The sequence below is a fragment of the Hemicordylus capensis genome, chromosome 1 (genome assembly GCF_027244095.1).
Source record: "Hemicordylus capensis ecotype Gifberg chromosome 1, rHemCap1.1.pri, whole genome shotgun sequence".
Classification (NCBI taxonomy): domain Eukaryota; kingdom Metazoa; phylum Chordata; class Lepidosauria; order Squamata; family Cordylidae; genus Hemicordylus; species Hemicordylus capensis.
In genome coordinates, this window is record NC_069657.1 from 133,825,156 (window position 1) to 134,068,948 (window position 243,793).

Sequence of the window (243,793 nt, forward strand, 5' to 3'; positions counted from 1 at the left end):
ATAAAACCATTATTTATTACCATCTTCAGTGTTGCCAAAAAGAAAAGAAAACCCACCCACAATACACATACACATTTTGAGGGAAATGTTAGTGTTGCTTACAGACTGTGTTGTGGAATGGAATTTCACTGTGCTCGCTGCTACGTCAAGATAGCAAAGCCCGGAAGCAATTCTGTGTGGGATGGAAACTCATCAGCGACTAACCCTGAGGATCTTCAAGAGTAAAAGGAGGCATGTGCCAGATCCAGGCGTTGCCTATAAAGGGTTCTTGTGGCGGTGCAATAAAGAGAATGCATTGGGGTCTTTGACTTGGAGAGATCCCACATTACTTATTTCTGTAAGGCTCAGTTACTGTTAGTTTTAAACAAAATGAAACATTATGTATAAAACCCTAGCAAAACAGACTTTCTGAGAAGAAAAGGGTGCTTAATATATTATATTAGATTAATCTGTTATATATTAATCTATTATTAATCTGGAATTAATCTATTATATATTTTGAATAATTTGTTTTGTATGTTTGTGAGAAATAAAGTCATAATTCCTGATGACCTACACATACTAGACTTTGAATATACAATCCTGCCATTGAAACTAGTTGAATGCACTACTTTTTACACTACAATATGTTTGGGGAAAATTTAAATAATTTTTTGATAGTTTTTTGAAGAACATCTGAATATCATACTTCCTGATGACCTATAGATACCAAATGTTGCATGAAAAATCCTGCCATTCAAGTTAGCGGAATGCACTAGGTTTTACATTGGAATACTGTATGCTCTGGAAAAGGTTTAAATTTTTCTTCTTCTTAAGAATAATTGTGAACCGCCTAGAGCCTTTGGAGTCAGGTGGTATACGGAATAAATAAATAAACAAATAAATAATATTAACTGTTACTGTTCAACAGATTAATAACTAGATAAATAATTCCAAAATGACATCATGCCAAAGAAAAGCAGATCTTTCTCAGAATCAAATTATTATTATTATTATTATTATTATTATTATTATTATTATTAATTCAATTTCTATACCGCCCTTCCAAAAATTGCTCAGGGCGGTTTACAAAGAGAAATAAAACAAATAAGATGGCTCCCTGTCCCCAAAGGGCTCACATTCTAAAAAGAAACATAAGACACACACCAGCAACAGTCACTGGAAGTACTGTGCTGGGGGTGGATAGGGCCAGTTACTCTCCCCCTGCTAAATAAAGAGAATCACCATGGTAAAAGGTGCCTCTTTGCCCAGTTAGCAGGGGTTTACCATATAGTCATTATTCCATAAAATGAATAATGTTTGGAGCTGAAATTCTACAAATTTCAAACTCCCTTTACTTCCCTTTTGCAAGCACAATAATAAACAATTTTTATTACGTATATAATTTTTATTATATATATAAGCAGAACCCCTGTTAACTTGGCAAAGAGGCACCTTTTAACATGGTGTTTCTCTTTATTTAGCAGGGGGACAGTAACGCCCTATCCACCCCCAGCACAGTACCTCCAGTGACTGTTGCTGGTGTCTATCTTATGTTTCTTTTTAGATTGTGAGCCCTTTGGGGACAGGGATCTCTCTTATTTATTTATTATTTCTCTGTGTAAACTGCCCTGAGCCATTTTTGGAAGGGCGGAATAGAAATTGAATGAATATTATTATTTCTTGTTTACACAGTCAGACAGGTGTTATTGACTGGTTTGTTTTATCCAGACATCGAGTTCTTCCCAAGGACCTGGGATGGCTGAATTTTATCATCAATACTGTTGGTTATTATAGATATCGTCGCAAAATATAGGCTGTTCCCAGTAAAGCTGCTTTTTGTAATTGGCTGATGGTGATTTCTGTGGCCCCTATGGTGTTGAGGTGCTCTTCAAGGTCTTTTGGGACTGCACCCAGGGCGCCAATTACCACTGGGATTATTTTGGTCTTTTTCTGCCACAGCCTTTCAATTTCAATTTGTAGATCTTTGTATTTGGTGATTTTTTCTATTTCTTTTTCTTCTATTCTGCTATCCCCTGGTATTGCTATGTCGATTATTTTGACTTGTTTTTCTTTCTTCTCGGCTACAGTTATATCTGGTGTATTGTGTGGCAGATGTTTGTCTGTTTGTAGTCGGAAGTCCCATAATATTTTTACATCTTCATTCCAAATTTGGTACATTCTTTTTAAATAATCTATTCTAGTTGGACTAGACTTGTAATAGCAGATCATTATTTCCTTCTTGGCATTTTTCGTATATTTTTTTCGGTTAAGCGACGTTTCTTCCAGTAACTTTGCTGTCTCCAGCCCTGGTTGCTCAACTGAAGATCCTGAGTCCTGTTGCCCACTTGCCACCAGATGTCCAGGGACTATAGCATCTGGCGTGGTCCTTGTTGACCCGGGCGATGACCGATCCGGTATAGATTTATTAAAGTTACATCTCACCATATTGTTGATGGGAGAGGCACTCTTTGTCTGGCTCCTCTGGTGAGACCTGTCCAGTATGGTTGGACCTCTGGCATAGCTCTCACCTTCATCAGAGCACACAAGCCCCACAACCACGCCAAGGTAGTGCCTCACTGGGGGATGATGATGATGATGATGATGATGATGATGATGATGATGTGTAATCTATGCAAAATAAGAACATAAGCACAGCCCTGCTGGATCGGGCCCATGGCCCACTTAGTCCAGCATCCCATCTCACACAGTGGCCTACCAGATGCTACTGGAAGCCTACAGCAGGAGTTGAGGGCATGCCCTCTCTCCTGCTGTTACTCAGAGGCATCCTGCCCTTGAGGCTGGAGGTGGCCCTCCGACTAGTAGCCGTTGATAGACCTCTCCTCCATGAAGTTATCCAAGCCCCTATTAAAGCCATTCAGGTTGTTGGCTGTCACCAATCTTGTGGCAGAGAATTTTTGTGTGAAAAAAATACTTCCATTTGCTGGTCCTAAATTTCCCGGCAATCAATTTCATGGGATGACCCCTGGTTCTAGTGTGATGTGAGAGGGAGAAGAATTTCTCTATCCACTTTCTCCACACCATGCATGATTTTATAGACCTCTATCATGTCTCCCCGCAGTCATCTTTTTTCTAAACTAAATAGCCCCAGGTGTTGTAGCCTTGCCTCATAAGAAAGGTGCTCTAGGCCCCTGATCATCTTGGTTGTCCTCTTCTGCACCTTTTCTAGTTGAAAATGACTTTGCCTCACCTACTAGTAATAACAAAATAACTAAAGGGGGAGAAACCCAACAATATGGATGTTTACCACACACACACTCCTCTGGAGTTTTACTAGACAAGCATAGAAAATAAACAGCAACTCTGAAGGCATTTTGACTTTTTTTTAAAAAAACTGGAGTTATTTCACTTGCTTCATTTGGAAAACTCAAAATAGCTTACATGACACTTCCCTGTGGACTCCTTTTCAGGTACTCCTCAGGCTAAAACATGCCTATCTTTTAACAAGGCAACAGCATCACAAACCTTCATTCAGATCATTGTTTTGATTGATGGGTAAATAAAAATATAATCTAATTATGAGTACTGGAGCTGGTGTTCTGGCTGGAACACACAGGCACAGTTCTACTGAAGTAGCTTCATCTAATTCCAAAAGATCAATTGACTCAAGATGCTGCAGGTCCTCCAATAACACAGTTGTTATTGATTTTAGTGAGGCAGAATCAGATATTTTGTCTTCAACTTGTAATTCTTATCACAACTGGCCAAAATGCTAGAAGACGGCTGTCTTTTTGCATGGCTTTGCTTAAGTGTTTGGGACTATGTACGGAAAATCAATTATATGGAAATTTATACCTGGTTTTCCTCTAGGTAAGTATTTTGCTTTTTGTCTTATGAGGAGACTTTCTTCTGTGGCTATTTTGTCTTAAAACTGAGCAAAGCACAATACTATCCCCATTGAAATTATGCTGAAGATGAACATTTCTATGAAGAAGCATTATATTTGCAACGTCAACAGAACAGAAGGCAGAAGCTTTTCTGAATTGCAGCCAGGTCCTGTCGTAGAGGACACTTGGCCTTTCCCCCTGGCCAGGTGTGTACATTTATGAAAAGGTTTTTCAATAGTCACCTAGAGATTTATTCCAATTCCTGGGAACTTCAGGTCAACCCTGGAAAATTGGCAAACTTGCAACCTTTCAAGAAGGCACTCTGGCTGGAGGACTGGAGGAGAGGGAAAGGCAGATTGGTTTGTCCTGTTTGGATTTGAGGTGGAGAGCTTCACAGAGAACGAGGCCACAACTCAGCATTGAAGTTCAGGCCTGGCATGTCATTAAAGTAGAAAGAGTGCCTCTGAGGAAGTGCAGAATGTGTTTCCTTTCTCTCTCATCCAGCTCCCATCTCTTTGTGCAGCAGAGCGAGGCAAAAAGAAATTGGGGTGAGGACACACACACACACACACAACACATATGTGTAAAAATGTATGCTTGTGTGCGTGCTTTATATATGATGTTTATTAGAATTAAATGTTAGCCCCCCCCGCACATGCTGATTCACCCCCAGCCCCGCACCCCCTAGGGACAGCCCTCTCAATAAAGCCCATTGAATTATGTAAGAATGTTTGGTTTCTTTCTACCTTCAAGCCCAGACTATACATGGTCACTGTATAAAGAATTGGTCACTTTTTGTGTCAATTGGTGACACTGGTGAAACAAACAAACAATTGGTCACACTGGTGAAACAAACAAACGTAATTTCCTGTGCTAGCTCCAGAGTATATCTAGTGTACAAATCAGGCTTGGTTCACAACATTGCTGGTTCGAATCCCTGCTGGTATGTTTCCCAGATGATGGGAAACAACTATATCAGGCAGCAGCGATATAGGAAGATGCTGAAAGGCATCATCTCATACTGTGTGGGAGGAGGCAATGGTAAAGCCCTCCTGTATTCTACCTAAGGCAGCCACAGAGTTCTGTGGTCGCCAAGAGTCGAGACAGACCCGAAGGCACATTTTAACTTTACTTACACCTGTGGATAATTCCCTCTCATTGAAACTAATGGGACAAGTGCTGAAGCATGCCCATGGATTTTGGATAACAGTAGTGTGATGGTTCCTGTATCTGCTTCTAGCTGTTGGTATCTCTCCTGCTGTTCTCTTTCAAGCTGTAACTGTTTCCCCACATCTCAATTTGCAACTCTCTTTCCTTAACTTGGGTACAGTCCAGATTCATCAGAGCTGCTCATGAAATTTCTGGTTCTCTCTGAATCACGACAGACTCACTTTGTATCAATAGCACTCATCGTTCCTTTGAGATTTTCCTCTTATATGATAGATTCTTCTCCTGGCAGATTTTAATAAACCTAATAAGCTCTAACCAGCTTTAAGTACTCCAACATATTCAAATCAGGATTTCTTGTAAACACTCTAGATAAATCCTTTTGACCCAAAAAACATTTGTCTTGAGTAACTATTGGGTAAACTCAATGAATCCAGACTACATCTAATTTAAGGAACAAGAGTTACAAATGGAAAGGGAGATGCAGAGAAAACAGTTACAGTCTGAAAGAGAAAGCAGGAGAGTCAGCAACAGCTACTAGAAATGGATACAGGACCTGTTCCAACTAGTGACCCCTAGTCAAAGATCTGGCCAGCTGTCTTGACTCTTGAATAAATAAATGAAACTCATCCCTCCTTCTCTCTTCCTGCTCTTTCTTAGGAAAGGTTCACAGCATCTCTTGCCTGGAGGTCTCTGGGAGAATAACCATCTTGGACTCCCTGAGAGTCCTATTGTTAGTCTTTCTGCCTCCAGCAATCAGCAAACCACCGCTTTTACCCCAAGGCTGGTAGTGAATCTCGTTTCACTGATCTTTTCCAAACTAATCATTAACTTCCCTCAGAACAGCCACACTGTCAGTGTTATATGACTAATTCCTTCACCCTTAGCAGTTACAACTTACAAGGCTTGTGAATATTGCATATCGCAACAGGTAGCCAGAGACTGGACAAGGAAAGCTAACTTGCATAAGATCCCAATCTGTTTTGTATAATCTGTTTTTAATATAGTCAAGTAGTAGCCCAATATTTTTTGTAGAATTGTGTATTATGACTGGTTTATTCTAAATTCAGGAAATTTTTGACCCTTTTTCCTGGACAGCTTATCCATCAGCAAGTGCAAATATTTGCAAATGTACCAGGACATCCATTTGTGGATTTTAAAGAGGTGTTTGATTCGATAGCTAGAGACAGATTATGGAGGAAATGGGGGGGTCTCTTCCATAGACTGCCGCCTCTTGGCCTTTATACGCATAATACATGATGATAACTGGATTATGGTGAGCTATAGTTCCCAGGGCCATTTAACGCAGAGGATACCCTTTCAGCGAGGAGTGAAACAGGGTTGGATTTTTGCCCCCCTCCCCTCTTCACTTTTTATATAAACTCATTCATGCACTCTGTATTAGTCAGATTTCCATTCTCCAAAATTAGGCCAGCAACCAGTTCCAGCATTGTTGTATGCAGATGAGACAGCAATCCTCTCCTTTACAAGGGCTTGCACAGAGCCCTTCGGAAATTTGGTATATACTGATGAGAGGAAGAACTAGACATTAACTATCTGAAGACCAAGATCATGGTGTTTCAGAAGAAATTTGTACAGCATAAGTGGCAAATTGATGGCCAAGATATAGAACAAGTCACTCTATAAGTATTTGGGTGTGGTTTTCCAATTTAATGGTTATTGGAGAGCAAATCTGCTCCACATTACACAAGAGGCACAAAAGAGTACAATGGCACTCAGTATAATTTTTTCCGGGAAGGGGGGTAGTTATGTCCCCACTGTAATTCAGGTCTTCAAAGGGAAAATACTAGCCCAATTACTATATGGCGCCCAGCTGAGTAATTGCAAGGATTTCCATCCTCTAGAGTTGATACAAACCAAATTCATTAGAACAATCCTTGGGGTGCCAAGAGGGACACCCGGTACAGCATTAAGGCTGGAACTGGGGTTAATACCCATCGAAGCACATGTTTGGGTTGCAAAGATCTCTTATTATTTGAAACTAAATCTTGGTTGAGCAGGCCTTGCACCTCTGGTCCTGAAGGACAAATTTGTATCTGCATGGAAGGAGGGAGTTGAGAGAAAATTAGAAAGTTATGGGCTAAGTATCCCAATGTTGGTCTCCTTAGGGATCTTAAAAGCCAAAGAGTTAATTAGGCAGCAGATTTGGGACCTAGCAACTCAGGAAGACAGGGCACAAGTCAGACATTTACCTTTCTTAGGTAATGCAACTCACTCTCATAGACCACCTAAATAGTTACATGAGCTTGTCCTTGCCAAATCGAGAAGGGCATTTGCCTTGGCACGCTTGAATACGCTGCCCTCAGCTCTCTTAGAGGGTCACTGTCTTGGTAAATAAAGTTTATTTATCTATCTTGGTATTCCTTTCTCTCGACAGTTATGCCTGTGTCAATCAGGAACAGTTGAGACGACTGACCATATGTTGCTTCACTGTTTGTTTTATAGAGATAGGCTAGCACTTTGTCACCTATTTTGTCTAGCTTCCCATCGGCCTTTTATGTATCTCTCCTTTTGTCTGACAGTGATATTAATGTTTCCATCAAGGTGGCAAAATTTTGCTACATTGCAAGCTGTGTAATGAAGCAATTGGTAAAATCATGAGTGTCAATTGTACTATATATTATTATATTGTAAAATGTATTTTGTAAGAAAGTACTGGCAGAATCATGATTGCTGGAGGTTACAACTTATCTAATATATTGTATTTTTGTCTGGTCAATGAATAAAATAAAGATTCCATTCCATACCATGACATCACAGTAGTTCAACCAATGGCTAAGGGAGTTTGCAGACTGAAAGGCAAAGGCTCAGGATTTGTCCTTGTACCTTTTGTGTATGTTTTAACACTTTGTTCATATCTTATACAGGAGTAGTAAAGAAGTCTGCAAGTGATCTTCCCTAGAGCCCAAAGTTTTTCTCAAGTTATGTGATATTCTTCTACTAGTGGGCCCGGGCACAGAGCATCTGTGCCTCAAGCGGGCCCGCCGCCGCCGCCTCTGGCCTCCCCATAGCCAGGCCAGGCCGGGCCCGCCGCCGCCGCCTCTGGCCTCCCCGCGCCCGGCCCGCCGCCGCCTCTGGCCTCCCCACGCCCGGCCCGCCGCCGCCTCTGGCCTCCCCGTGCCCGGCCCGCCGCCACCTCTGGCCTCCCCGTGGCCAGGCCCGCCACCGCCGCCTCTGGCCTCCCCGCCGCTGGGCCGGGCCCGCCGCTGCCGCATGGCCCGCTGCCTTGCCTCCGCGGCTGGGCCGGGCCCGCAAGCCGCCGGCTCGGCTCCGCCTGGGCCCGCTGCCGCCTCGCCCGGCCGGGCCCGCCACCTCGGCTCCGCAGCCACCATGGCCTCCCACACTCCTGGCCCGCTGGTTCTCCTGGGTTGTGCCGCCAGGACCAATCAGGCGCCCCCGCAGCCCAGCCAATCAGCTGGGCTGCCGGGACGCATTTCTCCTGGGCACACCCAGGAGAAATATATATATAGATCTTTTGCAAGGAAATGTGAGAATTCTAAATTGCCAGGAACAAACAGTAAGAGGGCTCAGGTAACAGTACCTTTAAGAGCAGCACTGAAGAGGGAAATTAACCAAGTGCTGCCTCATCAGGTGGATTTTTCCCTTGTGTACAACTCTTAAAGCTACAGGACTTCACTTAGTCCAACTATTTCTCCTTTTTTGTAATTATAAATGAGAACCTTTAGTAAGATGATATGTGCCTTTCCTATCAGAATGTGGAGCTTCCAAGGCAAAGCTGGAGCTCTGATATCCCCAAGTGGTCTAATATTAGCCTCACACACACACGTGAACTATCATATTATTTTAAGATAAGAAAATAACTGTGTGGATTTTTAAGCCAGATACTTTTAAACATACCCTGTACTTTATTAGTCCACCTGTACATACACTGTTAGCTACCCTCATTTAAAAACTGGCATCATTCTTCCAGTCCAGGTTACCAAAAACAATGCAGAGTAAGATAATTCAGAAACTTCTTAGGAAATGATTTCCCTCAGGATTTTATTTATTTATTTAAATCTCTGCTCACTACAACCAGCATTGTTTGGTATGGACAATTGATGGGTCATATTGATCTTTTTGAAAAGAAGGGTTCCTACGCATGTGAAACTTCTTACCAGACCAACTTCTAGTGCTATAGGAGTGTGCCTGGTATTTAAGCAGGCTGCTCAGACATTATTTTAGACAAGTATACAGTGTAAATTACTGTAGCTGTGTTCATTTTAAAAATGAACCTAGGTATAGGCCTCTCAAATGCACAGTAGAGACAGGAGGTGTACTGCTGAACCTGTGTTCAACATAATGTGTGAACAGCTGTATCTGCATATAGCTCTGTATGCTCTTACCCCTGAACCTTGGAGCAAAGTCCAGGGCCTCCAGAGCCCCTGCCCCCCCAAATCCTCTTTAGTCTGTCCCGGGTGGTGTGGTCACCTGGCCAAGCATAATGATGCTTAATTTGCAAGGGGGGCCTCCAAAGGCCTTGAGGTTCAGGCTACAAAATTACCTAGGTGCACCTCTGTACCTGTGTACACTCACTGTCTGTATGAATGTTGAACATAATGGGTGAATAGCGCTAGAGATGGAGGTCAGATGCAAAGGACACAGGGTAGAAGAGTATTTCAACAGGTGCAGCTTTTCTCACCCCTGCATGACAACCTGCAGTGCCACTTGCAAGTTAACCCTCCTTTCCTATACAGGGAATCAGTCTACAGAAGAGAAATTAAGGTGTCGCAGAGGTACGGGAACTGGCCTCAAAGGCACATCTATACTGATTTAATCTTGCGGATTTTCAGCATTCCATGAGCAAATTCACGTGTACGTGCAGGCGCATACGCACGGACCCGAACGCCTGTGTGCCTCTCTTGCCTTTCCAGTGTAGGGCATCTATTACCCGAAGCGGGTGGATGCGCTTCCGTGTGCGCTGTAGAACACATCCTGGGGGCCAGGTTGATCGCTCCATTTTAAGGGGGGAAGCTGACCCCCATTCTGTCAGGAGCAGGCTTCGCTGGATGCCCTTCACGCAGGATAAATTCCTCTCAAGCATTAGACTGCTAATTCATCTGATTTGGCCCGCCTGCCGCTGTTCCGTTTTCCCTACCAGCACTTTGCACTGCTGCCGCGTGTTGTCTAAGAGCCGTGGGCGTCGAAGATCACAATCCGGGCTCCTTTATTTCGTCGTTGCATTTGCCCCAATCCTGTGCCCGACGATCGGACTCGAAAGATCGCCCAACATCTGTACCTCTATCCACCACCACCTCCCGCTAGTCGTCCGTTTTGCTCCTAGAAGTCTACACACGTTAACGGACACAATGGAAGTCAAAACACCCAGATTCTTCCAGCTCTACCCGCACTGCGTTCCACACGTGCACTCACCGCCTCCACCTGTGGCTGCCAGATACGGCGCTTCCACCCTCCCCTCCCCTCCAATAAATGTCCAGTCACTAGCGGCCGCTGATCAGTGATATCCCATCAGACCTTGAGCCTCCCACTCCCGACAGCCAACTCAACCCGGCCGCTTCCAGCATTTACGCTAAACAGTCTAGGACCCAATCACAGCTCAGCCCTTTTTCCTGCCAGCCTCTTGGCTCCTCCCCTCACTGCTCGTCTCTGCCCTCTTCCCCGCCTCCTTCTTGCTCCTTAGCTTCATGCGGGTCTGCAGTGAGGCATTGTGGGAAACTCCCTGGGTATATTTCTGCCCCCCCTCCCCTATTCATCCTTTTCTCCTCTCTGCGGAACATTCAGTTTCCAAGGTGTGACATCAGCGAACAGTAGCCGAAGGTGGGACGTGGAAGCTAAGGTAGGGGTTCCTCTTCTTCTTGGTGTTTGTATTGCACATGATAGATTCCTAACGTGAGGGAAATATGCGGGGGTAGGTATGACTGGAGGGAAGGGGGTGGGCAGTGCTGATGTTTGTGTATGCAGGTGAATAGCGGCAGAGCTGCGGGTCTACCTTCAAAGGTGTGCGCGCATCTCTCGAGAGAGGTCATTAGGCTGCTGTGCTGTGACAGAAGCATTTCAACCTGGCTTCCTTGATCCGTTTGGCCTGACCCTGGCAATTGATGTTATCCGAACAAAGTAGGGGAGCAGGGAGAGAGACTCATCTGGAATGTGCTGTCCCCCACACCCGGAATTCCTGTGCCAGGCCTTCTTGCTTGAAGGTCAGATGGTGGGCGTGAGCATTCTCAGAAGTGGAGGCTAAAATTCCAGCCTCAGAATTAAAAAGCAGAATGCTATTTGCATTTTGCTCTGGTCCTTGTGCAGCAAGTGCTATTTTTGCATGATAATTGCAGTGCATGCTTGGAAGCCTTTCAGGCAAGAGTCTCTCTGGGGGAAATTTACCAACCTTCCCTAAGATGCAACTAGAAGATGCTGGCAGAGTATAGAAAAACTGCTATTTTTAGCTTAAACTGTAAAAACCCAGCTTAGGGCATCAGGTAGCTGTTTCTTTAAAGCACCTTTACAAGCTAAACTACACCAAGAGGAGAATAAGCATCTTTTCACATTCAGCCTTTGTTTCAAGCTGTAATGACACATTTTTTAAAACCTGAATGAACAATCTTGCTAACTGATGCAAAATGCAACATAAACATATTTTGTTTTTCTGCTTTAATTATCCATTAATCCTGCAGATAGAGCACTATACAAAACACAGGTTCCCTTGGTGATTCCAGTTCTGTGCATCCTGTCAAAAATACCCTCCCTCTTTGAAATTATAATCCTTGTTGTGTTCCTCACCCTGTTTTGTGCTAGCAATGTGTGTCTGTGTACCAGTGCCTTTCGATGAAGCAAAAAGAGAGATGAATGATGCCCCCTGAATCCTAGCTTTCTTCAGATTGACGGCAGAGGTTGGAAAGATAGATGGGAGGTGGGAGGAAGGCCCTAGTGAGAAAGCAGTAGTTGCCCTTGCCTGGCAGTGGGCACTCACAGACTTGTCACCTTCCCCCATCCCCTCATTACTGAATGCATGTTGAGCTCGGGAGCTTAGTGCTGCATGCCCTAGCTTGCCTTGGCACAGTTTAATAAGGCAGTCTCCCTTGTTTGTTTCTTGTAGTGCAGTCAACTTCCCATTATGTGTGGAAAATGACTGTTGATTTGGCCTTTTTTCCCCCAAAGAAAAGAGACCAGTCCCAGATTTTCCCAAGCATTCAGAGTACAAATTTGGGGTTAGATGTTTTTCAGAAAAGCTTGGCTCCAACTTCAATCCCTCAAACAAGGGCTGCTTTTTTAAATCTCTCCCAAGAGTGCCGAGCATCTTGCAATTACAGTCAGAAGGGGTCAGGACACTTGGGTGGTTGAATGCTGCAAATTGAGTTCTTTTGAACAGGCCTTGACAAGTTTTCTTTGGGTTTAGGAGCCAGACAATGGACACTTGACAAAATGACTGGACTTAGTGATCAACATTGTGGAGCAGGAGGACAATTGGGTATGTTGCCCTTTACAAGTAACATAGTTAGAACAGAAACTAGGCTGCCTGAGATCAAGAGATGTTGTTAAAAAGCTCTACCTCTGAATATCCTAGTCTAGGTGCCATGGTTCCCTGGTGCTTGGGATTTGTCAAGCCCTGTTTTAGAGTAGCATTGCAGAGGCCCTTTATTTTGAGAGGCTGCCTTTAATTCCATAACTTAAATGGCAGTAGTATATAATGAATGCCCCCTTTTTGTTTCCAGCCCATTCCATAGCACTTTATCAAACCAGCAGCATCACATATCCAGAGTACCACTTAAGGCCCAGTCCAGAAAAAACTTAGGTGCACCCAAGTCCTTTTGAATTCTGTGCAGCTGAAGCACCACCCAATCAAGTGCTGGTTTTGCATTGATTTTAATGGAATTCAGTGGTACCTTACTTGCTCTGCACTGTGCTCTTGGTTTTGCAGTTTTGATACAGCATCTTAATTCTAGAGGTATGTGGTTGGATCTAGGCATTGATTATCTATATGGTAGTGAGTGATGTGGTGACACTGGGCAACATCCGGACTAAGTTAGTCATGACTAGGCATTACTGAAATCAATTAGTCATAACTAACTTGTCTAATTTAAGGGCCATTAATTAATTTAGTCTGGATAGTGCTCATTATTTTTCTATGACTCCATCCTGGTTTGCATGATCATCCCTTTTACATCAGCACTAACAGATCAGACTACGTGCTCTTTTTCTGTTGTGGATTATGCTGACAGAACAGATTAAGGACAAAAAGGAGGGACTGAAATCAATTGATGTCTTTGTCAGTTTTCAGTATTATTAACCATATAAGACATTTGACCTTCCTGGTCTTAATTCCCTTATCTTTCTGCTGATGAGATCTGGATGGTACTTTTAAATCTGCTTTTACTATTGCCTGATAAAGATGTAGCATGGAAAATTCAGGAGTCTCTGAGAAACCTGGCGTTCTTTTGGCAGTCTTTCCCCTTTACGAGCGCCCCCTCTTCAGGCATACTGCCACAGCTTGGCTAGCTCCAGAGCCCAGTGGCATCCATTTCCTTTGCTTGAATCTTTGAGTGAGAGTTCACTGCAGCAGGAAGAAGAGCCATTCTGCAGGCTCTCTCCCCTTGCCTTCCACCCAAACTCTTTGATATAAATAATCCACCATAGAGAGTGTGTGAATGATGAGTCAATTATGCATATGTAGGTTTCCTGCTAAATCCCTCCTCAGCATCATCAGGGCCCCGGTAGAAGGAGAGCATGAGTTCTGTGGCTTAGCTGGGTGTATTCCAGGTAGGCATGGGGGCTCTCCATGGCCATCCAAGGGGGGACTTGTGCCGCTCTCTGCTAAAGGTCGTTGTCTCAAGCTGAGCTGGGATCTTTATCTGCAGTGGCTTCTTAAATTTCAAATGCGACACAGCAGCTTTGGGTCAGTGCCTGTAATTGGCAGCCTGCAAAACTCAGGACCTTGCAGAATCTCCTGTCCAATCTTTTGTTGTCACCCACAATGGACAAATGGGAGGGTGGCTGGTGAAACACACAGGGCTTTGTGTAGTTTTGAATTCAATTAGAGGGAAATAGAAGTCGCTGGTTATCAGGAATGCTGATATGCTGAACAAAGCTTTGGGAAACATTGCTCATCGGTGTGGTGCGGAGCTGGAGATTTTTGTTCTTTCCTTGTGATTTTCTGAATCTCTGTATTTGAGAGAAAGAGAGGGAAGTAAAGACTTGACTTTTACGCCATATTGGATTGAGAGCAAATGTTCCCCCTCCAGCAATCTGAACACAGTTTCAGGGTTGGGAGGCAAAAAGTGGTCCCTGCCTTCTCCTGGAGACTGCATTTGACTTGGGGGAATAGGGCAGCCAGGGCAGATTGCAAATGCGGGCCTGTTTCCCTGCTCTAACTGAGGCAAGGGCCTGAACGATGGGAGGATGGGGAGTTGGAGAAGAGAAGTAGGGAGCAAAGCTTGGGGGTAGGACTGAAAAGGACTCCTTCAGCTAGCAATGATGCCAGTTATCAGGTGCCCCTATTAGTTATTCACAGTCCCTATGAAGCTCAACCTCATCCTGTAAACTCTTAGAAATCTGTATTGTCCTTGCTTTCAAGGAGTAGCTTCTCTTGCTGTAGATTCTAGTGGGGCAGCCACAACAAATGTCTGGGAACACTCTGCACAACTCTGGCCCTCCCACTGTGTTTGGACTACAGTTCCCATCATCCCCAACCACAGTGGCCCACTCCCATGATGGGAGTTGCAGTCCAACCTTTGCAGGCTGGGCAAAGCTGTGCCACCGTGTAACAGGGTACGGCCCACAAGGTGGAACAAGGGGCAAAATCAAATATACAAATCAGCATCCAGTGGGAAAGCTTTTCCTGGATTGTACCATAGCAGGCTGCAGATGAGGGTAGGGATGAATGTTTGAATCCATCCCCATAACAAAAGAAGGTCTTGCACATAGAAAATTAGCATGTTGGGGAGACTTCTGGGCTAGAACTCATCCCGCTGACAGGCTAATTTTCTGCACGTAAGGAAGTATTTTATAGGTGAACATTCACATATGGAACCACCTGCTTGCAATCTGAGCACTTTACCAAATTATCCTGTTGGGGCCCCAACTAGCTTAATGGGGTTCCTGTGACAGTCGTTTTGCCCTCACAATAGGACTGGGCTGCACAAGGTTTTGATTCCACACATGGAGAGTTGGTAGCCAATGTCTATGTGCTGTGCCATTATCTGTAGGAATGGGGAAACCATTCCCTTCCCTGCAGATTCCCTCGGAGGACAAACATCTTGCTTTGCCTTTTAAGTGAAGTGGCTACATCTTATACAAACAATTGCTAACATTTGGTTGTTGGCTGTGTCCACGTTCAAAAGGAGTGGAGACTCTCTGAGAGCTGCAGTCTTGAGAAAAAGAAGACAAGTGGCAGATTGAGGGAGGGGAGCATAAATATCTCAAAATACAAAATGGGTCAGCATTACTTGCTGTGCTCTGGGAGTACCTGCCAGCTAGCCAGAGTAAATGGGATAGGTTTGCAAAAATATTTTGCTGTGTGCTATTTAACTGACTACCACGTGGTCCCAAAAACTACTTCATGCATTATAGACAGGTAGATAACATTATTTATTATTTTGATTTTATTTTATTTATTACATTTATAAACCACCCCATCCAGAGGCTCTGGGCAGTGTACAACTTTTAAAAAGACATAAAAACACACAATTCAAAACACAGTGCGAAAAACAATTCAAAAACAATTAAAACCAATTAAAACCATTAAAATTTTTTTTTTTAAACAGCAACACTTTACAAGCCTTGGAAGGCCAGGCCAAACAAATCAGTTTTTAGGGCTCTCTTAAAGGCCGACAGCGAGCCTAAACTGCGGATATCTGCCGGGAGTGCATTCCATAGACCAGGAACAGCTACAGAAAAGGCCTGGTTCTGAGTTGCCACCAGACATACCGGTGGTAGCTGGAGACGGACCTCTCCAGATGACCTCAACGAGCGATGGGGATCATACCGGAGAAAGCGCTCTCTAAGGTAGCTCGGACTGAAGCTGTTCAGAGCTTTAAAGATAATAACCAGCACTTTGTATTTTGCCCGGAAAAATATCGGCACCCAGTGCAGCTGTTTTAAGACAGGCATAATATGATCTCTCCGGGTTACCCCAGAGACCAATCTGGCTGCCACATTTTGAACTAACTGAAGTTTCTAAACTATGTACAAAGGCAGTCCCACGTAGAGCGCATTGCAGTATTCGAGCCTGGAGATAAGCTTTTTTTTGGTCTCTGACCAGCATAGGTTTATGCATTATAGAATTTTTACACAGAAAGCATTTCCAGTGTGAGAATAAATGTGTTGACTGTGCAGATCATGTGTAGCAGACACACACACACACACACACACACACACACACACACTCACTTTTGCTTTTATGGAAGTCAATGGGATATTTGGAGATCAAAGAGCATATAGCTCTATATGCTATTCACATAAGTTTGCAGGTGTGTACAATCAGAGGCGTTACAGGTATCGCCCAGAACCTAGAAAATATAGAGTGGCAATTAGCCATGAGAAATGGCAATTTGTCTGGCCACGATTGGGTTGGGATTTAAAGTCAACTCTTTCCATTTCAGATCCAGCGTTGTGCCACACTGCTAAGTTTACAAAGGACAGCCATAACAGAACCAAAATTCAGACACTGGTTAGCCCAATTGGTGGCGCTCTTACCCCTGGACTTCAGGGCCAAAGTCCAGGGCCTCCACACGCCCTGGGGGGCTACCCAGATCTGTACTGGGTGGCGTTGGTTGCCATTGGCCTGCACTGTAGTGGGCAGCAGAGTGTGATTATGACCAGTGCCAGGTGCTTTAGAGATGGTGGGGTGGGGTGGGGAAAGAAATGGGATGGAAATATGTTAAGTATACCTGTTTTATATTCTTGTATTCTTGTGAGTCCAGTTGCTGCTTGTTCCCTCAAGAACCCACATGTTAAAAATACTGTGTGTGTCATGGTGTGTGCATGCATAGGGGGATGATGCTTAACTTGCAGTCGGGGCGGGGGGGGGGGGGTTGGCTCCAAAGGACCAGGCTGCAAAATTATCTAGGTGCACTCTGAGCCCAATGATAAGGAACCTGCCCCTGGTAGAAGGTCTTGATCTCTCTTAGAGTTTCCTACTCTACATGGCAGACATTGTTATTGTGTGTACACTGGTGTTAAACTGATGTTTCCCATAAGCCTCAGTCAGCTGTTATAAAACAGAAGCTGTGCTTGAGAACAGCCCCCAGAAAAGAGGCAGAAGCCCCTCCCTTTCCATTATTGAGAGCCTCAGGCACACAAGGCTGCTGATCATGGAGAGTCTTCCTTTCACAGAGATGACATTTGCCTCTCCAGACAAATGTTGCAGTGTCCATGCGCAGCACAGTGAATGGGAGTGAGTGACAAGCTGGGGTGGGATGTCCACAGAGGCATAACTATAGGGGGGGCAGGGGGGGCATGTGCCCCAGGCGCCATCTTTTCTGGTCACGTGGGAGGCGCCGCCATGACCAAATTTTTTAATTTTTTTAAAAAAAATTTTGTTAATACAAATGTTTCCTGCTCAGTGCAGCAGCGCTGCAGCAGCGCTGCAGCAGTCAAGGGAGCGCATCGGTGCCCCCTTCCCCACGAGCGGTCCCTTCCGCGCCACCTGCGCCCCCCCCATTGCTTTTCTGGCGCCTGGCGGCCAGTCAGTGGCCTGGCTTGGCGGCGGCGGCGGGCGCTTGTGAGGAAAAACCTAAATCTAATATAGTATGTTGGGGTTGGGGGGGGGGGGCGCAGGGGGGGGGCGCCATTTCAGTGCTTGCTCCGGGCGCCGTTTTCCCTAGTTACGCCTCTGGATGTCCAATCCACTTTTGCGCTTGTGAGTGAGCATGTACTGTCTATTTTTAATAATGTCTGAAGAAGGCTGTAGTGAACATATAAAGTGTGGGTGACAGACATACATGTGTGACTAAACTTCTGAGAAGCCTGATTGGCCTTCTAAAATATAGAACTGATGCCCATACTCACATGTTATAGTTAGGAAGCGAAGCTGATGTGCCCAAGACCATTATGCCTGAGCTAGGATTTGAACCCAGGGTTGTAAGGCCTTTCCTATAAAACTTCAGATCTGAAAGGGTCCTTGAAGGTCTTCTAGTCCACCCTCTTAGTGCAGGAATCTGCCACAGCATCCAGAGCAACAGCATGCCACAGCAACAGACGGCTGCCCAAATTGAAACAAAGTTTCTGGCTTGAATAATTTGGGCAAAAGTAATGAATGGCCATAGCAGTGCATGGCAAGATTCTAATTCTGAAGTTGAAGCAACCTGAACTCGACCTAGGAACCAGAATATAAATCCACTCCCTGCGTGTGCACTGCACCCTGCAGGCCACTGGTTGTGCAGTGCAATTATGCCAGCCTTGGTTCCTAATCTGACATCATCCAAGGAGGGAATAATGGGGTTTGGAGGTGGAGGGTGGCTACTGCAGAAGAAGAGAATAGGCCCTATATAATTATGACTCTTTACAGGAAAACCAGAGTGACTCATCCATCTGGAGTAGGGTTGCCTTTCAGCAACTCAGGCGGGGAAGAAATAAGGGGATAGGCTTAATTTCTAACCCTCTGGCAAGGCAAAGGGTGAAGATGAGAGAGGAAGGAGAGGGTGAGAATTTGGACTACATGAGGCTGCTTATTACATCAAACTTCCTAGTTGTTGCTCCACTGATTGTGACAAAATTGCAGTATCAAGGACCAATGAAGGTTTCTGCCTCTTCAGGAAGACAATATGTATATGGGTCTATTCTTTCCCCTTTTAATTACTGGTTTCACTTGTTGTGTTTCCTCCTTGTAGTCTTTTGTGCAAAAAGGAGCTTACGGAATTTTGTAACTTGGCAGGGGAAATTGCTACTGCAGATTACAAAACAAAGCAAAAATAGGGGTTGAGAGAGAGAGGGGTATTTATTTCTAAGCCATATTTGCATGTACACGCATTGGTACAGGAGGCAAAAAGGCAGGAAATGGTGAAGAAAAAGAGGGCAACGGATGAACCATTGTGAAATAGATCTGCTGCAGAGGAAAAAATTGGCTAACAGAACTTGTTAAATATATCAGACTCCTAGGAGTTACGTGCAGCATTTTAGGAGTCATCCTACACAATTCTGGGGGTGGGTGAGGAGAACCCTAGATACTAATTTGATATTTCTAGACATTTGCCTGGATTACACATGCAGAGAGATATACATGCATACCCATGTGCAACCAGACACAAAACATGCAATACCATGCCCCATACCCCAAAGTGCATTCTAAAAGAACATTTGTGCAGTTCAAAAATTCAAGTCATTGCAGAAGTTGTATTATGTCAGATAATGTGTGAAGTGACTGATGATTAGAAAAGTAAAGTGAATAGTCCAGGCTCCTCTTGAACCCAGACTCTGATTTGCTACTTCCCACTGAGTCTTCACCAATGAAAATAACACTCTTCTGAAATAATGCTGTCAAAGTCTCAGCTTTTGAGAATTGTCTCCCACTCTGTGTAGGCTTCTAAATGGCATGGATTGTGACTGTGGGTTACATGGAATGTAACACAGTATGTGTGGCAGGGGCGTATCTAGGGTAGGGCAGGCAGGGCACATGCCCTGGGCAACACTTGAAGGGGGCGCAATTTCTTAAAATTAATTTTTTTAAAAAAAAATGGCCACCAAAAACAAAATGGCCACTGCACATGCTCAAATGGGCTCTGTGAGGCCCTAGGCCATGCCAGGCCTTGCACAGGCCATTTGAGCATGCACGGTGGCCATTTTGTTTTCAGCAGCCATTTAAAAAAACCAATTATTTTAAAAAATGGCCACTGCACATGTCCAAATGGTCTCTGCAAGGCCCTAGAGGCCAGCGGTGGGAGGGGTAACCTTTGCAGACCCCCCCCCATGGCCTATAGGAAGCACCCCGAAGGGGTGTGCTCCCAATAATTGGGGGGGAGGGAGCTGGTTGTAGGACTGGGAAGCTATTGTGTGCAAGAAGGAATCCTCATTGGGAGGCACAGGCAGTGATCTGGAATTTGATGTAGCGTGGAGGAGATCCATGGCTTGTACCACCCAACCAGGATTCTTTCTCACACACGATCACTTCCTGGTCCTCCAACCATCTTCTCCACCGCCCACACGATCCATTATTGGGAGCACGCATAGCTGCTAGCTGGCCTTGCCTCCAACTTAGATTGGATCATGGGAACCACCCTAGGGAAAATGAAGGGTGTTTCCCAGGTACATGATCTGGAGGCATATGATGTGGCTCCACTGCTGAAGATCAGCAGATCTTATTGAAGGGTGGAGGAAGGCACTTATCTGCAAGTCTGCCCTGGGACCCGGGTGCAGCAATTAGTTACAACCTTTCACTATAAAAACAGGCCGAAATTTGGTCCTCCTCCAACCTGGCTTTGCTTTGGGGTGGGCAAGTACAGAGCAATAGAGGTTTCATTTTTCCATCATATGTTTTTCTTCAAAGAAGAGAGGATCTAGTTAATATCAAATAACAGTTTGGCTGTCTGATACAGCCATATTGGATTATAAAAATAAACAAGATTTCTCAACTTGTTAGTTCATTTCTGAAAGTACACTAAAATAAGATGGCTGGGGAAGGATTGCTGGGAGATTCTCATTTTTAACTGGAAGTATTTATATGCCTATACTTAACTTTGCTTGTATGAAAGCTCTCCACACAGTGGCAGCACCAGGGGAAAAAGCTGAGGGACACAACAGGGGCAGAGTGCACTTATGGGTGGGCGAGCTGTGTCCCACATATTTGATTTCTGAAACATAAATGTGGGGGGTAGTGGGGCAAGCCACTTGTCCAGGGAGCATGGTGGGGCTCATCCCCTTGCCCCCCCTCTAGAGCTGCCCTTATTCCCACAGGGCTTTGGAGGTGATGAAGTCTGGAGGGGGGGGCAGAATGGTGAAGGTTGCAGTCACATGTGCCTCCCCAAACTATGTCCCTGAGAACTGGGAGGCCCCTCAGGAACATAGTTTTGGGAGTCACAGGTGACTGCAGAGGGAAGGGAGGATCAACAAAATCTCCCTCTCCACATTGCGTGATGGAAAATGCTAGTGCATCAGCATAGTGTTCATTTGGATGTCAGCCAATGTGTATAATTCTCTTTGTAGCTGTTTTTAAGGTTACTGTTTTAGTCTGCTTTTATCTTGTTTGCATTTGTGTGTTTTTAAAACTGTGCTACTTATTTTGTAAACAACTTTATGGGTCTGAAAAGCGGGAGCGAGAACTTTAATAAAGTCTGAATTTATATAAATACGTAAACTGCTTAAGTAACCATAACATTTACTATTTTAAAACACTTAAGAAACAAGTCACTGTACATACAGTAAGCTCCTGCAAGCTTTATTTATCTATCTATCATATTTCTATAGTCTGATATGTACATCTTTAGATGGTATACAAAATTTAAAATATTTAAATGTTTAAAATACATGACAATAAAAATAGAATAAAATAGATATTAAAACAGGGTTTTAAAATTATTAAAATTAATTCTCATTAAAAGCCTGTGAAAACAGGAGGGTCTTGAGGATCTTCCTGAAAACAGAGGAGGAGATGCTCTTATTTCAGCAGGGAACATATACCAAAGCCTGGTCCTAGGTTGCCACCAGACAAGCCAGTGGCATCCGTAACTGGACCTCTCCAGAAGATCGTAACAGGTGACAGGGTTCATGACAAAGGAGGTGTTCTCTTAAATAGCCTGGATTTAAGCTGTTAAGGGCTTTATAGGTAATGACCAGCACTTTGTATTTCACTCAGAAACCTATCGGCAGCCAGTGCAGTTCTTTCAAAACCGGTGTTATGTGGTCCCTTTGAGTTGTCCCAGAGACCAATCTGGCTGCCGCATTCTGTACCAATTGTAGTTTCTGGACTATGTACAAAGGCAGCCCCATGTAGAGCACATTACAGTAGTCAAACTTGGAGGTTGCCAGCATATGTACCACTGTTTTAAGGTCATTCGCCTTTAGAAATGGACGTAGCTGACATATCAGCTGAAGCTGATAAAAAGCACTCCTGGCCACCACCTCAGAAACCTGAGAAACCAGGGAAAGCTTTGGGTCCAGTGTCCCCTCTAAGGCGTGTGCACGTGCACATGCTCACAATTTCTTCTTTTTTATATCCACTCAGTTAATCTTAGATTCTGCTCAGGTTGAATCAAGAAGACTCCACCATTTGAAATGCACATGCACACACACGGCCTTGATACTGCTGCCCAGAACAAAACTCACTCTGCACACAGATGAAAAAAAATAGAGAAAACACTGTTTGGGTCCAGGAGCATTCCCAAACTATGTACCTGATCTTTCAGGGGGAGTGTAACCCCATCCAGAACAGGCAGATCTAAACAATCTCTTGGGTCCTGTCCTCCCACAGTAAGTACTTCAATCTTATTTGGATTCAACTTCAGTTTATCCCTCATCCAGGCCATTTCTGCCTCCTTAGGGAAGAAGTGCCATTTCCTGATGAGGTCAGCATGGAGAAGTAGATCTGGGTGTCATCAGCATATTGATAACACCCAGCACCAAACCTCCTGATGATCTCTCCCAGTGGTTCCATATAGATATTAAAAAGCATTGGAGACAGTACAGAGCCTTGTGGAACTCCACACTTCAGTTCTTGCTTAGTGGAACAACAGTCTCCAAGCAACACCATCTGGAATCTGCCAGAGAGGTAGGAGCGGAACCACTGTAAAACAGTGCCACCCAATCCCACCTCCCTCAGGCAGTCCAGAAGGATACCATGGTCAATGGTACTGAAAGCCACAGAGAGACCAAAAAGGATCAGTAGAGTCACACTCCCTCTGTTGATAGCCAGTTGGAGATCATCCATCAGGATGACCAAGGCATTCTTAACCCCTTAGCCCACATGAAAGCCAGCTTGAAATGGGTCTAGATCTGCATCATCCAAAACTGCCTGGGCCTGAGAGGCCACCACATAGGAAGCTGCCATATACTGAGTCAGACCATAGGTCCCTCTAGCTCAGTATTGTCTACACAGACCGGCAGCAGCTTCTCCAAGGTTGCAGGCAGGGGTCTCTCTCAGCCCTCTCTTGGAGAAGCCAGGGAAGGAATTTGGAACCTTTTCTTTTCCCAGCGCAGCTCCATCCCCTGAGGGGAATATCTTAAAGTGCTCACACTTCTGGTCCATTCATATGCAACCAGGGTGGACCCTGCTTAGCTAAGGGGACAAGTCATGCTTGCTACCACAAGATCAGCTCTCCTCTCCACCCGCTCAACCACCTTGCCCAACCATGGAAGATTAGAAACAGGTCTGTAATTAGATAACTCTGAGGGATCCAATGTAGTTTTCTTCAAAAGTGGTCTAATAGCCTCCTTAAGACAGAGGCATCCCGCCCTCCCTCAGAGAAGCATTTATAATATTTACCAGACCCCCTCTGATAATATGATTAACAGATGAGATAAGCCAAGTTGGTTGGTTTATTTAGTTTACAAGCTAGATGGACAGAAACACATGGAAAAGCAGGGGCATAGCAAGATTGGAGGGAGCCCTGGGACAAGATTTGAAGAAGATTTCCCTGCCGCCATCACCTACCTTCACTGCCCAGTTGAGCTGATGCAGCCTGATATCCCACTGGCTTAATGAGGCAGGGCTGCCTAGATTGTAAACCACCCTGAGCCATTTTGGAAGGGCGGTATACAAATCAAATCAAATAAATAAAAATAATAAATAAATAGATGCCGGAGAGAAGAGGCCTGCCTCTTTTTGCTGGAAATGGGAGAATTCTGCCTCGTAGAACAGCTGTGGCTGCACTAACTTGGAGAGTGGCTGGAACAAGCTGGGGTCAAGTGTCCAGCGCAGGTTGGTGGCGAGGTGGTAGACTGCTCCTGCACCTGCAGCCCCCAGACTTCTCCCCTCCTGGTCAATAGTAGTTATGTCCCTGTGGAAAAGGAAGGAGGGTAGAAAAAGACAATGGAGGGGGAAAGGTGGAAGGAGATATGTTTTGAGTTACAGTACTTCGTAAAGAGTGAGAGGAAATGAACCACATGAATATCTGGGTGTAGTTAATTCCAAAGGAAATGGACAAAGGCAGGAGGAAACAGCAAGTGTAATCCTTGGTCTAGCTGTGAGACCATATGAAGTACCTATCATGCAGGGAGGAATAGATAGACTACTATCTACTTAAAGGTGCAATAGACTGTGCACCTTTTAAAAGCAAGTAGTAAGAATCAAGATTAATAACAGTTATCCTCACTAGAACTTGAATGAGATCGGGAAAAGCTCACTTTGTAAGAATATTGAAAAGACCTTGACAGGAGTAGATGCTAAATTCCATCATCCTGATGAGCTTTGGAGAGATCTATGTTATGTCAATTGCCCTTGGAAAGTACAACCCACCCAATCATACACATGGGAAAAACTTTTACTGCAGTCTTGTCAAAGTCTGTGGTCAAGAATCTTTAAAACTCACCTACATACAATTCAGGCTATAAATTCCTTGCCTCTGGGATCTGATTCTCACATATTGGACTTAGCTGGTCTAATACAATGACTCCAAGAGCTTTGTGGCTTAGTCACTGGGTTTCCAGCCATGAGTTTCATTGAGAATGGGGCACAAAGATTAAGGGGGCTTCATTTCTGAGTGGGGGCTTGAAAGTGATGAACAAAATCTGACCAGGCACAGTTCTCTTGGTGGTTGCACTGCTCTTCTGTGCTTCTCTGCTTATGTCTGAGGTTTGTTGTTCCCACTCTTAACATGGTCAGGAGTCTCATGGGATCATGAGCTCCCCAGTCACTTAGCAGGCAGTGGGACAGTCGCCCCCAGGTTCAACAGTTGCCAAGTGAATTGAAAGGGGATTAGCCTTGAGCCTTTCCCTATATTTTGGGAATGTCTAAGTAGACTCCGGAGTTAACTTTCGGCTTAGTCTCCCCCATGAGAGCTCATGGTATGGTGGTTCCTATTTTATCACATATGTCTTGCCACTTACCTTTTGTTTTTTACTCCCTTGTGTCTCCTGCTTATCTAAATGTTTGCACTGCAGACTCTTCGGGGGTCTGTTTACTTTGTTTGTAAAGCACAATTTATATTTGGTAGCACAGTTCAAAATAATTGGTAGTAGATCAGCACCTCAGTTCGTCTTTCTAGGAAATTATGAAAGAAGGCATTTTTCATCATAATAGGTGGCCACGTTCCTGACCCATCTATTTCTATTTCATCTTCCAGGTTCTGTAATATGTCCAGGTGAGAAATAATTTGAGTGGCGCGCCCTCCTGGGAGACAGACCATCATCTGCAACAGGTCAAGCAGTTTGAGGTGGATCCTTTTGACTGGCTTATTGGTTTGTGACAAAAGCTACTTAGCTACTCTGTCTCAAATACCACTCTGGTTTGATCTGAGAGCAGGAATAGCTAGGCTTTGCTGTACCAGTGAGGACAATGGAGTCCAAAGGAAGTGCCCGAAGTGGAAACAAGCCTGATGCCAAGACCACCAGCTCAGGAAAGCCTGAAAAGCCTAACCCTGGGCCTGTTGCTCCTTCTGATAAGAAAGAACCCCTATCTAAGGAGCACCCGGGCCCGGCTGCCACTACTCCAGCAAAAAAGGTGGCAGCTTCAGCAAATGAGGCCGCACTGCTGAACAACCATAGCAACATGAAGCCTAGTCCTGCAGCGGCAGCAACAGAAGGTCCTGAAGCGACGGGTCTTTCTGGTGACTCGGAGCACAAAGGGAGCGATGGAGAGGAATCGCCAGGCAGCAGCCTCTTTGAGAACATGAAGCCGCTGATCATCGTTGGAGGAGCAGCAGCAGTAGCTGTCATAGCTGTGATTGTGGGAGTGGCCATCCTAGCTCGGAAAAAATAAAAACCCGAGAAGCACTGGGGAGAGAGAGAGATCCCCTGGGCCTTGTACAGTACCTTTTTGAAATAAATGCATGCGGTAAACTCTATACATACCTATAAATATTCAGTATATGTAGAGAGAGCTAGGTAGGTAAAACTGCAACAGTGGCAACTATCTTATTCAAGACCAGTGTGCCAGCGTTGGCCTAGTGTGGGCACTCCATGCACTTGTGCTCTTTCATGTGATATAACTCAGCTTGCACCACTGTGTATAGTCAGCTTCTTCTGGTCAGTATAACCTATTGCTGTGTTTCCTTCCCATAGCCCCTTCTCCCACCTTTCCTCCAGATGTTTAAATTTAACCCCAGTGTCCTATTCACACTCCTTTGCTTTATTATTTTGGGTCATGGTAGAGCAGATAAAAGGGAGGGTTTTCCATCAAGAGTCACCTGTTACCATCCTTATACAGTACCCCGGAATTGTGTGAGAATGTTCAAAGATGCATAAGGAGGCAGCTCCTTTCCTAATCCAAAGGGTTTATGGTCCCACTAGTAATCCTCTCTAGCTTCTTATAAAAAGCATCGACATGTACTTTCTGTCCCTTCATTCAAAATAAATAGCCTTGGCGCATTGTTGGGGGAGGAGGTGCACTGAGAAGTTCAAGAAGCAAACATGCCCTGCAGAAGTCTATATTGTAGGCTGAAGCCTATGGGACAATATATTGGGCTTGCCATCCCACCATGCAAAGTAGTCACATTCCTAGTAGGACTAACAATAGCCTAGCCACTGATTTGAGTAGCCTTTGGAACCGAGTACAGCATCAGGGTTGCATTTGACATGATGCAGAATGAAGCAACTGGTTTTGTGTTGACAAACTGCCCGTGTAGAATTTAGATATCCTTGATGGAGCTTTTTTCCCCTCCAGACATTTAAATCAGTGTAATTCAAAGCTTATGGAAGTTGGTAAGAGCACATCTATGGATATGGATTTTGCTGCTTTTTAAAAAACAGAAGATTGCCCTATCACAGTGTGCTGTGGAAGGGAAAGAGGAAAAGAAGTAATTCTAGAAATAAACCACATGTGGGTTTGTTCTCTTTGCTACATTGCTCATTTCCTCCTTCTCTCAGTTTGTGGCCAACCAGCATCTAGGAATATTTGTGTATGGAGCATCCATCTCCAATGCAAGAGTTTTGACTGGATAGATGATCTTCAGCTCTCTGATAGTGCAACCTTAATACTATAGGTGCTAAATGAATGTTATAATCCCATTTATTTTGCTGGAAATCATGTAGAGAAATGGTGTAAACTTATGCATTGGCACTTTTAAAACATGTTTTGAACTGACCAATGTGTGAGGGCAACTTTGGCTCTCCAGCTGTTTGGGGGATGCATCATCTTCAGCCACAATGGCCAATCGTCAGGGATAATGGAAGCTGTAATTCAACATCTGCAGGGCAGAAGTTGGGCAGCCTTGGTCTAGGAAGAGAAGAAATTTCCTGTCTTTTGGGTTAGCTCTGCTTCACTGGTGGCTCTCCTGGAATGCTTAAATCTTTGAGAGGGGAAAGAAGCAAATGGGAGGCATCATTGTTTAACATTATCCACCAAAGATCTCCCCACAAACACTGGGACATTGGAGCATAGAGCTGTCTAGATATAAAATGACTGAGTGACCATTCTAAACAAGAAACTTCTTTTAGGGTGTGTATTTTTGCTAGGATTGCACCTGTCTAAAAGTGGTTATTAACAGCAGATGAGCCTTTAAAAAAAAAAAGCAGTTAAACTAGATTTGTACTGCCTCTAATTGTAGACCCATAACTTGATTCTGAAATAGAATGAGATGGTGACAGTGGCAGGTCTACAGTTCATCATCTTGAAGAACAATTCATTTCACTCTCATATTTATGGCTGTAAAATGATAGGTCTGTAAGGGAATTATTCACTTGCAGTCATTGCTTAGTACTGTGATGTCACACTGTCTTGAATCATTCTTCAGAACCCCCCCACCCCCCCATTTGCCAATCTGAAAACACCTGTATTTTTGTGTGGATGTATACAAGCTTTCCTGTCCTGGTCTTATTTGAGCATATCTGTGTATATATGACAGTTTTCTGAAGTATTTTGTAAAGTTCCAAATCCTGTATTCTTTGTACGAAAAGCAAAAGGCAACCTTTATTTGCGCACCTGCATTCAAACAAAGTGTCCATGTTTTGTGCCACTTACATTCCATTACACAGCACTCAGCACCATGGTTTCCTTCCAATAAAATAATGTATGGTTAGCCAGCTGATGAATGTATGATAATCCCTCTTGTGCTAGGAGCTGGAAACTACTGCTTATAAATTGTCCCATTAAAAATAAGCCTTAGCCAGTACATAGTGTAGCTGGCCAAAGATAGCTTGGCACATGATTTGTGTAGCAAATGTGGTTCTTCCCAACACCAATACTGTACCAGGGAAGTGGAAGGTCCCTCATCTTGCAACCTGTTGTTTGGCTCCTCCTCTTCAGTTGTTCCTGCATGGGTGGTCCTGGCTACTTTGATGCAGGACATAGGGTGTAGTGATGCCACATGGGTTTCTTGTGTAACCCATGGAGAAGTCTGCAGCAAGGAAGGCTCTCCTCCTCATTATATCCATGTAACGCTGACTGGGAGATCATTTATCTGGAGTCTGTGCATATTTTCCAAATTTACTAAACATGTGCTTATGTAAGTGTGGACATGAGCAGTGGATAAACACTAGTTATATTAAGAAGCAGTGTCATGGAAGAGTCAATATGCACAGCAATGATGATGCACAGACATCTTGTATACTTAAAGAGGTGCAAATTGAAACACTATTCTCCCTGATTTGCAGAGCCCCTCTAATTATACAAGATCTGTCACACTTCACTGGTGATGTCTCATTACTCCTCTTGGTTTGGCATTGAGGAGATGTATCTATGGAGATCAGTCATCTGGACCCTCATAGTGGCTGTGATACAAATGATCTAGTACATAAGTATCTCTAGCTCTGTCAGGCTGGAATTGATCTAATATTTTAGCTACAGTCAAATCTAAGAACAAGGAATGTAACCCTTCTAGGTCTTTTGGGTGGGAGCTTTCTGATCACTGTTGTCTTGAGCATAGTCAGGATTACACCTATTGACATTACTTAATAAACTCTTTCAACTTGGTTTCAAATTGGTGTTTTTGCCAGAATTTGCTAGTGGCAAAAAGTGTGCCATAGAGCAGACTATTCTTCTACAGCTCACTTTTCTTATATTTTTATTCTACCCTTCTTCCAAGGAGCTTAGAATTATCTAGCCCCCTGCCCGTTCTTTGTCTTCATAAAACCCTGTGAAGTAGGTTTAGTCTGAGGGCTAGTGCCTGGCCCAAGATCACCCAGTGAACTTCATGGCTGAGCAGGAATTAGAACCCAAGTCTTCCAAGTTGCCCGCAGAAATGACTGCTTTGGGGGCAAACAGTGGCTTTGGAAGATATTTTCAGCAGGAAAGGGCATAAGGCCTCCTTAACCACCCTTCCCTTGTGCTCAACACTGGGGGCTTCTGCAGTTGTTTTGTTTGAAAAAAGAGGTACTTTTGGCTCAGAGCACATCTCCATAGCTCATGTTTCTGTACATATTGTTTTTTGACAGTGAGGCTAATATTCTGCATCACACTAGCTTTCTTATTCAGCTTATGCTGGTAAGGTGGCCCTAACCTAGTAGGACCTTCATTTATGCTATAAGGTATGTGTAGCTGTCCTGTGAGCACAGATCTTTGCTTTCAGCAGGGCTGCTTAGGAGGAGAGGCATTGAACTCCCACAGGTGGAACAATGTGCATGAGAGAAGGCATGGAAGATATGAAGGTTGACTGGATTGTGTCCCATATTTCCAAAAAAATCATGGGAAACCATCGATAATGAATTTCCCTTGCATATGGCAGACACTGTAATTTCCACACTGAATATCAATGTAATCTCATGGAATTCATTTTGGTATAAAAATGTATTACTGTTGTGTAGGGCATGCTAGTTTATTTGTAGCCTGCTATTGCTAGCCACAGGTACGTATTACAATGTCACATTTTATTAAGATGGACCAAAAGACCAAGTATTAATATACCACATTTCTTCTACTTCTGTGCTTGTTGCAAGGATATACATTAGTTATTCCTACACCTGGAACTCAGACCTCTTCCCAGAGGGAGATGTGTAACTTCCCAATATGTACACTGATTTGGAAATGCAATTCACTCATGCTTCCTCTTTTGTCACTTTCTAGTAATCTGCAATTCAGCTCCAAATTACTGTCTGATTCTACTGAGGTTGAAAGGGTCTATAAACTTTAGTCACATTACAGTTTTGGACTCTTAGTTTAGTGGATTCATTCTGTTCCCCATATCTGTCGGGAATGCATGCTTGCCACTAGATCGGACCATTACTATTGGCTGATTCAGAAGAAACTGCAATTGGCTTCTACATGATGATGGATGGATGTGTTCATTGAGCACTTACATCCCACCTTTCTTCTGTCATGCCAGAGCCTAATCTAAACCTAACCAGAGTGGGTTGGTTTTCCTGAACTGCCTCTCCATTTATTATTCAAATACTACTTTAAACTAATATTTACATTGCATGTGCGGGGTGGTTCAGACATTCCACACACACCCTCTAAGTCAAGGATTCTCAATGTTGGGTCCCCAGATGTTATTGGACTTCAACTCCCAGAATCCCCAACCAAAGGCCATTGGGGCTGGGGATTATGGGAGCTGAAGTCAAAAATATCTGGGCACCTAACATTGAGAATCCCTGCTCTAAGTAGTTCTCTGGCACACTGGGAGGAGGGCAGGACGGGTGGGCTCATGTCCTTAATTGCATGGGAGTGGAACTGGTCAGGCATCATCATCGGAGTCAGCCCTGAATCTACAGCATGTCTTGGAGTAATGGGCTTCAACTACAGTAGATACCATAACTAGGTGTCCAGTCAAAATCATGTGAAGAAAGTTAATGTTTTTCTTTAGGGAATTCTCTCATGACATTAAGCTTCTCTGTAGCTACTAGTCTTTTATGAACAGAAAGCCAAATGAAAGGGAATATATCTGTTCTGAGCAAAGTATAGCTGGTCTGCTGCTGTTCTTACAAAAAGATTACACCCTAGTATTTGTACTAACCCAGAAAAACTACCACTCTTTGGTTTAATTTTCAGAATCATTGATGTGTATTAGAATCCTAACTTGAACCATAAGCATGCATTGCAAGAGTGGGAAGGATCCATTCTTTAGCGACCCTAAGTACAGCAAGGAGATTAAGGTCAACTGGGGATCTGCTGCTCCGAATATGCTGAGAATGAGATGATTTGAATGCATGCATAACATCAGTATTTTAAGCTGGCACAGATATAACACTGCAATTACATACAGTAATGGAAACACATTCTGATTGCATGGTTAGTAATCCAGTCTCACTGAGGATCACGCACACAACATTAATCACTATAGTTTTTCTTTCTTTCCTTTCCTTTACCGCACCCCCCCCCCGCACCCCCTTCAACCTAAAGCAGCCACTAAGATTGAATTTTCCAATGGGAGATTAGTGAGGTAATGGAGCATAGAAGTGGTGCAGCTTAACCCTTTCCTCTCAGCTGGTTTTCCATCTCCAAATCCCTGCAAGTTGTTTTTAGACCCCTCATAACTATTTCTTTTCCAAAGGTATATAAAAGCACTGAGGAGGGAGCAGGCCTGTAGCCAGCTGGTGGCATGGTGTGTACCTTTCCTCCCTAGTCTCACTGACTGTTTTCACTGAACATTTTATAACCTGCCTCCAAATTTTCAAGGCTGGTTGCCGGTTTGAATCTCCGCTGGTACTATATCGGGCAGAAGCGATATAGGAAGATGCGGAAAGGCATCATACTGTGCAGGAGGAGGCAATAGTTAAACCCCTCCTGTATTTTACCAAAATAAAATCACAGGGCTCTGCGGGCAGCAGGAGTTGAAATCAACTTGATGGCACACTTTACTTTTACAGGCCTGGGAGGGAGGGGCAGAACTTGGAAGTAGAAAACTAATGGGGAGGATTAAGATGGCCTTACATCCATCCCATGCTGGTTTCCTGTTGAAGATTGCTGCCTGGGTGGCTGCTTTCAGTAATACAGTGTGGCAATTACACATGATTAATGTGTATTTTGAGCCTGAAACAACTGTTTTTGTAAATTGATACATCTCTCAAAGCAAGCAAGCTGTTGTTTGCATCACTTATCCCAAGTCCTATCTCATTCATCTTTCAGTGCTACTGTCTTTCTCACCCACAGTCACTCATCCCATAGGAAATGTCAACCAGTTCCCACCCCATTGCATGGAGTTGGGCCATTTGTTCCTTCCTGATACCTCAGCTAAGTTACGCAATGATCCCATGTACATTTACTTCCACACCATGGAACTTCCCTAGATAGGCTTCGTTTTAATTTAAGATTATTTTAAATGGGAGGTCTCAATCTGCTCTTAATGTGAATGTAACACCTGCATTTGCTGAAATATACATGTTATCCCCCACCCTTTCCCTCCTGCATTTGCTGAGATAAACATTTGATTCTTCTCCCACCTGAATAGCATTCATATGTGACACAAAAAGTGTGAAAGAGATGCAAACTCTCATATGAAAATATATATATCCTGCTACAGCTTCCCAGAACACTCCCAAAAAACTGAGGGCCATTCCTTGATCTGAAGCAGCAGGATGACATTAGATATAACAATCTAAATTATAGATAATTGTGTGGGATGCATGAGTAATATTCATTACAATGCCAAAATGTGAGAAATTAATTTAAATTTTGTCAATTGCAACCAATCCTATCATTTGCTAGTTTCTACCATTGTAGTTTTAACAAGTCTCCAAAATTATCTTAAGAGAGCAAGGAGAGTGTAAGATTGCCTCAGTATCTTTTTTGTAATAGATCTATTTTCATAAATATACTTGGGGTAAGCTCTCACCCCTCTTTTAATTCTTATGCCTTTTCCTAAATCACTGGTTAAGGGAAATGCATGGAGGTTTTTGCAGAGTAATACTTTCAAATGGGAAATGCTAGTTTATTCAATCTGAACATTCACTATCTGCTTTAGGGTCCATCTGAACAAAACAAAAGTGTAAGAGATGAACTCCATAGAAAAGGACATTATAAAAATAATAAATTAGTTTTGAAAGGCTTCATCATTAACAATGGGCCCCAAGATTATTTTTAACTGGAATTTGTCAATTAACCACTTGATTGCTTCACTTGGTGAATAGACCCACTTACCACATAACACATATTGGCCTCTGTTTAACATACAAATTTGGGTTTGTTTTTGTTTTTCCCCATTTTGGAGTCAACTGTTGGAGATTACATTTCCCAAAGGGAAATGGAAACCAACTGACACACAAAGCTATAAAACTAATTTGTACCTTTTTGAATTTATAATCTTACCTATGCTTCTATGGACACTTTGTATGGGCTGCAACTCAACTCCTAAAACAGCAAAGAATTTTTCCTTTCCCATATAGTATTCTCTTTTCTTTGAACTTTAAAATGCGTATAAATGCAATAATGCAGGTAGACTAGAAATACTAGATTGAAAATTAAAGTAGTTTAGCTTGTCCCATTGTGACCTACAGTGTTGTACGACACCCAACGCTGTATCCTAGCATTCTTGAGGCTTTCCTACATAGCTGAATCTAGTATTAGCTTTGAAAATCCATTGTGTGAATGGCGGGTGGGTTGATTGGAAATGTGTACGCTTTACACACCGTATGTTACTTGCATCCGAAGCTATATGGCCACTCCATATGCTGTGGAACTGTAAATGATTCCCAATATACCTGTAACTCTTATCAGGCTTGTGTGAAATAAACTCTATCTATCTATAGATATAGATATAGATATATAGATATTGAATAATTCCTATAGTGACCATCATTTTTGTGTTTGTGTGCACACTCAAGCATAAACTCTTATTGTCCCTTTCTCACTGTGGCCATGAATTTAATATAACATGTATTTTGGCCCAATTCTCAAATTATAGTGGGCCAGGAGGACCCCAGCCCCTCTGGCACTGTTTTTGATGGTGGTGGTGGGTGATATGGGTGGTGCTTGTGGATTTAATTAAGGGTCTTTCTACCTGGCTTCCCATCATTTGAACATGGGTTTAGCCCTGGGAGTCACTGCATTCTGCATATAGAACTTTAAAGATTTATTAAGTAGTACTCCACTTGCTTACCGAAGTGGGAGCCTGTTGCTTAAAGAACTATAGATTAGACAAGAGAATATTTAAAATGTACTTTCTATCGACACATCCATCTAAATGCATAGAAAGAAGAAATGCCGTAGTATGAGGAATGTTGGGGATAGGAATCACACACACATTACTGCAGCCTTTCTGGTTAAATCCATATAGACTTATTTGACGTCTGTACTGAGCTAGTTTCTGGAAAAGAGTGCAAGGTAAATTAGAGCAAAGAAGAAGAATGGATTAGGAACCTATTCAGAACAATATTCTGACTACCTTTGTTGGCAGTACATTACCACAGTTTATTTACAGCATAATCAGGTAATTATCATGGGGTGGGGGGCTTAAGCAAAACTATAAGGTAATACTCAAACGGAGTCTCTTTTGGCTGTATTTTCTCTCTCGTCTTTCTCAAATCTCCTGAAACAGGATTTAAAATATCAAGTTCAGTTCAAAAATATCAGGTTCATCACACATCTAGTTTGTAAAGGAAAATAAATTCATGCTGAATTCAAGATAATAAAGTCGATATGAAGTTGTTCAGCCTAGTACAGTTAAGGTCAATCAATTTTGTGGTCTATGATGCTCAAGGGCAGGGTAGGGAAATCTCAGATGTCAGTGTGGGGAAACAGAGATGATGGCGGCAGCGGGAGAGGGGGGCAAGGTTCATAGCAAGTACTTTGGATTAAGCTGAAGGTGGGGGGGGGCCCACCCCAGCCCATTTTATGAACATTTCTTGTAGCTGCTCCTTTATACTTCATCATAAAGAGAGACATGGATGCTCCTGAGGAATAACGTGTAGTGTAAATGGCCCCTGATTGAGGAAATCCCACAACTAGTATCATATCTAGAGAGTTGTACAAGTAGAAGTGCTTTGGGTCATAGTTTTGAAACTATTTCAGCTACAGTTAATGCAGTACAGTACTACTCTTCATGTTGTCGGTCTGTGGAAGCTCTGCAGTGTAATGCCGGCTTGTTTACACAATAAGCCTGGGTTTCCAACCTCTAAATGTGCGTGTCTCTCTTTGTTCACATAGTGAAGGGCCATGTCAGGGTGGAAATACATGTGATGCCAAATGCAGGTTTGCTGCCCTAACCAGCAGTCCCACATCCCGTTTCCCCTCTTTTGCCCAGAACACTAAGTACCTGGAACATGTGACATAACAATTTTATACTTTTCTCTGCCCTCTTTCAGCAGCAGCCAATAATGTGGGCAAGAAACCATCACATTAAACGTTATGAACTGAACTCATGGTTGCCATTTTCAGTAGCAAATCTGCATTTAGTCCTGCCTTTAGAGGTGGAAATAGGCTGAAAGATAGGGTAGCTTTATACGTAATGGTGGCGGTGCTGATTCCTGCTGAGTCCAGTCTCCCGCTACTGCTGCCACTTCCATGACATCTGACATGTCAGTGTCAGCTGGAGAATGTCAATAACCCACCTCAGCCCAACTTTTAGGAGCAGAAATTTGAAGTCAGCTTGATAAAGTCGGGCTCAGATGGTTACCATATTTGGTCGGAACCTGAGGCTCTTCAGGACTTACTTGCTTTACACGTGAAGCAGGCCATAGTAACATTACCCTTGGTAAAATCAGATGGCTGACTTCCGGACTCAGGGGCGTAACAAGGCTGGAGTGGGCCCAGAGACAAAATTTTAAAACGGGCCCCTCGCTGATACACACACACTAACTTCACATGTGACTTGCCTCTGGGGGGCCCCTCGAGGCGTGGGGGCCCCCAGGCAGCCACCTCCCCTTGCCTAATAGTAGTTACGCCCCTGTCCGGACTGATTTACTAGAGGAAGTCCTATTGAAATTTAGCAGTCCTTCATTTACTATCTATCTATCTAGCTAGCTATCTAGCTAGCTAGCTTATATACTGCCCAAACTTTAGCATAACTCCTGAGTAGTACTATGGAGTAATTTAGTCAGAATGTTAGCCAGTTCACCTCTCTTTATCCTGACTGAGAAAAGTGTTCAAATAATGGATACTGTAGGAGTTATTGGGCAAACAGCTGAACACGAACCTGAGCCCATAGCTATGCTCTGGCTAAGCAAGGCTAATGGGGAATATTGGGAATAAATAATTCCAACGATATTCAAAGATGAGGAAAGGATAATCAGGACAGTTGTGGATGGTCTGAAACATATTGGATCTCCCTTTTCTTAAAATGTTCCCCCCCTGTGTATATTAGGATTGCTTGCCCATCTGTAAACGGGGGTTGTTGATTCAGGATAATCACCCGGAGTCAACAAATATTATATCCCCACTGTGGTAATAAGCCATAGGTCCACAGCCATCTTGTTTTCTATCACAACAAAACACCAGTGCAGTTTTATCTAAGAAGTTCTTTATATGCTTTCATACTTGAATATCAGAAAGGGAGAATTTCTAGGATGTTCAAAATGAGATAGGTCTTGCAAACTATTTCAGAAAGCTAAACCCAGGCCACCAGAAGAGTTTCCTCTGAAAAACAGGCTGCATTGATGCCAAATCACTGAAGAGACGACCACCTAAACCTTGAACTAAAGCAAGAACTGCTAACTAGTCTGGCATTTAAGCTTTTTTTTTTGCCTTGGACATTTTATTCCATCAAAAGAAATAAGCAACTGTATAGTCCCAATTCATTTTATTTTCTGACATATGGACAAATTCTAATGAAATAAAGGTGGTTATGCAATAGCAATGCCTTGCGGATTATTTTCAATTTTTGCCCTCTGAGGCAGATGGTTACCAGTTTGGGGCCAACATGTGGAGCCTATCTGTTCCAGTTGCTGCTCAACCATAAACTCACTCAGTGATTTTAGTTAGTTGCTCTCTCAGCCTCAGTTTCTAGTTTGTAGTGGGATAATAATCTAAATAGTGTTGAAATTAAGTTTTTTAAAAATAATCTCTGCACAAAAAATTGATGTTTTGGCAATTATAACTGTCAAATAAGACTATGCAATACAAATGAGGTATGATATATACCTTTCCACCTCTTTAAAGTGTCCTTATATTGATATTTGTTTGTCTTCAATTAAGCATTTCAAGGAAAAAGTATTTCCCCAGACACTACTTATATATAGCAATACCTGAACATTCAAACAGTTTTGTAGCAACCTGGCTACTTACCATCTAAAATAACAAATGAGCAGACCATAGATTAAGGCCCAGAAAATGCATCCCGCAAAAATAGCACCTAAAATGTACTTTCCAGCTGCAAGGAAAATACAAGAAAAAAAGAAAATACAGAATTTTCATCTCACATTCAATATTATCATCCATAATGTATCAGTATAACATATTGTCTAATGATTTAGACATGAGGGGGTTATAGGTAATTTAGATACCTTAATTTATCCCAATATGTATCATTTTGCAGTAATATATGTTGAATCTCATCTCCTGTCTTGTTGCTGTGCTTGTGAAAATGCACAAAGACATGAAATACATGTATCTAGCTTTTAAAAGAAAAGGGAGGGAATAGAATCATATGACACGGGCACACAAGAAAACAATCTCTTGTGAGTCATTTTACATTGGACACGGAAACAATTAACACAGCAGGTGGGGAACACAGCATTAGAACTCCCCAGGTTCAAAGAATTCTTTTGGTAGAATGTGTGGAAGAGAGGATTAGCGGGGAAAGCTGGATGTATGTGTCCAAGGGTAAACTACGTTACAAACTGGCACATGCAACAGTGCCTCAGTGCGGGGGCGGGACGGAAATCAAAGCCACATCAGGAAAGGGGAATTTGAAGCAGAGAACCAGGAGAGAGACACCTAAGCCTTTGTTCCCCTGACTTTTCGCTGTTCCAAACTGCAAACATTTGGTGGGAGAAGACACCTGGATAGGTGACTGGGAAAAGGGAAACAGAGGACAGATAGAGTTAAGTGCCCCAGGCAGGGGCGTAACTATAATAGGGCAAGGGGAGACAGTTGTCTGGGGGCCCATGCCTTGAGGGGGTGGGCACAGAGGCAAGTCACATGACTGACTCCCTTAGCCGCACAGCCGCCCAGGCTTCCTTCAGTTGTATTTTTCCTCCCAAATTGATGTGAGTGTTAAGACCTGGAGCTACCAGAACAGCATGTCTTTCTCTAGCACCATTAAATGACTTGCACCGTCCACAGTTTACAAAACCTTTTAAAAAGTAATTTAGGGTGATGTTCTATTGTGGCACATTGGTTATATAACACTATGCTTTTTGTTACCACAATTCAGCCTCATTTAAGATCTCTTTACTTCATGAGCTGAGCTTCAGTGAGGTGGGGGGCCATTTTAAAATCTTGTCTCTGAGCCCACTCCAACCTTGCTACACCCTGCCCCCCAGGCCTCTCCCACTGCTTCTCTGCTTTAAATTCCCCCCTCTCTGTGGCTTTGCTTTAAAAGGGGCACTTTTATTCCCTTGTGTGTGTCATGTGTAGTTTTCTCCCAAGACATAGTGCTGAAGTAAACTCTTTGACTGGATCATGATATATATGTTGCATTGGAAACAGACTTGCAGAGTTTTAGGGTTCTGGGTTTCAGGTTAGGGATTATTGGTTTATGCAGTGTTTATAAAATAAAAGTATGTTCCATTTGTATTCTATAAGCTTAGACACAGATTCCTGGTAGCTACTAGAGATTCCACCCCACCCCCAAAGTTAATGCAAGAGGATGAAGGAACAACAGAACTTCCACATTTCAACATTCTATTTCATGTACTGTAATTTTGTTTACTCAGTGCTGGAATGCTTATTATGAGGCAAACCTTATGTTCTGATATTTTTATCATTAGGTTTTAAAACTCCCATGTTTAGACTCATCTAGTAATTAGAGTGTCTTGGCCTACATGTGTACCAAAGTTCCATTCTCTGGGTGGTGAGAAAGTACCCTTACAAAGTTGGCCATATCTTTCCATTTTGAGGGAGATGCACAAATGTCTCATTTTCAGAATCCTCTAGTAGTTGGAGTATCTTAAACTTTGTGTATACCAAATTTCAGCTTTCTGAGTCATGTGGAAGTACCCTAACAATTTTGACATCCCCGTGAGTGAGGCCGTAGCATCTTCTATAAATATGATGTCTGGAGTGGAAGAAATCATACACCAGGCCAAAGTAAGAAAACGACAGTGCCTAGAATGATAACTGAACATAGAAAGAGGCAGCAAAAACATAAACATCAAATTGCAGTCCAACTAAAGTTAGTAATGACTAAATAGTTCAATTTGTTTTAAGGTGAGAAGGGCTACCCTCTAGAATCAGTTATATCTGGAGCTTCTTGGCAGCTGGGAGTCTTCTGGGTTTGTCAATCCATGGCCCTGTAAGAACAGCCATGACAGAAACATCAAAGAGCTGAGGAAGGCTTTGATATGTTTCCTCCATGTCTCTCTTAGTTGCTCTACTGCTGATAGATAAGTTGGGAGCTACATTCCCTTTGGAGCCACGTTTCTTATATTTTTGTAATATATTTTGTAATCTAACCCATTTAAGATAATTTTATTGAAAGACAGGTTACACATATTTTAAATAAATGGGATTTAGTCATTACTACTTCTAACTGGATCAGGGTCTTCAAGTGTGAATTGGCTGTCATTCAAGAACAAAAGAAAGATGCATCAAATGCTCTTGATCTTGTGGTTGCTGACCATGCTCCTGTCAAACTCTGATGAATGTGTACAAATAAGAGGTTTTAAATTAGTCTGGGGGTTGTTATCTCAGGATAGAGTCTGAGGTAAACACCAGATTTAGCCTTAAACTTCAAACTTTGGGGCTGCAATCGTATACTTGGGGGTAAGTCTCATTGAACACAGTGGAGTTACTTCCAAGTAAACAGGCATAGGATTGAGCTGCGCAGCGCTCAAGTGGCTTCACCTTGATCAAAAAATTCATCCCTCTTCAGTCTCCGGAGAAGAGGGGAATTCTTGGCATACATTGTACACGTGGGCTGAAATAGGTATTCTCTGTAAAAAGAAAAGTGATACAGTCATTACTTAACTCCATGAGGGCTACTCTCCAGGTTCCCCTCCCCCTTGCAGCTTCTGGGCTCAAAGGTCAACATAATGCCGAAACGAATTATTTGTTCCTGCCTCACTAAAGAAAAGCTGAAAGCATTATAGTTTTCCCACTATTTCCTTACACAATATGAAGTTAACATAAAGGAGGTTATATTTTGAACTGCCATTTCAAGACCTGTGTGCATTGGCATCTTACTGCACATTATTTTAACATCATTTAGGTCAAAGTGACATGCATCTCACCCTGTGGCATCCACACAGCACAGCTGGGATTAGCATAGTGATGCCCCCTCCTGGACGTCAGAAAAACTGCATTGTACCATTTCAGTTTATAGTATTACAAAATGCATGTGATGTAGAATTGCTAAGCTCTCTTAATCAACAACATTGGCATTATTGTCTGTTTATTTAGTAAATGGAGGAGATGAATCACCTATATACTATATCAGAAAGAGCTGGAAACTTTATGATCCTTATGGACAGGGAAATAGAGCACCTGCAGGCAAGTGGGAGGTACTGGCAGACTCAGGGTGACCAACAGACACATCGTTTTCACAAAAACCTGAAGGAAAAAACCCTAAGGAGACCAAACAACAACAACAAACACCAACCAACCCCAAACTGCCGCCATGTTAGTCAGAGTGTTTTGTGCTCAGACAGTTAAGACAAGCTGGCAAGCTGAACTCATGGAACTCTGTGGTGACGAGAGGGGATGGAAAGGACGGCTTCAGCAAAAAGAGTGTGAACTTTCTCAGCTTGAACAACTCCTGCTTCTGAGGGGAAAAGCTGTCTAAGAGTCTCCACAGAATGAAATGCTGAAACTCTGTGGCTCCCTCATCCGTCAGGTAACCCTGTTCTGTTCCCAAAGCGAAAGAGTTTGACACAGTTAATCTCTTGGTGAGATGAAGTATTGCCCTCCCAGGAGCTGGTGGGCAAGTGTTGAGGGAATTTCCTCACAACTCCCCAGCTTTAGGGGAACTTTCATATAACCACAATCAGACTCAGAGGCATTGGGGCCCAAGTCCAGGGCCTCCACAGCCCCTGGGCCCCCCCAAATCCTCTTTAGTCTGTCCGGGGTGGTGTGGTCACCTGGCCAAGCATGATGGTGCTTAATTTGCTGCGGAGGGTGGGGCCTCCAAAGGCCTTTAGGTCCAGGCTCCAAAATTACCTAGGTGCACCTCTGATCAGACTTAACAGAAGAAATGTGCCTTAACCCACTCTGTAGCAGATATATAGAACTGAAGAGCCCTGCTTCTTCACATTAACTCTTGAAGCTTTAGGGCTGAATGAAAAGGAACAGGGACTACCCGCCCAACAAAACATTCCAGAAAACAGAAAAAATAAACTTTGTACACGAAGTAAGACCCAGGTTAGAGCAGGAATTTCTGTCTTTGTTGCTAATTTTTTTCCCACCATACTCAGCTACAGGCTCAGGTAACACATGTACACCAGGAATGCAGTGCAACATTTTGTTGTAGGTCCGTACTTATTAACAGTGAATTCAGGCGGCTGAGCGCCTATTAGCTTGGAAATGAAACAGGGCCACTGAAAAATAAGCCAGTGGTTTCTGCATACTTGCAGAGGTGCACCTAGATAATTTTGCAGCCTGGACCTAAAGGCTTTTGGAGGCCACCCACCCACTCACACAAACAATATTTTAAACACATGTTAACACAACCACACCACCTGAGACAGACTAAAAAGGATTTGGGAGCCCCCAGGGGTGTGTGTGGAGGCCTTGGACTTCTGCCCCGAAGTCCAGGGTTAAGAGTGCCTCTGCATACTTGAGAGACTCCTAAATATGCAGAAGTATAAACATGTGTAATTTAAAAAGAAAAGGCTTAAAAAAAACATACACACACACACTACCCCATCAAAACAAAAACCACCAAAAGGCAGGCTATGAGTTTCTAGAACCTGTGTGAGCTTCCAGAGCTTATGGAACAGTGAGGACACAGAAATAAGAAAATACTTTAACTCCTCTAGTTTCCTGCTACTGCGCGGGTGCGGGGTGGGCAGGGGGAGAGGGTAATACTCTTGCTGCCCAACCTCATCTATACTAGAATCCTGGATTGCTCCATTGTTATCTATGAGAAGCCCTGAATTGGGGCTCTTCTGTCAAGAGTACAGTGAAATGTTTTGTTGCAGGTTCCACTTGTAATAACTTATACTCAGGTACCATTCTTGTGATTTCTCTACAATAAAAAGAGAAACTTCAATAAATATATTATAGCCTCTCTTTTCTTTGTCCTCTTATACCTCTCTTTCCTCTATACCTAGTACCTAGCTAAATTATTTTGCAAGATAAGATAAACATTTAGAATTCAATGCCCCTTTCCTCCCCCACCCTCAAAACAACAACAACAACAACAACGACAAATGGGCCAACCACTACTTTAAAACAGCATGTCCATTTCTGGGATTCGTGGTCAAAACAGTATGGAGAAATTATATGAATGTTTGCTTTAATTGAAGAACAATTCTGTACCACTTTAAAATTCAAATAAATATTTTTTAAATGATTGGCTGGTCCCGGGGAAAAAAAGAAGATATAGAATAGTTCCCTATTTCTGCATGGCTGCCAACATTTGAGTCTACAATAAATAACCTAGGTGGGAAGAATTTTTATGTTCATCCCATGATTTGGTCAATATGGTTTTCTCATTTTAGTTTTGTTTTGTTTTAATGATGCAAGCCCTTACATAATTTTTAATCTGTTTCATCCCTATTTTAATCTGCTTTACCCCCTTTCCCAATTTCAGAAGGTAATGTGATGTGGCACCTCTCTTCTTGAACCAATTTTCCACCTGAGTTACACCTCTTTGCATACTGTAGGAATGGGTGTGCATACAGTAGCTCTGCAGATAGCCAGCTGTTGCTCAAAGAGAGTTATTCAAATATTCAAAAGCAACCACTCCACAGCAGTCAACAAGGAACCACTTATTTATCCTGATGTAACAGTGTTTATAGTTATGAAGAGGGGGATGGAAATGTGCATCATTTAGGAGCACTGGGAGGAGATGTGCTATAAACAGTGCAAGCAAGAAGTGCACCAAATTTAATACTGATACCCTACAGAGCAGACACAGTTTGAAGGTTAATACATACGGAAAGTAATTTTCACTTCATTCCAGTAACCATACGTTGGGGTGAAATGAGAGAGAGAGAGAGAGAGAGAGAGAGAGAGAGAGGGTTGTCATTTTAAGTTACTGTGGCCATTTCAAAGTGAATAACAAATAGCTCCATTTTGCCTAATGCACATATAATGGATTATTAAAAAGCTACAACTCATATATTTATGGGAAAGTACTCCATGTTGATATGCTTTACAGTCTTCCAGAAACTGTGAAATGGATTTCACTAGTCATTACTAACCTGTCAGTGCAGTCTCACAGAGATTTAGATGCTTTTGTAGAACTAATGGGCAAGTGCAGATCATCTCCAGAACAAATCGATCACATATAGGAAAAGTAAAACTGTTGGCATCTACTGAATAGGGAACATCACTGACTATGACATCATCAATTCCAGAACTCAGATCTCCGAGCAACAGAGTATTGGGGGTCTTATATTGTTATAAGTTCATTAAAGAAAAAACAAAACAGGCCTTTAGAATCACCTGTAAAATCTACCACAGGGCTAGCTTCTATTCCACATCTTGAGGTATCAGTAGAAGAGGATGCTGATATTTAGCAGACAATATATACCTTTTTGAAGATTTAAGTGGATAGATAGATAAGCAGACAATCTATATACATTTTCCTGTACCTTTGAATGTGAAAACAAGTCAACAAGAATCAATACAGCTACTTTGATTCCATGTAGAATCACTAATAATGTGGTGAGATGGCAACTGAAGAAATTATAGCAGCTGGGTTCAATTAGGATTGCCAGATCAAGATCACTAATATAAGAAAGACTGTGGAATTCTTGTGTCCATTCTATAGAATTTTGTGGAGCAGTAACATTCTGAAAGAATGGACATCTATTATGCTGTATGGTACTCTCATGCTCTGTAATAAGGGGCAAACTACATGTGCTTCTGAATATTCCAAAATGGTCAGATATGATTTGATGACACCCTGTGAATCAGCATGTAAAAATATTGGACTAATATTATGTGTAAATATATTCTATACTCAACCTGTCAGGCACAGGGTTCCAGGAAGACAGGAGGGAAGTATGCTACTGCAACAAGCTACTGCTGTTATCTTATTTGTTTGTTTGTTTATCTATCTAAGGAAACCACTTTGGAAACTTTTGTTGAAAAGCAGCATATAAATATTTGTACTACTACTACTACTACTACTAGTAGTAGTAGTAGTAGCAGCTGTGAGATCAGCCCTGATGTCTCCTCTACCACACACACGTTCCACAGTGTCTGCTAGGAGCCTCAAGTCCACCATTATTTGTTCCCCAGCAACAGTTATACAGGGAGCGTGCCTTTGAAGTGGAGGTTCCACTTAATTATTGAGATGAATAGCTTTTGATGTCCCTTCAGGAATATGTCTAATTCCTCTTAAATGCCATCTATTGGTAATTTCCATATCTTGTGGCAGCAGATAAGGAATTTGCTTGGCTGCTGTCTGTTCTTGGTGGTGGATCTAAGGTGTGAGTCATGACCACTTATTGTCTGTCTGTCTGTCTATCTATCTATGTTACATTTATCATTACATTTCTATACCGCCCCATCCAAAAAGCACAAGAAGTAAAAAACAAAGGCAAAACCATTTAAAACAAGTTACTTAAAATAATGTAAGTACAAATTTAAAACAATTCAGAATCATTTAAAACCAATCAAAATACTTTAAAACAATTTTTAAAAACCTTGTAAAGCCAGGCCACTTATGAGTTCCTGCTACAGCTTCCGTTTGTGCTCATGTCATGCGTGTGTGTGTGTGTGTTCTTGAATGCTACATGACCTCCCCTACATCCTTTCTAGAGAATTATCCATTGTTTGGAACTGTAGGCTGTGAGTTCCCTGTGCCAGAGGGAATGCTCTCAGGCAGAGTTAATCTGCTGAATTCATTCTTGGAAGGGGGGGGGGACAAAGTTCAGTAGTGGCTGGTGAAGTTGATGGAGATGCTTGTGTGCTATGTGTGCCTTATATTGTTCACATGCATAGTGTGTGCCACTTCCTCATATATGCTTTTTTTTTAATGACTGCATCTGCTTTTGGATACACAAGCCTCTAATGAATCATCACAGCCATTGCCACGGTCCACTTCAGGCATCTACAAATCACTAACTGCATTAGCATTACCTGGGACTTTGCAGGCAGGAAGGTGCTTCTGAATAAGCACAATGAATTTCCCTCACTTCTGAATAATCAAACCACAGGTGTCCCCACTCCACTAAGTAAAGTTGTGCCATGGAGCTGGTGTCGACTCCTGGCGACCATAGAGCCTTGTGGTTTAACAGGAGGGGTTTACTATTGCTATCTCCCACGCAGTATGAGATGATGCCTTTCAGCATCTTCCTATATTGCTGCTGCCTGATATCGGTGGGAAAAGCACCAGTGAGGATTTGAACCAGCAACTTCTTGCTCCCTAGGCAAGTTACTTCCCCGCTGTGCCATTAGGTGGCTCCCCATCCCACTACGGGGATCTTATAGTTCAAGAATGGTAAAGGGAGATTATTGGATTAATTCAGAGCAGCACTATGGGGATAAGACTCTTTGTATGGGATGATAAGATCCCCACTCCCGCTATAAGCTGAAAAGGATGGTTAAATGGTAAATACCTCCAATTAATACAAAAGTGGAATGTGTGAGATTACCAGTTTTTAAAAACCACCACAATGTGCAAGGCTAGTTAAACAATACCTTTATCAGAATGACTAAAAGTTCTCATGGTGGTACGTGAGCCTGTTCTGAATTAACACAGAACTCTTTCCTCAGACTGGATGCAATTAAAAAGGGAGAACGAGATGTTTCTGGGAGAAATCATGTCATTTAGCCCACTCTGCAATCTTTTTTGGTCTTAAGATGACAGTAGAAAAAGTGTTTGTAAACCAATTAAAACCTGTGCCTTGTTTATTAGTGTCTTATATAAACAGCCTTGGAGACCCGCCTTGACAAAAAATAGATATAAACATTTTAAGCACATAACTTCATTATAAAATGATAAAAGAATACAATACTCAATTGCACGAATGGTTTCAAAGTATATAGCATCATTTATTTGGGCCCACTATACACCTTTAAGGTGCCCCTCCACACACAGGTGTCAGCACAACTTTGTTTTGCCATGACACCTCACAGGCTCTAATTGTCAGCAGCTTGATTGACAGTTCCATGTGACTCACATGACATGATGCCATGTGTTGTCACATTATCCAATGCACCCACCTGGTTGCGTCAGCACTGTCCTCATGAAAGAGGCACTGGTAGGCAGATGTGCCCGAGACTCCAGGAGGCAGTGCCCCACGTCTTGGAGCTGATACACACTTTCCTCCTGCTCCAGGCATTCAGGCACCCAAGTGGCTGCTGCTGCTGCCGCCAGCCAAGCTCAGGTGTACCCTGTTGCCCTTCAGTGTACACCATGTAGGCACTTGCATCTAATTCTTGCATCAGTGCTGTCTTCCAATTCTGACCAGCAGTGCCGCCATCACAAAGATGATGAGGCTAATCGAGTCTGTTTCACAAGAGAAAGGGGATCTCTTGTGTCTTCCACTGGTAGTAGCAATTTTTACATTCTATGCTCTTTTCACGTTCAGGAAGTTTGTTATATAGTTTCTGCCATTTCCCCCCCACATTTGCCAGCATACTGCATTCTTTTGGTCTGCTCTCAGAAAATAAATGACATGGACGAGAATATGGTAGGACTCCAAACAAACCAGTCTCTTGGTAACTGCTCTCCACTGGAAGTCTTACATTTAAGAAGAAACTGAAGAAACTTATGCCCACCAAAATATTTTGAAAAAGGCTTTGCTAGCTTCTGCATTTCTTCAAAGGCCAGGACAGACTTTTGATAGAACTCTTGTCAGCTAGAATCTGTGATTGGTTTACTCTACAAGACTGGGTCTTTGAAAAAGCTTGCATCAGATAGTGTAGTACTGCTATCTCCTGTTCTAAATCTTCTTCTGCATGTGGTGGTGATAATGGGGGACTATCTTTTGAAAGCATTAGATTGGAGTCAAATTATGTATCTGGCAGCTTTTCTTCATCAGTTTCCAGTGCCAGAGACATAGTTTCTATATAAAAATATTTCCGTCTTGCTTTTGTCAATCTATTTCCCTATTGTACCTGCCAGACTGCAGAAAGGACTTGTCTGATTTGAAAAACTTGAGCACTGAATGGTGTCCTTTAGCTTTCTTGAGTGCCCTTTATTTTGCCTCCTTGGATTTCTGGCTGTCTGACTTTCACTTATAGCTAGACACTCCGGCCAAATTTGGACGTAACATGAAATCAGATTTAAATGGGGCAGAGATTGGAACACCATTACATCCGAATGTGTGCAACCACAGTTTTGAGCTGAAAATGACCTGCGGTTTTCCTCACCAAACTCCAATTTGAACCTTTGAACTTTGGTTCAAATTGGTTCCAATCTGAACCAAGGTTTGCTGCCGAGACCTGAGGTTTGGCCACCAAAGCATTACGTCCGAACCCAGATGCCACCATAACCACAGTTTCGAGCCAATTTTCTAACTGCAATCATAGAGACAGCAGCACAGAGCCACCGGGATTGCGCGCACTCCATGCCTGCAGCACTTCTCACTGGCCGTCTCTCCAAGCACCTGCCCTGCCCCTTCTGTCTCCAATCCAACAAAGCAGTGGCCCGGCAACAGGGACGCTGCCACGACCCATCCCAAGCTTGTCAGCCTGTCAAGTGGCAAAGTCACCCGGGGCATGCTCTCTCCCTACTCGTCTCTTGCTTCCTTCAAGTAGCAAGAAGGAGGGAAAGGGGATGAGACGACAGGATGGGCACAAAGTACCTCCCCGCCTGAGAATGAAGCGACAATTATGTATCTTCACAAGCACAAATGCTCCAGGTGGCAACATAAGCAGGACACCCCATTAGAGTGCTGGGAAGTAAACACATAGCGGAGTTAGGGGGGTGGGGTACCCAGGTTCGGGTTTAAAAGGCAGCCCCAAACAGGGATTCTTTAACAGCCCTGCCCCTTTGGGGATGTTTGCACTCACTAGGCTTACTCATGAGAAGGGCCAGGCAGCAGGATCAGCACTGCTCCCCTGAAAGAACAGATTCCTCATATGCGATGAGGATGGATGCTGATCTGGAGCAGACCGCTGGCTCATGAGAATGTAAGGCGATGGGAACACCCCTCACAACTCATGAGAAGAACTGTCTGTGGGGACTAGGGGGTTGTGCAGGATCTCTAATGATGTGTAATGACAAAACAACCCCTTCTCCCTCAGACAGCTCTCTCATGGAGAGTGTCAGGCCACGGAGGCTCTATATCGAGCCAGGTTGCTCTGTGCTGGAAAGCCGTGGGGAAGTGTACTCCGACATGTGATCTCCCTGTCTTGGTGCCTGCCACCAGGTAGCTGTCAAAGCGTGCCCCCTGCCAGCCCTTCTGCTCATGTGGACATGTGCACCCTTGCTTGTGCTGGGAATTCTCTCTGGTAAGAGATACCCTTCTAATACAGCAGAGTGCACAGCACTCTGGTAAGAGATACCCTTCTAATACAGCAGAGGCACAGCACAGCGGAGTCTGCCCAGGCATGTGTGTATGCTAAGAGTAAAATAACTTGGAGCCAGTTCATAGTTTCAAATCAATATAAGGAGTATTTATTAGTGAACTCCATTCTAGATAGTAAAGTGGAGAGATAGGATCTTTAATATATCTATCTAGCTGGATGCACATGGATGCATCTCTGCAGACATGGTGCAAGGAAAGAGAGGAGCTTGCATGTTGCAAGGGAGAAGAAAGGAAAAGAGAAGGAAGAGGAAGTGGCCAGGCAGGCAGGCAGGAAGTCCCTAAGAATAGCAATCTACATACCAAAGGGATAGTGTCAGAGCAGTAGAGAAAGGATGACCAATGTCTTGACCTCTCTAGCCCTCTGACTCACTAGTCTGTCCCCCTCTGTCATTGAGACATGAGACAGCGCAAAGCCCTTCACTTCCAACAGCTTGTGCCCCAAAATGATGAGCCAGCTTTCCTGGGATAATTGGAAATTGGGACTCTCCTTGCTCACAATTCCCTGCGGTGGCAGATCTGCATACGGCACAATGACAGCCCGCACCCGGGAATTTTGAAAGGGAGTAAAGATCCATCCCTGCACCTGGTGTTCCCCCTGTCCACACACGTGGCTAGGCTGTGACACATGGAAGATCACAATCCCCTTGGGGACCATGCAACACTTCCCATGGGAGGAAGGAGTTGCAGTGAAAACATTCTATCTTTATCCAGCGAGAGTGGGGGCTCCATGGAAGCAAGGCCTCCTTTATTGGGTTTGCTCAACTCATGAACATGCAGTCCAATGGAAGACCTAGGGTGCTCATTCCAATGGTCCTCCCCAGTAGACTGGCCCTCTCATGAGATTGCTAGCCTGCCAGTAGCAAGCTGCTAATGGAGCAGGAGTGTGGTTTGCTGTGCATGGACTGCTTTGCTGGGGTGATCCCTCACAAGAACATCCTAGGTCACGGTGGGGCAGGAATCCCACCAGGATCCTTTCCCTTCTTCATATCATCTCCTAAAAAGTCATTGTGTATCCTTCCCTTTCTTGAATAACAGGGAAATAGTGCCCCCTAGCACCCCCTGGAATCACGCTTGTATGGGACAGTTTTATTGTGTGGCTTGTAGGAGGTGGGTGGTGCAATTGCTGTTAGAAGAAGCGCTGGCATGGCATGGCATTCAAAGGATTTTAAATGCCCTTTCCATGCTGAGGGTAGGCGGACCATTCCAAAAAGGCATGATCATACTTGGCACACCCCCTTTACAATCATGCTTTGGCCACAGTCCGGCTATGGAGCTTGTTGGGATATGGCCTTGGTGGAAAAAGCAGAGAGGCCCCCTACCCTGAAATTGGAGGCTGCCGAACCATGGTTGGACAAACCCCAGGAGCAGCTGTGAGAGCTTGGATTGTGGACCAGGCTCGGACTGGCCCACAGGACAACAGGGCATATTCCCGGTGCACCCCTGCGTCCCGACTCCAACCCTTCAGTACCCATTCTGCTCAAAATCCAGCGCCCTTCCCACATACATTCCACCGTCATCTCAGTGGCCCCAGTCCGGCTCTGCTGTGGACTGAGATATATACACCCCTCTGTATAAGTCCTCTCCCATAACATGTTTGTATGTTACAGACGATATCATATGTTGACATCACAGAGTATGATTACATAATCACGTGTCTGGGTAGGTTATTGACCCAATACATATGCAGAGGCTCAGTTTGGATCTAATATTCTAGACTGGAGAGCAGATTGTTGTTGTTATTGTTACAAATGCTTAGATATAATTTTTCAGCATAAAGTTGTCAAAATGTTTTATCACATTATTGATCATAAGCTTTTTGCTTGTTTTGTTTTCAAAACCAACTCATTTGCCAGAAACAGAATCACTTGCTTGCAAGCCACACTAGCTGATATGATAAGGAAAATAGCTCAACCTTAGTCCAATTGAAATTAAAAGGATAAATTATATAAAACATAACTTGTCCTTTTAAATTCAGTGGGACTACTTTGAGTAATTTTCCTCATCCTATCAGCCCACAGAGCTACACCTAGGTAATTTTTGAGCCTGGACCTAAAGGCCTTTGGGGGCCCCCCTCCCCTGCAAATTAAGCATCATCATGCTCTTCCACATGACCACACCACCCAAGACAGTCTAAAGCGGATTTGGGGGCCCCCAGGGGCTGTGGACTTTGGCCCCAAAGCCCGCCTCTGTATCAGCCACAGACGTTGGGAGGGCGTGTATGTGTAGAGAACTAGACTGTTCAGCCCTCTGCGAAGATGATCCAGATGGATCTGGACCTTTTGTGATAAACAATGATTTAGTTCAGAGAAAATTAGGCAAATATACCGCCCCGAATAACATAACCAGAGAAAATTAAGTAAACATACACAGACCCGAAAATGGATAGCTTCTTCTTCTACTTCTTTATTATTCATTCAATTTCTATACCACCCTTCCAAAAATGGCCTAGGGCAGTTTACACCGAGAAATAATAAATAAATAAGATGGCTCCCTGTCCCCAAAGGGCTCACGTTCTAAAAAGAAACACATGATAGACACCAGCAACAGTCACTGGAGAGGTGCTGTGCTGGGGATGGAGAGGGCCAGTTACTCTCCCCCTAGTAAAGAGAATCACCACGTTAAAAGGTGCCTCTTGACCAAGTTAGCAAGGGTTCTTAATCACAACTTCTAACTTTCTGTCAAACCACAACACTACCCCCCACATCCCGCCGCTCGCTTTGCTCCACCCTCCTGCAGAGGGGTGGGCGGAGGAAGCGCCTAATCGAGATTTCGGCTCCACCAGTTGCCAGCTAATAGGGAGGGGCGAGAGAGGCACTGTATGCGCCTGCGCAGTGTCTGCTCGGCCTGGTAGGCTCGGCTGGAAAAGAAATTGAATAGCGGAGAAGGCGCTTGGGTGCTGCGTGCTGCTGGAGGCGCCGCCAGGAGACAGACGACCCCGCTCGCCCGGCCCAAGGGCGCATGAGAAGGCAGCCGCCCGCTTCCTCTCTCCCAGGGGGGCCCTCCGGGGTCGGCGCTAACATGTCGGAGCGGCTCAGCAAGCCCACGTGCCTCATTGTGGCCAGCGCGGCTGCTGCAGGTGAGAGGCTGGGCAGGCTCGGTAGCCTCTTCCTCTGATTCCTGAAGCGGGGAGGGAGCCGAGAGTCCCTGGCTGAAGAAAACGGGGGCTTCGGAAGACTCCGGTGATAGGGACTGGGAGGGCGCTGGCGTGCCCCGGGGCTGCGACCCGTCTCCGGCCGGCAGAGCTCCTGCACCTTTAACGGCGGAGTGCTTTAGTCAGGTGCACGGTTCCCATCCCCGTCATTGGTATGGTTTGCAAAACAACAAAAGCAAAACTGCTGCTCTTCCATGGCTGTTTGTCCTGTGGAAGGCTCAGCAGCCCCGCAAGAATAAAAGTGGCAAGGAAACCTCAAGTCCTAGGGAAATCTTCAATGAGAATTGCTGGAGGAGAGGGCTGTCTGCGTGCACAACATGCAACATGCCGGCTGCGGTGTAGTGGTTAGAGTACTGGACTAGGACCGGGGAGACCCGAGTTCAAATCGCCATTCAGCCATGTACTTGCTGGGTGACTCTGGGCCAGTCACTTCTCTCTCAGCCTAACCTACTTCACAGGGTTGTTGTGAGGAGAAACTCAAGTATGTAGTACACCACTCTGGGCTCCTTGGAGGAAGAGTGGGATATAAATGTAGTAATAATAATAATAATGCCATAGCTGTCCTTTTTTATTGACATTTGTTCTAAACTGAAATAACTACTGAAATGTGTATTCAAACTAATTAATCCAGCAAGGTGGCTCTTCCTTATTGTGTACTCTCTCTTTGCAATCGTTTCTGAAAGATGTTTGGCATAATTCTTCTCCATGAGTTGTTACTTTGGGATGTTGCTGATATTCACAGTTAGGAATGGCATGTAATCCTTTAGCCTTTGGTTTGTATGCCTGGGCAGCTGCCAAATCTAAATGTCATAGTAAGATCACATGGTGGGTTTTTTTAATGAATAAAAATTTTATACCACCAAAACTTCGGGTGTAAAACTTGCATCTCTGGGCATAAATTTATTATTAGAATGCTTCTTAGGGAAGTAAAACAATTATTAGGAATAAGCATACTTAGTATTAACAAGTGTAAAGGGTTTCCTTCCTATTCACCAGGTGTATCTGCTGATTCCTTTCTTCACTCGTTTACACTCGCAAGTGCTGCATTTAATCTACAGGTTGCCACCCCAGGGGTAAGTGAGAGTGTGATTACCACAGACTATGCCATGTCGATCTGAAAACCCACTGTTTTAGATTTATTTATGACAATCATGGGGGATGTTTTTGCTGGTGTTTGCTGAGCCCAGTTTTTTTAATTGCTTGTTGAACATTTTTCTCACTTACAACGTATTTAATTCTTCATTATCCTTGTATCCCACCCTCTTACCTCCACTCCCATATCCACCCAGGGAAGGAAGGAAGGGAAGGAAAGAAGGAAAAGAAAAAGTGAGAGAGAGAAAAAGAAGAAAAGAAATTACTGTAACATATGGGTGCCAAGGTAGATTAGTAATAAGGAGATTAGAAAATGTATGGTTGTCTTTTAGTGTACATATAGTTTTAGGAAGTTGTGTCAATGGTTATTGAGGAGTTTGTGACAAAACGGTTAATATTGCAACACTGGATGGCAGGTAATGCTCCTAAACTGGGTTTGAGAACTACTTGATCTAGCTGAGCCAGGTTTTGACCCTAACATTATGAAGCAAAACTGGGCTTCCAGCGCACCCAGTACATCCCTCTATGATCTCTTATTTTGCAAGAGGGGAGAGAGCACTATTTGCTGTGAAAAATATGGGGGGGGGGGTGGCCTTCAAGGATGCATGCCACAGGGGTTCTTTTGAGATCCTTTTCAGGAGCCCTGCTTTGCTGCCAAAAGGACTTTGGGTGGTTAAAAATTGGGTTCTGACGAAAGTATACCTATTGTAATAAGGTAGTGATAAAGGAATGATGTTTATTTCCTCCATCTCAAAGCAATTCTGTGTGTGGCATGCTTGTGCGAGCACACACTCAGTGCCCTGATGCATGTGTGGGACCCAGTATCAACTAGGGCAGGCTTACGGAGGCCATGAAATCCTGAGGAGACTTATCATGGACATCGAAGTCCCCCAGAATAAGAACCCTTGGGGTCTCAAGGGCAATTATAAAGACAGCATGTGTAGGGAGGCTATTGGGTATCAGCATAATCACTAAGTTGTCCTTGGTTTTCACCTGGTACATACTCAAAACTGGACAACTGCCAGACAGGATACCTGGAAAGATTATGGAATACAGGTTTAAAAAAACAGACACACCCCGCAAAGAAATCTCAACTCCTCAACACAAAATGAGCTTACTTGTAGTTAATGTTAACTAGAGTGCACAGTGCTCTTTAGGGAAAAAGATAAGTAGATTACTAAAAATTGTTCCCTCTCTCTCAATATGAGGGCATCTGAGCGTCACAGTATAAGGGCCAGGGGTTTTTTAGATATGAAAAATCTCTAATTCTTTTGTTCAGTAGCAAGGGAATGGTTCGTAATGGTTTTCCTCATCAGATTTTGCACATATAGAAATGTTTAACTTTTTAACTAAAAGACTTTGCATATCTTTGAATTAATGGGGCTCTGAACAATGATTTTGCTAGGGGAAGTCAATTGACTTTGTTGGTGTTAATGAGACAAACATGCGTTGGATCCAGGACTTCCGCATGAAATCCTATGCAAATCCTGCCAAGCTGGAATCGACTGATGGTGAGTTCTTTGACCTGCAACTCAGTGTCTTTCTGCCATCCACATGGGAAGAATTTATACTCCTGCATTGCTCCTTCTTGCTTGCAGCCACTATGGGCATTGTTTCCTCTAATAGAGATTCTCAGATGTTGATGACTACAACTCCCACAATTCCCAGTCAAAGGCCATTACAGATGGGGATGCTGGGAGTTGTAGTGAACAATGTCTAGAAATCCCTGTTAGAGGGAACAGTGACTATGGGCATGATCTAGCTGGAACTGAGCACTATGAAGTCCTGTTGATTTAAATGGGGTAGTTAAGCATGTACTTAAATCTACTGAGTTGAAAACAATGGGACTTTAAATGTGTTTAACTTCTGCAGGGTACTGCCCACTATGTATTTCTGTTTTAATTTCTTGTGGTTTTTTGAGTTAGAAAAACATCTACACCCAGTTGTTATATCTTTTTCTGACACGTCAGTTGTGAAAATAGTATTGTGCAACAGTCAGTTCTGTGATTCAAAGCCCTTCTGAATTTTGCCTGCACCATGTACTAATTCTTCTGCTTAGCTTTATAAATAGGAGATTCAGTGTTTTGCAATATCCATACAAATTTTTAAAGAAACTTTTAAACTGGCTGTCTCTGCGAGTGAAATTTTTACTGTCTCTTGGTATTTTAGCAATGCTTTTGAGGAGGAAAGCCAATTCTTCACTTGTCACAATCCTAATGCTTTTGTATTTTTAACAGTTGTGCTATACTTCGCAAGTGACGGTGTAAATGTATGGGCCTTCTAGTGGGGTTCGTGTATTACCATTTATGCATTGTATGGTTGCTGATAGGCAGGGAGAGTCTGTCTTCCTGCCAGGGGCTTGCACAGATACCCTGGGGAGGGCCGAGAGCTGGAGTAGGAGCAGAGCATCAGGAAAGATTGTACCCTGCATGGGTTGCTTGATACTGGGCCCCCACTTATTTATCTATTTATTTATCCTATTTTTATACTGCCTGATATGTACAACGCTAGGCAGTGTACAAAACTTAAAATATTTAAGTCACAGATTAATATATGACACAATTAAAACAATAGCATAAAATAGCTATTAAAACAAATTATTAAAATAATGTTTGCCCTGTTACCATGCATGCTCACAAGGGCTGTGCATCAGTGTCCAATGCTGACAGATCTGCAGCACTTCCACCCCTCAAGTGCTATGTGGAGGTCGCTACTCGTACCATAGCTGTCACCTCACAATTCCTCTCATATGGGGGCGGGGCTCTTCTACAGGAACAGGTGGTGTGCAGACCTGGCTGTGAAGGCATTCAGGCAAGGCAGGAAGGTGCACGTGAGCATCTGAAAACTGCAGATCCTCCCAACACTATCCTCATGGGGATAGTGGTGTAGTGGTTAGAGTGCTGGACTAGGACCAGGGAGACCAGAGTTCAAATCCCCATTCAGCCATGATACTTGCTGGGTGACTCTGGGCCAGTCACTTCTCTCTCAGCCTAACCTACTTCACAGGGTTGTTGTGAGGAGAAACTTAAGTATGTTGTACACCACTCTGGGCTCTTTGGAGGAAGAGCGGGATATAAAATAGATAGATAGTGCCGAGAGGAGCTACAGTTCTTAAATCAGGTACCAGACATGGAGAGGGTGGGTGTGGTAGTGGTTATACAGAGGAAACACAGAACAAAAGGGCACTTTGGTACCAAATCTACATAGCTGGTTTGAGACTTGGCCTCAGTTGGATTCTGGGTTGTGTTTTCCCTCTTTCTCAGGAGAGACTCTAACCTTAAAGACTTTTCTAGAGATGTGCACGAAATGTGATTTGGACACTGAATTGTGGCACATCCATTTTAACATGGAGGGATTACACATCCCCTTTAACACGGAGGAGAGCAGGTCCATACCTGATCCTCCTTGCCCACTTCTTTAATCACGGCAACTCCCCCCACCCCAGCTCTCATTGTGCACCAGTGGTGCTCTCTTCTAGGTGCCCTTACGCAATGCCAGCACAGGTGCAGCTGGGGGAGCGCAGGGGGAGAGTGCCGCCAGTATGAGATGATAGCTTGTGCGTGGGGGAGCCCAATTTAGAAAGTGGTGGGGAGCATCCAAGGAGCAGGTATGGACTTGCTCTCCTTCATGTTAAAGGACATGTACACTCCCTCCATCTTAAATGGATGTGCTGCAGTTTGGTGTCCAAATCACTGGCATGACATGGCTGTTTGATTCAAATAGAAGCCAGGTTTTCCCATCTGATACCAAATGCTTCCATCCTCCGCTTGCACTGCTTCTCCAGGAAGGTAGAGTTTACCAAAAGGGAGTGGTGTGGGAACTGGGGAGGCTTGATTTAACAGTCCATCAAGCCTGATGGGTAACTAGCTACTCTTTATATAAACTACTAGTTTGGTGGCTGTAGGCCACTTCTAGCCTCAGATGCAAGATGCCCTTGAATACCAGTTGCAGGGGAGCAACAGCAAGAGAGAGGGCAAGCCCTCACCTCCTGCCTGTGGGCTTCTCAGAGGCATCTGGTAGGCCACTGTGAAACAGGATGCTGGACTAGATAGGCCTTGGGCCTGATCCAGCAAGGCTGTTCTTATATTTGAATAATTTCTTAAATTTTTTGTCATACTTTAGTGTAATGGAAAGAGTACCCAGAATTGGGCAGAGAGGAGCAGGTGGGATTCTTATCAGTCAGGGTTATTGGAATTGAGGGACAGGGTTAGCTCCTATGCCAGTGGTGTTCCCACATACATCCATCTTACTTTCTCTCATATTGTGGAGTGGCTCCCACTTAGAGACAATGGGCCAGTTCACATGGTCTAATTCTGGTTTCATACCCTGGTCTGTAAACCCTAGTTAAACTACAGCTCCCAGCTTTGGCCGACACAGAGAGCTGTGGAGGAGAAAGGGAGGAGGGAGTGCATGGGCTCAGTGGGCGTTTTAGTTGAGTTCCTAACCCAACAAAGACCATGGCTTGTTGGGTCATCTGTGGGGGGACAAAACCTTACACTGGGTGGCTTAGCTAGCACTGAAAGGAGCACCATCTGGGAGCAGAGCAGTGTTCCTTGTCCTCCTCCTGAAGATTTGTTTCTATGGTTCCTCCCCCACCCCCACACAAAACAAACAAACAAACAAAAAACCACAACCTTTTGAATTTGGGTTGAAGAGGGAAGATGTCAGTGGAAAAACATGGATTCTTTCTCCTCCGACTCTGAACAGAGCTTTTGTCTCAGAAGGTAGGAAGCACTGGAGGCTGTCTGGTTTGGAGTGAGAAAGCAACTCTTTGTTCTGCCTGGGTTGATAGGATGAGAGGAATAGGAGAATAACTTTCCATCTCACCTCCTCAACAACCTATTGGCCATTGTAGAGGGTACAGTGGACAGGCCACTAGGTAGTAGTGAGTGGATGTAGTGGTGGAGTTGGAAAGTACTGGAACTCCCCATTCCTCCCCATCTGCTGCCTATCAAACTTGTTGAGCCTTTAGCTAGTTTGGAAATAAATAGTACTTGAATGTGTCATCACATTATTGAAAAATAACTGATGCCTTGTGCACTTGTTTGAATGCAGTGATGCATGCAATAGTACTTGAATGCATTTTTTGACTGCAGTGTTGCACTGAATTGCCATGATGTTTGAATGCATTATAGCAAAAAAATAATTAAAATCAGTCCAGAGGTGCATCATCCTATTGGGCTGCTGCCAAATGCTTTTCTGAAAAAGCCAAGTTTTAACAGGATGTCTTGCTTGTTTTTCCTGCCTAGGTGCAAGATACCATGCCTTGTTGATTCCTGACTGTCCTGGTGCTATGACGGATTTGGCAAACAGTGGTTACTTAGCTAGAATATTGCAGCATTTCAGCTCAGAGAACAGTAGGTAAACTTCCTTGGTGATTTCTGCTCTTTCCTATACCTTTTAGACTAGGACGCATGCAAAAAGATGTTATTAATGTTAAAAGATGTTACTGATTCATAGCTTTATTTCTGGTCAGGATTAAAGTCCAGCAGTCTTAAAAGGAAGGTTACTGGTGATATGGTTAGGAGATTGTTATACAACTCAATAATATAAGAATTGCTGTGGCCTGTTCAGAACCTAACATTGTGAATGTGTAACTAAAATAATGTATTCCAGTGCACCTTGCTTACTCTGCAAATATCAAAACTGAATTTATTCTAGTATATTTTTACAAAACCTCCTGCTCCAGTAATCCTTGCTGTCAGTCACATCTCAGTAGTACTTGAGTAAGTAGATTAATATTCTAGATGAGCTCATGGAAGCAGTTGTATGTCTTAAATCATTACAGGCAGCTGGGAAGGTAAATAGAGATTCTTTTTGTTGTAATTTCCAAGATATTACCCCAAAGTGGTTTTTTTCAGGCAAAGCTGTTTGTCTTCCTAGAGCCCATTTGTGCTGTTGGACACGGAGTTGCTGCCTTGTGTTGTGCTACAAATGAAGACAAATCCTGGGTATTTCAAGGATACAGCTTGACAGGGGTAGGTGTCCTACCTGAATCAAATTGCAAGCTTTCATCTAAAGCTGTTGTTACCCTGAAGAGACCCCTAGCCTGCACACCTATACATTTTATGTGTAGCTGTGTTTCTCTGAGAGTTCCCACATCATAATTGTAGATTTGCCTAAAGCGTCCCTTGGTGTTTCCAGTGAAACTGGGCACATGCTGGCATGTGCTTCAAGGTGAGTGACTAATAAAATTTTCAGTTATTTAAGATACTCTTTGGACTGTAAAAAATCTTAAAGAAGCTTTAAAAAAAACCCCTCAAAGTGTAATGTAATAAATATGAATGAAAACCATAACCATTTGTAATTACAAGTCACCTGCTTTACCTTGTAATTGCTGCTGTTAGGTGAATTGTGCTTGAATTTCCTTAGGCAAATAAAATATTATTATACTACCATTGGAACAGAAAGATGCAAATTGGTTAAATAACTGGGTTGTATCCTAACTAGTGCTTGTGCAACAGCGCTCACACATGCAATCTTCCTTGTTGCCCTACTACTGCAGTTCCTCGAGGCCCTCAAAAAACCACCTCTGAAGGTCAGTAGACCTCAGGATTGGTGTGGAATGAAGTACTGGGGTGCTGCACTGGGAGAGGAAAACTCTTGAAAACCTGAGCCCTATTCAGACATGATTCACACAGAGGCTGTACTCGGGTACAACCTTCCAGTGTGTGTCAGAAGTTCTGCCCCCGGTGCGTCACTTGCAGTCACAGCATTTGTCTGACGAGGCAGACGCTGTAGGCATGATGGTGGGCACTTGTGTGACTGGCAGGCTTGGGCACCCAAACCTGCTGATCATGGAAGCACTGCCATTAGGCTTAAAGTGTTTGCCTCTTCAGACGAATGGTAGAACTGTGACGTGCTGGCAGCAGGACCTGTGGTGTGCTTTGGGAAGCGATACACAAGTACAGCCTCTGTGGAAATAATGTCCAAACAGGGCTCGGGTGTAGGCACCTTCTGTGGGTGGATGCTTGTGCTAGTTAGGGACAATTATCCGTCGTCCAAGTATGAAAGTAGAATCATAGATTATTGCTGGGATGAGCTGCCTGTTCTTTGATTGTTTTTCTTACTGGAATCTGTGTGGCCAATGCATTGGATCAGACCCAGGTTTACCTGGTCCTAGTGTTCTTTGCAAGAATCTGAGAGCAGTGATGGATTAGATGTAAGCCAACAAACTGAAACTTAATTCATAAAAGCGGGGAAAGTACTGTTGGTTTGGGTTCAGCTGATCCAGGTTGGGGTTCAGCTTGTTTAGCACGAGGTAGCACTCCCATAAGACTCAGGCTTGCAGTCTGGAGGTGCTCTTAGATCTGTTGCTGCAGTCGGAGTGCCTTTTACCATCCTAGGCTGGTTCTCCAACACCTGTGTACAAAGGCAGTCTTGGTCACAGACAGCCAGGCCGAATCACTGTAATGTGCTGTGTGGGGTTGTGTTTGAAAGTTCACTTAGTCCAGAATGCAGCTGCCAGACTGAGGCAAAGTGTACATAGAACGTTGGCTGACACGTCCCTTACTCCCCACTTTGGCGTTCCTAACTCACCAGGACTGCTGCACACGTGAAAGGCAGCCCCTGGGGTGCTGCCGAGATGGCTAATTGTGCAACTACTCAAGAAAGCATATGGGCACTTATGCCATGCTGCTTACATTGTTTCCAGTGGAAGAGCCTACAGGCTGTTTTACATAGCTGCACATCTGCCTGCCTCTGCAACCCCCAAGGGGTTGGAATGCATGTCATGTTTGCCATTATTGTGATATTGTATGATCTTCACTGACTTATAAGCTCAATTCAAAATGCCTGTTTCAATATTTAAGACCCAAAACTGACACATTAAGAATTGTCTCCACCAATATACACCTACCCAGCTAATTAGATTTAATGTTGGAAATCTTTCCACATCTCTGATGGCATACGATCACAGGGAGAGTGGATAGGTGAAAGAGGGTCTCTTTTCACGGAAAGAGGGACTGCAGCACTGCTGAGCTGTAGATCAATGGGAGTTGTGGGATGCACCCCCCCGAAAGGCCATGTGACCTTGTCATTGATGGTCTCCTGCCATCCTGTTAAGTCTTGGCTTTTTTATAAAAACATTTGGCAACGGCCTGATAGGATGATGTATTGTACCTCCCGAATTATTTTATTACTCTTTAATTTATCTTGATACTTGACTTGCTGTAATGCTTTATTGATAATTATTTTTAAAAGATCTTTCTAAAGAGAAAAAAATTGCAGCAACCAGCAAGTGCTTAGATGGTCCACTAGAAACAATCTCTCTCTGTACAGGCGGACCTCATTATCTGCCAGGGCTCTGTTCTGCACTTTAACCGCGGATAACAAGACATTGAGTGAATGGAGATTGAGGGTTTAGGTTCCTGGAGGGTGAGAAAGGAGCAAAAAAGCAACGTATCATATCTCCAGCTGTCCAGCAATGCCCCCCCTCCCCTGCAATTTTTTTGGATTTAAAAACAAAAGCAAAAATGGAAAATGGTGGCCGGAAATGACCTCTGAGGTCATTTTGGGCCACCTAGTAACTGCAGAAATGTGGCTTTTAACTCTTTGTTTAAGCACATATACTTAGGTCAGGTCTCCATTGCCTGACAGCAGATATATGAAATTGTGGTGGTTGGGACTGTGTGTAACAAGGTCCATCTGTACAGCTTTTGTTACATTGCAGTGTTAAAAGTATTGCATTTCTATTGTTTTTATCTCCATAGCCTTCTGTGTATGAACTGATAAGACTACCTAATTTTGCTAGTTTGCCCATTATCGTCGAGGACTTTGCAAAAGATTCTGGAGCTAGCTTTACTGGTATGTCATTTTAAGACTGCTATTAAACACTGTGTGAGCAGGATCACAATAAAATGTTTTGATTATACAGCATTAAAATGGCACATTGTAGAAGATCTTACGAGGCGTAGTATTGCAAAACATTTTTCCATTGGATGTGATGGAAATAATGTTGCACAGCTTGATGAAGGCAGCTCTGTAGATCCTGTGAAAGCAGCTTCCATGCCCTGGGTTGGTCATTCCACAGCACAACCTTCACTGTAGGAATCATATCCTGGTCTGTTCTTCTGGATCCTTGGGAGTTGTATCAATGCAGATGTAATGCTGCTTTTTATTGCTTTATTTTTAATCTTACTGGTTGACATGAGGAAAATTACTCATAGTAGTAGTTCCCTAGGAATTAGACAGTGCCTATTTGGGCAAAGACTACTTTTGAGTAATTTTCCTTGTATCAGCCGCTGTATTAGGTAATTTGTGGGGGTTTTATTCTGCCTCAAGTTCTTTTGAAAGTAGAGAAGATAAAGCTTTAAATAAAATATTTCTGGTGTGAGCCAGAGGCAGCATCATTCTAATTGTGTTGCCTCTAGGAGGTGATTTAGAGATTACTCATGAGTGAGGGTGCCCTCTGGTGGCCCATGGGATATTTAATAACAATTTGTTGGCTGCCCCATAACAAACTGTTCTGGATGGCTGACAAAGTAAAATAATAAAACAAAACAGACAGACATAATATTAAAGTACAGTAAAATAAAAAAAATTAAATTAAAAAACTATTTTTAAATTTACCAATACTGCAGTAGACAGTGATGCTATAGACATGGTAAGATTAATCCATGCAGTTTCTTAGTTACTAAGATTTAATAGTACAGTCACCTTAAGTGGCACAGTGGGGAAATGCTTGACTAACCCCTGCTAACTTGGCAAAGAGGCACCTTTTAATGTGGTGATTCTCTTTATTTAGCAGGGGGAGAGTAACTGGCCCTATCCATGCCCAGCACAGAACCTCCAGTGACTGTTGCTGGTGTCTATCTTATGTTTCTTTTTAGATTGTGAGCCCTTTGGGGACAGAGATCCATCTTATTTATTTATTATTTCTCTGTGTAAACTGCCCTGAGCCATTTTTGGAAGGGCAGTATAGAAATCGAATAAATAAATTAATAACAAGCAGAAGGTTGCTGGTTCGAATCCCTGCTGCTACTATATCAGACAGCAGCGATATAGGAAGATGCTGAAAGGCATCATCTCATACTGTGCAGGAGGTGGCAATGGTAAACCACTCCTGTATTCTACCAAAGAAAACCACAGGGCTCTGTGGCGCCATTAGTAGAAATCGACTTGATGGCACACTTTACCTTTTAATGTAATAGTGTTTGGGTTTTACCAGTTTGTGAAAGAACAGAAGCATATTCTTTGAAAATAATGGATTTCTTTTGCCTAACTATCAGGGAGATTGAATTTGCAGCTGTTTATGTATAGGTTCCCCACCCACCCACCCGGTTGACATGAGGAAAATTACTCCAAGTATTCGCGTTGGAATTAAGTTGACAAAGCCAATCTTGTTCTTTTAATTAAGATGCTTAAATAGATATATTTCTCCCAATACAGCCAGCAAAGCAGATGCTGTACATGTGGTCTTGGACAGACATCTTGTCACTGGACAGAATGACAATTCCACTGTTGCAGCTGTCCAGAATCTTGTTATTCTCTGCAATGGCAGGTAAGAAACATTGCTAGTAAAATGCCTGATAATGAAAAGTATCCCACACCATTGCAGTGTGGTATGAACTGCTTATAACAGTGATCCTGAGGCCAGTTTCAACAGGCACATAGAGTACGCTACCTCATGAACTTCACTTTTTTCATGTGCCTCCCTGCTTGCAGCTATTGAATCTAAACCTTTCAGCAATGAAAATTGGGATGTTGCATGAGCAGAGATGCATCTCCTCAGTTTGAATACTTAATGCAGAATGCAGTACTGTATAACTAGTATTGATAGCTTAGAGTAGTTCTACACTTTTGAAAGAATTAAAACATTCTATCTTTTAGGGGTGTGCACGGAACCGCGGAGCTGCGGTCCGGCACTGGGGTGGTGGGGTCCATTAAGGGCGGGGGGGGCTTTACTTACCCCTCCCGCGCTTTCCACACTCTGCCGCCGTATTTACTGTAAAAATTGCTCCTCCGATGGCTGCTCCGTTTAAAAAAAATGGCTGCCCCCTTGAAGCCCCGGCCCCCTGCTGCTGCTGCCCTCTTGAAGCCCCCTCCCGCCTCCTTAAATCTCGCCCGGGCCCCGAGATAACTCTTCAGAAGCGGGTGGCGGGGAGATGTCCTCCCGCCCCCTTCCCTGCCGGGCTCAGGCTGCAAAAGACTTTAGGAAGGCTTCTGCGCGCGCCTGAGACTTTTGCAGCCTGAGCCCGGCAGGGAAGGGAGCGGGAGGACATCTCCCCGCCGCCCGTTTCCCTGCCGGTCTGCCAAAGTACTTTTACTTTTGCAGACCGGCAGGGAAACGGGTGGGACGCCCGTTTCCCTGCCGGTCTGCAAAAGTAAAAGTACTTTTGCAAAAGTAAAAGTACTTTGGCAGACCGGCAGGGAAACGGGCGGCGGGGAGATGTCCTCCCGCTCCCTTCCCTGCCGGGCTCAGGCTGCAAAAGTCTTTAGGAAGGCTTCTGCGCGTGCGCGCGCAGAAACCTTCCTAAAGTCTTTTGCGGCCTGAGCCCGGCAGGGAAGGGGGCGGGAGGACATCTCCCCGCCGCCCGCTTCTGAAGAGTCATCTCGGGGCCCGGGCGAGATTTAAGGAGGCGGGAGGGGGCTTCAAGAGGGCAGCAGCAGCAGGGGGCCGGGGCTTCAAGGGGGCAGCCATTTTTTTTAAAACGGAGCAGCCATCGGAGGAGGAGCCATCGGAGGAGCAATTTTTACAGTAAATACGGTGGCAGAGTGTGGAAAGCGCGGGAGGGGTAAGTAAAGCCCCCCCCGCCCTTAATGGAACCCCTCAAACTACCCTTCCGAACCAAAACCACCCCGTGACCGGACCGGTCTGGAGGCCTTTAGAATGGCCTCCGAACCGGTCTGTGCACATTCCTACTATCTTTGGTGAGAACTAGACAAAACAAAATAGATGCTTAGGCCTTTGTTATCTACGGATGGGTCAGAGACCCAGTTTCCTTATCCATGGATTAAGAAAATAGGCAAGATTTGCCTATTTGTGGTTCCTGTGGCTGGAAATGACTTCCTGCGTAACTTCTGGCTACCATTTTACAGTATGAAGCCATATTGTAGCTCTTAAAAAATTAATAATTTGCCCAAAATATGGCTGATTTGGGGGTTTGAGGGGGACATTGCTGGAGAACAAGGTACTGTGCAAAAGGAACCTAACCCTGGATTCCCATGGGGGAAAGGGTTCTTTATTCAGTTTCTACATTCACAATATAGATAAGAATGGAGCCCCCGCCAATAAAGAGGGCCTCAAGTACTAATTTTTTTTGAATGGTGATCTATTCCAAATACATAGAGCAGCTGAACAGATCTGCTTATTCTACCCAGTTATTACTAAATTAGTCAATGTGCAAATTTCTCTGTAGTTTAGATGGGAGGTTCTGATAATGCTGTGACATATCATGTTGTGCTTCATTTAGCAGAAAATGATGGAATCTGTCTCCTTGTAACTGGAATGGGTTGCGTGGAGAAGACTAGCTTCAAATATGGATGTGTGTAGCTTCATACGTTGACCCCTCAGGACTGTGAAAGGCAACACCAGGACTTTGTAAATCTTGTGAGAGTATCCTAAAACTCTAGAAGAGCTTAATGTTGGTTTTAAAAAAACACTGCCTTAATATGGATACTGGCAGTCACCCTTGTTTCTATCTTAGGTCTGAGTGTTAGTTTGCACATATGGTAATGAAGTTCTGCAACAAAACAAGAGCCTCAGTTTAGGTCCTCTCTTCACATTCAGCTAGAGTTTTGATTTCATTCAAGCTCTAATGCAGCAGTATTGAAACTCTATTTATGAAGTAAACAAACTACAAAATTGGTTCCAGATTCTATGAATTTTTTCCTGCTAAGCAAAAAGCATGATGAATCCTGTAACTGAATCTGAGGACCTTAGGCCTGTTACATAACAATGTGCTTGTTCCCCTTTTCTTTGGGCTAAAGCTTCTTTTAAAGGGGACATGTATTGCCTTCTACAATTCACTATAGAGGGTCAGCCACTAGCCACTTTTCTTTCAGGTACTGTAGAAAAAGTTGCATGCTGTTTCAGATGGACCAAATAAATGTGTTGAATAACTTGCCTTGTGTGATCCTTTGAGAAGCTGAGCAGGGACAGTTGTGTTTAGGTCAGAAGATCATTATGTCAAGATGGTGTCTTACTGGGACATGTTTTGTAGATGTTATAGGACATTTCAGTAATGATAAAAATGAGACTGCACGCCTCAGAGCTGCATAATTTGATTTTTCATGAACAAGTCATGAAACCATATGGTAAACTTGAAGCAGATTAATGTTTACTCTTTGCTTTCTTGAAATATTAAAATTCCTAGAGTCAGCTGTATCGTAGGCTAAATGCAAACTGTTTTGCAACTGGGATATGACAAACCAGTCATGATTCTTAACCATGGTGTGACAATGTCTGAAATGAACCATTATGATTCAGATTAACTTGCTACAACCACATTATAAATCTTTTTTTTTTTTTTTTTACTTTCCCCAGTTCTGTGAGGCTAGCATGTTGTGGCAGCAATGCCTTGACTAAGACTTCCTTACTTTTCAGCACAGTTGCCCTTCAAATTTAGGATTTTCAGTAAGCACACAAGCCATCCCTACTGTAAATTAGTATACTATGTTTTATTCCTAAGATACAAATAGTGGAGGCCTTTATGTACCATCTTAGAGGGGGAAACTTGTCAAACAGTTGGTCCTTTATTTGCAATTTACAGTCTATGTGGAATATAACTGTTTAATTCCCAGCCAGTGGATTCTCCATTGCACCAATTTTGACAAATGCCACACATGATTTTTTCCTCCTTGCAAATCCATATAGAAAGCACAGAAACCCCATTCATATGCAGAATGTAGATAGTTTTACATCTATTCAGCATCCAAGTAGCTTGGTGAGTCTACTTTCCATTTGCAGCACTGAATATTCGTTCCTAAGGAGAAAAGAGTTCTTAAGTTGGTATATTTGCAAAAATAAACTGTTTATAGAAGCAAATGAAATTTTGCATGCAGGGAAAGAACAAGTTAAGTGCTGACATCCTTTGAGCTTCAGTGTTCAGGACAACAGCATTTTTGGGCTTTAGTGAAAGCCTAAAGGGATCAAAATGGAGTACTCTGGTGTCTGGATCTCAGCATCACTTTTGACTTTAAATCTTCATAAGATTTAACAGCTAAAAGTTATTTGAGGTACAGCGAAGAAGAGGAAAACATAACATCTCAAACTAAAAAGCATCTCAAACTAAAAAGCAACAGCACTAACATGCCAACAGATGCCATTCTAAAGGACCGGAAGACAGATCTGTACCAAGAGAAAACCTCTTAACTGTACCTTTATCATTTTCTCCAGTTTAACTGCATCAGCAGCAAACTTTCTGATCCCATCAGACAACTTCTCCACAGCCATTTGGTCTTCATTATGGAGCCAGCGGAATGTCTTCTCATCCAGATGGATTTTCTCCATGTCAGATGCCTGGGCTACATTGAGAGAGGCATAAAATAATTTTAGAAATGCAAAGGGTGAACAAGTTTTGTTTGGTCTTGATGACCAAACATTTGTGGTCATCAGGGTTTTGTCCTTGACCATGCACCACTCCAAGATGTGGAGGTGGAGAAGAATGGAAAAAGTGTTCCCAGCCCTCCTCTCTAGTTTGGGGCTGAAAAGGGGAGTAGGAATGGTTTCACTTGTGCTTGCAAGGCAGCCCTTGCAAATTAATAGCCAAAGCCAACCCTTCATCTTCCCTTCTTAGTTGGAAATGGGGAAAAGGGACTATTTGAGACTTCATAAAAGGCAAAGTAAACCCCTTACCTCACCAGCTTCAAGCTGAAGGGGCAAGTGAACTGTTGGCTAGGTTCTACATTTGAGAGGTGCTCAAGTATCCTATAAGTGTTCAAGGACCAAATTAATCTAGGTCCTAACATGCTACAGGCCTCAAGTGTGGGACCAATTGACTCGGTGAGATGGAATATCAGCCTGAGACAGCTCTGTCCTATGCTACACTCTACCGAATGTGAAAGAGAAGGGCAGAATAAACTGCTGCTACTCCTACAGTGAAGTAAAGCAGGTGGTCAAGGGACAGGAGGAAGTAGAGTGCCTGGAGATCATGATCTTTGGTAAATGTCATGATCTGCTTGCTCATAATGCTGAAACACATACTTTTTCAGGCACAGGGTATGAATATTAGGGCTGTGTGAAACTTCAGGATCCATCCAAAGTGGTCCACTTTGCTTCAGAGCCAGTATCATGAATTCAGCCTGAAAAACTGGCTGCTTTAGAGTCCAAGACTGCTTCAGGCTAATTTGGCAGTTCTCCCTCAACTTCTTTACTTGGGGGCATGAGACTGGCACTGCTGCAGCAACCTTACTTCAAAGAGTTTTTTCAAATTCAAAAAGACCTTGCACCTTTTCTCAAGCCTGCAGAAGAAACTAAAAAAAATTCTTCTGGCAGTCCTTTTCAAACAGATTTAGTGAAACTGCAGTTGTGTTCCTCGTGTCTGTAAGTAAAAGGGGTTGAGGGAAAGGAGTGCTGAAGAGGTTCTGTCTGAATTGAACCACTTGGCCAGTCCCAACTCCTGATGAAATCTGAGGTCATTCTGAATCAAGGCTGAGTCACACATCCCTAACCAATATACTGTAAGGCTCCACACTGTTTCCAATGTTCTTTAACATCTACATGAAACCAGTGGGAGAAATAATCAGGAGGTTTGGTGCAGGGTGCTATCTATTTATGTAACATATTTCTATACCTCCCAAAACTTTTCTCTGGATGATTTACAATTAAAACATTCAGAGTGCCTTCTTTTGTCATGAACCCTGCTGCCCATTACGATCTTCTGGAGAGGTCTGGTTACAATTGACGTCGGCTCATTTGGTGGTGACTTGGAACTGGGCTGTCTCTGTGGCTGCCCTGGGGCTTTGGAATATGCTCCCTGTTGCAATAAAAGCATCTCCATCTCTGTTTTCAGGAAAACCCTCAAGGCACATCTGTGTTCGCAGTCTTTTAACCAGAATTTTAATTTTAATAATTTGTTTTAACTTGTTTTGAGATTGTTTTAATTGTGTTTTGTGGCTTTTTAATCTGTTCACTTTTTAATATTTTAAATTTTGTACACTGCCTAGAGATGTACATATCAGGTGGAATAGAAATATGGTAAATAATAAACTGGAGGTGACAGCCACAACCTGCTGACTTAGCTGTCATGGATAGCAGGGAGCGGGAGTAACCATTATGCAACTAGCTTTGATGAAGCTTAGAATAAGGAGAGGCTACATACATATGCAAACAAGAACCCACTGGTGGCAGTAAAAGTGTGCCATACACTTTGTGCACAGTGCAGACCTAGAGAAAGCATCTTGCCTCCTCCCTTGAGCTCCAAGCTAGAGTAGGGAGGTAAGAGGTTTGCTTTGACTCTGTGCTTTTAGGGAAGTCAGAACACCTTGCAAATGCAGAGGCTGGACGAGTCCTTGCCTTCCTTTTCTGCTCTGGAGCTGGAACGGATTGGTCTGCTTGGTCCTGTAATGGCAAGGAAATCTGGACCCCTGGACAAGGCAGCAGGGAAACTCCCAACCTTGAAGCAGGGAAGGGGTTGGGGAAAGCACAGTGCAACTGTCAGAATGATGCCCATCCAACCTCTTGCTTCAAAGTTGAAAGGAAGGCTGGTGCTTAGTCAGAGAGCAGCAGAATGCTCCCCATAGGGAGCAAATATGTTGAATCTGATCATCTTTGTCTATTTGTATGAAACTGCTCCCAATGAATGATTAATCTTATTAATGTACACATTTACAGATGCATTTACATCCCACCATTTGATAATAAAGTCCAAGGCCACCAAAACAGATACTAAAAGAGCAGCACATTTTTTAAAAATCTGAGAACAATTTTAGAAGGCCTTATGGAATAGAGTAAAATACCAAAGAGCAAACCAGAGATGTTACAATTGGAAGAGTGGTAGCTCCTTCTGTGCACCCACAGATTAGGTTTACACACCTAATCTGTGTACACACACGAGCTCTGGATTTTCTTCTAATCTAAAATCTTCCTTCAGTGACGGAATTTAAGCAACAATCCCTCTGATATCAGATTCTTTAAGATTTATAGAAATAGAGGCTACCATCCAAACACTGGGCTAGGACTATGGAGGAAGTGCAACTTTCACTAGTCTCCCTTTCCCTCAAGCCCACTGTGGCTCCTGAAAATATGTCCGAGGACTGTGCAATCCTCCGGGACATATTTTCCAGGCTTCAGAGAGAAATGGAGATTGATAAAAACTGTCCCTCTGTAGTGTCAACACTGTTAGTCTAGATGTCAGCCAGAGTCTTTAAGAATAAATTACTATGACAATCTCAGTGCCACTTAAAAGTAATCCTAAATATTCAAAAGAGGATGAAGTGAAGAACCACTATTAGACTGTTATTCTGAATCACCTTCAGTAGAATAGTCTCATTAGGATGACATCATATGCTGTGTTAGTGGAGAAGAACGCTTACCATCTTTGACACTGAGCACTGGTGTCAGCTTGCTGCTATCTTTACTGAGCTCTCCCAGAAGCTTAGGTGAAATGGTGAGATAATCACAGCCAGTCAGAGCTTTGATTTCTCCAGTGTTTCGAAATGAAGCTCCCATCACAATAGTTTTATAGCCAAACTTTTTGTAGTAATGGTAGATTTTAGTAACACTTTTCACCCCTAGAAAGAAATATGGGTAATTTAAAAAGAAACATATAATGCACAAAATCCTAAATAAACTTCAGAGCTCAATTCATTTTTAGAGACATTTCCACAACATTAAAATTTTCTGTTCTGTCATCTTACATTTTTTTAGTTTGCTAGCCACATTCACTCTAAGAATTACCTGGATCCTCTGATGGCTCATAGGCCTTTTTGTCTGTATTTGCAACATGCCAGTCCAGGATACGTCCAACAAAAGGAGAAATGAGGGTGACCCCTGCCTCTGCACAAGCAACAGCCTGAGCAAAGGAAAACAGCAAGGTCAGGTTGCAATGAATCCCATGCTGCTCTTCCAGAATCCTGTAGAAATAAGTTGTCTTAGCACAAGATTTTCTACAGTTGCACTTGTGATAAAATAAGACTTGATATGAAATTTTACTACAGCCATACATATTAAAGCACATTATGAAGTTTAAAAATAATAATTAGATAGTATTTGCCCCGGCACCAACTACAGTTTAATATCAGAAAGAACTACAGGATGCCAGGCAAGATGGGTAGCAGAGAAATGTGATATTAAATAATCAAGGTATTTTATAACTATGTAACTGTAGTGCACCAGGTTAAAAACTTACTTGCCAGCCTGGATGCCCTCCCATGTTGATGATAGCTTGATGAGAATACGATCTTTACTAATTCCTACTTCCTTATAAAGTTCTATGAAGTGTCTGGCCCTCTTAACCATGCCTTCTGTGTCAAAAGACAACCTTTGAAACAAAGGGATTTTTTTTCAAGGTTACAGATATTCCTCTTTTTGTCTTTAGCATATATCACCATTACTCTTCACTCAAAACAGGAGATGTATCTCTGCCTAGAGAGAAGTACCATACCTACAGTTAGAAAGTCACTCCTGTGCCTTTCTGGAGTTTACCCCACCAAGTTAAAAAGAACTTTGCAAGAAAAAATGTTGAGCTCAATACTCATTACATCAGGGAATCAGAGGGCTGACTTACTATACTTTATCAATACAAAGGTACCCATTTCCCCTTATGTCCATGCATACTGTGTCTACTTTTTATATACACACTAGACCCACCACTAATTGCACCTTCCCAATGTGCATCCTCATGGAAACAGTGTGCATTTGCCCTTTCTCCCAATCCTATGTTGCCTTTACCTAGATTTCTACAAGCAATGATAAATATATTAGAAGTTGGGGACACACCTTGCATCTACTTCTGTGGACACACGGCCAGGTATTCTCTTCAATATTTCTGCCCCAAACAGTACAAAAAGCTTGTCACAAACATTTGTAACCTGGTCATCTTCTGACCTGGAAATATTAAAAGACAAAAGAGAATTATGAACACTGAGAAAAAAAGAATGCAGGAAGAGAAGGATCATGTGGTTATAACTGTAATGTTTAATTAAGCAAGTCCATTGCTGCAACACAGGCCAAACTGGGAACAGCTAGCGTGAACTCTTCATATTATATGGTCTGATCTTGGTCTTCAAGCAAAAAGATATGGCTTACAAAGACAGACAGTTCTTGAAGGCTGAAGTGATGAACTGTTAAACTACACCAGTATCACAGCCAGAAGTCATAACTGCCAAGTATAAACATTAATGGGGTTACTCACCCACCAAGTTTCCTTCCATATGCAACAGCATCTTCTACCAATTGCTGGTAAGCTGGCATCTGGGCAGCAGCTAATATCAGGGAAGGATTAGTTGTAGCATCCAGAGGCTGGTACTCCTCAATGGCTAAGGAAAGAAAAACAGCAAAAACCCAAACCATGACTCATTTTTTAAAAAAATATGCAATAGGATAGAACATAGTTTACATGCTCTTAGCAGTATAATGATCTTTGTAATTAAGGGGCTGTTTTTCTTGAATTGGGTGTTGTACAGAAAAATAGCAACAGCTGCCAATTTGGGGAACTAGCAATCATGTCGCATTGCATGACTGAAAGCTACACCGATTATAAAAAATTGCCCAGTTCTCCCACAGAAGTAGCTGGCATGTGTCTGGGCTGTACAAACTGGGAGCTAACATGACAGTCTACAGAATATAATCACCTGGCACAGTGATTGAGCACTAGAGGACAGGGAGAACATTTCTGACCTAGCCTTCTCTCTAACATCTAGCTGCACTATAATTGGGTATTCCACTTTTGTAATGTCATCCATTCCAATTGCTACAGAAATTAAAGGATTTATAAATTATAAAAAGTGCAGTTTATGTTCCAGCTAGGTTTGCATGCCCTTTGGCTTTGGGTAGTTTGTAAAAGCTAATTTTTGACTGACTGACTGCAATGTTTATCAACCAGACTACAAGCTGAATTCAACATTCTGGGGAAGTGGACGTAACCTTGTGTAGCTGCTTAGACCCTGGGGAACCTGGACTGTGACTTGAGGAATATGTAGACATTTAAATAAAATGTATGCAATGGACAACATGACTTAGCACCACTAAAATCAATGAGACAAGCTGGCCATGATTTCAATGGGACTTATTCATAACTCACAGTCTGGATGCTGCCCAATGACAATGTTAGAAATAGCAGCTAGGAATAAGAGTGTGTCGGGAAGCCAAACACTCCATGTACATGCTCAGATTTTATGATAAGCTATTTCACAACTGTTCTCTGTCCCACAGCTAACTAAAATGTTCAGCCTGATTGCAGCCATGCCAACCAGATTTCCCTGTGGTTAACTGACCATGTGTACTGCACATGCTGCTATGACAATACCACATGATTACCTGAACAGTCCACTGCCCTAGACAAGGGACTCCACCACAGCATTTATAACCTCATTCTATTTAGTGCTTATCTCTTGCCATTCTGATGCTACAAGATTCAGATCAGAATGTTACCTGCTCACCTCCCATATCCCCTCACAGAATAGCAGAAGCCATTTGTAGGGTAGACTAGAATGACTAATTTTAAGGTGTGGGTGGAGAAAGAGAATGCACATGTCTGGCAATGAAACATTTTTATCCTGCCTTCAAACATTTAGGAGGGGAAATGCCCAAGGCAGAACACTAGGAAAAGTCATTTTACACAGACCAAGTAAAACAATGAAATAAAACAGTGCAGATGTGGGTTTCCAGAAAAAAAATGAATTTAAAAAAAAAATATGGGGGGGGGATTCCTGATGTTCTAAGTATTTTCATTTACCAACTTTACTATGATGATGCAAACAATCCCACCCCACCCAAATTAGGACTTTCAAACCAAACATATTAAAAAGCTAATCGATTTTATGCAAAACACTTTCAACTTCCCCAACTCAGGGAAAGAAGTGAGTCGCTGCTCTGGGAACTTGCTGTACTAAACATTAAATAAAAACTATTGTGTTGCATTTTGCCATATGAATGGGAATGTTGACATGACAACAGCCATGTCAAATGCAGTATGGGAGTAAACTATTACTCAAGTGTGCTGGCCATCTGAGAATTGTTGCCACGATGCCTAACATACCTGAACTCATACCACAACAAACTAAATAGGTGTGATGTATATTGTGAGTGCTGCTGAAGCATAACAGAATATACTGAAATGCCTTTGCACCAATAATAGTCGCCAGATGACTCCAAGGGGGACATGCCAAATTCCTCTCCAAAGATACACATACACAAGCGGCACCAAAGAAATGCATTATGTCCAGAATCATATATACTATTCATACAAGAATTATACAACAGTTGTTGTGTAAATATAAAAATTAGCATCAGCCCTTAAGCACTAAGCTGATTTCTAATGACTGACAAACAAGTTGCCCTCACTAAGTAAAAGTCATACATTAACTTGGATAAAGCAGTTACTGTATTCGACAATGCAAACTGCATTATACCTAATATTTTAGTCAAGTCTCAACAGTTTAGTTTTACGAGTTCCGATTCTTCACTGCAAATCACTTAAGACCATCATGACAAAAGACAGACCAGACCGGCCCCAGTTACTGGCTAGAGGAGAAGCCGCTCCAGGGCCCTTGCTTCTCCCATTCCCTGACAGTAAAAAATTACATTCTACTTCAACCACCAGTTGCCTGGGATATGCATGTTTGTACATGTTTGTTTTGGTTTTGTGTGTGTGTTACTGCAATCTTTTGTAAGTCACCTTGATTTTAAAAAATCATTAAAATAAAACTATAAATGTTCAAAATAAATAACCTTCCTTTCCACAGTGCTTCAAGTCTCTATTGAGAAATTCCATAAAGCTGTGTTTTATTGAACTTTTTAAACATCTGACCTTTAATAATAGTAACACCACAATATGCAGGATAATCTGTCTTGTCACAAGAATCTTAAACACAATTTGCAAAGGACTTTGTCATGTCTCAATCTGCTCGCTCACTATGGATACAGGATACAGTAACTGGTTAAGCAACAGAAATATCCCCATGTCTTTCATAAGACTGCTTACAAAACTATCCCTTGCTTGCTAATGCTAGATTACGTGAGTAGCTTTCAACTTGGGTTGCACATACTTAATTGAGTAACCCAAATTCTGGGTCAAAAAATACTGAATTCTGCAACTTCTATAAACTATGCACACCATCAAAGGTGCAGATCTTGCAAAATGTATTATATTCCTGATAACTGGGGAGAAGCAAAGAGCAATGCAGACAAAGGTCTAATCTTTCTTCTGGAAAGCAGTATTTTATTCATTTATTTAACATACTTTTATACCTCCCAAAACTTACATCTCTGGGCGGTTTACACACAACACAATAAATAACAAAAAAAACCCCAAACACATTAGCTAACATAATATATAACAAAAATTAAAACATTAGTTAAAATAAAAGACAGCAGAAAATTAAAACATTAGAATAATTTAGAATGTTTAAAACAATGTTTAAAAACAATGTTCAAACTATTAAAAAGTATATTTAATTAAAAGCCTGGGTGAACAGATGCGCCTTTAACATTTTTTTAAAAAAAATTGTGAGAGATGCGGAGGCTCTTATTTCAATAGGGAGTGCATTTCAAAACTTCGAGGCAGCAGCGGAGAAGACCTGTTCTTGAGTAGCCACCAGACGGGCCGGTGGCAACTGCAGATGGACCTCTCCTGAAAATCTCAATGGGCACTGAGGAACATGCTGAAGAAGATCTTCTCTTAAATACCCAGGGCCCAAGCTGTTTAGGGCTTTATAGGTAATAACCAAAACCTTGTATTTTGCCTGGAAACTTATCGGCAGCCAGTGTAACACTTTCAATACAGGAGTAATATGGTCTCAATGAGATGACCCAGAGACCAACCTGGCTACCGCACTCTGAACCAGCTATAGTTTCCGGACTAAACACAAGGGCAACCTCACATAGAGTGCATTGCAGTAATCCAGTCTAGAGGTTACCAGCATATGTACCACTGTTCTGAGAAATGAACGAAATGTTTTGAGAAATCTCAAGAAATGGAAGCAGCTGACATATCAGACGAAGCTGATAGAAGGCACCTCTGGCCACTGCCTCGACCTGGGACACTAGGGAGAGGCTCAGATCCAGAAGCACTCCCGGACTGCGTACCTGTTCCTTCTGGGGAAATGTGACCCCATCCAGAACAGGCAGATCAAAATCATCGCCCAAGTTCTGACCCTGCACAATGAGTACCTCAGACTTATCTGGATTCAGTCTCAGTTTGTTATCTCTCATGCAGTCCACCACCGCCTCCAGGCATGGAAAAATAGATTTGGGTGTCATCAGCATACTGACAGCACCCTTCATCAAATCTCTTGATGATCTCTCCCAATGATTTCATGCAGATGTTAAAAAACATTGGAGACAATACGGATCCCTGAGGGACACCATACTAAAGTCCAGATTTTGGAGAAAAACAGTCTCCAAGGGATACCATCTGCAACCTGCCCAAAAGGTAGAAGCGGAATCACCTCAAAACAGTGCCCCCCACTCCTAACCTCCTCAGATGCTCCAGAAGGCTACTATGGTCGATAGTATTCCTGCCTCTGGCTTCTTGTCTTATATAGGAACAGTGGTGAAATACAGGCAAGTTCTACTTTCAAGTGTAGGCACAAGTATGTTAGTTAGCTTTATTTTAAAAAATTCCATTGACAGAGCAAACATTTTCAAGAATGATAATTGCCACTGGTGGATAGGACACCTCACGAGGACTGAACTGATATATTGAGAAGGTTTTAGGGAATTATTGGCAGAAGCGATATTGCAGCAGGAGCTCCACTGCATGGAGTATGGCTGGCATCTTCTGCCCACACTGAAAGGAAGCTAAACACTGCCCACATTGTATGTCAGTCCTGTTACACTACACCATAAACAGCGTTCTTGGCAGCAAATTTTTCAATAGATGTCACTATGAGGTTACAAAAAGGCAGACAGGTATGTTACCCAGACTATGGGAAACACCTACATCGGGGAAAAGCGATATAGAAAGATGCTGAAAAGCATCATCTCATACTGCGCAGGAGATGGCAATGGTAAAAGTAGAAAGGAAAGGTTGTGCTGTCGAGTCGGTGTCCCACAAAGCCATGTGAGATTGTGAGCCCTTTGGGGACAGGGAGCCATCTTATTTATTATTTCTCTGTGTAAACTGCCCTGAGCCATTTTTGGAAGGGTGGCATAGAAATTGAATAAATAAATAAATAAATAAAGTGGTTTTCTTGGTAGAATACAGGAGTGGTTTACCATTGCCTTCTCCCGCACAGTATGAGATGATGCCTTTCAGCACCTTCCTATATTGCTGCTGCCCAATATAGGAGTTTTCCATAGTTTGGGAAACACACCAGTGGGGATTCGAACCAACAGCCTCCTGCTCTATAGGCAGGTTGCTTTCTTGCTGCACCATTAGGTGGCTAGGCAATGGTAAACCCCTCCTGTATTCTACCAAAGAAAACCACATGGCTCTGTGGTTGCTAGGAGTCAACACCGACTGGCCGGCACAACTTTACATAGGAAGCTGCCATATACAGAGTCAGACCATAGGTCCATCTAGCTCAGTATTGTCTAAACAGGCTGGCAGCAGCTTCTCCAAGGTTGCAGGCAGGAATCTCTCTCAGTCCTACCCTGGAGATGCCAGAGAGGGAACCTGGAACCTTCTGCTCTTCCCAGAGCTGCTACATCAGAGGTTATCTAAGCTAGAAACTATTCACAAATCATCCTACTACTACCTCTGGCAGTACTCAAGCCCTACCAGGAAGTACTTTGCAATGTTTCCCCGCCAAGGCAAGCGCTGTCACCTGCTCCAGCTACAACTATGGTGTATTGTTTGACTTTCTGGCCTGATACAAGATTCTGCCTTTGACTTAATCAGCCTGGACCCAACATACCAAGTGTGACCAATGGTGTGCTTTCAGATGATCCATTGACATGTGATGCAAAGTAAACCCTCTTCTAAAACAAACTGATTAATTAAAATGCATTTCCTTCCTCTTCTTGGTGCTGGGCAAGAGGATTGCACCAGCAACTGACATGATTTTCCACAAGTTGCAGGCAATCCAATACCAGTCCACAATATAACTGCTCATTTTATAACTGCTCATGTAAGTCAGGCAGAGAAAGTGAAGTGGGAATTGGAAAATCTCCCAACCCAATTAGTAAAGTCCAATGTGTGTGTCTGAGGAGAGATCAAGAATGTAGCAAAACGTCTATTGCCACTGAAATTTTTTTCCATAATGCATAATCAACTGACTATTCTTGCAAGAACTTCCTTTTCTGTGGTGTGGTTTTAAAATCCTGTTTTCCTGCCTTAGCAATTAACGATGTTGATATTTCACTAGGTATCGTCTGTTTCTTTTATTCCTGGATATAGTGTGTTATTCAGAGTAATTCTTGAATTCAGCGACATAAGAAGTTAAAAAGCACCATACTTCAGCGACATAAGAAATACTAAAACGATCCTTCCTTCCCCATCCCCAGCCCAAACTGTGCTTGTGCTCCTCCCCCTGCTCCAATTCCATGCTCCGGGATCATGGGGCGGCCATCCCATCCCATCCCCCCCCCCCCGAGTAAGTGTGGACAGGATCGGGCTCTGGGAGTCTGGTCCTTTGCTTTCCTTCCTGGGCGAGCCATCGCCTCCCAGGCTCCCACCAAGAGAGAAGGGGCGAGGGAATTCGTCTCCTCCGCTCCCTCTCCCGGCCTGGGTGAGAACAGCCGCGGGGCAAGGAAGTGAAGCCAGCAGGCGAGGCGAGCGGAGTTGACCGGGGGATTCTGCGCTGCTTCCCCTCTCAGTCCGAGAGGCAGAGAGGGGCGTAACGCGAGGGAGCCCCCGCGCCGCGCCGCCTCCGAGGAAAGGGTGAGCGAGCGGCTGAAGGAAGATCACGGCCGTGGCCGCGCCTCTCTCACCGTTGAAGTCCCCGGTGTCGGCCACCACCGTGGTGTGGTGCTTGAGCTGCTCCAGCGCCGACTCCATTTTCTGCCTCTTCACGGGAGAAACTGACATGGCCCCACGGGAAGGGGGCGCGGCTGCGCCTCACGCAAGACCCTTGTATACCCTCAGAGGAAAGCAGGAGCGGCGCGCGCCCGGCCTTCGCTCGCGCCACTTCAGGCTGTAGCAGGCAGCGGCGGCGGCGAGAGCGGGTGACCGCGCGGGAATAATGTAGGAGGAGGAGGAGGAGGAGGGGCGGAGTTAGTTAGGCAGGTCCACAAGCGCCTGCGCCTCCGCCGATCCGATTTCTCCATTCTTTTTCCTTCACACCCCACCCCACGCCCCGCTTCGCAGGCTCGCGCCAACCAGACCGAAGCGTGGGGCCCGTAGCGCGCACAAGGGGGTGGGGCTCGAGAAAAGAGAGCGCGCGCGACTCTTCCTTCCGCGCCGGAGCCCATCGCGAACGGTAGTGAACCGCAGGAAGAGGGCTGGCTCTGCGTCAGGAGAGGATTAGGATGGAGGACAGCCAATCTTGGCGGGGGTAGGAGGAAGGGAGAAGGCTGCGGCAGAGTAGTTGGTTGCTCCCCTGTCCTCACCCCTTCGCCGCTTCTGCTTTCAAGTCAGAAGCTCGGCGGGATGTTGGAAAAATCGCGAAGACAACTCCCCGCCCCCTTGTTCTGCATTATCGATGTACGATGGTCATTTTTCCCCACCCTCCGTCCCTCGAGCTGCTCGTGCTCCTATGCCTCTTAACTGCAATTGTAGGCAAATATGCAGAGAGGTTAAGCCCTCGAATCTTGATGCTGTAATGGAGATAAGCTTCATCTGCCGGACCCGCACGTCGCAGTACTGGAAGCTGCAGCTGAGCACCCTGAAATTACGAGAGGAAAAACCCTGGGTTGTGGGAGGATCGGCGGTATTGCTGTCGAATACGGTACAAGATGCCACACATTATACCTAAAATCGTAGGCACCTAAACTGGTCTGTCAGAAGAAGAAAAATCCCAAAGCCGCAGTGTGATGATACTTGCATTAGGACCAACCAAAACGACACAAAGTCGGTTATCCCTGTTATGGGGGTGAAAGAGAAAGCCCCCCCCCAATACCCCTGGGGTGGAAACCAGGGAGTATAAACTCGGAAGAACACACACGGCCCCATTAGGCCACCCAGCCTCCCCCTTGACCGCTTCATTAAATAAATTCGGGGGTGGGGGGAGTTCGCGGTGTTACTTCTTTGCCCACACTCGCCAATCCGAATATTAGTGTGCACTGCGAGAGAAAATGGTCACGCCTATGCATGCGTTAAGACAAGTTGCTTATGACAACACGGTTAAAGGGCGTTAAGAGATTTTAAAAATCTGCATTAAGTTATCATGGGTGTGCACCTGTATGACTCAAACCAGAAGTTTGTTTGCACTCTCTGATTGGAGGTGCGCCCAAATCGACTTCCTTTGCTATCCACACAAAAAATTCTTGGGCAGGAGCTCCTTTGCCCCTTGCCCTGCTAGCCACTGGACCAAGGGTAGTGAATGTTTATAGGGAAGAACAGCAGCAGATGGTCACCTGATGAAGTCTGCTGTTGCCTAGATTGGTTGGTTGGTTGGTTGGTTAAGTGCCATCAAGTCAGTGTCGGCTCATAGCAACCACATAGATAGATTCTCTCCAGGATGATCTGTCTTCAACTTGGTCTTTAAGGTCTCTCAGTGGTTCATTCATTGCTGTCGTAATCAAGTCCATCCACCTTGTTGCTGGTCATCCTCTTCTTCTCTTTCTTTCAACTTTTCCCAGCATTATAGACTTCTCAAGGGAGTTGGGTCTTCACATAATGTGTCCGTATGATCGTTTGAGCCTGGTCATTTGTGCCTTGAGTGAAAATTCTGGTTTGATTTGTTCTATGATCCATCCCGCCCCGCCCCTCCCCCAACAGCTGTCCATGGTATCCTCAAAAGTCTTCTCCAGAACCAAAGTTCTAAAGCGTCTATGCTTTTTCTATCTTGCTTCTTCAGAATCCAGCTTTCGCATCCATAGAGTGTCATGGGGAAAACCATGGTCTAAACGATTCTAGTCTTTGTAGGTGTAGACACGTCACAGCATCTAAATATCCTTTCCAAGGCCTTAATTGCAACCCTACCAAGTGCTAGTCTGCCTACAGATTACCTGACAAAATAAACTGTTTCTTGCAAAAATCCATAAGGAATCAGCATGGCAAACCGACCTGCAACCCAAATGTGAAAAATGCTCTGAGAGGAAGGCATGAAAGGAGGCTCCCAGGCCAGGGGAGAGCATGACATTGGCCCCCATAGAGACCAGCTCTGGCCTGTGAGGAGTGTTGGGGCAGTCCCTCCCCCACCCTTCCCAGGAGTACTGAGAGACCAGTGTGTCCTGAGAGGAAGGCAAGAAAGGAGGCGCCCAGGCCAGGGAGCTGCTCTTGTCCTCAGCTCCTGAAAAGACCAACAGCCTGAGACGTTTTATTAATCTTCTGTAATTTGCTTCTTTTAGAACTGTAAACCACTTTGGGTGCCTTTGTCAGGACAAAAAGGCAGTATAAAAATGTAGTAAATAAATAATAATAAATAATATATGTTAGCTACAATTAATAATCCCTTTCAAATTCCATACCACATTAATACTTTTAGAAAGCTTTTAAAGACTTGGCTTTTTACCCAGGCTTTTACATGATCGTTTTTACTGCGGCTTCTCTGTGTTTTTATCTGTTATCTGTTGTCATGTTTTTATGCTTGTTTATGTGTTTTTAGCTTGATGTTTTTATTGCTTGATGTTTTTACTGCTTTTATTGTATGTTTTAATTATTGTAAACCGCCTTGGGGTTTTCTTTTAACGAAAGGCGGTATAGAAATGTAAAAATAAATAAAATAAATAAAAAATAAAATAAATACTCACACATGGCACAGAGTACACAATAGCAATAGCAATAGCACTTACATTTATATACCGCTCTATAGCTGGAAGTTCTCTAAGTGGTTTACAATGATTTAGCATATTGCCCCCCAATATTCTGGGTACTCATTTTACCGACCTCGGAAGGATGGAAGGCTGGGTCAACCTTGAGCCCCTGGTCAGGATCGAACTTGTAACCTTCTGGTTACAGGGCGGCAGTTTTACCACTGCGCTACCAGGGGCTCTTGAACAAGAGGTTCAAAGGCACATAGTTCAACACCTGGAACACCGAACAATCTTGTGCTATTGGTTTTTGTGGCCATGCTTGAAAAGCAATTCTTGAAAGTAACCCATAAGGGTTTATAAACTATTTGTAGGAAATCGAATAGGCAATATTTATAAAATAAAACTAATTGTGAGCAAAGTATTCTGGGATCTTTTCTAATGTATTTTATTAGGTGATTTCTTATTTAAGTCTCCATGCAGGCTGATGGCACTATATGAACTAAGAATAACATTTAAATCTCCCAAGGTTAAAGATCAGGAATACATATATATGCCCAAATATTGAATTATTTTGCTATTGCTGTGTATCCCATGGTTTTTATTTGTTGTTTCCATTCTCAATGAAAATGTATTCCCATAATTTCCAATTTATTCAAGAAAATTATATGCATGGAAACTTTATATACATTTCATCCAAATAATTTAGAGGATCCAATAATATGACACTGTTAGCAAAAACAAAACATTCCTTTTCTATTGGCTTTAGCACTCTTAATGTAGCATTTTATACAGTAGCAATAGCCAGGAGTTTAATGACACTGATAAAGAGCAGTGATTAAGCAAGATCTCCAGAATCCTCCCCAGATTTTAGCTGTTGAATCTTTATTCTTTAAATCTTTAGGATGCTCTAGCATCTTAATTCATTTATAGATGTCACTGAAACTAAACATTTTTAATTTTAACAATTTGTATCTCTTTCCTTCAATTAAATGCTTTCCCTGCATTTAAAAAACCAAAGTAAAAGCATCTGTAACTTTATACATTGTGTTACCATATACAGTTTGTGAAACAAACTTCATTCATTCTCTTTCCTACAATACTAGGTCAATCAGATTATATATAACTATACTTGGATAAAGTTTTATAGTAAATGATCTCCCTGAAATATAATCCTCCCCATCTCTGGCAATTTTTAAAAAGCATTTGAAAACTCAGCTCTTCGCCCAAGCTTTTTCAACTTTTTAAATTTTTAGGTTTTTGTCTTTTGACTTTTAAGTTAAACAGCAAGTGAACTCTTGTCTTGACTGATAGGCTGGTGAACTCCAGGGCCCAACCAATCAATTCACCAGGTGGGTGGGACCTAGAGAGCGGCTGCTGAGATTCTTGGGATGAAGAAAGGAAAGTCTGGGCAGAGTGTGTGGACTAGCATAAGGTCAGATGAGGTTAGCTGCAGGATAATTTCTCAGGGTGAGAGATCTGCAGGAGGCTTGATTCTCATCAGGAGTTTGGTGAGTCAAGCAAAGGGGAAGTCAGGACTTTGTTGGCTTCAGGAACCCAGCATAGGGAACAGTTTGTTTTGTCAGACAGTGCGTCAGGAATTTATTTTGCTTTTGTGTGTGTGCTTTGCATTTCCCTAAATATCTGTTCGTTGCACTAATAAACTAAGTTTTGCTGTATGTTCCCCCAGCATCACTTGGGGTGCTTTTGAAGTATTTTTGTAACCAATTAAGTATTCTTAAGTGTATCTAAAAAGCTAAATGCCTCAGACCCAGTCTGTAGTAATTAAATAAAATTTCTCTCTGTGTGTTTTTACAAGCTTCAGCGGGTTGGCTTTTAACCCAGCGGGGGGGGGGGAGGTGCGATAAGGGGGACTTTTCTGGTGCAGAACACATCTCAAAGACAGCTTGGCCAAATTAAAAATTAACTCTACGTGCAGGCAGACACCTGGGAGAACAATGGGTTTTCTTCTTGCCTCTTAGAAGAAGGGGGAGCAGATTTTAGCATTTGCCCAGTACCCAGTTACAGAGGGACCTTGGACTAAAGCACTCAATCCAATGGTTCGGTTCTAGGTAAGTCTTCGAGTACTTGGTGGCAGCGTTTTACACTACCAGAATTTTTGGGTTTACCAGAATCTTTTTCTTAACTCTCAGGTCTTGAAAGTTAAAGACTTTTAAACCAGCCAGTCTGCATCTCAGAGCGCAGGAAAGGAATGACTCAGCACTAAAGTCTCTCTCATGCTGCATGGTTTAGACAGGTCAGGGAGATTATCCATTAACCTGGCCTGAGTCAGGAAAGGAAACACTTCCCACTACCCACAATTCACTACAGATGGGATCAGGTACATTCTGAATGGCTCCAAGTATGGAAAAATAATCTTAGCTGTAATCATGAAGGGACACAATATATATAAAAGTACTGACTGAAGTCAGGGAGCAGATATTGGTTGCACCTGAAAGAAATGTTTTACCCTGGAATGTGCCTGTTTGCAGGACTTCTGGGGAGTGGGTCCTAGCACACACTCATTGTACTCTGTTGCAAAATTATTGTCATATTTGCATCCCACTATTTAATATTTCAAAAGTTCTGGGTGGCATCTATGGGTTTATCTCATTTTAAAATACTCAAAAAAATACAGTAAGGAACGTAGGCTGTGAGTCAATAATTTGCTCAAAGTTACATTATGAGCTGTGGCAGCTGGTGCTCATTGAGACCAGGGGTGTAGGTAGGTAATTTTAGACCCTGGACTTAATGATCTTACACCCCCACCCCAATTGCAAAATTAACGTTCTCTCCATATATATACAGTTAACAAACCCTGCTGAGCAAGAGGAACCTTTTAATGTGATCCACCATTCATAAGGGAGAGAGCAACTGGCCCTATCTGTCCACCGCACAGCATCTCTCCAGTGGCTGTACCTGGTGTTCATCTTATTTATTATTTTTTTTTTTAAAGATTTGAGCCCTTTAGGGACAGGGAGCTGTTCTATCCATCTATGTGGACCACTTTGGGAATGTTTGTTGAAAAGCGGTATATAAATATTTGTTGTATTTGTATTTCACCACAAACCCAGAGATCTGGGCCAGAATGCATTGGGGCGGGGGGAGACTACACAACCCCCAAAGGATCTATACATCATCTTGCCCATTCACTAACTGTGACACGTGTGTCTTGCTCCACAGTTAAAACAGAAAACCAGCTCGGACAAATAGTACATTCATAAGGGGGGGAAATTAAAATCACAACATATGCCCTTTTGCTTTACAGTTCTCATGCAGACATTTTGGATCACAAACCACCTTTAACATAGTGCATTTGTTTTTTTAATAAGTTGTTTGTTCAGATGTAAGAGTTAGTTCCACTTTCACTAGGTGTGCAGTACTCTATAGATAGAGATAACTCTTCTTGGCAGTTTTACTGCAGCGGTGGGGGGGAATCAACTTTTTAATGAAGGCAGAGGGCAGATTTATTATTTATTATATCTGTACACTGCCACAGACTTCCACCTATTTATACACTTCCCCAAATATTCCGCCACATGGGGGTGGAATGATGGTTGGGGGGGGTTTCATTTCAACATTTTTTGTAATTTTCTGGCATGGAACAAGTCACATGACTAAGTTTTTTAAAAACCCACAGATTTATTTATTATTTATTTAGCACATTTTTATACCGCCCTAACCCAAGATTGACTAATCCACTTCAAAATCAATATACAAAGTCCTGCTAACCTATTCTACATCTGTGCCAAGTTTCAGTACTCTATGCCACACCATTCCATAACAATAATAGGGGCCCTCTTTTCCCTTGGGGAAACTTATGGGGCCTTCTAGGAGAGTGGGCTGCCAGATCTGGGCCCCCAGGTCTGGGCTTAATGGTGTCCCTGATTGAGGCAGATAGGGTAGAGTGCAGGGCAGCTAATACTAAGCAGACCTGGGATCTTCTGCAAGTAAATCATAACTCTACCACATCCCTTAACCTTGATGAGCTCCTCCAGCTTAGCTGAATTTAATGGCTGAACAGACAACAGAGATTGGTGGGTGAGTTTCCCACATCCAACCCAATAGTCTAGCTACAGTACCAAAATGGCACTCTAGAACCCATTACATAACAATAGCCCTGCTGGATCAGGCCCAAAGCCTATCTAGTCCAGCATCCTGTTTCACACAGTGGCCCACCAGATACCTCTGGGGAGCCCACAGACAAGAAGTGAGGGCATGCCCTCTCTCTCACTCTCCTGCAACTGGTATTGAGAGGCATCATGCCTCTGAGGCTGGAGGTGGCCCATAGCCACCAGACTAGTAGCCATTGATAGACCTGTCCTTCATGAATTTGTCTAAGCCCCTTGAATGAATTTGTCTAAGCTGTCCAAGTTGGTGGCCATCACCACATCACATGGCAAAGGATTCCATAGATTAATTATGCACTCTGCAAAGTACTTCCTCTTGTGGGTCCTAAATTTCCCAACCAGTTTCATAGGATGACCCCTGATTATAGTGTTGTGAGAGAGGGAGAAAAATTTATCTGTCCACTCTCTCCACTCCATGCATAATTGTATGCCCCTCGATCATGTCTCCCCTTAATCACCTCTTTTCCAAAGTAAAAAGCCCCGGCTGCTGTAGCTCAAGACTCATAAGGAAGGTGCTCCAGGACCCTGGTCATTTTGGTTGTCCTCTTCTGTACTTTTCAAAGTTCAACAATATCCTTCTTGGAGAGGAGAGCTGGTCTTGTGGTAGAAAGCATGACTTGTCCCCTTAGCTAAGCAGGGTCTGCCCTGGTTGCATATGAATGGGAGACTAGAAGTGTGAGCACTGTAAGGTATTCCCCTCAGGGGATGGAGCTGCTCTGGGGAGAGCAGAAAGGTTCAAGTTCCCTCCCTGGCTTCTCCAAGATAGGGTTGAGAGAGATTCCTGCCTGCAACCTTGGAGAAGTTGCTGCCAGTCTGTGAAGACAATACTAAGCTTGATAGACCAATGGGGTCTGACTCAGTATATGGCAGCTTCCTATGTTCCTTAAGGTGACCAAAACTGTATGCAGTACTCCAGATGAAGCCATGCCATAGCTTTGTACAAGGGCATTATAATATTAGCATGTTTATTTTCAATTCCCTTTCTAATAATCCCTAGCATGGAATTGGCCTTTTTCACAGCTGCTGCGCACTGAGATGACACTTTCAATGAGCTGTCCACCTATTGAAGTAAATAAATAAATGGTTTCAGGAATGAAGCATTGTTATTATTTTGCTTTAAAGATTTCCCAGAATACTTGATTTTAATGGTGTGATTTGTACTCCCTGAAACAAAAATGCCACCTAGTTCATTTGCCATGCACTGAACACATACAGCTATTCATAAGCTGTGAGCTAAAACTTGGGCTGTGCTCCTAATTATACTTTGCTTTGGTGGAATGTTGTTTTCAGTATACTTCTCTCTGTATGGGCCCTGGATGCTTGCCCTTAAATTTCTCGCCACAACATGGATTGAACTGCCCTGGGTTACAGGCAATGTTAGAGGATACAATTCCAGTGGCTTGCAAAGATCAATGCTTATGATAATTCAAGCTTCACAGGATTGCTCTTCTCATTTTAGACACGTGGCTTGACTGTATTCTTTCTGACCAATAATCTGGTACTGAGCTTGAAACCTTTTGATTTTGATTTGCATATTACTGCAGAGAGGAATGTCTTGGTTGGACTGCTATATTCCAGGTGAGACCTAGGAGGCTAATTTTCAAGTGTTGTATACAGAAGATACATATCAGTTAATACATTCTGAAATTAATTTTGGCCCCTTGCCTGATTGATGCGCTGTTTCAGTTTTGGAAATTACTAAATTATAGTAGCTCAAATGGAATTGGGGAAGTCTCTCAGTGTTGATTATATCCCTCCTAAGCTGAAGGTCTAACATTGAATAATGGGCTTCTGTTCTAACATCCTTATTTACATTTATTGATCAAATCACCAGTATCCCCAAGGATTATTATTGTTCCGATCTTCAAAAAGGGTTGGAAGGAGGACCCATCCCACATTAATTATTTTTATTTGATTATCTCATGACCATTCAATTAGCCTCCTGAGTGTCATTAGCAAATTATATGCTAGGCATTTATACTGGAAATTACAAGATTGGTTAGATCAGGGAAATATTTTGGTAGAGGAGCAGGTTGACCCATTGTGGGCTGCTCCACAATGGACCAGGGGCTAATTTTTACAAAATTTAGTTGAGAAATATATTACTAAGGCCAAATGGGCTCTTAATGTTGCTTTTGTTGATTTCAGATGTGCATTTAATCTTATCTCTAGGGAGTGATTATGGAAAAAGCTTAAAACCTCTTCAATTGACAGGCACCTGTTCCTTCTTATATGCAGACTCTGCAATAATACATGTATACAAACTAGACGTAACACACAAGGGCAACTCATTGGCCCTGTGCCTACACAAAGGGGAGTTAAACAGGGATATATTCTTTCACCCCTTTTAATTTTTATATCAATCCCTTAGCAGCATTTTTTGACAGATCTGAAGTCCACCCCGCTAAATTAACAAATAAGCATATTTCAATATTGCTCTGTGCTGATGATGCAGCTCTTTTATCCCTAACACCTATTGGGCTTAGGAGGGCTTTACAAGCCCTCACCATGTACTGCAAGGAAGAGTGACTATTGATTGATTATAATAAAACAAAGATTGTAGTATTTGCCAAACAACCAAAGTAATATAATTGGTATATTAATAAAATATAGAGCAAGCTGAATGTTTCAAATACTTGGGAGTGGTCTTCCATGCAACTCGTAGGCAGAGGGCCCAATGTGAATATACAGTATGGACTGCCCAAAGGAATGCTTCAGCCATGTTAAGGTTTTATTGAGCCAGAGGAGGTCATTGCGTTCCCACAGCCTTCCAGTTATGTAAGGCTAAATCTCTTTCTTGGCTCCTGTATGGAATTCAGCTGAGGGCATATTCTAATTTTAAATTCAATGGAGTTCACACAAACAACATTTCTGATAGCAATTTTACAGGAGCAGCTAGAGAAGATGGAGACTAGGGCATGGATTATCAACTTCAATTTCTGGTTGAAGCTGATCTTCTTCCCCACTGGTCTCACCCCACTGACCTTAATTGATGAATGCCAAACAAACTGGAAACTGGCTGTAGTAGATAAACTCCAGGCATATGGATTTTCCCCTGATGTTCTGATTGTGCTGGGATATGGACAAGCTAGGCTGACCCTCAGGCAATGGCAGAATAATTCAGGTGTGGCCCCAAATTTTATTAGCCCAAGAAGGCCAAATTATAACAACTACTCAATTATTTTACTACACGTACTGTAGTCAAACATCAGACAGCGTTTACTTTAGCGTGGCTCAATGTCCTCCCTTCTGCACTGCTTGAGGGAAGATTTAGGAAAACCTCATATGCAGAATGAATATGCCCTTGTGACACTGGATCAGTTGGAACAGTGGGGCATGTCTTGTTATATTGTTCATTTTATAGTGACCTTCATAAAATGTTTATATTTCCAATTTTAGTGAATACACCAACATTTTCAGATGAATTTTATGTATCCCATCTTTTTGGCTGACCAGAATCCAGTCCTGACGTATAATGTTGCTAAATTTTTTATGGTAGCTTGTAGAATCCACCATGAGATAACCTCAGATTTTTGTAATATCTGAGAATGTTTTGCAAATTAGCGTTGAGGTACAGATACAGTGAGTAGCAACACTAACAAATGGCCAATTGTTCTGAATTTGTACCAGCGGAGAGTTTTGAGTTTATTGTATTTACTGTTTTGTTTTGCTGGTCTAAGACCATAAATAAAAGGGTCTTATTTCTATTACTAGTACTAACCTCAGGGGAAGCCATACAGTAGTATAGTCCAGGTGAGATTTCAATGAAGCTCCCATTCCCATCCAGTTTCCTCCTCCTACAAATATATACTTGCATACTTACCTACTTTGTAAAATCCAGAAGAAAATACAGGGTTGCATTCATAAAGAACACCCACCCTTTGCGTGGATATAGCTGAATTGTCCTATAAACTATATTTATGACTGAGATGGCCCATTTTAGATGCCATGGTAGAAGAACCCATATTCTTTCAACAGATCACTGATCTTTTCAATTGTGTAAATGCAGAGCACAGCTGCTCCCACTTCCTATGCTGGAACAAATGAACTGTTATCTGAAAAACTGGTCAAGAAGCTTTGAATGCCTTTTTTCAAAGTTATTTTTTAAAAATAAACCTAAAACATATTGAGATCTGTTAAGACTATGGGTGTTTAATGTGGAAAAAAAGCAGTGGGAAAGTTACTTTCAAGCTTTTTTCTGAACAGAAATCCACCAACTTTGCAGACAACTTGTATAAGCTGCTGTGTAGTTCTGTATATAAAAATGCAGAGATGCATTCCTGCTTATTAAAGTGGAAGAGATTTATACTTCAAAGCAGGATGGTTTGCCTTAACTGACAACCGTTCCTCACAACAGGGCCATAAGAAACCTGCTCTAGGAATATAGGAAGCTGACTTATACTGAGTCAAACCACTGGTCCATCTAGCTCAGTATTGTCTATACAGACTGGCAGCGGCTTCTCCAGGGTTGCAGGCAGGAGTCTCTCCTAACAAGACAGACAACAACTTACTTATGAATAAAGACTAGAATCTGATGGGCTTAGGGTCTGCACTGCAGAAAGGGGTGGTGGAAAATCCACCCCCACCCCCCCGAGTAGGAGTAGGGATAGATGGGGCTTAAGGAAGTCAATCTCTGAAATATCCTTAACATTCATTTGGAAACTCTTGCTTCAGCAGATGAAAAGTTAAAATCTATATACTAATAGTGAACTAGATAGGTGGCATTTAGACATATTGTTAAGGAACTTACTTGAGTCTTGCAGATCTGGAGCAGGCTTAAATGAAACTTCATTTTGTAGATGGACAGTAAAGCCAATGTTGGAGGAAAATATTCCCCACCACATTTCATAAAAGTGTAAACTTTTCTCCTTAAGAGTAAATAACTCATCGTTATGGCTTCTGTTTATCAGAATGAACACATGCAAATTCTGAACATGCCCACTTGAGCCAAACCTGAAGAATTTCAGGGTTAGAAGATTACTGTATTTAGAACATTAGAACATCTGCTGTGGGATAGCAGATTCCAGCCTACAAAATGACTGAAGTGAAACCTCTGCTTGGGAGAAAGAACATAGAAATGACTGTTAGGGGGAAAGAGAATAAGTTGTTCTGTGTGTATTGGTTTACCATACAGATCAGCTGACCACTGTATGGTCTATCTCTACACTTTCACCAAATATCAATTAATCTGGTGGTGGCTTCCAGCTGTATGGAGACAAGCCATGTGGGGAGAGATGACCCACACAGCAAGTTAGTATTGCAAAACAGCTTGCCACATGGAGGCAGTTTCAAGGAGCTGAACTGTGAGAGCTGCTGTACATAGCAGCACTCTCAGGTATTTTCATTACTACAGGACCGTCCTATATAACAATAATAATGGTTTTTTCTCCCTGGTAAAAAACGTGCAGTTAATGTAAACAAAGTGACTTGATTTGCTTGGTAGGTACAACTAAACATAGTTCAAAATACTGTAGAATCCATCAGTCTATCAATAGAAATAAGAGTGTACTTTTAAATAACAAATTAGAAACACTTTCAAAATAAACGCAAATAAAGTGTGTCTTTTAATTTTGAACCAATTTGCCACCCCTGTTAGCAATACAAACATACAGTTCAGCATCATTAATCAAGCCATGTTTGGTTGAACAAAAGCTTAATCCTGCAAAGAAATATGTGTATACTCAATCTGATATCCGGCAAATACTCCCAACAAAACAAACAAGGCCATGGTTTCTCAGATGCGGCATCCAGGGGCCTTTCATGCAGCCACCAAGGCACTGGTTGCTCTGTTCACTTGCATGGGATCAGACTGCTCTGTGGCCATATTTCTGGCTACAGCGAAGTGCCACTAATCAGGTCTCTCTGAAATGCACTAAATGTGTCCACCTTATATCTTTACAAAACTAACCTGTCCACTTCCATCAATGCCAAAACATATCAGAAGTGATAAAAGAACAATTTATATTTTTTTCCCATTTGTACTGCTTCCTCCAAAAAGCTTAGAATTGCATCTTGATTTTGTTTTACTTTGTTCAACTTTCATAACTGCCACCTCCTGTAACAAGCATTTGTTTGCCTCCCCCGCCCCCCATTTGGTGTACAATTAAACAAAAATATGTGCATAGTCTGCTGTCTGTAAACTTGCCAGCTTCGTATATAATAATAGATACTTTATACTAGCTCTGATTTTTAAATTGTGATTAAATAATCTCTGCACAGCTACCTTTAAAGTGTAATATATAATGTGAAAATATCATTTTCATGTAGTTATACATCCATGGGTTTTTTGGTCAAGAACCTCATCTACATATTTATGTACAGATAATCTAAAACCATGGTGCTTAATGTACAAATAACAACAGGTGAGAAACATAGAACAGTGGTGTGTGTATGTGTGTTTTCCTAATGCTTGGTCTTGCAAAACATTTCAGGCATGCAGAGGAACCGAGCTTGTGTTGGGATAAATGGCGGTATAGTGGGACTGTTTATGCCACATATATTCTGCATGGTGCAAGTTTTTGCAGGACTCAGCTATAGATTAAATACATTTCAGACTTCTAAAATTAAAAAAAAATAGCATCTAAGCAGCCATTTTTGTTCATATAGGTTTGTCAGAGATGCTAGAACATTAAAGCAAGGGGACATATATAGCTGAAGCTGCGTCACCAACACCAGCTGCCGGGATTATCATATATTGCTTTCTCAAATCAACTGCATAGTTTATATTACTGGGCTAAGTGGTTTCCAGCTGAGCGTGGCTGAAGTGGACTTGTAACCAGCCACATAATTTGGACAGGATGCGGTGTCTGACAGCCACTTCTGCTTGTGAGGTCTGGCTTATAACCTAATAATCAGAAGGAGACAATTGGCTGTGTAAAAGGTGGGGTGTAGAGTGGCACTTGTGTTTCTGCATGATGAGCTGACCAAGAACTCTGTTATTGCCAAAGCCAGCTATTCAAACAACAATGGGCTGCTTTTAAGAAATATGAAAATAATTGGGGATTCCTCTATATTTTCTTCTAGATTCTGAGCTTATAAAGCAAGAACTACATTCATATTCTCAAGTTTTTAAGCATATGGACTGGAAACTGATTTTTAATTAAAGCTTCAAATTCTTACAATATTCAAAGAAAATTGACTCAAAGGCCACATAATGTGCATCCCTAGATTAAAGCAAAATACATAGCTGAATGCACTCAGAATGGTGTGACTACACCTGAGGTTGGAATTAAATCTCATATTCTGACTCATCTCTGAATTAGAGAAGTCTTATGCTGGGAAATATTGTAGCTTGCAAGTCAGGGATGAATGCTAAAACAAACAATTACACAATTAATTGGGGCCATCCCCTACCATTAACAGATGGATGAAGTATATTAAAAACATGCCAATCAGGAAATTTGAATACATTTTATTGCCCTTTGTTTCGATGCAACTTGTCTACAAGAATCAACAGGTTTAGCTCTTCATTCTAAAGCCTTGTCTGGGCATAGCTTAATGTTAACGGCTGATATAGAAGGAAGAATATAATAAGAGACATATAAAAAGTCACAGAAAATGAGGTGTCTCCTTATACCAATCATAAAGATTTCTTATATGCATTGGGTAACATCTAGACTAGTACTTCTGCAAGCATTTGTGCAAGGGAGGAAAAGAGATTTTAGCAGATCTCTCTTCCCTCTGAATCCCCTTGAAAATATGTCCTTGAGGGTCCCCCAGCTCTCAGTGACATATTTTTGGAGGACAGAAGTACTAGTCTTGCTGCTTCCCACTGCTAAGGGTCAGTTCAAATGTGATTCATTCTATACTTCTGACTTTCCTTTTTACATGATATATTGAATAGTTAACTACCTAAATATTATAGATACTCTGTGTGATCACTTCAGTGGCAGCTCTTTGTGACCCCGCAGGGATAGAGGCATTCAAGGTAGGTCCCAAAGATGCTGATAGTGTCTTGAGGGTGTGAATGTGGAAGGGACCAGCATGGCCACAGTAAAAAAGTTATTAGAAAGTAATGAGAATACACTTTCATGTGTGAAGTAGTAACATCACATTCAGCTCATGTTATCACTTTCCCTGGAGATGGAGAGGCTAATAGGTATGTTGAACATGACCTTGGATGAACCCTGGATATGCTTGGAACATTGTGACTACTCTGTGCCCTCCTGAAGACATAGTCGGCAAAACAGAAAACAGCTGGTGACAGTTCATTATAGAAAAAATCCAAAACCCAATCCAAAAATCCAAAATCCACTTGCCTACTAGTCAATTATTATCCCCCTAACATGTCATAAGCATAGTCGCAGATTCTCCTGCCCCCGCCATGCTGGACTATTCCAAGCCATATAGTAATAAGTTTGAAAGTACACTAAAAGAGATGGGAGCATCTAGTCTTCAAAATACAGGGCTACATAACATTCTGTTAGGTATTTATCATTATTTCCAGCCCATTCTATGAAGCTTTATCACAGCAGGTTACACACTGGTTTGGAGGTCGGTTTTTGCTTCAGGCTTTGCTTAGAACATGAATTCTGATCCTCATCATGCTCTGAACATTACACACATTACATTTCTATATAAAATATAGAGATATAAAAATAATACTTCATGCAATACGAAAACCTCTCTCCCAATGCAATGTCACGTTAATGTGTGAGCATAGCCTCCCCTGTACCAACAGTTGCTGAAGGAACAGTCTGTCTGGGTGGCAGTTTACATTGTCTAGGTGCTGATCCCTGCAGTCTTTCATCTTAATGGGGGATATATATTTTTTGCTCTTTCCCTTTTTCTCTGCAAGTATGTATATGACTAAGAGCTGAAAAAAGCAGATAGAATTTAAATAGCAGAATCAATCCTTTCCTGGCGTCGCTTCATGATTTCTTGAAGTTCTGACTCTCCTCTGTTTTTCTGGAATAAAAACAAAAGATTAAGCATGTAAACCTTTTGATAAAATAGCCCCCTCTTAAACTTAGTGGCCAACATGATGGGCAACATTCTGTCAAGATAAGGGGCCTGTTGGGGTGGCTGTGTAACTTCAAAGGCGGCCCTGACAATGTTGCAAAGAGGCTGCTGCAGAAAGACTTAAAACCACTTTTGGGCAGCAGCATGTTGCTCCTGCCACCTGAATTTTAATTTCCGCAGCACGGCACTGTTGGGGCCGCCTTTGAAGTTGTGTAGTATCTTCAATGGGTCCCTTATCTCAGACAAAACACTGCATGTCATGTTAGCCGATGTAAAGTTCAAGTTATACTAATTTTCTTCTTCTTTTAATTGGCTGCATCTGAGAGAGTAATTTTGGAAAACTTTATCTGAAAAACTAAAAGAATGAAAGTCAAGGTTCAACACTATGGACATGCATGTATGAATCAATCCATAGAGAATGAGATAATAGGATGCAAATTATTTCCCCCTTTTATATACAAAGAGAAAATGCAAATGTCAGCCAAAGATGGGTTAATGGCTGCTGCTTAAGCGCTATTCTGCACAGGGCAAGTGAGCAAATTAACACATGGCTTTTCCTGACATGTAGCAATAACTGTTCATATCAGCTATTTATTTGTTATTTACATTTAAATACTGCCCTTTGTCTTGAGTACTCAGCACAACAAACAACAAACTAATTAAAACAATTATTAAAAACTACACAAGAAAAACCTCCAAAAAGCCCAACAGGCACAGCTACAAAAGCTATGTACACAATGTACATGTTAAGGCGATGTCTAAGGTTTCAAATGCTGAAATCTAGGTTCTGGGATTCCTGTGCTCCCCTCTTTAAAAAAACCCAAAAACCACTAGAATCAAGTTTTTAATCAGTCTTTTTCCAGAAACGCATTTCCCCCTTGCTTTAAATTAGGTAACTCTGGGATCTTTCAATAAAATGTTACAAGTGTGAGCAACCCACTGTAGGAATTTAGCTTTGCAAACAAACATAGTCCTCCTTGACAGCCAATCAAGGAGGACTGTTCTTGACAGTCAGTTCTTGCAAGAAAGGATGACAGGACAGCATTGTGGGAATTTTAGTCTGTGGCAAGCAATGAAACACAATGAAGTTCAAACATGCAGAAAATGTTGCCCAACTAGCTTAATCAGCCCATATATATATATATATATATATATATATATATATATATATATATATATATATATATATCCCCCTCTAAAACTCGCATGCTGCTTTGAATGATGAACCTAATTAAATTCCAGTACAACCCAAGTATATCTACAAGAGTGGTTAATTGACCTCCGTGTATCACAGCAGTAGAATCTGTTAGTCCAGATGCCACATATTTTTTTTTCCCTTCCAAGAGTGTAAATAGTTTTTTTAATAGTGGAAAAGCATTTTCCAAAATTATTTTCCTTGTATTTTGGAATGACATTTTGTATAACCACTTGGAATGTTTGCCATCTTGGGAACTTCTAATACACTGTTTGCTGACAAAGGTCTTACCTCTAGGAGAGACTTTTGCACTGTGATTTTGCTGTACACTCTGGCCCCCTCTTCTCCGCATACTTTTTTCAATTCCTCTTTGTTCAAAGAGAAAAGCTGTGCCCCAGTCAGTATGCCAAGATGGTCCACAGTCCTGGCAAAATGTAAGTAAGTGGCACTATTAACATTCTTATTTTGGCTTGGGGGGGAAAGTGACAGGGTGGGATTCTGAATTTACAGGAGAGTATGACTGTGCTTCATTTGCTGTCTTTATTGTTTATTTATGTAATTTATACACCGCCCTTCCTAAAGTGGCTCTGGGTGGTTTACATTAAAATCAAACACACATAATAAAACAAAGTTTTTAAAAAAACCATTTAAACCAGATTTAAATGTCCTTGGCCAACCTGTCAATGTCTCTGTGAGGAGGGACATTCACATGTTGTTCCTTTAGTAGTGTGGGTGCTTCTGCATCAGCAGTTCCTCCCATGCAAGTCTGTGTAAGTTTTCTACCTGCATTGTTCATTCTGAAGCTGTGCTGGCATATTGTGCATCCTCATTCTCAGCAGGCTCCCAGCCTGAAGGAAGCAGAATGGGCTCAGGAGCCAGGGTGAGTGGCGGGGGGAAGTGACTGTTGGCAGCTCTTGTTGTCAATGAAAGGCGCACCGGCCAATTGGCTGGCTGGAGTGGGGAAGGGCTAAGGGCTTCCTCCGACTGTCTGGGAGCTGGTGGACAGAGGCAGAGGGGGTGGCAAGTGGGTGAGTGACTGGTGGCGGCGGAAGCAGCAATAGCTGGCTGGCCAGGAGGAGGGGGAGGCAAATGAGGTGGCTCATGTTCCTTGGCCACGTCTACCCAATTATAGGTCTGCTCTGCCTAGAGAGGCCAATCAACATGAGTCTGCATAACTTCTTATGACTCCATCTTAAGGTTGTTATAAAATGTAAACCATTTGGGGTCATTTCAGCAGGCCTAACTGCTCCACACTTTTTGCTTTTCTTACCATCCAGCCAAATGAAGAGTTCTGAAGAACTCAAACATTAGCTGCTCAAGATCCTGAGTCATTTTGCTTGGACCTAATAAAGGTAGATTTGATTGTGTCTTTTGGATTTGCTGGTCAATACAAATCCAAATAAAACTACCTTCTTGATCTTGCTTCCATTGGGCAGTTCTATTCCTTCTGTTTTTCTTATTTTCCCTCTGTTCATTATTAATGCAGCACACTTGTCTAGTCCAAACTCCATTGCTGTACCGCTACTGAATATACGGACAGTGTTTAGCAGTGATTCGATTTCTGACTGGGACTTTCCATACAACTTCAGATCGTCCATGTACAGCAGATGGTTGATTTGACTGGATGTTTTAGATGTTTGGTATCCGAGGCCTGTTTTGTTTAGTATTTGTGAAAGTGGGGTCATGGCGTTTACCATCAACAGAGGGGATAGTGAGTCCCCTTGGAAAATGCCTCTTCTAATGCTAACCTGTCCAAGTGTCTCACCATTGATTGTTAACTGTGTACTCCACATGCTTATTGCTTTTTTAATAAATATCTGAATAAATATCTGAATGACACAAGTTGTTTCTAAACATTTTAGCATCCATGTGTGAGGCAATGAATTGAAGGCTTTCTTGTAGTCAATCCACGCAACACTTAGATTGGTTTTTATTCTCTTGCAATTTTCTAAAATCATTTTGTCAATCAGCAGCTGGTCTTTTGTGCCTCTGGTGTTTGGGCAATTTCCTTTCTGTTCAACTGGAAGCTGTTTGTTAGTTAATAAGTGTTGCATCACTTCATCTGCTATTATTCCAGTTAATAATTTGAACATGTTTGGCAGACAGGTTATCGGTCTATAATTACTTGGAACTGCACCTTTTGCTGGGTCTTTCATGATGAGATGAGTTTTCCCAGTTGTTAGCCATTGTTCAATATCACCTCCTTGCAAAATGTGATTGAACTGTTTTGATAGTTGTTTATGAAGGCTTGTAAGGTGTTTAAGCCAAAAGCCATGCAGTTCATCGTTGCCTGGCGCAGTCCAATTTTTAATTTTCTTTGCTCTTTCACTTATTAATTCTGGTGTTATTATTAGATCTTGCATTTGTTGGTTACATTTTTTGACCTCTTTCATCCAGCCTGCTTTTTTATTATAATCTATTGGGGTTGTCCCATAATTTCCTCCAGAATTGCACTGTTTCTTCATTTGGTGTTTCTATGTTTCTTGCAGTTTCTCCTTCTATGCTTTGGTAGAAACGTCTCTGATTCGACTGGAATTGGAGATTCTGCCTGTGTTGTGTAATTCTGGCTTCATATCTGCTAATCTTCTTTGACACTGCTGTTATTTGCTGCTTTATTATTTCCAGGACTTCTCTAATTTTCCTTAAATCGAGGTGCTATTTTTGGATCAGATACTGTTTGGTGTTTTCATTCTTCAGCTTCTTGTCTTTCATATCTTTCAATTTACTAGCATCTGATCTAAGCCCAGCGATTTTATTTTCTAATCTAATCTTCCATTTAGGTGATGTACGACTTTCTTTTTTGACAGGTCCACTGATCTTATATCCGAGCTCTTGTGTTGTTATTGTTGCTGCACTGTACATTAGTTGGTTTGTTTCTTGCAAATTCTTGGTTGTTATTTCTGCAAGTGCAGCATTGACATCTTTTAATGCCTGAGCAAGTTGTTTTTTTGGCAACTGTTTTTAGAGCTGGAAGTCGAACCCTGGTGGTTGTTTGGTTCATGTGCTCAGTTATTTTTTGCTTTAGTTCTTGTTGCTTTTCTGTTAAACGGCATTCGGGTTTTTGAGGTGAAGGCAAAGGGGCGGTTTCCTGGTTTTCATTTTGAAACAGTTCAGCAACAGAGGCATCCTCGATTTCCAACATCATTAATTATTATTATTATTATTATTATTATTAGTAGTAGTAGTAGTAGTAGTAGTAATAGTAGTATTGTTGTTCACTGCCTAGAGTCTTTAGAGGAGGTGGTATATAAGAAAATTTTAATAAATAATAATAAATAAATAATAACCAAGACTTGGGGAAAGTTGCGGTTTGGAATATCATACTTCCTTCTGGAAATGTCCACCATATATTTTGCTACATAATTTATTTGTTAATTCAACCTTCCATCCTGCTGCCACATGTCACCTCACATGATATAAAGATGAGGGAAGAGAACAGTAATAGCAACTTACGCTTTGCTGAAAGAATTTGCTTCCAGCCAAGATTTGACCTCCTCAGCATTGGACTCAAAGGTCATGGGCACATGAACTTGCTGAGCTTTCTCAACCTTGAAGTTCCTTTGAGGGGCCTGGACTTTGATATTGGTAATCTTTTTCAGCAGCTCATCATTGACTTCATCCATGTGATGGATCAATTCTAAAAACAGAGCATAAATTAAGAAGAAAAAATCCAGGCACCATCAACCAGTTAAAAGAATTTTAAGCTGTAATCATTTATTTTTATTCAATTGATTTTAATCAATTTGATTATAATTAAATAAGGCAAAATCCTCAAAAAGCAAAAAAGACTCATATACTGATGTATAAGAATTAGCAATTTAAGCTACCACTCATTATAAGAAAGAAAAGGGGCCATCTTTAATATTTCTTTTTCATTCCTTATTTCAATAAACACTCTAGAGCCAAAACGTCTTCCAAAAGATAAGCAACCATGGCCTTAACTCTCATCCACATTGATTATGTTCCCCGCTCACTGATTAAAATTAGCTTTCAGTAATTAGTCAACTGAAGATTTAGTTGATGAATTATCTGATTAAACTGATTTAAAGCATGCAGTTCTACCAACTACAATGAAAACAGATGAGATATATTCTTACATTATTTTTGCCTGTTTCAATAGGTAAAGATCATTCAGGTCAGGTAAAGCAAGGGATATTGTTTCTGCAGCTATTCTGCAGAACGAATTGCTTGTGACTTGCAAATACTCATTTCATTTCACTTCTTTTGCTTTATACAGTAAACCTTTCTTTTATGTATGCATATCTCTATATCTATATCTATAGCTTTGGAAAAAGTGGTGTGTGTGTAATTATAACCATAAAAACAAGAAAGCCTTGATGCCATTTTATTTTAAAGAAAAGCACCATTAGGGGGCAGGCATTTGGAGTAGAGAAATAGCTGGCAAAAGGGAGAAAGGATGCTTAACCCTTGCCTTGTCCCTAATAAATCTGCTCACTGCATCAGCTGTCCCCGCCATCATGGAATTAAAATGGAGCATTGGCACTTACCATGAAGGCTTCTTCTGGCTGCTGCAGTGAAGGACATCTCTATGTGGGTTATCCTTCCCCACGTTATCCATGGCAGGACTATGCTAATTAGCTAAACTGAATGTCTATATAGCTTGGGGAGGATAACCCCAGTTCTTTCATGCCTCAAGGCGTAAGGATAGCTGGAACAGGAGATATAGAATATGAACATGTACAACAAGAGGAGCAAAGAACTATACACAGTAATGAAAAGGAGGAAATGCAATTCCTTGTCGCATGAGAGGCTCTGTGTTCTGTTGATGGAGGCCATTCCTGAGAGTGGATACAGTCTGTCAAGGATTACCTGAGAACTACAGCCTGAGGTAACTAGGAACTGGGAGTAGGTGGAGGCACTGACCAGGTCAACCGAGATGTCCTTGACTCCAGCAGCTAGAAGAAGCTATCATGGTAAGTGACCAATGCTCTGTTCTCAGCTGCTGGAGTCAAGGACATCTCTACGTGGGACTTACCACAGCCCAAAAGCGACTCTGTACGGAAGTGCCTCTGTAGTGACTAGCCTCCCCTCCTTCTAAAAGGTTAACAGGGAATGAACCCTCACCTTGACTGACAGGCTGTTGAACTCCAGGGCAACCAATCAGTACACCATGTGGGTGGGGCCTATAGAGCGGTTGCTGGGAATTCTAAGAGGAAGAAGGGTGGTCTGTGCTGGAGAACCGTGTGCGGCAAGGCTTAATGAGAGGCATGGAGTTTTGCTCCCTCATGGTCGAAGCCAGCATGGAGGCTTCTCTTGTGGAATAACTTTGCAGATCCTTGAAAGAGAGGATTGCAGGAGGCTTGATTCTCAGCAGGAGTTTTGGTGAGTTTTCAAGGAAAAGGGAATTCAGCATAGGGACCAGTTTGTTTAGTCAGACTGTGCATTAGGAATTTATATTTCTTTGTGTGTGTTCTTTGCATATTCCTGATACTGTTCGATTATTGTTTACCTCCAACGTAATTAAAATAAGAAACACTAGCTTATGCTCAACCCACCTAGGGTGTTGCAAAAGACTGTAAACATTTAAGCATGCCTATATGCAACCTGAAGCCTAAGACAACCTATTTTTGTAACCTACTAAGTATTTTTGCGTGTATCTAAAAGCCGCAGATGGAAGCAGTCTGTAGTAATTGAATAAAACTGGGGTGTTTTTTTTTGTTCTTTTCTTTTTATAAGAGTTGGTTTTTAACTCAAGAAAAGCAAGGGCAGAAAAGGGGGTTTCTCTGGTGCAAAAGCGTCCTCAAGTGCTCAGCAGCTATAAGTTTTCTCACTATATGTAGGCATCCTCATGGAAGGTTTTTGTACTTATCCAATAGCAAAATTAAGAGAGTTTTCTCTGGGATAGTCCACCCCAAGGCTGGCGGCAGCATTAAAATCTACTGGAAATAAAGAATAGTTCTATGAGAAGCCCAGCCAGGCAGCTCACCAGGGATGACTCAGCATTTCTTGTCCTCCATGTGTGCTAGCCTTAATTCCTTACAGCCTCCCACTACTTCTGGAATAGCACCTGCTGAAGTACGCACCTTCCAAAAGTGGCATGGGCTGAGGCATAAGGTGTCCATCCTGTAAATGTTTGGTAAAAGTGGATGGATTCTTCCAAGTAGCCACCTTGCATATCTCATGTACAGGAGCCACTGCTGAAAATGCCACCGTGGTGGCTGTTGCCTGGGTGGAGTGAGCCAGGATGTGTGTCAGAGGTGGGGGTGTTGTGTCTCATAGGCCATTGCAATGCATGCTCTGACCCACCTGGCTATTGTTGTTGGAGATACTGCCTTGCCCATTGATCCAGGAAGAAAAGATATGATTAGGGTTCACATCTGTGAACGTTGAGCCTGTATCATGCTTTCTCTGTTGGGTGCGTAGGTTGCGGGCAGAAGGAGGGTAGGACAATATCCTGTGAAGTATGGAAGGCTGAGGAGACTTTGGCTTGAAAGAAGGGATCAGGAATAAGACAAACCATCTCCTGGGAGAATATGCAGTAAGATTTGTGGACAGACAAAGTTTGAAGTTCTGAAACTCATTTGGCAGATGTGACGGCTATAAGGAATGCTAGTTTAAATGAAAAGATGTGTAATGGTATGTAGCAAATGGGTTCAAATGGAAGATCATGTAGGGCCTTCAGGACGGTATGCAGGTCCCAAGAAGGGAAGCGATGGACCGTCGGTGGAGATAATATGATTGGCACAATCATATTGCTAGGTGAAGAAAATGTTTGAGGTGCGGATGTGCAAGGGCCGATTTATGTGAAAGACCAGAAATCAGACCTATCAATGATGTTACTTGATGTCTGAGGGAGTTAGGCCTGAAGCCCTTGTCCAGCCCATCCAGCAGGAATTATAGGAGGTGCTTATCCCTTGGGTATAGAGTGGCAGGCGGACCAGCAGAGGTCTCCACGTGCACTGATAAATTATATTTGTGGAGGCCCATCTGGATGCCATCATAGTGTGCAAGACCTTTGGTGAATAACCGTGCTGACTTAGTAGTCACAGCTCAGTCACCACACGGCTAGCTGTAACCAACTGGACCTTGGGTTAGGAGATCTGGCGTTACAGTGAGCATCCTCAGCTCTGCTGTTGCTAGGTGAGTTAATTCTGTGAACCATGGTCTCCTGGGCCAGAATGGGGCCACAAGGATCACTTGTGCTCTTGAGGGAGCGGATTTTTCTTACCACTCTGGTGAGTAGTGGAGTGAGAGGGAATGCATACAGCAGACCCTGAGGCCAGTGTGTTGATAGGGCATCCGTGTCTATCACTTCCTTGCAATGGAATCTGGAGATGAACTTTGGCAGGTGGGTGCATAAACCTTTGAGGCGTAAGTTTATTAACCTGAGGACTGTCTAACCGATTTGAACCAAATTTGGAACAGCTGTAGTGAGAGACACACAGGGACACCTCAATGGTGCAGTTTGTAATGATAACATCCACTCCGATCCAAGATGGCGGACACATGAATATTTGAGGTGCAAGAGATCTAACTTGTGGACTTCAATCTGCACCAAATTTAGTCCAGATGTAGAGACAGTGAAAGGAAAGTAGGCTGATTAGTTCTTACTAGAACAACTTTTGGAGGGAGGGATGCAGAGGAAAATAAGAACTAGTGGAAGAGCAAGGATAGGAAGGAAGGCAAAGTAGAAGGCAAGGAGATCGATCAAACCAAGAGAGAAGCTGCCTGGAGCACTGCAGGACTGAAAGAACTGGGGCAGGGATTATCCTCTCCAGGCTATATAGGCATTCAATCTAGCTAATTAGCGTAGTCCTGCCCTGGAGCACGTGGGGAAGGATAACCCACATAGAGATGTCCTTGACCCCAGAAGCTGAGAAATTCGTATTTTATTGGACAAACACTTATTAAACCTCAGAGAGAGAAAAGCAGCTGTTTGTGTGTGTGATTTGAAGCAGAGAAACTGTGGGGATGAAACAGGTTAAGCACCCTCCCCCTCCCCGCTGCCCTTGTGGTTTCTTTTCTCCAAACCCCTGCCTCCCTAAGTTTTTTTCCATATATGGAATATCACCAGATCCAAAGAGAAAGTAGTTTTGGGACAGAAATAAATAACTGAGAAGAGCATGAAAACAGCAGTTCAGTCTTCCAATACAGTCTGATATAATATTGTTCCAATTAGATGCACAACCCTAGAGATTGCATGTTATTCTGGAAGATGTAAAATGCATTTGTGCTGAGTGCTGGGCCCTCTTGCACTATGTACTTACGTTCTTTGGCATCAGCAGAATTACGGGCTATCATTTCACTTCCCCATTTCTCCCCAGCATAGCTGGCAGGTAACTTGTGTGAGGGGCTAGAAGGTCCAATTCCCCTTGGACTCAAGTCTCCTTTGTATTTCTGATTTGTCTACAAAGTGAGAAAGAATCATTGTCAAATATTTCTTCTTTATTACTTCAACATAAGAACAGATTATCAGTCCCTACTGCTGAGAAGAGGTACAAGAGCTGAACCACCCAGCTCCTCTGCTAATATAATTTTTTGTGTGACCTATGAAGTCTCTAACTCTGTTTTATGTTCATGCCTGAAATTCCCACCCACCAGCTGCTGAGAACACTGGCAATTCCAAGGTAGTGGGCAGCTATGTGGGTACTTCATATTTAGCAGATATGGCACATCTGTGAGAGTTAATATCTAAATCTGACCTGCTCAAGTGACCCATAATCCTCCAGTTTAACCAGATCCAAGATATTATACGGGACATAACCAGACTGCCCACTGCGGTTTCGCAGCTTCCACCATTGCTTATTATCTTCTATCACCTGTGAACATAAAATCAATCAATCAGCTGAGAAAAATTTAGTTCTGGCGCTTTTAAAATATCTTCTTTGGGGTTCTTCTTTTACTTTCTTTAAACAAATATCCTGGAAAATCTTAGCTTACATTATACGCTGTGCAAGTCTTTCCCCTCAGAATAGTCTGTTACACCTAAGCGGTTTACAGAAAAGCCTTCAAAGCAGCAAGGCGTATGTTTCCATCTACTTCTGCTTCCCTGCTTATTAAGTCTCCCTTCCCCCAGTCTTATTGCCCAGAGGAGCTCTGCCTTCTCAGCTCTTCAATGAGAATGGGAGCCAAACGTAAGCCTCTATCACAGTCAGAACAAAAACAGTGCTATGGTGCAGGACTGTTGTGTGGATGCTGGATACACAGCACATGCTCTCACTTTTGGCCTTAAACAATCGCTGACCCTAAAAGAATAAGAGCTTCTGTAAAGACCATAGGGAGCATCAGCACATGCTATGGGTAATCAATACCCACTTTCCCCATTTGCAAGCTGTTGTATTCTATCCAGTATTGTTTATGTTTTGTTTTTTGGAAGTTTGTCCCAGTGGGGATTCTGTAGAGAGTGTGTGGTGGGGTGGAGTCAGAAAGGAAAGTGGGGGGGAGGAGAAGGGGAAAATGGAGTTGTTTCTGAAGAAACTCTTAGAGGTGTGCACAGAACCGCAGAGCTGCGGTCCGGCACTGGGGTGGGGGTTCCTTTAAGGGCAGGGGGAGGGTTTACTTACCCCTCCCGCCGCTTTCCCCCCCTCCGGCACACGTATTTTAGTCAGTAATTGGGGCGGCAGGATACCTCCCTGCCGCCCCTTCCCCTGCTCGGCTGTAAAAGGCTTCAGGAAACCTTTTGTGCATGCACATGTTACGCGCGCGCTTCACGTCTCTGCAATGTGTGCGTGCATGTGTGGCCGTGTGCGCGCATGTCATGGAGACATGAAGCGCGCGTGCACGACGCGCGCATGCGCAAAAGGCTTCCTGAAGTCTTTTGCAGCCAAGCGGAGGAAGGGGCGGCAGGAGGTATCCTGCTGCCCCAATTACTGACAAAAATACGTGCACCGGAGGGGAGAAAGTGGCGGGAGCGGTAGGTAAACCCTCCCCCAACCCTTAAAGGAACCCCCACCCCAATCCGCACGAACCCCGAACCGCCCATGTCCGGACCGGTCCGGAGGCCTGTAGAATGGCCTCCGGTCCGGTCTGTGCACATCACTACTCTTAGTTGAATCTATAGAAGATTACTTTGTATTTGTGAGGCAAGCAGCTATAAAACACAAGGCTGGACTGGAAAGAGACTCAAGTTCATTCTTTTACCTCCAGAATTTCATCCTTGAGCACTGAAAGTTCAGTGGCATTCCGAGCAGTGAAATCATATTGAATTTTGGCATATCGCTTTGACGGGGCCACACCCTGTGCCTCAAAATTCCTGCAAGACAGACATAAGGGGTTATCATATACCACATAATTCTACCATAGTTCAGTTCATTGACTTATATCATGTTTTACCAAACAAATTGCTCAAAGCAGTTTATAAAACATTAATTTCTTCTGTGCAACCAGGATATACGTTGACAATAAAACATATTTGGTTAAATGAAAGCACAACCCAGAATAAGATCTGAATTGAAATCAGAAACATTATTTAATTTCCCCTGCCGCCAAGTCTGCAAATTGAACAAGCCTTCAATAAATATCAATACCGTAAGTGGCTTTGAGCTCATGAAATATTAAATAAATAAAAGTTGACCGAGGCTGTATTCCATGGGTATGAGTGTGCTTTATGCTTATGAGCAGTCAAAAAGAGCTCCAACTCAGCTTCTCTGGTGGGTGGTTATTAAAGCGCCTTCTAGGTGTTTGTATATGCTTGGACATATCACCTTAAGTTCACTTGTAATTATAACAACGTCCTAGAAGGTTAAAGCAAATTGAAAGTGGCTGCAAGTTAATTTTGCTCCTAGTTAAAGCTTGCTTTGCCCTGCTGGGCAGTGAACCAGATGGATGTACCTTTTGATACAGATGTGGATGAAGATTCCCATCTTGGGCTATTAGTTATTGCATGCAACCAGAATGGAGAATTTTGTAGCACCTTTAAAACTAACATTTTTAATTAACTCTGTTCATCTTTAAAATGCTACAAGTCTCTCTCTCTCTCTCTCTCTCTGTATGTTATAAGAGACTAACAAACTGGCATGCAACTAACTGCATTTAGTGAACCAGGACCTCTGGGTTTAAGCCACTTTCTGTCTTGGCTCAACCTTCAATATGATTCAGTATTACTTCAAGACAACCTTATGGGCTAAGAACCCACACATACACACATTTTTAATCACTCTTCATTTGCATGGTTTCAGAGCACTTAAGAATATTCTCAGATGTGCATGTTTTTCTTCTCTTCATCTAAAGCTTTCTTGGCTTTATACAACATTTCCATAGAAACATGTCAGTACTCTATTAGGTATTATTAAATTGTTGTACATTGCATTTATGTGTTCTCTGCATAGCCACTAAAGGTCCCTCCAACACATTTAAAATGTTCCTCAAAGCCTTTGTTGGTTGTTAGTTAATAATGTCAAAGCCTTTGTTGGTTGTCAGTTAATAATGACATACATGCCGTACACATTAATAACTAAGCCAGTTAAAACACAGTACTATACAGTCATCTTCATGGGCTGGGAATTTGAATCAAGACATATTAACATCCTAGACAGGAAAGCAATTAGTCATCTTTTCCAGCAGCTGTCCTAAAAAAGCTTGTTAGAAATAGGCAGGAGAAGTTGAGTTATGTTTGACTTCTTTGAAACATGCCAGTAACAGAATGAGTCACTGGAAAGAATGGCAAAGAATGGTAGAATTAAGAAGAATTTCTGCCTTCTACAGCCAGGTAGTTAGGCCCACATGACACCTTACAGGGAGATATGTGGACACCACTGGCCTCATCTTTTTGGTAACATCAATACAACCAGGAAAGACATCAAGATGAGGCACATATGTGGGCTGGTTCTGGGGGAGGGGGAAATATCATCCAATCAGCTCCTTTTCTGTTGGTTAAAAACTGTTTTTCTGAGCACTCAAATTGCAGTTGTTGTTGCTGAGAAAATGTGATCCTTCCCTGACCCATCCATTGCAATTATAAGCGCTTATGTGGAATGTTTGTGTCATGGACACTTCTTGGTTCCTGTGACTTCATTTGTGACACAACCTTCCTCCCTTGCCTGCCAGTTTGTGTGCTCATAACCACACTCCTTTTTAAAAATGCAGCAACACTAGAAATGGTAACTACTACTGCCGCCGCCACCACCACCATCGCTACCATACCATTACATGGACTTTCCCCTTATTGTTATCTATATATATAGTTCTGTAAGGCGTGGCTAATCCTGTGCGTAGCAGCTCTTGCGAGGGTTCGCGAGCAGAAGCATTGTGGTGATTGGGCAGTGAGCACCATGGTGATTGGACAGTGGGGATTCCATATGCAGATAGGGAGAAGGGGCCTGTGGCACCATGGTGATTGGGCAGTGGGAATTCCATATGCAGATAGGAGGAGGAGCCTGCGATGGTTAAGGTCAGTTGGAATGCAGCTGTTACTGGTTGGAAAACGTTCTTGATTGAAGAGGTGAGGAATATATATATATATATATATATATATATAGAGAGAGAGAGAGAGAGAGAGAGAGAGAGAGAGAGTATCTATTTATCTATCTGTCTATTATATATATGTGTGTGTGTGTGTGTGTGTGTACATACATGAGACAAATATATATATATATATATATATATATATATATATATATACACACACACACACACACACACACGAGATAAATATATATGACAAAAGGAAAAAAAGAAGGGAGGGGAAGAAAGACAGAGGGGAAGAGCAAGTAGAGGAGAGAGAAAGAGAGAAAAAGAAGGGAGAAAGAAGGGTGAGGGACTGGACAGAGCCTGTCAGCAGCCTGAGTGGAATGAGCGGCCATGGCGGTGCCTATTGGCAGCAAGGAAGGTTCCAGTCACCCACTGCTGCTGTTTGGGGCTACTGAGGCCATTGGCGGAGGGAGGCAGGCAGGCAAGGAATGGGCCTGGGCCTGTCAGATGCCTAAGGGGAACGAGTGGCCATGGTGGTGGCAGCAGTGAGGAAGGGCCCATCAACCGCTGCTGCTGCTCCTGTGGGGAAGAGCAGAAGCGGGACTCAGGTGAGGAGGTGTGACCAAGAGGAGTGAGTGAGATGGAAGCAACCGGATGGAGGAGGAGGAGGAGCAGGAGTGCCGCTCAGGATGGAGAGATCTCTGAGGTGAGGGGAGCTGTGGCAGGGGGTGAGGGGAGCAATCAAGTACTAGCATGCAGATGCTCTGCAGGGGTTAAGCAATTTATTAATTATTACTTTTTTAATTTTTTAAGATTGTATGTCCATCCTTGCCTGTGCTGGGGTGCATCTACATGCATCCTCTCTCTATGCAGAGGTAGAGTACAGAGGCCCCTTGCAGACAGGATAGGAAGCCACAAGGAGATGGATATAAAGGGGAGAAATGGGAATCATGGTGTCTGATGGGTGTTTCCTGTGGCACATTCAGTGACCCAGGGCCAAGTGCAGAGCTGCTGCTCATGGTGTAATTAACCTGCAGACTGACTACTTTATTCTATGCACTAGAAATTACCTATTAACGTGCTGAGTAACATGTTGAGTAAAGGCATCCACAGCTTGCTTCTGATCAGCGGTCTGGACAGGCTTTACATTGCGACTGGAATACCCATTGGCTGATGACAGCTTGGAAGATAAAACAAAGAAAGAACATTACTACTCCAAGGGATATACCATGTCCCAGACAAAGCTGCAAGTGCCTAACACAGAATATCTTGAAAACAAAGCATGGCACTGTAGTAATGTGTTCCTCTTTCTTGGAGAAAATGCACTTAAACTGGCTAGCCTCTTTCTGTTAGGAAGAAAGCATCTGAGCCTCATCAAGTATAATTAAGATAACAGAGGATGGTATGCCAGGCAATTCTCACTTTAGTTTTTGTACTGAGCTAAAGCAGGTCAAATAGGTTGTGTTTGTGCAGCGGGAACAGGGAGGGGCAACAATGGCCACACATGCTTGAAGCAGGTTTTAAGAGATCCTAGAGTCAATGCAGCACAAGGAGCAGCAGGTGTTTCACTTTTAGGGCAGGGATTGGTCTCAGTCAGCAATGAATGCTGAACAAAGGATGTGATTCCATCAAGAAATATCTTAGTAAGTTTTTGATCTTAAAATTCTGTGTTTCTGAGTCCTGTCAGTTAGTTATGCAGTATTAAACAACTAACACTGTGTTTGCTTTCCAGATGAATTGTATAGTATTTCAAACACCATCAGGTGCTGTTTGCCTGAAACAGGTGAACTCAAACAGGTGGACAGAAATCATATGTTTCAAAAGCAACACCTGACATAATGATCATCACTATTTTTATAACAGCTATGTGCAAAGTTAGAATACTATAGAAAACTGGTGGACTTCTGATTTAAAATACATGCAGGGGATCATAATTCTGGGATGCTTCTATTCAGGCAAATTCATGTATAGTTTCTTTGGATTTGGTTCTCTGCTCCAAAACTGGATTCTCACAAAGATATAATTCAACCAATATAAAGAAAAGGCCCAAACAAAGGAGTAACAAAAGTCTGAAACAAAATGGCCCCAGTTCAGCTATGTGTGTGCACAGTAGAAGGCTGCTGCATGGGAGTGCAGCAAAGTGCCAACTCCCCCATCCAGCATCAGGGCTCTGCACACAAAGTGCCAATCAGATCATCAGCAATTGTGCTACAGAATTGGACAGAAATTGGGGTAGGAAGACTGAATCCACCTTACTATTTTCCCTCCCACACGCAAAGAGCTGATCAGCATTAGTGCGGATAATCTCCCTGGATCTAGATGAGGTCTTTCAGCATCAGGAACCGCATGCATTGTGCACAATGGAGATAGAAATGTTATGCACACGGAAACCTGCTTCTGAACATCTATGGCAGGCTTCCCCAAACTGCAGCCCTCCAGATGTTGCTGAACTACAACTCCCAGCATCCCTAGACACATTTTATGTGGCTGGGTATGCTGGAAGTTGTAGTTCAGCAACATCTGGAGGGCCGCAGTTTGGGGAAGCCTGATCTATGGTAATAGGTGGACTAAGGTGAACTACTTTATCCAGCAATAGCTCTTAGTGTGTCTTTGATCATAATTCCTCTGAGAAAAAGCAAGAATGCCAACACAAACGAGGCATTTTCTCTCAACCAATTATCCTTTGTTGGTCATTTATTTACCTTATCTACATAGAAGCTTGCAGAGTATTTGGTTCAGTTTGAATAAGATCATTGGGTGGGAGGGGGAAGTCTGAAAAAGTTTTAAATCTGAAATTTACCTCTTCTTGCAAGTGGGCAATGTCTATTTCCCAAGGGGCTCCACGGAAGATTTCCAAGGGTGGCTCCCATCCATTGCGGAATTTTGGAATATAACTTGGGACATTGGCATCTCTTGGCCAATCAGCTCTTGGAAACACATTAAAAAGAAGCGTATTTTATATGGAGCAAGGATCACAAGACATGCATTTCTATTTTAAGATATAGTTACCAGTCTCAAAATTTGAAACATATTTCGTGAACCAATATTCTAATTTCTTAATATTTTCAGCTCCCTGAAATTGCTATTAATAACTATAGAGTTGAATCTGGTGTGAAAGTGAGAGCTCTGTTTGAAAGTTTGTTCTGCTTCTGCATTTGGTAAACAAGCTTTGTATAGTTTTAGACACCCAACCAGAGGCAACAAGGTGGTGAAAGAAAAGAAAAGAAAAATCATGTACTGTAGGGGAAGCAATGCTCTCCTCAAATCATCTTCAGCTCTTTTAAAAGCTATTGTCTGACTCCAGTTTAAAATACAAAGCAATGCTGAGATAGACCATTACCATACTTGCAAGGTTTTCTTTAAAAACATTGATGGACTTGTAAATAGGTTTGTGTGGAAGAATGTCTGGCTTCAGAACTCTGCTTTGCATTATGGTGACGGAACATTAGGCCAGTTCTACAAGCTGAGATACTCTGTTCCCTTTTCTAAATAAACTAAACATACTATTGCCCCACTTAATCCTTTTATTCATATGGTCTCTTGGGGTTCCCCCCCCCTTCACCAGTTTTGGGTCTATGTGATTACCTTGACCTTGTCCATGTCTCCCCCAAGGACTCCCACAGCGTCATTTCCTTTGGTGTTAGATGTCCTTTCAGGAATTCTGTGGTATCTTTTGAAAGCAGTGGGCTGAGGACAGACCTTGCAAGTTCAGGACCTCCACAGCTAACAACGATCTAGATTACATATGAAAAGTTGCATTAGAAATTTTTCAATGATGTTTCAAAACGTCAGTTTTTCACTCTCTTCTTAAAAGTAATACATCGGGGAGCCAAAGGAAAACCTAAGCAAAATATTATGGGATTCTAATTTAGGTTTATGATTTTATAACCATGTCAGCTTTCCAATACATCAGTTGAGCTATGTATGCTTCAAGCAGTTCAGTAGACTATGGTTTATTCAAAGGATGGCTCTTAGAATTAATCCTATAGGTGTTTACACTTCAAAATATTGTTGTCATAAGTCAGACTCATTATCTTCTCAAAGAGAGTTCTGTAAATGGCATCTATCCAAGAATCCAACCTCAGTTTATAATATCATTGTGGAGCAAGTTGCATGGATGTGTGTGTGCATGTGCATATACAACCCCCCGCCCAACTCAAGAAGCTATCTTCATATATTTCCACAATACATGCTTGACAAAGACGACATGCAGCAGATTTTCTTCACTTTGGCATCCATTATGTAAACTAAGTCCTTTAGCAAACATTTCCCTATGGGTGCCTTCGGACATACCTGCAACTGTGGGACCAACGGACACACAGTTTGCTGCCCAGTCCCCCAGCACGCTCCCAGATGATTAAAATCTGAAGTCTGGGAGACTGCAAAGGGGCAGGAATTGGCTGTGCGGCTACCTCCAAGCCTGGAAGGAAAGCTGCAACAACCAATGGATTTTGAGCAGTGGGAGGCACTTCCTCCCTTAATTCTGGTTTGAGCCATCTGCCCCAACCAGACAACATGTCCCAGCTTATGGACCCTCAGTTTGGTGAGTGCACCTTACTACAAACAGAGGGTTCAACCAGAGGTTAGGGGGAGTTATTGCTGTTCTCAGGCTCCATCGTGCTGTGTGCCCACACAATCAACACAGCGGTAACCAGTGCAATGAGCAGGAGGTGGGGGAAAGGCAGCCAGACTGCCAGATATCCCACAGTGCACTGCATGAGGTGTGCAGTGCATTGGGATACCTTCTGCCTGCCAGGATGTCCCTTCCTCAGCCTCTATGGCTAAGATGGCTGTCTGCAGCCTGAAAGGAGCTGTTGGCAGCCCACTCACCCACATCACCAGGCAATGAAGTAGGAGGGACATGCCATAGATTATTTACTATCTTTCAACACTTCAACCTCCCTCATCATACCCCTTTGGGACAAATCATAGCTGACTATTCAGGCTATAAAACATGTTTAATATAAATGTATAATTAACAACCTTAATGTAAAGTGTACCCCTAATTGGATTAGTAATGTATGAATATTATTATGGAACCAATGCATAAGGAAGAATGTAGAGATTATAGTTAAAAAGATACCAATTCCAATGGTCCAAAAAGGAAATGCACTAGTTCTGAAGCACTTGGATTCTGGATATGTTTTCTCAGTTTGGCCTGAAAATAAAAATGAGATTGGGTTTAATCTAAATTTGTTTTACAGATTCCATGTTCAAAGACAATATAGAAATGCCACTGTTTTCCTATGTTTTTATAGTCAGAAATGAAACCAAAATTGCAGAAATGGTGTTTAGCTATAATTCCAATACCCAGAACTAAACTTGACTAAAGAAATCAATGGCTGTTTATTTGGCATGAGGATCCAGCTTGGTTTTATCTGGAGAGATAAGTCAGCCCTCTTGTAAAAATGAAGCTCCTTTATTAGTTTAGCTTAGATTGCTTTTAAAAAGGAGTTTAGATAGGTTCATTGACGATATATGTCTATCAATAGCCATTGATCATGGTGGTGAAACAGAATCTCCATGTATAGAGGCAATATCTTTCACAAATCACAACTGACATGTAAATTATCTTGAATATTTTTACAAAGACAATTTTACATTAATGTCTAATATGGGGACAAGGTTGAGAGAGCCAAGGTTGCCTGTGCCTGGTCTAATATATTATTGATATTATTTATATAGTGCCACCAATATTCAATTTCGCATAAGTGAAAAATTCAAGCCTTTATCCCAAAGGGTTACAATTTAAATAGTAGTTCAGATTCTATAGCTAGTGACTTGAGAATGCAATCCACTAAGCACCAATGCTTTGCTTTACTTTTTTCATTGTAACATGCTTTTCATAGGACCCTCAAAGAAATTTAATGGATATGATGGAAAGATGTGAAGCAGAGCTTTGCTTGATGGCTAGTGGAAAGCACCTTGTGTCTTGTATTGGCATTTCACATGTGTTTTGTTGTTGTTAATAATGCCTTGATAAGATTTTAAGTGTACATTAGACAAAGCTCTCAGTTAATAATTGCAGAGATAAGTTTTACTTGTACAAAGCTTGTTTTAGCCACAGAGTGTGGTATGTCTTAATGTAATCACCTCTGTTTCTGGCTACTGGTGAATCCAAAGGATCAAATATTTGTATTTGAAACCAGCTGTGTTGTAAAGGGTGGAGAACAATTAGAGTGATTTACAAGGATTGCACCAGCAGCTGACAGCAGTTCAGATGAATGCACCTTTTATTGATACTGCTGAGAATCTGATGCAGTGGCAAACAAACCCTTTCTTCATGAACATGGAAGCAGCGGCAGCTCAGTATAGCACAGGATTCTGCATAAACCATATCTTGCAAATTAATCTATTTCTACTGTGAGAAAGCAATGTGGTGGCAACTAAAGGCTTGCACAAGTCCAGGCAAGAGCCAGTTCAAAAGCAGCTGGCAGCACTGACAGAAACCATACTATATGGGAAATATTCCATATGACACCTGAACCAAAGCTGGTTAAGGACTTGCACAGACAATCAAGGTATGTGTGCCCAAACAACATTCTCCCCCGTACAGCAATATTTGCAGAATACATTAATAGCACTCTTTGTAGGTCACCCATGAGACATGGTAGTAGCAGAGAATAACCTAAGTGCTTGAAGATAGTTATGCTCCTTATAGCCTCATGCTTTTTGTGTTAGGGCTGCACATCCAGACTTGAGAGAATCTTAGGAAAAGCTGGTACATATAAGGATATAAGGATTATGCAAAACCATTTCTTCTTTCTATGTCATGAACATTTTTTAAAAAAAAACTATTTATTTGCCAGACAAGGTAAGTGCAAACACATTAGAATTATGGCAGTGAGGGTTTTCCTGATGAAACAATCATTCCAAAGCAAGTTATGCATTAGAAGCAGATGTGCACAATGAAGACCTGACTCTTGCTTTTCTTTCTTTTACCGAAATCTGCCTTGAGAGGCTGCAATCGTGACCAGAGGAACAGTGAGAGGGAAGGGTGCTTAAGCCTTCCCCTGCCAGCCATTTTGTGTGTGCTCAGAATTGCTCTTTGGCTGCTTTTCTCCCATCAGAGAAAAGCTATTTTTCAGTTTGTTTGTTTTTTAAAAACCCAATACCAGATCTTCACTGCAGATATTTGAATTTAAGGTGTCATTTACCCTTCAGAGTAGTGCTAATGAAGTGAAAAAAGCAGGGCCAGTCCACAGAATAGTGGCACAGTAGTTTAAAGACAATTGCCGGGAGCTACATCACCACTTCTCCTCTAAAGAGCAGTACTGGATAAAAGCTCTTACCACCACCACATGCTCCAAAGTACGGTATGGCAGAGGCAGGACAGTTTTTGAGGCCAGTTCTTATGGCTCTCAGTGCATAACTTTGCATTACAATGGCATAATCTACAGTAAGTAAATATTAATTGAGTTTTCATATTCAGTTTATGCCATAGAGACCAAAGATCTTTACCATAAAAAAATCTCATGGTTTGACACATGAAAAAAAATAGCTAGAATGAATGAAACTCTGGAAAACAGACTTTGATGGACTAGGTCAAAATGTTTCATACGTTAAAAATAATAAGTAAGATAACTGTAGAACAGGACTATGCAAAACCATTTTTATGAACTAGGAATATTCACACAATAGTATACAGAGGCCCATTAATCTCTTTTTTGCCTCTTTTTTTGTTCATTTTGAGATCCAGTGTGCTTCAGATTTAAAAAGCACAGTATTTCATTAGTATAGATTAATGGCATGAAATACAGGAGTAGATCATTGCCCATCTAATCTAGTCTAAAAGAAACTCGTCATGCCTTTTGGTTCTTACCAGGAGATTGAGTGCCAGCTTGGTTTTCTGAAAGCAGTCGATGAATTCAGCCTCATTAGGGGGTTTTGCCCTCAAGGTCAGAACTCCCTCTAAAGCAAAAATAAAAAAAGTGTGTGTGTGTGTGGGGGGATAAACAAACAAAGAGAGGCCAATTAGAAAGAAGATATTTATCTTACTTAATTTTAAGAGAGGCAACAGAAACACCAAAGAGAGAAGAACTATTGTATGAATCCCCAAGGTAAATAGCTAAAGTGAATTCTATTATTGTGAGTGGCAAAGCGGTGTTTTACATCAGAGACAGCCAACTTCTATATGTTCAGAGGTTACTCTTCTCCAGACATTAATCTAGAGGTCAGAACAATTCAATTCCTTCACAGACGGTTAGTGTTCATCCATATAAAAAAAAGTTCCCAACATTCCATCCTTTCCTCCCAGCATTCTGTCACACATCAACATTATCAAGAAAAAGAACCGAAAGTAGAGCTATATAGCTTGGGGCCAGTTTCTCCCACAGAAACTGGCCTCTAGAAACTGAGAAACAGGTTCTCAGTTTCTCTCACTGAGTTCTATGGAACAAAGTAAACTGGCTGTAATCTAGGACAATGCTGAGGTGAGGCCCAATCTGACTGTCTCTCCAGAAAAGAATCTGGGATCACCAAGGACAGGGAACAAGTTCACCACAACACTCTTTTGTAAGTGAATGGTTGTCACTTATTCCTATAGAGAAAAAGTAAACTGCTTCACTTGGGAACAATGTTGCAATAGGAACAACAAAACCTGATCATCTACCCTGACATGGTGTGTCCCAGTCACCAGTTAAAGAAACCTCAAGGAACTCCTGTCCTCCTCCTCCTCCTCCTCCTATTCCATCCTCCTCAGAGTCTAAAGCTTGTATTCAGAATGAGGAAACGGGGCAGGATGAGTTTGGAAAAGAAGGCCTCTTGCTTTGTTTGAATCGATGGGGGTTGCCTTTCAGGCAGAATGAGAATGTGGGAGGTCAGGAGGAGAAGTAATGGAGGAGTATGTTAAGGCACTGGAACTCTCAATCCTTTCCCCACTCTTCAAATTAAAGGCCATACTGGGGCTTTAGCTAAAGTTTTACCCTAGCAGTAAAGGTTTCACAGGTCATGGATCACGTGCACTCAGATGGTATGAGTTCATTATTTTGGGGCCAAGAAATGAATGTCAATAAATTCCTGGAAGATCCCCAAGGGTTGGATGGGCAGTGGTTCATTACCATTCCATATCACAACAAATGTGAGCATTTTTCTCATGGTTAAAGTTTGGCAAGTCCACCAGGACTGGATACTGGAGGCCAAATCTTGATGACAGGCTGTTGGGTGGTCATCCACCATCTAAATCTAGGAAGACTTCCCAAAGCTAGAGATACAACATTGTGCTGATTTATTTTGAAAATTACATAAGGCTGCAATCCTATGCACACTTTTCTTGAGAGTAGATCCCACTGAACTAAATGAGACTTACTTCTCAGTATATAGATATACAACTGAGTTGCATGAAGAGGTTTCATTCAGCAATTCTCCCTAAAGACCCCAATCCATTCTACCTGCTGGCGCTTTCTTCTTATTCTTCTTTCCTTTCTTCCTTTGGTTCAGCTCCTTGAATGCTTCTGCTGCTTTCTGAAGCTTGGCAACGAACACCTCAATGTCATCCAGGGTGCTGTTCAGGATTTGCTGCAGAGAGCCAAATGAAAAAGTTAATACACTGAGAGCCAGAGTCACTTCATATTTACCTCCATGTTAACTCTATTCCTTCTTTCTTAGAAATCTCTCTCTTCCGCGCACCCCTGCTTTGTTGTTTCAAAGCATGATGTGTAAAATGGTTATTGTAATTGAATTTGCCTTTAATTGGCTTTCTTCTCATCTTCCAACATAATTTTAAGAACAAAAAATACAAGTACAGTGCAATCATCACCAACCGTTTCTTTTTCAATCTTCTGTGCTAGAAGTGCACGGGACTCTTCATGATCCTGAGAGCTGGAGCTTCGTCGATCAAATTCTGTTGAACACAAAGCCAACGTGTTAGCTATCGACTGGGGGAAATTAACACAAGAGTAGGTTCAAAACATTTGGTTGAAGGATGTGTGTGTGTGTGTGTGGGGAATCCTTTATTTAATTGGGCTGCAAAACTTCAGCTGAGATTATGATTCACTGCTATTATTAGTATATGGTGCATTATGACAGAGCATACCTGCCAACATGTCCCTATTTTCCCACTCAGGTGAATTTCAGTGCATTATTTCCCACTGAAGAGAAGGACCCACCAGGGCTGCTGCACAACTTCAAAGGCAGCCCCAATGTTGTAGCAGTGGGGGCTGCTGTGGAATGACTTTAAATGGCTTCCGGGTAGCAGCACAGTGCTCCTTTGCTTTGGAAACAGCTGAAGGAGCACTGTGCTGCTGCCCAGAAGTCATTTCAAGTCATTCCACAGCAGCCCCACTGCAACACTGTTAGGGTTACATTTGAAGTTGTGCAGCAGCCCTGGCAGCTGCAGAAGACTGTGCAGGATGTTGGCCAGTGTGTCAAGGGAAGCAGAGAGAAAAACAGGGAGAAAACAGCTAATTACATTTCTTAGAAGGATTAAGTGAGCATCATGTGCCATTGCTGAAAAACCTTATTTATTATGTTGACTTGGACACAAAAGAGCAGTCATAAGCTAGCCAAATTATTTTAAATATTATATTTGTCTATTTGGTGTCTATTCTATTGACACCAGGCTCAGTTTTGCAGAAAGAACTTCAGGGCTTGACCGTCAAGTATCTTTATGTTAAAAAGCTGCAGTGAGGTTCTTCTTGGGCACAATTCCTACAAGTGCCTAACACGTATCTCCCTTCTGTCTCCTTTGCCATGAAGCAGAACCAGGAAGTTTTCCACACCTGGCTTTTAGTTTGCATTTCCTCCAGAATGGAGATGTGCATTCACATATCAGCCAAATTTACCCTAAAGTCCCTGTGAGCTATCAGGGAGCACTTTACACATGATTTGGGTTTTTCATAATGTGTTAAGAGTGTAGCCTGATTTATATCCAGATTTTTTTTTTTTAAATCCACTTTTTGGTCGGTTTTGGGGGGCAATGTCGAAACTCTCAATAAAGCCTCGCAGAAAACCCACAGTAAAGCCTACTGTCTAGGAAAGTTCAAGGTTTGAATCCAGTGCTCATGAAAGAGAAGAGTCTGAGACAAAGGATGCATGCCTGATGCGTCAGACACATTCCAGCGTCCTGGTGCTCACACAAAGAGCCAGCAAAAGCAAAAAAAGATCCACACAAGAACAGTGTCCATATAATACATGTGATATATTGTATGAAGATAGACAATGATTCAAAAAATCACTAGCTGTGATAACTGATCAACTACAGCCTCTGGATGGGGCGGTTTATAAATGTAATAAATAAATAAATAATAAATAATATAAGCACAAACAATATATCCATTAAATTATAGATCATATGAATACTTTAATAACAGAACATCTATATACAATTATAATATACATTGTGTGGATGGATAACAATAGTTCTTGTGTAGATCTTTCTCACTTTTGCTGGTTTGACTTAAAGATCCTGGTTTGCCATATTATGTTTTGCTCACATAAAGAGCTCATCTTCCCTACCTAGGATGTCCGTCAAGTTGATGAGTGATAGTGGGAAGAGAGCTCAGTTATGTCTCACAGGCAAGGATTAGGGATTAGCTGAAGAGGAAATGCTCTGTCCACACTGAAGACGGTTTGTGTCAGATGGTAAAATTCTTGTTGTGCCCAGAGTCACAAATGGGGAGCTGCCATAGGGCTGACATTTTTAAAAAAACACGAAGACTGCAGGGTGGGACAAGTAGCAATAGTCCCAGCTGAGGACATCTATAGCTAAAGCACCTTTCACCATATCTGCTCTTGTGAACTCAGTAACAGCTCACATGCAGAAATTATTATTTATGTATATGGTGCTTCTCAGTTTAAAAAAAAAATAGTTCTCAGAGCTGTTTACATAGAAATTAAACAGGTAAAGGTTTTCCTGGCAAGAAGTAATGGGGAAAGCTTCATCTGTTAAATCTCTGCAAGCTAAAGGCACAGGAGCAGAGCCAGTAAACTGTGGCAACTTTGTCCATGACTGCTCCAAAGTTTCACTGAGTTTCCATTATATCCCAGACTTAATTGCAATGCTGTATGGCAGGATGACCATGGCCACACAGAATTGATATGACACACACCAGCCCTCACACAAGTCTTCCTCCCAAGTGAAATAGTCTGCTATTGTCACGGGGAAATGATCAGCATGATGAGGGACAAAAATAAATACAGAATTACCAAACAGCCCCAGGCTGCCAGGATTTCTGCATGACTGTTGATTTATACAGGCTTATACAGAACTCAGAGGAACTTTGTAGGAACTTGTACAGTCCTCTTCAGAATCTTGTTTTGTTTTGTTTTTCAGAGTAAGATGGTGGAATGTGTATAAGCTTCCCAGGTTGTACATGAAGAGAGACAGAATTTCTTCAGCAACCTGTAGAAATCCAGGATAATGCACTGCAGTGGTAGAGCTGCATTTCACTGCATGCTGCTTCTGAGCAGGCCTATCTTCTTTGCATTTGTATGTTTGGAAAGGAAACAAACTTTCAAAATCCTGAGAGACTTTTCACTGGCACACAGCAAGCACTAAGACAAAAGAGTCAGAATGCAGAAAATGGGAGGGGTTGACATTGAACCACACAAAGTCTGTTTGAATGTCATGTCATCTCTAAGTCAAGGAATTAAGTTACTAGCTGAGGCAGGTATTAAATATGCCTTAGCAAAGAAGCGGATTCATCAGTCCCTTCCTCTCCATACACAGTGTTATGCCTACCCCACCATACATGCCAGGCTCCGTCTTATCAGATTATTAGAACGAAAGATTCAGTCTCTTGTCTTACCATACAGAAATAGGGATGGAAACTTTCACAAAACATGCTGTGAAAACTGAAGTTAGCATTATTTCTAACTAGGAGAAACACAACTGCTATACAATACACAATTGGTAATAATAAATTGCTAGTAATCATTAGTGTTATTTTTAAAAAGCACAAAGATGGCTTTAAAATGGTCATCTTCTGAACACTCTAGGATCCTGGGGGGCTACTATAATACTGAGTTCAAACATTTACACAACATTACAGTCAATGTCCAGCAGGAGGCCCTAGTGTGAGAACTGAACTATAGGCCTGGGAACTGATCCCATATAAACCTGCTTAAATCTGATTCTATCTCCAGAGACTTTTACACACAGCAGGCTTTACTGAAGCCACCTAATGGCACAGTGGGGAAATGCTTGACTAACAAGCAGAAGGTTGCCGGTTTGAATCCCTGCTGGTCCTATATCGGGCAGCAGTGATATAGGAAGATGCTGAAAGGCATCATCTCATACTGCACAGGAGGACCCCTCCTGTATTCTACCAAAAGAAAACCACAGGGCTCTGTGGGCACCAGGAGTCGAAATCAACTTGGCAGCACACTTTACCACTTTAGGCTTTACTGAGCATTTGCTGGGAAGTTTTACTGCAAACTAGAAGTTGCACCCCCAAACTGACACAAATACTGGATTTTTTTACCCCGGATATAAATCAGGCTACATTCGAATGCGCGGTAAAAAACCCGAGTTGTGTGTGAACTGCTCCCTGATAGCTAACAGGGACTTCAGGGTAAATCTGGCCGATATGTGGACGCACCCTCTCCATTCCAGAGGAAATGCCAGTTAAAGGGCTTTAAAAACCCCATGTGAAAAACTTCCTGGTAGTCACTGCCACCCAGAAAGTGTAAAACACTCAGTTATTCATTCTTTCTTCGGTATTGTTACCACAGTACTGGAATGCATCCCATTCCTTAATGGATTTATACTTCCATACCATATTGCTGTGTGGTATCTATTGACAAAATAGTCTTAGTAAGCATACGTACTAGGAAGTAACTTCCAATCAACACAGCAGGATTTATTTCTAAGCAAGTGTGCATAAGATTGGGCTGCGCATACCTACGGTCATATGTGGAGCCTGAGAGGACCACGAATTAAAGCCTCCCAGTTTGCCACTTAACTATCATGCCATCCTCTCTTACTCAGTTGTTTTTAGTGCCATGACAGACACGTAGGCTCATACCACCTATTCCTTGGCTTCAGAAGTATGTACTATGTTAAGGGTTCTTATATACATGACAGGAATGAAGGGCAGGGCCCACATCCAACCATGTATACTTGCTTTACTCCCTAGAGACAGCCACTTGGAAAAAAAAAACCCATTCCTTTGGGGGAAACAGAAACAAAACAAACCAAGAGGTAAAGAAAAAACTTCAAACTGGTAATCCAAAATGATAATTTACTGATACATATAAATTACCTGACATATTTTGATTTTTTTATTTTTAAAAAGAATCTTTTTCTTCTGGAGTAGCTCTTTTCCTCCACAGCATATAAAACTGTTCTTGTTGCTTTACTAGATCAAGACATCCCCACCCCACCAAAAATGGTTTAAAAGCGAAACCCACCCAGCAATCTACGTGTGTCAATACCTTATTCTTTGGAGTACTGGTCTGAGGTTTTGCTTAGCTTCGGATTTTGTTTTTAATTTTCTCGTGCTGCCCCTCCTCTTGGTGAGCAGCCAAGAGCACTGCTCGAACCACCCTGTGGGCACACTGGGAGGCTGGCTAATCCCAGAGGCTGGTAATGTTTTGTACCAGCCTGCTGGATTGATTTACTGCATAGCATTAGGCATTTGTTACTTTAAGACAGAGACAAATGTTCGTCTTCCATTACAGCTCAGCATTATTTCCATTATGCAAAACTAGACTCTAAAACAGCATTATGTTCCTCAGGACCACATTTAATGGCCTCAATCTATTTTATGGAGAAAATGTTTTCTGTCCATGACATTTTTGAAGACCCTGAGGCTGTTCATTTAAACATGTTTTTCAAGGTACATCTATGCAGTCCAAAATACAAACAATACTCTACAAACATGTCTTCTTTTAAAGGCTTTATGCCTTTAACTGCTGTATTTCTGGCAGAAGATCAACAGGTGAAGTTTCCCCCCATTGCATCTTCATGCTGGGGAAGAGTTTATCTGTTGATTTTCTGTCTGTCATTCAGGTGTTAAAGGCATAAAGCCTCTGTTCATACAGCAATGGCACCACCTCTGCCCTGGACCTTTTCTACTATTCCATAGTACAAATCCAGACCACCCTATTATTCCTGTGCTGAAGAAATCTGCACTCTCAGTCTCCATGAAAAGAGCACTCAGATAGAAATCCCTTCCTTCCACCTTTGGAGTTAGTGCACTATGCTTCTTTTAGGGCTAGGGCTGCTTTATCATAACTTTTAGAAGTTTCCTGCTTTTTTTTTTACAGCCCTACATCTGAAGAAGCGGATGCAGTCGCAGCTTTTCCTGCCATGATCCCACCACCCACTCTCCCCTCCCACCTGCTGGAGCAAACAGGACTCTTATGTTGCAGCAGGGAGGAGGAGAAGTAGCAATAGAGTCAGGATAGTAGAAGCCATGGCTGTGTCCTCTCTGACAGCTGTGGGGCTACTGAAAATGGAGGGCACATCTGTTGATAGTGATCTGGCATCCCTTTCTAGGCACTATACTTTTGAAGGTAGTTTTAACACAATATTTATACTGGCCGTGTTCTCACAACCACGGGGAGCGCAGTTAAATTTATTTATTTTATTATTTATTTTTACATTTATATCCTGCTCTTCCTCCAAGGAGCCCAGAGCGGTGTACTACACACTTGAGTTTCTCCTCACAACAACCCTGTGAAGTAGGTTAGGCTGAGAGAGAAGTGACTGGCCCAGAGTCACCCAGCAAGTATCATGGCTGAATGGGGATTTGAACTTGGGTCTCCCCGGTCCTAGTCCAGCACTCTAACCACTACACCACGCTGGCTAACCATATGGTTAACCATAATTGACAAGCCTTGTGCATTCACGCAGAGTGTGACATGAGGACCCGGAATTTCTGGGCAATCTTAGTCAAACTGCTGTGGTTAAACAGTCTTTAAAGAGGATTCATAACAAGGATCCAGTCCTCATAGTTGTGAGAATGCGGCTGCAATCAGCATTGTTAACTTTTGTCAGAAATGCATGCAACCTTTGTAAGATGAATTCAGACGCTTATAAGGTATTGATACATATAGCATCTAGCACAATGGTCTTCACTTTTTGCAAGCAGGGGCCTCTGTTGCCAGATTTTGCTTTTTTAAAGCCAAATTTTGGGTTACGGCCCATTTGACTCACAAGTATACCCCTTAGGTTCTGGCCACCCAGCGCCACTTTGGTTAAAACACACACACACACACACACACACACCCTTTCAGTGTGAGATCCACAGCTGCAGAGATCTTCATACCGTACTGTACTTTGCTCAGGCTGGTGCATCCCTTAAAGGGAAATGGAGCCCTCTCAAGCCACAGTGCCATCTTGGAAGCTGTGCATTAAGCAGTGAGAGCAGTGTAGTCCTTGGCAATTTCGCACTAGACCTCAAAAGGGGAAGTGCCAGGAAGGACTACACTCCCCAATGCTGTGTGCACATCTTCCAAGATGGTGCTGGGGATCAAGAGGGATCAGTTTCTCTTCAAGGGCCGAATCAATGCTGAGCAAAGTGCAGCACTGCACAGTGGCAACGGTAGGGCCTGTGTGTGAAGCCAGAGGGGCTTTGGCTTCAGTTGAAGCTTCTCAGAGGCCTAGCAAACAATCAGCCAGGGAGCCACCCGTAAGGTCAACGAAAGCTGCTACTGATTCCCAGGCCTTGCAATGAAGAGACTGATCTAGCACAAAGAAGACCTCCAGGGTTCAAGTTATTAAAGGCTTTGTGTTTAGCTTAAGGGCTGTATGCTTTTAATCTCCACATTGGAAATATTAACGATTGCTTTGTTTTCTTGGCTCTTTCAAGGTATCTAAAATCAGTGACAATGAATGGGATATTTATTTTCCATTTCTGCAGACATCTATTTTATCACACTGGAAAACAGCATTTGTTTCCTTGCACTATGCAATGTCAGGCTCCTGTGTGAATGAATCACAATCCTATGCAGGTATTAGCATTAGTCATCTATCTAACTATACAATCACTGACCTGGGTCATTGTGTTGTGAAGAAGGGGCCACTCTATTCTGGTTGTTCTTTGGTGAGCCTCTTGTCTCATACTGGAAAGGAATAGGAGCTGGCCCTTGAGGTGGTGGGAGGATGGATTGCCTCTGTTTTATCTTCTCTTGATTTACCCTGTAGAGGAAGTAGCAGCAACAAATAAAGCAGTCACCCCCCCATCACTGCTGTTATCAGGAGATTCTACTGAATAAACTGGTCCATAAGAATATTTTTCAGCATTTCTCACTTCCCCAAGCAATGAGAAATTCCAGGGGAAGCACTATTAAGTTTAGTTTCCTTTAGATGAAAGAACTCTGTAGATTTATAAGATATCTTTGCTTTATTTACAAGCAGAGCATAAGTGGAGGTTAACAGGCACACCTACAAGGCAGATCCCTCCAACTCTGGCTGCACTCCCAGTTCCAGCAAACTCCAGCTAGAAGACAGTGCTCAACTAATAGGAAGCCATCTCCTGACCATTAACTCCTATTGGTGAGACTTCAACCAACCAGCTTGGACCAGGAATATGCCTAAAAAGGGAATGGCTGGCCAAGAGCCATAACAATACCACCCAGTCTAAGTTCTAGTTCTTGTATCAGTCAAGTGGCATGTTTGCCAGATACATGTAGCTTTCATCCCATTATGCTTCAAATAGTGCTGCAAGAGGGATGCCACGAATTTATTTGCCCATGTCACAGCCACCGGATCACAGAGAGAGGCAGTGCTAGTGTGGGGTAGGGATGTGCACTAACCAGTTTGGCACCTCATTTGGGAAGCGCCGAACTAACTCAAGTGCCTGCAGCCAAACCAGTTTGGCAGGGTGGGGAGCGGTTCCCTTAAGAAGCAGGTAAGCAGGTCCTTACCTGCTCTGCTGCTGTCCTGGTGATTTTCTGGGCATGGTGCTCGCTCTACCAAAAGCAGCGCATGGCTGCGGTGCTGTTCCCTGCACACGGCATCAGCACACACATGGCGCGGTGCCCATTTGAGTGGTCAGCAACACCACTGCTGGCCACACAAATGGCTGTCACACATGCACAGTGGCCACATACAAGCCGACACCATGCACAGGCTGCAGGGAAAAGTGCTTCTGCCATGCATGTTTTTCGGTGTAGCGAGTGCTGCACTTGGAAAAGTGGTGGGGTGGCAGCGGAGCAGATAAGGACCTGCTTCTTAAGGGAACTGCTCCCCACTCCACCTGCGGCTGCCCAAGCCTGTTCGGGTTCGGGCAGATCCCTAGTGTGAGGATTAGCCATGTAATCTGTGCTGTCTACATAACCTCTCTAGTTCCTTCTTATGCAGAATAAAATGAGAAATAATCATGCCAAAATATCAACAATGCCACATAAGGCTGAATTCACTAAAGTTCCAGCAGCAGCTCCCATTTTCAGGCAATTAAGGAAAAAAACATGGAACTATGAAGTTCAGTTTAATGACACCTGAGAAATTTGATAGGATTGTATGTGGTTTGATAGGATTGTACATGGGTTTATGTTGGTGTCCTTGAGGATATTTAATCTGTAAATGAGACCTATCAGGATGATAAGCTCTTTAGGTGTTTGTGTATTGGAATTATTCCCTGGGACAAACAGAAGTTTTTGCTGGTTGAGGAAATTTTCACCACACCAAACTTGTTTCTCTGCCCTCATCCAAGTTGCCCAAAACCTTACAAGCCTGTGCATAATTCTGCTACCTTTTAATCCTAATGAATTTGCATCCAAGGTACACACTTATAACTTCAAGAAATTAAAAATGGATAGGAAATTAAACTCAGGGTGGATCATGAGCCTTATGATATCTGCACAGTAGCACAACCTGTGCTTCTTCCCAAGATGCAGGCTGGAGCCTGTCTGTCTACAGCAGCCACTTACTTGAGCGTCTGTGGCCGTATCTTCTTTCCAAACTTATGGTCAGCAAGAGCACTTTCTATGTCCGCATGAACCATCTCTGCCTGAAACACAAAACTGGGGTGAATGGAAATGGCTTGTGGCAGAAGGGATAAAAGTGCAAGAGTGCACATGATCAAACTGCCTTACAAAGAAATGCTGTATTTACATAAGGTCTCAGTGTATAGTGACCACCTTCACCTCTCTTTTTAAATGATGGCTTCGCATAAAGGCATAGTGGGCTAGGGAATCTTCACTGGACTATTAGCTTTTGGTGAATGTTACAAGCGTGTCACATAGTACTTCTTCAGATTTTGAAATAGGGGCGTCCTCAAGTCACATTAAAAAGATGCTGTGAAGCTTGACAGTTTGGGCACATACAAACATATATATGTGTGAATGGCAGAGGGAATTTCACTGCTTTAAAAACAGATATACTTTTCTTCCAAGGGGAGCTCTAAAACTCTAGCTATGAAACTTTCTGCAGATTTTTGGTCCAGTGGAGAGTGAGTTGGGAAAGTCTGCCTGTGGAGGGTGCCTCTTGGCTGTCACTTCTGGTGTCACAAATCTGTTTTCCTCCTTCCAATTGTTGAAGCAGTTTTCTGCTATGTACATTTGTCAAGCCAGTTGTGATCCAAGTATGAATCAGATTCAGACCACAACGAAAGAACCTGCCATGACTACTTCTTTAAGTGATATATGTCAGTTTTCACTGTATCCCTCTATTAACAAACACTAGTCCAACAAGCGGCTGTTACCTGGCCTCACCCTGTCTGTTTCATATATTTATAATACAAAAGAGAAGTATGCATTGGATATAAGTATACTTGGGCACTGGACAGGCTAGCAGAGCGTCTCTACCAACAGGAGAAGTCACCAACATTTGTCCAGAAACAATGGGGGTTGGAATGACAATCACCTCCCCTCAAAACTTCAACCTTTCAATAGTCAAGGAGGTGGAAGAACTGTGGGGGCTGAAAGGGATGAGCACTACTTTGACAACAATAAGGAGCTCCCCAGACAGAATCAGTTCAAATTCTGAAGCCCACCAGATCACAAGGATCCTCTTAGTGGTGAAAGGAGCCCTGACCCTTCACTGGCAAAAGGATCTGCAGGGAGAAGAAAATGGGGGGAAGAGGAAGAGGCTGTATGCCCTTCAGCACACATCATTAGTGCCTATTTCTGCACCCTCAATGATTCTTTTGGAGGCAGAGGGACAGGCTCTCTCTCACCATGAAAAAGATCTCATCGGGAAAGAAAACGCTGTTCTGAGGACACACCCTCAAACCCAATTCCGCACACATCCAAGATGCTTGCAATGGGAAAAGGAGGCTACCTCTTCATACCTGGAAGGATCATGAGGGAAAGACATACTTGAAAATCCCAACCATTTCAGTGGAAAATGGAAGCCCAGCCCCTTTTGCCAAATAAAAGGATGGTAAGAAGAGAAACCACATGGAGAGACAAAACAGAATGATTCTTGATGTAGAGCCGGATGATGGGCCCCTCAGGTTGAAATGGTACTCAACATGCTCCAGAGGAAGAGCTGAGGAACTCTCAGAGTACAGATGATGTTTATGATGTGGTTAGATTAAAGCCTTTTAGACGTCTAGCGGCTGATATGTCAGCATGGGAAATGATGTTGCCATGCAGAAAAATAAAATCCAAAGCTGCAAAGACAGAATTACAATGGGAACATGGAACATAAGAAGCATGAATATGGGTAAACTCAACACAGTGAAAGATGAAATGAATCAACTACAGATTGTCATCTTGGGCATCAGCAAGTTAAAATGACCTGGAATAGGACACTCATTCAGAAAATCATATCATTTACTACTCAGGACACGAAAAACAATGAAGGAACAGTGTTGCTTTCATAGTCAGGAAAGATAGAGCAATGACAGTACTTGGGTACAATGTGGTCAGTGAGCGACTAATATCAAATAGATTTTGTGGACAACCCTTTAACATGACAGTTTTTCAAGTCTAAGCCCCAATGACTGATGCAGAAGAAGAGGAAGTTGATGAGTTTAATGCTCCAGTTCAGTCTGAAATTGACAGAACATGCAAGCAAGATGTCCTGGCGGTGGTTGGAGACTGGAATGCCAACGTTGGAAATGGTAAGGAGGAAAACACCGTTGGATTGTATGGCCTCTCTTCATTGCCAACACATTCTTCAAACAACCAAAGCGGCACCTATACACATGGGCAGCACCAGATGAAGTACACAGAAATCAAACTGATTACATTATTGGTGCAAGGAGGTGGAAGAGCTCAGTCATAATAGCAAAAACGTGGCCAGGGGCCAATTGTGGAACAGATCACAAACTGCTCATGTGCAAGTTCCAAGTCAAGCTAAAGTGGAAAAACAAAGCTATTCTGTTTCCATGATATGATCTTGAGAATGTACCCACCAATTTCAAGGAGAACATCAGGAACTGCTTTGAAATTCTGAACCTCATTGATAGGGAACCAGAAGAACTGTGGGATGAAATCAAAGAAGTTGTTAAGGATAAATGTGAAAAGAGACTGACAAAGACCAAGAAACAGAAGAAAGCAAAATGGATGTCAGAACAGATGGTGGAAATTTCCAAGAAGAGGAGAGAAGCCAAAGTCAAGAAAGATAAAGACCTCAGGAAGGAACTTAATAGGGAATTTCAGAAAGTTGTTAGAAGAGACAAGGAACAGTACAACAATGACATCTGTAAAGACCTTGAGGATGGAAATAGACACGAAAAAACAAGGCAAGTTTTCCAAAAGATCTTTGAACTCAGAAGGAGGTTCCAACCTCGAATTAGTATGTTAAGGGATGCCAGATAATAACCGATTCAGAGAAGATCAAACAGAGATAGAAGGACTATACTGAAAATCTGTACAGGAGGGATATCAACATCCAAGATACTCTAGAAGATAATCTTGCCAGAACCTCTAGTACAGGAAGATGAAGTAAAATCAGCACTCCGGTCATCTAAGTTATTAATTAATTAATTAATTTCTGTATGTACACCACTTTGGGAACTTTGGTTGAAAAGCGGAATATAACCAGACTATGCCAGCAAATTTGGAGAACAACACAATGGCCAACAGATTGGAAGAGGTCAGTCCACATACCCATACCAATGAAAGGAGACTTAACATATTGTGCAAACCATTACACAATATCTTTAATTTCACATGCTAGCAAAATAATGCTCAGGATCATCCAACGCAGATTAGAGCCCTATGTGGAAAGGGAAATGCCAGATGTTCAAGCTGATTTCATAAAAGGTCGAGGAACAAGAAACATCATTGCTGATGCATGCTGGATAATTGAGAAAGCCAAAGAATACCAGAAAGAAGTCAATATGTCAATATGTGCTTTATTGACTACAGAAAAGCCTTTGATTGTGTCGACCATGTCAAGCTGTGGAATATCTTTAGGGAAATGGGTGTCTCAGAACATCTCATTGTTCTCATGAGAAACCTACACACAGGACAGGAAGCCACAGTCCATACGGAACATGGTGAAACAGACTGGTTCCAGATCAGCAAAGGAATAAGACAAAGCTGTATACGTTCTCCTTATTTATTCAACTTATATGCTGAACATATACTGAGAGAAACTGGATTGGAAGAAGAGGAGTGTGGTTTTAAACTTGGAGGAAGAAACATCAATAACCTGTGCTAAGCTGATGACACCACTCTGATAGCTGAGAATGCGGATGATCTCCAAGCTCTAGTATTGAAAGTCAAGGAGCACAGTGAAAAAATGGGACTACGACGAAACGTAAAGAAGACTAAACTAATGGCAACGTGTACAGCAACCAGCCTCAGAATTGGTAATGAAGACACTGAAGTGGTGGATAGCTTCTGCCTTTTAGGATCGACCATCAACAGTAAAGGATCCAGCAATCAAGAAATATGCCACAGACTAGCACTTGGAAGGGTTGCAATGAAGGCCTTGGAAAGGGTATTTAGATGCTGTGACGTGCCTATACCTACAAAGATTGGAATCATTCGGACAAAGGTTTTCCCCATGACATTCTATGGATGTGAAAGCTAGACTTTGAAGAAGACAGACAAAAAAATAATTGACGCTTTTGAACTATGGTGCTGGAGAAGACTTTTGAGGATACCATGGACAGCCAGGAAAACAAACAAATGGATCATAGAACAAATCAATCTGGAATTTTCACTCAAGGCACAAATGACCAGGCTCAAACTATCATACTTTGGACACATTATGTGAAGACCCAGCTCCCTTGAGAAGTCCATAATGCTGGGAAAAGTTGAAGAAAAGAGAAGAAGATGACAGCCAGCAGCAAGGTGGATGGACTCAATTACTACAGCAATGAATGCACCACTGAGAGACCTTAAAAGTCAAGTTGAAGACAGATCATCCTGGTGAGAATCTATCTAAGAGTCAACATCGACTTGTTGGCACTTAATCCATCAATCCGCCACTTTGTATATTAGAAATATGATGGCTACCAATACACAAGAAACAACATCTGCATATTTAGATTGTAAATATCCATTCAGTCTCACAAAAGTCCTTGTCAATCAGTCAGATTTCTATGTACACATGAGGCTCTCATTGCACATAGTGCCAACACCTTTTCCTCTACCATCACAGGCAATAAGAGAGCCCTGCTTGTGTGTACAAGGTTAGATCATGGCCCTGGTGTGATCTTCATTTTGCATGCTTACACATCATGCTAACATTTGCAACATCCAGCCCCAAAGTGCTGAGAATTATCTTTTCAAGATGTCATTTTGCTTTTCCCTTCTGTGAGCATGCGATTATTTCAGTTTACCTCCACCTCATCACAGTTAAAGAAGTGAATGTCAGGCTTATGCTGCTCTGAGTCTTGACACACGAGCAGGAGTATGGAAGAGTACCGCATCTGATTCAACACAGTTTGGCAGAGCTGGACTGTTGGCAGAAGGAAGTCTTCTAGTTCTTCCTGAAAGACAACACAAGAGAGGATGGCACCAATGTTTTGAAATTTTTTTTGATGCTGTGGGCTGCACTCACTCATCCTAATAACCATTTCAGGAAGAGGATGGTGAATAGTATGGCATTTGGTCGCACCCCCACCCACACCCAGTACTTTAAATCCATTAATAGCTATACTATCATAGAAGCAGATGGACAAAACTGCGCTGAATTGTGTACCTTCCGGCATTTCTTAGCAAAGGCCAATATAGAGGAACAAAACATTCTTCTACTATCTCCTTATTTTCCTATAAAGCCAAATATTGTGTAGAAACATTATGTTTTAAGGACACAAGGCACTTCTGCAGACAACTAAACACTTTGTAGGAGTGAGAAAAGTATTCATCAAATCTTAGACAGAAATATCACCTATAATACTCTGAAAGCAGATCTCTCAACTGACATATTTAGCTAAGAACTATTGAATGGACTCCTGTTCCTTTAATTTATCTTTAGCTTATCTTAATATAAATTCTGCATTTTATTATTGACTCTACTATAGACCTGTCTTTCCTAATTTCCAGTTTGGAATATAGAATTAACAACTTGCCTTTTCTGTTGTAATATTTTGTAGTATTAAAAATTTTCAAAGTCATTCCCAAAAAGATTCCAAACCTGTAAACCTCACTGTGCTACTGCAATGCAAATAAGCTCTCCTTAATGGCATAAGATGCTTTTGCAGAGCAGAATGTATTTCCATTAATGGCTGTAGGGGATTAAAGCCTTTGTCTCAGAGCAAGCTCACCTGAGGGAAAGAAATGCTGAATCATCCCTGTTGAGCTGCTTGGCTAGGCTTCTCTAAAACTATCCTGAATTATCGGTAGGTTCAAATGCTGCCACCAAGCACCCTAAAACTTGCAGAGAACAGGACTAGTGGATTGGGTGTTGTAATTCCAACGTCCCTCTGTAAATAAAAACCTTCCACATGTAAGTTTACATGGGATGAGAAAAATGGATAGCTGCTGAACATTTGAGGATGTGTTTGCACCAGAGAAAAATCCCCTTCCCCCTTTTCCCAAGTTAAAAACCAACTTGGAAATGCTTGTAAAAAGAAAAGACTAAAAAAAAAACCAGTTTTATTCAATTACTGCAGACTGCTTCCATTTGAGACTTCCTGGCTTTCTTAGACACAGTTAAGAATACTTAGTAGATTACAAAAATAGGTTGTCTTAAAGGTAAATTGTGCCATCAAGTTGCTTTTGACTCCTGGCGCCCACAGAGCCCTGTGGTTTTCTTTGCTAGAACACAGGAGGGGTTTACCATTGCCTCCTCCTGCGCAGTATGAGATGATGTCTTTCAGTATCTTCCTATATTGCTGCTGCCTGATATAGCTGTTTCCCATAGTCTGGGAAACATAACAGCGGGGATTCGAACCAGCAACCTTCTGCTTGTTAGTCAAGCATTTCCCAACTGTGCCACTAGGTGGCTTTGTCTTAGGCGTGTTTAAATGTTTATAGAGTCTTTTGCAACATCCTAAGTAGGCTGGGTGTCGGCTAGTGTTTCTTATTTCAAATATGTTGCAGGTAAACTATAATAAAACAGTACCAGGAATATGCAAAACACACACACCAAAGAAATCGCCTGCTAACTAGGCAAAGAGGCACCTTCTACCGTGGTGATTCTCTTTATTTAGCAGGGGGAGAGTAACTGGCCCTATCCACCCCCAGCACAGTACCTCCAGTGACTGTTGCTGGTGTCTATCTTGTGTTTCTTTTTAGAATGTGAGCCCTTTGAGGACAGGGATTCATCTTATTTATTTATTATTTCTCTGTGTAAACCGCCCTGAGCCATTTTTTGAAGGGTGGTATAGAAATCAAATTATTATTATTATTATTATTATTATTATTATTATTATTATTATTATTATTATTATAATATGTTTCTAATGCAATGTCTGACTAAACAATCTTTCCCCTAAATAAATAGTTGAGAATTCTAACCCTGCAATCCTATCTTTCAAGGATCTGCAGAGTCATTCTCCTGCAGCCAGCCTTCACGGCTGCATGTCCTTATCTAACAAAGAAACTTCCTTCTTCCTCGCAAGGTCCTACCCAGCTGGTGTGCTGATTGGCTGAACCCTGGAGTTCACCAGCCTGTCAGTCAAGACAGGGTTCACTTCCGGTTAACTCTTTATGGGGAGGGGAGTCTGATCACTACAATGGTTAATTCATCATTCTGATGTCTTGATTAGATCAGCCCTTTCCCTCTAATACACATGTAAGCAAACAACACAGGGACTTGCTTGTCCCACATGTACACACAGTGAAATCTTCTGCCTTTGTTGTGGTTGATTTTAGCATTGATTTAATCACCACACAGAAGTTTGTTGCAACCAGTTTTGAACCTGTGACCACTTTTTGTATTTAAGGGTTTGGGTCAGGTTCAAGGCATCCAGGAGACTGGAGCTGAGTCTAGTCAAGAGTTGGTGCAGTGCACTGACCAAGAGACTGAGCTGCAAATCAGGACTTCTCTGGTTCAAATCCCATCTTTACTATGAACTTACTAGGTGGCCTTGGGTAAGCCACTCCCTCTTGGCCTCAGCTCTTCAGATGCAATATGGTGATAATAATACAAGGTTGTTGTTACAAGATAATACATGTGAAAATTTTGCACACTTAAGAGATGCTATACAAATACTGTTATGAGACTGATTGATTGCTGAAGAATGGTATTTAAAATCAATCAATCAAATAGTAAGTATTACTATTATTCATTTCAGTTCACTGAAAAAAGCCTCTCTCAACCTGTTTTGGGGTTTGGTTCAATCCTTGATTAAACTATTACTCTTCGCCTATCTCCACATAAAGAAGGTGGCTCTCTGCTCACCTGGGTTTCGCAGTCCAGCAGTCGAATGGACTTGTCATTCACCTGCAGCAGCATCTCTTGTGCCCAGATCTTTTCTTTGGAGTTGAGCTGTTTGAGTTTCCTGATGGCATCATCCACTGTTACAATGGCCTCGCTCTTATCCATGACAAAGGTGGCTAAGTGCTGGAAAAGGAAGCCCACAGGGGGAAAGTCATAATAGTAAGCAGGAGGCCACAAGCCAATTTAACTCCCATGTGAATGAACTGGAGTTTATGAGCTTTATTCAGACATCATGTGTGTCCACAGAATTATTTTTTATTTTTTTATTTTACATTTTATATCCCACGCTTCCTCCAAGGAGCCCAGAGCAGTGTACTACATACTTAGGTTTCTCCTCACAACAACCCTGTGAAGTAGGTTAGGCTGAGAGAGGAGTGACTGGCCCAGAGTCACTCAATGATCACACTAGCATTTTGAAATAACACAGATTACACTGTCTGCACAATTATGTTGCATCCAGTCACCTGATTCTGTATATGCAGAACAAAAATGTGAAAGAAAGGAATTTCCTATGGATCTGCTCCCTTATATTCCCCACCACCACTTGCTCATAAATGGAGCCATTAGCAGCCTACAAGCTCGCATCAGAGGGTTGACATATTACATGACATTAAGACTGGGTTTGTTACTGAGTGGCAAATCAGACGAGTGTATCTGTCTGCAAACGTCTGCAAACATAAGTAGGCTGCATTTTGTATTTTTAGATGTCCACTTAAAATGTTATTAGGCATATCCCTAAAAAATGTAAAGTGTGATGACCCATACTCAGTCTCATCTCTCCACACTGCAGAGTTTTGTGCTTGTATTGAGGTCAGGGCTAGGAATGTTGCTTTCTGCAAGCAGAACAAAGCCAGTCAGGCATGACTGTACTTGCAGCCATCAGCAGAAAACTTGTTGTCCTGGTTAAGAAAACAGTCAGTGCTTATGACATGATATGATCTCTAGACCTCTGGATTTAAATGAATGGGCTCCCCTTGTATGGTTTGTAGTAACATCACTACCATGAATAAGCAACACTGCAATGATGGGTCAGTGCAAAGAAACACACACTCACTCACTCTACCGCAGGGAGCAATTGTGTATATTTTAGGAAGCAATTCAAAGATTTTTGAATTTCTCTTTCTCTGCCATTGGTGCAAACTAAAAGAGCAGCTCTTCCTAGGCTCAGTTAATAATAATAATGTTCACCTTTCTTCCATAATACTCAATCATACCATGGTATCCACTGCAAAGAGCAGAGCTTTCTGCATTAGTAGTTTTCGGACTTTTTGATAAGCCAGGCTGTTCTCTGGGGATTCAGCTCTGCATTCCTTCTTCCTTCTACTCTGCCAAATGAGGCCCACACCATTAACCCTGCACTGGATTCTGCCCACCTATCTAGGAGAAACTCGATTCTCCCACCTGCATTTGCCAGCTATTGAAAAGTGGGACATTTAAGCTTGTCCACCTGATGCTGACGTGCCTGGAGCAAAATCTAAGACTATTAGAAGAGAAATTTATCCAGGGGAAAACAGAATATAAATTCCAGGCACACAGCAAAATAAAAGAAACATTAAAATGCAGTCTATCATTAGCTTTACATATGGAAAATAATGCGCAAAGGACAAAGGTTTAGTTGTGAATGAATTCTCATACATGTCTCAGAGCAACTGCATCAGCTGATACGTATCAGAATGAAAGCTTACGTTTTGACATTGCTCAATGTTACATAAGACGTACTTTGGTCAAAAGGAACTTCAAAATTAATGGGCAGAATAAGTCAACTTTCTCCACAGAAGGTAGACAGCTGAAAGGACTGAATTGTTTGCTGGACTGAACCTTTTATATTCTCCCCTCCCCCTTTTTTTTTCTTTTGCTGTCACAGAACCTGATTTGCTCATGCAAGTATTTGAAAATTTTGCTTGCATAATTATTTATTTGTGGAATAGAAAACACACAGTTGATAGTAAAAGAAGTTGATAGTTCCAAGGCCAAACTAGAAGCAACATTAAATGTGTCTTTGCCTTGCTTGGGGCTTTTTTTGGAATTTAAAACAGCTAAACAAGAGCCCAGACAGACCAGAGAATGGAGATTCTGCGTGTGTGTCTCTCTGTGTGTGTGTTTAACCCTTGCTTCCCTGCCAAATGTTTCTCCTGAAGTTGCTGTGGGTCCCCATATATGCCTAATTGCAGCAAATGGCACTTTGGCACCTTCAGGAACTTCAGGGGGATTTTCAGTAGGAAAATTGTGTGCAGACATTCCTTGTTTCTATCTTATTTTTATTTATTTATTTTATTTAAAATATTTCTATACCACTCAAAACTTGCGTCTCTGGGCGGTTTAGCTCTTGTAGTCCTGATCGGAATCAGATCCCCATATGGCTAGTATTTTAAACTGAAAGTAAACCCCAAATTAGACAATGACACATTTAATGTCAGTGGCAGACATCCTACCAAAGCACTTGTGGAAGGACACTGCACTAGCGCCAAGTGGTTGCACTAACTACTTGTGCTAAGTCTAGAGCTTGCACTCCAGACTAGTGTGGCACTACCACAAGCATGATTGTGCTTGTTCAACAGCTTCACAAATTGCGATACACCTCATTTGTTTTAAAGGGGATTTTTGTGCAAGCACACTATGATGCATTAGCACCATTCCACATATCCCAGTCTTTTAGTCCAACTATGCAGCTAGGGGCATAGGGACTAGGGAGCAAGGGTGGGGGACAATTGTCCCCCAGCCACCATGGTCTGGGGGGGGGGGGGCCGCCAAGGCACCCCTTCGCCCTTGGCCAGGGTGCCCCCTCCCGCACCCAGCTTGTGAATGAAGCACTTGCTGGCTAGGAGAATGAGGCATGTCCCTCTCCTCCCTAGCCAGTGTTTCACTGAAACACTGGCTGTGCTGGGGGTAAAAGCCCAGCCAGCCAGCGTTTTGATGAAACACTGTCTGGGGAAGGATGGGAAAAGGTCCAAATGGACCCTCTCCAGGGCAGTGGCCCTGCCCTGCATCTGACATCTCATACAAGGGGGCAGGGCCAATGCAGAGGATGGGGCCCATCAGCCCCAGCAGAGTTTCCCTTCCCCAGTCACTGGTTCGTGAAATCACTGACTGAGAGCTCCTTTCCCTGCCTCCTCGTGCCACAATTGTAAAGTCTGGTGGGGGGGGCGGAATGGCCAAGCTCCCTACGCCCCGATGCAACCTTTCTGTGCTAGTGTTTACTTGTTTGACAAGTGCTTTGTTTAGTCAGGATGTCAGACACTTCTAGTTCAGCTCTCAATAGGACTATGAGCTTTTTCACACATGAACTTATTCCGTATCCTCTTAAGCTCCCGCCTTACTTAAGGACAGGCTCCCTCACAGGCTCCAGACACCTGTGTCGTGTTTTGAATAAACCATTGTCCCTCCTTGCAAATTTCGACACTCTAGGCAGATCGGAGCACCTTCATCATGCTCTTTTTTCAGCTCCATCTGCTGGTCATGAAAAGGGGTGGGAAAATAAGCACTGGTCGGCAGGCAAAGATGCAAAAATAGCATGAGGAAGGTGCCCAACAGGCTAGACACCAACATACACAAGGAGAGGCAACAGGTTTCTTCAGAACCCAACAGAGGCATCTGGAAACTGTAAGAAAGCCCATCCATAAGTAAGGCAGGAGCTTAAGAAGATACAGAATAAACCAACATCACAGGAAATGTTGGCCATTACTTATACGGTGCTTGAAATGCATGGAGGATAGGCTATTAGCCACAATGGCTAAAGGGAATATTCAGGTTCAGAGGCAGTATACCACTGAATACCAGATCTAGAGGACAAACTATTGGACAATTAACTTCATGCCCTGTTTGTGGGCTTTCCAGCAGCATCCATCTAGTGCAGGGTTTCTCATTTGAACCTGTGAGCAGAGTCTATGCCATACCTGTTATTAATCCCCAGCATCTCTGGTTAAAAGTAGAAAGCAGGGCTGGAGAAGACCTTGAAAGGTGCTGCCAGTCAGTCAGAGTAGAGAATACTAGCCTTGAGGGACCAGTGATCTGATGCAGGACTTCGAAAGGTACAGATATGCTGCTAACATATGATGCTGCCTCATACTAAGAGTGTCGTTTGAGGAATAATTCAGACAAATGCAGTAGCAATGTTGGCATCACTAACATTTGAATCAAAGAGATTCGGAGCAGTGTAGTTGACTGTATAACAATACTATTTTGAAAACACTGTTTTTAAAAAATTGACATCATTCTTAGAGGGTTGGGAATGGCTTTCTGCTTATTGCATGTGGCTGGGCTGGCAGACTAAGTATCCTCAACTGGCCCACTGTAGGATATAAATTGTAGTTTACAGACACACATTGCAACCTCTGCAACTTTAATAAATGGCTGTTACCCTTAACAAGAGTGGTGGGAATGGTTGCCTCTGCACAGTGCCAGTGGGGAGTATTCAGCTTAGTCCGGAAGCTGCACTTGGGGTAGATGGGAGCCACCACGAGCTAACAGGCCTTCCAGTGAACAACACTGGTTTAAACAGTGTTTAAACTTCCCCCATGCGGGCACTCCACTCAAGATTACAATTTCCACCACTGCTTTTGTTTTTATATTTGTGGATGAAAATAATGTTGTTGTTTTAAATGTGGTTGAGCATCATGTATAATTTGGCCCAAGAGAGATCACGATGACAGTCATGGAAACATGGCAGAGAGCAAAAGCATGCTTCAGGATTTTCTATATAGAGCATGATCACTGTCCTTTCCCTGTGGCTAATTTTTAAGCCAGAGTTACTGGAGGAGTGCTATTAAGGAGGCTGTCATGCCAAGATGGGGAAAGTACTCGTCGTTGAGCCTTTCCTAATGCCTGTGTTGACATAATCAGTTGCATTCCAAAACAGTCCGCATAACAGAGAGTCTACAGAGAGTCTGTATTGAGTGGAAGGTCTTGGTTTGATAATCTAGGTCAACAATTCCTGCACTGTGTCCTGAGGCACATGACTTTGTGAGAGGGACTGGAGTGTGCCTTGAAACATTAAATCACTATGTTGGATGTAACTACCATTCTGTCATTGGTAGTGAGCAACTGCATAATTCCTCACCCCACTGTCTACCATTACGTGTACTGGCTTCATCTCAAGGGAAGCCACAAGCATGCACTAGAATTTCCCGATACAGCTCACAGTACATTTGATGGGCACAGAGGGATCCCAGACACATCACCCAGAAAGCACTGAGGAAGGCGATATGCTAGGAGACAAGGTTAACTGGCCTCTCTCCCTCTGCTGCAAGTAGCATGCCTGTCTATTGTTCTGGGAGCTGAGCTGACCGAGAAAATAGGTAATAAGTTAATAAGCATATCTCCAATTTTAATCGGAAAACAAAAACAAAAACCTACCACCACCTGTGCCTTAGGCATCAAAAGCTTGGTAAACATTGATCTACTGTAGGTAATCTTCACAAGGGCATTGGCAATAGGAAGCAAATATGAAATCAATAGTTATGACTACCTAGGTGAAGAGAAATGAGGGCAAAGAACAAAGTACACTATCATCTGCCAACATCACCAGTATATTTGGGGTTGGGCTGCTTGTTCACTGTGAACCCTTTGGCTTGGGTCAGGCTATGCTATAAAGGTGCCATTTGAAGACGCAACGTTCACATATATATTACGTAACATCAACATCATTTCTAATTCATGCAATTTTTTGTTCATTCACAGGAGTGTTTTTAACTCACCTGTACATGGTACTGTGAGGTCTCATGCATAATGACATTGGAGTTGGAGTACTTCTTTCTTTGCTCTGCAAAAGAGAAATAAAGGAAACAAAGCTTATCTTTCATGGCTATTATTGGTAGAGCAAGGGCCAAACTAGATGCTAACTTGGCAAACACAAGGTTCCAATCCCATGTGGGATTGGGAGGGGCCACTGCTCAGTAGCAGAACATATGCTTTGTATGCACAGAGTCCCAGTTTCAATCCATGGCATCTTCAGTTACAAAGATCCAGTGTGGCAGTGTTGGGGAAGATTTCTGTCTTAGATGCTGGACTGCTATTATTGTAGCACACGTCGTGGACATACGAAGCTACCTTACACTGTGCCAGAACTTCTACACCAGGACAGTACTGGCATTTGATGGCAGTGGCACTCCAGCATCTCAAGCAGTCTGTTATTCTTCTCTGTGAATGCTTCCAGCTACAATTCTCATGATAGCCTTACAAAGGAAAGATGGGGTTAGGGATTCCTGTATTTGCCTCATTTTAACATCTAGTTTGGACCTAAGACCCAGTTGTTACTTGCACAAACAGGTTCTTTGTTCTCCTCTCTCTCTGCATTTATTATGTTAATCAAGCATCACTAGCAATCTGTTTTCATCATTCTCATCTTTGTTGCACAGACTGTCAATTATCTTGCCATGATTTGTGTGCCTACCAGTAATCTGATTTCTAACAACTCCTTAGTGAGCTTGAGCTTGTTTGAACAAACAAAAATTTGGCAATATTTCAGAGAAACCCCACCATTTAAGACATTTTCTTTCTTAACAGACAGTGGCCTATTAGAGGGACCTGGCTCAAGGCCATCAAATATTTATCTGAAGTGGAGATGTGATGTACCTCAATAGTGATTTTGAAGAGCACCTGGTGGTCATTTATTATTATTGTATTTATGCATTTGTTATGCTCTCTTTTTGGAATTAGAGTTTGACTCTGCTTCTGTTTGAATGTTCTGATTTAGTTTCACATGGATTTATAATTTGTAATGTTATTTTTTGATCTATTCTATGGATACTTGAATGTTCCTTGAAATTTAAAGGGATGGTAAAAACAAAAACCTCAAAATTTAAAAAAATCACCTGTAAATCTCTGTAAATTATAATCTGTGCACAGCCTTAGACTTGCCCTTGCAAACATCTCACATATAGTACAAAACCTCACTGTATAGTCCCAAATAAAAGCCGTGGAACATTCTGAGCAGAGTGACAACTAAAATAGTGGCCATAAAAATAACGATACCCCACCAGCACCACCACAACTATATGGTTTCAAATGATACAAGTAAAGCGGTTATTTGCATCAAAACAGGACAGGAGGAGAGGTTAGGGAGTGAAGGAGTAAAATATGCGAATCAGAGGAGAGAAAGAAACAACATGGGAGAAGAATGTTTTTGCTCAGCAATTCTTTCTGGGAGGAACTGTTGTAACAGAAATGGCTTACTACTCCCATAGAATAGCCAGCATGTTCCACAAAACAGTTAAGCCAAAGTGAATAGATTTAGTCAGTTCAGTCTGAGTAAACTGGTCTGAATGCAAGAACTTAGGTCAAGATCCACAGAACTGCACAATTAGTTTTGCATGCCCAAAAGGGCTTATGTTTCTAAACAACGGTCATCCATGGCAAATCATTTTTGAAACAGAGGCAACTTTGCAAAGCAATTTACAATACAGCTTTAGGGGAATGTGTGGGGTTTACTTTTCAAAGAAAAAGAAGTAAAAAATGCATTCTCCTAGGAATAAGGGCCATGACTATTGAGCATCCCTAAAATAACTCTTGGAGTCCCAGCCAACTGATTCGAGGACAGAGAGATTATTTATACACAGGCATGATAGAGGTGACAAGTGGGAAACCTCAAAGCTCCCCACTTTAGTGTAAGACAAAAAAGTCAAGGAATAACTGGAGAATGCCTGATCTACCTGAGCAGAAGGCGGTGGGGGATGGGGAACCCAGAAACAAAAGATAAAGTAGTAGAAGACAAAACAGGGCCCAGGAGGCTGTAAGGCCTACAGAACATTTGTACATCCTGATGGCAGTTTCCCAAGGTCACAAGTGGTCAAGGAGTGGGAAGAAAGTCCTGGAAGGCAGACATTGTCTTCAATTCATTCCTCTTCCCCTGATCATCGTGGGATTCATAGCAGGTCTGTTCAGTCCATGGTGGTCTTTGTGTGGACCAAGCAGGAAGCCTGCACCCCATATGTCCACACATAGTCAATGACTGGGAATTCAGCAAGGGCTGGGAGAAGAGTTGTTCAAACTAGGCCTTAAGAACAGGACAATGGACTGTCATTCTGGAGGAGTCTGGAAATGTAAAGACCTGGTTGTTCCTAAAGGCACCTATGGAAAATTTCCAGAGAGATAAAATTTGCAGGGATAGTGGTAAAATGAGCTAATTCCAGGAGGAGCCAGTCAAGTCTCTCAGAGAGGCTTCCATTAAACACTTTGTCCTTTCTCTATGCCTTTTCTTCATACCCCTGGAGGGCAACAGACATTTATTAACCTTGCAGAGGTTGCAACGTTCTTCTGTAAACTAGAGTGTGTGTACTATATTGGGCTGGCTCAGATTCAGACAATACTTTGTCTGCTGGCCCAACCACATATGATAAGGACATGTGTGTGCCATGAGCCCGCACAAATCCTCACCACAGGTGGCTGAATTGGCAGATGAACAATAGTCTGAATTGGCCTAATTATAGCCAAATAAGGCATGCATGTATATCAATTACACACACGTGTCATTTAGACACTGTTCCCTGTTCTTAGGATCTAATGCCAGCTGTGGGATTTCAACATCCCTAGTTATTAATACAGTGTTTGTCAGTTGACTACCATAGCTTGTTGGCTTCTCTTCTCTGTACACAGGAAATGCCAGGGGAAAAAATATCAGTATCTGTAGTTTTTGAAAGAATATGGGGAGTTCTCTCACACAGGGAGGCACACATCTCTCTGTTCCTCAAACTACAAGTCCTAGAGCAAGAGTGGGCAAGATTTCAAGCTTGCAGGATCTACTTTCTTTTATATGAGAACCTGGAGGCCCACCAACAGGGGCATATCAACCATTGAGCAAGGAGGAACAATTGTCCTCAGGCCCAAAGGGTCTGGGGGACCCCCAAGGCTTGCCCTTGGCCATGGTGCCCCCTCCTGCACCCAGACGATGAGCAAAGTCTCACCAAATGGGAGAGAGAGGCAGGCCCCTCTCCTCTCCAGCCAGCGTTTCAATGAAATGCTAGCTGAGGGGGGAAGGATTCTCTCCCTGGTCATTGGCCCCTCCCCTGCATCTGATGTCAGATGCAAGGGGGTGGGGCCATTGCCAAGAATGGGGCTGACACAGCCTTGACAGAGTTTCATTTCCCCTGTCAGCGGTTGGTGGAATCTCTGAAAGGGAGCTCCTTGCCAGAGAGTGCACACAAAGCACACATGGGAGTGCATGCAAAGCAGGGGGCAGAGGAGCCACCAGTTGGACTTTGTCCCCTGGCCCCCACCAAGCTCCCTACTAGAAGGCCAGTTATTTGCTGCATCTCATGAAACAAACACCAGAATAACCTGAGCATGCAGGTATAAATTTCCATCCGAGTTATTACAGATCAGGGACTCCGGTACAAAACTGAACACTGATCAGCAAAGATGCACAAAGACCTGTTACTGGTGGACCTCATTATCCACAGGGGTTCCATTCTCCACTACAACCGTGGATAACAGAACTGCGGATAATGAGGCAATGGGAACTGGGGAGGGGAGTAGGTTCCTGGAGGCTGGGGGAAAAGGGTGAAAAATGGTGGAAATAATTGGAGTAAAGTGCCATATCGTGTTCCCAGATCTCCAAGTGTCCAGCAAAATCCCCCCAAAGTGCCAAATCTGCCATTTTTCTGCAAAAAGCCATGGAAAAAAAATTATCCCCCCCCCCACAAATGAGCCACAAAATGGCTCCTTTAATCAAAATGGTGGCTGCCACCTTCGAACCATGGATATGTGGGTTTTAACCCTTATGTATCCGCAGATGAAGTCAGGTTATTATTTTCCAACCGCAGATATGTGGAACTGCAAACAGCAAATCAATTTTTTTTACTGGTGAGGAACAATGAGGAAGTGAGATAAGCAAGTAGCACAAGGTTAGTCATGGCAGAGCATTTTTTTTTAATTTGAAAATTTTACTTACTGTTGGGAATAAAATAAACTGTCCAATCTACTGCAAATCATCCAGAAACATACCAGTAGGTCATGATTTATCTTCTGCCCAACCCTGTCTTAGAATTTCCCATACAAGCATTCTCCCCACCCCCAAGGAGGGCCAGGGACAGTCTTTTGAGACTTTTCTATTCCAACACTATTTCTGACTGGCTCCAGTAAATCTCACAAGTTCTTGCAGGGAAAGAAGTTTACATAAAACATTCTGAAGCATGATTTACAGTTTAGCCTCATTTCCCCCCAATGGGTTCACAGCCCAGGCTGGGGCCAGCAAACCTCTGGGCCCAGGTAAATGTCTTCTTCCACATACCCCAATGCTTGAGAACAGCAAACCATCAATTCCGGTTCCCCAAGATCCCTACCACAATGATAGCAAGACCTGCCAACATACCTAATTTGTGTGGGAAAGGCCTGATTTTAAAGACTGATGTCCCTTGCTCCTGCTTTCTCTTGACACCTCCCAACTTTCTCTTTTTCTGAACAAAATTAACATCCACTTAATTTTTCTAAAATATGTCAGTTAATGTAGGTACTCCAGGAGTGGATCTTGATAGATTTATTTATTTAACCCATTTTTATATCACCCATACACAATCTAAAAATGACAATTAAAACATTAACACAATTAAAACAGTTTAAAATACAAATAAAAATGCTAAACTTTAAACTTTAAAACTATAAACTAAAGCCTGACTAAACAGGTATGTTTTCAGGCCCTCCTTAAAAGCATCCAGAAGGGGAGGCGCTAAAGCGTGTTCCAAAGTCCCAGGGCAACCCTAGACAGAGCCTGGTTTTGACTTGCCACCAACTGAGCCAATGGCAACTGCCACCAGATCTCCTCAGATGATCTTAATAGGCAGCAGAGTTCATGAAGAAGAAGAAGGCATGCCCTTGGACCCAATCTGTTCAGGGCTTTATAGGTAATAACCAGAAATTGTATTTTGCCTGGAAACTTATGGTAGTTCTTTTAAAATAGGTGTAATATGATATCTTCTGGTAACCCCGGAGACCAACCTGGCTGCTGCATTCTGCACCAGCTTCTATTTCCGGACTACATACAAAGGCAGCCCAATGTAGAGCACATTGCAGTAGTCAGGTCTGAGGTTACCAGCGTACGTACACTGTTCTGAGGTCATTTAGCTCAAGAAAAGGACACAGCTGGCATATCAGCTGAAACTGATAGAAAGTGCTTCAGCCACTGCCTCAACCTGGGACACAGGGTTTGGATCCAGAAGCACCCGAGTTCCTTCTGTGGAAGTGTGACCCCATCCAGAACCAGCAGGTCAAAATAATCTCGCGAGTTCTGACCCCACACAATAAGTACATCTGTCGTATTTGGATTCAGCCTTGTCATGGTCGCTATGAACTCCTGAGCTGATCCTGACAAGTTGGTTCCAAAGTGAAAGTTTAAAATACCCCAGAACTATCAGTCTGGGAGACTCCAATGCCAACTCCACAACCAAGTCAGTCAGCTCCATTAGGGACTCTGTTGGGCAGCGGGGTAAATGGTACACCAACAGAAGTCCCAGTCTATCCTTGGTCTCCAGATGTAGCTACACAGACTCAATATAGGCCAGTTCTCTGACAGGACCCCCGGTAAGGGAGATATTATTCTTATACACCACAGCCACTCCTCCTCCCCACCCATGTCCTCTCACTTGCTCCACAATAGAGTATCCTGCTGGAAGAAGCGGGGCCCAAACTAGACCACTAGCCTCCCCCATCCAGGCCTCTGCAATACAAACCAGATCAAAGCACTTTGCAGGTGTGCTTAGTTCCCACATTAGCTGAAGAAAATAACCTTTGCAAGACTTCAGCATCTAGATAGCCCAGACCTTCTAAAAAAGAACATAAAGATAATTTGTTGCTTTTCTAGCAATCTAAGGAGGAGATCAGAATTTACAAAGAATTAAGCCAACAGTTTAGTTTTAATTAAAACAGGACTTCACACATATGTCTAAGAGAATCGTTTGAATAAGTACAAATATAGTTTTCTTAACTTTATTTCAAATTATTGATCAGTGACAATGATGGAGGTAAAGTCAGGAAAAGAAGCCTGCATTTTATTTTATGACATTTTCATAATTTGGCAGCCATACAAGTGACTGACAGAAGGTTCTGGTCTTAGACTGGAGTCTGGTCAAGATACATGAAGTAATGGCTTTGCTTATTTGATAACAGGGAGTATAATTTTAGAATATGTTTATAATGAAATTTGCTCTTGATGCTGGAACACTGTGAACATAGAAAGGAAAGAAGATGGAAGGTCACAGAAACAGAATAAGATGAAAGATACAGCATACATGCCTTCAGTTCAGCCAGAAGTGTCTGAACTTTAATTTTCAGGCATGCCTTTTAATGTTATAGTACTGCCTTCTTTTTAGGTTCATTTCTCTGAAATGAACAGCCTGATCCTATGCATGTTTACTTGGATGCAAGGTGTACTGAGGTTAGTTGGAGTTACTCCCCAGTAAGTGTGCACGATTATTTGTCATTTTTGTATAATCAGTACATGTCACCTTCTTAAACAAAAATCAATCAGGAAGTATACCTGTTTACTACCAGTTAGGGAGTAAAGCATCAGTGTCAGAATTAAACCCTCACATAGGGAAGGAGGAATGAATCCATTCCCAATAAGAAGTAACCCTGAGGCAGCAGGTTTTGTGCCTGTATTTCATCATATGAGTGAAACAGAAGAACCTTTGAGATCTGGAATAAACTCACTCAAACAAGTAATAACAGACAAAAACAACTTATCACCTGTAGGTGAACATTTCTCCCATGAGAATGTAAACATTTCCTCTTTGACCTCTTGGTCCTTGTCCCAGAGGCACCACTACAGCCACTTTGAAAGGTATGCCTGGGAAATAAAATTCAGAACTTCATGGCTGACAAAGGAAAGCAGGTTACCCTTGGGACTAGAAAACGATCAAATCCATGGCTGGTACATGAAAACCTCTTGGTGGCTTGTGCATTCCCATGCAGAATGTCATGAGAACCCAGGGAAATTGGCATTTACCTGGAATTCTTAATCTGAGATTTGAATTACAGCTGTCAGTAAATGCCAGTTTGGTACAGTGCTGACCAGAATTGGGGGGAAACTTCTGGCTCCTTACAATAAAGGAGTGTACGTGTGCGCTACTGAGATCTAGGGTTTTTGTTTACTGACCATGGGTTTAATCAAGAGAACCAGCCCTCTGTAACCTCATGTTAAAAGCTTCAGGAGAGCCAAGAGACACAATTGTTTTCAATATAACCATTAATTGATTGGGGTGGGAGCAATGCTTTCTGCACTGTTGGTTTATAGCTCATCCCTATTTATCTATCTATCTAGATTTTTATACCACCTGATATGTACATCTCTAGGTGATGCACAGAATTTAACATACTATATAAAGGAGTAAAAACAGATTAAAATCCCAACACACACAATAAAAACAATCTCATAAAACAGGTTATTAAAAGTAATTCTAGTTAAAAGCCTGCAAAAAGGTGCATATTAAGGGTCTTCCTGAAAACAAAAGGTGCATATTAAGGGTCTTCCTGAAAACAAAAGGTGCATATTAAGGGTCTTCCTGAAAACAAACAGATAAGGAGATGCTCTTATTTTAATAGGGCGCATATTCCAAAGCCCCGGAGGAGGGCCGGATTAAGGGCAACTGATACCCTAAGCACAGCTGAACAATGGTGCCCCCCCTCAGCCCCCTCCATTGCTTAACTGACAAGACATTAAGACTATTTACTTATACCTTAATATTTATTTAAATTTTAGAAAGTTTTCTTCTAGATTTTTTAAGGTAAAACAAAACAGTTCCACTGCCTATAATTTCTTATAAATAGCCACAACAGAAGGAATGATTGAGAAAAATATTTCATCTTTAAGGTCAGATATCATAACATATGACCATCTTTTATGTGAAGTTTTATCAATATTTTGCACTGCTCTTTACAGTAATCTTTCACAAATCAATGACTTTTTACTTCAGATACATAGTTTAGTAGTTTCTAGAAACTTTAGTCACTCACCGAGCCAAAGAAAACGTTTTCTTAACAATGCAGAGTAAAGTTGAACACGGCAGATAAAAACAATTACAAAAAATCGACTAAAGTTGAGTGTGGCAGTGAAATGCAAGGTGGCAAAAGAAATGCAAGGTGACAATAAGGGAGGCGAAAAGAGAGTTTGAGGAACATTTAGCTAAAAGTATCAAGGAGAATAACAGAAACTTCTTTAAATACATCAGAAGCAGGAAACCCGCCAGGGAGGCGGTTGGACTATTAGACAATGAGGGAGTGAAAGGGATTATTAAGGAGGATATGGAGGTTGCAGAGAAGCTCAATGAATTCTTTGTGTCCATCTTCATGGCAGAGGATACAGAGCATATACCTGTTCCTGAACCAGACTTTTCAGAGATGGAGGCTAAAGAACTGAGTCAGATTGAAGTGACAAGAGATGATGTTCTAAACTGTCTGGAAAAACTAAAAACTAACAAATCGCCAGGGCCAGATGGCATCTATCCAAGAGTCCTCAAAGAACTCAAATGTGAAATTGCCGGCATCCTTGCCAAAATATATAACTTATCCCTGCAATCAGGCTCTGTACCGGAGGACTGGAAGGTAGCAAATGTAACACCAATTTTCAAAAAGGGATCCGGGGCAATCCGGGAAATTACAGGCCGGTTAGCTTAACGTCCGTTCCAGGCAAATTGACGGAAAGCATCCTCAAATATAAAATTGTAAAGCACATAGAACAGGCCCTGCTGGCGGAGAACCAACATGGCTTCTGCAAAGGGAAATCTTGCCTCACAAATCTTTGGGAGTTCTTTGAGAGTGTCAACAAGTGTGTGGATCAAGGTGATCCAGCTGACATAGTATACCTGGACTTTCAAAAAGCTTTCGACAAAGTTCCTCATCAAAGTCTCCTGAGGAAACTTAGCAGTCATGGGATAAGGGGACAAGTACATGTGTGGATTGCAAACTGGTTGAAAGACAGGAAACAGAGGGTAGGTATAAATGGAGAGTTTTCACAATGGAGGGAAGCAGGGGCGTAACGATAGGGGGGGCAGGGGGGCATGTGCCCTGGGCGCCACTTGGTGGGGGGCGCCACAAAGTGCCCTCGCCTATCCCCTGCCTTGGCCCTTTCCCGAAAAAAAATTTTTCAATTTTTTTTTGGGGGGGGAAACCCCTCCCCTCCCCCTCCGACGTGCCGCGTGACTTGCCAGTTGCGAGATCTGTCCGGGCGGGGCTCCTGGAGAGCGGTGGAAGGGTTAAAACTACGGAGCTTTCCTCCCTCCCTGTTGGCAGCCCCGCCCACTCCCAGCAGCTGCTGGTTCTCCTGAGCTCTGCCTCGTGCTCCACCCTCCTTAGTATGCAGCCAGTCACGGCACAACCAGTGACCATGTGGATGTTGGAGAGAGAGCTGGGGGTTAGCTTGTGTGCTGACTCAGTCTGAGTATGTAAACTGCTCTGAAAATGAAATGTCCGTTGTTGTTGCTAAGGCAGAGTTATCGCCCAAGAAGTCAAGCCCCCCACCCCATTGCAAGGAAACTGGACCCTGCAGGAGCAGCGTTTAAGAAGCGGCTGCCAGTTGGTTTCACTCTTCGTGCTTCTCTGCCTTTGCCAAAGGAGCAAGAACTGCATGCAGTATTGTCTATTAAATAAAAAATGGGGCGGGGGGCATGGGGGTTAAGAACCGGTATCAGACTCAGACTACATCTGAAGTAAGGAAAAAAACAAACCCCATTTATTTATTTATATTTTTAAAGCACACAGCATTCTGGCAATATCAAACAGCCTTGATTTTTAAATATACCTTGCCTCCTCCACCCCCTTATAATTGAAACCTCTGTATATATAATTTTCTGGAAGCCATTTTTTTCCCTGTGAGGAAAGAACCGCTTTCCAGTTTGCAGCCCTGATCCCCTGTGTGTTTCCTTCTCGGGAGGAAACTGAGAGCAGACGGGGCTACTCCCATGTTTATCTGCAATCTAGGTGCTGTTAGTTGGGGAACCAGTCTGATTGAAGTGAGGGTTGGTGGTGAAGGGGGAAATGTGTAGTGTGGTGCCTACGCATGCCTCTTGGGGCTGGGCTGCTGCCGTCTTTCTTTGTCCTCTCCGTGCATTTCCAGCCCATTTGGGAGCGTGCCTTCTTTGGGAGCACTGGGGCAGGCTGAGGGGAAAGCATGCAAGCTTGTTGCATCGCGCCCTTTTTTCTCTGAAGTGCCTGTCCGCAGAGGCGTAACTAGGGAAAACGGCGCCCGGGGCAAGCACTGAAATGGCGCCCCCCCCACCGCCCCCCCACCGCTGCCCCCCCCCACATACTACATTATACTTAGGTTTTTCCTCACAAGCGCCTGCCGCCGCCACCAAGCCAGGCCACTGACTGGCCGCCAGGCGCCAGCAAAGCAATGGGGGGGGCCGTGGGCAGCACGGAAGGGACCGCTCGTGGGGAAGGGGGCACCGACGTGCTCCCTTGACTGCTGCAGCGCTGCTGCACTGAGCAGGAAACATTTGTATTAACAAAACATTTAAAAAAAATAAAATAAATTTGGTCATGGCGGCGCCCCCCACGTGACCAGAAAAGATGGCGCCCGGGGCACGTGCCCCCCCTGCCCCCCCTATAGTTACGCCTCTGCCTGTCCGTGTGTAAGTGGAAGGGGTGAAGGGCTTTGTGTCCAGGCAGCGAGCAATTGGTAACCTTCTTCTTGGATCCCCTTGCTTCCTACCTTGCTTTTCGAGTTTACAAGTTTGGAGAAAGCAGGGGATTTCGTACAAAACCACCAGCAGCTAATTGGAAAAGTCATTCCAGCTCCATTGTCTGCAATTAGTCTTGCTAAACTACTAAACCCAAACTAGCCGGTTTGAGGTTTATTTATTCATTTCCATTCTTTTTGCATTAACAAACAGACATCGAATCAGGCTGAAACTTTTCCAGAGCTTAGTTCACGCTTGGGTTAGGGCTGTCAGCCAGATCTGAACAGGAGCACTTTATATGATGTGTATGTGATATCTATCTATCTATCTATTCACATGCACCCGCACACACACGAACACAATATAGTGGGGCAAAGGATGCCCAGATTATTTAAAGGTTATAGGTTTATTTAAAGGTTATTTAAAAAACATCAACAACCTCTGTGTGATTTCCCCATCCCCACCCCATGTATGTTTAAATTCAGATTGGTTTTTTTTAAAATGGGGCTCATTAGTAGATGCCCAGATTATTTAAAGGTTAAAGGTTTATTTAAAGGTTATTTAAAAAACACCAACAACCTCTGTGTGACTTCCCCATCCCCACCCCATGTATGTTTAAATTCAGATTGATTTTTTTTTTAATGGGGCTCATTAGTAGATGGCAGAACAATGAATCTTGTATTGCTACATTAATTTTGTATTTGTTGGTGGGGAAGGTGGGATCTAATTGTATTAAAATAGCTGGGATTTCAGACTTTGAAAGTGCCTGCCTTTAACTTGTGTGGTGCTTAAAAAAAACAAAACACCACTTGTAAGAATTCACCCCCAGAAATGTTGCTTGACTTGTATTTTTGAGCTGATATTATAGCAAAGTTATCTGAAAGATGGGTGTCAGATTTTTTGGCTCTATTTTCCCTAGATATGCCTCGGGGGGGGGGGGGACAATTTCAGTGCTTGCCCCGGGCGCCGTTTTCCCTAATTACGCCTCTGGAGGGAAGTAAGAAATGGAGTTCCCCAGGGATCTGTACTGGGACCAGTGCTTATTAATTTATTCATAAATGATCTAGAAGTAAGGGTAAGCAGCGAGGTGGCCGAATTTGCAGATGATACCAAACTCTTTTGGGTAGTGAAATCCAAAACAGATTGTGAGGAGCTCCAAAAGGGTCTCTCCAAACTGGGGGAGTGGGTGACAAAATACCAAATGTGGTTCAATGTTGGCAAGTGTAAAGCAATGCTAATTGGGACAAAAAACCCCAACTTCAAGTATACGCTGATGGGATCTGAGCTGTCAGTGATTGACCAGGAGAGGGATCTTGGGGTCGTGGTGGACAGCTCATTGAAAGTGTCAACTCAATGTGCGGCAGCTGTGAAAAAGGCCAATTCCATGCTAGGGATCATTAGGAAGAGGATTGAAAATAAAACTGATAATATTATAATGCCCTTATACAAAATGTTTGTGCGGCCACACCTGGAGTACTGCGTACAATTCTGGTCACCACATCTAAAAAAGGACATTGTAGAACTGGAAAAGGTGCAGAAGAGGGCAACCAAGATGATCAGGGGCCTAGAGTACCTTTCTTATGAAGCAAGGCTACAACACCTGGGGCTTTTTAGTTTAGAAAAAAGATGACTGCAGGGAGACATGACAAATGTCTATAAAATTATGCATGGAGTGGACAAAGTGGATAGAGAGAAATTCTTCTCCCTCTCACATAACACTAGGACCAGGGGTTGTCCCATGAAATTGATTGCCAGGAAATCTAGGACCAACAAACGGAGGTACTTCTTTACACAACATATAACCAACTTGTGGAATTCTCTGCCACAAGATGTGGTGACAGCCAATAACCAGGATGGCTTTAAGAGGGGTTTGGATAACTTCATGGAGGAGAGGTCTATCATTGGCTACTAGTTGGAGGGCTAAAGGCCACCACTAGCTTCAAAGACAGAATGCCTCGGAGTACCATTTGCAGGGGAGTAACAGCAGGAGAGAGGGCATGCCCTCAACTCCTGCCTGTGGCTCCCAGCGGCATCTGGTGGGCCACTGCGTGAAACAGGATGGTGGACTAGATGGGCCAGGGGCCTGATCCAGCAGTGCTGTTCTTATATTCTTATGTTCAGTGAAAGAGTTAAGGGCATGATAGCTAGGGGGGAAACTCTGTGATGCCCCCCTTCCCTTGATGCCCTAAGCACGTGCTTGTTTTGCCTTATGGTTAATCAATCCAGGGCTGCTGGGGGGTAGCCACAGAAAAGGCCCAGTCCCAAGTTGCCACCAAACAAGCTGGTGGCAACTGTGACCGGACCTCTCCAGAAGACCTTAATAGGTGGCAGGGTTCATGACAAAGAAGGCGCTCTCTTTAATACTCTGGGCCCAAGCTGTTAAGGGCTTTATAAGTAATGACCAACATTTTGTATTTCACCCAGAAACATATTGTCAGCCAGTGCAGTTCTTTTAAAATCTGTGTTGTGAGGTCCCTTTGGGTTGTCCCAGAGACCAGTTTGGCTGCTGCATTCTGAACCAATGGTAGTTTCCGGATTATGTACAAAGGCAGCCCTACGTAGTGCATTACAGTAGTTAAGCTGAGATGTTGCCAGCATATGTACCACTTTTAAGGTCACTTAGCTCCAGAAGTGGATGTAGCCAACATAGGTTTCTTAAAATTAGGTCTAATAACAGCCTCCTTAAGACAAGCAGGCATCCTACCCTCCCTCAAAGAAGCATTTATATTTACCAGATCCTCTCTGCTAATATTATTACCAGATGGAATAAGCCAAGTTTGGCAAGGGTCAAGAGAAAAGGTTGTAGAACACACAGCCTGAAGCAGTTTGTCCATTTCCTCAAGAGTCACAAACTGAAAGGGATTCAATCTAATCCTATAAGAGGAGCTACTGGACACCTCCACAAGAGACTCGGCAGTAACTGTGGAATCCAGCTTGGCCTAAATCAGGCGCAGAGCCAGCTGAGTGGCAGCCTGGGTCCAGCCCCACCCGTAGGCCCCATGATGACATCACACGCACAGGATGTGCCCGAATGATCCCCCCTGCCCACACCCGGGCTACTTGAAGCCCCGAGCGAGCGCTTGCTTGCCAATCCTTTCCAGGCAGCATTTGCTGCCTGAAAGTGTCTATTCCCTTTTCTCACCCTCCAGAGAGGGAGACAAAAAGGGGAAATAGACGCTTTCAGGCAGCAAGCGCTCCCTGAATTGATGCGGAAACACTCGCTCGAGCTCTTCGGAGCCCAAGCCCTGAAAAGAATTGGCACGCACTTGCTCGGGGCTGGGCGTGGGAGGTTCGTGGGGGGCTTCTCTGGAGCCTGAGCCACCACCCTCCCCCGTGGGCTTCAGCAGCCCCTACCATTGGCATCCCCGGTTCTTTGAACCCATTCGCACAATGGTGGCTACGCCCCTGGCCCGAATACAAGAGATTTTATCCACAAAAAAGTAGTTAAAGACATTGCAGTGAGTGACTGATGGTCCAGGTTCAAGAGGGTACATACTAGCCCCCTCATGACCCTAGACAATTCATCTGGATGTGAATGTGCAGAAGTAAATAGGGCAGAAAAGAACAGCTTCTTTCCTGCGTACACTGCCAGAGCATAGATCTTCAAATGTGCTCTGTGTTGCGACCTATCAGATTTGTGCTGAGTCTTCCTCTACTTGCACTCTAGTCATCTACCTCACCACTTCAGCTCCCGTAGTTCTTCCAAATACCATGGGGCTGACTTTGAAGCAAGTAGAAGATGACGCTTAGGAACAATTGTGTCTACTGTTTTAGTAAGTTCATTATTCCATGTTTGCACAAGAGCATCAACAGAATCACTAGCAGAGCCAACTCTAAAACCTTCCAAGGCTTCTTGGAATCTTATAGGATCCAATAACCTCCTTGGGCAGACCAATCTAATAGATCCTTCACCCCTGCAAAGTTGTTGTGGTTGTAAGTCCAACCTTAACCAGATGGTGATCCATCTATGAAAATGGGGAGATGACAGGAGTCCTGACCCACTGAATACCACCCTGATCAGAACAAAAGACCAAATTAAGCATGTGATCAGCATCACGTGTCATTCCAGAAACCAGCTGGGATAGGCCCATAGCCGCCATGGCTGCTATGAACTCCTGAGCCACTCTTGACAACCCAGTCCCAAAGTGAACATTGAAGTCCCCCACCAACAACAACCTGGGCCACTCCAATGCCAACTCTACAACCAGGTCCATCAGCTCAGTTAGAGACTCTGATGGGCAGCAGGGTGATCAGTACACCAACAGAAGTCCCAGTCTATCCTTGGTCCCTAGATTTAGGTACACAGATTCACTATTATCTAGGTCCATTTCAAACTGGCTTTAGAGCAGGCTATGGGATGGAGACTGCCTTGGTCGGCCTAATAGATTATCTCTACCAAGGAATGGACAGAGAGAGTGTGACTATGTTGGTTCTTTTGGACCTTTCTGCTGCTTTTGATACTATTGATCATGGTATCCTTCTGGATTGCCTGGGAGATTTGGTGGCAGTGCTTTGCAGTGGTTCCATTCCTTTCTTTCCGGGTGATTCCAGATGGTGTCGCTCAGAGATAGTTGCTTTCTGACACCAGAACTATTGTATGGTGGCCCTCAAGGCTCCATCCTATCTCCGATGCTTTTTAACATCTACATTAAACTGCTGGGTGAGATCATCAGGAGATTTGGAGCAGGGTGTTATCAATATGCTGACGACACCCAAATCTTTTTCATTCATTCATTCATTCATTCAATTTCTATACCGCCCTTCCAAAAATGGCTCAGGGCGGTTTACACAAAGAAATATCAAAGAAATAAGATGGGACCCTGTCCCCAAAGGGCTCACATTCTAAAAAGAAACATAAGATAGACCCCAACAACAGTCACTGGAGGTACTGTGCTGGGGGTGGATAGGGCCAGTTACTCTCCCCCTGCTAAATAAAGAGAATCACCACATTAAAAGGTGCCTCTTTGCCAAGTTAGCAAGTTAGCATTTTCCCCATGACATCATGATCAGGAAATGTCATAGCCCTGCTAAACGCATGCCTACAGACAATAATGGACTTGATGAGGGATAATAAATTGAAATGGAATCCAAGCAAGATGGAGGTAAGGGGTCATACTTTGAAGGAAGTGATAAAACTTTCTATTCTAGATGGGGTTGCATTCCCCCAAAGAAGCAGGTACGTAGCTTGGGAGTGCTTCTGAACCCAGGCCTCACTCTGGTTTCTCAGGTTGAGGCTATGGCCAGGAGCACCTTCTATCAACTTTGGTTGATACTACATTCATTCCTTGAAGATAGTGATCTCAGAACTGTGGTGCACTCTCTAGTAACCTATAGGCTTGTCTACTGCAATGTGCTCTACATGGGCGTGACTATTTGCAATGCCTTTGTATGTAGTTTGGAAACTGCAGTGGGTTCAAAATGCAGCAGCTAGATTGGTCTCTGGCGTGTCTCAGAGAGACCATATTATGCCTGTTTTAAAGCAATTGCATTGGTTACCAGTAGGTTTTTGGGCAAAATACAAAGTGCTGGTAATAATCTTTAAAGCCCTAAATGGCTTAGGACTGGGTTACCTGGGAGTGCCTTCTTCTTCATGATTCTCCACCACACATTAAGTTCATTGAGAGAGGGCCATCTCCTTATACCGCCAGCTCGTCCTGCGGTGACTCAGAAGCAGGCCTTCTCTATAGTCGCTCCTCAGCTATGAAATGCGCTCCCAATAGACATTGGTGGTTTAACATCTTTACCAGCCTTCAAAAGAGCCCTTAAGACACATTTTTTAAAGCCAGGCTGTTAGTAATCTCTGAATGTTTTAAATTTTGTAATTGCTGGTATAAACAGTTTTATTTTGTTTCTATTGTGTTTGTTTTTGTGAACCACCTAGAGCCTTTGGAATCAGGTGGTATATAAATTAAATAAATATAGGCCAAATCCCTGACAGGAATCCTGGTAAGGGAGATGGAACAATTGCCAGCGGTAATGGTGGGAAGAGTTGCCTCTGCATGGTGCCAGAGGAATTGTGCAAAATATCGAGCTTTAACCGAAACTTCACACAGGCCCAACAAACAGACAGGGAGCCACACTTAGGGTTGATGATGGCTGATACTGGCCCCCAGGCCTTACAATGAAGAACATGGTGCTATATTGTGCCCCTGGAATATGCAATATTTGCCCCAGTTGAGACATTTATTGTTATTGTAATGGTTGTAAGGGATGTGGTTGCACAATTGTGGGGGTTACATATTGGGTAGGATTTCTGACATGATTGTAACAAATAACACAACTTATCCCACTTCCCTAACCTCATTTAATGGATTTATTACTCAATGGTAAGTTTGTGGGTTGGGTTTTGTTTGTTCTCTGAGATCAAGCAGGATTATATCTGTCAGGCTATAAGCATTTGCTAGGATGATCAAATTGATGGTTGCCATCATCTAATATAATTATGTTATGATGTATTCCTAGTTAATGTACTTATAAGGGGCTGTAATGAATTCAAAAAGTCAGTTTTACAAAACAGTAGCCCAATTCAGCCCTGAAAAGGCAATTAGAAATTACAAAACACATTTACATTCATAACTAACATTGTTTTGTGGCATGCACAGACTCACATACATTTCCATTATTAGCATCAAACTTGCATATTCCTGTGTCAACAGAAGATGATCCACCCAAAAACATCTTTTGTAATGACGATGTCAAAGACATTGGCAAGCTCATAATTCCAGCAGCTCTCCTTTGGGGGACATTTTCTATTGTTTGCTTATATTTATGAGTTACTATTTTCATTAATCTTATGTGGGTTGTGGAAAACTCTCCAAGCCTCTGAGCTCTGATTAGGTCTTTCATATTCACTGTTCCACTCACAAAGTTGTAAAATGGACATGGCAAGAGGAAAACAAAACCTTTCCATATTCCTTTGAGAAGGCTCATTGTCTTATGTTCAAATGCTACAGAGCTAGAACAATGTAGCTTTATTACTGTGAGATGCTATCTTCAGATGACAATCAAGTGAGGTTCTTCTAAAAACACAGTGGGCAAGCTTCCTGGTTTCCATCTCTCTCTCTCTCTCCTATATTATTCTTTGGTTTATTCATGTACTGTCTGATTTGAGTTGATCCATGACTATGCAAAACCTTGTAGGGTCTCAGAAAAAGTATACTGATACACAAAGAGCCCCTCTAAACACAGATATATGTATTATGCCTTTATGTTTGTTAATACATTTATATTTAGGATTAAAATTGTCTGGAATCACAAATCTGTATTTTTGCTTCATAAAAAGGTAGGTATCATATGATCTAAAAGTGATCTGAATAAAACCTGTATAAATCCAGATAAAATATACACCAAGACAAACAAACTGTACTCAAAGGTGAAAAAAATCAAATATATATATAGAGATCTATAAACATATGAAATTAAAAAGTCCAAAAAGGGTATTCCAATGGGAGTTCAAAATTACACAGGAGTTAACAAGCTTCTGTATCCATAATGTAGAGTGAACTATTTTGCATGTCTCTTGTCCTCTCGTGGTAAGGCACAGCATAAGGAGGTTTTAATCTGGAAAGTGCTTATGTTTTTGAATGCTCCAAGGCAGTAACAAAGGATATGGCCTTTGCATCCCTCTGTTCTTCCGCTGGTCTATTTGCCCACCCCCCAATTCCCCACCTGCAGCAGCAAGTAGGGTTTAGTTTTGCCCTACAGCAGGTGGGGTGCTATAGCTGGCCTGCTTCAGGGCTTTAGCAGTTTGCTATATGCAGAAATCAGCAGGTGGGGCTTTTCACAGCATGGAGGTAAACACTGTCACCTGCTAATACATGCTCAATCTGCTCTTAAGCAGATAAAGCTACAGTGACTATTTCAACCCTGCTTAAAGGATTCCTCTTAATTTTTTTAGAGCAGCATGATCATAGAAATTCAATAGGTGAGGCTTTTCCTATCACCATAGATCTGGCAAGGGAAATATGCAGCTGTTGAATTTCTGCCCATCAGGCAGCCATTAAAGGCATGGGAGCGCTGCCAGAAAAAAGTGTGGCAACTATAAACAAATTGTTCTAAGAAGAACAAAAAAGACAGAACCCTGAAATCAATGGAAGGGTGTTGCCTATCAAGTCAATTTACAACAGTTATGTTATGAGTGTTTTGATCTCTACTTTTGTTTTGTTTTTTATTCTTTATTCTGGTAGCAAAGTATAAATAAATGCCCTATAAACGATAAACCCATCATGTGTGAAAAACAAATATTTTCTAGGGGAAGGAATGCTATCTTTTGAAAATTGTTTTATTAATTCTGCAGTGACTTTTTATATGACAGTAAACACACAAAGAAGTGGAAGATATGCAAATCACATAACCGTCTTTCTTTACTACCTATACTAGAAGGGAAGCCACGCTGAAAATGCAATAACTACACTGAACAGAAGTCTCTCTCATGCTTAGGGGTTTGGAAGTAAAATGGCGTGAGAATAAACCTTGCCAGCTTGTAACCCTTGAGAGGTAGCCCAAATGTATTCAAAGCACTGCTGCTGAAAGTTACTTGCAGCTTGAATTATCAATACGGATCCAGTTTCAGCCCTGCTGCAAAGGGTTGCCACTACTCAGTCAATAATACCCATATGCAGAGGTGCACCTAGGCTTTTTTTTTGGACCTAAAAGCCTTTTGCCTACCACTGCTGCAAGATCAGCTGCAATGCACTATTGCTCAGGGAAAGCTGCAAACTTTTTTTTCAGAAGAAATTCAGAATAAGGTACTTCCCACTGACCTGCATGTACCATATTTGGCATGGACAGTCCTGCCACTTAAATTAGCTGAACCATGCTCTGTCTGCTGCAGTGGGGCCAGGCTGAGCACAGGGCCCCCCTAATGTCCCGCCAGGGGCCGGGGTGGCTGTGCTGCCAGCCCACGCCGCCAGGCAGCTCAGCATGCGATTCTGAGGGTGGCTGTGGCCAGCCCATGGCCCACTCACAGGCTGCCCACCCATCAATCTCCTGTTGTGCGCGGCCATGGGGGGGGGGGGGGGCTGAGGGCTGAATGTCATGTGCTCACGACACTCATGCAGCACTGTACAGGCACTGGGAAGCAGCTTGCCTGCTCCAGGCCTAGCCAGGTCCAGCCTGGGCCTAGTGCGTTAGCAGCTGGTGCTGCAGAGGCAGATGGTTGAGGGCTGGCCGCAGGTAGGTCCACTCAGCCTTCAGCTGCCCTGGCTGGGCTCAGCAGGTGGGTAGGCTGCACCCACCCTCAGAGTCGCATGCTCAGCTGCCCAGGATGGGCTGGTTGCACAGCCAACCCCAGCCTCCAGCAGGACATTTGCGGGGGGGGGGGGGCACGGTGTTGATGACTGGACTTCTGCCCAGAGTTCAGTCCAAAGGGCGCTTCTGCCCATATTTATCAGAATAGAAGACAATGCCTTTAGATGCCTTTAATGGGTTCTTTGCAAATAAGATCTCCTGTATTCGGGCTGACTTGGACTCCATTATTTCTGCAAGGTCTATTGAGGAGGTGTCCAGCAATCCCTCTTGCAGTATTAGATTGGATCAGTTTCAATCTGTGACTCTTGAGGATGTGGACAAGATGCTTGGGGCAGTGTGGCCAACCACCTGTTCTCTGGATCCTTGCCCGACTTGGCTGCTTCTATCTAGCAGGGAGATTGTCGGAGGTGGCCTAGTTAATATCATAAATGCATCGCTGAGGGAGGGTGGGGTGCCCCCCCTGTCTGAAGGAGGCAATGGTTAGACCACTCTTAAAGAAGCCTTCCCTGGACCCCTTAGCGATGGACAGTTACAGGCCAATCTCCAATCTCCCTTGGTTGGGCAAGGTGATTGAAAGGGTGGTGGCTGACCAGCTCCAGGTGGTTTTGGAGGAAACTGATTATCTAGACCCATTTCAAACTGGCTTTAGAGCTGGCTATGGGGTTGAGACAGCCTTGGTCGGCCTGATGGATGACCTTTACTGGGGAATCGACAGAGGGAGTGTGACTCTGCTGGTTCTTCTGGATCTCCCGGCGGCATTTGATACCATCAACCATGGTATCCTTCTGGATCGCCTGGGGGAGTTGGGTATAGAGGGCACTGCTTTGCAGTGGTTCTGTTCCTATCTCTCAGGTAGATTCCAGATGGTGGAGCTTGGCGACAGTTGCTCCTCAAAACAAGAGCTGTTATATGGAGTCCCTCAGGGCTCCATTCTGTCACCAATGCTTTTTAACATCTACATGAAACCTCTGGGTGAGGTCATCAGAAGGTTTGGTGCTGGGTGTTATCAGTATGCTGATGACACCCAAATCTACTTCTCCTTTTCATCTTCAGGAAATGGCACTCATTCTCTAAATGCCTGCCTACAGGCAGTAATGAGCTGGATGAGGGAGAACAAATCGAAGCTGAATCCAAGGAAGATGGAGGTGCTCATTGTGGGGGCTCAGAATCTGAGGGGTGAATTAGATCTTCCTGTGCTGGATGGGCTTACACTCCCCTAGGAGGAGCAGGTGTGCAGCTTGGGAGTACTCCTGGAACCAGGCCTCACCCTGGTATCTCAGGTGGAGACCATGGCCAGGAGTGCTTTATATCAGTTTTGGCTGATTCAACAGCTGCACCCATTCCTTGAAGAGGATGACCTCAAAACAGTGGTGCATCAGCTGGTAACCTCCCAGCTTGATTACTGCAGTGCGCTCTATGTGGGGCTGCCTTTTTACGTAGTCCGGAAACTTTAGAATGTGGCAGCCAGATTGGTTTCTGGGGTAACCCGGAGAGACCATATTATGCCTGTTTTGAAACAGTTACACTGGCTGCCAATATGTTTCCAGGCAAAATACAAAATGCTGGTTATTACCTTTAAAGCCCTGAATGGCATGGGCTCGAGATAACTTAGAGAGCATCTTCTTTTACATGATCCCCACCGCACGTTAAGGTCATCTGAGGAGGTCCGTCTCCAGTTACCACCGGTTCGTTTGGTGGCGATTCAGAGGCGAGCCTTCTCTGTAGCTGCTCCCGGGCTGTGGAATGCACTCCCAGCAGAAATTCGTAATCTTAATTCCTTACTGACCTTCAAGAGAGCCCTTAAAACCCATCTGTTTGGCCTGGCCTTTCAGGGTTTTTAATTTGTTTTAATGTTTGCCCTGGTTCCAGAGGCGTAACTACAGGGGGGGCAGGGGGGGCAGGTGCCCCGGGCGCCATCTTTTCTGGTCAAATGGGGGGCGCCGCCATGACCAATTTTTAAAATTTTTTTAAAAAATTTTTTGTTAATACAAATGTTTCCTGCTCAGTGCAGCAGCGCTGCAGCAGTCAAGGGAGCGCATCGGTGCCCCCTTCCCCATGAGCGGTCCCTTCCGTGCCGCCTGTGCCCCCCCCATTGCTTTGCTGGCGCCTGGCGACCAGTCAGTGGCCTGGCTTGGCGGTGGCAGCGGGCGCTTGTGAGGAAAAACCTAAGTATAATGTAGTATGTTGGGGGGGGCGATGGGGGGGGCGCAGTGGGGGGGCACCATTTCAGTGCTTGCCCCGGGCGCCATTTTCCCTAGTTACGCCTCTGCCTGGTTCTCCAGGGTTTTTAGCTGTTTGAATGTTTAATTGGTTTTATTCTGTTTTTATAGTTTTGATTTTAATTGTTAACTGGTTTTACTTGTTTTTATTCTGTTGTAACCGCCCTGAGCCATTTTGGAAGGGCGGTATATAAATTGAATAAACAAACAAACGCTGAATTTAAGACTCCCCCTTAAAAACAGAAGCTGAGTACAAGCTATACAGTGGTCCCTCGACTTACGTAAATAATCCATTCCGAACGCACGTTTGGAGGTCGAAATTTTCGTAAGTCGAGGAGTGCACCACAGAAGTCTCAAAGCACTCGTAATTCGAGGAAGCCGCATCTAAACATTCGTAGGTCGAGTAAGCAACTACTTCCGGTAAGCAACTACTTCCGGTCTTTTTGTCGCTCGTAACTCGAAAACAACGTAAGTTGAGTAGTTCGTAGGTCGAGGGATTACTGTACCTGTATTTACCTGAAAGGAATAGGACTCTGAATTTAAGATGACCTGATCTTTAACATTAAATAATGGCGGGGGGGGGGAGGGGGAAACACTAGTCTTGGATTCAGGTGAATACAGTACTTTCATCTTGGCTCAAATGTTTCTTCTTTTTTAACTGCTCTAATATACTTTTTGATAACGCACAACTCATTTGAGGGTTTTGGAACATCATCAGCATCAACTATAAAGGCATCAAGGGCTAACTACATTACATTATTATTACTTATATGATTATTGTAAATGCAGGGTACCCAATGTAGTATCAATTCATCAAGATTTTCCACCTTAAAGCACTCAAATACTGCATACATTCAGCAACACTTTGATTCAGCAATGAAGAACAAATGAGCATTATTAATTAGGCTTTGAAGATGGCAAGTATTTCATAAGTATATCTTTATTACAGTGCAGAAGCCTGGAGTCCTCTCTAGACTCAGATTCTGCTTGTTGCCAACCCTGCCCATGCCCCTTGAAAAAGTCCAGCTCCACCCAGAAATCACACTAGAAAGCAGCTATTTAAGAAGGTAGCAGCCAGCCTGCAGTGTTGAATTATTCATAAAGGTAATAAGCACAAGTAATGGCTTGCCACTTTGTTTCTGGCAGGACTCCAGTGTTTCAAACAGCTGCATGAAAAACAAATTCAGAAAATGAAGCTTTCCCTTCATTGAATCGCCATGCTAAGAAAAGCTGCACTTATTGAATTTCTGCCTGTCATATAGCTGTTAAAAGTCACAGGAGACCTCAGTTTTCTCAGTTTTATTGGCAAGTCTAACTCAACTTATACTAAGCTTAAATATTTCACTTAATAAATAGCATCAGTCAAATATATTTATTATGTGGAATATTTAAATTTAAATTGATATAGATATTTTGTAACCTTTTTTGATATGAATAGTGCTGAATTTCATTCATTCATTCAATAAATTTGTATACCGCCCACTACTGAAGTCCCTAGGCAGTTTACAACATAAAACAAACCTAAAATAAAACAAACCAAGAATTTAAACAGTTAAAACATATAAAAACCAGATTAAAATATCCATAACCAATTAACTAAAAAGCTTGGCTGAAGAGATGTGTCTTTAGATGTTTCCTAAAAGTCAACAAGAAAATTTTAGTTTTCTTTGCTAGTTTTAGGTGATATGTTGTTTATATTTCATTTTAAGTGAAAAATCTAAAAAGTCACAGAAGACCTGACAGAAATAATTGTGACAACATGATTTGAAATTTGGCAATATTTCATTTTTAACCACATTTCAAATGGCAAATTTTGATTTTGAAATGTGCCATAAAAGTATCTCACCATTTGAAATTTTAGTGTTTTTGGCTTGATGGCATCTTGATTTTTGTCAGGTACAGAATACGACCTCACAAATCGCGAGTCAACCATGAGCTACCAAATATAAAATATTGATATCAAATAGATGGGGAAGCAAATTAATTTTAGCTCTAAGGGCAACTCTTGCTTCTGGGCTGTTCAAGGCAGTTGTCAAACAACAAAGTCTTGCTTACAGGCTTAAAAAGACAGATTTGATATAATGCACAGGAGAACAAGTGGTGGGTTGGAAAGACAGTTAGATTAACTAAGGAGAGATGCATACTAAACCCTCCCCACTTGTTGATCTCTGGGAACTGCTACCCATCTGTGAATAAAGAAAGGCATGTGGGGGTTGTGACTCTTAGAAGTGGGTCCAAGAGTGAAATCAGACTATTTATTTATTTATTTATTTATTTATTTACACACACAGTCAGACAGGTGTTATTGACTGGTTTGTTTTATCCAGACATCGAGTCCTTCCCAAGGACCTGGGATGCCAGAATTTTATTATCAGTGTTCTTGCTGTTATGATAGATATCATAGCAGAATATAGACTATTCCCAGTAAAGTTGCTTTTTGTAATTTACTGCTGGTGATTTCTGTGACCCCTACGGTGTTGAGGTGCTCTTCAAGTTGTTTTGGAATTGCACCTAGGGCGCCAATTACCACTGGGATGATTTAGGTCTTTTTCTGCCACGGCCTTTCAATTTCAATTTGTAGATCTTTGTATTTGGTGATTTTTTTCTATTTCTTTTTCTTCTATTCTGCTATCCCCTGGTATTGCTATGTCGATTATTTTAACTTTTTTCCCTTTCTTCTCAACTACATTTATATCTGGTGTATTGTGTGGCAGATGTTTGTCTGTTTGTAGTCAGAAGTCCCATAATATTTTTGCATCTTCATTTTCTACCACTTTTTCAATTTTATGGTCCCACCAATCTTTGGCTACAGGTAGCTTGTATTTTTTGCAGATGTTCCAGTGTATCATCCCTGCTACTTTGTCATGCCTTTGTTTGTAGTCAGTCTGTGCAATCTTTTTACAACAGCTGATTAGATGGTCCACTGTTTCATCTGCTTCTTTACAAAGGCGGCACTTGCTGTTTGTTGTGGATTTTTTGACTTTTGCTCTTATTGCATTTGTTCTTAGTGCCTGTTCTTGCGCAGCCAGTATTAAACCCCCTGTTTCTTTCTTCAAGTTGCCATTCTTAAGCCATTGCCAGGTCTTGGTGATGTCTGATTTTCCACTTATATTGTGCAAATATTGACCATGCAGTGGCTAATTTTTCCATTTTTCTGCTCGGTTCTTGACTTGTTCTTTTTTGTAGGCCTTCTTGGTTTCATTGGTGTTGAATAGTTTCTCATTATTGACCATTTTAAGTGCATGTTCTTCACTGTCCTTTATATATTCTTCAAGGCCTCTTTTCTCCTGCTCTGCTGTTTGATGGACTTGCAGCATTCCTCTTCCACCTGAGCTGCGAGGGAGGTATAGCCTATCTACATCACTGCGGGGGTGCAGAGCATGATTGATGGTCATTGCTTTCCTGGTCCTACGATCTAGCGTCTCTAGCTCTGCCTGGGTCCAATCTATTATTCCTGCAGTATATATGATAACAGGTATAGCTCAGGCTTATGGGCTATACCTGTTTATGGCTTGTATGGTGTTCCTGCCATTGAGTTTGGACTTTAGGATTTTTCTAACTCTCCTGATGTATTCACTTCCAATTTTTCTTTTAACTTCAGTGTGTGCAATGTTATCAGCCTGGAAATGCCCAAGTATTTGTAATGTTCTTTCTCTTACAGGTTCTTGATGTTGCTTCTATTGGGAAGTTCTATTCCTTCTGTTTTTGTTATCTTTCCTCTGTTCATTATTAATGCAGTACACTTGTCTAGTCCAAACTCCATTGCTATATCGCTACTGAATATACAGACAGTGTTCAGCAGTGATTAGATTTCTGACTGGGACTTTCCATACAACTTCAGATCGTCCATGTACAGCAGATGGTTGATTTTACTTGATGTTTTAGATGTTTGGTATCCGAGGCCTGTTTTGTTTAGTATTTGTGAAGGTGGAGTCATGGCAATTACAAACAACAGAGGGGATAGTGAGTCCCCTTGGAAAATACCTCTTCTAATGCTAACCTGTCCAAGTGTCTCACCATTGATTGTTAACTGTGTACTCCACATGCTCATTGCTTTTTAAATAAATATCTGCATGTTTTTGCTGACACCAGTTGTTTCTAAACATTTCAGTATCTACAGGTGAAACTCGGAAAATTAGAATATCATGCAAAAGTCCATTAATTTCAGTAATGCAAATTAAAAGGTGAAACTGATATATGAGACAGACACATTACATGCAAAGCAAGATAAGTCAAGCCTTAATTTGTTATAATTGTGATGATCATGGTGTACAGCTCATGAAAACCCCAAATCCACAATCTCAGAAAATTAGAATATTACATGGAACCAAGAAGACAAGGATTGAAGAATAGAACAATATCGGACCTCTGAAAAGTATACAGTGTACTGTGATTGATTGGCCAGCAAACTCGCCTGACCTGACCCCATAGAGAATCTATGGGGCATTGCCAAGAGAAGGATGAGAGACATGAAACCAAACAATGCAAAATTGCTGAAGGCCGCTAATGAAGCATCCTGGTCTTCCATAATACCTCATCAGTGCCACAGGCTGATAGCATCCATGCCACGCCGCATTGAGGCAGTAATTGCTGCAAAAGGGGCCCAAACCAAGTACTGAATACATATGCATGCTTATACTTGAAGGGGGGCACCATTTCTTAAAATTAAAAAAAATTTAAAAAATGGCCACCAAAAACAAAATGGCCACTGGGCATGCTCAAATGGCCTCTGTGAGGCCCTAGGCCATGCCAGGCCTCACAGAGGCCATTTGAGGAAATGTGGTGGCCATTTTGTTTTCAGCGGCCATTTAAAAAAAAATTTAAAAAATGACCACCGCACATGCTCAAATTGTCTCTGCAAGGCCCTAGAGGCCAGCAATTCTCCATTTATTTTTAAAACTTATGTAATTGTGATGCCACAATGCATATCAGAGAATTAGACAGGCACTTCTATTTAGTTTTTCCAAATACACCTCCACGTAGTATTTGGGTATTTCATGAGCCCCAGCATACTGAAATTTGTAGTTTTCCAGCATTTTTTTTGGTCTGGCTACATCCACCGCTAAATAGTTTTTGAAATATTAAAAGTTTAATGAGCTTGATTTGTATTTTTCAGCTGATATTATGGTAAAGTTATTTGAAAGATGGGTGTCAGACGTTTGGACAGAGGGCACAATTTCAGTGGTTGTCCTAGGCACTATTTCCCCTAGACACGCCTCTGCTTGAGCCTGTGTTGCTCTTTGCAGTTCTTCCAGCTCAACTTCTGTGAATACTTTGTTTCCTGTTATGAATCTTCTCTGGTCTGCTAGCCTTTGTCTGTTATTTCTGTATCTGGATGCTTCTCTTTCCAAATTTGGTACATTCTTTTTAAATAACCTCTTCTAGTTGGACTAGACTTGTAATAGAGCCAGTGTGGTGTAGTGGTTAGAGTGCTGGACTAGGACCAGGGAGACCCGAGTTCAAATCCCCATTCAGCCATGATACTAGCTGGGTGACTCTGGGCCAGTCACGTATCTCTCAGCCTAATCTACTTCACAGGGTTGTTGTGAGGAGAAACTTAAGCATGTAGTACACTGCTCTGGGCTCCTTGGAAGAAGAGCAGGATATAAAATGGAGGAAAAAAAGAAGCAGATCATTATTTCCTTGTTGGCATTTTTCCGTATATTTTTTCCGGTTAAGCGACATTTCTTCCAGTAACCTTGCAGTCTCCAGCCCTGGTTGCTCAACTGAAGATCCTGAGTCCTGTAACCCACTTGCCACCAGATGTCCAAGGACTCCAGCACCTGGCACGGTCCTTGTTGACCTGGGCAATGACTGATCTTGTATAGAATTATTAAAGTTACATCTCACCATATTGTTGATGGGAGAGGTAATCTTCGTCTGGCTCCTCTGGTGAGACCTATCCAGTATAGTTGGACTTCTGGGATAGCTCTCACCTTTCTCAGAGCTCGCAAGCCCCTCAACCACGCCAAGGTAGTGCCTCACTGGGGGATTATTATTATTAGTCATGCTTTTTCCTATTAAAGAGGATTATTGTATCTCCAGGTAGGAAAAATTACTTTGCTCCTGGAAGGTCAAGGTTGTGGTTGTGGCCAGGAGTGCTTTTGCTTAGCGTAGGCTGGTGCATCAGTTGCAGCCCTTCCTGATGAAGACAGGCACACATGCTAGTCACACATGCATTGGTCACATCCTGGCTTGATTGTGGGCTTGATTGCTCACACATGCTTAGTGTGGGGCTGCCTTTGAGAAGTGCTTGGAAGCTGGTGTAGATTGAGGCTGCCAAACTACTAGTGGGAACTCGGTACATGGCACATATACTGCAATTCATTTCAACTCACATTGTCTCTCAGTTTGCTTCAGGGCCCCAATCAATGTGCTAGCTTTGACTTTAAAACCCCTATGTGGCTTGGGCTGAGGTACTTGAAGCACTGCCTTGAAGGACTGCATTACTCCATAAAAATCTCCCTGCCTGCTGAACCAATCTGAGGAGGCCTTGCTCTGGGACCCTTTACGGGCTGAGGTGCAGCTGGTGGAGACTTGGGACTGGACCTTCTCTGCAGCTGTATCCAGATTATGGAATTTCCTCCTCTGGGAAGGCCCCCTGGCCCCCTCAACTGCTGTATTTAAGGGTACAGCTAAAACTGCTCTGTTCCACCAGGCATGTGACCTTGTGCAAGGCTGATGACTGCATAGCTTTTAGTCTGTATCTGCTGATCTGTCCATTTCTGTGGTTGTCTTATGGTTTTATGCAATTTTAAAAATATTTATTATTACTTTGAGATTGCATGCTACATTGAGTGCTTTTTTTTTTAAAGCAGGAAGGCTGTTTATAAACTTTCTAATAAATAAATGAAATGGCCCTCACAAAGTTTAAACTGCTTATACACGTCATTCAGCCAGGCCAGACACCTCTGTGTAGCATGCCACTGTTAGGAACATATTCACTGGCAGTACCATCACAGTGTGCTCCTGATTAAAAGCTCCACTTCAGACACAGTTGGAATGCACGCTGTGATTTCAGGAAGTTTGGCTCAAACTCAGTTTATGACTGTTCCAATAGTAATGTACTGTTTTATTGACAGTATGCTGGCAGACTTTAGGAGGAGGTGTACTGCAAAATTCCTTTCTATCATCCAGGATCAGTGTGGAGTGCTTGCATTCTTTTGTTTATTAGCTAAAGACATAAAGCAAGCAAAAGAGAGCAAACACAAATACAGCCAACATTTCCTCCTCCTTGTGTGAGGCCTGCATGCAGTGAAAAAGCTCTGCACATTTTTAACATGCCAAACCATACAATAGTGTGAAGTTACTTGTTTGCATGCTGTCCTCTGGCTGAGATGCCAAGTGCCATATTGCAAGTCTGGATGTTGCCACACAACACTAAAGTGCCTTGTGCTTGTCTTGCCTTCGTAATGCAAACACAAAACCAGTGCAGAGTCACAGCCCATGTGTAATTGGGGCTGCATTGGCATAGCACGCAAATCAGGACAGAATGCTGGCAGAACAGTATGAGGTGGTACCACTAAGCTGGGACAGCTGCCATCACTAATTGCAGCAGGGTAGTGTTGCACAAAGTTGCTGCATGACCCAGAATTTGGTAGAGAAGCAAGGCAGCAGGTGTGTGATGTGGGCAGATTTTTGGACAATACTGTCCTAAAGGCATTTCAACTACATCACTCTGATGGTAAGCGTTTTAAATAGGATTGCAACTGGCAGGTAGCACAACAGGATGGACCTGCCAAGAACAAGATGCTGCTATAGCTATATTGGTGCATGAGATCTGTGTGCTTTACTGCCACAAGTATCTTTGGTACCAAAGTGTTAGTCACTTGCGGCTACAAGTTCCCATTGGCAAAGCGGAGGTTCTAAATCAGGACTCCCACAGAAGAGTTGCTAAAGATGCTAACAACATAGCATCCATAGCATAGATACTAGGATATGGGAAACCACGAACCGAGATGGCAGATGAGAAGTCCAGACATTTGAAGAGAAGACAATGTGGTGGTGCCAGTTACCAGTTTCCACAGTAGACGTTGAAGGTAGGAGGACTATAAAAGCAAGGATGTTGGGGAGGGGTCACATTCTGCAACCTAGAATGTGAATTTTCTAAAACTCCTGCCCTTAGCTTACTGCAATGGAATTGTAGCCCTTTACTGTTAGCAGTACTTAAATTACAGGGCAGAGGGGTCCATGCCCCTTAGTTGTTAAAGACACTCCCTAAGCTACTGTTTTCAGAAGGCTATGAGAGAACATGATTTATTTAAAATCAGGAGGAAATCAGAGGTGGGGCTTGTGAATTTAATCATTCTACTTTTCCTCCATAATTCAGGCCCTGGCTAAGTGGTACATTAGGAATGATAATCAAGCAGCTAGGTGACTTCCATTTATTTGGATACATTAACATAAACAGTATAGCTCTTAGTAGTTATTTTCAGCCATATCTGGAATTGGAAGAAGTCTCTGGATTTCTGTTCCCTCATGAAAATAGGTGGAAGGAAAATGAAAACATTAAAAGAAAGGTTATCAGTGAGAAGAGTACAGCATCAGAAGAGAGTGAGGAATATTTTAAAGTTGTAATCTCTTATGAGAAAAGAGTTTGAAAGAAGAAATCAAAGTGGCAGTGGGTGAGATGTCAGGACAAACAATGGAATTATTCAAAGCAGGGAGTGGGGGATCTGGAATTAATGTGCCTTACACATGCCAGTGACATAATTCTATTAACCTAGATAGGCTGAACCAACAACTTTCTCAGGGTGATTATAGGAATAAGTACAAAAGAAGAACTATATGGGAGAATTATATGATTGCTTCAGGAATCAATCCTATCCTTCTACATTCAAGTCACACCAAGATACCATATGAGACCATTGTGAAATTTATAGCACCAACCTTCCTCTGCAAAAGGAACCCATCAAAACCCTTCTGTATCAGAGTAAGAGTCCATCTAGTCCAGCATCCTGTTTCCAACAGTGGTCAGACAGATCTTTCCAAAATGCCCACAAGGAAGGTATGAAGACATAGTTCTCCCCCCATTTCCTCCAGTCACTGGTATTCAGAGGTACAATGCCTCTAAAAAATGGAATTTAGCTTCCATGGCTAATAGCTATTGATAGATCTGGAATCTATGGATTTCTCAAATCCCTTTTACGAATACAAATATGATGCATATTTATATACAGCTTTTCAACAAAAGTTTCCAAAGTGGTTTTAAAAAGCATCCAATCCAGTGCCCATCACCACATTTTGAGGCAGTGAATTTCAGAAGTTAACTATGCACCAGCTAACTGCACTGTGTGAAGAGCAAATTCTTTTGTCTGCCTCAGTCTACTGCCATTTAATTTCAATGGGTGACCTCAAGTTTTAGAATAATTTTTTGGACTTGTTTTGCCTTGCACTTGTGGGTGCACATTTACTCAGAAACAATTTTAACAGGCAGACGTTGCATGGATTTCTAAGCCACAGACACAAAATATCTTGTTAGGTAAGTTGTAGAGACTTTTTACAACAGTCTCACCTATTTAACAGGGGAGATTTTTTTTTCTGTATTCAATTTCTCCATCCTATTCATAATGTAATAAACTTCTATCATATCTCTCATTTGTCTTAACTAAAAAGGTTTATTTTCCATCTCTTTCTTAATATAGTAATTCCTAACAAGGAATGAGCCCCCACCCCCCAACTCAATGTTTTTGCATACCAAACTGAGTTTTTCACTGAGGTATCCACCATGATCCCAAGATCTTTTTTCTGAAGTCTTCACAGTCTGCCAGAGTTTTCACCATACTGAATAATTTGGTATCATTTGTAAGCATGGCTACCTCACAGCTCATCCCAAACTTCAGATCACTGATGAATAAGCCAAATCTCTCTAGCTCTAATATAGATCCTTGGAGGGGCAGTGCTCCTTGCCTCTCTTCATTGTGAAAACTGTCAATTTACTCCTCTCCTCTGCAATTGTAAAAACAGTGCCCTTGTGTGTCAAAGCTCTTACAGTTAAGTTGAAAAGAGAAAACACAGCAATACTGAAGTGATTTGTCCATGATCCCATGACTACTTAGGAAAATTTTCACTGATTGTAGGAGAATCCCAAGACACAGGACATAATCCACATCCTGCTGCAGCCAATCACAACCCTAATGTTTATTTAAGTGGGGATGGACTGCAAAAACCTTAGAGAGTGCCTTCTTCGGTCTGATCCCCACCACACGCTAAGATCATCTGAGGAGGACTGGCTCATCTGGTGGCAACCCAGAGGTGGGCCTTCCCTGTGGCCGCTCCTAGACTGTGGAATGCGCTCTCTGCAGTCATCCGTAATTTGAATTCTTTATTGGAATTTAGGAGAGCCCTAAAGACCTACCTGTTCGACCTGGCCTTCCAGTGTACTTAAATTGTTTTAAAGGGTCTTTAATGTATCGGGTTTTTATAAGGTTTTGAATTGTTTTACTTTTTAGCTGTTTTATTGTATTTTTAAATTTTTTATGCCCGGTGATTGATTGATTTTAACTGTTTTATGATGTTTGTGAACCGCCCTGAGCTATTTTGTAAGGGTGGTCTAAAAATTGAACAAACAAACAAACAAACAAACAAACTACATGTTTAAGTGTTTATTAGATGCTGTTGATTCATGGAGTCCCATCAGCCAGGATTAAGATAGGAGGCAAGGTTAAAACTGTATATCCTTTCAGGATTGGGATCCTAATACAGATTCAGGAACAGTCTATGTCTACTTAGAACTGGCACAAAGTTCCAGTGTCAGAGTACCAATTCAAGCTCAAGAAAGAATTTAAAAGAAAGAGATTGGTGCTAGCAGCCAAGGAACCTGTCAAGAGCATCAAGCAATGAGACAAAACTTTAACAGTACTGGACTGAGAGGCTACCGATCTCTTCTCTACTCCCCGTCCACCTCTCCCCCAAACTTTGGCAAGTTCTGGCCCAGGTCACAATGCTTCAGGTGGTTCTTCTAAATAATCCCCTTTGAAATGAATGGAAGCTTATCAATGGGACTCAAGTAGGTTTGCTTCCTGGTAAACTATACCCCATGGCAGTCATGCTGCTGATGCTATTTTTATTCCCTTCCTATCCCAAAGATTCAAGGCATATTACAATATAAGAACATCTCCTTCCCCCGTTATACAACTTAAAAATAACACACCATTCTATGGAAAACACTATTTAAAACAACAACACCCAAAGCAGATTTTTTTTTTTTAACAACCCCAAAACAGTGGTACATTTGTTGGTAACCTCCAGACCTGACTTCTGTAATGCGCTCTACGTGGGGCTGCCTTTGTACTTAGTCCAGAAACTTCAGTTGGTTCAGAATGCGGCAGCCAGGCTGGTCTCTCGGTCATCTCGGAGAGACCACATTACACCTCTGCTGATGGAGTTACACTGGCTGCCGATAAGTTTCCAGGCAAAATACAAAGAGCTAGTTATAACCTATAAAGCCCTAAATGGTTTAGGACCTGGTTATCTGAGAGAACGTCTTCTTCACTATGAGCCCCACCGTCCATTGCGGTCGTCTGTGGAGTTCCGCCTCCAGTTGCCGCCAGTTCGTCTGGTGGCCACACGGAGACGGACCTTCTTGGTTGCTGCCCTGGGACTATGGAATGCGCTCCCTATTGAGATACAATCCTCCCCATCTCTGACCATTTTAAAAAAAATTTTAAAACCCATCTTTTTACTCAGGCTTTTTCAGCTTCATGATAATGTATATGTTAATTCTGTGACCGATGTGTAAATTGTTAGTTTTTAATTGCTTTTATGTGTTTTTAATATGTGTTTTTAACTGTTTTATCATTGTGAACCACCCAGAAACACGAGTTTGGGGCGGTATACAAGTGTAATAATAAAATAAAATAAAATCTTATTCAGATCAGTATGAAAAGCATGGCACGTTGAGGGATTTCATATTTCTGCTGTAGCCATAAGTTCATGCTTATGTCACATGCATACATTTAACCAAAATCATTAATTAATGATCACATAGAGGAGATATATATGTACATCGAGGCTGTTCTCATGAGCAACCGACTGGGCTAGGACAGCTAAGCCCAGGCTTGGCTGCCTATGAAAACCCACGGGAAGTGAACGGCTCCCAGTGGCAAACCTACCAAGGAAGTCTGCTTCTTAAATGGGGTTAAGGGAGCAAGCACTCCCTTGGCTGTGTTTGTGACTGTGTATCAGCACTGGCAGCTTTCATCTGGTGGTGACACACTAACAGAAACCCACCCATTGATGGGGGGGATCCCCACAACATTGTGGCATTTCTGGGGGGCAGGACAATGCGTCCCAGCCCCTGCACCTCTGTGTTTCTTGAGGCAGCAGAGAACCACCCAGACAGTCCTTGGTGATAGTCTGTAGGGAAGGCAGGCTTCTGCAGCCTTCCCTGCCCTGCTGCCTGGTAGTGAGAATGACTTCATTAACTAAAGCTGAAGAGCTGCTTTTGTATTCTTAAAGACATCATTCATTTAGAGAGAGAAATATAACAAACAGAACTGTAAAAAAGGCTACGCCAGATTACAACTGGGTGGGGGAGGAGATGCCATTGGAAGGCTTTCCAGATTTGGTTTCTTGAATTCTGTGTCTTCTTTGAATTGTATGTTTTCCCCCTACTGTCTTTTGTTTTACTTTGTGAACCACCCAGAGTACAAATGTTATGGGGTGGCTAGAGTTTACTCTATTTGTTATTCTGCAACTCCAGGAGCGCAGGGTCAAGAATAATTAATACACAATGCTGTAGGTACGCACTGAGGCTTTAGTCTTTTTCCTACTCTACATACATACTTGTGCCTTCGGCCTCTTTGCATATTATCTTTTTAGGTATATACTGTACCTAAGATTTCTATTTTTTATTTTTAAGCAGGAGGAATGTGACAGACAAACATCTGAAACACAGTATTGCACCAAAACCCTCAACAAAGGGGCAGGATTGGCTATGGGTAGCTGTCTATTGAGTGGCCAACCCAAGTTTGTTGTTATGCAAGGGATGGTGCCTTCCTACAGAGATGCTGTAACTCTGGTTACAAATACCACATTAATAAACAGCATGGTTTTACAGTTCACGTTGTAGGGGTTAGAAATGTGAAAAGAGGGAAAGGAGCCCAACCCCCGGCCTGTATCCCTGGGCCCAATAACAACCCCTCAATTACTTTATGGCTGCAGCAGCTGGAGTTGATTGCCCGCTCAGAAGAGCCCTAGAGAGCTGCTGACCTAGTGCCCCCCAACAGGATTCCTGCCTCTTAATCAGAGCCTCATTCATTCCCTCTAATCCCTGAGGGTGGAGTGCTCACGGGGCTGCTCAGGGCCTTCATCAGGGGCCTCCTTGCAGGGAGGCCAGGCCAACTCAGGTTGATCCTGAATAGAGATCTACTGAGGGGTGGGATTCTCAAAAGCAACTTAAAGCCTCAGTCAGCACCAGCCTTCTGCTAGCTCAACAGCTTCCTTTTAGAGCTTCCTTGCTGCCTTGCTTAACTTGGATTTGGGCAACTCCTTTTGACCCACAGCATGGTATGGTGGTGCCCATCAGAACAGATAACAACAGAGAATTGCTTCTTATTTACAAATTGTATGACAACACCTGTTTGCGAGCTAGATGCAATGCACATGAACAGCTTTCAGAAGAGATTCTTATCCAGAAAGGAGTATGGCAGGGTTGCATTTTAGTCCCTTTTATTTAATTTTATATAAATTTCTTGGTGGAAAGGTTAAGTCATTTAGAGCCTCCTCTTCCAAAATTAGTATCTAAGCACATGTGTGTGCTCCTTTATGTGGGTAATGATGTGATTTTATCCCTGTCGCCCAATGGGTTAAGAGCAGCACTGCAGGCTCTTGCATGCTACTACAGGAAAGATTCTCTGTAGGCACATGTACCAAAGAACTAAAATCATGATGTTTGCAAAGTCCCCCAAGAAGCTGAACTGGAGTACTGATGGATTTAAAATCAAGCAAAGTTGACCATTTTAAATATATAGGGGTGATTTTTCCAAGCAAAAGGTAGTGTAAATGTGCATAAAAAGTGTAATGCAAAACAACCAAAGTAGTATTTCAGCAATCTTGACTGAAATAAATAAATAAAATAAATCTTGACTTCCCCCCTCAAACTAGAGGTGGACATTTTATCCTGGCTGCTATCAAACTATATGAAGCTAAAGCACTAGCCCATATATGGTGCCCAAATCATCTTATACTCCAATCTTGCGGTCTTAGAAACAACCCAGACCAAGTTTTTGAGAAGCTTATATCAAGTGCCTTGCTGGGTGCCTAATGTGATTTTATGTTTAGAGGCAGGTGTACTAAGTATGGAAACCAGGGTCTGGTTACTGGTATGTAATTTATGGTTAAAGCTTATTTTTCTCCCCAAAGGATTGGTACCCTTGATATTGAAGGATGGCTTTCAATTGCAATGGAAATAACAAATAGTGAAAAAGAAATTCTGTTCACTTGGATTCTCTCCTGAGCTATTGGTAGTGTGGGGCCATGAACATGCCAAGTTAGCCCTCAAACAAAGGCTCCTAGACATCGCACACCAAAACAATCTAAGTTTTGTTACAAATAAGTTTTACCTTGGGAACCAAATATATAACTCCAAACCAGCTAAGTACCTTAGCATGTTAACAGTGTCTAAGTATAGAAGGATGCTCTTGCTGGCATGTTTTAATGCTCTCCCATCAGCAGTTCTGAGAGGGTAGGTTTAATCAGATTCCTTATGAGGAATGGGTATGCCCATGTGGAGATGGAGCAGTTGAATCTATAGTGCATGTTTTATTATACTGTACTTTTTATCACGATTCTCATACTTCTCTTATAGTTCCTTTATTAAGAAATTTTCCAAGCCTTTCAGATGAGTTTTTCATTTGTGTTCTTTTTGCTGACCATTATTCTGACATTACATATAATGTAGCCAAATTTTGTGTGGCAATTATTAGAATCAGACAGACTAATACTTAATCCAATTGTTATATTTTAGGACAAATTGTTATTAATGCTTAAAGTTTTTTAATCTGTCTACTTTGTATTGTGAGAGCCAGCGTGGTGTAGTGGTTAGAATGCTGGACTAGGACTGGGGAGACCCGAGTTCAAATCCCCATTCAGCCATGAGACTAGCTGGGTGACTCTGGGCCAGTCACTTCTCTCTCAGCCTAACCTACTTCACAGGGTTGTCGTGAGGAGAAACTTAAGTATATAGTACACCCCTCTGGGTTCCTTGGAGGAAGAGTGGGATATAAAATGTAAAAATAAATAAATAAATAAATAAATAAATAAATAAATAATAAGAATATTGCTGGTCAGAGACCAAAATAAAACTGAACCTTTCAGTAAAGAGGAGTTGCATATATTTCTCAGACTCTGGCCATACATCTGCCTTAAAAACAAGTATTTAAAATAAGTTTCTGTCAGTGGGCCAGCTTGCTTACTATGATCTGTTGCTGTACTCCTGTCACAATTTTGTAATGTCCTATACAAATATATGCTCTAGGAAAATGTGGTAATCGCTTTAGAGATAGCACCTCACAGAAAGTTAAGCACCAAAAGGAGAAAGGAAGGAGGAGTTGCATGCTGGGATAGATGATCATGCAGTTTGCTCAATAAGTTACCTTAATGTTTATGTGAGTAGTCTTTCACAAGCAATATTCAGCAAGACACTGGGAATCAAGCTCAGATTAGCTGCACACACCAACAAATGCTAAAAGCCATGCTTCTTCCAAATGAAAGTATATCTTCTTTCATCCCAAAGAACTGCGTGACCCACATGCTGTTTTCCTGTCCAAAGTCCTCCTGAAGCAGCCATCTGCTCCCAAACGAATTATTTCAATAGACTCCCTTTCTCTGCACACTGTGGTCCCAATCAAGCTTCTCCCCACTTCTGCAGTTATTGGGTTAGAGAGAAGGCACTTCTGGTTAGAAGCACTCTTCTTCAATACACATTTGCTTGCATGTCTAGTTTGACCCTCAGTGAGTGAAGACAACTAATCCAAAGAGTACTTGCTGTTTGGATAATTGTATCTTATTTCTGAAGCAATCAGTTGGCTTCCTTGGTTAACTCACATAATTTTTTATCCCACCCTTCCTCCACAGAGTTCAGGGCAAGGAACACTGCTCTCCCCTTTAAGTTCATAAGAACACCATGAGGATGAGACACAACATCTGCTAACTCCTGGCAGTTGCAAAGAGTCACCTTTTAAAAGGCACCTCTTATATTTAGCAGGGGGAGAACACAAGGCAGACAACTAGCAGCCGCCGCAGGGAAAACCACTGTGCTGGGGTTGACCAACTCTGTCACAAACCTGAGGATTGGACTAGATGGCTTTTTCAGTCTTCTATGCCACGTATGAGCTCATGACAAGGAAAGCACTAAAAAGGTGTGAAGCATCCAGAAAGCATACATTTTGATCCTGGACAGACATGTGGGAATGACTGTGCCTCTCATGCTAGCCTACAGTGTTCTGTTACAGTACTAAAGCCTTTCTTGGGTTACATGCAGTTTCTTGTGTCAAGTGATCTTCCCTTGCTGGGCAGGCAGTTACTCCTTAGCTCCATGTTCCTTCACTTGGTTTCCCTGCCACAGGTAAAGTACCTCCTGGCATCCACTCCACACTGGACACTTTCAATTGTGACAAATGTGAAAAGCTAATGTTTCGATCTTCTATGCTGTTGTAACTAAGCCAATAAGGAAAAAGGATGCCCAATAGGAAAATGTGCATCTATTTTTTTTAAAGTTATAACGGGACTAGTTAGGTGATTTAGTATTTATATCAGAATCTCCATTTACACAAACATATATACAAATCCTCTTTTGAATAGTTAAGGGGATAAAGAAGGGGATAAAGAGCGGGTTATAGGTGTAGCTATTACCTATCATACTTTGGACACATTGTGCAAAATCCCAGCTCCCTTGAGAAGTCCATAATGCTAGGAAAAGTTGAAGGAAAGAGAAGAAGAGGATGACCAGCAGCAAGGTGGATGGACTCGATTACGACAGCAATGAATGAACCACTGAGAGACCTTAAAGACCAAGTTGAAGACAGATCATCCTGGAGAGAATCTATCTATGTGGTCGCTAAGAGTCGACTCTGACTTGACGGCACTTATTCTATCAATCTAGGTATAGCACTGCAGGGCAAGGAAATGAGCACGAGGGGAGTGGGTTGAATTCTGCAAACAAATCCCTTCCTGGAGACGACTGCAAATTTCTCCCACCAATCTCATCCAAAGATACTTAAAGCACATGAAAGGATAAGTCCAACACATGCACATCTTGCCCCATTTGCAGATCTATGTTCCTGGCTGCCTTCCTCCAATCTGAAGTTGCTTCTGATGCTTGAAGGGAGAAATCTCACAGCCAAATATCCCACCCCACTTGTTCTGCCCTGGGGTTCTGAGGCAGACTTCATATTACAAGTTTTGATAGAGAGGTTAACATATCCCATTTTAAGACTAGAGTAGTAATCAAAGTGTATTGGACTTTGTGTACTACATTTCAGCTTTCTATCTATTATAAAAAGCACTTTAACAGTGTGGCTACCTTCATCAGTGAGTGAGCGAGTAAGCAAGTGAGTGAAGTGAGTGCCAAACATTTAACAATAAAAACATCTTTATGCAGACAGGCGCATGTGTATGCACGTGCATGCACACACACAGGCACACAGTTTAAAATCTTACTTTTCCTCATCTTTTTTTGTTGTTGCTCCTGACCCTTCTTTCCCCCTCCCCACCATCTCTATTGTCTAATGTAGTTTGGAATCTTTCTGCCACCATATCACTTGGTTCTATACAGCAGCTACAAACAGAGATGTAGCAATCACAACACAGTACCCTTCCAATTCTCTTTGTTCACCTCCCTCACTTTTTAGAAGATGAACCTTATGAGGACTGAGATCCAAGTGATAAAGCGAGCGGTAGCAGTACAGCTTCAGATGTTTTTGGAGGATGCAGAAGTTCTCGATCCCTTCCAGTCTGGGTTTCGGCCTGGGCATGGGGTCGAAACAGTCCTTGTCGCCCTGGCTGATGATCTCCGTCGCCAACTTGATAAGGGAGGGTCGGCACTGCTGTTGCTGTTAGATCTTACAGCAGCATTTGACATTGTGGACCATGATATTCTGATCTACTGCATAGCTGATGCTGGGATTTGAGGTGTGGCCTTGTTGTGGCTGCATTCTTTCCTACAAGGCCGGGGTTATAGAGTAGCTATGGGCAATGAGAGGTCTTCACGTCATGTATTAACATGTGGCATCCCTCAGGAGGCTATTCTCTCGCCCTTGCTGTTCAATTTTTATATGTGGCCTTTAGCAAAGCTGGTGTGGAGTTTTGGGCTAGGGTGCCATCAATATGCGGATGACACCCAGCTTTTTCTGCTGATGGATGGCAGGGCCGAGGACACCATAGCTCAGCTGACCAGGTGCTTGGAGGCAGTCGTAGACTGGCTGAAGCAAAGTCGTCTACGGCTTAATCCAGATAAGACTAAAGTTCTGTGGATGGGCCCGAAGAGGTCAGGGGTGAGTATCCAATTACCAACCCTTGAAGGTGCTTGTTTGATACCTCAGCCTACAGTAAAGAGTCTGGGTGTGATTCTTGATGCCTCTTTGAATATAAAGGCTCAGATCATGGACGTCGCTCGAAAGGTCTTTTTCCAGTTACGCCAAATACGGCGGCTAGCCCCTTATCTGTCCCCTCCAGATTTGGCTACTATGATCCATGCGACAGTCACTTCTAGGTTAGATTATTGCAACTCACTTTATGTGTGGTTGCCACTGCACCTAACTCAGAGATTGCAACTGGTGCAGAATGCAGTGGCCAAGGTCCTTACTAAGGCGTCTTGGTGAGCACATGTGACACCTTTGCTCGTTCAACTGCACTGGTTGCCGGTTGAGTCCCGGGTTAAGTTTAAGTTATTAACTTTAACATTTAAAGCCCTACATGGTATGGGTCCTCCATACCTCCAGGACCACCTTGTCTGATATGTCCCTCGCCGGGTCCTGAGATCAGCCCCAAGTAATACCTTGGTGATCCCGGGCCCTAGGAATGTTCAACTGCAATCAACGAGAGCTAGGGCCTTCTCAGTGGTGGCCCCGGCTCTATGGAACGGTCTCCTGGATAATATCAGAGCTCTCCATGATTTGTTGGCTTTCTGTAAGGCATGCAAGACGGAAATGTTCCATCGGGTATTCGGTCGCTGAGATAGCTGGTCATAGAGTGATCTGGTAATCCATAGTTATTATGTCTTGTAACGAGTACTGTATGGGGTTGTGGTTATGATGTTATGTATGTTGTATTTTATTGAACTGTGTTGCTTTGTATGTTATTGCTTGTAAGCCGCCCTGAGTCCTATGGGAGTAGGGCAACATATAAATCTAAATAAATAATAAAATAATAATAATTTTGACTATGAAGGATGGCTGTAGAGTCTCTGAGATTGGATGCATGTTACTTACACACACACACACACACACACACACACACACACACTTCCTCCCCTCTCTGTGGAGCTGGAACATTTCCTTGGTAGAAGGATTCAGAGGGAAAACTCTTCAGCAAGTAGAGTATTATTCTCTTAAGCCTTGCAAAGAGTTTACCATTACGGGGCCCTGCTGCTAATTTGACCGAAAAGGCAGCAATAAGTTTGTTGTGTAAACCACTAATTATTGTGAAGTACTTCCTCCCCAGACATTCTCTTGGTCATGCCAAGAATATAATGGATTTCCCTCCAAAAGTCCTTTCAACTTGGTTCAGAACAGAAGCCAGTAAGCAGAGAAGCAGCTTTATTTATTCATGGCCCACATTAACATTTATTCAGCTGGCAGCTGTGCACTGAATGAGGCAGTCACCTGATAGCTACCTGCTGTATCTGTAAGCCAAGAGATCTTTCGGCAAGTGCCTTTGGCGACTCTTCTAGAATATGGGGTTCAGCGCAGGAGATACCTGTGTTTCAGATGGGTTGCCAAAGGCAATGAACATTCAGTACCCTCATGACCCCAAGGGAAGAAAAGGAACATTTGTGGCAGGGAAAGAGTAACTCATTCATTCATGCAAGTAGGATGAAGGGTCATTCATCGGCTCTTGTTTCTACTATGGGAGTTGCTACTGAAGAAATAATTGGTTATTATACAGTATTTCCTCATTCTCCAGTGGCATCAAGTCTCCAATATGTGAGAAACAGCACAAACACTTCAGAGTGTTCAAAGCACATCATATGCATTACCTAAACAATCTTTACAACAACCTCATAAGGTATCCTCATCCCCACACTGCTGGTGGAGGGTCTAAGACAAGAAATAGTGGTTTGCCTACTAGTGAATTTGTAGGATATTCATGATTCAAACAGGAGACTTCTTAGTACATAGCTCACATTCTTAGCCACTGTATTACACTGGATCACGCATATACAATAATGTTATTGCATACAAATACACTAGCCACTTCATGGCGCAGCAGGGAAATGACTTAATCATCAAGCCAGAGGTTGCCGGTTCAAATCCCCACTGGTATGGGAAATACCTATATCAGGCAGCAGAGATATAGGAAGATGCTCCCCCCCCACCAGACACCACAACCCTTCCCGCTACAGCTGCTACCAGCCCATTCCTTTCCATGCAGGCAGCAGCATTTTAATGTAAAAGGGAGGACTTTCCCCTCATCTCCCACTCCCTGCAGCAGCCTCCATCCCGCCGCTGCGGTGGCTTTTAGAAGAAAAAAGGGGGAACTTCCCCCTCGCCATCTCTGCTGCCATCCAGACAGGCAGCACCCTGCACCCGACACTAGGAGCTCTTGCCGCCGCCAAGCAGTGGCAGTTTTTAAAGTTTGTGTTTTTTTAAAAAAAAGATTCAACTTTCCCCTGCCCCAAAATTTGCCGCTCTCCCAAGATTTCTCACCGTAGGCAATTGCCTCTATTGCCTATGTGGTAATCCACCTATGGGTAGTTTTCTTAAACTAATCACAAACATTTCTGACAGTATTATCTTCTCTGTATATCATGAAGTACAGTAGACCAGTTCAGCCATAATGAGGAACTACGGTTAAAGTTTGATTCCATGCTCTGGAGGCTCAGGGATGTCACACAGAATCAAACTTTAACTGTGGTTCCACATGATGTCTGAGCCCAGGATGCTACTCCCGTCTCCTGGTCGTACTACACTTCTGCTAAATGTAGCTTGGTCATATCACACTTGGTGGCAGATCAAGTGTTTTGAGGGAGGGGCCACAAGAGGGCCCATGGACCACCAGATTCCCAGCTGTTGGGGGCCATAAGGGGGCATTTCTTCTCTAACCTGTGGAGTCCCTGAAACCTTGTGTCCTCTTCCCCACCATGAGCTCAGCTTAGACTGAAAGGGGATTCTTGGCAACAGCTAAATCCTGTTGGTGTCAGTTACCAGATAAATAAAAAGGATAGACTATTATCAAAATAGCACCAGGTATAGCAGCAAACATCATCACAGCATTGAGAATATCACTGATTCTGATCTGTTCAACTTTTATTTACATTCATTTATTCTAAAATTCTTATGCCACCAGCTAGCCAACATTGAGGCTATTCACATGTGTGTGCAAAACTGGGCTAAGGAAGCCCAGCCCGGTTTTGCATATACCTGTGAACCGCCAGGATTGGGCCAATCCCGGCGGCTCAACAGCAGCAAACCTACCTAATTAGCCACCGTTCAAAATGAAATCAAGGGAGAGAGAGCTCCCTTAACCTTGTTTTGTTTTGTTTTGTTTTGCTCATGTGGCAGCCATGGCTGTCACACTGCTGGGAGCCCAGGGATGGGAGGGGGGATCTCCATGATGCACCACGTAGTGCATCCCGGCATGACACATCCCGGCCCCCTCCCCTCCCCGTAGGGAGCGTGCCCAGCAACGGCACTGTGATCGTCTGCGGGGAGGGTAAGTTTAACCTGCTCTCCCCACAGCCCACCCTGGAGCCCTTCTCTGTAATTGTAAGAAGAGGCGCAGTAGCTCTTACAATGATTACCAAACAAAATATAAGAACATACATTCCATGAAGGTCACACAAACAACACGAAGAACGTGGCGCCTGACTGTGCAAATGAAACTTGACATTCTGCACACAAATGGCTTGTAGAAACTGACTTTTAGGAAACAGATTCTTCTTCAGCTGATAAACAGGTTAAACAAGATATTTTATGCCTAATCCCCTGTTCATCCTGCTTTACACCAAGTAGGGGACAGATCCCCAGCATGACACTGCTGTTATTGTGACAAAATCAAAAGCCGCTTCTCCAGTCTACTTCAGCTGAATAGAGCATTCAGAAGAATTCATTGTATGCCTGTCTCTAAATAAATAAATACCCCCCACAATTCTTTCCCCCGTTGAGGACAAACAAGGGCCTAGCATGTTATTAACATAACTGCATGTTTGCTTTCTGTCCTCCTAGTTTAGGATGATGTGCACTGTAAAAGTCTAGAATTTCCCACAGTAACAAACAAACCCCTGTAAAAAGTGCCTGCTTCAAGCTTTAGTGGTCTCTTTAGTTAAGATGCCCTCAGCCGGTCTCCTTAAAATACCCATGAAGCTGCAGCTCTGCCTCATTCCTTCCCACTCACCTGTCTTCTCCCCCACAGGAAGATTGCAACACAAGCTGCCCTGCCAGGGGAAAAGGAGTAAAAGCCGGAGTTGCCACAGCAATAGCAAAACAGGAAGTGCCACCATTGTTGCCCCAGGGACAGATCTGATAGCAACAGAGGCACAAGAGACAAGGCACTATGCAGAGGCGATCCATTTTGCTAGTGAAGGACAACATGACACCCTGCCCCCACATCTGCAGGTGGCTGCTCAGCATTCTCGGGTCATGCTGCCGAAGCAGTGGCAGCAACACCCACACCATGCCACCAAGCAAGGCAGTGGTGGCAAGGACAATTCTAGCTCAAGTTGGCGGGGGGCAGGGAGAAGAGAAGAGCAATGCCCCAGCGGGCTGAGAGGGGGAAAACAAACGGCATGCCCCAACAGGGTGAGAAAGGGTGCTGGCAGTGGATGGCTGGGTGGTGCCTGTGGTGGGCACTTACTGCCTCCTATGCCCCTCCTCACACCTGCAGCTGAGGCAACCGCTCCACCCTGCCCCTTGGAAGGGCCACCCTTGGCACTGTGATGAGGCTAGGCAAGAGGCAATGGCCTGATTCCCCTGGCAACCAGAACATGCTCCTGCAGCAAGGCAAGAATGGGTATCTTGTGCGGGAAGAATGTATGTGGGACCAGGAGGGTCACCTATAGGGGAAGCAAAGTTGGAAGCTACGGAGGATTTGACCTAAAATGGGTGACAACAACAGGTGGCATCCTGAAAGATGCTCTACCATGTCAGCAACTGACACCAGGCCTGTCTATAAAAGCATGTATGGCAACTCAGGATTTAACTCTGCATGTTTGTCTGAGAGACCTTCCGCCATCTAGAACCAAATACTGTTTGTAAACCTTTCCTTAAAAAAAAAAAAATCTAAAAGGACATTGGCTATTCTGAAGTTACACAATATCTCATTAAGGAACATAATCCATTAAACTGCTAATAACAGTAAACATTTCTGTCTTAAGCTGGTCTGGGAACTCAAATGTTTTAGGGAGCCTGTTTTAATTCCATAAGATACACATGTCCTGGGGAGTCTAATGTTCAGTTATATTTGCAAATCTAATAGTATAGCGATAATCCTCAGCAGTCCAGCCATACTGGAGGTTACAATAGTAACAAGTGTAATGCAGCGGAGAGATTAAAAACCAATTGAAAAAATATCAAAGTACCATCAATGTGATCCACAGAACACTGTAGTCGCATGCAAGCATTCCGACATAGACTTTAGGATTTCCCTGTTTCCCCTCTACTCTTGGCCACAGCAAGCAACTGTTGTCACTCCCCCAATTCCCCTGAATTCCAGGAGTGCTTGGTTGGGCAATGCACATGGTTACTTTCAGAAGAAAGAGATTTTGGATGCCTGCTGCACACACAGATTGGGCCACATGGGCTCACAGCCACTGTCGCCTGCAAATAGCTTGAAATGCAAATTGAAACTCTCTTCAGCGCATGATTTTATGATGTGGGAGTGACACCAGTCTACTCAAGATACTAGAGCCAGTGACTCCCTGGGTGGGTTCACACATAGCACCGAGTTTGAGGTTTGGCAGAGCAGCCAGAGTCCTGGGAACACGTGTGCACTGGTATAGTGGAGCCGGAACTGTGTTCTGGAGCTTTTCCCAGCCCTAGGTTGCAGGAAGAGTGCGGGGGCAGCAGCCGGCAGCAGTGGCACAGAAAAAAAGGTGGGGAGGCTGCCCCACGGGGCCCCAGAGATCAGCGGACCTGCTGCCTGCCTCACCACACCTCCTCCTAGCTGGCTGGCTGCACCTCACCTCTCCCCATGGATCTGCCCCCTCCCTCACACACCCCGCCACCCACTTACTGATCTTCTAAAACACATACCCCTGACCATGGCATCTGTGCCAAACCTCCCCACAATATTCCTCTGCAATCCTGTGAGGCAGGTTAGGCTGAAAGAGAAGTGACTGGCCCAGGGTCACCCAGTGATTCATGGCTGAAAGGGGATTTGAAACCCAGGTCTCAAACCCATCCCACCCCCATCCTAGTTCAACACTAACCACTACACTGTGCTGCCTCTCAGTTGGATGCAACTGAATGTGTCCAGTTGCTGGTCTGGCTGGTAGAAAGCATAGGGAGCTGGGGAGCAGAGATCGTATTACCATAGCAAGCCTGAATGGTCCCTTTTGCTAAGCAGGGGCTGCCTTGATTTCCATTTGGATGGGAGATGACATGTGAGCACTGTAAAACATTCTCCTTAGGAGATGGGGCCATAACTCACTGGAAGAGCATCTGCATCCTTACACACAGAAGGTCATAGATTCAGTCCCTGGAAGCATCTCCAGGTAGAGCTGGGAAAGATTCCTGCCTGAAACCTTAGAGAGCTGCCGCCAGTCAGTGTGTAGACAATACTGCACTAGACGGACCAGTGATCTGACCTGGTATATAGCTGCTTCCTGCCTTGCACCACACCTGCCTCCCTGCTCTGTGAAAAACATCCACATGCAAGCATGCAGAAGGTCCCAAATTCCCTCCCTGGCATCTCCAAGATAGGGCTGAGAGAGATTCTTGCCGGCAACCTTGGAGTTGAAGCTGCTGCCAGTCTGTGTAGACCAGGGCTGCTCAACTTTGACCCTCCTGCAGATGTTGGCCTACAACTCCCATAATCCCTGACTATTGGTCACTATGGCTGGGGATTATGGGTGTTGTCATCCAAAAACAGCCGGGGGGCCTAAGTTGAGCAGGCCTGGTGTAGATAATACTGAGCGAGATGGATCTCAGTACAAGGCAGCTCACAATGCTGCTGCCAGCCTTGTGCCACACCTCCTCTCCTGGCTAACTGGCTACACCTCCCTCAGCTGAAGGCTGAAGTTGGTGTAGACAATAGTACTGAGCTAGACAAACCAATAGTCTGACTCAGTACAAGGCATCTTCCTATTTCCTTAAAATGCAAGTAATAGAAATAGATCATTTGTTGGGGGAGGGCATGTGGGGGTTGGGTTATGGGTAGAGGTGCTCTAACCCCCAGACCTTGGGGACCTGGTCCGTGGCCTCCACGGTGCGGGGGCCCCTCCAAATGGCCAGGGGGCCTCCTACAGCCACCCAAGCCCGCCCGCTGCCGCTAACCTATGCGTTTTTTTAAAAAATCAAAGCCGCTGCATGGCCAAAGGGTGGCTGCTGGGGGCGGGGGGGCGGGTGAGCCTAGCAGTCATCGTCCTCCCTCCTCTGGGCATGTCCTTTCGGCCTAGTGGCTGTTGTGAACTGCTAGGTGAACCTGTGCAGTTCACAGAGAGATCACCGCAAGCCTGTTAGAGTGTTGGACTAGGACGGGGAAGACCCGAGTTCGAATCCTTATTCAACCATGAAACTCACTGGGTGACTCTGGGCCAGTCATGTATCTTTCAGCCTAACCTACCTCACAGGGTTGTTGTGAGGATAAAAATAAGCATGTACACCACTCTGAGCTCCTCAAAAGAAGAGCAGGATATAAATGTAAAATAAACAAACAAACAAACGAATAAATAAATGAATAAATAAGTACAGTATTCCCTAGCTTACATCATGCCTGAACAGGGCTAATTAAATGCAATATCATAAACTTACTTTTTGCCTCCCTAGATACAAAGCTGAATCTAGCATCCTGTAGTCTGACAAACATAATCAACAAAGTGTTTCAATGGTGGGCCCTTACCATATAAATCTTTTGCGCTCATCTTAGCAGCTCCATCTGCTTTGCCCATGCTGCCACTGCAAAAGCAGAGAAAATAAAACAACTGTCAAAAACAAGCCAAGGTTTTTCATTAACATATTTCAGTATTTATTTCATCAGCACAGATGATAAGCAGCTTAAGAGCCAGTATAGTTACAGAGACTTGGGTTAATTCTGGATAACTACCCCACCATCTTCTACAAACTAAATCATCAAAAACAGGCCTTGGGCTCACAGGCTTCCTTCCTGCTCCTCTTACCACACCAAGAACTTAAACATGTGGACTAGGAGATCCCACATTTCTTTGAATATTCAGGATCTTCCCCAATCCTGGATATTGAAGCTCCTTTCTCTAGAGCAGGGATTCCCAACATTGGGTCCCCAGATGTTATTGGACCAACTCCCATAATCCCCAACCAAAGGCCACTGGGGCTGGGGATTATGGGAGCTGAAGTCCAATAACATCTGGGGACCCAACATTGAGAATCCCTGCTCTAGAGTAATCAGTGTCCAGAACAAGGGAGCTCCTACATTCAAATAAAATTCCTAATACATTTGAGAGGAAGAGCCCTAACCAGCTTGCTTTTGGGATACCCTCTGGATTATATTCTTATCCCATCCTTCTTTCTTCAAGGAGTTTAAGGCAGCATACACATTTCTTCCTGCCCCTTGTCCTTGCAACAACCCTGCGAAGTAGTGCAGGTTGAAAGATATGGTAGCTGGCCCAGGGAGCTTCATAGCTAAATGGAGATCTGAACTCAGGTCTTCCCAGTTCACTATATCACATGGGCTCTCAATTAGTCAGTTATCTTCCCCCTCAAATATATAATTTCAGACCAAGAGTTTAGGATGAGGCAGAAAGTCCTTGGGTTTATGAGCACTGACCACCACCACCACCACCACTGACCATATATTCCCCTCCTTTTATTCACCATGTTTATAAATATGTTCTACAGTTTGTGCTGGTCTGGAGGCTAGTGATACAGCACCATGAAACGGCAAGGGTCTCTTATTGTTCTTCAGGAATGGTCATCTGAAATGATGCTGCCAAGCTCTGTTCCAAGTAGCTTGAAAGTCAAATGGGGACAATTTCATCATGCTCTTCTGAAACATGAGAAAAGCATGACCATATATTATTCCCCAGCTTGGATTTAACCCAAGCTAGAGAGAAATGTAAGGCCTTCCTACTTCCCTTCTACTCAACCACCCCCTACTTCCAAGCCCCCTCTTCCCACGCTTAAGTTTCTTGTGACTTCATCAGCTGCATCAGGGAAATAAGGAGGCATTTGTTCCCATCACATGCTATGCCTGGCATGGAGTTATCACAGCATGCCAAGTGCTTGAAGTGCTGGGAATTGTAGTCTTTCTAGCATTCCTGACCTATGGCAGAAGTACTGGAACGACTACGCTTTCCAATCCTCCTTGCATCTGGCATGCTGTGATGACTCCATGCCAGTCAACAGGGAATAGGGAGAAACATCTCTCTATTCTCCTGCTACCATCACTGGAGCCATGAGGAAGGGGGTGGGGAGCAAGGAGCTTGAGAAGGAGGCTGGAGAGAGGGGTGTTGGGCATGTGGGGGGTGGGGGTGGTTATGGAAGAAACCCTGTCTTATTTCCAACTACATCACTGGGATGTAAGCAAACTCAGAAATGGGGGTGAGAACAGTTTTCAGAATTGCATGTGGAATCATTCATTTTTTTCCTACTTCATATTACAAGTAGGAAGTACAGAGCCATAAATGACCATGCCTATTCCAGGCAATAAAAGTCCAGTGCCTTCTCCCCCACTCTGACAAGCTATACTCTCTACATAGCTTTAGAACATTTCCCTTGGAGCAAGAGGGGTGGGGAAGGTAAATCATTCCATTCAACAGTCCTGTATGTTCATTTCATTAAAGGTTATGTGTTTTTTAAAAAAAATTCATTAGGGTTCTTACTTTGCAGAGCCAGGATAGCTGCTCGTAGATCCTTTCTGGCTCATACTGCTTTCAAGACATTCACCTGCAAGAAATGTGTGAATTAGTTAAAAGTACTGACAACATTTAAACTTTATTTCAACCAGATCACTGGTTAGCTTGGCTGCATAGTCAGCATCATCCTTCTCCTTGATCTGACAGAACACACAAAATGCCAGTGCATGCAACACACAGATCTCTGAGACACCCCTGTATGGTCTTTTTTGGCATTTCCCAGCCATTATTGGCAGGGGAGAGTATTCATCACAGCTACATGGATATGCTTAAAATTAGATGGCAAAATTGCTAAAGAATCAGAAACAAGCTGTAAATAGGAAGTTCAAGCTGAATACATTTTTAAATTGTCATTATTTTAAGTCCATATATGGATAGTATTTCAAGGGCTGGCTTCTGTAAGTATTCCAGCTCTGAGGGCAAGAATTCCATAATCATAATGTTATGGAATAAGAGCAGTAGTTTGGCACATCCCAAGTTGTGGGTGCAGACAGGATGCAGACTATCATTACAGGCGGTGTATACTTATTAGTTGTGGCTCTCCATCTTATGGTGCAATTTTGATTATTATTATTTATGACATGTCCTCAGCACTAAACACCATGGCCGCCCTGGACTAAACCAAGATTCAAAAGGCACTTTGTCTGCTAACCCCTGCTAACTGGGCAAAGAGGCACCTTTTACCGTGGTGATTCTCTTTATTTAGCAGGGAGAGAGTAACTGGCCCTATCCACCCCCAGCACAGTACTTCCAGTGACTGTTGCTGGTGTGTGTCTTATGTTTCTTTTTAGAATGTGAGCCCTTTGGGGACAGGGAGCCATCTTATTTGTTATTTCTCTTTGTAAACCGCCCTGAGCCATTTTTGGAAGGGCGGTATAGAAATTGAATTATTTTTTATTTTATTTTTATTATTATTATTACTACTACTACTACTACTACTACTACAGTGTCCACCATCAGTTATGTATGTGAATGGCACACATCACATACCTGCTTCCTTCCTCTCTAGCCTGGCTCTTGCAATTGCTTTTCAAACATGACTAAATAAATGCACACCATCTGTGGCATGTTCTCTGTTCACAATGATCTTTGAAATGGTCTCTATGAAATGTAGTCTGTTTTGCAAAAAAAACAAAACACAAAAAAACCCACATTGCTTAATAAAAATCAAAGGATCAAACTAAAGCTGATTGGTGCACCTGAAGAAGAGGAGAAACATAGTAATGCCAGATATCAGAAGTTCCTTTGGGACATCTTAAATGGACTTCAAAGAAAGAGGAAGCACAAATGATTACAAGGCTTGAAAAAAGAACAATAGATCCTTCCAAGCTGAAGGTGGCAAGGCAGAATTATCATTGCCAGGTGTGTGCACGCTCCTCCTACTGCCTCTGTTCATACTTTTTCATAATGCTTTAAAGGTAAAGTGTGTGCCCTCGAGTCGGTGTCGACTCCTGGAGACCACAGAGCCCTTTGGTTTTTCTTTAGAAACCTACAAAACCCATTTGATAGGAGGGGATAATGCTACGAAGTAAAAATAGTGTCTATGTCATCATGAAATGAATTCACCTGTCATATCTTTTTAGATATTTGGGTTTTATTTATTATTTATCACATTTTTATTTATTATATTTTTATACTGCCTGATATGTAAATCTCTAGGCAGTGCACAAATCCCAACATTAAATTCACAGGTTAAAATACATGACAGAATAAAAACAATATAAAATTCTAACTAAAATCTTGTGAGAACATGAAAGTCTTGAGGGTCTTCCTGAAAACAAACAGAGAAGGAGATGCTCTTATTTCAGCAGGGAGCATATTCCAAAGCCCTGAGGCAGCCACAGAGAAAGCTTGGTCCTGAGTCGTCACCAGATGAGCTGGTGGCAACTGTAACCGGACCACTCTAGAAGATTGTAACAGGTGACAGGGTTCATGACAAAGGAGGCAATCTCTTAAATAACCTGGTCCCAAGCCGCTAAGGGATTTATAGGTAATGACCAGCACTTTGTATTTCACACAGAAACTTATCGGCAACCAGTGCAGTTCTTTCAAAACCGGTGTTATATGGTCCCTTCATGTTGTTTCAGAGACCAATTTGGCTGCCGCATTCTGTACCAATTGTAGTTTCCGGACTACATACAAAGGCAGCCCCATGTAGAGTGCATTACAGTAGTCAAGTCTGGGAGGTTACCATCATATGCACCACTGTTTTAAGGTCATTCACCTCTAGAAATGGATGTAGCTGACATATCAGCTGAAGCTGGTAAAAAGCACTCCTGGCCACCATCTCAACCTGAGAAACCAGGGAGAGCTTTGGGTCCAGGAGCACTCTCAAGCCCCATATCTGATCTTTCAGGGGGAGTGTAACCCCATCTAGAACAGGCAGATCTAAACCATCTCTTGGGTCCTGACCCCCCACAGTCAGCACCTCCGTCTTACTTGGATTCAACTTCAGTTTGTTATCCCTCATCCAGCCCATTACTGCCTCCAAGCAGACATTTAGGGACAGTACGCCATTTCCCAATGAGGTCAACATGGAGAAGTAAATCTGGGTGTCATCAGCATATTGATAACACCCAGCACCAAACCTCCTGATGATCTCTCTTAGCGGTTTCATTTAGATGTTAAAGAGCATTGGAGACAGTATGGAGCCTTGTGGAACTCCATACTTCAGTTCTCGTTTTGCAGAGCAACAGTCTCCAAGCAACACCATCTGGAATCTACCCGAAAAGTAGGAACAGAACCACTGTAAAACAGTGTGACCCAATCCTACCTCCCTCAGGCGGTCCAGAAGGATACCATGGTCAATGGTATCAAAAGCTGCAGAGAGATAGAAGAGGATCAGCAGAGTCACACTCCCTCTGTCAATAGCCAATTGGAGATCATCCATCAGGCTTACCAAGGCAGTCTTGACCCCATAGCACACACGAAAGCCATTTTGAAATGGGTCTAGATAATCTGCACCATCCCAAAATGCCTGGAGCTGAGATTCCACCACTCTTTCAATCACCTTGCCCAACCATGGAAGATTAGAAACAGGTCTGTAATTATCTAACTCTGAGGATTAGCTAAACCTCCGAGCGCAGGTTTCTTCAAAAGTGGTCTAATAATAGCCTCCTTAAGATAAGAAGGCATACAGCCCTCCATCAGAAAAGCATTTATAATATTTACCAGATCCTCTCTGATAATGTTATTATCAGATAGGATAAGCCAAGTTGGGAAAGGGTCAAGAGAACAGGTTGTAGGGTGCACAGTCCGAAGCAGTTTGTCCAGTTCCTCAAGAGCCACAAACTGAAAATGATCCAATTTAATCCCATAAGAGGAGTTGCTGGACAATTCCACAGTAGACTCTGCAAAAACCATGGAATCCAGCTTGGCCCGAATGTGAAAATTTTTCTCTGCAAAAAAAGTCATTAAAAATGTCACAGCGAATAACTGATGGTTCCAAGTTTAAGTTCAAGGGGGAGGAGGTACATACTAGCCCCTCACAACCCTAGACTACTCAGCTGGACCTGAGTGTGTGGAAGCAATGCGGACAGAAAAGAATTGCTTCTTTGCCGCCCATACTGCCAGAGCATAGCTCTTCAAATGTACTCTGTGTTGCACCCGATCAGACTGGTGCCAAGTCTTCTTCCACTTGTGCTCTAGTCGTCTACCTCGCTGCTTCAGCTCCTGTAACTCGTCCAAATACTACGGGGCTGTCTTTAAAGCAGGTCGGAGAGGACTCTTAGGAGTGATTGTGTCTACTGCTTTAGTGAGTTCATTATTCCATGTTTGCACCAGAGCACCAACAGAATCACTAGCAAAGCCATCCCTAAACCCTTCCAAGGCATCTTGAAATCCTATTGGATCCAATAACCTCCTCGGGCGGACCAACCTAATAGGTCCTTCACCCCTGCAGAGAAGGGCCGAGGCTGTAGCTTCTACCTTAACCAGATGGTGATCTGTCCATTACAATGGGGAGATGACATGAGTTGCCACCCACAGAACACCATCCTGATCAGACCAAAAGACTACATTGAGTGTGTGACCAGTATCATGTGTCAGTTCAGAGACCAATTGGGATAGGCCCAAAGTCATCATGGCTGCTATGAACTCTCAAGCGCCGCTCCCGACAACCCAGTCCCAAAATGAACATTGAAGTCCCCTACCAACAACAAACTGGGACACTCGAATGCCAACTCAGCAACCAGTTCCATCAGCTCAATTAGTTTTATGTATTTTTTTTTAATCTGTTCCTCCTCTTACTACTGTTTTAACATAGTTTATTATTGTACTGACTTTACTTTAGAAGTTAGTCACTACATGAGTGGGATATCACACACGTGCATGCACACCCACACCCACCTTCAACCCTCTCCAGTCAAAATATACCACCAGAAAAGCATACATAGTACCCTATTCTATAATTTTTGCTAGGTCCAGATGGTAAGCTTCCTATACCTGTGAGACAATGTGAAGTGTAGTGGTTAGAGTGCTGGACTAGGACCGGGGAGACCCGAGTTCAAATTCCCATTCAGCCATGAGACTTGCTGGGTGACTCTGGGCCAGTCACTTCTCTCTCAGCCTAACCTACTTCACAGGGTTGTTGTGAAAGAGAAACTCAAGTATGTAGTACACCACTCTGGGCTCCTTGGAGGAAGAGCGGGATATAAATGTAATAAATAATAATAATAATAATTGAAATTGAAAGGCTGTGGCAGAAAAAGACCAAAATAATCCCAGTGGTCATTGGCGCCCTGGGTGCAGTTCCAAAAGACCTTGAAGAGCACCTCAACACCATAGGGGCCACAGAAATCACCATCAGCCAATTACAAAAAGCAGCTTTTCTGGGAACAGCCTATATTCTGCGACAATATCTATAACAATTGACAATAAAATTCTGGTATCCCAGGTCCTTGGGAAGGACTCGATGTCTGGATAAAACAAACCAGTCAATAACACCTGTCTGACTGTGTAAACAAGAAATAATAATAATAATACTATCAGAAGCTTGTTAATAAGTTCAGGTTTAAGAAAACTGGATTGCAAAATGGCAAGACTCAAATCTATCTATATAAACACTATATTTTTCAATTTTTTATTATTATTATTATTATTATTATTATTATGGTCAGAAACTTCAAATAAGGTTTCTAATTTTAGTTGCCATATATTTTCCAAAGATGACCAGGTTATAAAACAAAGCAACATCACAAAAATATAACAAAGGAATATATGTTGACTTAAGCCAAGGCATTATAGCTTCTGCTTTTTTGTTTGTTTGTTTGTTTATAACATACTCTGCAGAACTCTTAGGGTGGCTATTTGTAAGAGCAAGGAATGTTAAACTGACATCACTAGAACATGTTTACTTAGAAGGTAGTTCCCACTGATTTCCAGAGGGCTTTAAATGTTTTAAGAGACTAGGGTGGCAGCCTTAAATGGAGACACCCACACCCACACACCGATCACCTAAACAAATAGTTTATGCAGAATCTGAAATAATATTTCCACCCTGTCCAAGGTCAAGAGAATTGGTATTGTCTGCCATGAATCTGAGGCTGGCATCAAGGCATCAGACTTATAAAAATTATGGAGCTTTGAATTTCCAGATGCAAACAAGGGACGAACCTGCATTTATTCGGACCCAACATCAGAATTTTAAGTATATCATTTTACTCGCTGCGCCACACTGACTCTTTATAATGGCAAGATGTTCCTCTCTCACACATACAATGCAAGATCAGGATACAGTTATGTATTTTCAGGAATGGCTTGTTTATGACCTTTAAACTAGATTTCAAGAGGCTGTGACTTTTTTGAATCAACATAAACATAAGAACAGCCCTGCTGGATCAGGCCCAAGGCCTATCTAGTCCAGAATCCTGTTTCACACAGTGGCCCACCAGATGCCTCTGGTGAGCCCACAAGCAAGAGGCGTGGGCATGCCCTCTCTCCTGCTGGTGCTCCCCTTCAACAGGTATTGAGAGGCATTGTGCCTCTGAGGCTGGAGGTAGCCCACAGCCAACAACATAATAATCAAAATAAATAAGGTGTTGACCATTCTGGGACTGGCTTCAGCACCCCCCTCCCCGCCCCTACTGTAACTAGAGTTGAAACATGTGAGGGAGGGGGAAGGAAGCATTCTCAATTAATTTACCTTACCTGACACATCCAGCTTAATGTAGGATTAATATCAGATTTCCTCCCAAAATTTAAATGGGCTGGGAATGCTGGATGGGTTAACTATCTGAGGCTGGGGTGCTCGAAGGGGTGGCCATCCTTGCAAATTCAACATCAATTAATCCCATAAGGAAAACCTCCTTGCCACCACAGGATCCTGAGAAAAGTCTGCTCAAAAATATCAGGAAGTACCTTACTTCCGAGGTGTAGCCACTTAATGGCGCAGTGGGGAAATAACTCACCTAGGGAACAAGAGGTTGCTGGTTCAAATCCCTGCTGGTGTGTTTCCCAAACTATAGGAAACACCTATATCAGGCAGTAGCAATATAGGAAGATGCTGAAAGGCATCATCTCACACCGCACAGGAGGAGGCAATGCTAAAATAATCTACCATTATTCTACCGAAGAAAACCACATGGCTCTGTGGTCACCAGGAATCAACACTGACTCGACAGCACAACTTTACTTTACCTTAACTCATAGGTATCCTTGGGATTTATTTATTTATTTTTGCTCTCAATAAAGTTTGGGGCTTCACAATAACTTCAGTAGCTAAAGTATTATTTCAAGGTTCTTTGCCACACAGAACTAATTCAATTTAAAAAGCTTGCTTCTTTCCCTTCCTCCCTTTGGGAAAGAGAGAAGGGAGGGAGAGAGAAGCATTATTTGGGGTGACCTAAAATAATTTCTTCCACAGAGCCTGTATCTGCTGTATCTGTAGCAGACTTGCGCTCTTGTGCAACTTTAGGAAAAGAAGGATCCTTGTCCCTCCTTCCCTCCCTCTGCCTCAGAATGATTGCAGCTGTGTCCATTCAGTGCTGCTGCTGCTCCTTGATTTAAATGATTTAATGTTACTGGTGCTGCTTCTGATTCAATGCTGTGACTTTAAATAACCAACTCTTTAGCACATCAAAGTAGCATTTGCTGCACTGTTACTTTTGTTTCTCTCTGTAGTGATTGAAAATGACCCAAAGTCAAACTTCAGCCTTGCAATCCCAGCCTTTTAAGGGGGCACACAGTGAGAGAGGAGGTTACTAGCAGCCCTTCCTCCTCCATCATGTGCTCCTCCAAGTCAGTAATCATCAAGGGCTCCCCTTTATCAAGCCGGTTTTTCAGGAAGTGTTCAGTAATGGAACATTACCAACAAAGACAAGGAGACAGTAAAAACACAATCAAACTATTTTTCCATGCCAATCACCACTGGAGTCTGAGTGGGGAGGAATGCTTCAGGAAATGCAGTAAACAGGACGTGCCACTTTGAACAACACAATTTAAATTAAGAAGTAAAATGTGTTGCTTTCTGTGCATGCACACATTACGCACTGTGTAATGTGTGCAGAAGGAAGGGGTAATAAGAGACATCAGGAGGAGAGGGACTGCAGCTTGCAATGACCACCTTGGTGTGGGCAGAAAGGTGCGAGATTAACACCACAAGGGCCACTAAATGCAGATGCCTTATAAAAACTCCTGCAAGAACTTTTTGCATAAGTCCAGTGAACCACAAACAAGCCCTCCATCTGGAAATAAGTCACACAGGAAGTGGTTTTGCCATTCTTCTGTCTCAAGCCAGTTCGCCAAGAGGAAAATAACTAGCATAGTTGGGGCATGGGCAAGACTCTCTTTTCTCACCATGGAGAGATAATCTATGTTAGGAAGTCTGAATCTCTGTTTGTATCTTTCCAGGACACTTCTTCAGGCAGGAAGGTCTTGTGGGAGACTCTCAAGGCGGCTGCATATAAGCAACTCCTTGTGGAGATTACAGCTCACTCTGTTTGGGGGACAGCAGCTTTTGGGGTAAATCTCCCCTTGAGAAGATTTGCAGGGCAGCCAGGTAGGCTTCAGAACACACTTTCACCAAACATTATTTGACATATTATCATCTGCAGATGCAACCTTTGGGACAAAGATACTGCAAAGGTTATCTTCGTGGTCTGGTTCACCTGGTAGCCCACTCAAGATGGCTTGATACAGACTGAAGATTACCGGTTACAGAATGTCCTTTGGGCATCCTGGAAGAAAAATGGGACTTCACTGTTACCATTTCCTTTTTACAGTATTGCTTTCAGCATGTAGTGCTAACACTGTGTCCCCTTTGCTTTCACTTTGACCACAGATAATCTGCCACAGATAATCTCCTGGCAACTCTCTTAGTTTGCCTTGTAAAGAAGTGGACCACTCCTAGAATTCAGAAAACCAGTGAGGATGCTTCAGTACCAAAGTAAACTGAGTATCATGATTAGGTCAGAACGAATTAGTTTTCTCTCTTACCATTGCTGCTCACTTTTGTTATCTCTCCCCGCACCCTGCATTTTCCTTGACTGTTCTTGTATTAACTGAACATTTATCTAGTTTGAGAAAGAGTGACCGCAATCAACTGCACAGAGCGCTCTTCATTATAAGGGGCACTTGAGAGGCAACTTGTGCTTTACACACTTTGGACTGTGTACACCAAGGTCTCTTCCATGTAAGAAATTGTAATAAATAGGCATACAGATCATTGCGCTTAATTATCATATGCATGCAGTTGGTTGCAGCTCCCCAGCGCATGTACACCACATGCATAAGAAATGAAACCAGAGGAATTCTTACTCCTGGACTTCAGGGCCAAAGTCCAGGGTCTCCACATTCCCTGGGGGACCCCAAATCCCCTTTAGTCTGTCCTGGGTGGTGTGGTTTGTGCCCTCAAGAACCAATGTGTTAAAAATTATGCTTAACTTGCCGGAGGGGGGGGGGAGGGCTCCAAAGTTACCTAGGCTCACCTCTGAAACATCTGCATGTACTATCCAACATGACAATTTGTACACAGATTTATGGTTATAAACCCATTGGCGGAGCAGAATGAGTGGGGCTAGGAGTGGGAGGAATAGCCTTGGTGTAACTGCAATGAGGAAAAGCCTCTCCCCTTATTCACCTGATGACAACACTGTGTGTGTGTGTGTGTGTGTGTGTGTGCTTTCAAGAAATGCATCAGTCAATATGGTAACCCAAGGCTTCTCTGAGAGTGAGACAGGGATGAATATTTATATACCACTTTTCAACAAAAGGTTCCCAAAGGGGGAAGAGAAAGCAAGAGGAGAAAAAAGAATATGAGCAGCCAGTGTAGACGGTGCCCAAAATTCAATTTGCTCCAATTCAAAGAAGAAGCAGGAGCCATAGCAAGTGTGGTATTAAATATCCTTTTTTGCCCCTGCATGTATGTTTTTCCTTTGTAAATTGGATGATGTATCATGTACTATCAGACATGAAAATCCATACACAGATTTATGGTTATTTTATATATTGCTTTTCAACAAAAGGTTGATGTGGTTTATATAGTAAAAGGAATGAACAGATTGTGAGTTCCTAGCTTGGGACAGGGAACTCACAATAATAAAAAAAAGAGGTTAGCCACTGGGAGGGATGTGATGCAGGATTGAACAGAGACAGTTCTCACCCCGTGCAAAATGTAAGAGAGCTACCATTCTAAAAAGTGCCTCTGCCCAATTAGCAGAGGTTATAGAAGCTGAGGAAGGAGTGATCAGGAACAGGGCACACACAAAGAGGGAGTATTTAATCCTTTCCTGCCACATTGCAGTCTCAGTGAAATTTCCCCTCCCCTCCAAAGATACTATTAGCCTGAGGATGGATGCTGCCAAGGGCAGTTCTCCTATCAGAGTTAACAGCACGTTGAGGGGAATATGTTTGTTGGGACTGAAGTGTAGCAGGAACCAGTTAAATATCCCCTCCCCTCGTGCCCTGATCCCATTTGTGATTCCTCCCCATGGCAATTTACAAGGTGGGGGGGGGCAGATTACAGTGCCAAACTGTGTGTTTCACCCAACGTGTAGTTTAGGCTTCACCGGGGTGCCATCCTGTGTACATGGGGCAATTTCTAGAAGGTCTGGCTCAGTCCCGCTGTGGCTTTCTTATATGTTTGATATTTCATATCAGGGTAGCAAAAGCTGAGTAGGAAAACATTAGCCATTAATTTTCACATGGTGCTATTTTTTAGACTTCACAGGATAACAACGCTCCCTCTGCTTGGTTTGTGGTGCCTAATATTTCTCAGGGTGAATTCAGGGCTGGAGGAAAGGTGAACATTCAAAGCAGAGAGCAATGTATGCATTTACTTGCACAGCTGCTACAGCACTGATCTGATGCCCCTTCAGCTACTATGCTGGGCACCAAGGAGTGGCTCAGCAAATCCAGTCACCCCACCCACCCATCCCAATTCTGGTACTTCAGACTGAAGATCTCCATTGGCTAAGTCTGGCCTCTCTGCCCTGCATGAAAACAGCAAGAGGCTGTTAGACTGCAAGATAAAGATGGGGAAGTAACCAGCCCAGGAAGAGTACTGTACAACCTTGCCTCTCTCTTTAGCAGATATGGGCAGAAACCCTGCTTATATATAATCCTGAGATAGATATTCAAGCATGCACTGGCCTTGAAGTAAGTTATTCATTCAGCAGAATCAGTCAGCAAAGCTTTTCCTGATCCGTACTACTCAGGCTACAAATGAGAGGTTACACATTTGACTGTTTCCCCCCAGTGCACAAAGATAAGGGGGGGGGGGGAAGAATCAGCTAAGCTGATTTTCTTGTCATGCTTTCCCCCCTATGCACAGGGAGTTATTTCCCCCTCATACTATGAACATACTAAAATGTGATCCCTCACATGCAGCCTATTGTTTTGGGGTAAATAATTTAAAGTGTACAATAAGTGCAAGTTGGGGATCCTGAATCTTGCTTCCTACTCCCCAGCACAGTCTACCCAATGGGATTGTTTCCCCCAACTGGGCTTTGATACTGGAGTAAGCCCTAAAGAAGTGAGGGATAGGAATGCAGGGAAATTATTCAGCACCCCCTCCCACATACACATGATTACATTCTGTATGTAAATTTAAAGATACAGGCATATGTCATTATATGTAGTTTGGTCTTCAGAATGCATTGAACACCAATCTGTTGAAACCACAGGCTGTTATTGTCCTTCGTGAGGAATAAAAAGGAACAGAACTCCTCATTTCAGTAATCTATAAGGAGGGTGCTGGTTATGCAACTTCCTGCAGAAGTAGGCAGGAGCATTTCTGGTACCTGGGCCAACAAAGAGGCACTTGGATGTCATGCAAGGGAAAAGGGTGGACCTTGCTACAAACCTGAAACCAGCACATCTTGTTCTTGAGTATAAATTTTTTACATTGCAAACATTCTGCAGAAGACAAACATGAAGCTAGAAATAACACAGCCTAATAAATTAACAGACACCAGATACTGGAAGTCAACACCCTTGCTTTTAGTCAAAGTTAATAAGCTGGTCAGAATATAACAAGAATGCCCGAGAAGGGACTAGCAAAAGTGGAAGCATCATGTGGGCTTTCAGTAGGGGCATATGAGACATTTATTCACCATTTCTTATGAAATTTGTCTTCAGAACCTCACGCTACTCTCTCTAGTTTCCCTTTATGGTAATTAACCATTTGGAAGCCAGAGACAACATAGTAAAGAGATAAGAAGCACCTTGCTGGATCAACTAAAAGTCACCTGAGGTTTTTCACACATGGCTCTATGCCTGGAGTATCTGAAGAGCAGATTCAAGGCACTTTAATTTGAGGGATTAGATGGACCATTCACATAGCCATCAGCACCTCCATCAACACCTTCCAAGAAAGCAGAAGCCCCGGAGTTTTTTTTCCAAAAGCTGCTGGAAATAGAAGATTTTTTTTTACCATGGACATAACCCGGACTAAGCCAGATTCCAGAATTCGCAGCCTCCATTTGGGAGAATCAAAGTCCTGTCTGTCCTGGTCCCTGATAGCCCGCAGGGAGGTCGGGTTAAATCCAGTGAATATGTGGACTGGCACACTGCAATCAGGATTGGAAGCCCTGTCTGTAAAACCTCCTGTTCCAACATCCTGTTTGCAGCAGCGCCCAACTAGATGCCTCTGGGAAACTCCTAAGCAGACCAACAGCTCTCCCTTGCTGTTTTCTACAGCAACAGACATTCTGCCTCTGAATATGGACTTTCCATCTTGCTATCATTACTAAAGGTCAGTGGTCTGCAGAGACAGTTTAAGGCTCCGTGACAACATGGATGTTTCCTCCGCACTGAGTTCAAGCTAACTCTTTCCCCTACACATGATAAGCTACTTGTATCTCTCAAGTTCACTTGACAAGCCTCCTATACTTTTGCCTTCCACTTTCAGGCATTTCTATATGCCACCATCCATCTCAACAGAAAAACACATTCATCAGTGCAGGAGCACTGGTCAGACTAACTTCAGCAACTGAAGTAGCAGTCAGAGTACTGGAAACAGTGATTTACTGTCAAGGGGAGTGCTCGTGGGTGATATAGCGAACAGATTAGTGATATGTCTAAGAAAGTGGCTGATAAATAGTGGCTGGCATACAGATTGCTGTGCTTGTGCAAACATGCTTCACCAGGCAGATGTGCTAAGCCAGGAGCTTGTGTCTCAGACTAGTGTTGCACTAGCGCAAATGTGTCTGTGCTTGCACAAGATGGTGCGCCTCATGCTGTGAAATCTCTCCCTCCTGTTTTGCAGGGAAGAGCACAGCTATGCACTAGAACAACTCTGTTCATTGTGAAATTGCAGTGTCTGGATGCTGGCCAGTGTGTTTCTTTGGCAGCACAGGAGCACCAACACAGAGCAAGATGGCTGCCAAGGCAGCAGAGGAGGATAGAGGAAGAAGATATGCAATTTGCATTTTTTCAGGGAATTTATTGAGAATAATGGTCTTATAGATCCCTCTGAGGTTCCAAGAAGACCCCCTAAAAGATACTTATAACTGCCTGAAAATGTAGGGTTGCTATTGCATGCCAAACAAACCAAACTGTTCTGACTGTACTGAATGCAGCATGAGTCCATCACATTGCACTGTGACCAACTCAGACCTATGGCATAGGCTGACTAAAAGTAGTGGCCACTGCAGCACAGTTTCAAAATGGTTTGAACCTTACAACATTTCTTGTAAATCCTGATGGGCCTACACTTCAGTGTGTACTTTGTCTTGGCAGAGCGAGTTTAAGCAGGGCAGGTGATTATCCTAAAGGGGTTGCAGATGCCAGGTAAGCACATCTGGCTTCCAGCTTTCAGGGGCAGACAGGCAACTGAGTTCAGGTGATTGGGAGGTCATAGCAACAAATCATAATCCGTCAGGAAAGTTCTTAACACAAATGGAAGCCCATAACGTTTTGAGGAAAAGCTTTCAGTTCTCCACAGAATAAATCAACATTTGGCATATCTTTTTAAAATATCCCTAATTAAATAAAAATGCGCTATCAGGTGGGCTGAGCTACACAAAATTCGAAGAGAAAAACAACCAGACACACTCCTCGAGGCAAGGCTTGGCATGCACCGCAGTACCTCCCGAGTCACTGTCAAATTGAAGTAGAATGTCCAAGAATGATTGCCTATGCAGAATGACCTACTACTGATGAACAAGGAAACCCAGTGAAATCTGAGCTTGAAAGCTACTCACAATGTATTAAGAACCTTGATACTTATAAAAGTGAGGGATGCTCAGGATATATCAAAACCTGCAGTTTCTATGAGAGTGGTTGGGTTTGGAGAGGTCTCTCTTCTTTTTCTTACCTCTGTCACAGGCCAATCTGAATACTTCCACCTAAGGCTAGAATTATAATAAAATGTAGATCTGGTACGCCTGGACTGATTTGGAACGGTCTGTTTTTAGGCATGTGCAGAACTGGACATAATGAATATATGGAGTAACCCAGGCTAAAAACACAAGAGGAACCCTGCTGGATCAGACTGAAGGCCCATCAAGTCCATCATCCTGTTTCAAACTGTTCTGGGAAGCCCACAAACAGGGCATTAAATTACAATGAAATCACAGTATTTCACACTGTGACCATCTGGCCAGTTTTAGAGAAATCTGCCCAAATTCTCAAATCTGTTTGCTCTTCTAGATATGCCTGGAATTCTGGTCACTTATTTGGTGACCAAAATAAAAGTATTTTGTGGTTGGGATGTAGCTTGATAGAAGAGCACATACTCTATATGCAGAAGGATGCAGGTTTATTCTCTGGCTTCTCCAGGGGCTTTTATGCACAGCAGGTAAAGCTCCAGGGTAAATGCTGAGTGAAGCTACTTCAAACTACACTCATGGCATGAGGGAAGCAGCCTCTCCCCTCTGCTCTTGGGTTTTCTTTTGGTGCAGGTTCACGTTGCATGCCTCCATGTATTTCTTCTAGCCAATGAGGAGGGAGGGAGAGAGTGAGCAAATGCTCCTTGGGTAGGAACGCAATGTTGCCTTCAAAACCTTGTGTCCTAGACCAGGAGCATTTGTATACACTAACAGATTTCTTCCCTTTTCCCCAACATCTGAGTGGTATTTTAACCCACAAAAACCTTAAGCAAGTAGACTAATATTGTTCAAAAAAAGTCAACTTGAGCAAACACAAGAGGTTTTACTAGACTAAACTAGAGCTAAAAAGAGTTTGCTTCCTTCAACTAAGCAAGCTTGCTCGATTTGCCTTTCTTAAGAGCGCTATCTGCATTCCTAAAGAGTGTTCCCCTCTTATGTTAATATATCCAGATCAGCTAGAATTCAGAAGACAAGGTGTGTGGAGTGCTTCCAAGGACTTTGGTGTAAGTTTGGCTGCTGTGTGGCCGCTTGGCGGCCCCCGCTAGATACGACCTGTGCACATGACGTCATGTGCATGGGGATGTGGCTCGGGCTCTGGAAGAGCCCCAAGTGAACTCCCCCCACCCACACCCAGGCTCCGGAGAGCTCCCTTGCTGGAGGAAGAGAAAGGGAAATGCATGCTGCCAGTCAGCAAGCGCTGGCTGAAAAGAAAAGGGGAGAGCTTGCTTGGGGCTCTCTGGGGCCCGGGTGTGGGGAGTTCACTTGGGGCATTATGCAGGCACATGCTAAGAACATGGGCCACTGGGGAGGGGGTTACCGAGAGGAGATGCAACAGCCCCATCATTTGCTGGGCCCCCTTGTGCACTCACCCACCCTCCTTTCGATTGCTGGCATCCACAGCCCCACTAACCACTGCAGTGACCACTGCCAGCTTGCTTCCTTTTACTGGCTACAGTGACTGTGATGGTCAGTGGAACTGCAGAGGCCAGCAGAGGCTCCTGGTAGAGTTGGGTGAACCGGTGTGTGTGTGGCTGCAGTGGTGGCAGCCCATTAAAAAAATGGACATGGATTGCTACTAAACAATGCTACATCACTGATCCTCAAGATGCTTTATCAGCAAACTATCAACCATGCAACAAAACTACCTGGAAGTTTTTCACACCTGGCTTTAATTCACATCTCCTCTGGAATGGAGATGTGCATTCACGTATCAGTTAAATTTACCCTGAAGTCCCTGCAAGCTATCAGGGAGCACTTCACACACAATTCAGGTTTTTAATTGCACGTTAAGAGTGTAGCTTGATTTATATCCAGTGTGAAAAAAATCCAATTTTTTTTGTCGGTTTTGGGGGCAACTTTGAAAACCCAGCAAAGCCTCACAGAAAACCTGTGGTAAAGCCTGCTGTCTGGGAACGCAGCAGATTCAGAGATGACAGGAACTGGCTACAGTGCATTCTCTACAACTCTGTTTAAAACTGCATCTTTTCTGAATACTGTAGAGTCTCTTGAGTAGCCCAGAAGGCCCATCAGGGTCCAATGAAAGCTTTTCAGAGCTTTGAGGATTGGTTACTAAGCTGCCATGATTGAATTCCCCCCTTGCTGATGCAAACAGTACAGCAATAAAAGGGAGTTAAGGTTGGGAATGTTTCCTGGATCAAGAGACCAGAGATCAGCTGATCTCTGTAGTAAAAGCTTGGCAAGTGTTGATCTAAAGAATCAAATTATTCTGGTATAATCATGTTCCATTAACAAATAGCTGCATTTTTAAACATGTCACCTTATTAAAAACACTGCTGGCAAGGCCAAATTTTCAAGGGGAAAAGTCAACAGGAGCTGCAAGTTCTCGCCAATTTGGATAACCTGTTCCTGCAACGCCTAAACTGAGCAGGCCAAAAAGGAGGTGCTCATATTAGCAGATATTTTTGGAAGTCTGAGCAAAGGTAAACAGATACACTTCACACAAAAACGCACTGTAATTCAGAATGAAAAGACTCTGTGTACAAAACAGTCCATTTAGGGATGGAGTGCAACATGAGCCATGACTTTTGCTTGGAAAAAACAACTTCATGTTCCTTAGTCTGCCTGGGAATAACTCTGCGGCAGTTTGGAAAAGATTTCATAATGTTTTCCTCATGCCCAACGCAAGTTTGACTGTTGTATTTTTAAAACTATCTCTCTCTGAAATTGTAGCGAGTCCCCTAGCTTTTCTTAGACATACACAGGTCTATATGATAACACAGAGGAATGGAGCAAGGAACCTTAGGAAAAGCTGGGAATACTGGTTGCGAGTGTACACCTCAAGAACTACAAGGTGAGAGAAAAGAAAGGGAGGAATGCTTATACCCTATAAAGAGGTGCAAGCCCGTGGTGTTTTGGGTTAATCCATTCCTTGACCCAGGCTAGCTTTTGAATGGGGTTTTAGTTACTTCTTGTATTCCAGTCCTGGAGTAGAGGTGAGGCTAAGAAACAGCCAGCAGCAAGAGCACTGAAAAGTCTGCACTTGCCTATCTGTACATAATATCTCTTTCATTAAACTATTAATATTCCTGATTCCACTCCACTGCCTTATCCTTGCATACCACAATTCTTTCCCTTGGTTTCTACAAAGTCTTCCAATTGATCTGAACAGTAGTCTTGTGTTTTCTTCTTCACAGTCATTGTTTCCCCGAAATAAATGCTGAATTTGCACCAGAGAAAGCATTTTCATAATTTTCACCCATTTAATAGTTAACTTTACAATGAAATTCCTACACGGAAATCCTGCATGATTATCCTACAAGTATGCAAGTTGCTGCTGCATGTTCATAAGTGGTAACACCAGGAAGTCATGTAAGCAGATATATTGAACTTGACATCAGTGGTGCAGCCCAGCCGTAAGCATTTGAATTAGAAATAAGACAGAGCGCTTTGTTGCTGGACCTTGATTCAGGCTCTACATAGGCATTTGTAATGTAACAGGTTTAACAACTACGTGAGGGCTCTAAGAACAGAGGCCTGCAGCATCTGAATGCAACACAAGTGCAATAGGGTGCGTGTTTATTTTATTTATTTATTATTTATTGTTAAATTTGTATACCTCCTTTCATTAAAACAATCCCAAGGCAGTTTGAGTAAGTGAGCTTAGAACTGAAGCCTTAGCTTTCTACACACCTTTCAGGGCTTGGGTAATTGAATCACAATGTGGAATTCCCTACATATAAAGTATCTCTATAATGTACATGACATGAACCTGTCTATTTGTATCTCTGTTCACTTTCTGCTCTTGAACGGACGTCCTTCTGTTTGGGCTGCTGAGAGGCAGGAAAAAGTAACTGGCTGTGTTTGGGGTACCAGTGATATTTCATGTGGAAGAGAGGCCACCAAATGCCCTTTCTTTGTAGGAAATGCTTCAATTGAGAAAACAACAAGGCTACACGAATATATAAGCTTCAGTATCTTTGCAGCACAAGGAGACAGTAGACCAATCCATTTCCTCTTCCCCAACCTATTTATAAGATTAGAAGCCTCCTGCTAAACCTAACCAGGAGGCTTTTCACACAGGGTTTTTATTTCAAATCCACTCCTGATTGGAGTGTGCCAGTCCACATATTAGATGGATTTACCCCGAGGTCCCTGCGGGCTACCAGGTACCAGGACAGACAGGACTTTGCTCCCTTCCCTGTGGAGGCTGCGAATTCTGTCTTAGTCCAAAGTATGTCCAGTTTTTAAAAATCCTCTAGTTTCAGAGGCTTTGGGTGGGTGGGTAGAGAACCCGGGGCTTCTCTTTTACCCTGCAATTTTCTCTATTATGTTTTTTATTTTATTTGTTTATTTTATTTTTTACATTTTATATCCCGCTCTTCCTCCAAGGAGCCCTGAGTGGTGTACTACATACTTAAGTTGCTCTTTCACAACAACCCTGTGAAGTAGGTTAGGCTGAGAGAGAAGTGACTGGCCCAGAGTCACCCAGCTAGTATCATGGCTGAATGGGGTTTTGAACTCGGGTCTCCCCAGTCCTAGTTCAGCACTCTAACCACTACACAAAAACACTACACAAAAAGAGTTAAACACAAAAACAGACTGCAAAATGTGTGTCTTGCTATGTTTTACATAGGGTTTAGCTATACAGAATGGACATAACCTGAACTCTTTGTTGTCTAAGCTGATTCTATTAGGTGTGTGTGTGTGTATGTGGTGGGGGGTAAACATTATGTTATGAAGGCAGTCACTCTTCGAGGCAAGGATCAAGCATCCTGCTGTTTGATCCAGCTGTTTGGCAACTCCTTATGCTGGTCTTGCTGCTCTTAGCTGTCAAACTATTTTTAAAAAGCTCTCTCGACTCAGGAACTGACAGCTATGTGAACTGTCAATTTAACCCCCACCCCCGCCCAAAGAAAACATCTTGCGAATCTGCTGTGAAGCAGATTCGCTCTGCAGATACCCAGAGGCATAAAGATACCCCAAGGCATAAAGCCTCATTTCCACACAGCTGGTATATCCCAAGTTTACTGCAAGTTGCCCCAAAATATCGACGCAAGAAGTAGATGTTTTTACCCTGGATATATATAGGGCTACACACTAACGCACAATGAAAAACCCAAACTGTGTATGATTTATTTATTAGAAACATTTAATATATAAGACTCCGGGCGGTGCACAAAAACATGCAAAACAAGACAACATTAAAATTACATTCTAAATTAAAAACTAAAGTAACTAACAAAAAAAGAAAAAAAATAGGTAAACTACAGAGCAAAAGCCTGGTGAAAAAGAAAAGTCTTCAAAAGAGATTTAAAAATCAGTAAGGAAGGGGCTAAAGGAATCTAAAGGGGAAGAGAGTGTTCTTCCGATAGTTCCCCGATATGCTCCCCAATAGTTTGCAGGGATTTCAGGGAAATCTGGTGATATGTGAATGCACACCTCTATTCCAGAGGAGATGCAAGCTAAAAGCTCTGTGTGAAAAATGCTCAGGAAGTGTATGCTGTGCATTCCATGCTGCTAATTCCAGTTCACTAATCCACGGACTAATCACACCTCAGTCCAAGCAACTCATATCTGCTGGGCTAGTTCTGTAGCAGTTAGGAAACTATCTAGCATAAAGAACAAAACAAAGCATTTATTAGGCAAAGCACATGGTATAACATAGTAGCTAAGAGAATGAGCTACAAACCAGAAAGCCCCCTGCAGAATCTCACTTCTGCCATGAATTCACTAGGTAACCTTCACCAAGCCACTTCTTCACAACTTCCGCATTCCAGCTGCAGTATGGGGAGAAAAATACTTATCTACCTTACAATGTTGTTGTAAGAATTACAACACAAGAATTGCAACATAAAATTATGTGCATAGCAGCATCACAAGCAAAAGCAGGGCACCTGTGTTAATAAGGGTGAAAGGAAAATAACTGAAAGGCTCACTGTGGGTGCTGTGACATAGGCTTGCTGTGGATCCTGGAAGATGAGAAAAGGCAGTAAAATGAATGTCCTGTATAAGTTTGCACTATTTTGTGGGCCTCTTGCTAGTGATGTAACACATACAGGCCAATAAATTCCTTAATTTTTAATGTTCAAACTTCATATGATGCTCATTAATGCTCAAACTTAACATTTACACCATTTAAATGGCCATGCCCCACTGCATAATGGTATTTAACAAATTACAGACTGTTACTGCTGGTCTTTGGCCAAAATAAGGATATATATGTACGTACATACATATTAAAATTCTTTTTGTCAAATCAAATATACTCGATAGCTCAGATGAATGGAAACTAGGTGATGATTATTTTTTTTTAGTGGTAGCCATTTTACTATGGTATCTATATATTTATACATATACTGCCCGATTTATTTTATACATAGGAAGCTGCCATATACTAAGTCAGACCACTGGTCTATCTAGCTCAGTATTGTCTACCTAGACTGGTAGCATCCCAAAAGATATGATTGTCTCTGCAGAACAGAAAGAGCTTGAAGTGTGTTGGACATTTAATATATCACTTTTTAGCACCTTGGGTTCTCCTGGGTTTTGATTTTTGTTTTTTGGTTCTATATAGATTGGTGCTAATTCTGCATCTCCCCTCCTTCTGTATTCTTTGACCCTACCACCATCTGGAACACAGGAAACTGCCATATACTGAGTCAGACCATTGGTCTATCTAGCTCAGTATTATCTTCACAGACTGGCAGCGGCTTCTCCAAGTTTGCAGGCAGGAATCTCTCTCAGCCCTATCTTGGAGATGTCAGGGAGGGAACTTGGAACCTTCTGCTCTTCCCAGAGCATCTCCATCCCTTGAGGGGAATATCTTACAGTGCTCCCATGTGGTCTCCCATTCAAATACAACAAGGGTGGAGCCTGCTTAGCTAGGGGGACAAGTCATGCTTGCTACCACAAGACCAGCTACCCCCCCCCTCGCACACACAGACAGACACTTATTGCCAGATTTGGCTTATTTTAAGCCAAATTCTGGGTTACGGCCCATTTGACCCACGAGTATACCCCTTGGGTTCTGGCAGCCATTTGTTTGTTTGACAAAAAGAACTAAACATATCCTTAATGTGGCCATAGATCTGCAGCAACAGTCTGTAATACCATTGTGCAGTGGGGCGCATATATATAGCAGTGTACATAATCCAACTTACAATATAAAATAAAACACAACTAACACAGTCACAAAATAAAAACAATTTTTAAAAAATTCACAGAGTAAACCAATTAAACAGTTTAAAATTTCTTTTAATTAAAAGCCTGAAAAAACAGATGTGTCTTAAGGGTCTTTTTTAAAAGCAACCAAAGATGGAAAAGCTCTTATTTTGATAGGGAGTGCATTCCAAAGCCCGGGGGCAGCCACAGAGAAGGCCTGGCCCTGAGTCGTCATCAGAAGAACTGGCGGCAACCATAACCAGACCTCCCCAAATGATCTTAATAGGCGGCAGTGTTCATGACTAAGAAGTTGCTCTCAAGTATCTTGGACCTAAGGGTATTTCATCAATTCTGTAAGCCTTAATTAAAACAGATATATACATCTTGGCTCTCAGGTATCACTCCACCTATTATTAAACATGATGCAACTACTACAATTTGCCATTGGCAGAGATGCCTTGTAGGCATTAGTGAACTACACTCTTTTGGTTGTCATCACTAATTTGTAATCCACTTCCTGAAATTCATTTATTTTATTTATAGACTGCCCCATCCAAAGGCTCTGGGCGGTGTACAATAAGTTTAAAAAGACATAAACATACACACACACACACTTTATAACAATATAAAAATAATTTTAAAACAATTCAAAAACAATTAAAATGCTTAAAAACAATGTAAAAACCTTGGAAGGCCAGGCCAAACAAGTAAGTTTTTAGGGCTCTCTTAAGCAAGTCCGTTGGCCTTTAAGAGCAAGTAGATATCTGCCGGAAGTACATTCCATAGGCCAGGAGCCGCTACAGAGAAGGCCCGGTTCCAAGTTACCACCAGACATACTGATGGTAACTGGAGACGGACCTCTCCAGATGTCCTCAACATGTGATGGAGATTGTATAGAAGAAGGTGCTATATAAGGTAGCCCAGACCCAAGCCGTTGTGTATAAACTGCATATAAATCTTCTAATAGAGACTGTAGCTAAAAGACGCATTTCAGTGTTGTTTCTCTCAACAAAAGGCACAGCCCAGCAGCCATGACTATGTGTGCATCTAGCATCACTAGCATGATTTCAACACTTCTTTTGGGCTATCCTACATATTAAATAATTAAGAACTAGCACAACGGCACATTACCTGTAACTCCCATCCTGTCAACAGAACTATTTTTTTTCTTAGACCCAGGTAATGAAATAGGTGACTATTTTATAGCTGGTCATCTTCTATACCAAATTGATTTCTCATCCATCCTTCCCAACAGGTTTACTTCCAAAATCATTTTGGTCACCTACTCAACAAGCTACATTGAGGTTTGATGGCTGATATTCACGTGCAGTGTTCCCTATAAAATGGATTTCCAGATGTTGTTCACTACAACTTCTAACATTCCCCAGCTGCAATGGCCTTTGGATGGGAACTAAGGGAGTTGTAGTCAACAACATCTGAGAATCCTTGTTAGAGGGAATACTGTTCAGGTGTGTCGCTTGAAAGCAGAGACCTTTTTTGGGGGGGGGGGGAAGTACAGCTTCTAAGCAATAATTCAAAATAATAAAAAATCAGTCACTTTATTGTTACGGTCACAGACCAGTACAATATAAACAGTACAGTAAATAAAAGATTAAAGTAGCTTAAAATACATTTATATCTAAAATTGAAAAAGTTAAGACAACAGTAATTCCTTATTAACCAATCGCCAACGAGTACTAATAGCAGCAGCACAGTATCTAGCAACAATATTTGTAACTGTAAGCTCAGAGACTGACAGTAGCAAAGAACAATAAAAATGGCTCTGACGACCTGGAAATTTACCTAATAATGGTGTAATAAATGCTTCACGGATATCCTTATAAAATAAACAAAATAATAAAACATGTTCGATGGTTTCAATCTGCTCCAAACCGCAAGGGCAAAGCCTCTCTGAAAAGGGGATCCCCTTATAACGACCCTCAAGAACCGCTGAGGGTAGACTATGACAACGAGCTAAGGTAAAAGCTGCTCTGTACTTAGGGATTTCGAGCCGTGTCAGATAATTCATTGGGGAAACTAAATATCTACGTTCTTCTGTGATATAGAATCTTGAGACCTTACCAAGATCAGTTTGTCTGTCACAATCTAAAATTCGCTGTTTAATTAACGTTTTTGCTTGATCATATCCCACATTACATAGGAATAAGGAGGAAAGGCCCAGTGTAGCTATTTTAGCCTCAATAGTCTGAATCCATCTAAATCGATGATTGTCTAAGAAATCAAATAGAGTGTGTTTAGAAATGTTTTAAAATGCCCTTGATCACTTTTCTGTTTGCATGATCTCAAGGCTTCTCTTTGGCTGCTCTATTGGAAGTACAGTGGGGTTGGGAGAGGACCTTTGGTTCTAAAGACTCCAATGATCTGGAATGCATTCATTAGGTGCTTTTAGCACAGTCAACAAGATTATTTTGTTGAGCTGGTACTGGGCTCCAAGTTGGGGCAGATAGGGGATAGAGCAGATAAAATGAAAGGCCCTGAAGATAAGCTCTTATATGATACAGAAACTTCTGGATCATGCTGACACTTGGTTACTGGAGGCAAGAGTAAGCATATTCCTTCATCCTGAGCTCTGTGTCCAGAGTGGTGGGTTCTATCAATAGGCCTAGTTTTTAAAATTGAAGTGGAAAAGCCATGGAGAATGGAGATACACTCTTACAGAGTTTGTGCACATTTATTTTTATTTTATTTATTGTTAAATTTATATACCACCTTTCATTAAAACAATCCCAAGGTGGTTTACAGCAAAATTTAAAAACAAGATTATAAAAACGACAGTTAAAATATTAAGCTAAAAAAATAAGACAAATCTGATTAAAAAATTTAACACAAAAATATAAAAACAATACAAATTACAAAGAGCAGCAGCAGAGACAATCATATAAAAGCCTGGGTAAAAAGCCAAGATTTAACATGCTTTCTAAAAGCTGTGATGGAGATTGAGGAACGAATAACCACTGGGAAAGCATTCTAGAGTCTGGGGGCAGCAGCAGAGAAGGCCCTGTCTCGTGCGCACAACAACCGAGCCTCCCTCATTGTCGGCATCTGGAGCAGAGCCCCCTCAGATGACCTTGTCAAGCGGGCAGCAACCCTTGGGTGCAGGTGGTCCCTCAGATATCCAGGGTCCCAACCATTAAGGGCTTTAAAGGTCAAAACCAGCACCTTGAATTGGACCCGGAAACAAACTGGTAGCCAGTGCAGCTATTTCAAAATGGGTGTGATGTGCTCCCATCAGGCAGCTCCAGATAAAACCCTAGCTGCCACGTTTTGTACTAGCTGCATTTTCTGGATATTCTTCAAGGGCAGCCCCACTTAGAGCGCGTTACAGTAATACAGTCATGACGTGACTAAGGCATGGGTAATTGCGGCCAGATCTGTCTTCTTGAGAAAGGGACGCAGCTGGCACACTAGCCAAAGCCATGCAAAGGCACCCCTGGCCACCGCTTCCACCTGAGTTTCCAAAAGCAGAGCCGGGTCCAGTGATACCCCCAAGCTGCATACTTGCTCCTTCAAGGAGAGTGCAACCCCATCCAGAACTGGTAAAAACTCCTCATCCTGATTGGCTCTCCTACTGACCAACAGTACCTCCGTCTTGTCCAGATTAAATTTCAGTTTATTAGCCCACATCCAACCCATCATGGCCTCCAGCCCCCAATTCAGGACATCCACTGCCTCCCTAGGATCAGCTGACAAGGAGAGAAAGAGCTGAGTGTCATCTGCATACTGCTGACAACTCAGTCCAAATCCCCGGATGACCTTTCCCAGCAGTTTCATATAGATATTAAACAGCATGGGGGACAAGACTGAACCCTGACCCCACAGGCCAATGGCCATGGAGCTGAGCAGTAGTCCCCCAGCACCACCTTCTGGACCTTCCCCCCAAGAAAGGACTGGAACCACTGCAATGCAGTGCCTCCGATTCCCATACTTGAGAGGCGGCCCAGAAGGATACCATGGTCGATGGTATTGAAAGCCACCGAGAAGTCCAGCAGAACCAACAGGGACGCACTCTCCTGTCTAGTTCCCAGCGTAGGTCATCCACTAGAGTGACCAAGGCAGTCTCAGTCCCATATTCGGGGCGGAAGCCAGATTGAAAAGGGTCCAGAACATATCATCCAATACCCTCTGCAGCTGGGATGCCACCACACGCTCTGTCACCTTGCCCCAAAAGGGCAGGTTAGAGACTGGTCTATAGTTGTCTGGGTTGGAGGGATCGAGGGAGGACATTTTAAATAATGGTCTTACCATCGCCTCCTTGAGGCACGATGGCATCCTGCCCTCCCTTAATGAGGCATTAATAATCACCTCCAACCATCTACTTCTCCCCTCCCTGGCAGCCTTTATTAGCCATGAGGGTCAAGGGTCAAGAGCACACATCACGCGTACACTGCCCAGGATCGTGTCCACATCCTCAGGCTGCACCAACTGCGACAAATGGGGCTTTGTGGAGTCAGCACCCTGATCACAGCAGTAGCTATACTATCAATCAATCCTATATAGAACCAATGGACTTGGATGTCATGCCTGAACAATGCCTTGGAGGATTGGGAACATGCCACAGGCTCACCTGCTTCCTCCCCAGCCCCCACCCCTCATGCATCGATTCCATTCTTCCTGACTTGCTAAGCCATAGTTTGCAAATCCATTTTAAAGCACAGTTTAAGATCATGGTTTGGAGGCAATTTCTCATCAGCATAAGCCACTGTTGTTGTAATTCCAACATCAAAATAAACAATGGCTATGCAAACCAGAAAAGAAAAAGAAAGGAATCTCTGCACAGGAGAAGAGGAGGGAGTGCATGAACCACAGTCTGGAGAACTGGAATACAATGCCTGGCTTGAGTCACAGTACTCACTCTTGATGGTTGTCCAGACATGGCAGGTGGCGAGCAGCATACTGTGGCAATGTAACAAGATCACTCCTCCCAAGGTTTGTTGTGAATACAGCAGGCATTACTTTTCATAACACACACACTGACATATTATCACACATGGATTTTTTTTTAGCATTTCCAGTTTAACATGCTAGTGGCTATTCTCATATCCCCCCCAGTCCTGCATTTTTAGCTCTCACTCTGTATGTGTGCGCGTGCACACACACACGTACATACATATTTGGATATTTGCTAACAATTCATTTTGAGCTGTAACTTGGCACACAGTGAGCTGGGAGTGGCGTTTTAGCAAAACAAACAGGCGCTGCTTTGGCTAGTCTGGTGACAGAACTGGCACACAGGCATTCTGTGTTTGTGTTTGGAGCTTTAGACTGCAGCTAGGGCAGTGGTTGATGGAGTTACAGGCACAGAGCTTTGTACTGAGTAGCACTTCTGAGTTCTGGAGGAAACCCTCTCCAGAACATGAAAGGAGCAGGAGCCAAGACCAAGGCTTTGCTACGGAGATGAAAGAACTGCTGGAAGTTTTGCACAGGAACTGATCAAACATGTCCTCCCTGAGCATGTGCTCAGTGGTTAATTCTCTGGAGCCGGGATTTTGACCTTGCTGGGTACCAAAATATTTTATATGCATTTTTGGCAGGTGATAGAGAGTCGTAGGGTTTGTGGCAGGATTTACAAAAAATAAGAAAAGAAAAGAAAAGTGTGAACTTCAAAAGGCTGAGAACGATCTCTCAGAAAATGGGTTGGTGTTCCTGCAAGTACATGCACAAATGGTGACCTTCACACTTGCCTCCCCACTACCACCAAGGCTCCTGGAAGCCAATGGAACTTCAGTATGTGTCTCTGCTGCAGACGGTGAGGAAAAGAGTGGTGGAAAAGTGGTAGTTACAACACTGAAACAGGAGACCCCACTCTTGTCTAGTGATCTGAGTTCACACAGAGCTGTTGATCCAGCAAGTCCAGTGGGGAACTGGAAGGAGGAAATTGTTTAACACACACCCCTAAGGTACCCTTTGTAGGGGGTGTAGCTCAATAGCAGAGAACATGTTTTGAATGTGGAAGGCCTCAGGTTCAATCCTGGCTTCTCCAGGTCGGGCTGGGAAAGATCCTGTCTCAAGCTCTCTGCTGCCATGCCGAGCAGATAATATTGAACTAGATGAACCATTTCACTCAGTCAAAAGCTTCTTACGTTCATATATGTTGAAGTCATTACTGATTCTGCTGGTGCTACCAAAAGCAGCATGAACAAGCTCTCATCTCTCCTGGACAATGATTTGAGCTGTAAGCAAACTATCCTTGCATTTAATCCATAGAGACCGACAGCACAATACAACCCAAGTCCATGAGATGGGGTGGAAGATAGATAATTGGGACTGAGGCTTCTGCCTCTTCAGAAACAAAATGTTCAGTTCCCTTGGTGTCCTTTGATAGTCACAGAACACATTATGTTCACTTTATGTAAACAAAAAAGTAGTTTATTAAAATATCCTATCCAAGTACCCTGCTTGATAAGAGGCAGAACCAGTGGCATAGCTTCTAGCCTACACTTGATTCCTAGAGTTGATTTTAACCAGAGTCCTAAATGGATTGAAGCCTGGTGTCTAAAATAGGCTGTGTCAGTGCTCTCAGGTATGTTGCTAGATCCAAGCCATTTAAGGTTTATTCGTTTTAAACATTTTTTCTATGTTTTCAGTGTTAATAATTGGTTTTAGAAGAATAGCTTAACTTAAGGTTTAATTTCACTATAAGGTTAATGATATTGGAACATTTCAGGTCATAGCTGAAATGTGAGCTTGAAGTGTGTGACCCACTCTAAAAGGCCAGCCTAGTTACATTAATTGAAACAATTACCATCACACTGGAAAAAACATAGCCATATGAACGGGAGTTTGTTTCTGCCAGGGTATCTGCTACAGCATACTCAATGGGGCAGTACAAACAAGAATATTCCTTCTTCAGGGTGCTCAAACTACTTCACATTCTGGAATATGAGCACTTCTGTATGTCCAGCACAGCTACAAAAAGGCTCTGGCTGTAATCCTGTTACAACCCTATTGAAATAAATGGGACTTATTTAGCCTTACTATGTGCAGGATTTTACCCTTTACATACCAGTATGTGCAGTATTTTAAAAAAGTTCAGTATTGGAAAGTTGAATATGCTAATGATTATGACATTGGAATCAATGTCTGAGACACTCTGCACACATCATATCCATGAGTGAATTTAATGTTATTCATTGGTAGTGTCTTTGCCCTTTGTGGGTATCCTGGATAAAAAGAGGTTATAGAAATATATCTGTATGTGTCACAGAAGCAGGAAAATATGTCGAAAGGAATTCTCAGCTAGTATAAGACAAAGAGGCAGGAACTCATGCTAAGGAAGGGTGAAGCCTGAGAAGGAATTCCTTTACACCAAGCAGTCAAGCTGGAATAACCCACCCAGGGCAGCCACAACAGCTTTGAACAGCAGCAAAAATTTCTAAAAGGGTGTAGTTGCATAGCGAGTTTGACCTCTCTGCTTCCCCACCCACAATATATTGTGGTATTGCAGCTAATTGGAAAGAGAAAAATGTACATACATTTCCTGCTTTTTTGACCAGAGAGAGTAGCTATGGATTCATGAGTTTCCAATAGTTTAAGTGTAGGTGAAAGCTTTGCAGCAGCAATAAGATGTCAGAAGTTTGAAAGTTAGAAGAATCAAGAGCTGACTCATGGTTTGCTTAGCAGGGGTCCTAGTTTCCCAGCCATGCTGCACAACCTGTTCTACTGTCATTAAAGGCAAAGTGTGCCATCAAGTCAATTTCGACTCCTGGCGCCCACAGAGCCCTGTGGTTTTCTTTGGTCGAATACAGGAGGGGTTTACCATTGCCTCCTCCCACGCAGTGTGAGATGATGCCTTTCAGCATCTTCCTATATTGCTGCTGCCCGATATAGGTGTCTCCCATAGTATGGGAAACATACCAGCGGTGATTTGAACTGGCAACCTTCCGCTCGTGAGTCAAGCATTTCCCCACTGCGCCACTTACAGATCTTTAATTCAGTAGCCATGGAAATTAGTTTTGCCATCAACAGAGAATGAAAAGTGCAGCAAGAGGATTTCCATCTTTTTAAAAATTATGTGTATCACGTGTGTGTGCGCGCACGCACACACACAGAAAATGACATTTTCCTAGTGACAATGAGCCAGTCCAGACAATACTGTCCCTGCCCACATGATTAGGAAGGGGATGCACTGAGAGCATGCTTGTTGAGAAATCCTCCACAGACTTCCTGATGCCATCCTGGCATATCTATATTGCATGGGGAGGGTTGTTCATCCAAATAGTCCCGCTATACACACTCCAAAAATACTTGGGTATTTGGAGCTCCTTTCCCCCCCATGTAATAAAAGTGTGCCAGGGTATCCTTCATGGATGTCCCAACAGGCAAGCCTGCAGCGTGTCCCCTTCCTCATCGCATGCGCAAGGATAGCACTGTCCCACTAAGTAAAATGCAATAGACTCACTATTGGTTCTTACTTTAAAAACAAACAACAGTCTTGATCCCAGGGAGGGGACTGCATGGTGAGACTCACATTAGGAGGGACCCAATAGATCCAAAATATCAATCCAGAGCTTTGCAGTTTTGTGTCACATCTCCAGAATGCCTTGCCATGGTCTAAAGCAGGCCTGCTCAACTTCAGCCCTCCTGCAGATGTTCGCCTACAACTCCCATAATCCCTGGCTATTGGCTACAGTGGCTGGGAATTATGGGAGTTGTAGTCCAAAACCAGCTGGGGGGCCTAAGTTGAGCAGGCCTGGTCTAAAGTCATTTGTTTATTTCAGCCGTTGCCTCCAGATTCCCTCCTCCCCATCCTTTTGGATCCATTTCTCTTTCCCTGTTTAGATTGGCCCCTTAGATTGTAAACTATATTATGCTTTTAACTCTTGTACAGCACCTAGATCTTTTGAGCATACTAAAGGAAACACAATGAACCCCAACTTCATTATATTTGAACAGTGGTCACACTGTTTATGAATAAGAACATGCTTGTGTTGCCAGCACAGAACACTGGTAGTGGTGGTGCCAGCACTGCATACACTCACAGCTCTGCAGAACCCCCAGACTGTCATTAATGTCATCTCAACAGCTTCCTGAAGTGTTGTGTCTCTTAGGAGCCCCTCCAACCCATCCTATGAGGAATTTCATACAAATACCCAAGCGTAATGGCTTAAATGTGTCTGTAGATTATTTATAGCACTGTTACTGGAACGCACAGCTGTGCTAACAGATTGCTTCCTTTTGAACATAATTGAATACAATAAGGTACATCTAAAATCTACACTCAAGGGTGTGTTCCCTTACATAACAATCAGTCATCGAGTCAGCTGAGCTCACAGATCACACACACCCTAGGCATCACCATATATGTGCACATCGATACAACAGTTGGGGCCACTGAGCCACTTTATCTTCTATTGTCAAGAAAGAGTGCTGAGTCTGTTCCCCAAGACCTAGCTGTAGGCTTCTTTTCTCCCTCTTTCTAGTGTTTGAAGATTACTGAGTGGCACAGAAAGCAAAGATCGGGGACTCTGCCATGCAAGGGTGGCTCCGGGGGCAGAGGCAAGTGCTGCAGCAGGTGTCATCTCCCCACACACACACACACACGCTGCATCCGATCCCACTAATGCCCTAATTGGCTGTTTGTATTAGTAGGCATCAGCATGGCTCCCACACTGAGTGTGCAGAATCAGTATGCCTGGCCCACAAAACTTATAATTTGGAAATGCCCACAGCATCTGAAATATGGACAATATGCTAAAGCAAAGGTCACTGCAGCCCATCCACGATATAGGAAGATGCTGAAAGGCATCATCTCACACTGCGCGGGAGGAGGCAATGATAAACCCCTCCTGTATTCTACCAAAGAAAACCACAGGGCTCTGTGGGTGCCAGGAGTCAAAATCGACTTGACAGCACACTTTACTTTTATGCTGGCCAAGTGCTATCCCAGCAGGTTGCATATTTAGCTATACAAGCCATTTCTGCTGCCTGCTAGCATCATTTTCATAAAGGAGTCATGTCTGTTTTGTTTATGTCAATAGATCTTGTAACCGAAAGTTTTATATTCCATCTTCTCAGGTGGAAAATGTCACCCCAGCAACACTACACTGAGAACTATTAATTGCCCATCTCTTCACAAAGAAATACAAGCTCCAGTAAGAACTAGTTTTCCTCTGAAAAGCAAGTATTTTCTTGCCTCTGGCATCTCAGACACAATTAGGCAAGCAAATGTGCTGAGGGGGGAATCCCTGCACAACTACTTTATATTTATTGAGATTTCCATAGTAAAAACAAAACACTTTCCCCAGCAAATTTGCAATGCAGTGATGTTGTTGCTGGAGGGTGGGGTGAAGGGAGAGCCGGATTACCAGCCCTCCAGAGCTGCCACCTTTTGATTATAAGTGCTCAGATTTTGTCAAAGCAGCACTGGCAATAGTTTGGCTCAGCCAAGGCAGGTCTAGCTTGGAAGTTACGGATTCAAATATCCAGTTGCCTTTTTGCTGCAGTCTTGTTGAGATTGCCATTCACAGTGCCTGAGGAATATTTCTGTTATGTCTTTGACCACCAGGTAGTATGATGTGTGACACTCCTGAGAACTACACTAAAAATATCACCACAATAGCAGCAATAGGTGTTAATAATGGTAAAGAAGATAAGGAAGGTAGCTAAGTAAGTAAAGGTAAGGAAAACTTTCTAAGCGGAACGGACATCATTCAGAGAAAAATTATTGTCCAAGTTTGGTAACAAATCATCAGACAAAACCAGAGATGCAAGGAGCCAGGCAACTATTTCTGTGCACTCAAAGAGTCCTTGAGCTTGAGTTTCTTAAAGAGCAACCTCCTGACGTCACATGGCAAACTGCATTTGAAACTGAGGGGAGTTTCAAAAGCAGATTGTGATATGGCATGAAGTAGGTCTTGTTGTTGTTTTAAATATTCGAAATTCCCACAGGGCATGGACAAGTCTAAAACAGATATTTGGATACTGGCCTATATTATGCATATACTGTATTTACCTAATAGAAGACTCATCTGAATTTAAGACAACCCCTTTAAAAAGTAGTGGGTTAGACAGAGGTTATACCGACATTTTTAATGTAGGTATTATTTATTTATTTATATATCTACACACACACAATTTTTAAATGTGGTTTAGCCTGTTCTTTTAACTTGTTTGACTGTATTAATCTATTTTATTAATATTGTAAGCCACCCTGAGCAACAGTGTACTGGAGGGGTGGGGTATAAATTTAATAAATAAATAAATTTAGTCAAAAGGAACAGGATTCTGAATTTAACACAACCTCCTGATTTTTGAATATCAAAAAACTTGGAGGGGAAACTAGTCTTAGATTCAGATAGATACAGTAAACTCTTAGCTTTGTCATATTAGTAGAATATCAGAAATGGCTAAATTAGAAGCCAAAAACTTTAAATTTAAGGTCATTGCAGGTGTCCTTACTATATTAAAACCTGTTACAGCTATAGAAAGTAATACTGGAGGGATGAAACATCTGTATGTTGACATTTTCTTTCTAACATCCATCAGGCACTTAGAACTCTAGAGTTGTAGTTCAAAGAGATTTCCAGCCAGCTCTTCCTCAGGTATGGAGAATTTTTTCTGAGCACAGTGGTCCTTAAAGAGAATACCTGGACTTCTCTTTTCCAACTTAGAGGGTTTTTCCACTTCCAGGTCAGATCCAGAACAGCACTATTTCAGGTGTGAGGGGTGGGAAGGGTACACACACACACACACACACACACACACACACACACACACACACACGATTCACAATAAGGCTCAAAAGCCTCCTCTTGGATATGTTGAGGCTAAATTAACATATAACATATTTTAAGAGCATTTGTTGTGGTTATTCCCCCCCCCAACCACAAACTTCCAAATTAATCAGAGATCTACTGTAAGTGCTCCTGATAAATAATTATGTGAGATCTGAAATAGTGTATGTGGGTAGAGGTGATGGGGGTGGGAATCACCTCCTTACAGTGTCACCATGTATGTAACAATATGGTTAGATGGAGTACCCTAGTATACCATACTACCTGGCCAACGTTTACAGTAACCTTATGGGATAAGCACAAAAAAGGAAAAGCAATTAAATTGAGAGTGAATATTGTTGGATGAAACAATACATTAAAATTACGTTTTCAGCAGTAGATAGCAGAACTACTACCTGTTCTGAAGACTTCTGCCAAGTTTGGAATTTGTACATCAGGAATGAATTCCACTGAAATTGTTACAATAGCTTCTTTATAACTTCAGTGAAATCAATGCACTCCTATTCTAGGCAGGTAATCATTCACAGCATTGGCACACCAAAGCTCAGGCTACTGCACAGGCCTGATCTTGAGGGGACCTTCCATGGTTACCCATCTGCTTTCCTCGATCTGAACAGGAATGGGTTTTTACCACTACTGGCAGTTGAAAGTGGAGAGTCAGAGTCTGCAGAATGTACCTGTTTTTAAATGGTTCAGCCTCCTTGCAACCTGCTAGTTCGATTCAGCTGAACGAATTGCAGTCACAAGCACATGCAACCCAGGGATCTGAAAACTGAAGACGTGAGCCGTTCTGGCTTAAATCACTGTGCTGTACAAAACACTGGTTGTACTACTGCATATGGCACGTAATCACTCGGGTAGATTAAAACTAGTAATTAATGTAGGCATTCCACACTTGCATATCTTTACAGCCTGAACCTGTCCCAACTCCTAGTTGCAGTCCAATAAAATCTAAGTCAATAGAGTGCAAAGTAACATAATGTTAGTGAATTGCCTTCATCATTATAAAGGCAATTATCTCCGAGTCAAATGAAGCATGCTAATTTCCACTTAGTTTTGTCTAGACCAGAGCTGCACAAGTGCAGCCCTCCAATGGCTGTTGGACAACAGCTCTCATCATTTCTCACCAGAGGCAAATAGTCAGGGATTATGGGAGTTGTAGTCCAACAATAGCTGGAGGGCTGAAGTTGTGCAACACTGGTTTAGACAAGTCTCATCTTAGGTATACTTTGATGCTGCAAGGACCAGAGAAGCAGCAGTAATGGTTGGTGCCAGTGACAGGTTTGTGGGGATTCTTGGCAAAGTGCCTTCATGAACCCCCACAGAAGCAGCAGCAGGATGGGACAGCGGTGCTGACAGTCACTACATTTAAAAAAATTCTACAATGCAGTGTCTCTGCCATTGTGTCATAGGCAGGGACACAGAATTACTGAGAAAGCTGAACAGTGGTCAACAGAAAAGCTGCCAAAGAACATTCAGAGGCACCACCGCTATTAGGGTAAGCCCCGTCAACAAGGATTAGGGGGAGGAGTGCCTTGGCAGTTAGCAGGAGCAGCTTGGAGCACTTCTTGGCAGCTACACTAGTGACCATCATCCTTTTTTTTTTTAACCAGGGTCTAATGGGTTGACTGTGGGCCCTTAGTCAGTGCCCAAGTTGGCTGAATCCAACTGAATCCAACTGTGCCATTCTGCCATCTGTACCATTCTGGTGCTCTTGAAGACAATTACAGGATGGGTGGAGTGAGAAAGGAAATATGGAGTGACTGCCTGCCTACACACACACACACACACACACACAGATGTCAACATGATGCAGAAAAAAAGAATACGTTTTGTAAGCAGAGGTGGTGGCTTTTTAATAGGAAACCAAGCATAGAGGGAAAATTGTACCACCAAGCAGTTTCTTCATTTAGTTTCAGTCTATAAAATTCTTTCTAACAGATAGAGAGCAACCTGAATTTTCTTCTCTTAACTTGGAAAACTTAACTTAACTTGGAAGAAGTCACCCATCTGCTCCCAAAAATGTCACCACTGCCTCTGAGAGTGGACAGGAGGCTGCCCAGGCTTCTCCAAGCTGTCTTGGGAGCTGCTGGTGACAGTGGCACCATTCTCCAACCCTCAGTGATTGAGGCACCTTCCAGAAGCCTGGGCAGCCTCCTGCCCACTCTCAGAGGTGGCAGCGACAATGTATTCTGAGAGCAGCACCAGGCTTAGAAGGCTCAGGTGGGGTGGGATTACGGTGGCTCCAGCATGCCCGGGGCCATCAACTACCCAGGCGGGAGGATGGGGGCACACCCACAAAAGGGCCCCCAAAAGGCAATGGCCTCATGGGGGAGGCACCCCAATATCACCCAACAATGGTATAGGTGTTTCAAGTGGCAAATTAAGTAAGTGTGGACCACCAAAAATGACTTACAAAGAAACAAGACATGAGACCAAAGGAAGAGGGAATGTATGATCATTACAGTGTTCTGTAAGTTACATTACTCCAACTTAATATGTGAAAAATAAATTTAAAGATGTAAAAGGGAGGGAAAGTATTACATTTTTAAATTTCAACAAAACAAAATAATTAAGAGATAAATGCAAAAGGGATTTATTGTTAAAAGGGGATGAACATTCAGAGGAAGAGCATTTTGAGTGAACTGTGAAGGTGACAAAAAGATGGAACCGATTGATGCAGGGGTTTTCAAACATGGATCTTCAGATGTTGTCCAACAATATCTGGAAAACCATGTTTGAGAACCCCTGGGCTACTAGAACAAAGACCCATAGACTGAGAAATAAATCATACTAAAAAACCACAGTCTGCATCTCCACTCAGCCTAACTAATCTAGACCTCAAAAACCAAGGAAGGGAAGACAACCAAGTAATCAGAACTGATCAATATAACGAAACAGCAACAGATCCAGAAGAATATTTATTTATTATTTCTTTGTGTAAACCGCCCTGAGCCATTTTTGGAAGGGCGGTATAGAAATCGAATTAACAACAACAAGAAGGCAAAAAATACAAGCTACCTGTAGCCAAAAATTGGTGGGACCATAAAATTGAAAAAGTGGTAGAAAATGAAGATGCAAAAATATTATGGGACTTCCGACTACAAACAGACAAACATCTGCCACACAATATACCAGATATAACTGTAGTCGAGAAGAAAGAAAAACAAGTCAAAATAATCAACATAGCAATACCAGGGGATAGCAGAATAGAAGAAAAAGAAATAGAAAAAATCACCAAATACAAAGATCTACAAATTGAAATTGAAAGGCTGTGGCAGAAAAAGACCCAAATAATCCCAGTGGTAATTGGCGCCCTGGGTGCAGTTCCAAAAGACCTTGAAGAGCACCTCAACACATAGGGGCCACAGAAATCACCATCAGCCAATTACAAAAAGCAGCTTTACTGGGAACAGCCTATATTCTGCGACAATATCTATAACAATTGACAATAAAATTCAGCCATCCCAGGTCCTTGGGAAGGAGTCGATGTCTGGATAAAACAAACCAGTCAATAACACCTGTCTGACTGTGTAAACAAGAAATAATAATAATAATAATAGTAATAATATTGTTTTGGCAGCAGCAGATCACTGCAGGCATCTCAGTTGTTTTGGCAGCAGGACTCTGTTTTCCTACTGGGAGATCACTGGGGATTTCTGTAAAGGGCAGTTTCAGTAGTTTCAGCAAATATTCTGTGGCAATTTAAAACCTATGATGAATGCCATATTCTTGCAGTATGGAAAACCATCCTCACTTAAATCCAGTTCTGTGTAGGGTGTAACTCAGAATTGGGTCCTGTGCTATCATTATGGTTAGATCATAATTAAAATCTCTTAACAATCTTAGGATTCATTAATTTTATTTATCAAATTTGTACACCGCCCCAAACTTTCGTCTCTGGACGGTTAACAATAGCATAAAACAAGTTTAAAACACATACAAAAACTTAAAACAATTTAACAATTTAAAAATAAACCAGAGATTAAAACTTAAAAAATTTTTAAAGCTGAGAAAGCTTGGGCGAAAAAATTGGTTTTCAGGTGTTTTGTAAAAATTACCAGAGATGGGGAGAATCGTATCTCAGCAGGGAGCGCATTCCACAATCTCGGCGCAGTGACCGAGAAGGCCCATCTCTGTGTAGCCACCAAACGAGTTGGCGGTAACTAGAGACGGACCTCCTCAGATGACCTCAATGGGCGGTGGGGCTCGTAGTGAAGAAGACACTCTCTTAAATACACAGGGCCTAAGCCATTTAGGGCTTTATAAGTTATAACTAGCACTTTGTATTTTGCCCGGAAACCTATTGGCAGCCAGTGTAGCTCCATCAGCAAAGGAGTAATGTGGTCTCTCCGAGATGACCCAGAGACCAACCTGGCTGCCACATTTTGAACCAACTGAAGTTTCCGGACTACGTACAAAGGCAACCTACCATAGAGTGCATTACAGAAGTCAAGTCTGGAGGTTACCAAGAGATGTACCACTGTTTTGAGGTCATTGATCTCGGGAAAAGGGGGGAAACGGCATATCACCCAGAGCTAATAGAAAGCACCCCTGGATGCCGCCTCAACCTGAGAAACCAGGGAGAGGTGTGAATCCAGAAGTACTCCCAGACTGCGAACCTGTTCCTTTTGGGGAAGTGTGACCCCATCTAGAACAGGTAGATCAAAATCGTCTCTAGCGTTCTGACCCCAAACAATAAGTACCTCCGTCTTATCTGGATTCAGCTTCAGTTTATTCTCCCTCATCCATTACTGCTTCCAGGCAGGCATTTAGGGAGGATATGCCAGCTCCTGAAGAAGTTGACATGGAGAAGTAGATCTGGGAGTCATCAGCATACTGGTAACACCCAGCTCCAAATCCCCTGATGATCTCTCCCAGAGGTTTCATGTAGATGTTAAAAAGCATTGGAGAAAGTATGGAGCCTTGAGGGACACCACCCTTAAGCTCAGATTTAGAAGAGCAACAATCTCCAATTGACACCATCTGGAATCTCTCTAAGAGGTAGGAGCAGAACCACTGTAATACAGTGCCTCCCACCCCCAACATCCTCAGACGTTCCAGAAGGATACTATGGTTGATAGTATCGAAAGCCACCAAGAGATCCAAAAGGACCAAGAGTCACACTTCCTCCATCAATTCCCAATTGGAGACCATCAGGCCAACCAAAGCAGTCTCTACCCCATAGCCCACCTGAAAACCAGTTTGAAATGGGTCTAGACTCTAGATAATCCATTTCCTCCAAGACCGCCTGGAGCAGAGAGGCCACCACCCTCACAATTACCTTGACCAGCCATGGGAGGTTGGAAACAGGCCTATAATTGCTCAACTCTGAGGGATCTAATGCAGGCTTCTTTAGAAGAGGTCTAATGATTGCCTACTTAAGACAAGGAGGCATCTCACCCTCCCTCAGAGAAGCATTTATGATTTCCACCAGGCTGTCTACAACAGCCTCCCTGCTAGATAGAACAAGCCATGTTGGACACGGGTCAAGAGAACAAGTGGTAGGCCTCGCCGCTCCAAGCACCTTGTCCACATCCTCAGAAGTCACAAACTGAAACCGATCCAGTCGAATTGCATAAGAGGAGTTGTTGGGCACCTCCAATTCAGACATTAAATTAATTGTGGAGTTTCCATCTAGGTCGGCCCGAATCCGAGAGATCTTATCTGCGAAAAACTCTTTAAGCACATCACAGCGGGTAACTGATGACTCCAAATTCTGGTTCAAGGGAGAGGGGGCAGATACTAGTCCCCTCACAACACTGAACAACTCCACCGGACGTGAACTCACAGAGGCAATACGGGCAGAAAAGAACCACTTCTTTGTCGCATGTATTGCCTGAGCATAGATCTTTAAATGTGCTCTATGTCGCAATCTGTCAGATTCGAGTTGAGTCTTCCTCCACTTGCGCTCCAGTCGCCTACCTTGCCGCTTCAGCCCTCGTAGATCTTCCGTATACCAAGGGGCCAATTTTGAAGCAGGTCGGAGGGGACACTTAGGAGCAATCGTGTCTACTGTCCTGGTGAGCAAGTTGTTCCAATTCTCAACCAGGGCATCAACAGGATCACCAAAGCCAACAATGAATCCCTCCTACTGGATCCAATAACTTCTTCGGGCGGACCAATAGGCCCCTTGCCCCTGCGGAGGTGGGAAGTGGTTGTAAATCCAACCTTAACCAGATGGTGGTCCATCCATGCCAATGGGGAAATCACAGAAGTCCCCACCCACGGAACACCACCCTAATCAGAGGAAAAGACCAAATCAAGCGTGTGACCTGCAATAGGCGTCAGTCCAGAGACCACTTGGGACAGGCCCATAGTTGTCATGGCTACTATGAACTCCTGAGCTGCCCTAGACAGATTAGTCACAAAATGAACATTGAAGTCCCCCAGCACCAAGATTCTGGGAGACTCCAATGCGAGTTCTGTGACCAAGTCCACGAGCTGAGTAAGGGATTCCGCTGGGCAGCAGAGCGATCGGTACACCAACAGAAGTCCCAGTCTATCCCTGGTCCCCAAACTTAAGTACACACATTCAGTATGGTCTGATACCATAACAGGGACCTCGGTATGGGAGATATTATCCTTATAGACCACAGCCACTCCACCTCCCTGTCCACGTCCCCTCACCTGGTTCATTTTGGACTGATCTGGCATTGCAGAGGAGTAGGGTAAAGCTATGTGGGTTGTTGGCAGTGCTCCCCAAGGTCAAAAAGCTGGCAGGACAGCTGGAAGGCGAGACAGCTATTGAATTTCTGACTACCCTTCCCCTGGAACGGCCTGCTGACCTGCCAACGTTACTTCTTCTATTCCCCGCCACTACTGGGATAGCTGCTAGGTTATTGTCTAGGTTAAGATTTTGTCACAGTTTTATTGATTACTTCTTGAATGGCCTTGTCACCATGTGCTACACCTCAGTGAAAGTTTTCGCTAATAACTAGAACCGGGAACCAGGAGTTTGCTGGTTTCACATATTGGGAATGTAAAAAGGGAACTGAAGTGCAGACTGAACAGAAACACTGTATATTTATTAAAAAATCACACTTCTAGAAATACTATTTATTAGAATTAACCAAAATGACACAAAATCTAATGACACAGAATAAAAACTTGCTTTAAATTTTATGTTATTTGGTTGGTCTTAATTATGATTTTTGGATTCTTTTCTAATGGACCAACATGACTATCTACAATTTTTATTACTAAGAATACTTATATACTGCTTTTCAACATTTTAAAAAAAAAGTCTTCAAAGTAGTTCACACAAAATAAATTTTAAAATGGCTCCCAGGCTTGACAAGGCTCAATCTAAAACAAATTAACCATTTTAATGTTCTTCTGTGAAGGCTTTCAAGAGAATGTTAGGAAAATATCTGCACTTCAGGCATGATGTCTTGTTTTAGGGCAAAGGGCTTGGACCCAATATTCTACTAGGTTTACATTCTCAAGACAACAGTCAAAGTTACCAATCCTTGGAGATCCAGAAAGAAATGCACCAAGACATCCTTGTCCCCATGACTGTTGCATTAATCTTTATAGGATTGCGCAAGTCCTACAGCCACAAGTTCACTTCTGTGTAGGAAAGAAAAATGTACAGATGATTGCACTTGTGTTGAGGATTGCACAAGAGTGTTGGACTAGGACCAGGAAGATTCATGTTCAAATCCCTGTTCAGTCATGAAACTCACTGGGTGACTCTGGGCCTACCTCATGGGACTGTTGTGAGGATAAACATAGCCATGTATAGTGCTCTGGGGTCCTTGGTAGGGTTGGTTTGATTTAAATAAAATCAATTTAAATTGCTTCACAGGATGACAATTTAAATCACTAGTCAGGAAAATTCTATTTAATCATTATTTTCTAGTAAAAGTACATTTCTGTCACCTAACATGACCTTAATACATATTCAGAGATAGATGTAGGTTTCATTTTTACAAGGTAGGTACCACTTCTCATAATGCTGTTTCATTCGGGCAACCAGGCCTTGCATTTCCTTGTTGCAATGTTTGCATTTTGCATGTGTGCCTATCTTACCCACAGATACAGGAACTTCATTAAAATATCCCCAAATGGGGGGGTCTCTACATTCTGCTGCCAACCAGTGTTTCCCTTCTACAATGGAGGATACACTCTGAAAATGTTTCCTTAGGATTGCATGAGTAGGTTTTGCTCACTTTTGTTTTCACTTTCTATTCTTCTCCCCTATCCCTTGCATTTATATCCAGACTCCTCGTCACTCACATCTACTCCATTCCCCCAAATCCTCCATTTATTGACCACCTTTGTCTTTTCACTTTTAGAGAGAGATGTGCAAGGGCTGGGCAGGGTGGGGGGGGGAGTGTGTGTGTGTGTGTGTGTGTGTGTGTGTGTGTGTGTGTGTGTGCTTGCACTGCATGTACACCACCTGCACAATAGGATTTATCAGGTCCATTATCTCTCATCCCATATACTGCTCTTAACATGTTCATAGAATATAATTAGAAGTTATAAGGGGTGGGATTAATATTCATGATGATTATATCTTTGACCTAGGTTCTTTTTGTAATGATTTCTTAAAATTCAAATCCAATTTAAATTTTTTAAAAATCTATTTAAATATCATTCTTTTAAAAAATCATCATTTTTTAATCAACCCTGCTCCTTCAGGAAAAGCAGGATATGAATGAAGGAAGAGTCTGTTTCACTGTGAAGTATTGATGGTGCATGTATGTTGGGAAGCTATGGCCAGTTGTTGTTTCTCAGGGCATAAATACCTCAACATTAGCAATAGCAATAGCACTTACATTTATATACCGCTCTATAGCCGGAGCTCTCTAAGCGGTTTACAATGATTTTTAGCATATTGCCCCCAACATTCTGGGTACTCATTTTACCGACCTCAGAAGGATGGAAGGCTGAGTCAACCTTGAGCCCCTGGTCAGGATCGAACCTGTAATCTTCTGATTACAGGGCGGCAGTTTTACCACTGCGCCACCAGGGGCTCTGGTGTGCCACCCGGGGCTCTGGCATGTTTTCAGTCACCACACAACAATCAGTGGGATTATTTATTGCCTTTCCTATATTACACATTTCCTATATGGAGAGGACTTTGGGGCAAGACACAAAGCAGCTGATAAACAGAGTGACTATAATGTTCTGGATTAGCTCCAACCTCAAAACCTCTCTACAGAATAATATTATTTTCACATATGATTCTACCTATATCAGTTTAAAAGGCACATTTTAAATGAACAAGATGTTTTGTTGCAAACTTTATTTCTTTCACAGCATGACCATATAGGCTGAAACTGATAGTTCGTCGCACTACCTCTCATGAAAGAAAAAGGAGGGTAGCAGCCTTGTGATGTAATCTACCAGACCAAACATTATGTAGGCAGATACAGCTTCATCACCAGAGCCAGGGGCGTAACTACCATTAGGCAAGGGGAGGCGGCTGCCTGGGGGCCTCTGTGCCTCAAGGGCCCCCCCAGAGGCAAGTCACATGATTATATATTGTGAAATGTGTGTGTGTGTGTGTGTGTGTGTGTGTGTGTGTGTGTGTGTGTGAGCGAGGGGCCCATTTTAAAATTTTGTCTCTGAGCCCACTCCAGCCTTGTTACGCCCCTGACCAGAGCTGACTTACACCTACAGAGGGACAAATGAAAATGCTTTTCTATCATTTCAGCTAATAAATAGAAGCATGTTTTTCTTATACTAAAGTTTCTAATACCTGAATGAAGACAACTACCTAGCACCAACGGCCTCTATGTAAACCATGTTCATAAGCAAACACCTTAAAATATCCTAATTTCTACTGCAGTATTGATTCACCTACAACACAGTAATCTATTGCAGACAACCAGCTTTTTCTGTTCTTTTGATTAGTTATTATGCAGGTTGTGTGTCAGGAGCCAGGTCTAGCATCCAAAGACTCAGACAAAGAGATTAGGAATCTTCCACTCAATCGCACTACTCTCTAAGTACAGCTCAGGTATTGAAAATTCTCCAGCCATACTGTTAGTCTTACCTGATCCCTTGCCATCTTTCCAAGCCCTGCTTAACTTCTCCCTGCTTTCCAGAAAACCTCAGTGAATGTGAAGACTAGCCCAGTAAGCAGTTAACACAAATAAAGGACATGGCTATTGTACCTTTGAAAGGGCATTTCTACAGGTGCAGCGTATTTTCTATGCTTAATTGTAACTGCCAAAAATCCCTCTTGTACGTATTCTACCAAAGACAACCACAGGGCTCTGTGGTCACCAGGAGTTGACACCGACTCGACGACACACTTTACCTTTACACAAGGTGAGTTCTCACGGTCAAAAGCAGCCCAGTGTACTGAAAAATCCCAATCTCCGAGCCACACAGGCACCCATGGAGTGTGTTGTGAGAACTCTGACATTTTTGTTGATCCCAGCTCAGTGCTGCAAAACCCAACATTTAACTAGGATCGATTAAATCAAAACCCAACATTTAACCAGCCGAATTCAGATCTGTGACTAATGATCCCAGTTAAATGTCGGTCAGCAGACCTGGGACTGGAAAAGAAATCCTGGGTTCTCACGGCACACCCATGGGAGCACACATGGCTCAGCTGCTAGGATTTTCCAGTAAGCTAGTCTTTTTTTGATCATGAGAGCCCATCCTATTAAAAGTTACAGTCCTCCACTTTATCTGATGTCCTCAAGCAGCTGTCCACAACTTAACCAAGACATACTTTGGTGTTCATCACTGACTGGAAAAGGAAAGTGCTGGATGGCTACCAGAGGCGTATCTAGGGAAAATAGCGCCTAGGACAACCACTGAAATTGCACCCCCGTCCCTTGACACCCATCTTTCAGAAAACTTTACCATAATATCTGCTGAAAAATACAAGTCAAGCTCGTTAATCTTTTCATAGTTCAAGAACTATTTAGCAGTGGACATAGCCAGACCAAAAAATGCTAGAAAACTACAAATTTCAGTATGCTGGGGCTCATGAAATACCCAAATACTGTGTGGAGGTGTACTTGGAAAACTAAACAGAAGTGCCTGTCTCATTCTTTACTATGCATTGCAGCATCACTATTACATAAGTTTTGAAAATAAATGGAGAATTTGACTTTTCCCAGATACTCTGAAAATAATTAAAGGATATGCAGAGTAAACTGTGTCACTGCTTGGAATATATTCTAGTATTTCAGAAAGACAGTTAAAATGAGAGAAAGAGAGCAAGAAACTCCCAGTAGGCCTTAATACTAAGGATTCCACACTGATTCAAAGACAAACTCACCATTAATAGCCATATTATTAAGACATCACATTTAACTCACTTATCACAAGAAGCAAAGTAAGAGCAAATACAATCCTAGCTCATAAGCTTCAGCTCAGTATTCACAAGCTCTGATTCTCTGTACATAGTGACAAACTGAATATGTGTACAGTGACTTATATTTAAATTTTTTTCAAAAAAATTACCTGTAGCCCCTTCAGGGGGCTTCCTAAAAGCCATGGGGGGGGGATCTGCAAAGGTTCCTCTCCCTCTGCTGTCCTCTAGGGCCTTGCAGGGACCATTCGAGCATGTGCAGAGGACATTTTTAAATATATATATTTTTTAAATGGCCGCTGAAAACAAAATGGCCACCGCCATGCTCAAATGGCCTCTGCGAGGCCAGGCATGGCCTAGGGCCTCACAGAGGCCATTTGAGCATGCGTGGTGGCCATTTTGTTTTCGGCAGCCATTTTTTTAAATTTTAAAAAATGGCGCCCACTTCAAGTAGCGCCTGGTGCACCTGCCCTGCCTGTCCCACCCTAGATATGCCCCTGATGGCTACAGCCCTAGCCTTCCTTTGAAAAGGCTTCAGTTCCCATTCGTCCTTCCTTGTGCAGGGCCTACTTTTCCTTTGACCCAACATACGTTGGACATAGACTGTCTCTACTTTATGCTTTTCATTAACCAAGCTGCTGCTTGGGTGCTTGACCTCTCAGGCTTAGATCTTTGGACCCTACCGTTGTTTTTTTTTTTTAATTATATGCTGTCAAAACAACATTGCACCAGTTCTCAGTTCTGTTTGACCCAGTGCTCTGCTGTCTCCTGAAACTGATCCTATAAAGGCTCTCTCCTATCCCAGCTAAGAGAATAAGCTTGACACAAAGGAACAGGAATTATTTCATCACAACATACATCTCTAATAATTACTCTAATTAGTTAACCTGTATGCAGCCAATCACTCACAGAACATCATCTCTCACCTCCTCTTCTTCACAGGTTCATGAGTTGAACAAGTTGTTGTAGATCTGATTGAGTTGCCCCTGGGACCCCCCCCCAAAAGGGTGTGGGTGGGTGGATGAAGCCAGAGTGCCTACACTCTGTTTTATTAAACTATGCCCAAAAATGCCCGATCCACTTAAGAGTTCTCCTACTTCAGAGGTAAGCATACCTTTGGGCTTTTTTTCTTTGGATACTCCTAACCTCAGTAAAGTTCAATTGATTTTACTGAGGTTGGGAGTATCCTAAGAAGCATCCCAAAAGATATGATTGTCTCTGCAGAACAGAAAGAGCTTGAAGTGTATTGGACATTTAATACATCACTTTTTAGCACCTTGGGTTCTCCTGGGTTTTGTTTTTTGTTTCTATATAGACTGGTGCTAATTCTGCATCTCCCCTCTTTCTGTATTCTTTGACCCTATACCACCATCTGGAACATAGGAAACTGCCATATACTGAGTCAGACCATTGGTCTATCTAGCTCAGTATTGTCTTCACAGACTAGCAGCAGCTTCTCCAAGGTTGCAGGCAGGAATCTCTCTCAGCCCTATCTTGGGGAAGCCAGGGAGGGAACTTGAAACCTTCTGCTCTTCCCAGAGCGGCTTCATCCCCTGAGGGGAATATCGTGCAGTACTTACACATCAAGTCTCCCATTCAGATGCAACCAGGGCAGAACCTGCTTAGCTAAGGGGACAAGTCATGCTTGCTTGACTTGAAGAGCGGGCAGGGAGGAAGGCAGGGTGCAATTCACCTCCCCTCCGCCGCCAGACAATCAAAAGAAAGCTGCTGGGAGCATGGCTTGCACTCCCAGACAATCCACGCTGCTGAGCAGTGACGATCTCTGGAGGCCGAAGATCTCATCTCATCCTCTAGATATCCCACAATTTAGCATGCTATGAGTATGGTGCATTGGAGGATACCCCCTTGAGATGGGTGCTCTAGGCACCCGTCTCTGTGTCTGCTCGGGCTGCTTGCAACCTGAGCAAACACATGATCCTGGCCGCAGGGTTAAGGGCACGCTTGCACCCTTAACTGGCTAACATCCAGGTTTAAAAGTAGGGTTAGGCAGGCAGTGCCAGATCTCAACGCTGCACACGAGCAGCCTAACCCAGGGTCACAACTGTCTCAGGTGGCAATTGTGCCATAAGTCAGTAAGGGCAAAGCCTCCACCCCATTGCCCACAAGCCTCACCTCACCACCCTGCTGCTGCCTCCCAATCCTCACCTCAGCACTTCCCCCTCCCCTGCTTGACTCACCGGAAGTCTAGTGCTGAATGCTCCTGGGAAGAAGAGAGCTGGTGACCAAGAGGTGACAGAGAGATGGACCAGTCAGCAGTCCTTAATGCTGGTTGGAGGACAGCCCTGAACGCCACCAGGAAGAAGAGAGCAGCGATCAGCACTGGGCTTCCTGCCCGGTTGTGAGTCAGGTGGCTGAAGCATGGCCAATGACATTGAGATGGGACAGTGTCAATGCCCAGCTGACACGGGGTGGGGCTGTGAGATAGCGATTCTTGAGTTGCTTTGAGTGGCACCCAGCCTCAAAATGCCCCTGAATTATATACTCATTCGTTTACATGGAGCTTGAGAGGAGGAAACATTTCCAGGAGCTTATGCCTAACAGAGCCGGCTTCCTCTATTTTTGAGTACTGCTCCCTTCCTAGCTTAGTAAATGTTCTCCAGAAGATGAGCAAACAGACATACTGCAAGATTTATACACACAGTGTATTGCAATTAGAGGAAAGCTGTTGATCACATACCAACTATAAATCACAAGACCGCTAAGATCTGATTATATTTTGTTGTGGAAATAGCTTTCTCCCAGCCTTCAAGGGTGATAATTTGGATTAAGTGTGAAATCCATCTACTTTTCAAAATACTGCAAGCCTCATGATAAAACTGTAAGAACTTGCAATGACCTTGTGCTTTGCCATACACTCTGCATATAGTTCATGTGCCTGTGCAAATGTCCTAAGGCACAAACACACAGCAGCCTAAACTGCGAACACACACAACAAATAATCCAATCAGGAACATAAACACTGAAGGCAAGAATTACTGTCATTTTAGGTTAACTGAGTAGTTTATACAAAATTAGTTTACTCATGGCAGTCAAGTTTACAAACATCCCAAGATCCACCCTATTTTAGCCATTATTTGCATGGCTGTTGACAGCTCTGAATGATAGCCCAACAGTGGTTGGACCATGGCATGACAACTTAATCCCCTATTCATTCCAATACAACATCCCTTCCGGTGGCTGTTGTTGGCATTTCCTTGTTTTTATTTTTAGACTACGAGCCCTTTCGGGATAAAGAATCATTTTCTCATTTCTTCTACTATGTCAATTGCTTTGAAAAGTTTGTTGTTGTTGAAAAATGTTATATATTTTTAAGTAATGATCAACATACCCAGTTCAAGGCTGAGGTGAACACAATGAAACAGATGGGCAAATGAGTGATTTGCTGTGGTGTTGATCATCCTGTATGAATCCATTTACATTCCATTATCCAGATTCACCAGTGTTCTTGATACCATAAATTGAATTATCACTTGTGTGTTCATTTTTAAAATCTACTTTTCAGGTCAGATTGCTCAAGTGAGAACTTTAAGATATTTTTAAAATCTTAATCTTACTAAAAGCAAGAATAGAAGTTTGGTTTAAAAACCAAGGAGGAAAAAATAACCCCAAATAATTATTTGAGATTTCATGATCAAATCAGATTCATTATTTGTTAAAAGCATGTTAAAATTTGACAAAGATTCATTACTTTGTGAGACTGAAACTGTGTCTCATCAAATTATTAATCGATAGCAATATTTTTAAGTACTTATCTCAGAAATTCTCCAGATGTTTCTGGATTACAGCTCCCATTGATTATTATTTATTATACCATTTTTCAACAAAAACCTTTTCAAAGTGGTTTGCAGCTCCCATTGTGGCTGGGGATGATGGGAACTGTAGTCCAAACACACCTGGGACTCCAGATTTGAGAAACCCTGTGCCTCACCTCATTTATTCTTGTAGCAATCATAGAATTTATTTACAATCCTATTTTGCAAACGAAAAGCAGATAATCTGTGATTTGCCAAAAGAATCCAGAAATTCCAAAGGTAAGCAAAGATTTGAACACACAAGTGAACCACTCTGGCTTTCATCTTTTCAGGATCATGGTTTCATCTACACAAATGGACCATGCCAAGTGGAGTAATTGCCTTGATTTTCAGACAATTACTGACATTAGGATGGAGGCCTGCTCTGACCCACAGCTGATGAAAATAGCTCAGATGACTTACAGTGTTCAACACTAGCTGGAGTGGAGCAAGAGGTTCAAAGAGTGCTGCAAAGTGCAGATTTGTGGTAAAGTTACAGTATTTCCCCCCCATGCATTCTCAGGGCAGTTAACAAAACAATTTAAACAAACAAACAAAACAATCAAGCATGGAACAAAACAGTAAAACACAATGCAACCATTTAGAAAAATAAAACAACAGACTCCTGGCTGCATACAATTAGAAACTGAACCAAAAAAAAATCTTATTGCAGTAGCACAAGAGCCACTTCCTGGTGGTTTCTTCCCATGCTGCTGCGATGATGTTTCGAAGCCAGAGGCAATCCCACAGATCCCATCCCTCCCACTCACCTGCCCAACTGTTGCCTTCCCTCTGAACAGGGCAACTACCTTTGGATGGGAAAATCCTGCACAATTAGCCCCAAGCTTCCAGTTATTCACAGAATAAGGTGGTAAGGTCCCCAGGGAAGCAGCTCCCACACCACTGCAGTAATGTATTAAGGGGCCCTGAATATTATTTACCTTTGGTCAATCCATGGGGCCAACCTGACATTTCCTCTTGCATGCATTGACGTGGCAATGACAATAGTTTCCAGCCTCTTGTTTTATAACATATCCCTTTAGCCAAAAATAATCATGAACTGGGACTATTTAAGTGACCTATCCTTTCCCCTAGACATTCAAAGAACTAGATCACATTAGAATAGATCAAAGAACTAGATCACATTAATATAGCAGAATCACATTTATGCAAGTCCATAATCCAAAAGTAGGGTAATACTTTTGTTAGGACAAATTGAGAAGTAACAACAGTTTTGAGTCCTAGTAAATACGTAGCAAGCTTCTGAATCCTACAGCATTCTTCATCACCAGGCTTGACAGAACTGACTGCACACTACTGAGATATCCTTTTTCTCCCCTCCTTCCTTTTCCTTACCATCTAGGGTAATTAAGAATTCTGTATGTCTTCAATGCTTACTGTTTGATGCTTTGTTACATTTTTGTTAGTCCTAATAAATGCACTACCCTACTTTGGATTGTGGATTTTTCTCCTAATGGACTAATGTGGCCACCTATAATTTATGCAAAGTATATTCAGAACATTTTGGATAATTAGAAGTTTGGATAAGCATGCCTTTTGTTTACATAGCTTCATATTGACATTATCCTTCAGATATTCAGGGTGTTTGGATAATTCAGATTAGAATATCTGAAATTCAGCTCTGATCTTGCACGTACAGCTTCACATCATACTGTTTAAGTCTCTCAGAAATACTTTTTCAAGACTTAGCAAAGGACTTTGAGTGATGTCCGATTCTGCTAAATAAACTAGTAAGTCGTTCACAACAGGCGAAATTCCTTAAGGCTTCTTCATACTTTGAAGAAGTATACTTCTTCATATTTTGTACAAGGCCAGCAGCTCCCAAGTACTTGTTTGAATTTGTGAATAGCACCCACATTATAAACTGGGATTTTGCCTACAAAGTATGTTTGAGCAATGAGTGCGAAGGGCAAAAGCCACAAGTCATACAGGTGTGACAATTATACTGATATGGCGTGTGTGTACTTCGGAATTGATTCCAGAGTACAACATGTAAAATAAGAAATTTTTCAGTGGCACCTCATACAGCAACTTGGAATTTATGAATTTAAAAAATAAGCTCTAGTTGCCTCTTACTCTTCCAGAAGAACAGTCCTCTCACTGAACACTACACTAAACTGGCCTAATTAAAGTCAGGGAATAATTATATTCAGCTGCCCCATTTCTCTGACAATGCAGTGATTAGTTTATGGAAATTAATAAATATATCAGGTAACATTTAAGAAAGCTCTGTTCTTATCAGACTGACATTCCTCAGAAAAGTATGCACTAGCTCTGTTTAAAAAAGAATGTGTCAGCACACTGCCAAGGGTTAAATGAATATTGCAAAACACACTTTCATTAACAAAACTAAACACCTCCCATGATAATAAGTATGAAGGCCCTTTAACAAAATTAGAATCAATGTGGCAGATTCTAATTTTAATTCTAATTCCTTCCAGTTTTATACCTTTTGGAAGAAACGTCTAAGTTTCAGAGAAACAGAAGCTGGAAACAGGATATTTAGACTTTAGTTGAAAACTCAAGGGTGTTAACTGTCAAGAAAACCCTTCCTACTGAATTGTTAGTATTTGGGCAAGGATATGTGCTATGCCACACAAACATAACAACACTCACTGAGAAAAGTATGCCCTTGCGCCCTAATGTCTATATATAACTTCTTTCAGCAGCATGCCATCTTCCAAATATGCACCCATTTCCCTAGCTGTGTGGAATATTTTTCTGTGGCTGCACATCAAACTCTGAAACATGAATACCAAAAGTGAAACGTGACTTACCTCTGCTGAGAAGAGTCTGCTGGGTATCCCAGGGTCCTGTAGTTTCTGCCCCACTTAGCAGCACTTGCCTTCCTCCTAGTTCAGGTTCTCTGCCATTCTCAACCCGCTCCGGGCTTCCTCCTCTGCTGTATTCAGCCAAGTCCTAGAATGATCAGCACAGTCCAGCTGCCCAGGGGAAACGGGTGGAGGCGGGCAGGAGAATCACCTCCACACACTCCGCTTGCCGACTCCCTTCTTGTTCCTTCCACTTCAGGCTTCTCTACAAGCAGGTGGAACGGCTTTCTCAGCAGAGCCACACAGGGGGAGGGATGGCGGGGGGGGGGGGGAGAGGTGGAGCTGGAGCTGCAACTAAAGCAACAGGTTACTGGATATCCAGAAGCCCGCGAGAGGCTCTGCAGGCTGGGCGCTTGCCTCAGAGCAGGGTATCTCTGCTGACACCTGGTGCAGCCGTGGAAAACCAGAACAGGCTGCTGCCTGTGAGGTTACAGAATGTGCTTGGTTTTTGTTTTCCTTCTCTTCCCTGAGCCTTTTTTGCACCCCAGGAACGGGGCGGGGCGTGTGCCTTTGCTCCAATTTCGTCTCGCCTCTCACACAGTTGGGGAGGGAAGATTACCAACCTGGCTTTTCAGGAGGGGAACAAGTCGGCGTTTGTTTAGCACGCAAGCTCTCCGCGGCTCGCTCCGTCTGGTGAGGTGTTGATCCTGCCAGACGAAACTCTGCCCACCCTGTCTTGGCATCTTTAAGGTGGAAATTGGGAGGGAAATGGAGGTGGTGGTGGCGGCAGCGGCGGCTAAAAGCACCTATCAAACGAGGCAGAAGAAGTAGTCTCAGAGACGGCGGCTAGAGTCAAAGATGACCCAGGGTCGGCAAGATGCGCCGCCGGCCCCTGACTCTGAATTGTTTTCTTGACGGACCACAGACTCGACAAGGAGCAAGTCACAGAGACAGCGAGCTCAGCAGCCCTGCTTTGTGTCAGTATGGAGAGAATAGGGCTCGCTTCTCCGTGTCTTGCAGAGAGAGAGAGGAGAGAGAGAGACTGAGATCAGGAGGAAGAGGGAGGCGCCCAGATAGATAAAGCACAATTACGTACTTTCATTTGCAATGGGTGGAAACATTTCCTTTGGCTTGAGTGGGTTTTGGATTGGATTCAGAACTTGAGGCAATACATACACAAATAGGAGGTTACATGTTTACTCAGAAGGAAGTCCAGCTGAGTTCTGTGGGGCTCACACTAGCACCTAGGCGGGCCCAGGGTTCCAGGCAGCTCTGGCAAGAACTGCGATGCCCAACAATTTGCCTGCAGGTTCTAACCATGAAAAAGCAGGGTTCACATGCAACAGATGTCTCAGAAGAGCAGATGGCTGTATTATCGGAAGAGCGCTGTGAGATTGCATCCTACTCAGCTTGTCATATTTGTAATGGCAATGTTATGGGAGGAATGGATGCTGCTGCCTCTCTCACAGGTTGGGTAGACCCCACTGTCAATACGTGCTGGTCCTGGGGAGCAGGGCTGTCCTTAGAGAGCCCTGGGGGGGGGTGTGGGGCCCCCGGGGCAAATCAGCCAGTGCAGGGCCTCCTTCCAGTTAATTCTAATGGGGGTTAAAAGAGTGGTGCCCCAGAGGTCACCCTGCTTGCCATGCCCTAAGCACAGCCATGCTGGGGAGCAGTGGGAAACTGCCTAGAGCAGTTATCTTCGTCACTGTTTTTCAAGTAGGGCCACAGGCAAAAATTCAACAATGTGAGGGGGAGCCATTTTCCACTAAGTTGAGCTCAGTGCAGTGTTGTGCTTCTTTCAGTGCTCCGGGAGGGCGAACCCTTTAAGAAAAATGGAGCCCTATCAAA

General features: G+C 42.9%; 4 protein-coding genes and 1 long non-coding RNA gene across 8 annotated transcripts; 2 read left to right on the plus strand and 3 right to left on the minus strand.

Annotated features, from left to right (window-relative positions):
- Positions 1-25,389: 25,389 nt before the first annotated feature.
- CEND1 (cell cycle exit and neuronal differentiation 1) lies at positions 25,390-25,812 on the plus strand. Its single transcript, XM_053248656.1, has one exon. The coding sequence runs from the start codon at positions 25,390-25,392 to the stop codon at positions 25,810-25,812; it is 423 nt and encodes a 140-aa protein (XP_053104631.1).
- Positions 25,813-31,714: 5,902 nt separating this feature from the next.
- Positions 31,715-43,925, minus strand: LOC128326951 (uncharacterized). 2 transcript variants are annotated; one of them, XR_008308361.1, is made up of 4 exons: positions 43,776-43,925; positions 39,865-39,953; positions 37,144-37,228; positions 31,715-34,450 (listed from the first exon to the last, which is right to left on the minus strand). It is a non-coding gene; the product is annotated as an uncharacterized LOC128326951 (long non-coding RNA). The 2 variants fall into 2 exon arrangements; XR_008308358.1 differs by lacking the exon at positions 43,776-43,925 and adding an exon at positions 43,383-43,766.
- Positions 43,926-51,451: 7,526 nt separating this feature from the next.
- Positions 51,452-65,975, plus strand: GATD1 (glutamine amidotransferase class 1 domain containing 1). 3 transcript variants are annotated; one of them, XM_053277791.1, is made up of 9 exons: positions 51,691-51,744; positions 52,816-52,892; positions 53,109-53,197; positions 54,317-54,422; positions 58,161-58,268; positions 58,795-58,889; positions 61,623-61,716; positions 63,301-63,412; positions 65,325-65,975. In XM_053277791.1, exons 3-9 carry the CDS (start codon positions 53,186-53,188, stop codon positions 65,332-65,334), a joined length of 537 nt encoding a protein of 178 aa, XP_053133766.1. In that variant the 5' UTR covers positions 51,691-51,744; positions 52,816-52,892; positions 53,109-53,185; the 3' UTR covers positions 65,335-65,975. The 3 variants fall into 3 exon arrangements, with proteins under 3 accessions (XP_053133757.1, XP_053133748.1, XP_053133766.1); XM_053277782.1 differs by lacking the exon at positions 53,109-53,197 and having other exon boundaries at positions 51,452-51,744; positions 65,328-65,975; XM_053277773.1 differs by lacking the exon at positions 53,109-53,197 and having other exon boundaries at positions 51,454-51,744.
- A 537-nt stretch (positions 65,976-66,512) lies between these two features.
- On the minus strand, positions 66,513-79,251 carry TALDO1 (transaldolase 1). The gene is made up of 8 exons (XM_053277761.1): positions 78,887-79,251; positions 72,207-72,330; positions 71,792-71,899; positions 71,202-71,333; positions 70,751-70,926; positions 70,387-70,584; positions 67,232-67,377; positions 66,513-66,836 (listed from the first exon to the last, which is right to left on the minus strand). Exons 1-8 carry the CDS (start codon positions 78,981-78,983, stop codon positions 66,804-66,806), a joined length of 1,014 nt encoding a protein of 337 aa, XP_053133736.1. The 5' UTR covers positions 78,984-79,251; the 3' UTR covers positions 66,513-66,803.
- Positions 79,252-91,479: 12,228 nt separating this feature from the next.
- EPS8L2 (EPS8 like 2) lies at positions 91,480-242,949 on the minus strand. Its single transcript, XM_053284696.1, has 22 exons — positions 242,569-242,949; positions 241,952-242,093; positions 191,384-191,447; positions 189,427-189,482; positions 140,834-140,898; positions 135,102-135,263; positions 132,094-132,243; positions 127,280-127,359; positions 125,401-125,546; positions 118,225-118,304; positions 117,853-117,979; positions 116,286-116,374; positions 113,547-113,621; positions 112,049-112,197; positions 111,264-111,390; positions 109,534-109,643; positions 106,196-106,307; positions 104,758-104,874; positions 104,323-104,461; positions 99,548-99,731; positions 96,386-96,518; positions 91,480-94,845 (listed from the first exon to the last, which is right to left on the minus strand). Exons 1-22 carry the CDS (start codon positions 242,686-242,688, stop codon positions 94,774-94,776), a joined length of 2,499 nt encoding a protein of 832 aa, XP_053140671.1. The 5' UTR covers positions 242,689-242,949; the 3' UTR covers positions 91,480-94,773.
- Between the last annotated feature and the right edge of the window lie 844 nt (positions 242,950-243,793).

Bases quoted from the DNA above. Each gene is read 5' to 3' on its own strand.
- TALDO1 (XM_053277761.1), bottom strand. From the start codon at position 78,983: ATGTCAGTTTCTCCCGTGAAGAGGCAGAAAATGGAGTCGGCGCTGGAG. The intron at 72,331-78,886 runs GTGAGAGAGGCG...TTCTTTCCTTAG, and splicing joins CGACACCGGGGACTTCAACG to CCATTGAGGAGTACCAGCCT. The intron at 70,585-70,750 runs GTAATTCTTAGA...ATTTCTTTCTAG, and splicing joins TGAGCCATCAGAGGATCCAG to GGGTGAAAAGTGTTACTAAA.
- EPS8L2 (XM_053284696.1), bottom strand. From the start codon at position 242,688: ATGCCAAGACAGGGTGGGCAGAGTTTCGTCTGGCAGGATCAACACCTC. The intron at 140,899-189,426 runs GTAAGGGCCCAC...TCTCTTTTGCAG, and splicing joins GAGCGCAAAAGATTTATATG to AGCAAAGAAAGAAGTACTCC. The intron at 106,308-109,533 runs GTAATTTCTAGT...TCTGTCTTGCAG, and splicing joins GTTACTCAGCACGTTAATAG to GAATTTTGAGGCACAGGGTG.
- GATD1 (XM_053277773.1), top strand. From the start codon at position 51,627: ATGAGAAGGCAGCCGCCCGCTTCCTCTCTCCCAGGGGGGCCCTCCGGG. The intron at 52,893-54,316 runs GTAAGTGAGAGT...TGATTTTGCTAG, and splicing joins TACAGGTTGCCACCCCAGGG to GGGAAGTCAATTGACTTTGT. The intron at 61,717-63,300 runs GTATGTCATTTT...CTCCCAATACAG, and splicing joins TTCTGGAGCTAGCTTTACTG to CCAGCAAAGCAGATGCTGTA.
- CEND1 (XM_053248656.1), top strand. From the start codon at position 25,390: ATGGAGTCCAAAGGAAGTGCCCGAAGTGGAAACAAGCCTGATGCCAAG.